Genomic DNA, 288,358 nt, shown 5'->3' on the forward strand with positions numbered 1-288,358 from the left:
CCGACAATGCATCACTGTGCTGCATCCCAGGAAACCTTGACTGTTAACTTCCCAGGAGTGCACAGGCCAAGCTTGCATTGGAGTCTATCCTAAAGAGAACTGGCTAAGGTCTGTGGAGAACTCATTCCCATACATGTCCATCAGTACAGCCATGGCCAAGACATCACCTTGCTTCTGGAAAAAAAGTTGGGAGAGCAGAAATACATCAGCAGAACCTACGGATGCTAGACACACTTCTCATTCCTCCCACTTCTTTCAAGGGCTCCTGTCCCAGCCTCGCTTATAAACACAAGAACCCAGGAGCTGAGGAAGGACAAAAAATGAAATCTAAGCGCTATCTTTTGTTGTTTACTTTTGTAATGATGGTTAAGCATGGACTTCCACTTCCCTTCCTTGGGAAGAGATTGTAGAATTCTTTATTCCTTTCTGCCTCCCGCTCCCCTTTGTGCTGTCCCGAGGACCCTGCCTACTTTGGGATCGTATGGCTTGTATCACATGCTGTTATTCTATGTGTACTTTTTGTAACTTATTAATTGATTCTTTGTAGAGTTCATATCATGCATCTCATCCCATTAATCTCCCCAGCCCTTCCCATCCACACTCTTTCCTTGAAGCCTCCTCCCAAAAGATAAAACAATAAAATTTAAAAGGGAAAAAGAGAAAAAAAAGGAAAAATCTCTTGAAAGCTGCAGTGTAACACAGTGTGTCGCGCAGTGTACCCTTTGTCCATACATCTTTACTTGCTAATGTTCATTGCAATGAATCCTTGGTCTGGTTTGAGGCCTCTGGTTTCTGTTACACGATTTTCACTGGATTCTCACCGAGTCTCCTCTTGAATGTCCTGTTGTTGTCCCATGTCATGGAGATCCTGCAACTTTGGGACTGGAGGACTGGCCCCTTCAAGTGCTCCAGCAGATCCTCAGTGAGGTAGACGTTAGGATGGACCAACTCACAGCCCTGCTTCTGGGACTGGCTGATTGCTGGGCTGGTCAGCCCTCCGGCTCTCCCGCATCCTCAGCACCAGAGTGGGCTCTCAGGCATTGCTCAAGCTACAGTAAGCAGCAAGGAGCGCAGCTCTCCTGCTCTCGTGAAGTTATACTGTCTGAAGTGAAGATGTAAGTGAATAAGTCAAACAAATGTCTCATCAGCTGGAAAGAATCATTACTGCCGAGCTGGCTATTGACTCTAAATACCCACTAGTTCAGTGCACCCCACTTCAAATACTGGTATTATTTGTGGGAAATGGACAGGGACCTCCATAGAAAGGATAATAAAGAGAAAATAGTTCTATTAAGTATAAGATGTGCTATTAAAGTCCAATAGCTGGGTTTTATTGGTGCTGAGGGTTTTCATGGAGTAGACAGGGCTCTAAAACACATAACAAATAATCACAGTTTGTCTATGTGACAGATAGTATTTCAAATCAGAAGGTCAAAGAAGGATTATTGTTTAGAGACATTTACCTTTTCAGAGAAGTGCTGAACCCCACCCTGCTGACTCAGAACCTGGAAGATTCTAAGTGCATCTGAGACAGGGACAAGCAAAAGGGAAACCCAGCATTCTGAGGCCGAAAGGAGAGCTCACTGATCATTGTGCGTGGGAAATGGCTTTCTATTAGGATATGTATTTAGAAGCTTGAAGCAAAAAGGTGAGATTCTGTATTTGTCCAAAAATAAAAAAAAAATCAACCAGGGAAAAATATTGCCCAAAAGAGCAAACTATTAGCTGAAGAAAACGTTTGAAGCCTAAGAGACAAGGAGCTTATGTGCCTCACTGAGCTGCAGATTTTAAGAACAGCTCTTGTTGTTAAAAAGGACAATGTTTGCGAACCCGTATGAAAAGGGAAATGCCCAAGGAACTATAACGAAATGGGCCAATTTGTTCACTAAAAGGAAGCTTGCCCAGTGTCTCTTGGAATTAAAAATGTACAATTTAAAACAAGAAGATGAAAATCCTCTCAGTAGCAAAAGCACCCATCAGGCTGTGCCAACTGCCTAAATTGGCCTCAGTTGGAGGGGGAGGAGGAGGAGGGGAAGGGAAATGGAGAGAGAGAGAGGGAGAGAGATATTTGTTAGTAGTGAACACCCTCCAAATAGGCCCGAGTCTCCCTGCCTACCAATTTGCCCCATACAAGGCTTGCCCATTGGTGGTCCCATCCCCAGTAGTCTGTTGAATGTCTCAAAAAAGGGGCATGATTTTATGGCTCCCACTAAGGCTGACATGTGGCTGTCAGCCAATATGAGCAGACTCCTGGACAGGGGCAGAGCAGGTTCTGAAGCCTGTGTAAAAGACAGCTTCGTCTCTCTGTTTCTGGTAGAAGGATTTGCTTCTGCCCTGTAGGGATCACTCCCCACCCCTCATATTCCTCATCCTCCACCTCTACTGGGAGCTTCCTCCTACTTTGGCCAGATAACGTGTGGGCTGCAGAATAACAAGGCTCTATTTGCCAAGAATTTGACAGTGGCTGGGAGGCAACAAGGCCGACAGGACTGGACGTGATAGGGTGTCAGGGGGGCAGTCTCAAGAGGTGCAGGGACTGGGAGCGAGAAGCTCAGTAACAAACACACTCAATCTACTAGTTCATGAAATAGGCTCTTAGCTGAGAACTAAGAGATTGAACCATTTACCCTCCAATTCTGATCATCAGTCAGCAAGGGTGTTCTGGCTCTACGACAGGAGGATGGACATAGGAAGGGTCACCACTCCACAGGAAGTAGGCTGAGGACTGTCCGAGGCTGTGATCTTTGTAGGGTATGGACAGTACCCACAGGGTCAGTTTTGGGAGGGACCCATTGTCATTGGATGATTTGTTGGCTGATCTCTTGGAATTATAAAACAGAGTCTATTTAAATAAATAATTTAAAAAAGGTGCTTTTCCCCCCTATCTTCTAGCTAGCTGGACTGCTCTGGGACTGTCGAATTGGAATGAAGCCACTGCAATCTGGGTCTCTGTTTAATAAAACAACCACAAGCACAGCATTATCTAGCCATTGATATTTGTCTTCCAAGTCAGTTGGCAGCACTGGTATCTCTAATTGCTGAATACATGTGGTTAGCAGCAAAATCTAAAATAATACAACACATACTCTCTGTCTATTGCAGTCAAAGAATGTACGCTATTTCGAGACCGTGGGAAATTAGGCATCTTCGAGAACGGTGGTAAGCCAAGCCTGAGTTGTACTTTCTAATGCAGAGACGGCATGGAGTTCTGTGTTCACTGCAGGGATCGTCCCACATGCAGCGCTGGCTGGTTTCTGCAGACAACCTTAAAGGCACTGTGTGGCATCGCTTCCCAGAGAAAGCATGTCATAGTCCCTCCACTAGGAGGCAGTGCTGGGTGGAGAGTTTGGGTCCAGCATGTCCCTGAAGCCCCATTTGCAGGGCTGGTGAGATGACTAGGTGGGTGGAAGGACTTACCTGCTGTGGAGGAATCCTTTTGTACGTTGTGAAAATGTGTTGCTTCCATTGTTAATAAATAGCTGCTTGGCCAATAGCTAGGCAGGATTTGAGGGGCAGAGAGAATGCTGGGAAGAAGAAGGGCGGAGTCTGGGGAGTCTTGAGCCAGGCGCAGAAGAAGCAATTTGGGAAGTTCACAGATGAGGTAAATTAGCCTTGAGGCAGCACACCATTAATAGAAATGGGTTAATTTAAGTTGTAAGAGCTGCCTGGAGACAAGACTAAGCATTTGGCCGAGCATTTATAATTAATATTAAGTCTCTGATTGGTTATTTGAGAAGCTGCGGGCAGAACAAAACTGGTCTCAGCCTTGACAAAAACCTCTGCCTACACTTGCCGCAGATCCTGACAGCCTGAGTCTGGTGTCAAACCCACATGGCAGAAAGAAAGAACCAACCCCTGCAAGTTGTCCTCTGATCTCCATCCATATGCCATGGCATGCACCCCTGTCCCTACAAACAGACAACAAACAAAATAAAAGCTTGCTGCCAGTCTGGGGAGCTATTAGAAGGTAGAACCAAGTATAAGCAAGTTAGTCCACTGGGGTAAGTTCTTGAAAGGCATATTGAGTCCCTGGTACCTGTTCTCTATTTCCAGGCCACTATGAGGTGAGCAGCTTTAGCATGAGATTCCCTACCATGAGCGTCTGCTTCTGAACAGACCCAAGGTAGTGTGTTCACTGACCATGAACCGAAACCTCTAAAACTGGGAGCCAGAATAAACTTTTCTTCCTTAGAAGTTGATTATCTCAAGTATTTTGTCACAGTACATGAAAGATGGCTTTCAGGACACCTCGCCTGGTATAAGATGCTGGTGTAGTTGGAGAAGCAGAAAATAAAACACGGAAACAGAACTGCCACCATTGCCCTGCTCTGCTCATTTGCAACCCGTAGGCAGCACCTACATTCCATTCTTCCTGCACCCCAATTTCCTTATAGGGATTAGGTGTTCTCCTCTGGGTTGCCTTGGTGAGACCAGGCCCTCCCTACCTCAGGGGCATGAATGAGTCACCCCAGACCACTTAGGCCACTCTTTTTCAAGTATATCAAATTATCAATTCATTCAGCAACTGCATCTCCAGAAGCTGTGACGTCCTTAGCACTTTAATGCGGTGGTGGGAGGAGGAGTTGGTGAGAGAAACAAAAGTACTCATTTATGAAGACTCTCATCCCAGTGAAGGGGAAGACGTGCAGACAAGAATAAGAGGGGGAAAGTGTAAGGCGCTAGATGTTGGTTGGCAGATTCTGTTGTAGGATCTCGTATGTGAGAGATGGATTTCAAATAGGGGTGTCTCAGGCAGCTCATTGAGAAGGGGTCTTTGAACAAAAAGCCCAAGAAGGTGGTGACAGGAAAGACAGCAGAAAGAGGTGTTGAGTTGGGAGGGATGGAGTGGGGAAGGACTGAGGAGGAAGGGCTAGAGGGATAAAAGGACAGAGGAAAGAGACATGGGAGGGGGAGGAAGGGAAGAGGCCGATGGAACAGAGAGGGAGATGGGGAGGAAGAGATGGAGAAGCAAGGGACTGAGATAGAGGGGTGGAGAAAGGAAAGATGGAGGAGGGGAGGATGAAAATATAAATAACCCGTGCCTGTCCCCTGGTGCTGGTTAATTTGGAGGCAGGTGCTCTGTTCAGGCTTCTCACAGGTTCTCCATACCTGTGGTGCCATCCAACCTGCTCGCACAGCCTGTGGAACCTGCCTCTGTACCCCATCTCATCTCTGTTCCCCCAGTGGCCTATGCTGGTACCCTCCCAAATCAGCCTATTGCCCTCAGATCATGGCCTCAACATCTGTTTCCTAAACGTCCCTATAATCCCAGTCTAGTGCAATTATATTCTGAACATGTTAAAGGACAATCCTTCAAAGCCAAAAACCCATGATGCCCTTGCTCTGTCTGAACACATCAGTGACTGCATCTTGAGGGACATAAGTGGGTGCTGGCAATTGTCCTCAGGGTGTAGACTTACTCATTCAGCTTCATAGTATGATGCTAAAGAAGGCAGGGCAGGCACGCATCGTGGGCCCATCCTGGAGATCAGGGCCTATCCCACCACACCATGTCTGTCAAGGGGGCAGAGAATGCATTTAGTTACCATGAAGAGAGTAATATGCTGTTGTACTTCCGTCACATAAGTACAGTGATGTAGAAATGAGCCTTCTCCCACCTCCATCTCCCTCTAGGTGTGGCTGACTCCGCCTGCCATCTGAACTTCTCTTCTACTGCCTTTCCTGGGTATGTGTGGTGCTGGTGCTGGTTGAGCTTTGTCTAGCCAATACTATGTGGTGTCACTGTACATCATGAACTCTAGGGAAATTTCTTGGGCAATTTGGCTCTAGGATATGGAGCTGACGTAGTGGGAGACAGCTATTAGAAGTAGAACTTTAGTCAAGAGCTCCGGGCCTTGTCATATGTAGCCTTGTTCATGACATTCTGCTTCATTAAATCAACATCATTTTCCTTATTATGCCTATTTCCTCCTGTTTCCTCAGGAAATAGGATGAGTTATTTAGACTGGGGAGTGTTGGGAGAAGGAACTGAACATGCAGGGTTTTCCCTTTTATGCCTCTAGGAAACCTCTGGTGAGCAGAGAAGACCCTACCTTAGGGTGAGGACTATGGTCCAATTTCTTGTCCCTAGTGGAGAAGTCACCTCATCTTGGATGCATCAGGAAACCTGTGCCTCATGCACTGATCATATCCGTAGCAAAGCAAACCTCTGACCCTAGGACTGGTTCAGTGAGTTTGAAATTGGTTGTGTCATTGTCATAACATTACAGAATGGATGGATTATAAAGAACACAGGTGTATTTGGCTTGTGATTCTGAAGCCTGGGAAGTCCAAGAGCATTGCATTGTCTCTTGCTTAGCTTCTGGTGGGTTATAGCATGGTCAAAGGCATCAAATGATAAGCAGAGATAGGATATCAGAACCAGAGTACCCCCATAGCAAAGTCTTCTGTAAGCAGATTAACCCAGCCATCTTCCTCCCAAACACCATTAAAAACAATCTCAAACACACGAATACTGTGGGATAATTTGATCACACTGTGAAACTCTGAGACTGTTAATAAAATTAACCTTGGATTAGGGGGCAGAGCAAGTGACTAGTTGACAGGAATTAGCTATAGAGAGGACAGAGGAGCCAGGAATACTGATAGACACACAGGAAAGAGTAGGGAAGGACTTAGAGATTCACGAACTTTTATTGGTTTGGAGGGCTGGAAAGATGCTTCTCTGCTTGGTCTCTGGCAAAGAAGGAAGGTCAGCTAGTTGCTTCTCTGGTTCCCTGATCTAGCAAATTTTCACCCCAACATCCAACTCCCGAGTCTTTATTGGTAAATAGAACAATAGAGACTCAGTTAAAACCTACATTTGCCAGCTGTGGAACTGGTGCTGGCAGGACTGGAAATCCCACTAGGCCATGGTCTGAGCTGTGAGGTGCTGACTGCAAGATCCTAGGCGCAGATGGCAGTTAAAATCTGAATAGATTCAGGTGTGGCCACTAAGATGACAGAACAACACGTGAACTTAGGGAGACTGGTTCAAACTGTAGCAATGAGTATATCTTGGTTCTGAAGTTAAACTTGGAATAGGGGCATGAGCTCTAGACCCTTCATACACACATGAGATCTCTGATTTGTTCTCTAGCTTTTATGGTGGATACCTATGGTGACTTCAGTTTGTGATTGAGTATGATGTAGGACTGGCAGGTATCAGGCACCAAGGTAAAGCTATGTCAGCCACTCTATCTGCCTTGCCCAGAGATGCTGGAGATATCTCCTGTTGCTAGGACTCCAGGACCGCCGTGGGCTCCACCAGTGACATGGGGGTATCTATCCTCTGCTCATGGCATGCTACAAGAACTCCTGATTAATGGTGCATTCTATTCTACCCCTGAGATGTCAGCATCAAGAGTTCTTTGACAGTTGTTCCAGAGGCTTGTTCAGGGAAAGAATTCTTCCTATTCAAGGTGGGTGGAGTCGCTCTGGGAAAGTTGGTGGATGGCACCTAGTGTGAACCTGACTCTGGAGCAAGCTGTCAAGGCTGAGACTGCATCAGCCAATGCTGAGATTAGGCTGTGATAGTGGAGAGAGTCTCATCAAAGGCAATCACGATTCTGATGTAAATGCCATTTTGGAAGACTGATTAATATGCCAAAATATTCAGCTCCCAAGGTATGATAAAAATAAGCAGAGTCCTCTGTAATTTCATGGCTTAGCATTCAAGTAACTGATTTAAATTCCATTTCATAAAATCCTATTTAGTATGCCCTCTTTTCCTGGGGATCTGGGAAGCCTGCTTCACTGGGACCTGAATTTGCATGGGCCGGAAATAACATCAGAAACCACAGGCTATTGTGAGACTGTCTCCAGACTAGGGTGACAATAATTCTCTGATCCTCAGTGGCTTTCATACCAGTGGCCAGGCACATGCATCACAGTCAAGAAAATAGGATGCTGGGGACAGGTTGATGGACATTCATTGCCCATGTGGCAAACTTTAGGGCACACACCTAAGCCACACCCAACCTGGGGAGACCTAAGCCACACCCAACCTGGAGAGACTATTTCTGTTGATTTTTTTTTTTTTAAGATTCAAGGTCTCCCTGAATGACCCAAACTGCTGGGCTTATCTCTCTGCTGATCTCCTGTCTCAGCTTCCTGGGTGCTGAAATATAGGCTGTGCCACCAGGTCTAGGGGGAGAAACTTATTTAAGCACGCTCCCCAGAGGCACATGGCTATATTGATGTTCTAGCTAAGACAAGGCCTTGTTGTCTCTGCCAGCCCACTTTCTTTCGCTATTGTAAGTGCTCTCGTGATTTGGTCAAGGTATAAGTGTGCACAAACCTTCCATGTGCTTAACATGCTCGCTCAGATGAATTTGTGATACCATCAACATGGCTAAGGTAATAAACACATCCTTCAAACCTAGGAGTCCTGATTCTCTTTCTCCCTTCCCCTTTCCCTCTCTCCCCTTTTCTCTTTCTCTTTCAGCAGGATCTAAATAGAGAAGTTCCCCAGGCCAAGCTCAGACTGGCTGTATTTCCTAGGGTGTCCTTGAACTCGTGGTCCCTCTGCTTCAGCCTCCCATGTGCTTGGAACCATCCCTGGTTCAGTTTTCATTGTTTTAAATTTCACATTGTTAGTGGTAAGAACAGTCCATATGGCAACTGTACTTCCAAGAATTTTTCAAGTTTTGTTGTGGTGCAAATGACAAATGGAAATTAGATGTAAAGTAGTATTAGATGAACGTATAGAAAATGATGATGAGCTAAAATATGAATGATTGTGGGATGGGAGAAAGGATATTTGGGTGATAATTGCCTCAATCTGCACCTTTTCTGGAGCTTTAAATGATGTAAAAAATGGGTTGTAATGCACACACATTATATATTATATAATGTATATCATATATAAACACACACACATATATGTGTGTGTTATATTAAATCATTCTAGTGGTGTTGATCACAAAATGTGCAGTCTATCTTCTAGCTTTATATATCTTCTAGTTTATGTACAGTATATATTCTAGATGCTTAATTTGATCTATTTACCTATACGACTTTTTACTCTATCCACCAGTTGCTTACATTTTAGCTCCTTATGATTTTATCTATGAATTATTCATGTTATTTTATTTTTTCTACCAGTTCTGAGAAAGTGGGACTTGTTATACCTTTAGCCCAAAGGCCTTTAATTACATTTATTTTACTTATTTTGTGTGTGTTTCTGGAAGTGGACAGGTGGGAAGTACAGCATTACTCTTGTGTCACTGAGTGTGTGTGTGTGTGGGGGGGGGACAGAGAACAAATTTTGTGAGTTGTCTCCCCTCACTCCATATAGGTCATGTACCTAAATGCTGGTTTTTAAACTTAAGCAAATATTTTTAATCACCGGGCTATCTTGTTGGCTCTGTCCCTGAGTTTTTCAGTGCATATCTTAAGACATTATCACACATTTTTATATAGCCATAAACAACTGTCAGATAGGGAACCTGAATATAGTGGTGTTCTTCAGCCATGCTTGTTGATTTTTTTGGCAATGCCCGTAGTCAGTTGTCTCTTCCATGTGGAATCCAAGCATGGATCGTGAGTTCTCTTTCCTCTCATCACTTCGTTCTTTAACTTTGAAATGATTTCTTAGCCTTCCTTTGTCTTTCACTGCTTTGATATTTTTGGGAACAGATGTATTTATTTTGACAGTGTTCACATAATTAGACTTGAGTAAAGGCATGCAGGGCAGAGAAAATCCAAAGCCAGCATATGGAATAGACAGCCTGAAGGGACCATGCAGTTGACTGAACTAACAAACTGACCTAGTTACATTTTTTGTTGTTGTTAACTTGACACAAGCGAGAGTCATTAGAGAAGAATCCTCAGTTGAGAAAATAAGTCCATCAGATTAGGCTGTAGAGCATTTTCTTGATTAATGATTGATGTGGAGGGGTCCAGCTCACTGTAGCTGGAGCTTCCTGGGATGTATAAGAACATAAGCTGAGCAATCCAAGAGGAGCAAGCCAATAAATAGCACCCCTCCATGATTTCTGCTACAGTTCGTACCTCCAGGGTTTTGCCTTAACATCCTGTCCTGGCTTCCCTCAGTGATTGACTTATAAGATTTAAGATAAAATAAACTCTTTCATCTCCAAGTTGCTTTTGGCCATGACTGTTTACCCCAGAAAAGGGAACTTAGCTAGTATATCAGCTATGTGTGTGAGTATTGGATTGTACCAGCATCAAGATCTCTTGGTGTTAGAACCAAACTCAAGTTCTGGAAAGAAAATTCTCAGCAGGCAGTAGCGTAGGGGTCAGCATAGCTGTGACCCTGGGTCTTGAACCTTATATCCCCATGCCTGCCTTCCACCCTCCTTGAGAGGTTTTTACCTCAACTAGACTTCTTCCAAATGATACAGGAACTGCATTTACTTCTCTTTAGTTCCCAAAAGCATAGGGGGATGTTGCCTTGGTCTAACCACACTGCTTATCCATCACCATTAATGACACTGTGAAGCTTATCTTGTTCAACTCCCTTCAGATAGCACCAGATTTTCCACTTGTATTTGCTACAGCCGAAAGCTCAAGACTACCTCCATGAGTTACTTTCCTGTGTTGTATTTTCTCTCTCCATGCTTAAGTTTCCCTTTGGACAGAGCATGATGTCTCTCTGCCTGGACCACATGTCATGGTCTCACTGTCTGTGTACCTGGTGTCCTTCAATGGGTGTTTGTTTTTCTCTCATACTATATTCCCTCTCTTTCAATAATAATGAAACCAGTTTTGGGTGGGAACAAAGAAAAATCCTATCTATTTGAGGCTAAGTAAGAGTGCAATCTGGGAGACACAAAATTCTAAGGGCTGTGAGTTGTGGTCTGAGGATCTATGGAAAAGTTCTTGTACTTACAGCTTTAAAGTACAAGGTGGGCTGTCAATGCATCACTTCTCAGGAATTATGTTTGGTGCCAGCAAGAGACCGGCTGTCTTTTAAGATAGGGATTGTGCTTAGTCTCAGTCTGGGTAGGAGCAGGGGTCCAGTGTAAAGAGCATTCTAGAGAGCTGTAGTTCCATCCAGTTCAGGCTTCCATGTATTGACATAATGACATGTTGCTTCAGGAAGCAAACTTCAACAGGGCAGCTCGTATAATAACGTGTCCAAACCTCATGCAACAACGGCTCATGGTTCTGGAGTCCCTGAACAAACACCACTGTCTTGTTTTTGTCTTCAACCCTATGCAGGGGTAGACAGTGAGCCTGAGAACTGTCTGCTGCCGCCCAGTGGGCTTTGCTCCTAGTTTCCTCTAGCTTCTGTATCTGTCTTCCCAGCCTCCTAACTTTCTGGCTTCTATCAGCCTTGCCGTCTATCATGTGGCTATGGCATTAGGCTTAAGGGCTTTACTCCTTTAGTAAGCATAGTGTGAAAACATTTTCACTCTGACTCCTTTTCTCCATTCCTCGGGAGACAGAAATCCTTCTTTTCATTTCTTGCAGGAGGAAACTATGGCTAAAGAAGCCAAAGAGCAGCTAGTTTCATACAATAAGGTTAAGAGACCCAGACCTCTAAATAAACATCTAGAAATGTCCTTCTCAAGTGAGAGGCTCCCATGAATAAAGTTAAAATTCTATGGATGTAAACAACAAATAGTCTCTGAAGCTCCAAGGACTGACGGAATTTGCCTAGGACTGAAGGAATCTTAGTTCCTTCCTGCCTCTCTTGTAGACTGTTGACACCACAGGATTCTTGTTTGGTGCATTTTTCCCCCAGGGGCATGGGGTTTCTTTACTAGCCCCCCAGTTCCCAGGTCCCCAGAATTACTCCTGGCATATAGTAAACCAGGCTCTGAAATGGTGTTGTATAAAAATCCACAATCTACTCTGTGGCCTGTCCTTGACTCTTAACTCCAGGCCAAAGAGTCTCCACGAGGCAAACTCTTCTAAATGAGAACTTTCTGAAATCCCATGCAGGAGTTTTAGAGGAGTGCCAAGTTTTCCCACATCATTGCTACTGTCTGTATGCTGTCCTAATGGCCAAGATACCCCTTGCTCCTGTAGAAGTCTCAGGACACCAGTCACCAAAGCAGCATTAAGGATCCCACTTGCTGGTGCCTCCTTGTGGTCAGGGCAATTTTGGAGCCTCACCTCAACATTAACAGGGTCTTGGAACTGGATTGAACTGGAACACCAGGAATCTGGCTGACAGCTATGACTTCTGGAGTCTGATGTATTGTGGGATTCTGAGTCTGTTTTTCAGGCTTAGAGTGCTACGATTGGTTAGTGTTGTATGGAGAGATGAGGGTCAAAGTTGTCAGCTCTAACCCGATTACCAACCCTATGGGGTGAGGGTCAGGGAATTCAACCTGAAACTCTTAACAGACACCTGCCATGTTTTTTGGAATGGTAAAGCAAAGACCATATGATCCTGAATCTTCGATTCTAGTGGGATTTCAGTGGACCTCAGTCCTCAGATCTATCCAGAGTTTGTTCAAATGCAGGCTTTGGGGGTCACATTGTTCAGATATTGTGATCCAGCTTGTCTTGAATGTGTCCCAGTGTATTAACTTTTGCAGTGACTCTGAATAACCCTCTAGTGATCTAGGAGGATCAGAATCAACCAGTGGGGGCAACACTTGGAAAGAATACAATAGTGGAAGGAAAACACATTGGTAGGAGGCTTTCAACTCCAGGCTAAGGCATAATGGGGTTCTGTTTTCAACCTAGGTGGCCAAACACCCCCATTCAGGGATCTCACCCGGTTCACAGCCAGAGGCACACATTGCTGGTTTATCTCCTTGTGTTTGCAGTGCTGCAGACAGATTCCCATTGAGTTGGAGTCATTGAGCTGGAGAAAGTGTCATCCACATGCCTGCCTCCTGTGGCTCAGTTATGTCCTTGTTGGCTTCTCAGCTACGGGGAATAAACAGACTTAGCATCTATGATCCAGAAATAGAAACTGAGACTATGAAGTAAATATCCAATTCTGTCCTGCAACGGTGGCCAGATATCCTGATTGCCCTCTTCTGTGCCTCTCAGAGATGCTGCTACCTTTGGTAGTGACTGCACACGGTTGGTCTCTGGAGGACAGAGTAGTTTGTTCTTCCCGTGTGAGCCTGTAATCTTTAGTGTGTAAGAAGGAAGAAAGCCTGCTTCTGTGCCCAGCGAGAGGCATTTTAATAGAGGCAGGAAAGTCTACGTACACAGCACAGTGATAGATCCTTCTATCCTACATGCAGGTGCACAGCCAGCACAGCACAGCTGGCTGGAATTCCCTGGCTCCTCCTTAACAGGCTCTGATAGCTGCCAAGCTTCCCTAGACAGGTTAATATGCTGCCATCTTGAAGGAAGGAGATTGTCTCTCTGGAAGAAGAGCTGTAGAGAAAAAGGCAACCTTGTTGTCTCTGCATTTGAGAGATAAGAGGGGTGGTGGGTTGGTGTGGGCAGGTCTAGGGGGGCAACAGAACAGCTGGCAGCAATGTGTGGGACTCAGCTACTGTACGCTGTGTCTCTGCTGTGTCACTTGGCTGGAGAATGTAAATGTTCGGCACCTCGTTACATTCACTGGCTGGCTCGGAAGCTTCAAAGACTTCGGATTCCAAGCTGCCACTTTCAAACATTTGTGCTGGGAGCCTTTCATCACCTCTTTGATTCCGGGGAGGCCTCTCTCAGCTCATTATAGCCCAACTCCTGCCAGCATCAGCTGCCACAACAGTCACATCTACCAGAGATGGCTACCCCAAGGAATGGCTCTTCGCCACCTTTCTGGCACTGACATTGCTGCATGTGTTTCACAAAGGATCTCTATGTTGCTTCCAAGTGCAAGGACCTACCTTAATGATGCTGTCTGGATTTCAAAATACTAGGTTAAAATTTCTATGACAGGGCTGGGGAGATGGTTCAGTAGCTAAATTACTTGTTTGCTTAAATGGTAGGACCAGAGTTCAGATTGCCTCTGCTCATAATCAAAGCTAGGGAGGTATGGTGGCAAGCACATGCTTGCAATCCTAGGATTCCAAAGACTGGTAAGTCATAACCAGGGAAATCTGGCGGGGTAGGTCAGCTAGTGTATGAGCTCTGGGTTCAGTGAGAAATGCTTCCACAGTCAAGAGCAGAGCAATTGAAAAAGACATCTAACTAACATCAACTTCTGGCCTCCATATGCATACGCACTTACATGCATGCACACTCATGAACAAATGCACCTACACATGTACAAGCAGGCATGCACACGTACAAGTGCACACCACATATATTATACATAAAAAGATTTGGTGGGGGCAGCAGGACAGAGTTGTTTTAAACGTTTAGTGTGATTTTGAAAAGTTTGAGCTCATTACTGCTATAGATATTCAACCAAGTCCGTTATACCATAGGTAAGCATGAAAACCAGTGTCCAATGTTTATTCAGCAGATAGGAGCTCACTTGGGTTAGGTACTTGGGTGACTTCACTGTCATTGGTCTCATTAAAAAGCTTTTAGAGAACCCTGCTACATTCAGTGTAAGACGAGGATAAAACTGAGGAGGGCCAGGTTTTCACTTCAGCCAGTCTAAGCTGGGGACTTGGTGTTTTAATTCAAGTCTGGCTCTGGGGCTCACAGTCTTTGTCAACATGTAGCATGATTCCCTTTCCCTCCTGAGAGTTGGATGCTTGTCACATCTTGATTTCTGCTCTTCCTTTGGATCCTTCAACTCTCAGGTGTACAGTTGTGTAATTATTTTAATAATTTAGTTTGGGGTCTGCGGAGATGGTTCACTGGGTAAGAGACTGCTGAGCAAGCATGGATCCCTGCGTGTGGCTTCCTGGCATTCCCATAAGAGCCAAGGATAGATGTGCATGTCTGTAACTCCAGCCCTGCAAGGCAGAGGCAAGCGAATCTCAAGATCTCTCTGAGGACACAAGTTCATTTCCCATTTGCACATCTGGTGGCTCACAACAATCAATTCCAAAAAACATAATGCATGTATACCACTCCCATGTACACATTATTATTATTATTATTATTACTACTACTACTACTACTACTACTACTACTATTGTGTTTTGAGGCAGGGTTTCTTTGTTTAACAGTCCTAGCTATTCTGGAACTAGCTCTTGTTGATCAGACTGGCCTTGGACTCACAGAGATCCACCTGCCTCTGCCTCCCAAGTGCTGAGATTAAAGGCATGCACCACCACCACCGGGCTACAAGTAATTAATTTTTATAACATTAAAAATGATCGTATCATGTCACCTTGTTGGACTGGAGACAGTATTCAAAACACAGAAATTAAGGTGAGAGATTGCCTTTTCATCTGTAGTCCAGTACCCATCTAAAGCATGCTAAAAATGGCCATATGACAGAAACAAACAAGATTACTCAAATGCACAGCCCTCCAGTCCCACAGCCAACCACCTGCTGGCAAGGTTACTAGTGGCATTGTCGAGCAGAAGAGAACAGTGGAATAAAATTAGATGTCAGGAAATTGAGATAGGTGCTCTGTGGAAGGGAGACCACTTGGCATCCTGCCTTGTCCTGAGCGCTCTGATGAAGTTAGTGTGTGTATACAGTACATGGCCACCTTGGAATCCTAGTGGTTACATGTCAGCCTCTCCTCTCTACATGAAACCTGCCATCTGGCTCTACCTTTTCTTCAATGTAAAACAACCAACACAATTTCATGGTATTTCAAATAACTCAGTGGTTTTCCTGACTCCATAGCCATGAACCATATATAACCTTTCCTTCTGCTCTTGAGCTCATTCCTGCAGATTTATTAAGGAAGGGTTTGCAGTGCAAATGGAGTATTGCATCCCAGAGGGACCATTTCCTAAGGTCTCCAAGAGTGCAGTTGCATCTGCCCTGGGTATGCCTTTGCCTGCTCCATCCTGTTCCATTCAGAACCAGAGAAAGAGCTTCACACCATCCCTCATACTTACTGACTACCACTCTTGGGTGTACTTGAAGGAATCTAAGTCATAACACAGAGATATATGCATTTCTGTGTTTACTGTAGGACAAGTCACAATAGTCAAGATATGGCACTAGCCTAGGTGTCCATCAACAGATAAATGGTTACAGAAGATGTGTGGCTGCAAGGAGATTAGGGAGGTGAAGCCATGTTCGGTACATATTGTATAAAAATATTTTTTAAAATATAAATATTTTAAATATTTAAATTTTTTAAATATTTAAAAAATATTTTATATAAATATAAATAAAAATATAAAATATTTTTATAAAAGAAAATCTGGCTATATATATACAATAGAGTTTTATTTAGTCATGAAGAAGAATGAAATTATATCATTTGCGTTTTCCTGGAGATCACTATATTAAGTGAAATAATATAGACTCAGAAAGACAAATATGCTTCCTCATATGCAGAATCAATCAGCCAATCAATCAATCAATCATCTATTAGTATAGATGATATGCTCATATATACCTGTCAATAAAGTATAATGGGATCAGCGGTAGCAGGGAGCCCTGTTTCCCCTCTCTCCCCAGTCATTTCCAACCACAGCACCATCTTGCTACTAGTCTTCTCTGCAGCCATGTCTCCATCACCCTGCTCAGCATGGGGCTGTAACTTTGCTGTCCTCCTGCTCCTTAGACAGAGTTAGCATCTCTTGCCTTTTCCAGGGAGGGCATGCAGCTGGTCTGAATGGGCAAGGTGCAGGGAGACGGTGAAGAACTCTGTACTTTCCCTCAGTCCTTAGTTGGCTAATGACCACCATTTATTTGTAGTTTAGGACGAATATCAAATGTGAATGGACAAGTCACTTTACAGTTTGCTGTGTCACCAACTTGACAAAGGTAACTTAAGAAGTAAGGGTTTCTTTTGTCTATCAGTTCTAGGGTGCAGTCCTGCAAGTCCGGCATGCAGAAAAGTCACAGTGGCAAGAGCTAGAGGCAAATGGTCACAGCTTCTACAGGAAGGAAGGAAAGGGTGATGAATGCTCGTGTCCGGTTCCCTTTCTCCTTTGTATTCAGTGTGGGAACCTTGGCCATGGGATGTGGTGCCCACAGTTAAACTGGATCATTCCACTTCAGTTGATATGATCTAGATAATCTCACACAGATATGACTATAGGTTTATCTTCTACATAATTCTGGGTCTTATCAATATTGGCACTACTAATTGTTTATTAATTATCCACCACAATGAGTAGCTGCCCACCTTGTTCAGAGAACCCAGAAACCTGTAAAAGTGTTCCCATTGACTTCCTCAATCTTGGAAGAAAAAAGTAATATATCAAAATGTAGGTGGTAATGTGGGGACGCTGTCCACTGTTAGTGTGTGGATTGCTCGCGTAGCAGACTAAAGGCTGCCGAGACCCAACTCAGACCCTCACAGGTGACTACTGAGGGCTTTGCTGGATATTGGGCATTGCTGTGTGAGCTATATTCCCAGATGGTGCACTCTGCTCTGAGGACCCACACTCAACCACCTCCGAACCTTGGAGGAGGCCCCTCTGTGTCCCTAGGTGTGGAAAGCATAATATCTATTTATTCTTTGGGGAGCTGGACAAACCCCTGGGGGTTCGATACAACTTTGTGGAAATCATGCAATCATCTTGAACAAAGGCCAAGGTTATCCCTTCTCTCATGGCTATGAGAAGAACATTTATCGGTTTACCTCTAAGTGAGTCTTTGCTTCCCATGTGACCTTATGGTGTCTCACTCAGGACAGTAACCACCTGTGAATGTGCAGCAATTCATAGCCTTCCCAGAATCCTCCCTGGCATTCTACTCAGCTCTTCTTAAACAATCAGGTGAAGCTGCTACACATTCTACTGATGGGCCAGACAACAGGGTCTCGGGACCCTGGCAGGAGATGGCACACTGGCCTAAGCTCTCCTCCGATACACAACAGATTTGCTCACTGGAAAGAGAGGAGGGAGAATGAGAAAATGAATGTGAATGAACGCTGGTGGGCAGCCTGTGGCTCGGAGACACTCTGGAAACAGAAGTGCAATTCTGCGGCTGCTGGTCCCTCACTTCCAATCAGGAATCCCAGCCCCATTGTTGAAAGCCAGCTTCCCTCCTCAGTTCATCCCCACTGCCTTAGCCTGCCATTTATCCCCTCCAACATCATCTCGGGCTGAAATCGTCATCCATTTTTGACAGAATTTCTCCTCATGACCTAAAAAACCATGATAGGAAAAGCCTTGGCAAGGTGCAAATGAAAAAGATCACATTTAGTGGTATATTAAAGGTCCATCTTTGTCAAAAAGTCCACAGTTTCCGATTTCAGATCATGATGGTGGTCATTGCCACTCATCTCTTCCTCTGGGAACAACTGCGCATGCCCCAGGTTACCCCCTGTCCACAGGTGTAAAGAGGAGTCATACCTGAGATACTTTTATGTCCCTGAGTGACCAGCGTGGCCTTGATGTGAGATAGATCTTCAGGGAATGTTGCTGTTCATACACCAGCACAGCGTTCTCAAATTGCTCTGAAATCACCAAATCCCCAGAAACAAGTGGGTTTCTTATCTGCTTTTCCAGGCCTTAGAAACACAGCTTCTGATACAGTCCATGGCTCTCCCAGATGGCGGAAGAACAAGATAGTTAACTTAGGCATCTGAAGCAGAGCCCTAAACATTAACCTCTAATTAAATTATATCCTCCTGACACCTATAATGTTGAGATTATGGTAATGCATGAGGTTATTAATTATATCTAATTATTCAATTAACGGAAAGAAAATACCAGCGGAGATGAAAGTTGGTGAGTGATTTATGAGAAAAGCCAAGTTTGACAGGCTTGGAGCCTGCTGCTTCTTGATAGAGAGAATTTCCTAGGGATTGGGACAGAAAAAGATACCATTCTACCTGTTATGGTTTCACTTGCCTCGTTGCCCAAAAGTCATGGTGGAATTTGATACATGCTATGAGGTGTTAGGAGAAGGGACCATGGGGGTGTTTAGGAGATGGGACTGTGGGGGTGTTTAGGAGATGGGACCGTGGGGATGTTTAGGAGATGGGACTGTGGGGGTGTTTAGGAGATGGGACTGTGGGGGTGTTTAGTAGATAGGACCATAGGGGTGTTTAGGAGATGGGACCTTGGGGGTATTTAGGAAATGGGACCATGGGGGTGTTTAGGAGATAGGACCATGGGGGTATTTAGAGGCTCTGAGGGCTCTGCCTCTATGAATGGATGAAACTACTTATTCAATTAATGGATCAATGAGTTATTGAAATGTTTCCAGATCGGGTCTGCTATGAAAGCTGAGTTGGCTAGTTGTCTCACATACTTCCTGCCCCTTACCATGTGATGTTTCTTGTAGTGTTGGGATTTCACCAGCAGCAAGACCATTATTAGATGTATACCCTTGATCTTGAACCAGAACATGAGCCCAAGTAGACGTCTTTTCTTCATAAATTACCCAATCTCTGATACTGTGTCAAACTGTGCTGGGGAAAAACCAGGGTAAGTAAGAAGGGACGTGTTAGGCAAGAGTTTTTCACCCTTTTCTCCAGAATTAAGGTAACTTTATGATGCAAATTCATACTGTTATCTGTGTCTGGATAAGGCATACCTGGCCCTTTAGCAAGTGTTGACTTGTTTCTTGGATATTGGATGATGTCTGGGTAAGGTAGTAAGAGAGTTGAACCTGGAGGGAAACAGGGACTCCATGTTGACTGGAGGAACAGGAAGGATGCAGCATTTCCCCTGGGTACCCTCGACTCCTTAGGTTTCTTAGCAACAGGCAAGGTTTATATCTTCAGCTTTCACATAGTGGCCTTCCTAAATCTGATCTTCTTGGTGAAGATCACACTTAACTCCCTTGCTATTTCTTGCCAATGGTACCAGCCCACCCCCTCAGCAGTTTGTGTCGATGGCAGGGGTACTTGAAGGCTGAAGGCTGACACAGAGGCTCTGGTCCAGCCTGGTTTCCTTTTCTGTTACAGATAAAACAGTACAATGTTCCCAGTTTTTAGCCATCCCAGAGCAGAGTGGTTTTGATGGGCTGCCTCCCCCTCCATGCTGAGATGATTGCTAACGACTGCAGAGGCCCCAGGGCTGAAGTAGAGGGAACCTGGTGAGAAACAGTGGCAAATTCTCTCTCCCATTGTTTTAAAAGTAGCTCCCTTCCAGTTCTTGTTCATTCCTGCCATTTGGGTGCTTCATTGGCCAGAAAGAGAGACTTTGGAATGACCAAAGCACTATGATTTATAACTTGTTGTGTATTATGATTTGATTAGATTAAACATAGTTAGAATCCTAAGGAAGGAGATCACTAATGTTTCTCAAGATACACGTGCTGAAATTTTCTGATAAAATCTTTGTGGTATTCCAAGGAGCATTGAACTTAATTTTATCAAATCAGTGTGATATGCTTAACCTGATTGTTAGCTGGTTTCACATTTGTCACACACCACTTTCATTTCATCCTTCTTCTTAATAATAAATAAATATGTATAGGCATCATACCTGCCTGTATTTTAGCAGTTTTACCTTTATTTTTTATAAATAATCAGAAAATTTTGGATTATTATGTTCAAGAGTATTTGTGATCTTAGTAGATGATTTTGATTATTTTCAACATTATACCAGACAACCTAAGTGTCTAGAAAAGCTTCAAGGGCTTTCTGATGAGGCTACCATGCAGGTATTTCATAATGGTATTTTAGGATGATAAATAGCAAAACAGAGTACACATATTTCATCTTGTAAAATAAATATGACAGATTGAATTAGGTTTTTATTAGTTTAATCATTGTACTCATATTTTAATTAAAAATTTTAGCATAAAATGATGGGTTTCATTGTGACATTTTATCTCCCACCTTCTTTCTATGACTCCTCATTCCCTTCTCTTGTCTCCTTTCCTACTGGTCCCTTCCTCCCCTTAGATGTTCCCACTCTTACTTCCATGTTGTGTACATGCACACACACTCCACATATGAAAGACATATGTGACTTATCTTTTTCTCCCACAGCACCCTCTCTTTTTTTCTCCTCTTGTTTCATTTAGATTACACTTTCTATTACTTCCACAGTGTGATGCTTTTCTTCTGGGTTTCAAATAGTAAAATGAACATAAAGGTTTGTAGTTTTCAGTCAGGTTTATTTCTCTTAACTTGACAGCTCCCAGTTCTTTTCCCAGAAAATGTATAGTTCCATCCTTCTGACTGGAAGTCACTATAGTGTTTACTTTTACCTTAGTATGCTCATCTATTCATTTGACAGCAGACACTTAGGTTGGCTTTGTATCTTGTGTATTGTGAATACTGCTACAACAGCATGTGTGTGTATGTGTCTCTGTGAAATTCCATTGGGCATGCACCCAGGGGCAGTAATAGCTATAACAGTTGGTGATGTTTAGGTTTTTAAGATCATAGTGGCCAGGCCAGTTTACATCCTCACTAGCTGTGTGTATAAGTTTCTCTTTCTCTACAACCTTACCACTGTTTTTTTTTCTTGCTTTTTTTTAATTTTTTATTTAAGGTGATAGCTATTCTGATAGGGGCGAGATGTAATTCCAATGCAGTTTTACTTTCTGTTTCCTGGGTCCCTAAGGATTTAAAAATATTTCCCTATATTTACTGGTTATTTGCTTTTATTCCCTTGAGAACTTTAACTGATCTCAATTATCTTTATAATAAGTTCACAATTTATTTCTCAACATTTTTATGCCATTTCTTGAAACACAATTTGCACATTTAATTGAGTTGAAAAACAATGTACTAGTTTGGTGATAAGAGATGACCATTTGAGTCTCCTTATCCCCCAGTATTAAACCTTACTGGGATTGCCTTCATATATTTTAGGCAGTTTCTGCAGGTGTGGCTGGGAGCTGGAGGAGCAGTTAGGGAGTAGGAGTGGAAAATAGGGTTGAGGCAGAAAATATGAAGAGAGAGAGCTGGATTTGAGCAGCATTTGGGGGTGATATGAAGACCTGGTGCATCAGCTTCTCGGTGTTTGTAAGTCTAAAACAAGCCCACTACAGACAAAATACCATCTCTTTTAGATGACTCCAGATATAAACCCTATTCACCCATGCAAGACCCTAGGAAAAGGTCAATTTTACAGCAAAACAAAGGTGGATTCATATCAATATGAGCCACAAAAGTGGGGATGGGAGGGTCTAAGCTCTCTCTAGACCCCTGAGCCCATTTTGGGTCCCATCACCTTAGAGGAATAGACACATAGTTCACTTTGGCTTGGTTTTACTCTTTACCCAAAACAATTCAGCAGAAGTTTAAATTATAGTATCTATCTTGAGTTACTCCATTATGTAGCAACACAATTTTTAAAATATTAGCTCAATATATAAAATATTTAATCACTTTGAGCTTTTTGGTCACAGGAAATAAAATAACTTCAATTTGTATACATGTGTTGTATACATAAATTTTGTGAGTTGATAGTAATAAGGTACTTTCAATTTATTAAGTTCAATGACATTAAGATAAAATTCCACAAGGGAAGTAGAAACTGAGTTCAAACAGAACAACTGAAGAGGTAGTGAAATTTCTTCCTGCTAGATTGGAGGTTGTTTACATGACTTAAAAAATAGATAATAGTGAATTTTATATAACTGGGATGCTTTCTTTTTTTTACATAAATTCTAAGAAGATATATAACAGTTTTATTTTTAAATGGCAGTATATATAATATCTGAAAATTAAATACTTATGTATAAAAGTTAAGTACTGCTTTATAATAAGGATGAGGAGTTCCCTACTTTTGTTCAAAATCTTCAAAGGTATGTATGTACTCAGTCATTGGATGGTGGCCCAAGGAGTAAGCTTCAGTTAGGAAGAGCCTCATGGGGACGTGGAGGCAGATGGAACTAGCTGGAGCCAGGTGGAGCCAGACAGAGTTGTTTCCAGAACACTTAACATGACTTGAGTCCTTTTAGATGCTCTGGAAGACTATGGTTTGGGAGAAGACCAAATCTAAAAGCAAGTAGAAAGATGGCTAACCACAAAGGCCAAAACCAAGATGCTGTGGTGTATTCTCCAGAATTGAAAGAGAGACTAATTGTGTCACAGGGTACTTTAGAAGGTATGTGTGGTGCCACAATATTGAACCAATTGGCATGTGGAAAGGGCAGAGGGACAGGAAGTAGGATGGGAGAAATTAGGAGTTGAAAAATGAGAAGACAGAAGAGGCAAGAGAGGCCGAATGGAGGAAGGGAGGTGGTGTGGAAAAAATTTGGAAGGTAGAACTAACAGGAGTCTGTGATACACTGTGATAAGGCATGAGTGGAGTGCGGGGGGGGGGGGGGGGGAGGGGTCTGGCCTCAAGTGTCTGACTCATTGTCTGGGCACATATATTGAGGAGATATTAGAGACAAGCTGAATTCTTTAGATGATACCTCTACATCTTAGCAAACAAAACAAAACAAACAAACAAAACAGAAACAAATAAAAAACTCGATCTCCTGTTGTTATTGCTTATATTTTTACAACTGAAAACGCATATGACTTTGTCTCTTAATTTCAGCCATGGAACACAAGGAAGAAATCTAGAACATGGCCATTCCTTGATGGGTGTCAAAAGAGTATTAGAAGTTTGCATTGATTTCTTATTTGAGAGATGAAGGAGTTGATATCCAGAGAGAGACTCAATTGTCAGGGCCATGTAATTAATGGGTTTGATGTCTTGGTTGGGACTAGATCGAGTAATAGTTTATATTACGTGCAGAGAAAATAAAGTAAGTGTTCTACTCTTGTTACTTCCAAGGGAGAAGGCTGATTTAGAAAAATCTTAAAGTCCTCTATTTCCTAACTGGAAAAGGGAGCTGCTAAGATGGATTGGTCAGCAAAGTGTTTACCTTGCAAATACTAAGACCTGACATTGAACACAGCACCCACAAAAATGCCCATGCATAGTGGTGTACATTTGACATCCTGCCACTTGGGAGGCTGAGACAGGAGGACTCCTGGGGCCCATTGGCCAGCCAGAGAGTGTAATTGACAAATTCCAGGTCAATGAGAGATAATGCCTCAAAAGGAGAAGTATAGCATTACTAAGGACGGTGCCCAAGGCTGTGGGAATTGCAGCCCGAGGTACATTTCCCTGCCCCCATTTGAGGTGCTTATCTGCAAAGAAAACATAATAACTTCCCTCTGCTCAGGGAGTTGGATAAGGAAGTTTGAGTGCACGTGATGCACGTGATCATTCCTTGGTCCCTATTGGGGTCAGGTGAAGGTTGAGTGCACATGATCAGTCCTTGACCCCCTACTGGGGTCAGGTGACAGTCCCTGCTTGGGTCAGGTGACAGTCCCTCCTGGGGTCAGGTGATAGTCCCTTCGCTGCCCACTCCTCTTTTGGTGCTATGGTGTAAAAGCTAGCCCCAGCAGAACAATAAATGAGCTGAAGCTGTTCTACCTCAACCTTGTGCTCTGTGGATTCATTCAACCTGGACACCCTCCACCAAGACTCGTGGCTCCAGACCGTGCTGGTGCGGTACAAGGCTATTCTCTGACTTCTGTTTTTGTGCACAAACGTTCATGTGAACATACATCCGCGAAATGCAAAGAATGGGATAATGGGTAACATTTGATTCCAAAATGTAATAACAAAAGGAATGACTTTAATTTCAAAAACCAAAGTAGATAGAAATAAACGTATGTAAAAAGGGGTTGCATACAAAACAATCCAAAGAGAGCTAGGCTATATATGCTAATCCAGACTAAACAGACAGATTTTAAGACCAAAACTGTTAGTGTAGACAAAGAAAGACATTTTATAACAGTAAAATGGAAAACACTTTAAAAAAACCTGTCAGAATTAGAGAAATCGTGATTCAGTCATAATAGTTCAACACCCTTTCTTTAAAGAGTGAGCAGAGCAACTAAACAATCAGAAAAATATGGGTGACTTAAAAACACCCATCATGGACTTTTAATCCCCTGGAGTCAAGAGCCCAAATAAACCCTTTCTTCTATGTTTGCTTTGGTGGTGGTGTTTTATCTCAGCAACAGAACAGTACCTAATCCATCAGGAGAGGAGATGGGCAGGTGATGAAGGTTGAAATGAGATCCCTACCTTGCAGTAGGTCTCAGTTGAAGAAGGTGAGTGATTAGGGAGCTGAGATGCTGCATGGCAGGGCTGAGGTGAAAACACACCATGGTGGCTAGAGAAACTAAGCACCGCTGGATTTGAGAATGTCTAGTTTATGGGACATTTGAGGCACTGTGAAGAAGGTGAGTGTTCCTGAGCTCAATACTCAGCCAGTCTTCCAAATTTAAAGGCTTTGTTTACATGGAGATGGAGCTTCATGTTCAGCTGGGGAAACGAGAAGGGACAAGGGTGGTGCCCGTTTCTAAACCAGGAAAAGGACTGGGAATGTGGAAAGATGCACATCTCTGTGTACCATCCTTTGAGGAAGAAACCATCACTATCTTCACTCTACAGGGGATGGCTAGGACACTCGTGGTGACTAACAAACATTTATAAATGCACTTAGCTATGGGTTGGTGACTGCCTGCACAGCAAATGTCACTGGATGTCATGGAGCCAAGCTCAACAGTGACAAGACCAAAGCTTTCAAGATCATTTTCCCTTCACCTGGCCGTCCTTACCAGGAATGACTGACACCATCAGTGAGTACCCTGACATCAGTGAAAGGTGGATCTCTTGTAGAAGAGGCGATGTTCAGTTATCCAAAGACAGGACATTCACAATATCACTGTCCTGGCTGTGACAGTGTACTCTTGTAATCCCACAGAGGATCCCAATCTTTTCCAACTCACGGCAGAAAGCGGTAGGAAAAGAATAAGCAAGCACACGTGTGCCAGAGAATTAAAGCGTGAGTATGGTTACGATCTGAAGCAACCGTTCTGGGAGACCCGGGCTCTCCAGACTAAGAGCTCTTTCCGTGAAGAAAGGTGTTAATCCCCTTCAGGTCAAGCCCTTCCAAATGATAATGCCTGACAATGTAACCCAGAGGAAAGGAACACACAGCATGGAGGTGAAGACTCCACACACAGTCAAACTAGAAAACTCTCTATTACCTCAAGAAGAAGCTGGAAAATAAAGTGCAGTTTTGGGCCAAACGGAAATAAGAGTGCAGAGGCAAAAGAACACCCTGCACTCAGGACAGAATCCTCACCAAGAAGTGAGGCAGCCAGACAACCACGGAGTACTCACTGCTGCTGCAGTCACAGGACCAAAGAAGAACACGATCTACTTGCCAGAAAGCCTTCTGTCTTTGAAGGAATGGAGAGTAAGCAAAATAAGAAAGAGCAGATAACAAACTGCAAATAGAAGAAATCACATACTGGTGAAACAGTAGGCAGAGTGCGCTTTAAGGGACAGAGCATGTTTCAGAGGCCCATTTAATAATAATCAAAAGGCCCTAATTCTTAATGATGTATAATAATCCTAAATCTACATCTACCTGTTAATATAATTTCATTATTTAGTGCCCAAACTGGTAGAAGTAAATGGTGAAGCATCCAAGGCCACAGACTGTGGGCAACTTCAGCATGTTTCAGTCAACTATTGATTAAACAAGATGAAGATCCTTGAGACATCTGATACCAGAGGCCTTGAGCTGACTTCTGTAGGAAGAACTTAACCCAAGGTGCATGAAGGCACAAGTATGCCGTTCCAAGGGTCAAAGAACCGAGAGTATCCTGGATGCACTATGTGACTTCATTTGAGGCAGAGAAAAACAAGCTACTAGGAAGTCCCCGCACACCTGCAGATAAATCAGCATACTTCAACAACAACTCATAGAAGTGTGGGGGAACAACAAGAGCAATCAGCAAACATCTGGAAATTAAAAATTTATAACATATTAAATCTTAGTTTGTAGCCAAAACTGTGTCTAGAGGGAAATTTTATTTTTCATTGCATATATTAAGGAAAGCAGAAATACTAATATCCATAATATAACTATTCATTTCAAGAAGTTATAACAGTAACAGCAAACTGAACCCAAAATACATGACAAGGTCAAAATAGTTAAGGGAATAATAACTAAATGAAAATAAAATATGGACTTAATTGTATTATGGGTTTTTTAACACACACACATATACATATATAATTTAGGTGAAAATTTCTCATCTGAACTGACAATGCTCTCCCCAAGAGGCAAAGACCATCTAAAACAAAACAGAATAAAACAAAAAAACAAAAGCAACATCAGCCATGAGAGGCCTCCTCTGATTCGAAAAAGCACTTCAAAACCAAACATTTCCGTATTTCCTTTCTTTTCTTTTTTAAAATCAAATATCACATTATATTGCTATGAGGTAGTAAAACTAACTCCGAAGGTTACAGAAAACAGTGAAAGTGATGTCATGTAACTGAAACTGTTCATTCAGTGTGAGAGCCCACATGTGACTCAGTTTCCATCTGGAATCATTTCTGACTTAAAGAAGTCAAACACAAGTTCTAAAGAATATATACTTAGTTTTAACTACATCTGAAAATACATATGGATTAAAGGATTTTCTGGAAAGGCATAAACCAATGAAATGAATTCTAGAAGGTTTCAGAAGTCTAAAATCTCCAAGGCCATATTATAAATTGAGAATTTGCTCAGGTTATACTAAAGAAGCATTGGAAGTGGTGCCAGTAGCCATTTGCAGATATGACATGGCACCTGGAAGGCACTGCTGCTGCGTGGGAAGACTGGGGTAGAGTGGTGCATATTCCCTTCCTGCTGTAGTATAGTGCATAGACTGTGGATGTATGTGCACATATACCACCTTGTGTATGGACGTCCATGCTCTTGGCACAGGAGAAATGACCCACCCTGGGGTGCTAGGGTGCTACTCAGGCATGTGGGCTTGGGAGAAGCTAGATGATTATATTTTGTTTATCTTTTATGATCTCTCTGAATAATTTTAAACCATGCTCTTATCATTTTAAAATGGAAAATAGACAAAACGTTTACACACAACATTAAATAGTCTTCCATGAGTTATTTCTCATCAGTTAGCCAGATGCAAACATCAGGGCTGAACTGTGTGGAGTCTCCAGCTAAGACAGGCATGGGGCAGGGTGTGACAAGTCCCAGCTCCTCTGTTCCCATTGTTAGCAGTAAAAAGCTGAGCTCGGTGTCCCTCGTTAGTTCTCTTTCTGCCAATGGCCTCTCACTCGTGCTTTTCTCATGAAATAATAATAAAATTGAGCCTGGAGAGTGATTTTCGAAATGAGAATGGTGATTAAAATCCACAACTGTCGAGATTTAGCAGAAAATGTCATAGTTTTCAAAGAATGAAATTCCTCCTCCATTAAAAAAATGACTAACAGAATTAATTGCCAATTCAACGGCTTGCATGACAATGAGAGTTCCTGAACTTTTAATGAACTGTTTCCTTTAAAATGTTCTAATGAAGCTGACTTCAGAAAGCAATTCTCAGATAATTACCAAGATCCAAGACTCTCCCAAATGAGCTCTCGAGTGTCATAATTTCCAATTGACCTTGGGCTATCGGTGAGAGGCATTGTTGGATAGTCAATTCTGTGGCTCCAGGGCACTGTCTTATATCCTCACCCTTGGGTCATCCTCTTCCTTGCTAAGTCTGGATGATGTTGGGTGACCTGTTTGGGATGAAGTTTGTGCTGATTTATTTCTGTCAAGTGGACACAAGCTAGACATGCCCGAAAGGAAGGAACCTCAGCTAAGGAGTTGCCTCCATCAGATTGGCCCATGGACACATCTGTGAAAATATTTTCTTGATTGATTCAAGAGGACCCCGTGTGCTCTGGGAAGTGGCACCGCTAGACAGCGTAAGAAAATAAACTGAGCAAGCCAGCCAGCAGTTCCCTCCATGGTTTCTGCTGCAGTTCTTTCCTCCAGGCTCTGGCCTTGAATTCCTGCCCTGATTACCCTCGCTGATGAACTGTAACATGGGAGTGTCAGCCAAATAAATTCTTCTTCCCCCAAGTTGCTTTTGCTCATGGTGTTTTTCATAGCAATAAAGAACCCAACTGGGACAGGACTTTAGCAAACACAGCTCTGAGAAGAGACTTGGGGACTTTTGTAGGTGAAATTGTTTCCTCAGGATTCTACTTCATGAATGCTTAATGCTCTACGAGAGTTTGAGACCATTAAACAATAAGGACACTAAAATCCGTGCGATCGCATGGCCAGACCACATGGAGAGAGGAGTTAAAGTCTGGCTGCTGTCTTGCTCAGCTGTAGAGAGGTACTGGGTCTGTAAGTCCTGGGTGCCACAGTCCTGGCCCAGAGGGGAGAACTGCAAGATAAACCCTGGTTCAATTTTATTATTATTATGCTTGTTTTAAGTGTCAAAGTGTTTGGTCATGCATGAAAAATAAAGCTAGGTTCCAGGGGCTCTAAGTGAGACAGACCTGAAGAGAACGTAGCAGGGATAATATAGGAGGAATGACAATCTTTCCATCTGCCAAGCTTCCTGTCTCACAGAATTCTGGAGGAAATAGCCAATATTGGCCCCTGAGGACTCAATTCCTCTAGAGTGTAGTGATTTTTTTTTTTTTTTTTTTTTTTTTTTTTAGAATCGCAGCTCCTGCCTTTTGACTGCTGATTCTGATCTGTCTTCTAACATGATTTCCCATGTCTTCTGTGCTTGGAATCACATGTGTAAACTCCCAGGGATTCCACTCTCCTGATCAATGCTCACACCTTGCACGTCCCCTTGTTTGGAGAGGTCTCTGCATCGTCCACAGGGGTCTCACTGCCGCTTTCATGCCAAATGCAGTAAAGCAGGATGTTTGAGGCCATGTGGCATTCCGAGTTTCAAGAAGGAAAACTTTCTTAAACAGTCAAAGTAGTGCTTTACTGACTGAGAAAGGGAACGAGCGGGAAGGGCAATGTTCTGTTTGAGGTGGAATTTGAAGTTCCAGGGGAAAATTTCTGAGCCCTATGACTTAATGCCTGGAAGGCTGGCAAGGCCCCTTCTTATTAATGTGCACACAGTTGTCACCTTTCCTAGTCAGGGCATAGGCCCAATGCAGAATCTACTTTAGGAGAACAGGCATAAGGCAAGTTCACCTGAGAGAGACTGCAGGATTACCTCTTTTAATTTTCTTTGGAAAAAACAGCAACAATTTATTGCAGGGAGATCTCAGTGAACCAGCAATCCAGAAGAAAAGGAAAACAAACGAACAGCAGCAACAACAAAATCACAAACTCACAAATAGACAAACAAAACCCCATCCAGCTGGTTTTTCCTTACTCAGCGCCCTTTGATTCTGCGTTGTAAACATTCCCACATTGCAGACATCAGTCTCCTAACAGTTTGGCAACCACTGAAGGTTTAACAGTGGCTCTCTTGTATGTGTCTGCTCTAAATGCACCGTACCTGGGAAGCGGTTTTTCCTGCAATGATGCTAATGCTAGCCATACTATAAAACTCCTGACAAGAAAAACACAAAGTGCTCAGCCTGTGTTAGGTGATGCGTGTAGTACCTCACCTCATCAACAACCTGCAGGGGATGCAGAAAGAAGCTGAAGTTTCACTGGTACTTACTGGCCTCGTGCTGAGAGATGGAGACAATATCTTAGTCTTCAGTTTCGCGGTATTGATGATCTTCAGAGAACTTGCTTGGCTTGGTTCCCTTTTTCACCTTCCTTCCTTCCTTCCTTCCTTCCTTCCTTCCTTCCTTCCTTCCTTCCTTCCTTCTTTCTTTCTTAATCACACACACACACACCAGAGAGAGAGAGAGAGAGAGAGAGAGAGAGAGAGAGAGAGAGAGAGAGAGAGAGAGAGATATTACACAGTATGTGACATGACTGCCCAGAATTCCTGGCTGCGTGCAGTTTTTCAGAGGCATCCATGTACATGAACCCCCAGCTGTACGAATGGAGTGCTCATGTATGAATAAAGTCACTACAATGTATTTATAACCTTTTTCATTGATCCATTTGGTCTCCCCAATGTATAAGATTCACACCCTGAATGAAAGACTTCTTGGACATGCTTTCCAAATCCAGAGGTCCTGGGTACAAGAACAGGAGTTTTAGGGTCCTCAGTACATGTTAATTCCTTTATACTTTCCATGGCAGGCTCCTAAGACAGGCTGACAGCTCTGTTGCCTGGGCAAACCCTCTTGCAGAACAGTGTAGAGAGGGAACACATGTGTGCAAAATTGCTTCTGTTATTTTCTACAAGTAGGAATGAAAGGTCATGCATTTCCTGCTCAGTGCTTGCATGTGGACTGCTTTGCTGTTTCTTGCCACGAGAGACACCAAGGTGAGGCAGGGGTAATAGATGTGAAATAGCAAAGCTAAACAGAACTCCAAAAAGGAGTGAGCTGCCACTTCCTCTTGTGTTATAATTGACAATAATCCTGCTAGACTCATGGTCCATAGGCTACATAACAAGCAAAAACATGTCCTTGGGGAAGCTCGATTGTTTTAGTCACTATGACTGCATGCCAGCCTACCCCAAACATTTACAGATTTAGTAAATGATATTTACTACATTCACGACTCAGTAGGTCAGAAATTGGTTCCCAAAGCAGATCTCTGGATCCTCTGCCTCAGACTAGGTCTGGGGTTCCATCTGGACAGCTGAACACCTTAGCTCTGTGACATGATCCCACGATCCCAAACAGGGAAAACTTCAGGGTATTGTCATGTGGCATCCTCTGGCCCCAAGAAGCATAGAAGCCAGGAAAGAGGTAGCTCGTCTTATAAGCCACACAGGGTCACTTCTGCTGATATATTGGACAGAGGGGTTACACAGTCCACTTGGGTTCAGGAAACACAGCCAGTCCCTTCCAGAGACTGAGAATCACACTGTGAGAATATAGGGATAAACACACCTTGGTGCAGTAGACTGGGACCATTGTTGGTTAAAGGTGACATCAGGGGTAATCCCAGTTGGACACATAGGGACACTTATCCTGGGACAAGAGAACACTGAGATTGGGAACAATCCCAAGGAAGAGGGTTTGCCAAGAATCTAGGTACCCCCCTCCATTGTGAGTTTCATGGACGGCCTATGGCTCATTGACCCTGTCCATGTCTGGGACTTGAGTGGGAATTGGAGTTCCTGTGCCAAAGACCAATTTCTGTGAGTCTGTAGCTCTGACCCCTGTGGGGCTTTTCTGCCCCTACACCTTGGGAGACTCCCTCAGTCTTCCTTCTGGAAGCCTGTAGTGTCTGCCAACAAATACCATGACAAACCAGGGAAAAGGCTGTCAGTGGGACTACGTTGCTCGCCTTTGCAGTCCTAGTAGGACACACTGGCCGTTCCTGGCTATGCCATGGTTAAGTCCTGACCACTAAGCATACCCACCTGGGAGGACGTCATGAGGGTCTGGAGCTCCACTCAAGATGTAAGGCTGTTCAGGGGTTGCTCTCCAGCATAGATCAGGAGTTTGAGGAGACATAAAATAACAGCAGCTGTCACTCAGTCCCCAAGGCCTTGAGTTAGCTTCCCATGTGTAGCCAGAGGTTTTCTGCATTCTGTCTGATCCTGCAGCCATTTATTTGTGTATTTATTTATTTTCTTCTTTTAAAATTGTTTTCATTGATATATATATATCTATATCTATATATATTTTCTAAGCTCCCCTCCCTTCCTCTTTCTTTCCCCTCTACCCTCTCCCATGATCCTCATACTCCCAATTAACTCAGGAAATACTGCCTTTTTCTATTTCCCATGTAAATTAGAACCATTAGGATCCTCTTTGTTGTCTAGGTTCTTTGGGGTTATGAATTGTAAGCTGTTTTTTCTTAGCTTTATGTCTAAAAGTCACTTATGAGTGAGTACATATTATATCTGTCTTTCTGAGTCTGGGTTACCTCACTCAATATGATGTTTTCTAGATCCATCTATTTGCCTGCAAATTTCAAGATGTCATTATTTTTTTCACTGTGTGGTACTCCATTGTGTAAATGTACCACCTCTTCTTTATCTATTCTTTGGTCGAGGGGCATTTAGGTTGTTTCCAGGTTCTGGCTATGACAAATAATGCCTGCAATCCTTTTAAAATAATCATTCAGAGACTTAATATTATTTAGAATTGTTTGGTTGATGGCTCAGGCTTATTACTAGCTAGCTCTTACATATAAATTAACCCATTTCTAATAATCTGCGTATCGCCATGTGACCCGTGGCTTACCAGCAACACTCTGGCATCTTACTCCTTACAGCAGCTGCAGGTGTCTCCCTTGACCCCACCTTCTTTCTCCCTGTATTCAGTTTGGCTTTCCTACCTAGCTATATTCTGCCCTGTCATAGGTCAAAGCAGCTTTATTCATCAATTAATGGAAGAAACACATATTCACAATGTACAGAAGGATATTCCACATCATCTGTGTCCTCTAAATTCATAAGTAGCACTGGAAGGCTGAGTATTGTCTTCAGGAAGCAGCAAGTGAGTATATCAGGTCATGGCAGGGAAGGATGCTAGGTGTATCTGGGTGGTTGGAGAGAATTTTATGTGGCATGGATGCATAGCAAGATGATGTTCTGTGAGAAGCTGTAGTCTGGGATCCTAGAGGAGAGCTGCACTTTGCCTAGGGCCTGGTCCAACAAGTATTTTCCATGGTAGGGTGGTCCTCCCTACACCTCAATGTCCACACCTTGAACACACTGCCTCCACTAGGACTTGCCCTGTTGGAGCCCAAGGTAACTTACAGGCAAAAACTGTATTTGAGTGCGAGGTTCTCCTGGGAAAGCCGAGCTCAACTGGCAGGCTCCGACTTTGTCTTTGGTGACACTTTCTTTCCTTGGAACCTTAGCTCCATCTCCACAAATACCAAGCTCACTATTGTTGTCCGGGGGATGACTCTGAGACCTGGCTTTTGTTCCTAGTTGTAGGATGTCTTATGTCCCCACATGCTGCAAAGGGCCTCTGACTTTGCACATTAGATGATAGAGTTCAAATAGAAGAGAGACAGTGGTCAGCAGTGTTGGAGGTTAGACAGTGCATGATGAGTCCCTCGTGAGCTGAAGGTGAAAGAGAGGACGGTATGCCACAAGATTTGTGTGCAAGGGCCTGACTGCTCATAAAAGGGGCTGGGAGAGAGAAGGTGGAAGATCTTCAAGGAACACATTTGGGGAGACCAAGGGCAGAGTAAGAAATCTGCCTGATGGACCAGCTTCCTCCTGTCCAGCAGCCTTGCCTAAAGCCCAGCAGAGGGCAACAAAGACTAGAGAGAGGCTGTGTAGGCCATAGCCCTGCCTGGACAATGCAGAAATGTGGATGCTTAATTAATGCAAATGTGTCTTAATCATCCTCAAATGTGGTTCCTGGTGAGGGTTGCCATGGTCACAGGTCTCTGTCTTCCACATTAGCTCCACATGTCCACGTATAATTCAGGCAGTGCGTGACTGTGCGCTGAGACCTTGGGTACCTATAGCAGTTACCACAAGCAATCCTGGAGCCTGTTCCTTCCTCCTGCCACATTTCAAGAGCCACCAGAGGTCTCCATGACTTAAGCCATGATAGATATGAGTGGTTTGGTAAGCTTTGTTCCCGGCTTCTGTGCCACCTCCGTGCCTTGAAGCAACAACACTGCCAGACAAGGGCAAGGCAGAGGCGACTAAATCACCAGGCAGAAGAAAAAACAGGCTCAGAGAGAGTGACTCATACACAAACCTCTCCAGGCTTCGGGTCTGGTAAAGAGGTTCATGGTACGGGGTAGTTCTGTGGTTATGTGTTGGTTGAGATGTGCTTTGTTTCGTCTAGCGTTCCAGAAACTCATCAAGAAGGCATGACATCACCCTGTTTCCAGGTGATGAGAGACACTTGGGAATGGTGTGTCCTTCCCCTCGGGTCACAGAGCAGTGGGGAGGATGAGCCACGAACCTATGCTTGGGAGCAGAAGTGGACTCTAATCTATATCATACATTTCTAATCTCAAGCCCAGTATTTAAAGGTTGTAATAAGCAGGGACATGGTTCTCTTTACTTACCCCGAAATGCTGCTGGAGGGCATGGCACTTGTGCAGGGGGGAGAAAGATGGGGATCCTGCCTTAGTGGGGCAGGTGTCAATCAAGGGATCCAAGCAAAAGTAAAAGGATGACATAGGGTCAGCACAGATGTGCAGTGAGTCTGCACCAGATGCAGTCGTAGGGAAGGCACTCTTGGCTCCAGTGCAAATCAGATGCCCTCAGCAGAGGCCATGCAAACTAGGCTGGAGCCTTCATGACTGGTGTCATTTTTCCTGATGTTCTTGTCACCTCATTAAAGTCAGATGTAATCTCCTGAAAATCACTGCCTTCCTCCTCCTCCTCCTCCTCCTCCTCCTCCTCCTCCTCCTCTTCTTCTTCTTCTTCTTCTTCTTCTTCTTCTTCTTCTTCTCTCCTCCTTCTCCTTCTCCTTCTCCTTCCTCCTCCAACTCCTCCTCCCTCCTCCTCCTCCTCCTCCTTCTTCGGATTTTCCTCCAAGAAGCCACATAGGGCCGTTAGATATTCATGAAGAGACTAGATCTCAGAAGTGTGAAGTTACACCTCTACACGCCTGGCTTGGGGCTGGAGGGAAAGCTTTGAACCTGACGCTGACAACTGGAGGCTCAGGGTTTCTTTTCTTGGCAAGGTATGTGCTTTGAGGATGGGGCTATGTAACTGGGTCCTGGGAATGGAATTCTTTCTGAGAGCCTCTTAAGAATCTCTGTGGCTGACTTGGGTGCATCTCCACTGAGACAATACTGGTGGCTAGAGCCAAAGGATCCTAAAGGCCGAGAATACCAAATACAAACAGTTATGTATGCTCATTAAGGAGTCCAAAGTGTCTGTCACATCCTTGTCGTCAGGTAGCTTTCCTTCATCCCAAGAGTCCTGGCAAGAACCCTTCTTCACATTCCCTCGGGAATGTCTGCCCTTCCCTCCGACCCTGACCCCATCTTCCACTTCCCCACTGAATTTTATCCTGGCTTTCTCTTTTGATTTTCCTTATCTATTTCTCCAAGTCCTTCTTCTAAATCTTCCCCATTACCTCTGGAAGGGTTTCTGAGTCCCTATTCCAGTACTCTAGCCTTTTATCCAACTTTTTTTTTTAACCCCGTGTCTTTCCTAACTAATAGGAATTCTGAGCCATCTTCCTCCAAGGATGAAATTTGGCTGTGGCATTCTCCTAGGGATATTCTACCCAAGAAGAAAAGAAGAGGAATGGAGTCATAGGAATATCCTAGCACATGCCCTTCTTGTTGAGCAAATTCTAAAAGTCCAAAAATGTCATGTGCAGAATCAAGCTAAGAAAGTTACCATCATATCATATCCCAGGGCCTGGTTCCAGCACAGGGCCCTCAGGATGAAGGGACCACTGGGAATTCTGAGCTTGAAGGACCGATAGCACTTGTGGATTCATGCCATCTTTAGCATCTGCCACTGCCTGCCCTTCTCTTACTGCCTTACTTTGCGCATTTGATAGAGAATCCTATGACCAGTAGACCTGCCACCCATGGGGGCTTCTGGGGGACTTTCCAAAATGCTCTTCCGAGAAAAAGGACAACCCACTACCTCTCTTAGGCCAGTGCATCTTCATTTTTAGATGTCTTTATTACTAAATAATGTATAACACACACACACACACACACACAGACATACACACCTCCTCCATCCTTCTTTTCCTCTTTGGTGTAATTTTCTTAGCATAGTGCCTGGGTCATGCCAGTTTCTCAGTTCGTTTGTTGAAAGTGTCACTACATGTGATGTGACACGAAGTCTAAGGTGGAAGGAGGTGGCTGGATCTGGGAGGAGTTGGGGGGAGGAGTGAGGGTAAACATGATCAAAATCCGTCATACTAAAGAATTAATAAATGTTATATTAAAAAGGAACTTGTGAGTAAATGAATGGATGAATGAAGAATACACTTGCTAAGAATCCATGTATTTCAACTCTATCTTGTTATCCAAGCATATTGAGCCCATTACTTGCCACGTCTGTTGTAAATTTCCTGTTTGGTTCTCATAGACTCCAGGGGAGGGAGAGGATGAGATACTGGCCATTGAGTTGACATGTGCTCTGTGTCATGCCGTGACCATCAGACCATCCTCTGACTGCCTTCACCCACTGCCAGTGCTTGAGTGGGAAGCCTTTCTGGTGTCAACTGTGAAGCTTGATCAGGTCAGTTGTGGAAGGGATTTTTTATGAAGTTCAAGAAAGAGTGAAAATGGGTCCAGAGAAGCAAAGCAGGCAGCGAGGAGGTTCAAGGAGCTCTTCAGCATGTACTTGAACAAATAAAGTCACGGGGTCACAGGGGTGCCTGGGACTCAGGTGGAGGCCCCAAGCAGTCTGTCTGGATAGCCAGCTCAGTCACAGTTAGAGGGAGGTGTCAGGGACAGAGGACAGCAGACACTTCTCAGGGACATTGGATTTATAGCAGCTTTTCAAAGGAAGCCTGGCTTGAGATCAAAAAGAAAATTATCTTCTTCAATGTTTCATTTCCTTAAATTTACAGCACCAATAACTCCTTCGGCTCTCATTGCCCAGCCTGGCAGACTTAACAGGTGGAGACGGAGCATGAAGAAGACTTCCAGGGTACGTCTGTGACAGATTCACGTCAGCCTCCCTCAGGCCAGCCAGGGCCGTGGTGTCTTCTCATCCTGAAGGTTCTAACCAGGACCTCCTAAGAGTCTATGGACCTTAGCCCCAACCCAGACTCATACTCCAAGGCAGAGAACACACTGCGGCATGGTCTGTAGGTCTCCCAGGCCCAAAGCTCGGATCACCCAGGTGATGGAAACACATAAGCCATCCTCAAGTGGTACAGAAAAAAAAAAATCAGGACCAGTCTCTGCGCCGTGGGGCACATGTGGCCCACTTTTCCGATTGCACTGAGATTGTTTATGAACTGTTCCCAAGACATTTTAAGTGCTTCATGGAAGCTACCTTGTGGATTTTTCCTCCAGTCAAGCGTCTGCTCCCCAAGGCCATCACCTTCAGGACTGTCCTTCTGTCACCTGCCTAGCCCCTCCACACCTGCCAGCTCAGTGGGGCCCCATCTCCTCAGAAGTTTTTCTCATTCCCATGACTGCTGATTCCTCTCACATTGACCTCTGCATCTCTAGCTGACTTTGCTTTCCCCTGGAAATGTGTTACCTTTCTGTTTTGAGAAGCGTTGTGGCAGAGGAAATGGTGTTAGAGACAGCCATGGGACTTTGGCTTATCAAGGATGGCAAGGGACTTTCATGGTGTTGACTTATTCTGTTTTGTTGTTTGTATGCAGGGGCTATGTCTTCTACACATTCCTACATGTTTACTTCACAGTCAAACCTTGGACTGGTTTCAAGTTTCTAATGTGTTTTCTTAGGCATAAAACCTACAGACTCCAAAGACTGGCACTCTGGGCATCCTCCATTCCACATAAATGAAACTAGGCAAAGGGGATGTTCCTGTCCAGCTTCATGTCCTTGACAGTATCTGAACTTCTTTCTTGGTATTTTTGGGTCCTCCTAGCCTTGATCTCCGAGCCCATTCCCCTTTTTCTTGTCCCTCAGCCTTCATTGGGCCTCTGTGGTTTGACTTTCATTGTATCTCTGCTCCCTTACACAGAAATCTGATTCCATGAATGTGGGAACCAGGAGGGCTACAGCCAGGAGCCTCAGTCCCCTTCAAACCCTGGGGAGCTCCATCTAGCTACATAACAAAACCCTGAGTTACCCAAGGGAGTCTCAACTCAGAGACTGTCTTGATCAGATTGGCCTGCCAATTTGTCTGTGGGGTGTTTTCTTGATTGCTTACTGATGTGGGGGTACCCAGCCTACTGGAGGTGATGCTACCCCTGAACTGCTGCTCTTAGGTTGTATAAGAAAGCTAGATGAACAAGTCATGGGAATCAAACCAGTAAGTAGCTTTCCACCATGGTGCTTGCCTCTCTCACTGCTTGAGTTCCTGCTATGATTTCACTCAGCAACGGGCTGGTGTATCATGATTAATAAAAGCCCAGATACAGTTATTGGTGTATAACCCGAAGGTCAGACAAGAAAACAGCCAGCCATTGATGTGTTTCATTGGGACTGAACTGGTACAGGACTGGGCGGGACAGAAACTTCCGTCTCTCGATTTGGATGAGGAAATACAAGCCAAATAAATTCTCTCCTCCCCAAGCTATTTTTGCTAGGGTTATTTTTAGCACAGCAACAAAAGTAAACCACAACAATACCCTTTCCCCTTTTAGTAGAATAAGGCAATATCAGAAAGTGTGAAAGGACCAGCTACAGACATCAAAAATGGCAGCATCCCTTCACCCAGAAAGGGAAGGTCGTTGCTGAGTCGATGAGAGGAACGCGTCTATGATCTACTTGCTAGTGTAAAAAACACTAATTCCCTTTATGCACAGGACATATCTAAAGTGACTGAACACAGCTGTTAATGGAAGTTATTTTTGAAATAAGAATTGTGAAGAATTTTCACATTTTCCAAATTATAGGGTTTGTAAAATAGCAAATAAAATGAAAAAAAAAAGTCATTGCAATATAGAAAGACTGGGGGCCACTCCTTCTCCACCAGACGTCTAACTTTTGGTGTAAATTTTCCATGCAAAATGGTCAGGGCTGTGCTGACAGCCAACGTTGCTTAGAACCTAGGAGCTTCCTTTTCTAGGAAATGGATTTTGTGCACGATCCACCCTTAGCTAGCAGAACTAGCACTGCTCCAGGGTGGCCCATCTCACCCAACTTCCACTTTCTTTTTTTATTAATTTTTTTGAGCTATACATTTTTCTCTGCTTTTCCTCCCTTCCTCTCCCCTCCCCTTCAACCTTCTCCCATGGTACCTGTGTTCCCAATTTACTCAGGAGATCTTGTCTTTTTCTACTTCCCTTGTAGATTAGATCCATGTATGTCTATCTTAGGGTCCTCATTGTTGTCTAGGTTCTCTGGGATTATGATGAGGAAAATGTGGTACATTTACACAATGGAGTACTACACAGCAGAAAAAAATGGCATCTTGAAATTTGCAGGTAAATGGATGGAACTAGAAAACATCATATTGAGTGAGGTAACCCAGACCCAGAAAGACAAATACCATATGTACTCACTCATAAGTGGTTTTTAGACATAAAGCAAAGAAAAGCAGCCTATAAATCACAATTCCAACTTCTGCTTTCTGTAATGGCCATATGCTGCTTTAGGCTGGGTCTTCCATATCACAGCTAAGACAAAGTCTTTAGGGACCATGGTAGAAGAAAATGCAAATAAGGAAATGCAGACATGTTACAGACAGAATTCACAAGACAGATGTTAGTAATTCACTACTGGTATTTGCCTAATTCTGCACACACTTGCCCCAAATTGGAAAAAAGAAAACCAAATGACCCTCAGCTGGCAAGTGGATAACCATTCTATAGCTACAACACAGAGAATGGCTCAGTTACGAAAATGAGTAAACTTGCATGCCAGTAATGACCTGAAGGTGTCTTAAAGGTGGGCTGAGTGAAGGCAGACTCAAGACCATGCATAGTCTATGATACCAGGCCATGTAATTCTCATGAAGAAGGCAAGAATAACAGGACCAATAACCAAGTGGTAGCTCCCATGGACTGTGGGTGGAACAGGCAGTGTCTCCAAGGAACACACACTGCTATGCTCTGTATTACTGTGGTCCTGGAACCTTGACTAGGGGTGGTGAAAGAATAAAGGAAGGACAGACGCACATAGAGAAAAGTGGAGATCAGGTAGGGTGTGCGTGCTCTGATGCAGAGGTGCCTACCACCATACCCTGCTCCCTTGGCATGTTTATAATGTACAGCACAGGGCAGGGGATGGCTGATCTCTGTAGGTGACCAGTTTCAGATGGTTATCATCTAGGAGGAGGAGGGAGATTCAGTTGCTAGTTTTCATGCGCACTAATAAACTGTCTGTAAACTCTTAGACCAGAGGCAATGATGTTTCGACAATGACAACTCTGAGCACAGCCCATGGAGGGATAGCTTTGTCAATGTTCCATGGGTCTAAGGCCTTGGTCTGTTATGACTGTGCCCATGTCAATGATATGCATTCATTCCAGACTTCGTTAACCCAAGGCTTCCTCTGCTTCCTACAGTAAATGGGTTTGGGTGATGGACTATCTTTGTGATGGCTCTTATCGGTGTATATTGTTTAAACTCCTGTAATTGTACCCTTAAAAGGGTCAATTTCAGGCTCACAGTAAGGGCAGAGACAGATAGGATTGCTGTTACATTCATGAGGCCCCTGGGTTAGGAAGTTTGTTGGAGCAGAAGCCACAAGCATGGAGGTGCATGGTATTTCCCTGAGGAGCCACGTGCAGTGTAGGGTCCATGCCTACAATGGCTGTGGTAGGCAGTAGTAGTCCCACTACCTACTGCATGAAGTAACAAAATATTGACGGCACGAGAAAATGAATCAGGGTTGTGAAGGGCAATTCTTGTGTTAGAGCCTTTGTGTTAAGAAGGGGAGGAGAGGACAGGGAGGTGAAATCTCGGGCAGTCGCCCCTGCAGATTGCTTTACCTATTGATACCAGGGATTTGCTTGGAAGACAATCCCAGGAAGCACTGGGGAGACTATGTGAAACCCGAAAGGATCTGGAGCTAGAAGTGGCTACTTGCAAAATCAGGCAGTGCCCATGGCTAGCTGAGGCTTAACCTCACCAGGGGCCCTGAGGGCCTATAGTCCACACCTCTAAGAGCTAGACACCTGGAGCATGAATTCCCATCGCTATTGGCTGGAGCTGCTGCCTGGGTGGCACTGGCTTGATCATGTATCTGACTTTCACCATTTGCAGAGACGGTGTAGGAGGAGGTAGAAGTGAGGGCTCAGCAGCCTTTAAAGAAGTCAGAGCCTGCGGGGGACAGCGGGATTGACTTCTCTTTCTTGGATAAGCCTTGTCAGGAAACAAACATTGTTCAACATGTTGTTTCCTTTTCTAGTTTTGATCTCACCAACACCCACATGAGAGAGTGAGCAAAAGATGGTATCTCTTTTCCCTGCCTCCACCCACTTGGGATCACCCACTTGAGAACACCCACTTGGGGATCAGGGAGACATCTCAGGCAGACAGAGGTCAGGCAGATGAAACCTGAAGGTGCCACAGAAGCTGATCAAGGGCCAGACTTCACTTCCTTGGTGGTGAAGTGAAAACCCACAGCTTCCGGTCTCTGGGAAGGGAGGCTGCCAAGCTCACCCCTTCCTGTGGAACTTTGCATGAACACACTTCTCTGCTCTCTGGAGATGAAAGAAAGCTTGCCACAGCTGTGTTGTGAGCCAAAATTTTTCCAAAGAGAGTTTTCAGCTTTCAAACACATGTTTTTTTTTTTTCAGTGTAGCAGTTTCTCCAGCTTCCTGGTAGCTGCTGCTGGTGTTGCTGATAGACTGACAGGAACTTTGGGGACGGATGGGCGGTAGCGGCTGGATGTCCTTGGCTGAGCGTTTGAACGGGGTCTTTTCATTTTGTGGCTGGGGTGAGATTTTCACATGTGGAAAGCAGCCTTTGAGGTTTTGTACTACTCCTTTGGAAGACCAGGAACTGTTTGTGGAGTCGAAGCCAGTCATCAACTTTGAGCACTTCAGTTTTCTTCTCAACTTTGGAAATAGCTTTCCCATTTACACACTTCATCAAGGCATTATTAATGGGGCCAGTTTTAGTTAGGTCTAAGTACATTTGCCTAACACAGTGTTTCCCCTCCCCCCAAAATAGAATTGAGAGAAATAAGCAAATACATAGTAAAATACCTGCTTTAAAATAAATATTCAAATACAGAAGGACTTAGAGACATGTGGGCAGCATGATACAGGGCTGGAATGGGAATCATACAGGTGACAATGAGATGACTGTCACCGCAGCTCCTGGGTTGTGTCTGTCCCCTGTGCTGTCTCATAGTGCTTCTGCACCAGGTGTCTGCTTCTCCCACTTTGAAAAGGAAGAACATGAGTCTCAGAGATGTTTGATGATGTTGGTGGTTTGGGTTTCAGAATTCCCCATTCATGTCTTCTGACCCTAAATCAATCAATCAATCTCTCTCTCTCTCTCTCTCTCTATCTCTCTCTCTCACACACACACACAGACACACACACAAATTGTGTATGAAGCTAGATACGTGGCTCACTGGATAAAGTGCTTCATACACAAATATGAAGACCAGAGTTTGGATCCCCAGCAAACAAATAAAAGCCAATGGGCACAGCGTCCCCTGTAGAATCCCAGCTTTCAAAAGGTGAAGGTAGGGGATCCCTGAAGCAAGCTTGGTAGGTTAACTATGATGAAGGACCCTGTTGCAGTAAGGAGGCAGAGAGCCACTGAGGAAATTGGGGAAGAAACTGATGTAAACCACACACACACACACACACACACACACACACACACACACACTGCACACACGCACACACACACACACAATGCACACACACACATACACACACATGCACAAATGTTTGCAAATATATTATATACAGTGGTATATTATTTGTGTTTTAATAAATAAAACTTGCCAGGAGGTCTGAGGGCAAAGAGTCATACAAATCAGCCATACAGCCAGGGAGTGGTGGCACACACCTTTAATCCCAGGACTCGGAAGACAGAGGGAGAGATCTCTGTGAGTTCAAGGCCATCCTGGGCTACATAAGATTGAATCTGCCTAGAAGAGAAACAGAGCTCACACAAAGGTGATTCCAGAATTTGGGACCGTATGCCTTTAATCCCAGCATTAGGGAGGTGGAGACAGGGTGGAGGGAGGAATATAAAGGGGAAGAGACAGAAACTCAGTGGAGTGAGGAGTTTGAGGATTTGTGGAGACAGGATCTCACCCCCTTGGTCTGAAGATTTGGTAGAGGTAAAAGGTCTCTGTAGTGGTCGGCTGCTTTGCTTTTCTGATCTTCAGGTTGAACCCTGATATCTGTCTCTGGGATTATATGAGTGTATGGGCACCACCCACATACACACATGCAAAACCACTGTGTACAGTGTGCACACACAGTTTAAGATGATTAGAAGTAGTGTTATCCCTCTCATCCCGAGGGCTGGATGTTGTCACTAATGCAGCCCTGCCTCTGCCTCCCTCATGCCTCCCTTCCGAAAACACAACTACCACCTTGAAGTGTGTATGACCCCAGAGACGAGGGACACAAAATCTTTCTGTTGTCAGAGGAGCAGTGGAGAGGGTCTCAGTGACAACAATCCCCAGGATTAATAATTGAATGCCATTGCTTTCGGCCTGCCATTACCAGGCAGCCTTCATTCTTGCCTCTCTGGCCCTCTTTACATTATGACAGGCCTCTCATCCAAGTTTGGACGGACAACGGATTGCTCACTGCCCACCAAGAGAGAAAGCACGGACTGTGTATAAAATCACAAGTTCAAGTTAATCAGATTCAGCACACATCTAGTGAAGGTCTTTCCTGCTCATCATTCTAGACACTTGGGCTGACCTCATTGTAAAAGCATTTCATTGACCAGCACTCCGTGATGCAGAAAATCAGAGAGCTCCAGAGGTGGGACTGGCAGGCGAGAGACTCTGTGGAAATGGAAGCTTCAACCAAGGAGCATTACCCACAGGCGGCAAACCCAGCCAACCCTGGGGAAATCAATGCATTTCAAGTAAACTGGCAGAAAGGACGCTTGAGTGGAGTGGTTTTACAGTTTTCCTGCCATTGATGAGAGACAGGGAGGAACGGATGCTGCAGCCCCTGTGTGATGATGAATTCTCTGCTGTGCTTCAGGTGGAATCAAAGAGGCCACTGGCAAGGGACAGCTGGAAGACCTGATATACTGTTGTTGGGAGGTGACAATGTAATGACCAGTCGGGTAAGCCAGCAAAGCTGGACTGCCGTGCACCGGCTGCAGTGTGGCCAGCAGTGGAACAGATTCTTAGGTGTAAAGAGCCTTTGTGTGTAATACATAGGCTGCTGTTATGCTGTGCTCAGCCTGTGAGTGTAGGAGAGAGGCTGGGGACAGTGCTGGGTTCTCCGTGTCCTGGGTTACTGGCTAGAGGTATCACACGTGTCTCTGGTGCCTGATTAGCCATATTCAAGCCTGCGTTGCCATTTTTGCAGGCTCCTGGGCCAATCTCTAGGAGCTGTGGCTTTGCATGATTAATTTCCCAACAAATCATACTTTCTGTTTTAGCTTTCAAACTGAAAAATTGTTATGTATGTCTTCGGTACATAACTCAGAAGTGAGGCTGCTTTCCTCCCACACCGTCATAATTCAGGAGTGTTGCCAGACGACAGAACTCAGTCCAGAGGAGGTCTGTTTCAGATGTCATCTGCAAGTGAACCCCTGTGGGGGTGGAGAGTGAACAGGGAACCTCAGGAATGCAAGCTTCTGCAGTGCTGCTCAGATCTTAGCTGCAAACATCCACGCGACACATTACACCCTTCTTTGCATTCCAGTAGTAGGGGCCTCGGCAAGCAAACCTACACCCAGTCTCTTTTCCGGGGAGGCGGGGTAAGTGCTCTCTATGTTGTGAGTTCTGGGTAAATTTGGCAAGCCTGTCAAACTTGGCTTCATCTAATGAGTTTGTAGGGGCTAAATCTGTGATTGTAGCCTCCAGGTAGTGGTGCCTTTCAGCGAGTTTTATATAGGTGCCTCTTGTTCTGATAGTGTATGATAAGATCAGGTGGATAGCATTGGGGAATGGGTATAGGTCTCAGGTGAAGTAACACAGAGGAAGAGTCCCACAGCAGCTGTGGTGGAGGCTAGGTTCCCATCCCTGAGAAGGAGGCTGAGGGAACTATAATGGGATGTGTTGAGGGATGTTATAACTGGTATGTGGACAGTTTGCTTTTCTATGGGGAAGTCACATAGGGTTGAGTTCTAGCCACTCGTGAATTCTTGAGCTCTAATTTGCTAAAGACTGAGCTCTCATTTCCCTATCCCTTGTTCATGGGTTTGGGGTAGGCTGGTTTCTCTAGGAAACAACACACACACACACACACACACACACACACACACACACACACCTGTACATAAACTATACATAAAAATACAACACACACACACACACACACACACACACACACACACACACACATATATATATATGTTTAGTGGGGTGTAAGGTCTGTAAACTGGAAGCAATGGAGCTTGGTTGAGAAGAGTAAGATCAGGAGTCTCTAGTACTGTAAAGGGCCAGTGAAGCTCACTGTGGTTCTCTGCAGCAAAAGCTGCCGATAGAGAACCTGTATTTTGAAGGCAGGCTAATTCCCCCTCATTCTCTCCACCAGTAAGTGAGGCCCAGCCAGAGTGCAAATGCTAAAGGGTGCCTGTTGACCACACTCCTCACAACTGGACAGTCAGTCTAAACTGATCTTCAGCGTGAGTATCTAGAGCCATGTAGGTATTAGTGGAACACATTGGCTAGCTCAAGTAACACTGGCAGGGACTCATCAGTGTGAAACTTCTGCTTGTCAAAAATTTGCGGGAAATCCTTAGGAGCACATCGGTTGGCTGACACCACCCTTTCTCATTCTCCTCTCTGCTCCCATCTGGGAAGTCCCTTAAGTGCAGACAAGCACCTTCCCTGTGGTCTGAGGTCTGCATTGTGGTATATGCCACTAACTCCATCTCCCAAAACTCTTGTATGTCAGCTCTTAGGTGAGATTTCCTTGTGCACACGAACAGGTCAGGGTTTAGCCATGATGCTTTTCTGGGCTTCAATCAGAATCTGTTTGTCTTTCAGGACTCTGTACACCAGCTAGACGCTGGGCTGAAGACAAGTTGAGTGGGAAATAATTGTAGCCTCCAGGATAGAGAATTTTATGGCCGTACCACATATCCAGCCTGGCCTATTTTCTCAAATATAGTATGTTCCGTGCACCCTAATTCAGCTGACATACCACGCCTGAATCTTGAACAAATACAGGCTGGATTCCCTGCCATGACAGGAAAACAGTCATCTGGGTACTTACTGCTCGTGTTCAGGCAGTGGAAACCCTTTGTAAACAACACAGTTTTAATTTAGGACTACAGACACAGGTGGGCAGACAGATTGACATAGAGACAGGACTGAGTGTCATTGCTGAGAGTGGTGGGTAAGAGGCTATGGTGACTGCCAATTGAGAATCTGGCTGGAAAACGTGTGTCCCATGGGATGAAAGATGCAGAGGCAGTGTTCCGGACTGGGTTTTGTACCCCTGAAACTCTTATGTTGGAACCTCAAATGTTAGGCCTCAGATAGACAACTAAGATAACACAAGAGTGTAAGAACAGGCACAGTCTAATAGTCCTTACTAGGACAGGGGGCTAGGACAAACACTTGTGTGATGGTGTCTGGGAGAGCATTCTTCAAAGGACCAGAAGACAGCGATGCATGAGTCTCGTGGGTTGTGACAGTATCCTTTATCCGCCTTAGCAGAGCGGCAGGGAAGGAAGCTCAGCCTGTCATGATGGGGAGGCCTGAGGCCCTTTCTACCACCTTGGCTGACTTAGGATAGCTGCCTCACAGAGAACCCTGGTTCTGCCATCTGTAAATGGGGCTGTGGCCCTTCTAGGAGGAGGTGGAATCTTTCTATCTAAAGTCATGGTTTCACCAGTGTGAGGGCCATCATTATCTTATTGCTCATCTTGTACTGGGATTACGATACATGCAGGTAAAAGCAGGTAGAGCTGTGCCTTGGGCTACAGTGGCATTTGGCTTCTTCCTCCCCTCCTCCGGTTTCACCCTCCCACTTCTGTCGCTCTCCTGCTAAGCTGTGAAGCCTCTCTTTGGTCTGTGAGTGGATCTCAGGCTCATCTAACTAGGTGACCTTCCACCTGTGTGGCCGATCCTTCTCTATGGTACTTAAATTGTAGTCACTATTCAAACACGACCTTTTGTTTGCAGCCCCCTTGGCGTCTGTCTAGAATACAGACAGTCATGACAATGTCTCCAGACACTGACTGACAAATACCCACAGTGGTATAAAGTTGCCCCTGGTTTGTTTATTTCCTTCTCTGTCACACCTTAATATTGCCTTGTATGTCTTTTGACTCTACGCCCTTCTGGTCTTATGTCTTTTCTCTCAAACCCCCCAGTCTCTCCCTCCCTGGGAATTTGACTTAGATGAATCCACTGCTATATGAAGTCTGGGGAGAGATCCAGAGAGTGATCCTTCCCCTGTTTGGAGTCCACACCTGCTCTAGGGGAAGTTACAGGACAGGACATTTGAAGGCCTGTTATCTCCAGCTTTTCTCCTACTGCAAGTCTCCCAAAGTTGTGCTTTGTGCTGGGGTGGGCACAGCTGGGGTCCTTGCTGCTCAAATTTTAGTTACACCTGAGTTGGGGACACTCAAGGCTATCTCTGACTATTGCTAGGGTGGCACTGGCTTTGTACTCCTACATTGAGCCTAGGGCTAGGTTCTGTCCTTTCCCCAGTAGGTGTCAAGGAGGAATCTTTACTGAGCAGTTTCTTCCTCTAACCCGAGGATAGGGACAAGGGCGGCAAAATACTGCTACAAATATGAAATGCAATGGTTTGCAATGTGTTATTCAAAGGCAGGACACATGTTATTTTAAAAGCCCCGTTGCTAGGGAATCCATCAGACACCTCGTGAAGAGCTGATTTGGGATATCGGAAGAAGCTGAAGATTTCTTGAAATAAAAATTAGAAGAGCTTCATTTGTGAGGGTTCCACATCACCACCCCCGACTTCATCATCAGCTGAGTGATAAAGCTCAGCGCCTGATCTCTTTTCGGAATTAAAACTGCCGGTGGTCAGCCTTTGCTTCTAATTGCCCAACGGTCTCTTGAGAAAGCAAACAGGAATGTCGTGACCTCACGCTAGCAGGAGATTGCGTTTGCACAGCTCCCAATGAATGGCCGACTGACTCTGCCCTCTGTAAGTGCAGAGCCAGTCTTCATAGGTGCTGCCTACTCCTCAGCTACACCTCACCAGCCAGTGCAACCAGAAGACAGAAATCGCTGAAAACGTGTGGGAATCATGTCCAGGTGGCAAGGATGCTAGTTAGCGCGTGTGACTTAAGAGTAGCGCTAAGTATCTTGGCTAAACAGCTTGATTTTCCGAATAAAATCATTTGAGTCTAAAGATGGAGTCATCATGTGGTAGAGACAGATACAGATCACTGCCTCTTATTAGTTGCAGCCGTGAGTGAGACCCAGGTTTCATGAATGTTGCAAGCACAGCACTGTGGGAATGGAGATCATTAAGTCAGAGCTGCATACTGATCCTGACTGTGTGGCACCTCTGCTCCCCACACGTAGACCTGTAGGGATCATACTGCCCTCCTCTCTGCCCATCTAGATTCAGAAGGCTCCCAAGTGACGTGACTTCAGTGCAAAACAAAGGATGTCACTTCGGAGGGCACAGGGGTGCTCACTGACATTCACACCACGGCTGGCAGAACACCTTGTGTTTACTCTTTGCTTCCTGATGCATGCTTGTGTGCTGGGCAGACACACAGACTTTTCTCTCAAGGCTTGGTGGAAGCAGACCCGAGCTCACACTCTGCTGGAGCAAAGGGCTTGGTTGTGAGAGAAGAGACTGTTTATAGTGCTAAACGGACTGTCATTGCATAAGTGGGATAGGCGCAGTGGCCAAGGAAAGCAGTGACCTGATGACTCAGTCAGCCGATGCTCCTCCTGCCAAGCAGGGAGACAGAGAGCCCAAAGTGTTGGTTCAGAAGGAAGTATGGAAGCCTTGTGGCCTATATCTCTTAGTGATTGTGGCTAGCTAGTGGGGCAGATGTATGTCAGGCAATGACAGTGCTTACAATCAATGTCAATGAGTGTGAGAGTCAGAATAATACTGTCCCTGTGACTCTTCATAAGTGACTTTAGTCATGCCTGGCAGTAGACAAGCAAACTCTGTCAGGGTCTCTCATGGACTCTTCAAATGTGGTCATGGAGAATCTCAATGGATCCGGAGGCCGCTGATAGCCAGCAATATGACCTTAATAGGGCACCATCCTGCTAGGAGACCAGCCACCACACAATGTTGGCAGCAAACTCATAGAAGACAGTGGGGGAGAGAAGAGGAGGTGGCACGTGATACCAATGTCAGGGACTCAGCCCTGACTTCACCTCACTGCCACCTGGCCTTCCAGGGTTTCTGCAAGAAATCTGTCCCTGCACACTGTTATTTAAAAAACATAGAAAACCAAACAATAACAGTAACACTAGCGGTGACAAAACCCTGAGGAATTAGCTCTTGACCTTCCTCTTAGAAACAAGGCTTGTTGCCAATTTTTGCCTCAAGAAGATACAGATGCCGCTATCTGGCTCTCTTTTGCCATTGTTAAGCTTTAGAAAGCCCAGGCAGGCATCACCCCTAGAAACGCCTCCAATCTAAAGCCTCTCCCAGGAGGTACCGTGTTAATGCTCCATCATCTCCCATTACCCTGAAGGTTTCCCTTGCCGTGAATCACTCGTTCACATAGGGCTGTGGAGCTCCTTGCCCAGTGTGTTGTCCCTGGTGTGTGGCAACAGTACTCAGCCTCCAGTATTCAGGTCAAGGCTGTGACTGCCATGCCCCACCTTCATTCCTGCTGGGACAGACAAAGTTCTAGGATCCCCAGCCCTGCCTAAAGAAGCTCTCATCCCTGCTGCCTTTCTCCACAGGGAACGTTGACCTTTTCCTGGGGTGCTCAGCAGGCTGATGTAGTCATTACTCCTTCTACAAGCTTGTTTGGCGGGGTGCCAGGCATCCTCAGGTCCCAGGTGCCTGTGGGTTTAACATCCACAGTTAGCTTCCAGGACAACTGTGAATAAGTCCAGGAGTGCAAGGGCCTCTGGTCCTCTGTCCCTTGGTCAGCTGAGCTTATCCCGATGACCAGGGAGGTAACTAGCTAGGAACATGACAGCCACAGTCACCTCTCCCGGTGCATCTGATATTCCCAGTGTTTGAGAGCAGAGCAGAGGCACAGCCTGGCCTCTCTAAGGGACAGAGCTACTCCACTTTCCCAGAGCTTGCTTGGACCCAGGTTCAGAGCTGCTATGCCGTGGTTTATTAATACAAGTCAAGAGATGTCAATATGCGCGGCAATAAATGTGCAAGTAGAAACACAAATGTGTTTCAAAAGAGATTAGGATTTTAACCAGACCACTAGAGCCTCACAGACTCTGAAAATCCTCGAGGGTAAAGCTAGTTCTGAAAATCAGATCAAGCTTTGCCACGGCCAGGACTGTGGTGACCATCACACACTTATGTTCAAGGAGATGAAACAGTTACTGGTAAAGGAGGGGTGTCCACGGATGCTCTTTATGTCCAGAGCTCGTTCTGCACTCCAGGTGGCCTCTAGTGCTTTTAGAGGCCAGGTATCTAGCCAGGCTTGAGGGACGGCCTAATCGGCATAGAAGAGTCTGTTCATATCATCCTACTTAGACGTGTGGCCTGTTTGTAGAAATTGGGCAGCAACCAGGTCTCAGTAACTTACAGATAGGGCTTCATCATCATGTTCTTAGGACCCATTGTAGTTTCACGAGGATAGATAGCTAGGACATCTGGTCAAATGAATGCAACTGGCTACACAATGTCGGCTGAGATTGAGGAAGGGCACTTGGAGGGTGGAGATGCCTGGTAAGTTGGAGATGTGCATTAAATGGGGGCATATTTTGTATTCCAGAGAATTAATATGGGAGGAATTTGAAGTTTGGTTAACTATCTCCAGTGAGGTGGGACCATTGATGTCATGGGAGGACCTAGGGAGGTGTGATGTGTGTGTGTGTGTCTGAGACACCTGGTAAGATGAAGCACTTAGTATATGCAGGACACCTGGTGGTAGAAGGATACTTCATAAAGTGGGAGAGCTATTGAGCTGAGGATACCTGGGAAAGTGGGAACTTCTGGTAAAATCTGTCTTCCCAAGCAAATTATAAAGATCAACGAGAGAGGTGGAAAAGCCATTTTCAGGAATGGAATAATGGCATCTGGAGAAGCGAGTTGAAGATGTACCACAGCCATTTTAAAGAAAGGAACATGGAAACCAGCCATTGAAAGAAAGATTTCCTAAGCATTGATGTCATTTCAGGTCTCTCCATCCTGCTCCCTACATTTCTGGGAAAGCCAGCTGGATATATAGACACACAAACATCTTCCATGTCCCTAAGCATTTTGTCTGTGTCTTACCAGTTGTGTGATCTGGGCCATTTCTCTTGCCACGTGTTGCAGCTGAGGTGAAAGATGTGGACCAAACTGAGTAAATCAGGGTTGCTATTTGTCTCACAGGACTTTGGGGAAAGTACTGTGTGCCTCTTGGTCTCTGCTTTTCAACAATATGGTTGTGAGAATGACTTTTCGTAATACTTGAATAAGATAGCATGGAAAAGACACCTTTTTCTTGGCAGGGGCAAGGGTGTAAATGTCAGGAGTAGCACTCTGCCACTGGTGGTAAGCCCTGCTGGGGCTTCGCAGGTATGGCTCTGCCCTCTCGTCATACCTGTGGTGTGCAGTGTGTTCATTTCTCAGTACTTCAGTTTTTATCCTTCCTTACTATGCTTCTCCTAGGATGCTGGTATGAGACTCTGATCATGTGCTCAAGGATAGGTTTGCCCATATGGTATTTGTCAGTGACAGGAACAGCAATCATGCTGATAAGATCCAAGGAAGTACAGGCTGCAGGAAGGTTGCTCTGCTTTGCAGTTGATACTAACAGGGCCACTGACAATGCCATTCATCCACTTCTCCTGTGGTCACCACAGCCATGTTGTTGATGGCACTGTACTACCCACTCAACATGCTGATGAGCCACACAGCCCCAATCCATGGGTTCCAACTCTGCATCCAATCACTTTTGATTATGACCAGTATGATGCTTGAAATGGCCTTCGTCTCCCCGCCCTGGAGAAATGAGTAGGGGTTCTTGAGAATCTATAGCAAGGGCAGCAGCCTTGTAAATGAAGCCTCTTCCATCTGGAAAGACAAGGCTGGGCTATGGTGGGTAGCTGAGCTAGCACGAGAGGACTAACTTGCCTAGTTAGTTAGGACTGAAACTCTGCCTTCACCAAACCTTTAAGAGATGGCAGTTTTGGCATCCCTTGAGTTTAAAACGCATCACTTTAGGGCCAATACCCTCCCTGTTTTATACAACACTTCATGAAGCTGAAATCCTGAGAGGCTGGGCTAAAAGAAAAATGTGAAAAACAAGCTGTGAAACGGCCTATGAATAATTCTGACAGTAACCAGAACCATGCCATCTACTGCACCAACTGACGCCCGCCACTGTCTCTTGGCCCCAGGAAGTCTCCAGCAATCCTATGAAGCAAACCTTTCAATTATCCTGTCCCAGGGACACAGTTCAAAGAGTTGCAGACATCTGTCCCAGAAAACAACCATAAAATAGCATGACTGAATTTGAATCCAGGTTAGATTGACCCCCCCCCCCCCCAATCTTCTACTTTCTACCTGGCCAGCTCACTCAGCTCTCATTGGTTCCTCTTCTCTACAGTCCTACCCCATTTAACTGAGGAAAACAATGCTAGGAATTTTTGAAACATTAAGAGTTCAAGGTCAAAAGCGGGGGCAGTGTCAAGTGGGAGAGACTGAACTTGTTATCACTATTCCCAGGCAGGGGCTCTCACCTGTACTATACCCTTAAATCACCAGGCTGAATTTCTGACGAGCTAAGTCAGTATTTCTGGGGCTTTGATGCCAGGATTCCAGAGACTGGGACTATTGTAAAACTGCAGAGAGAGCCCAAACAGAGCGCCTCTGCATAATTTGACGGTGCTCACGATGGACTTGTAAGCAGCCAGGGCTGTGTGATTCATGATTCTTTCCCCGCAAGGCCGCCCAACCATAGTTGCTGAGTGCTGGCTGGCTCTTTCACTAGTAAAACATGAAGTAAATCATCAAAACAGAGCCCAGCCATCACCATTCATCAGAAAGGAAAAACTCATAGGCAAACAAGCTAAAAGATAATTTTTGTTAAATAATGAACACTCGTAAAACAGCAATGACATGGTATTAAAACATCTGTGATTACTTATTTCTCAGCATTCATCTGGCAACTGAAGCAGCATGAAGCAAGAGTTGCACTTAAAAAATGACAAGAAAATAGCCATTCATTTAGTCGACAGAGTAAGGCCCATTTCATTTCCGGGATCCCAGTATTGCTGCTCACGGCCAGGATGAACGTCCAAGAGTTAAACATCCTGTGTGTCTTCACAGTTCCTTTCCCTCAGGCTGAGCTTGTTCTTGAGAGAGGTGGGGTTATGGCTGCCTCCGCTTTAAGACTGATGAGGCCCCAGAACTGTGTATTGCTGGGTATCTGCAGGAAGCCTGCAGGAAGCCTGATGCTCCAAGCTGGGACAGCGTGCTGGGATGGAGCAGGGCCAGGGTAGGCGCTATGCTCCTCTAGGTTCGCATTCTCAGGCAGGACCCATCTGTGGACAGAGATAGCCAATCTCCCATCATGTGCTTTCGGCTCCTCCTGAGCCCCACTTGTTTCTGACAAGAAAGCCACAAAGATGGGGGACACAGAGGAGTTAAGCGGGCCACAGCTGTGGTGACATGTCTCCTGCATTCTGCCTATTGCACCATATTCCATAAAAAATAAACGTATTTTTTTTAACTGTTTGTATATTGCTAATGGGGTGGCGGTCCAGGCACTGGCAGGCTGCAGAGCTGGGTTGTCATTGATCCCGTAGAATCCACCCAGGGGCTGCCGCTGGGCTGGAATCTTTAGAGCTTCCATGTGGAAGCGTCAGCATTGCTCGCCGCCTGATGCTCTGCACAGTGCTGAAGGTGAAGTGGAAGGATACGAAACAAAAAGAGGAAGAAGTCTGGGAGTAGAAGATTGCAGGGCATCATGGAGTCAGTTGACAATCATTGTACTATACAGCATCACGCAGGTGTCTCTTCTCTGCCCTCACACGGGTGGCCCGGCTCCCCCTCCTTCCGCCAGCCTTTGGGAAGCTTACAGGTGGTTGTTCTTGGAGAGGTAGGCGATGAGGGCGACGGCCACACCCACGTAGATGCCGGTTCCGATTGTGATGGACAGCACAGCCAGGAACAGGGCCCTCCGGGAGCTGGTGCTGGCCTGATGGAAGTCTCCTTTGGCCACAGCTTTGTTCGTCTGCAGAGACGGCAGAGAGAAACAAAGGGAGAGTGAACGAGTTGGAAATAATGGGGAGGAGAGAATTCTGCTTGGCTTCTTTCCAACATTCAACTTCACCGGATTACAGAAAGGGTATACCAATGCAGGTAAGGACATGGGAACGACATGTATTCCCATAATGACTGGGCACTAGGTAAGTCTCTAACTGTTAAAGAAATGGATGGCTGGTGTTTGTCACCGTTCCACACATGTCAAGGGAGTCAAAGCTCCCATTGTGTCTGGTCTCAAGGAAGTGACATCTTGAAGTATCCTGATGAGACCACACATGTGAAGGCAGGGTCTCAGAAAGGATGCCCCAGAGATGGGCATACCTGCCCTCATCTCTACTGCCACCCTTCCTGCTCAACAATGGTATAGTTTTCGCTAGGATAACAATTTCTAAAGAACATTTTCAACCCTTATAGCCCAGTAGAAGAATGGGGAAGGAAACCGTATTTCTCATTTCCCAGAGAGAAAAGTAGGGCATAATGTTATTAAATGCATCCTAGAAGACCTGCGATTCCACTCCTCAGAAGTTAGCCACCGTGTGCTATGACACCCTTGATTCCTGACTGTTTACCACCCCTGCAAAAGCTGGGGTCGGCACCATTCATCTATTGGTAAAAGTATTCTGTACACGGCTCTCATCTCTGTACTTGAGCACTTGGTTATAGAACAGGGCACTGGTTAAGACATAAACTTTTTGGAGGCATGAGATAAGCAGTGATGTTGAGATTAGGTATTGGCTCAGAATCAGCATTTTGGGGCAGAACCTGCAAACCCTTCTCTAATTCCTCCCTTCCTTGTCCCTTTGCACAGTTGAGACTAAAACCAGGGAGGGGAGTTGGGTGTTGTAGGAAGGTCTCATTCATCTCTGGAAGAACACTGTGAAGTATTTTGTTCTCTGCTAAGATACGAAACTGCGTAAGATGTAAAAGATACAGTCCGCCTTCCTGCCTTGGGACATGGCTATGGAGCCATCTATATAATGGGTGTCTTGAGACTGGGAGAAATCCCAGAGGTGATTACAGAAGTCCATGTCAACACTGAGAGACCTCTGAATCCGTTCCAGAAGCCTCCTGTTCCATATCTGCTGGCTGAGGAACATGAGTCCCTGTGTTCAGATTCTATGGGCTGGCTGGGATTCTGTTGTATCACACAGGCTCCTTGATTCAGGAAGTGGAGTGCTGTGGAGGGACTTCCTGAGTCACATGGCTCATGAACTAGTGGAGTGGATGCTGTGAAGACATCTGATGCCCTGTAGTGATGCTGAGGAAGGCTAATCCTGAGAGATAAGGGACTCTCTGGTCAGCAGAAAGGTATAGCCCACTCTTCTGTGGCATCCCCTAACTGGCTCCATTTTTCATGGTGCATTTGTGATATTTCTGCCTTATATGTGGGTACAGGAGGACATATTGTTCCTTTAACTTAAAAGCAATAACATGCTATGAGTCACAGAAGGTCAGACTTGGCGATAACTGTTAAGTGTATTTTCATTTTCTCAATCTCCGGACTCTGATTTAGGGAGACTGGACATCTGTGATAAGGACTCACTGGACCCCTTCTTTGGACACTAACTTATGAACCTTGAATTCTAGGTTTTATTTTTTTCCTCCCTCATTTCTTGCCTTGGCATTGAACTTGGAAGCTAACAGTGGACAAGGTTCTGATGAAGTGGAACTGAGGGAATTTAAAATGAGAAGACTCAAAGGACAGCAGTAATTAATTAATTAAGCTATAATTAGCTGGGCTGCATTTTATATATCAATGCTTCCAAAGGCTGCAATGTCCTATAACATAATTCAGTGTAATTGCCCATCTTGGCATTAACCCCAAACAGCCCTGGGGCATCAGCAAGCAGCATGGCTTGTCACCAGCTGCCGTTATCTTAGTCTTTACATGGTGTGCCTGGGCTAGGGTGGAGGAGGAGAGGCAAAGGAAGCCTGGGGGCGGGATAGAGCCCACTTTAGCTGATCAAGAACCTTCTAGAAGATTCCCCCGAGTTCTACTTCCCTGTCTCATCAGAGTTGAACCTGTAGATACTTACTATGGACCAGGGCCTGCACTTCCCTTGCCCTCCATAGTCACCTGGGAGCCAAGAGTATGCACACAGGTACTGGTGGTATGTTTGTGGGCAGTCAATAACTATTAACGGATGAGTAAGTGCAGAAGTGCTAAAATATTGCCTTCAAAAGTCACGCGGAGTTTACCCTTTAGTAACTGATCTTTATTTTTCTGGGAGTAAAAGCAGGGAGTAGTAGCCTGCCTATCCCTAAGGGTGAACTCTGCCCCCTCCCCCGTATTGAAGGTTCTGAGCACAGGGAGCCAAAGCACTCATACCCAAAGTCACCATGTCTGAGCACCAAGCTTACTCTTTCTTCTCCTGGTCTGCCTAAGAAGAACTTGCTTTCTCTTTGTTGTTGTTGAGTTATTGAATATTTCTTCCAACAAATACCAGGGAGTGTGACTTGAGGCCAGTGTGGCAGAGTTGGTCAAAGCATCATGTAGGTAAGGTCAGGCTGTGCTTCAACAAGGCACTCACGTTTGCTTTTCCCAGGATCAGAGAGTTCCTGGGGTCCCAAAGCTATGAGAACAGTTGTCATTTACCTACCCCATGACCTCCGTCAGGATGGCGATTCCACACCAACCCTTCATCTCAGAGAGTGGGTGACTGTGACTACCAGCCTTCTTCTTGACCCTTTGTGAGGGGACAAACCTGAAGTCCCTACCTCCTGGCTAACAGCATAAGGTCTAGGACAGGTTAATTGCTATGCATGAAGGTTAGGAGTACTTGGCCTGTCTGTCAATGATGGCGACAAGACTGTGTACAAGAGTTTCTTCCTAAGACAAGTTGGCTTAGCTCAGTGAATTCTTCAAGCAGCCCTGCTGCTCCTGACCACTCTGTTGGGGAAAGGGAAGGAGGAGAGGAAGGTCAAGGGACAGATGTGACCAGTGCCTCAAGGCAACTGGGAGGTTGAGGAGATTGGCTGGAAGGAACAGTGCCTGGAATAACTAGACTTGTCTACACTCGGATCTACACAGGAAAGTCCTGTGGCCAAAGTTAGTATTTAGAAAGCACCCCAAGAAGTTGGTCTCAGTGTATTCTATGGGTATGAAATATTTCTTGCTTGTATGTGAGCTAGACACCTACCTGTTGCAGCTTCCGTGAGACCCAGCCTGACCTGTTACGCTCTGTCCCAGAATAGGCCTCACTCCCCACAGTCTAGAAGTTTGTGCTGTGTCCATCATCTGTTGCTAGGAAACATGGCATCTCCAACCTCTGTGGCCATAGGCAAGGCTGCTTACTTATGCCCTACAGTCATAAGAGGTCAGAGGTCTGAAAGAACTGGCTTGTCAGTCTGACTTGGATTCAGTTGTGGCCATCTCCCTGTTCTATGGAAGATGGTTGCTCCTTGGGCTGGAAAGATTCAGAATCTGTTCCCACCTCTGTGGGTCCCTCCTTGTGCTGATTCCTCAATCTTACTTAGATCCCACCTGCCCTCAGTTACTCTTGGCAACCTCCTCCTAACTCTTCCTTAGGGTTCATATCACCACCAGGGATGTCCATCATCTTCCAGATAGACAACTTGCTCATCCTCACTGTGGCTCAGGATCTTTGCCTCTAGGAGGTTCAGACCATAAGCTTATCCCTACCCCTAAAGCCACTGGGAAACCATCATGTGGTCCCTAAAGAAGGCAAGTAATGCCACTACAGAACGTCTGCCTGGGGGTTTCTCTAGCCAGAAAGGAATCTAATCTCAACCAGCCTTTGGAGTGTCACCAAATTCAGGCTTCTGGGAGGCTGCACCTCTGGAGGGTCACCACAGGGGGCTTTCTTTCAGTTCTTCCTCTGCCACTTTAGAACCCAGAACTTCGAAAGCCACTAGGCTGAACAAGAGGGTGATAACAATGTGTATCAAGCACTAAATAAATATCCTCCGCCCATCTGAATACACCTTCCTAGCCACAAAGATGTTATGCTTCACAAAAAGTCACGCTAATCCTCATTAGCCTACGCCTTAGCATGGTGGCAAAGCTGCCATCTTCTTCCCTGGGTGCACTGAGAACAAGCTTCCTTGTGCCTGGGTCTTTCTTTCCCTGCCCTTTAGCCAACATGCTGTGAGTAATGTTTCTCATAACACAGAAAGCGCAGGAGGTTCACAAGCCGGGAGTAGCAATGACTTGGTGTGCACCTTTGCCTGCCAGAGGAGTAGGGCACAGGGAAGGGCCTTAGTGTGGCCGGCAGCCATGGCTTCTGTACTCTTGAACACTGCACAGGTGGTTTTCAGCCTAACGATAAAGTCATAGGAGAGGGAAAGAGAACCTTAGAAACTGGGCTGGGAAGATGGCTTAGTTGATAAAGGATAGGGCTTACTGAGTCAGAGTGAGAACCTGAGCTCAACCCCTAGCTGGCTGTGGCAGTCTGTGCCTGGAAACTTCGTGCTGGGAAGACAGAGACAAGAGGAGCCCTGGGGTTTGTTGGCTAGCCCACAAATTGGCAAGCTCTAGTTTCAGTGAGAGACTGTCTCAAAAACTAAAGGAAAGAGATTGTCAAAGACTTCTGATGCTGATCTCTGTTACCACAAGCTTCTACACACACGTGCCTGCACACACATCAACATGTGCACACACACACACACACACACACACACACACAAGAGGGGGGGCAAGTACAATATAGGCACATATGCAAGCACAGGGTTTAGACATAGCTGGAAAGGGAGAAACCACCTAAACCATGAGGAACTGGGCATGCAGAGGCCACTGTACACACTCTGGTTCCTGAGCTAAAAAGCTCTCTTTTTTTTGCCCTGTAAGATCAAAGGAAAATCTGATCTTAAATTCCAAGAGCAAAAGTAGCCATTAAAACTCAAGACAGCAGGTTCACCTTCATGAATGAAGAGCAGTTCCAGCTGAGACAAAAAAGACTAAGACAGAGCTCAGTGCAGTGTGCTTGCCTGGCTCCCTGGATCCCACCCCCCACACCACAACAAACAGGTGAAACCAAGAAGTAAATAAAGAAAGGAACGAATAAATAAAACCCAAAGCTGAGAATTATAAAGCCTCTGAAAAATGGAGACCACTTGGTGAAAACAACTGTGCACTGGCTAACATTGCACGCCTTGTTCATATCTCCTTAGGCTAGAGTGGCGGCCGTCCGACACCTGGGTCAAAGGATCACACAGTGAAAGAACTCAAGGCTTTCTGACATGTGATGGCCATTGTGCTCTGACTTTCGAGGTAAGACACGCCAAGTTTGCAGAGAAGTGGTTGTTTCTTCTTCTTGGGTGGTCGTTTTAATGGCTCTGTCTGACTGATGGGAGAGCTCATTCGTGGGCAAGGGCTAGATGATGGTTCAATCTAAAATAAGCATTGCTTTCTGTGGGGAAGCAGGGTGGTTCTGCCAGGACTTCTGCAGAGTCTGCTGGTGGGGCCACACATTTCTAGACCTAGAGATCTATAAGGCTGGCCTCACCTAGCTTTCTGAATGTCTCCCCTTTTGCTGAACACCTAGGTTGCCCAACTGGCTTTTTTTTTTTAAGAGAAGGAACAGAGCCTCAAGCACTATTTAATAACTCATATACAAATCCTGCTCCATCCACCTTGTTGGGGGATGGATGGAGACATACACATACGCACTAAAGTATAGCATATGAACTCAGTGGCTATTCAGTGTTTCAAGGTTGCAATGAATGTGACCATGTGACCTCCATCCAGGAGGAACACTGTCCCCACCACTGTGCCTATTATGATTAGTGACAGTGAAGACACAGACCAATTTTGACACATGGTGGGAAGAACGCCACAGAGGCATGAATACCAGGGCTAGGAAACACTAAAGCCCATCTTAGAGACTGGCTACCACAGTCACGCCCTGGTTATTTTGAGAATACTGGCCTACTTTACACCTCTTAAAAGTGTTAATGAATGTAATCAAATTATAAATAAAAATCACATCTGAAATCACCATTTATCTGCAAATCTAGCCATACTGGGAAGCTGTCAAGATCATTACACAAGGAGTACAATTTTATCATTGGTACAGACGGTGTCAGCTGTTTTTCTTGAAACAAGAGTTTCTTTTCTAAGAAAAATTGTGTGTGTGTGTGTTTGCATGCCATAGCACGGATAATGGAGGCCATATGACAACTCTCTACTCAGTGGGTTCTAGGAATGGGACTCACGTCATCAGGTTCAGCAACAAGCATCCTTACCTGCTGAGCTATCTCACAAGTCCCCTGTTCTGCTCATTTCAAGAAAAGACCAAATACCCAAGTATGAATAATCAGTTTCTCAGAGGTTGAAAAAAAAGTTGTGTTCCACAAAAAAGTGGAACTTCAATTTATAATAATATTGAAGAATTGATTTTATTCTTATTGGTGCATGTGTGTGTGTGTGTGTGTGTGTGTGTGTGTGTGTGTGTCTGTGTGTGTCTGTGTCTGTGTATGCATGTGCAGGCACCTACAAAGGCCAGAACACGGTGTTGGGATTCCCTAGGACTGCAGTTACTTAGAGTCTGTGAATCACCAGGATGTTGGTGTTGGGAACCGAAGTTGGGTCCTCTGTAAGAGCAGGAGCCAGTGTGCTTAACAGCTGAATTATTTTGTCCAGCCCTTATAAGGTACCTTTAAAAGACTTCTGAGAGGCATCATACCTCCCAACTGACTTATCTTAACATAGCTTCACAGGCTGAAATATTCCACTTTTCCCTCTGCCACCTCTGTTCATTTGGTGGCTTGCTGCTGTGGGAGTTCCTTCAGCTCCTTCAGCCAATCGCCGCTGAGTTACCAGCCCATTGGGGCGTGGTCTCTCTCCCTTTAAAAAAAGCAACGGCTGTCCTCCACTCTGTCTTTGTCTTCCGGCTCCGTTTCCGGCCCCTGGACTCCTTTCCTGTTCGCGTGGAGGGGCTGTTGTCTGGGACGGTAATCTGTAAGTTTTTTCCCCTTTGAATAAATAACCATTCTATTAATCATAATTCCAAACTGGTGTGGGATTGTCTGTGACTTACGCCTTCATCTGGCGCCCAACGTTTGGTTGTAGAACCCCCCCTTCCCCCCCACTCAACTGCTTGCTACCAGCTCGGCTAGTCACGAGACCTCCCTCAGCTGCGGCCTGTGCCCTGTATGTGGAGCCAGCAGTTCAATTAAACCCCACGCCTCCGAAGCTCCACAGGCTCGGGACAATCTCTGCAAGCCTGGTTTGCTCTTTTCTGAGTTGTTTTTAAATTTCCCTTGTAAGTGCGGTGCTTTAGTGGCGTGAATCAGAACGACTCGGTCACGTGGAGGCATACGCGGCTTCCGGGTTGCTCTTTTCTACCCCTGGATTCTGGGTTTCTGGTTCCGTGTATGGAATTGATTTAATTAAACTTTCTTTCTTGAGCAACTTATATTTCCTAGTTTTTAACAAATACTAAGGCAGACACTGAAACAGGACCTGTTTAAGTCACCTTTGCAGTGTTTCTAGTCGCAACTTGGCAACAGCGCCGCCAACTAGACAAGAGGTAATATGGCAGTTTTTGTTTCCAACGCCAATTTTACTGTTTTCTTTATTAATACAATGGATTATGTCATGCAAGGTTTATATGACTATGGGAATATATTAATTTACTTGTTACTAGGTTTCAGTTTTCTTTTCAATATTTTATCATTAAGAAAGATACGATTTTTACGGACTAATATTGAACAACTAGTTGAAAGGATTAAAATTATTGAAAATCAGGGGTTATCTGAACAAGTGGATACTATGATAGACAAAATTGACTCCATGTCCAAGGGTACTAGGAAGTTACCTGAAAGGGTACAGGCTGTTGAATTTGACGTTCAGACGTTACCACAAAGTTTTGATAAGGTAACAGATAGAATGAACCTCCAGAATGGGAACCAAAAAACTGATACCTTAGTGAAATTACTAGAAACACGGGTAGGTCAGGAGATTCAGGATTTAAGGGATACAATGATAAAAAGATTAGAAATGATTGAAGAAACTATTGGAGCTGGTGAACAGAGTAAGAAGGCACAAGGACAGGATACAATGCCACCACCAGCTGTTAGAACTGGCTTACCCAGGGTCCTAACAACATACCCTGTAATTTATTCTGACAAAGGGTTAACTTCCAAAGGCTCAAAGGGAGTTAAAGAAGCTAGATGGACACCAATAGCAATGAATGATTTAAAAGAAATTAAACAAGCTGTCGTTAACTTTGGCTTGCACTCTGCATTTGTTAAGGAAATGATAAGGACTTGGGCTTCTAATGTCAGAGCTACCCCCCATGATTTCTCTCAGCTAGTGTCTGCAGTTTTAGATGATGGGCCTTCCTTGATGTTTGGAATTTATTTCAGAGAAGAATCCAAACATATGGAACAGCAAGGAAGAGCAAAAGGTGTGGAGGTTTCCCAAGATCAAATTCTTGGTGTAGGAGCATATGCTGATCCACAGGTCCAAGCTCTTTATGATGAAGAAGTGCTGTCCTTATGTCACAAAGCAGCCTTGAATGCTTTGAATAGAATACAAGATCCAGCAAAAAGGGTCGAATCATATACCAGGGTTAGGCAGGGACAGAGAGAACCCTTTACTGACTTTGTGCAAAGATTAATTAAGGCTCTGGACATAGGGGTAACAGACCCAGAAGCTAGACGAATACTTCTTGAATCTCTAGCTTTTGAAAATGCAAATACTGAATGTAAAAAGATAATTGGGCCTTTAAGATCTAGATCAGCACCAATGGAAGAATGGATACAGCATACAATGAATGTTGAGATGTTTAGCTATAATGATGAATCCTGGGTAGGAGAAGTGATTTCCAAAGCTATGAGGAGACATCAAACTACCAGGTGTTTTAATTGTGGTAAATTAGGACATCTGAAAAGGGATTGCAGGCAAAGAAATCCTAGGAATAATATCTCCTCTGGGAATGACAAAAGTAGGAGATCTCAGCCTTCAGGTATATGCAGGAGATGCGGTAAAGGCCGACATTGGTCCAACGAATGCAGGTCAACAACAGACAGACAAGGCAACCCGATACCATCGGGAAACTCCTTGAGGGGCCTCTCGCAGGCCCCCAAGCCAAAAGTGGCCCAGTCATTCCCAGTTACAGTCGAAAATGTGTCTCACCAAGAAAATTAAAAACTCCAATGTCTGCCGTAAAAAGTAATACTGGTCTAAATGATGAATTACATGTGGAGAATGAGTCAAAAAATTCAGGAGGACAGAGTAAACGTATATTTTGGCAAACGTATATTAACGATCAAAGACCAAAGCTAAGAGTCTGTATAAATGGCATTTTTATTGAAGGCTTATTAGACACAGGTGCGGATGTAAGTATAATTACTCCAGAATCCTGGCATCCGAATTGGCCTCTTCATGAGGTAGATGTTCAGTTCCTGGGAATTGGAACCCTATCTCGTGTAAAACAAAGCACAAGATGGGTGGAATGCATAGGGCCTGAAGGGCAAATAGGAAGATTAAGGCCATATATAGCAAATATTGCAATAAATTTATGGGGCCGTGACCTGCTACAGCAATGGAATACCCAGATTAACATTCCTGTAGTTCCAGGAACTCACAATTCTGGGAAGGATATAATGAGGTATTATGGAAAAAGGTCACCAGCCATTCAGGCTGTACAAGAACACACAGCCAATAGCAAACCTTTAGAGGTACCAACAGCCCTACCTTTAAAATGGCTAACTGAGAAGCCAATATGGATCAAGCAGTGGCCTCTAGCTGAAGATAAGTTACAGGCTTTGGAACAGCTGGTACAAGAGCAACTAGATGCTAACCATATTGAAGAATCAACCAGCCCTTGGAATTCTCCTGTGTTTGTTGTAAAAAAGAAATCTGGTAAATGGAGAATGGTGACAGATCTAAGAGCTGTCAACAAGGTAATTCAGCCTATGGGTCCGCTACAATCTGGAATTCCTTTGCCTTCTCTATTACCAAGAGGATGGCCTCTTATAGTTATTGATTTGAAAGATTGTTTTTTCACTATACCTTTGCAAAAAATGGATAGAGAAAAATTTGCCTTCACAGTGCCTACTTATAATAATTAGCCTACTAGGAGATATCAATGGACTGTCCTCCCACAGGGGATGCTCAATAGTCCCACATTGTGTCAATATTTTGTTAATAAGCCACTGGAAATAATTCGTAAGCAATTTCCCAAGTCCATAATTTATCATTACATGGATGACATTTATTATCTGATTCAAATAAAGATATTTTGGAAAGTATGTTTGAAGAAGTAAAGAAAGTCTTGCCTAGGTGGGGATTACAAATTGCCCCTGAAAAGATTCAAAGAGGAGATTCTATAAATTACCTAGGCTACAGAATAGGGTTAGAGAAAATTCGAACACAAAAGGCACAAATTAGGAGAGACCGGTTACGGACTCTTAATGACTTCCAAAGATTGTTAGGAGATATTTCCAGTCTACGACCAGCTGTTGGGATAACACCTGATCTAATAGTTCATTTAAACAAAACCTTAGATGGTGATAAGGATTTGAATAGTCCCAGAAAATTGACAGTTGAAGCAGAAAAGGAACTGACAATGATTGAGGAAAAATTACAGGAGGCACATGTGGATAGGGTCAACCCGAATCTTAGTTCCATCCTAGTCATACTGCCTTCCAGAATTTCTCCTACAGGGATTTTAATGCAGAGGGAAGATATTATTTTAGAGTGGATATTTATACCTCATAAACCAAGTAAAAAATTAAAAACTTATGTAGAAAAGGTTTCAGAATTAATTATAAAAGGTAAACTGAGACTTCGTCAACTAGCAGGTATAGACCCAGCAGAAATTATAGTGCCTTTTACTACTGAGGAAATAAGAAAGTTATGGGAAGATAATGAACCATGGCAAAGAGCTTGTGCTAATTTTTTGGGAGAAATTAGCAGCAACTATCCCAAAAGTGATAGACTTAACCTCATAAAGAGAACTTCTTGGATTCTTCCTAGAATTGTACGTGATGCTCCAATAACTGGAGCTCGGACATTTTATACCGATGCAAATAAATCAGGGAAAGCAGGTTATAAATCGGAAGAATTGAGTAAGGTGGAACAAAGCCCTTATAATTCTGTCCAGAAGGCAGAATTATATGCCATTCTTATGGTGCTAAGGGATTTTAAAGAACCTCTTAATATAGTTACAGATTCACAATATGCAGAAAGAGTTATCTTGCATATTGAAACCGCTGAATTCATACCAGATGACACAGAGTTGACTTCATTGTTTATCGAGGTACAGGACATAATTAGGAATAGGCTTTGTCCAATGTACATAACACACATCCGGTCCCATACCGGTCTGCCTGGGCCTCTAGCACAAGGTAACGCTGAAATTGACCAATTATTGATTGGAAGCGTTCTGCAGGCCTCAGAATTTCATAAAAAACATCATGTCAATAGTAAAGGCTTAAAGAAAGAGTTTTCCATTACATGGCAACAAGCTAAGGACATTATAAAGAGATGTCCTACTTGTTCTTTCTATAATCAAACACCGTTGCCTGCAGGGAGTAACCCAAAGGGTACTCAAAGGAATGAAATCTGGCAGATGGATGTGTTCCACTTTATGGAATTTGGTAAATTAAAATATGTACACCACACCATAGACACGTATTCAGGTTTTCAATGGGCAACTGCCCTGAGCTCAGAAAAGGCTGATTCGGTAATCACACATTTATTGGAAGTTATGGCCATCATGGGTATACCTGCACAAATAAAGACAGACAATGGTCCAGCATATGTATCTAAGAAAATGAAACGCTTCTTTGCTTATTATAATATAAAACACGTTACAGGTATACCAAATAATCCTACAGGTCAGGCAGTTATAGAAAGATCAAATCGTACTATAAAGGATATGCTAAACAAACAGAAAGGGACGAAAGATACCCCCAGAAATAGATTGCATAATGCTTTATTAACCTTGAATTTTCTTAATGCTAATGAGAAAGGAACAACAGCAGCAGAGAGGCATTGGATAATGGAAAAAACTTCTGAACTAAACCAACCTGTTTATTTCAAAGACGTGCTGACCTCTCAATGGAAGCCAGGAGATGTGCTACGTTGGGGAAGGGGTTTTGCTCTTGTTTCCACAGGAGAAGAAAAATTGTGGATACCATCAAAATTAATAAAGGTTCGATTTGAAGAGGAGAAACCTCTTGGAAAGGAGAAATGACAGCATCTACAATGATGATAACCGTACAGGTGGTAAGAAAAGCATATAGAATGGGGGCAGGGTTCTGTTCTTATCTCCACAGGAAAACACTGATCTTTGAAAAGTTCAAGGGACCCTGGATATTTGAATACTGACAGATGGAAAATAACGGCCCAATAGGGACTATCAAGAAAACTGAATAGGTTCTGTAAGTACCATATACTAAATCATATTTCTAAATTTATAGAGCTGGTTTTAGAGTTGGACTCTGGCTCAGTCCCTCTCTAATTCCAAGCCTGTTGTTTAAAGAAAAACCCAGAGTTTCTGGAGTTTCTGTCTCATGTCAAGAGCCATGATATGGGACAGAAAGAAATATGAGTTTAGAAAACATCTTTACTTTTCTTCATATCTATCATACCTTCATTAAATATATCTATCATGTCTCTCATTGAATATAGGTATTCATGTATATGTCTATATAATTAATGTTTAAGTTTTCCACAATGAACAATGAGTTTTTCCTACAGTGACATTTTAAGTTTCCAGGAAGAAGATGAGGCCCCATAACAACAACTCCACCTGGTTGATATGACGTCATGATACTGATAGCGCTACTACAAGACCTGTTTTGGGTACCAGCTGCACAAGACGGTTCCAACGTGCTGAAATGGTGCACATCTTGTACAACATTCTGGCCAGACCTCCACAAAATACTCAGAGACTATTTGCAATTTTAAAAGACATTGATCTTGAAATTTAACCATCATTTTACTTTCACAGGATCCCCCAGAAAGAACGTCGCCCCCATGACAGCTGGAAGTAATTCTAGAGAACGACGTCCCCTCTCCCAGTAAAGTTTGTCCTTGGGTTTAGGGACATCATTTAGGGATTGGTTATAATTAGTATATGGTTGAGGGTTGGGGGAGGAATTTTATAAGCACAGGAATCTTAAAAAAAAAAAAAAAGAGGGATAATTGGATTATGGGATAAATAGATTTGTACTTGTGAGTTATTGCTTTTAGACAAACATATTGGTATCGATTCTTATATATTGATACAAAGTTAAATTATGTTGACTATTTTATGCATGCATGCTTCATGCTTCTACCTCTGTTTAAAACATTTTTATGTATTTGTATATATATATTGTATTGATATATGTATATTTACCATATTGCATTGTACACTTCTACCTCTGATTAAGATACTTATATATTGTTTATGTATTGATATATATATTTACCATATTGCAATGTATACTTGCACATTGTTTATATTTGGAAGTCACATTGTCCTCATTTATTGCACAGTTGTTTATTATTTCAGTTTTTAAGTTAGATAGATATTGAGAATTATATAGATCAACAGTCATCTAAGTTTGTCATTTATAATTAGACTAATCAGGTTCTTTAGATATATAGAGATTATATTCAGTATAGATAGATAATCTTCAACCTCTTCAAAGAGCTGTAGAAAATGGCCTTTAATCTAATTCAGAATTCTATGGTAGGGAGACACAATCACTCCTAGCAACACTGATCTATGCCCGAGAGAATGTTGAGCACCAAAGACACTCCACCTGGAGCCTTTCTTCTTGGCAGAACTGGCCTTTGGGTAAAGAAATGCTCATACCTCAACTACTGACAGAGTTACAGAATATCCGTAAATGGATAAAACAAGACTGTCATATCCTGCCAAGACAGGGTAAGATAGTTTTGAAGTTTCTTGCCTTTGAAAATGGTATGTCAGTTACATCAGGCCTTAGCCAAAGTTGGTTGCTTCAACGCTGCAAATGTGACTTTGGGTGTTTGTCCAGGTAGCCAGTTGTCTCTGCGATTTGGTACATGTTCTGGAAGTTGTTTGATTGCACTTCCTAATTACTCAGATAACATTATTTCCCTTCTCAGATCTTCGATGGGATTGAAGATTATATAAATGTAGTTACTTTCCTTTCATGACTTGGCCAAGTTATTTGTTATACAAGACTTAAGCTAGTTAGAATAGGATATTTGTATTTATTGTATATAATTTCGTAGGTTTGTACTTATTGTATATAATTGCGTAGTAGGCTTAGAACTCTCTTACTTAAACAAAAGGGGGAGATGCTGTGGGAGTTCCTTCAGCTCCTTCAGCCAATCGCCGCTGAGTTACCAGCCCATTGGGGCGTGGTCTCTCTCCCTTTAAAAAAAGCAACGGCTGTCCTCCACTCTGTCTTTGTCTTCCGGCTCCGTTTCCGGCCCCTGGACTCCTTTCCTGTTCGCGTGGAGGGGCTGTTGTCTGGGACGGTAATCTGTAAGTTTTTTCCCCTTTGAATAAATAACCATTCTATTAATCATAATTCCAAACTGGTGTGGGATTGTCTGTGACTTACGCCTTCAGCTTGCCCTTTAACAGACACTTCAGCTGGAAGATTCATATGAGATTTAAGGTCAGGTCACATGACTTTGTGTTGGCTCCATATTTGTACACAGTGAAACAGCTTCAGGATGAAGGAAATTGAGGAAATTTATGGAGTCAGGGAAGGAATCTTGACATCTTCAGAAACTCATGGCCCCAGCACCTCCACATCCCAAGTGCCCACAGACCTGTGCTCACATTTGAAGTCTCAGAGGAGGTTCACGGACATCCAGGGACCCTGGTTCTCAGCAACACCACGGCAAGTTCTCCTGGAGGCCACCCCGTCTTCTCCTGGAATGAGACTATGTCCTCCACAGTTCCTGGACTCTGCTCTTTCAGTGGGCCAGTGACCAACCCTGGGCTGATGTTTCTCTAGCTCTGGACTGAAATCTTGACAAGCATTTCTCAAAGTGTTCATTTTCTTTTGCTGGAAACGACTTAGTTTGAGGTTTGGGGGAAAAAAACCGCAATTTTCTCTGAAAGACTGCCCCGCTGCTCTGCTTTTCTTAAAGTCACTATCCTGAAGAGAAGAAGGCAGTCAGGACGGATGGATGCTTCTATGTCCGGCATCATCTAACTCACTGGCCTGCTGGCTGTTCACGCAGAGTGCTGGGTCATGCACAGCATGAGGGCCCTGGCAGCAAATGCTGGATTTCCCCCCACCCGCCACCGACCTTGAACTGTGACAGGCTCCTGTAATCTTTGTAATGGCTTCTCTGAGAATTACTAGCTCCGTGGGTCCCTTTACTGCCTGCGTCCTCTCGGATGAGTGGCTGGCCGCCTTTGCATTCTCAGCGTCGTTTCTGTGATTTAGTGCCATCTAACATCCATTGTGCCAGGACAAGATCCCGAGGGCTGTACTGCCAGAGAGAGCAGCGCAGTGACCCCAGTATGAGCCCCCAGAAGGGAATTTCATTCCAGTATTAGCTGCCGTATACACAATGTTTGAGAAAGAACGAGGGACAGATTACAGTCTGAATACACACGTCTAGCTACTTGCCACCGCTTAGATCTGAAAATTAGGTACTTATTTCTATGCTCACGTGATCTCCAATTCTGGTCTCATGGTGAAACATCTGCATTCTTGAGAACTGTTACACCTTAACAGGCCACATTAAGGTAGCCTGGTACGACCTGAGTAGAGCAGGCTCACTAACAGGCTCTGAGACATTTGGGGGTATAACTGGCTTGGGCGTCTGACTCTTGCCTGGAGGACAGAGGCTACAGTGAGGGAGAAGTGAGCAAGACGAAGGCCTCATTCGACACCTTCTGAGATAGGACAATGCTTTGGATACAGGACAGCAGATCCCACATTCCCTGAACAGACTCTTGAGGGCAGCTTGCCTCATAGCAACCCCCCAACCAGGCAAGCTGACCCTGATTTGTAGGCTCATCCGCACGTGACCAAGGCCAGCATACAGAAGAATAAAGAACATTTATTCCTCCTATTTATTAAGAACAGCCTTCATGTGGGTTATATGGAGGAAGGCCGCCCCCGAAAGAAAGTCTTGCTGAGTGCATCCGAGGATTTGGTGATTTCTGCATTTTATCTACCTTGTGATAGTCCATGGTACCCACTGCCATTAGGGGCTCCCAGTCATGTTCTGTGTACATTGAGATCCTGAAGGTTGGACCTAGGTGCCAAGATGTGTAGATATCTCCCTAGGGTATCTCCATCCCTGGCTATGGTACCCAGACTGTATACTGTGGAGTGTCTGTTGCATCCCTTTGTGATGTGTGCTGACAGCTCTGTGGTCAAGCACTACTCGTGAGAGTTGAACCACAGACCACTGGCCTGGGCAAAAACCCAAATTCAAAATTTGTAGTATTTCCTCCCTGTTCTTTTGTTCTTTGGCACAGACTTGTACGTCACAGAAACCCCACAGCCCACCTCCTCAACAAGGCATCCTTAGCGCTAAGGAGATTAGGGTAGCCTCAAAACTCAGATATCCACCTGCCTCTGACTCCTGAGCGCTGGGATTAAGGGTGAGTACCACTCCATTTGGGTTTCGCGCTGTTCTCTTCAGTTCTGCAGTTCTAATTTTCTGGACCTCTGGCCTCCACGCAGGAAGACATAGCCTTACAATACATGCTGCTGAAGTTGCCCAGAAATCCATGCTGTGACTGTTCACACCTGTAAATCACCAAATTCTAGCCATTTGATTATTTAGCATTTTGGATGGATACATAAGACCATGTGGGAACTTCCTTTTCCTTCTTCTTCTTCTTCTTCTTCTTCTTCTTCTTTTTTTTTTAACAACCTTTTCTCATTTCCAGTACTTACAGGGTCAGCCTCAGCAGCACCCAGCATACTATGACCCTTCTCTTCTCTAGAATGTTTGAGGGCACACTTCTTCCTGGTATTCTAAAAGGCTTCCTTGAAAGCCCTTTCTTCCTGTTCGATTACTGAGCTAGTCTCCCACCTATCCCTTTTGTGTGCCTGTGTGTACTATTGTCTGCTGGTTGTCCTTGGGGACATTTGAGGAGAATTTTCCAGAGCTGTCCTCCAAGCCTTTTATGGGATGTCATCCCGAATGCCGCAGGCTGTACTCCCAAGGACTCTTCTCGCTCTCCCGCTGCTATATTTTTACTTCCTTGTTTTGCTTCAGAAAAAAACTTTTGCCTTTTAGCTCTCTGAAAATAATAATTGTACAGTTTAAAAAAATGTCCTTTTTCCTAAATTTGCTTATAGCCCAGTCCCTTTCTAAAGGCTCCTCCATTTGTTCAGGTCCCATTTGGGACTGAGTGTGGTGGGGGAAAGGCTGTCTCAGATGTCCGACAATGACTGGATGTTATTTAACGTTTAAGAACGTCACAAGGCTGACTGGGATAAGGGGCTGATGTTCATGAGATTGTCATGGGAGCTTTTCAGACTCCACTGCCTGAATTGGACCCTTTCTGGTCTGCTCACATCTTTTGTATGCTATGCCACCATTTTTGTTTCCGATGTCTCCATCTCTCTTTTCCTTCTCCTTTATGGTTTCTTCTCCTTTCCCTCTTATTATAATTTAAGAAACCGTTTTTAGGACAGACCTGAGATAGTGGGAATACTTTAGCTGTATATGTCGCTGTAAATATATCCTTTTATACTAAATGTCACTCCAGTCAGGCTGGGTGCTTGGTGCTGAGACAAGGATTAAGTGCAGGCAACAGCGTGAAGGTGGTCACAGAGGCTACTGAGAATGTGGAGTCAGGAAAGGGAAGTGAAGAGTGGTGTATGGCCAGGTTGTGAGCAGGGACAGTTATGTAGGGCTTTCTAAAAACATCTGGAAAGTATTTTGATGTATTCCTGAAGGCAAACCCTTCACCAGTGCTGAGGACATGCCTCTTCCTGAGCTGACTCCCCCATACTTCTGCCCTACCCACCCAATGACTGATCACTCTGCTATGAGCTCTCAAGTAGTCATGGGACCTAGGCAATGAGAACTTTTGAGTGTCAAGGTATGTGAAGGTCACACTGACACCATCTGCTATATCCAAAAAAATTGCTTCATGTTGCTTCCATGCTCTCCCTTATCCCTATCTATTGACATAAGGACTGTATTGGGTCCCTTTGGATTTCTAATGAAAGCCAGGCCTGATATGACTTGCAAAAGCCCTCTTGATTGATGTGGTGGTACATTCTTATAATCCCAGAACATGAAACTGGGGCAGAGGGATTAGATCAGGAGTTTGACACTAGCCAGGGTGATACAATAAGTCTCTGTAGAAAACAAAAATGACTAAGTTTCCTGTAGTTAGAGCCAACAATGATCTAGGTGAGGACTGGGCAGATCCAAGGGCATGATGCTGTCAAGAAGTTCTGCTGTACCTTGGTTTGGAGACATCTATGCTGATGAGAAGGGTCAGAGTGAAGCGGTAGAGCAGTGCAAAGTGTAATAGGGCAGCCTAGGATAAGGGTGACCCTGGAGCCCAAAACTAAAAATGTAAGAAGGCTCAAGGAAGAAGCCAATTGATAGATGCTACTTTGATCTTACCATTCATCTTACTTGGAGAAATCGCCACTCATTAATCCTCCTCATTCATGGTCTCTACCTGGTTTCCTAGTCAATCACCTGCTTCTGGAAAGCAACCCAAGGCCTGGGTTACCTGCTCACATTTCATTCCTCATTGATGACTTTCCAGTGGGTAGAGGGGACTGACTGTCCTAATTATCTGTGGCTGGGTAACAAGCCACTCCAGAATTAGTGATGTGCAACACGGCCATTTGGAGACAAACTATTATTTTAGGTCAGGAATTCAGGTCAGACCATCTGACTTCTATTCCATCGACATTAAATGTGGTTGCTTGTTCTCTAGCTTGTGGTTGTGCTCCTCTGAAAGATCCAAGATGGCTTCATTCATACCTAGCGTCTTTCCCCAGGGCTCCAAATGAGAGACAAGAAAGAGGAAACTCAATGTCAAAGTAAATGGAGAGAAACTCAAAGCGATCCCACTGAAATTAGGAACAAGGCAATGTTGCCCACTCTCAATATCTATTCAATGTAGTCCTTGAAATCCTAGCTAGGCCAGTAGGACAACAAAAGATCAAGGGAATACAAGTTGGAAAAGAAGAAGTCAAACACTCACTATTTGCTGATGATATGATAGTATTAGTGACCCTAAAGGTCTATCAGGGAACTCCTACAATCCATAAACAGCTCCAGTAATTTAGCAGGATACAAGATTAACTAAAAAAACAAAACAAACAAACAACAAACAAAAGACAAAGCAGTAACCCTCCTTTATACAGATAATAAACAGGATGATAAATAAATCAGAGAAACATCACCATTCACAATAGCCACAAATAATATAAGATACCTTGGGGTAACTCTAACTAAACAAGTGAAAGACCTGTGTGACAAGAACTTTAAATCTTTGCAGAAAGAAATTGAAGACACCAGAAAATGGAAAGGTCTCCTAAGCTCTTAGATAGGTAGAATAAGATAGTAAAAATGGCAATCTTACTAAAATGAAATGCCCATCAAAATCTGAGCAAAATTTTTTGCAGACCTCAAAAGAACAATACTTAACTTCATATGGAAAAACAAAAAACCCAGGTTAGCCAAAACAATCCTGTATATTAAAGGAACTTCTGGAGACATCACAATCCCTGACTCCAAACTGTACTATAGAGCTACAGTAATATAAAATGGGAAAAGAAAACATATTAAACAAATGGTGCTGGCATAACTGGATATCAACAGATAGAAAAATGCAAATGGATCCATTTCTATCGCCATGCACAAAATTAAAGTCCAAATGGACCAAAGACCTCAACATAAAACCAACAACACTGAACCTCATAGAAGAGAAAGTGGGAAGCACACTTGAGCACATTGGCACAGGAGACCACTTCCTAAATATAATTCCAGTAGCACAGACACTGAGAGAAACAATTAATAAATAAGACCTCCTGAAAATGAGAAGCTTCTGTAAATCAAAGGATATGGTCAACAAGACAAAACAACAGCCTACAGAATGGGAAAAGATCTACACCAACCCCACATTGGACTGAGGGCTGATTCTCAAAATATACAAAGAACTCAAGAAACTGGTCATCAATAGAACAAATAATCCAATAAAAAAATGGGGTATAGACCTAAACAGAGAACTCTCAACAGAGGAATCTAAAATGGCTGAAAGACACTTAAGGAAATGTTCAACATCCTTAGTCATCAGAGAAATGCAAATCAAAACAGCTCTGAAATTCCATCTTACACCTGTCAAAATAGCCAATATCAAAAACACTGATGACAGCTTATGCTCAAGAGGATGTGGGATGAGGGGAACACTCCTCCATTGTTTGTGGGAGTGCAAACTTGTACAGCTGCTTTGGAGATCAGTATGGCGATTTCTCAGAAAATTTAAAAATAATCTACTCAAGATACAGTAATACCACTCTTGGGTTTATACCCAAAAGATGCTTAATCATATCACAAGGACATGTGCTCAACTATGTTCATAGCAGCATTTTTATAATAGTCAGAACCTGGAAACAACCTAGATGCCCCCCAACCGAAGAAAATGTGGTACATTTACACAATGGAGCACTACTTAGTGGTAAAAACTAATGACCTCTTGAAATTTGCAGGCAAATGGATGGATCAAGAAAACATCATATTGAGTGAGGTAACCCAGACTCAGAAAAACAAATATAATATGTACTCATTGCTAAGTGGCTTTTAGACATAAAGCAAAGAAAAACCAGCCTATACTCCATGACCCCAGAGAACCTAGACAACAAAGAAGACCCTAAGAGAGACATACATGGATCTAATCTACATGGGAAGGATAAAAAGACAAGATCTTGTGGGTAAATTGAGAGTGTGGGGGTCATGAGAGAGTGTAGAAGGGGAGAGGAAAGGAATGGAGGGGAGTGGAAAAATGCATAACTCAATAAAAGCAATAAAAAAAGAACAAAAGAAGGAGGAAACTTCACAGAAGACTCAGAGAAGCCCCCATGTTATGCCCTTTTGGTACAAGTTCTAGGGAAGAGGACACAGCTGGCTTGCCAAGAATCCACAGCGATGGCCTCCTTCCTCAACATCTCTTTCCTGCATACATAGCCATGTGCTGGAGTCTTCATCTATGAAGTCCCCAGCTCATTGCTGGTCTTTTAATTTGGGTAGCTGAGTAAATTTCCCTTGTTTTAAACACATGTCAAAAACACTCCAAGCACAGAAAAAGAAAAATCTGCCACCAAAAAAACACCTTAGTATGTCCAATAACTGTGCATTAGTAAATACTATTTACAAAACATTATATTTTCCCTTATGCTATCATTACTGTGATTCATATAGGCTTGGGTCCTTTATTCTTTGTCATTCAAGAGCAGTGTGGCTTGCTAGTACATAAGGCAGTTAGATAAGTTCTGGGTGGAGCAAGAATCTATCAATCAAGACACAATTTATTGCCACTTAAAATGATTTTTTAAAAAATGAGGCAGGCATTTGTGACATTTAGTGTGGCTGTGGTCGTGGTCTCAAGATGATGCTTGAGACACTGAAGCTTTTAGCAGAGTTTCTCTGTAGGGAAACAAAACTGACAAATTCTAATGTGTTTATTTTTAAATAAGGTCATGATCAAATATAAAGAACCCAGGATGGTGAGAAGAGACATTAAAATCAAATGTGAATAGAATACAAGAAGTAGAATCAGGCTATGGCAGATGGACAGCCTCACACAGCTGACTGGCCTTGGGGCCACTGCGATCTCTAAGAGGGACAAGGTGTACTGCAGTTTCAAGGAAGTCGTGTTTGTTTTCAACATTGTGAAATAGCCACTTTAAATATAATTTGCAAACCGACTTCTGACTGTGGTTGACACCAGCATGCTGTGGCTGTCACTGATTCCCAGCTGGGCAGCTAAGCCAGAGTTCAGTCCCAAGATTCAGTGCTTATGACAGAGAGCAAGCTTTTCTCTAACTTGGAGAATTCATATAACATTTAGGACTGAATCTGTTATAATTCAAGTGAAACAAGGATGGAAAGGACACCTGCTCCACCAGGCTCACTCTCTTTCTCCCCACCCCTCTCTATACATACATACATGTATACATGTGTGTGTGTGTGTGTGTGTGTGTGTGTGTGTGTGTATAATCAAAGCCAGTATTGATACCACCTAAGTCTGAAGGAGCCCTAATTCATGAGCCATAATGGAGACCCACAATTAGAAACAATACTTTATGGGCCTTTGACTGTTAAAGTCAGCAGACCCAGTTTTGACTGCGCAAAACATTTATTTGTATTGCAGTTGGCAAACTTGCATCTTTCTAATTTTAAATGTAGTATCTTCTAGAAGGGAGAAATGTTATAGAGATGCCTCGCTTTTGTGGAATTGATTTTACCAAACAGCAAATAGAGGCTGAGGAATACGCAGAATTGCAGAACCAAGAACTTCTGAGAGTGAGATTTGTGTTGGTGACTCTTACTTAGAGTCGGCCCTTACTCCTGTGCGCACTGACTCCATGCTAATTTAGTAGAAACTTATTATGAGGCCCAGCTGATTGGTGGGGAGCTCTGGCTTGACCATCCATGCCCAGGGTAGCCCAATCCTGCATGCTGCATAGAATATGCCAAAGATGAATGCGAGCCACAGAGAGGAACGATTACTTACTTAAAAAAGCAACAACTGTTTTCATTAATGATTTGAGAATTTAATGTATTTCAATCAGATTCGTCCCCTCGCCCAAGTCCTCCCATGACTTGAACGACATTTCTGTTTGTAATTTTGCTTTCTAACATTTTCTTGAGTCTTTGTCACTGAGGCTGGTGTGTTCACCTGTTCGGGAACCCCGTTTGTGTTCTAGTAAGATGGTAACCTGGCCTAATCCTTCCAAAAGGAATCCCGCAGCTGTCGGGCGGTGAGCATCTAGCAGACAGGCCTGCAGGCTGGGGCTGAGTTTCTAATGCCTTGACAGGGAGAGAAGGGAAAGCATCTGGCAAGGAGAGGGCCCTTCCATAAAACCAGAAATTCAAAGAGAGTGTCCTCTCCCTGCAGGGGGCCAGAAACCCCTCCTTTAGGCTGGAGAAATCAGCAATCTCTGCCTTTGACCTGGCCCTTGAGTAAGCAATCAAACCAAGTCCAGGCTAATCAGAGGTGTGGGCTCTGTGCTTATTATATTCAAGGCACAAGTGCCCTGCTGAGAAATTAAAATACAAATGGATTCAGCACTCAAGCTGGGGAAAAGAAATCAAACCACGACAAAGATAGTCTCTAAGGACAATGACAATTCACAGCAAGAGCTCATGAGTTTCCAGCAGAGAAAAAAAATATAAACCTGGTTCTAGTTAGACCCACAATAGGAAATTATAAACTGCAGGAGACACAAGAGGTTGGTGAGAATCCCGTCTCAAACAGGACCGTTACTTCCCCAATCATGTCCTTTCATAGCAACTCTATTTTAATGTAGTTGTTGTAGAGATCTAAGAGACCGGAGTTGTAGAGTGTGCAGGAACTGGAGTAGATGGTCTATTGCAATCTCAATGTTCAAAATAATTGAAATGATTTCAGTAATTAAGAGGGACAGAAAGCTATAATTAATCTAGAGTGGGTAATAGGTCACATTAAAACATGAAACAAGTCTAAAACTGGAAGCAGCAAGAATTATCAAAAGTGAAAGAACAGCAAGAGTTATGGTTGCAAAACAGATGATTCACTCACTACCCACGGCTGAAGAAAGAATTTGTGTTCTGGAAGAGAGATTTAAAAATGTCAACAAGGCAGGCCTAGAAAGAGAGAGAGATGAGAACCCCTAAGGAGACAGAGCACACCGGAGAGAGTAGGGTAGAAAGAGTGTTCAAAGCAATGGCTGGGGACAGGCCAAACTCTATCGGGAGATGAGCCTTCAGACTGAAGGGGTTCACTGAGCCCTGAACAGAATAGATGAGACTTGGAGACAGTACAGTGGACCTGCAGAGCGCAAGCTGGAAGCATCACAAAAGGTTCCGTTTAAAGACCTCCTGTGCTTATTTCACCCTAGATCACCCATCAACACCCACAGGTTCAACCACTGTCTCCATGTACTGAACCTTGGCTTCCTAACTCCAGCCCACATACATACACACGGTTGAGTTCTACTACTTGATCTCCTCACCAAAACCACAGCTGAACTTGCCATCTTCCTCGCTGGATATTGGCAGTATAACCAGTGGGCTGGCCCCCCTTTTCCTTGATGATCTGTCACAACCAAAACTTTTGCCCAACAGCTTTAAGTTCAGGCGCCCGTCTGTTTGTCTGATGCCACCTAGGCCGATCTCTGTCCTGCTCTCCTTGTGGCTGCATCGGAGGACGTGGCAGAAATGTACACATCCTCTAACTATTTCCCCGTCCACATTCTCTTGCCTCTTCTCGGAATATCCCTGAAAAGTCTTTCAGTTTTAGAGGGTCTCAAGGACTGCAAGGCTTGGCTCACTTGTCTCTGTCCTGGTTCTTTTTCTTCTAGTCCTACTGGCCATTTCTCTGGGCTTTTCATTGAGCCTCAGGGCTTTTGGCAGATCTCCTCAGGAGGCTGTCTCCCAGTCTCACCACTAGTACTCACAGAGAAGTCGTCTGCATCCACTCTCTCTGCTCACGCCTGTCTACATCCTGCTTCCGCAGAACTGACGCCTGTGTGTTCACACCAGTTGCTGCAATGCTTTCTCCACTGGACCGTAATGCCCCAAGGAGTAGAGGCTGCTTCTTTGCTCGTGTTTTAATTGTCAGTAGTTAACACATCACCTTGCTCATGGGTGACATTGAACTTGACTCCTTTAAGGAATAGTTTTCGCTAGTTTTTATTTTGCAGCTGGATGAAATCGTTTCCGGGAACCGCTTTTTCCAACATGAATGAAGGCAGTCCAGTGATAATATATATGTAAATCTAGCAGGTGCAGAACCCCATCAGCCAGGAGTATCCTAGTGCTGACTGTGAAAATTGAATTTGGCACCACTGGCTTGTTTTCTACATTGCTGCACTCGACTTCAATGCTAATTTCAGATATTTGGCTCATCGTGTTCTGGCTTGCTTAGCAAAGGTGTTAGATATGAACTTCCGTTTGTTACTTTGTACCTGCAGCCAGGATATAGGTATGCTGGGCTGGTGCTCGGCTCACACCTGGCTTTTGGTCTCCTTGGAATCTCATTGCTTTCTATCTGGTGGCAGAGTCTACCAGCCAGGCCTGTGCCCCTCTGAATTCACTCTTTGCGGGGGTGGGATGGGGGGTGGGCATCATATTTGCTTTATTTCTTGCAACAAGAAACAGCTCCTGTCCCAAACTAACACCAAATATTTGATGATACAGTGGGAGCCAGGGAGCCGGATGTGAGACTTTATTTGACATGTGAAGTAAAACTGAGTAGACCTTGTGGTGAGCACAATGTTCTTTGTGTCCTCAGATCTCGGGCGAATCCAGGACACATCCACAAGAGGAAAGGCTGGAAATCGCAAACCCACATAAATGTCCTCTCTGAGGAGAAAATACTCATTTCAAAAGTCGGTTTTGCCTATTTATTTCATGGAGGTGTTTCTGTGGGGCAAAATGCTATAGATTGAAAGTTTGTGTTTCTATTGGCTCCTTATGTTGAAGCCTAATTCCCAATGAGGAGGTGAGGTGAGGCCTTTGGAGTCAAAAGGTGAAGCTCTTATGCTGCTATTAATTCTTTTGCAGGAGAATGAGAAAACAGCCAAATCAAAGTCTTCCATGTAGGACACAGGGACCAAGATGGTTGCTTGTAACCTAGAAAAGAGTACTGACCAGAACCTGTTGGCACTTGGCCTCAAATTCCCACCCTCCAGAGCCCCATAGAAGGATGTCTGTTGCCTACTCCACACAGTTTCCATTCTGATGCTGAAGTTGTCCCATCTGGCCATGCAAACTGCTCACTCTGTCCTCCATCTCCCACAAACCTTCCTTGCATGCACCTAATTACTAGTACAAAACTTACGACTTGGGGTTTGCATTCCAAGTGAAAACGTCACTTCCTCATTTGAGCCAGATTCCAGCCTGATTGTCTGTCTCCACTGGGATCGTTTCAGAAATGCATTTGAGCCTTTTCTTCTCCTTCCAGTTCCTTGAGAGAGTTCCACCCTGTGGAAAACGCCTCATCTTCCTAACCAATGGGCACTGTTAAAAATGCTGCAAGATCCCGGCGGCAGTAGGCAGCGGGCCTGGAGAGCAGCTAGTCCCAGGCAGAGACAGCTGCTGGTCCCCGGAGTGGTGGCTGGTCCCAGGCATGGAGACACATGGTGGGCGGGCTGGTCCCAGCAAGCCACGGGGTGTGAGCAGGCGGCGGGTAGAAGGAACATGGACAGACACATCGTACAGAATAGAATTAGATATTTATTACTTAGAGGGGGGGTGAAGAAAGAGAAGAAGAGGAGAGACACAGAGAAGGGGGAGGGAGCGCGCGTGCCTAGAGGGGACAGTGAGAATCAAGATGGCTAGAGAAGGGGGGGGTGTGTGTCACCGGGAGTGGGCGTGGCTTGTCTCTTAAAGTGACAATTAACCATAACAGGCACTTGTTACTCTTTTCATTGCTGTGACCAAATACCAGACAAGAAGCAACCTGACAGAGGAAGACTGTATTCTGGCTCACAGTTGAGGGGGACACAGTTCACCATGGTAGTGAAAGCAAGGTGGTGTTTACAGCAATGGGACTTACATCTTGGAAGACAAAGAAACGAAGAGGGTAGAGCAAAAGTGTGGCTGAACTACAACCCCTAAGACCTCCTTCCTTCAGCTCACTTCCTCCAAAGGTTTCACACTCTCCCCAAACAGCGCCACCAGCCAGGGATCAAGTGCTAAGACGCATGAGCTTGTCGAAGCTATTTTACACCCAAAACCACAGCAAGGCTCTGGTTCTGACCGGTTTTATGCTGACTAGAAACAAGCTGGTCATTTGGGAAGAGGACTCTCAAATACAAAAATCCCCCATACCATATTGGCCCAGGGGGTCTTTTATTCATTGATCACTGGTGTAGAAGGCCCAGCCCATTGTGGGTGGTACCACTCCTGGGCTGGTGGTCCTGGGTACTATAAGCTACCAAGCTGAGCAAGCCATCAAGCAGCAGGTCCTTCCAAGGCTTCTGCATCAGTTTTTCTCTCCAGGCCCTTGCCTGGCTTGAGTTCCTTCCCTGACGTCCTCCACTGGTGGACTGGGCTGTGTAACGGTAAACTGAGATAAATCCTTTCCTCCCCAGATTGCTTTTGGTCACGGTGTTTTATCACAGGAATAGAAACACCGAGTAAGACGGTGCATCTGGAGATACCTGTGCTGTTTGGAAATATTTACCATCATCCTTCCCAGAGAAAGAGTTTGGCTCACAAACAATGTCCCCGTGGCATCGCCTTGCCTATCCTAATCAAAAGGAACCTTACTTCTGAGGCAAGAGCTGACGGGACATGTCCAGAAAACAGATGCGAGGCTGCAGTGTGCTCTGTGGTTCTGCTCAGGTGAATGGACGCCGAGCCCTGCAAAGAGGACCGCCGTTTGCTCGGCCTGTGTGCAGAGCACTCCTCCTCTGTGCAGCCAGTCCCCTGGGATCCCTGATTGGAAGCAGAATGCCAAACTACAAGTCTGCCTCCATGGGCTTCTTTGTTAGAGCTTCTAATGAAGTGCCAGTTGTCAGACACGAGCTAGCAAGAAGCTCCTTGTTTGCAATAAATTCAAGGGCAAAGATAGGACATTTACTTTTACCAGACTCGACAGAATAAGATATGAAGGAAGCTAAGGTCCCTTGTCCTTTGCATGGTGCTGTACATGGCTCAATGTGAACACACCGTCATCTGCTTGTAGACCTGTTGGTGTCGGATAGACATGCATAGCTTGTCAGAACTGTTTGGGGGTTGCAAGTGAGATGCTGGATTGGAAATGGAAGGTCTCTCTCCAGATATCACCTTTGGGAGAGGAGTATCTCCAATGTAGATATGAGAATTTCCTGAGGCAGGGCAGGCATCTGTCCTCTCCTCTCGACCCCAGGAGAAGGAGCTACTGGGGGATGAGCTTATGTGTTGACTTCCCAGGTAAAGTGTGAGCTTAAGTTCTATCCTTGCGAGAGAGTATCTCAATTTTATGCCAGAAGTTTCTGGAGCTAGGCAGCATGGGGAACTCTCACTGCAGACCTCTGAAGCAGAAGGGAAGAGCCCACACCTGAAGGTTTAGGTTTGGAGGTCTGTTGGGAGGCTGTTCCCCGAGAATCTGATGAGCACTTTGCGCCTTGTGAATACTGGACAGATGAAATGGTGGTCATACGGAGCAGTTGTGTGAGGTTCTTCCTGGTCTAGCCTCTGCCACTTGGCAGTGACACCAGTGTTTCTGTGTGGGCCAGAAGGATAGAAGAGTCAGAGGGCCGAGTCTCCTAGAGAGCTCACAGCTGAGAGTCGCTAATCCTGTCTCACAGGGAAGAAGGCTCTCTCTATCACCAATTCCATCTATGTTTGTTCCGCCTACCCTCCTCCTTATCTATAGCACAGACTGGTTATCCTTGCTAAGCTGCTTAAGTGGGAGCTGTAACTATGGGAACAGACACTGGTGAATCAGCTCTGAGTGCCCTAACTGGAAGCATGGGCTCCTCAGCAATGACTGGGAAGCCAGTTAGTTTGGTCTGCTCATCATGTGTTTTGGCTAAGCGGTCCACCATTCCTATTCGGAAGATCTATATTTAAGAGGTCCCAATGCTTTCAATGGGAAAATCATATGATAAATGTAATTAGCAAGGGCTCTTTTTTGCCCGGAAATGAGGCAAAATCCTTAAAGACACTTTGGTGTCCTCATGCTAACAGGAGGCTCAGTTCACAGGCCAGGATAGCAGTGATGAGGATCATCTTCCATGTGGCCACAGTCTGATCCTGCAGGCAAAGCAGGCAGTTTTAATCTTCCAATAGTTCCTTCCCCGAGTGTCTGCAAACATTTTGGGAACCCAAGAGCGTGTCTCCCTAATTGTCCGGATCTCAAGTTCACTGCTTACCACTCAAGTGATTTTTGACAAGATTTTTTTCTTTCTCTGAGCTTTGGTCTTCTCCTCTGTCAGCTGAAAATAATGAACCACTATGTCATGGGGGTCTCTGGGAATAAACAATTTTTGAATAGTAGCTAAGGCATAGCTGTGTGAGGGATCTGACGATCAGTCACTCCGCGGCTAAGTATGCCAGGGGCTTAGTCAGGAGATGTTCATGGATACTGTAGGCCAGAGTCTAGGAAGGGCTCAGCAAGGACTTCTCAAGAATGTTCACATGAAAAGTAGACTGGAGGTCCAATTTGGAATTCCTTTTAGACGTCTGTAGCCTGGGCTGAGATGACTCAAGGGTCTAGTGCCAGTGACCTCTCCATGGAGCCAGGCTTGCTTTCACCATGGTGGCCTTACAGGGGCTGATTATTTGCACAGCATCTTGGGTCTGTAATTTTTTATTACATAAAATAATGCATAATATTTGCATGTCCGCAGATGAGGAAGAGGCCAGGCCTCCGTGACCCTGGCCTTGGAATTCACACAGTTCTACCTTTCTGAATTCTCTCTCTGACATCCTGGGTGCTAAGCAAATCCCAGAGTGAAGAAGATGATTGGGCTCCTCCGGAGGCAGAGCAGGGAGGGGCAAGGTTACCCAGAAGAAGAGTGGGTGAAATGGAATGTCATTGTAGCCGTGTTTGGAAAACACAGATTGCCACAGTGAGTGAAAAGCTTTAAAAGTCATTTTACATTACATCCGTCTTAGAATCTGTATGAGTTGCAGAGGGCTGGGGATGAATAATAGCCTCGCTTAAGGGATGAACACATGGAGGTTTGGTAAAGAAGATTAATTTGCTAAAAATCACACACTTAAATGAAAATGTGTTCAGAATCTGAAGTGTCCTGCATTCCTACAGCTACAGATTTCCCTATATTCCTGTGGGTAATGAGAGGTAGTTAGTCTTCAGAATTCTGCATTCTTCTTTGGAGTATAAAAATCTAACTTTAACATTGTGAAATATATAAAGCAACCCAAATTAATTACCACTCAATATTCTTTTGTTTTTGTCAGTGCTCAGGATGAAACCAAGGACCTTGTTTTTGATGACTTGTCCACTTCTCTGTTGAGAAATCCAGACAGGAGTTACAGAGCAAACGGGAAAAGCCAGTACCATACCATTGTTTTGAAGACTACATTTTAAAGACTCTACATTGAAGCTCTATCGCTTCTTGTTTGAAGTTGAGGCATCTGAGAAACTGTCTTGTTCATATACACCGTCATGGCAGATATGCATGTGCATTGCACATAACTGCCAAGCTCAGGGAACTTAATCTCAGAGTATGTCTCAATGCTTACAAATAAAATGAGTAGAAGGGCAGGGGACACCAGGATGAAATGCAAATTATGATAAAATGTCTAATTGCTTTAGAAATTTATGGAGCAGCATGACTGAAGGGCTTGATGGGAAGATGTTGACCTAAGTGACTTTGGAAATGAAGTGAGATTGTGGATAAGGGAAAAGGGACCACACCTGTGTTTTGCATTCAAGTTCTTTCCTTGCGAAGTTCTTTTCCTGCGAAGAAATTAGTCAAAAATAATGAAGCTCCAGGTTAATATTGGAGCAGAACAACTGAGTAAATAAACAGTGACTATCCAGAGATGGGGTTCTCATTGCCGAAGCAGGAATCTGCAGGGACACAAGAGGAGACTGCTATCATGATACGTAATCGTGGGTTAGAGCTGGAGGCATCATCATGGATGGACTCAAATATAGACACAGATAGAATGAATATGCAAATGTATTCAAAGTAAGTGTAAGTGTAGAAATACTATGTATTTAAATGTACAAATTCTATTAGAAGTAGTCAAATGACTAAACATACACATTTACTTGGTGTGGGAGAATTGTCTGTATTCTGTCAATCATATTTTAATAAAACGCTGATTGGCCAGGCAGGCAGTATAGGCGGGAAAGCCAGACAGGAAGTAGGGGTGGAGCAATGAGAACAGGAGTATTTCTTCTGGGAAGAAGGAAGCTCCCCTGCCACTCCTGCACAGACCACTGAAGAAGCAACATGTAAGCTGTCAGCTGAAAAAGGTACCAAGCCATGTGCTAACGTAGATAAGGATAATGGGGTAACATAAGTTATAAGAGCTAATAAATAGCCGGACCTAATGGGCCAATCAGTTTATAATCTTATGGAGTCCTGTGTGTGATTTTCTTTGGGGCTTGCCGGTTGTGGGGTACTGGGCAGGACAGATACCCCAACAAGCCAGCCCCTGTCATGCTACATTTACTCCTTAGTTTTGTCACAGTGACAGCTAAGAATCAATAGTTATTGTCTAGATCTTAGTTTCTTACACTATTATCCAATCAAAGAAGCCAGGATCTATGCGGAAATAGCTGGTTCTAGAGCTCAAACAGGGAAGATGCATGATAGCAATTCTAAAGCTATACATTACTGCACATTAATACTGTGTGAATGGGAAGAGCATCTTGTAGTGAAAAAAGTGAGCTCTTGAGATGAAAGGCTATCAGCTGGACACGGGCTGGTGTCAAGTGCTCCCAATGGTCAAAGCAATAAGGCCACATAATTTTAGACTGCAAGGCAAGAATAAATGAATATGCAAGGGTTCATGTAATAGCTCCTTAAATCAGTTCTGTTTTTCCACCATGGATTACACTGTCTAAAACTTCAACAGTAGGAAGAAAGTAAAAAGACTAGCAAGGCTGAAACGTGAGAGCTATTAGGTACTCATTAATGTTAAGCTGATATTTCAATTTGTTCCTACAAGTACAGGGAGGCCCTGGATGTGGTGCTCCTGTCATGCAGGTCAGGAAGCTGATCCGGAGGGTAACCACATCATCTGAGCCGGGAGGCTCTAGACTGCTCGTTAAAATGCATGCCAAGGTTCTGCCTTAGGTGCAAATGTGTGAGGACTACTGCCTTGCTCTCTCGGTTCTCATGGACTTTCGTCCATAACACAGGGGACAACTGGGTCCCCAAGCCAACAACCCATATTGTAAGTGCCCCTTGGGAAGCACTTAATAGCACTGGATCTACAAGGCACAAGTCTCTGTTGGGGGGGGGGGGTGCAATCTGTCCTAGACACCTTAGAACCCTGCCACAAACCCAGTCACATTCCTCATGGCTGTCTTTCACCAGACCAGAGTGTCTTCTCTTCTGTTCAGGTTTCAGATCTTGCACATTTCTGGCTGTGACCCTGTGTACAGCCTCCACAGTCCCTCCATGAGATGGCATCTCCTTACCTCCTACTCACACTGATTATTCTCCAAAGACAGTGTTGTTTTACTTGCTGCCCTGGGAGAAATGGCCACAGAGCTGGTCTCCTGGCCGGACTAGAGTATCTTGATATAGTTGTTAACAGACAAGAACTCTGACACTCCTGGGCGGTCCCTTTTTGCTTATATTTCACCACTGACACTGAACTCACTCTGAATTTGGAAGTGGAAGCCATCATGGGCCCATGATGAGAGTCACCGAGAGCCTTTCACATTGGAGTCCCAGCCTCTGCTTGTTCACTTAATGTTACTCATCTTGACAATTGCTGGTCTCTTTTTCCTGATTGTTTTCGGTAGCAACCACGTCCACAGAAGCTCATCTGAGTGCACATCTGAAAACACACAGATTCTGTCTTGCCCTTCCACCATACTGCTGTTCTCATGTCTGCATGCCTGTCAGCTAGTATCCCCCCTTTGAAGAATTTAATTTTATACCTATAGTAGACAGATGTGGTGACGACATAGCTCCTGAATTTAAGGGGGAGATGTTACTCTACAGGAAGTCACCTGACCATCTTCTTGTGGTGGGACACAACTGCTGCACAGCCTCCTGATTGCCCTTGCATTGTAGCCCCAAGGGGGATTTCCTTCCATTTTCATATGGTTGCCATATTTCCCATCCACTATCCCCTGGGGAAAATGGTGTGTGATTCTCTAATAGGGCATTCTCATGGATGGCTTGCCTCCTCTTCTGTGTTAACAGAGGATAAACCAGTTTGAGGTTTACCTTTCAAACATAGGAGCTGCCCTCCCCTTGACCACTCCCGCCGCTCTTAGCACGTAGCTGTACTCTGGCCGTCTGGCTTGGTCTTCTGTAGCCCAGTGTCAACACTTTGGGACTCTCAGAATATTTTCTCCCGACTTTTCCTTTACCCATCTTTTCCCTTCCCTTCATTGCTGTTGCCTTGCATTCCCCTGAGATGGTTCTTCTGCCATGCATAGTCATGGAGTCTCTGGCTTTGGGACACAGTGGCAGGGATCCTCTGTACTCACCCTTTTCCTATTTTAAATAGGGGGTGAACAACAGTTATTTATTTTACTCAGGTGACCCATTCATCTTCATCTTTCACAGCTGCATGTGGCAATACAATATGCTGGCTGGAAGGAGCACTCTTTGGACATTTTAGCCTTGACTCTGAACCATCTGTTGCCTTGACAGAAGCATCTAAGCAAGTTACAACACTTTTCAAGGTGCTCCTTATGATTGTCTGAGATTGCATCCACAGAGTTCTGACACCAGGAAGTGGAGTGGTAGTTTGGACGTAAGAAGGTCCAGAGGGAGCCACATGGTTTCAACCAGCTGACTACTTTCATTCCTATTCCAGGGCCAGCTGTGCCCACTCCCACCTGCTCCCCCTCAACATGAGTGTTGGGCCTTTGCACAGTGCTTGCTGGCTGAGTACCTGCTCTGCTCTTTGTCTTGTTTCTGGGATGTCTGCCCTCTCCATTTAAGTAGAGAGTATTAATGGCTTGAAATGGGTTCCATCCAGGGATATCAGCTCCTGGGATAACTCTTCTGAGGACCCTCTCCTGTGCAGGAATTTCCTAGGTTAGTAAGAGGCTCTGGGATCCCATGCTAGGTGGGACCTCTGAGGACAGATGTCTCTGGAGGGGAGGATCTATTGCAGCCTAATTTCCTATCTGTCTAGGTTAATTGCTTTTGACCTAGAAGGGTTGTTAGCCTGAAGGGAGGGGCAGATGAATATGTATCTCTTCTTGCTATTTTCTTTCTTGGTTTTGCGAGACAGGGTTTCTCTGTAGCTTTGGAGCCTGTCCTGGAACTAGCTCTTGTAGACAAACTGACCTCGAACTCACAGAGATCCACCTGCCTCTACCTCTAGAGTTCTGGGATTAAAGGCATGCACCACCATTGCCCAGCTAAATATCTCTTCTTGCTCAACAGTTCTCCAAAAAAACATCCAATGACTGCTGTTAGGAGCAAATGCCCAGGTGACACCGGATAATCCTCAGAGGCCTCCATCACAACTCTAAATTTATACCTGTGTCCCAGGGACATCTAAGTATACTTACACAGTTTCCCTGGGTTTCTTCCTACAATGAGAAGTCACTTTCCAGATATGCTGAAAGAAGTTGTCTCTACTGATACGGAAGAGCTCCCTTTCCAAAAGGAGAAAAGTAGACATTTTCCCTTTGTAAGTTGATTATCTCAGTCATTTGTCTACACAGTGGGAGGCTGACTAACACATGAGTTAACTGTGAAATGTCAGAACACACAGCAGCTTGGTTATCTGTGTAAGACCTGCGCACAAGACAGACAGACACACACACACACACACACACACACACACACACACACACACACGGCAAGAGGGGGAGGGAGGATACTTGGGAAAGCTGTTTTCAAGACTAGGATGGAGATAAGGACAGTAATGGGGGTGAGTACAAGCACAACACATTATACACATGTATGAAACTGTCAAAAATAAAAAATAAAAAGAATATGGCAAAATATTTTGAGTGGAAACATTGAGATGGAGACAGTATGTACAATCTTATGAAAATGAATTGTTGACACAATTCTAGAGAAGAGACATGCATGACATATTATGTGATGTGTATATGCCTCTCTGTGTATTTGTGTGTGTGCGTGTGTGTGTGTGCATATGCAAGCATGTATGTTCCTGGAAATAGCAAGAATGGTGGTCAAGGTAAGCAGTACAGTTCATCTGTGGATCAGATACCACACATACATGGAACCAGTGGGGCCCAATCTCACCCAGAGTGTGAAAAAGGGCAATAAAATAGGAACCCTGTATAGATAACTGGATTAGTTTGCCTATGGAAAAGAATGTGTTATATGAATGCAAGAAAAACCCAAGTTTACAATAAGCTACTCTTTGGTTGACCTCATCTCTGAGTTGTATTTCCAATTTAGAGACTTACATAATTACCAGTAAAAAACAAATAAAGAAAGAAAAGTGGGAGAAAGGCACAGGATCTGCTTACTCTATACACTAGTTGCCAAGAGTGGCAATGTCTTTTGTTCTCAGGCCTGTCTTTAGCACGCCAACAACCTCCATGCCTTACCACACTGAGTTACATGGAGGCCATTGAACAAAGCAGCAAGCCACAGAGATCTTCAAACGGCAAAATGAAGCTGCCTTAGTTGGAGACTCTGTGTAGTAGGTGAAGGCTAGCTTTTACCTGAGGTCCAAGAGCTTGGTTCCACTTTATTTCTGCTTGGCTCCTTTCTCTCAACTGAAAGCAAGCACACTTCCTCCTCATATGTTCATGGAACACACTGTGAAGCCACCCTAGGCCCCACACCTCAGTGATAGAAAGAGAGGTCTCTATTGCCATTGGCTCCCTTGCCTCTAAACTTTCCGTGACAACAGAATGAGAGATGGCTGGGAAGCTGTGCCCTCTTCCCATTTGGAGCTGGCAGAAGCAGCGAGGGCCTGAATGCTGCTGAGTCAGGTATCCAGACTGCCTGCTGAGACTGGATTGTGCAGTGTTGCCCAGGAGACCATCAGTACAATCAGTACAAGTTTCTGTCAAGTGGCATCAAGATTCTGCACAGTCAGCTTACATTCCTCTCCAAGCCACAGAAGAGATTATTTCAGGGCTTCTCTGTGTGGCAAATGGCACTTCTGACTGACAAGTCCATCGTCAGCAAGTATGGGAGCTGCTGTTCCTAGGCAAAGCGAACAGCTGATATGAAAACAGCATCTACAAATCAATAAAGTATAAAAGCCCCATGGAAGTAGGGGAAGGTGTGAGCTAGTAAGTTACAGAAGCAATAAAAATAATGAAAAGAATATATATGTAAATATTTAACATTGTCGTGACCAAGGAAATGAGAGCTGAAAAGCAATAAGGTCTCTGGTTTTATCTATCAGGTGGTGGAAGTTGAACACTGAGCCCTGCACGCAGAAGGAATGGTATTCCATATTTTGTTTCTCAGGAATAAAAATTGACACACGTGACAGAGGGATGGTTTATAGTACCTGACTAAAATTGGGTATGAATAATCTTTGATCCAGTGGAATTTCACTTGCTGAGGTGGATACAAAATGAGAATTTGAAAGCAATTTATATGTTCATTTGGGGGAAATGATTAGATTATTACACATTCATAGATCATAATGCTACAAAATCATTAAAAATATCAATACTGAACATGGTACTAAGAACAAAAGTATTTCTATTACGTGAAATTGCAAGTTGCATTAGATCTTGATGTTCTTTTATTTGTAACACAAAACTTTATCTATGAACAGGTTCGTAAATTCTTGGTCTCCTGGGGAGGCTGTCTTTAGGAAAAGACATGGAGAGAGAAGTTCACTTAAATTCTTTCCTTATTCTTCTCTTCATATTAACTGCAGGGGTTCCTTATGTGAATTAAAAAGTACTGAATGAATGAATAGAGGCATACAACATTAACATGTCCCCCTGTGTGTACGGGACACAGAGTGCAGCCATGCTGGTGAACTGAACGGGGTTGGATCTGGGGAAGGCTGTTAGTTGCTGATGAGGGCCCCATAGAGGAGATGGTACAGAACTGTGGTACAGGGATGCCATGCACTGTATCTCCCTGTGCACTGGGATTCCTAACAAAAGTGGCTCTGGCTATTTAGGAAAAGACCAAACCTGGCTTTTTTTTTCCCCCTAGCAGCTTAGATTCAAACATGAGCTGCGCCAGTCTCTCACAGATTTATCCATTCAGAGTCTTGTGCCCCACTCTGGAGGGTCTCATTCAGAGCCAAGAGTATGCACGCATCCCTAAGACATTTTAAATCAATCTGATGCTGCTGGCACAGGGTCCACACTTGAAGAACTACCCTTGGAGCCAGTAAAACAGAGACATCTGATTAAATTGTGCAACTTCTTCCTCCAGGGTGATAAATTTGAATTAAGAGGGGCACTGAAAATCTGCCTTCACCAAGATAACTGGTGATGGGTCCATACTGATGCAGGCTCATGATTTAGTTTCCCTCTGAACTCCTTCACTGGGTCCTTTTAGCTCTATCCCAAAGGGAGGAAGCAGGTGAATTTCACATGGTGATCATAAGCCACAATGTCAAGTTGTGTCAATATCACAACTGTTGTGATACTGGAGAGGCAAGCAGGTACCAGAGAGGTGACAGAGTTTGGAAGTGGGCTCTGATCCCATGACTGCACTCAAGACTGTGGTACCTATTCAGATAGTGGGATAGGAACCTTCCACTCTGCAGATGAACTTTGGCTGTTGACTACTTCCAGACACACCTTCTCACCACTGTTGAGTATGGCATTAAGCTTGCTGAAGGTCAGCAAACCCCCATTGTGTTCACATTACACAATTACTTCACTTCTAGTTTTCCTGAGGGCATCGAGGACCAGAACAGAATGTGAAGAATGGCTGGAAATGATGGGAAAGATTGTGTTGTGTAGCTGGAGCCAACAGCAACTCTACTGACCAAAGAGAAATAAGAAAACCTCATAGCATCAGAGACAGGGCCTCCAGCATCTGTGCAAAATGCCATCATTTCTTTCAAGTTCTATTTTGACTTCTTCCAAATGTATTCCAGAAGGGAGAACAGTGTGCCTTGGATCATATCCCACACCAGGTTCCCTCCCTGCATGAGACTTGCTTAAATCCCCAGCTATTAACTGTCCCCTTTTCTTCAAACATGCACTAGGCATGACCAGAGGGGCCTTTTCCCTATTCAGTCCCTACAGCCAAATTATCACCCCGCTCCCTGGATGCTCTACAAAGAACTAGAAGGGATGACTTTGGTGTCATTTTGATAAGATCTCATGGAAACATTCAAATTCTTCTCTGGTAGTTATTTTTGAAGAACCACAGAAATATGTCTTGGAAAAAAATTGAAAAAAAACTGTCAGAAGTGTGTTTCCTATTTTCCTAGGTCTGCACATTTTCACTAGCATTATAATGAAATCGGTTGCTCAACTCAGACACACCAAGGGATCTTGCACACACAGGTGTTCAAGAACTGCATCCAGAATACTCACTGGCATCCCCGTGTTCCTCATTCACGGCACCTGCTCAGACAGACTCATGCTGGGGCATGAAGAACGATTTTAGCTTAGCCTGACAGCTGTGGAGAACAAGACCAGAAGGCGATGTGTAGCTGGACACTAGTGACCCCTTTCTACAAGCTTTCGGAGTTCTTGTTGAACTACACTATATTGCTATTTTTTTGAGAACATCCTTACCCCATCATACAGCCATGCTCAGGCTTGGCCCCCAGCTTCTGACTTGTGGTGCTTGTGTGTGGTTTCAAAGTACACAGTGTCCCAAGTGGGACATGGCCACTCATTTGCATCTCTAAGCAGGTCTGTGTCCACCATGGTTGCGGACATCACCTTAGCTCCTGCAAGCTTCCTGCACTCCTCACTCTCATCTGTCATCCATACCACTATGTTTGAAAGGATTTTTGCCGAAGCTGTATCGTCTTTGCTTCTCTTTGCTGGCAGCCTTCCAAGGTTAGAATTGTAAATCACTTGCAGCTCAGAAGCCTCGGTGCTTTATAAATATGTGGAAAGGCTCAGATTCTATGTGTTCCAATAGCACACATGGCACAGACAGTGCCTTGCTTCCTTTCTTTGGCATGTTTATTCGGTGTTGACACAGCAAAGCTGTTGGGTTCTGGAAGGACTGAGTGCATACCCATGATTTCACTCTACTTTTTACTTTCCTTCATGCCTTTTCCTTTTTCTTTCTTCCTGCCATTCCCCCTTTTCTCTCTATTCTTGCTTCTTCCTTCGACCCCATATATTGTCAGCTTCAAACCTGCTATCATTCTCTAAAAGGCCCTGAGGCAAGTCGCAGGCATCATTTTCTATTCCAGGATCATCCATATAGGACTTTCTCCTTCCCACCAGGTTCCCACCAAAGGAGGCATCAGGATCTCCATTCCTGGGGTTGGTACAGGGGCACCTGAGTCACTCTTGGGGAGCCCTTCTAGTGTTAGTAGGAAATATTCATTAAGTTTGTAGAAGCTGAGAGACATGCTTTGGTGTGATCCAGAAGGACACTTCCATCTTTCTTCAGAACGTATTCTGTGATGAGCATTTAAGTGTGTGCTAACACCTTTAAGTATTGCTTTCATCCCACCAGTCTTGGAGTAACACACATGACATTGACACAGACAGGTGCAACAAGACACTATCCTGGAGTAGCTCTGTCTGTACCCTGTTGTTGTGGAATATTAGAGTAAGATGTGTTACATTTGTTATTGCTGTGGAATATTTGTTTAACGATGTAAAGACATGTTGCATTCTTTTACATTGCATCTCTTTAACTCTGTGAAGCTGTGTTACTTTGCCTGCCTAAAACACCTGATTGATCTAATAAAGAACTAAACGGCCAGTAGTTAGGCAGAGAGGGATAGGCTGGGCTGTAAAGCAGAGATAATAAATAGGATAAAAAGAAAAAAAAAGGGAGGAGAGATAAAAGGAGGAGAGGAGGACACAAAGGTCAGCTAACCTGCCGCTCATGGAGTATAAAAAGAAAGAAAGGAATATAGAATAGAGAAAGGTAAAAGTTCAGAGGCAAAAGATAGACAAGATAATCTAAGAAATATTGGCTAGAAATAAGCCAAGCTAAGGCTGGTCATTCATAAGTAAGAATAAGTCTCTGGGTGTTTGTTTGGGAGCTGTGGGGAAGGTCCCTAAAGAGTTAACAAAAAAAGCAACTACATTTTGGTACCCAATGAGTGATTCAAATATCCTCCTAGAGCCTGAGAAAGCTGAAAAAAATACATAAACAAATTGACATGGCTGCTTTTAGAGTTTCTTTTTACAGTAAGCTCTTGAGAAGCCAGTACATTAAGAAAAAACAGCTAAGTAAAAAACTCCTGCCACAATGCAAACATTGGCATTCTAGAGCTCTGAGCTCTGGAGGGTTGAATGCAGTTCCTGGTCAAAGGCATCTCCAACCAGGCTCCTAGCTTTAGGTTTGGTTTTCATGGGCCCAAGATGGGGGTGGAGTCAGCTGATAAAGTCATGTGGAGGACCCAGCTGTAGCTTACCAGTTTAAAGTTGCTCACATGGTCAGAAAAGGTCCAGATAGGAAAACAAAACAAAACAAAACAAAACACCTCTAAACAGGTTACAGTGTGCTTAACAATGTGTATAGGCTTAAGAAAAGAAAGAGTATAGACAGTCATAGGAAGAAATAAATAGTTTAAAAATATTAAGTAAGGTCTTTAAAGAGGCAGTAAGAATAATGTAAAACAATAAGCCAAATAAAGATGAAAACACACAGGGAGTCCGGATTCTATTTAGTATTGTGTTGATATTTGAGTTTTTTGATTGCTGATAATTTGACAGCAGCTAAGAGACATGGGATTGAAAGAGGGACTACTGAAATAATCCACTCTAGATATTTTAAGAATGTCTTAACTTTAAAATGAAACTCAAAAAATGCCTTGCTTTGGAGAAGATGTTTTGCCTTTATTTCCACAGGAAATGAGAGGTTGTGAATTCCTTCAGGGTTGATATGGATCAAGTTTGATGGGGGAATATATCAACAAAGGTTATTGCTGGTCTTCCCAGGACTTGGTCATTACGTCAGTTTTCTCAGGGATCCCTAAAGATGCCTTAGTTCACAGACAACAGGAAGTAGTCTAGAGAAGATGAGGTCTGCATTCCCAAGAGGTGGGGTGGGTGCTTGTTGATTAGTTTATGGGTTATGGATGTTTGTTATCATTTACAGGAGTATAGAAATATAGAGTAAAAAGACAAGTATTAATCTTAGACATTTTGCATTGACATGAATTTTGGTACATTGATACAAATTTAAAATTGTTTTTTATTTATTTGCATGTTTATAAAGTTTATTTTATTTCTTTATATTTTTATTTCTTTATTTATATGCATATATTTCTATTTTTTGTGGTACTGTGCTAATGAAACTTTAGTTAATCTATAATAATCAAACTTGTAGTCACATTAGGTATGTTTTCAAGGTTAAACAGGTATATTTTAGACAGGTGATTTTCAAATACTTCAAAGAGCTACAGAGTATGACATTTAAGAAGTTTAATAACCTAAAGTTTTTTCATGACAATGAGAAACATTGGCAGGACCAATTTACTTTGTAAAAGGATGATGGACATTAAAGAAACTCCATATAGAATTTGTTTTAAATGTAGCAAAGGTAGCACACAGGAAAAAGATTGTTTAACTTTACCAAGACAAGGTAGGACAGTCCTATAAATTTCCTTCTTCACTGAAAAGTGGGTCAGATATCCTAGGCCTATAGGCTGAAGATTGATGCCCCAACATTGCAGAGAAACTTTGGGTGTCTGTCCAGGAAGCCAGATGTCTTTGTTGTTAGATAATATTACATCCTTCTGGGATCTTTGATGGAGTTAAAGACTAAATGGAGTTTGCTGTAGTTATGATAGAAAGTAAATTAGTTATAAAAATTTGGAATCACTAAGATAAGAAATTATACCCTGATCATGCTTTTGGCTTTGTATTTTTCATCTCAATTTTTGATTTTTTTAACTAGAACTTTCTAAGGAAGACTGCAGGGGTTTGTGCATCTCTCTTCAGGAGTTGTATTCCTTTTTCCTGTGGCTACACTGCTCCTACTTCAGGTAGGAAGTTAGCCTACAGGGAGCACATAGGCCACAGTCATATGGCCTGTGGCTGACATCAGGAGAGAGGTGCTTCCAGTGAGGACAAAACCAAATAGACACCATTCAGAGACTTGCTGTATACATGATTTGGGCCTGTACTTCATCACCAGGGTTGGTTTCTTCATTCATGTGAAGGGCATGAGATTCTCTCTCACGGGCTCTTTCTATCTAGATGTGCCCATGTGAACTCTAGAAGCTCTCCTATAGCACAGGCAGGGTAGCTTTTCTCACAAGGTAGCAGGCCCTCTGGATCTTTAGCTTCCTGTTCTTCAGAATCCTGAGAGTTTTGTTGAGTGAATGGACTGGGCTCAACTTCAACTGTAGGCTTTGTTAGGCCTGGAGTGGTTTTTACTTCTGTCTTCTGAAGGTCAAGGGTAAGAGAAGCTGTTCAAAAAGCTCAAAAAGCTGTTGTGGGATAATGCTCTTGTACACTGTAAAGATTTGTCACTCATATTAGTCTAATAAAATACTGATTGGTCCATAGCCAGGCAGGAAGTATAGGCAGGGTGATCAGACTAGGAGAATTCTTGGAAGAGGAGAGGCAGACATGTACTCACCAGTCAGATGCAGAGGAAAAAAAGATGAGAATGCCTTACTGAGAAAAAGTACCAAGTCACATGTCTAAACATAAATAAGAATTATGGGTTAATTTAAGTTGTAAGAGCTAGTTAGTAATAAGCCTGAGCAATAGGTCAAACAGTTTATAATTATTAAAAGCCTCTGTGTATTTATTGGGGACCAAACAGCTATGGAACTGGGTGGGTCAGAAACCTCTGTCCTCAAATAGCAGAGAGCTTTCAGATGTGATAAACAGATGAAAATGATGGGAATGAATGCCAACTTCACAAGGATAGTCACCTCACAGAGGGGACATTCTCCTGGAACTGTTATTCTGACACCCATACCTATGCCTATGATCATCAACATATATATTCTCATTCAGTGAGGAATAGAAAGAGGTCTTCAGCTCTAGACTGTCAGACTCTGGAAGAATTGTATTCATGCACCTCCTTATGTACTAATATAGGCTACCCTTACATGGAAACAGTCCTAGAGTCAGCATCACTGTCCCCCAGTAAACAGTCAGGGCACTATTCACTTGGGGTCTCTGCCTTTCTCTGATATTATGGGGTTATTGTCACACCTGGACTGCAGAAAGCCCATCACTTCAGTTCATGAACGTCATGGACACCCGTTTCTTCTGAGAATAGGGTAAACAACATGGCCTCCAGGCTCTGGCAGTGCCAGAGTTTTCTACTTGTCTTCTATCAGTCACAGTTAATTCTGGCCTTGTTTCTTCTAAGAGAATCGTGTGTGTGTGTGTGCGTGTGTGTGTGTGTGTGCATGTGTGCATGCATGCACATGTGTGCACATATAAGTTATATGAAAAAACATGCATATATGTGCCCAGAGGTTAAAGATACCGTAAGTATCATTCTTTAAGAGACACTTGTTTTGTTTTTCTCGAATAGGGTACTTCATTGGTATCTGGGGCTCACTGAGGTGACCAGATGGCTAGCCAGTGAGCTTCAGGGATCTATTCACCTGTCTCTCCTTCTTTCATGCTGGGATTATAATCACGTGTCTTTAAGATCTTTATGAGATTTTAGTCATGCAAACACTTCATTGGTTAAGCTATCTCTCCAGCCCACCCAGAGAAATCTTTGCATAAGGACAGGCTGAGCAGGCTGCTTACAACTTTCTAGTGCTTGCCTCTCTGACTGGGTTTTCTTCTTGTTAGCTGGGGACCATTCCGCTCTCATTTGAATGCTGTTAAGTACAAATGATCCAACTGGTTTCACATCTGCTGTGAACCAAGAAAAAAAAAACATGAATAAAAGATGTACAGACTGGCCATCACTGAGCGGGACTGCTCTTCAGTTCTTCACAGCCACCCCGCTGTCCAGGGTCAATGTGTGTGCCACACAGTGGGGAGTAGCTGGTGGAATGAAACCACATTTATAATGTCACAGGAGAGAAGGGGATCTGCTCCAAGGAGGATGTAAGGGAGGGTTGAACAATCCATTCCTCTCTTGGGGCCTTCTTTGCCCTATTCTCAAACTCAGCTCATAAATATGTTCCTTGTGAAGTTTGGTGAGAGGGAACTGTGGGTCTTGTTGTTTGTTTTTATAAGAACTGGTTGATTGATTGTCAAAACTGGGCTCATTCCCAGGACTATGGAAAAGTGTTGGCTATTGAAAGATACACTAAGATGGAATATGTTTTTGCTCAAATGATATTAGAATAGAAACAATGCATGATCGATTTCTGCAGGGTAAACAGGAGCGGTGTTCTCAAAACTTGAACTTCAGATCAATTCCAAAAAAATTGCTAGATGACACTATGCAGGCCAGAGGGAAGGTCAATGTTTCTTAGGTTAAAAAATTCAGGTTCTTTGTGGCTAAGATTGGAGAGTTTGTGTTCACAAGGCATTGAAAAATTTTATCTGGGATATTTTACTCACAGGCATAGGGTTACCAATGGTGGAGGTGTATACCAGGAAGACAGAATGGGGGCAGGCTGAATATCATGTCCTTTGGAACTGGAGTATCAGTCATTTCCAACTGACATCTATGGGTATTGGGATCTGACCTTAGGTCCTTTGATAGAGCAATAAGCACTTGTAATGACAGCCACCACCTAATGACTATTTCATATATTAACTATCTGTGTAAATATTTTTCTCATTATATTTCTTAATTTGTGTACTTGAGTTTCTCCCTTTTCTTCCCCCAAATTATTTGTTGAATATTATATTAATTAAAACATAATAAAATGGGTTGTTTACTTACCCATTAATTGACTGCCTTTCCATTATTAGTTGTTAATTTCCCTTTATACTTGTATTAATTCTTGCATTTTATTTTGAGGTCATTTTCCAGTCTTTCAATTAGTCCTTATATTTATAGTTCAATTGCTAGCACTTTCAAAAAGTTCTGGAATTTCATTGTCTGTTAATCTCCTTTTACTCAAGAGTTGTTGAATGGTACATATGTATTGTTATTAATTTCCAATAATATGATACCACAAGCTGACAATATTCACCAATGCTGTGTGTACCTGTATGAACCACATTTGTGCAATTCATATTTTTTGAATAAAGCATTAACATTTCAGAATCTACCACATCCTTTACAATTTTTCTTCTTTTCAATCTTTGATTGTTTTGACACAGAATGTTGCTACCTTAGGCACTCTGACTATGCATTTGAAAAGAGAGTGTATTCTGCTGTTAAGGGAGATGTTCCTTTACTGTCAATGAGGTCAAGTTGATTGACAGTGGTGGTTATCTATAACTTTCCTAATTTTCTCTCTAATCTGTGAGCTATTGATAGGAGCTGAATCTCCAACTATAAATGCATCTACGCCTCCTCAGTTCTATCAGTTTCTGCCTTATCTGTGACTCTTTGTAGTCAGCTGTGTATATGGTTAGTGTACTGGTGTACACTTTGGAAAACTGGTACCTTTATCATCATGGACACTTTTATCTTGAAAAGTTTTTATTGCATGAAATTTACATGTGATGATTAAATTTAATTGCCAACTTGATGCAATCTAGAATGACCTGGGAGGAGATTACCAATGAGAGACTTTCCACATTGTATTGTCTTGTTGGCAAGTCCATGGCGATGGTCTTAAGCTCGTTGATGTGGGAGGACTCAGTGCAAAGCTGGAAGCACAGTTCCCTTAGCAAGAGGTCTTAAGAACTCTATGAGTGGAAAGATTGAGCTGAGAACAACCAAGCAAGAAAGTGTGCATGTCTTCATTCTCTCTGATCTTGACCAAGGCTATGATGCGACCAATTGTTAAAGTTCCCGTTACCATGACATCCCAAGCTATAGTATGGGATTATGAGCTGAAGTAAATCATGGCTAGGTAGTTTGCCATAGCAACAGAAATAAGACTGGAATACTGAGCTATCTTTATTTTCACTTGCCTTATAATAGTTCATTTTTCTATGCTTCTTTACATTTGTTTATATTTTTATCTTTGAAATATCTTGTAATCAACATATAGTTGGATTTCATTGTTTTAAAAATCTACTCTGATAATCTTTATCCTTTGAGGATATCCTTATGAGACTGACAGATATCACCTTAATGTTTGGTACATTTGTTCTGGTTTTTCTTCACTTTTTTCCAGCTTTTTTGGATTTAGTTGAACATTTTGTATCATTCCTTTTCTGTCTCATCCACTGACTTGTTTATTCTACTTTATATGTACATATATTTCAGTGACTGCCCAGGATATACAACGCATGCAAACGAACTTTAAGACCTTGCCTTTTCATGTGTCACTAAAGCTCCTTCCAGCAGTGCACTCTGCTCTTTCCCTTGGGGTGTGCTGCCATGTCTCACAGTCTATATACTAGATTCTTGTTTTAGGTAAATCAAGAAGAGGAAGAATAGGATTATCTTTTGCTAGTATTTATTCTTTATCTTCAGATCCATTTTTTAACCTATATAATTTCCTTCTGCATAAAAAATTATTTAGTATTTCTTATAAGCTCAGATCTGCTTGCAATCAACTCACTTGTTTGAGAATTTGTCTTGACTTTGATGGATGTTTTCTTTCTTCCCTTCTTTTTTTTACAGGTGATGTAATTTTTAAAACATTTGTTATTTTTAAAAATTTAGTTCTTGAGATTTTAATTTATAATTGCATCATTTATTCCTTCCCTTTCCTCCTTCCAAATCCTCCCATATATTCCTCCTTGCCCTCTACCAAATTTATGACCTCTTTTTTAAAATTAATTCCTATTTCATGCTCATATGTTTATGTATACAACAGTAACCTGCTCAGTCTGTTATGTTATTTATATGTGTGTGCAAATGAGTGTATATTTGTGTTTCTTGTGCTTTTTCTCTGATTATTCTTTGTTTGATTGTTTGTTTTCTCTTATTAAGGTTACTGGTTTTATTTTACCTTATCTTTTTTTCTCTTTCGCTCATTTTTAGATGCTTGATTATTTCCTAAGGAAAGAATGAGAATGTGTGTAGATTTGGATAGATGGGGAAGTAGGAACAATTCGGTAGGAGCTGGGGAAGGGGAAGGCATAACCAGAATATATAGTATGAAAAAAATCTATTTTCAACTAGAAAAAAGAATGAAAAAAGAAAGAAAATCATTTTGTCCTTGGTCATTTTATACCTTACAGTACACATATCTTGGCACCATATTCTTTCATCCTTAGAAATATAGCTTCTGGCAGATTATACAGATCCCAAAGGGCTGCTGTGAGGAGTCTCATCTCTCCATCTCTTCTAGTATCCCCAGTGTCTTAGTTGCATCCCATGAATACCTCAACTAGCTGGAGTCTAGCATATGTAATGCTGCATGGCTTTGGAGGTCAGATAATAACAAGGTCTTGTGCTCCTAGGTGCCCGAGACATTTGTTCCTGTGACACATTCCCATGTTATAAGAATGCTCACATTAGCCCAGTACGAAGATCACTTGGCAAGGGAAGGGAATGGCTACTCTCATAAACAGCCTGGTAAAAGCACCACCCATATCCAACCCTGACCACTGATCATGAGACATGGCACTTCCCAATGGTTCTGCCTGATGTGGGATTCCCCTCTGTATGCTTTGAATATGTTTTATTACCATTGGTTAATAAAGAAGCTATTTTGGCCTATGGCAGGGCAGAATAAAGCCAGGAGGGAAATCTGAACAGAGATAGAGATAGAGAGTAGGCAGACTCAGAGAGACACCATGAAGTTGCCAAAGGAGAAGGATGCCAGAACCTTACTGGTAAGTCACAGCCTTGTAGAGATAAACAGATTAATAGAAATGGGTTAATTTGAGATGTAAGAGCTAACCAGGAATATCTCTAAGTTATTGACCAGTGTTGCAATTAATATAGTTTCTGTGTGATTATTTGGGTCTGGATGACTGGGAAACATAAAACTGTTTCTGTTTACATAATGGCACCCACCATTTGGGGTGTGGGTTCACATAAGATCTAAAAAAGCTTAAGAAAAAAAATTAGGGCTTCTAGACACACAAAAACAGGAGCCAAGTGCATCTTCTTGGGAGCCACATACATACCTTTCTCCAAAAATCAACAAGCTATGCAGAACTTGACCAAAGTTTGATACAAGTTTACCCTGCCATAAACCCCACTTTCTCCTGTAGTCTCAAGGAAGCTCCTGCCTGGATCAGGATTTCTAACCACTCGGCAGTTAGTGTACTTCTGGGTCTATATGAAGGTCCTGGGGCCTGTTTTCCGTGTAAAGCCTGATGGAGAATCTTTCCTTATTCAGAAGGCTTAGTTTCATCCTATATGTAAGTTACTTTTCTTGTTGCTTTGACCAAATACCTGACAAGAGCAAAGGAGAGAAGAGTTACTTGGATTGATTAAAGCCACAGTGTCTTGGAAGAGATGGTAGAGCAGAAAACACATCATAGGGGCAAGAAAGCACAGACAATGAGAACACACAAAGACCCCAGAACAGAAAAAGTACTCAAAACTAAGCCCAAGTTAGCTATTTCCTCTAACTAAGTCCTAAGTCTTACCCACACCTTACCTATTAATAATGCCATCATACTATGAATCTATCAAGGAGCTAATCCATTCATTAGATCAAAGTCTTCAAGATCTAATAAACTCTGGAAAGACCTGACAAGCACACCCAGGAGCATTCTTTATTAATTCTTCTGGGCATATTTTATCCAATCAATTTGACAGTCAAGATTAACTACCATAAGCTTCTTTAATGCTCTCAACTGGAAAATACCGAGCTATGATTTTACACATGCATGTTCAGCGGGGCCATACCATCTGGGGCCTGGATACTGCATGTTCTTGTCACTATTGGGGAAAAAAAAACTTCTCTTCTTTATTTATTCTTTATTCCCACAGAATAAAGTACTATAGTTAGTAAGGGTTATACTATTTGCTTATTCTGTGTTCTGTTGTGTATCTCAGAATAGCAGAGAGCAATTTATAAGGAGAAGTGAATGTGACTCTCAGTTTGGGAGGTTGGGAACTTGGAGAACGAGGAATGGCATATGCTCAGCATCTGGCTAGGACCTTCTGCTGCATTCTAACATGTCCAAAGGCATCACATGGTGAGAGAACAAATATGTATTTCAGGGTTCTCTTCTTAGAAAACTGCCAACACCACCATGGGACCACTTCTACTGACCTTATCTAATTAACAACACTAATTCCTTCTCAAAGGACCAACCTCCAAATACTATTAACACATGACTGGAGATGAAGTTCCCAATACAAGAACATTGGAGAGATACATTCAAATTACAGCAGCTGTTCATGAGATCATGGATTGTATTTAACAATGTAAAAAATAAGCACAATGTTTGGATAAGTTATCTGTGTGCTCATGTGTGGGGTACACCAAATGCCAGATCTGGTTGGTGCCACACTAGCTTGTTCCATGGGACTCACCTAAGAACAAATGTGTGTGTGTGTGTGTGTGTGTGTGTGTGTGTGTGTGTGTGTGTGTGTGTGTGTGGTGATGGGGGAAGATGGGGAGAAACGGGGAAAGCTGGGGGAAGGGAAGGCTTTTCTTCTATTTCCTGGCTTCATAGCCCTACTCTACTTTGCTTTGCAGTGTATGGCTGCCACTTGGGAAGTCCCCAATATGCCCACTACCCTTTTCTCATTGCTGATGGGGAAACTGTCAACTGATAGTTTCAACCAATCACATCTAGTTAGGGTGTGGCCACCTAGAGCCCAGGTAGAAAAACCCGGGGATGCAGGTGCGCGCTCTCTCTTCGTGGTGCCTGCCGGACCTATAGGGTTTCTGAACTCCCATTCTTATAGTGTAAGTTTCCCCTCTTTAACCATTAAAGTAGTCCTGTTACTCTTGAGCTAGCCTGGTTACTTATCATACCGACCGAATTCGCGACACATTGCAATAAGAAGAATCCTTGGAAGAAATGAAATTTTGTGGCTGACAACTCTTGCTGACCAGTGCCCTGTCCCTCTCTTCCACATCCTTCAGACGGGCCCCCTAGGCCAGTTCTACTTGAGATCTAGTACGAGCATCCTCTTCTGTCCTGTTTCTCTTATGACTTGCTTAGTGCCTTCCATGTGACTTCCTTCTCCATGTCTGAGAGCAGTTTAGAAAGAAGAGACTAAGCTATGGCAGGAGTGACAAGCTGGCTGGCTGTGCACTAAGGGTTGTTTGGATCGTAAGGACATGTGGCTCCAGCACTGGCCAGATCTTTCTTTCACGCTCTGATGGGAGAATCCATGAGACCTTCATGGTCAAGAGTGGCTGCAGGTTCTACTAGTCACATGGCCAGAGTGGATCCAGACTCATTTTCCTATTACCGAAGCAGATGAGTCCAACACCACAGTCTCCCCTAAGCATTTCAGCAAGCTTCAAACTAAAGAACCTCACCCCTGCCCTCTGGGCCTGGGAATACTTTCACCTCCCTATGTTCCCCAGACCTCCATCTCCTCATCAAAGAATCAGAGGGTCCACAGCTGGGGGAAAACAAGTGGTTTTCCATTCCTTCACGTACCAGATGACATTTCTTGTTTGTTTTCTTGTTGCTGCTGCAATTGAGAAAACTCATCATAGAAGATGGCCTGGAAACATGGTTACAGGAGGTAAAAACCAAAGAGCATAAGAGGACTAGGAGGAGGGGGAAGAGGAGAGGGAGGAGGGGCAATGGAGCAAGGGAAGGGGAGGAAAGGAGAAGGAAATCAAGGAAGAGAAGAGGCAGCTGCCAGCATCAAGGTGAGATGAGTGAGACAGAAAATGAAAGACTCTACCAGAATGAAGAGGAGGTCACAGTGGCTACTTCTGGTGTGTAAAGCACTCCATTAGTGTGATTATGCGGAGGGCATTAGCGCTGTGACCCGTGGGAAGAAGCGATTTAATACCGAACATCCTTCCTTTAGCTTCAGAAGAGGAGGATAACGTGGGAAGGCAGTGAAGGAACTGCTGAGGGGGTGCTTTCTTCTCTTTCGGAGCTTTGTGAACAGGCTGAAGAACAAGCCAAGGAGCAATGTGGGAGTCCACCACCAACGGCAGGAGAGCAGTATGAGGCCACAGCATCGCAACTCTACTATGCTATACAGCCTTGGTACTAGGCCTGTTGTTTTGACTCCCACGATACTGCAGGCACCCCTCCAGCGATCCAGTTTGGCGTGGGGAGATCACTTTATACTCTCCATCATTAGTCTGCCCTTAAGTCCTCCTTTCTGAGCTCCCTCAGGCTCTCTATCCTAGAGAATGCTTTTAAACCTTCTGTTCTGCAGCATTCCCCATCCCTCAAGCCCCTCATCCTGGCAGTTTCTTAGGACCTCCACCCTCAGGCACTTATTAGGCCACCCCCATGAAGTACACCTTATGTCTTTCATCACAGGGAGCCTCTTAGACCTGCCATCCTGGGTCACCCCTCACACCTGTCATCTTCCCAGATCCTTCATCTGGACAGCGTCCTCAATCCTCTGTCATGGGGGCACCTCCTAGGTATTTCTTTCTAGGACATTTCTCAGACCCACCATCCTGAGGTACTTCCCAGACCTTCCATCTTTGGACATCCTTTAGGCCCCCATCATTGGGCACTTTCCAGGCCCTCTATTCTGGAGTATCCTTTCATTCCTCTATTATCGGAGTTGAAGCATGATTAATAAAAACTCAGAGAGAGAAATTGGAGTTTGAAATCTGAAGATCTGAAAAGCAAAGCAGTCAGCCACTGGCTCTTACTTCCTCAGTCTGAAATGGTGATCTTGCCTCTAGGAATCTCAGAAGGAGATTGAGACTTAGAGCTGTCTCCTCCCGTTTTATAATCATCTCTAGTTCTGTGATTAAAGGCGTGCACCACTACCGCCTGGTTTCTATGGAAAGCTAGTGTGGTTACTGAGATTAAAGGTGTGTGTTATTGCTGCCTGGTCTGTAAGGCTGGACAGTGTGGCTCTTTTACTTTTCTGATCCTCAGGTGAGTTTTATTTATTAAAATACAAGCGAAATGACACTACAGGGAGTCACGTATGTTTTTTCCTAGGTTTGGAGTATCTTTCAGAAGGAGGCATCCAGGTCAAAGCTGAAGGTAGGGATTGCTATGACCCCAGTAAATATCCCATCACTAAGACACCAGCGCTACTGTCCTGCCAAAGAAGGGGCAATGGCTATTCTCGGTTGTCAACTTGATTACATCTGGAATGAACTAAGTCTCAAAATTGGAGGAGCACAGCTGTGAGGTACTTTTGTTTACTGTGAAGTGGGAAGATCCACTTCTAATCTGGACCTTTGAAGTGGGGAAGACACCTTTAAACCAGATCTTTAGGGGTGAGAAGACCCACCTCTAATCCGGGCCACACCTTCTGATGGAAGTCTAAATAAGCACATTGAGAAAGGAAGTTTTTGCTCTTTGACTGATTGCTCTTGCCTTACTAGCAAGCACATTCCTTAATTGGCATTAGAGTCTACTTCTTCAGGATTCTGCATAGAGTGAAGACCAGCTGAGACATCCAGCCTCATGAACTGAGCAACTACTGGGTCCTTGGACCTGCCATTCATAGGCAGCCATTGTTGGATTAGCTGGACTATAGCCTGTATATCTTCTAATAAATCCTCTCTGTATGTATGTATGTATGCATGTATGTATGTATGTATGTATCTATCTATCTATCTATCTATCTATCTATCTATCATTTATCTATCATCTATCTATATTTATATCTATATGGACAGGACCAGAGGTAGACCTGGAACCTGGAAGCTATAAACTCCCAGGCCCATGAGGCAGATGCAGTAAGTATAGCACGAAGCTCTCAAACTCCCATATCCCTTCAAAGTCCCACTGACCACATGGAGGTGTTCAGCAATTACAGAAAAGTGAGTGCTCTTATGGCAGGGAGTACTGGTATTGTAAGGGACTGGAGGATAGGGCAGAACCTAAGGGACAAAGCCCTTGAGTATTAGTTACTTTTGACATTGCTGACACAAAGCACCTGACAATGATCTCTTAAGGAAAGAAGGCTCTGTGGTAGCCCACTGTTTAAAAAGGGAGCCGTCTACTATGGCTGGGAAAGCATAGAGTTAGGGTGTCAGGTGACTGGTCCTGGTTCATGTGCTTGTAGTCCTGGAAACACAGAGTAAATAAAGAGTAGGGCTTGGCCTTAAAGCCTCTAGCTCCCTTCACCAGCACATATACCACGACGTATCTTCCCTAGAGAAATCCTCTCTCCTAAAGGCTCTATAGCCTTCCCAAAACAGAATCTACACTTGGAAGTCAAGTGTTCAAACACATGAACTTACACACAGGCATTTCACATTCAAACACAGCATGTGGGCTGGCTCCAGGTCATACCTCCCTGCTATGTGGCTTCAGACACCACAAACTCTCAGTTTAATCTGTGATATTAGAATAATACTTCTGGGTTCATCAAACAGATTTTAGGACAGGAGAAATATAAAAGTACAACACATTGGCAAGGAAGGCCATGGCGATGTTGAAAAGTCACGTGGACCAACTACAGGGAGGGAGGTTCAAATCCCAGCAAGGAAAGTACCTAAGCGTCTTCAGGTATGAAAAGCTTTAAAGATTTTGATAAATGTGTGTAAATCAGCTATTCCTTTCAACTTGAGGTTTACAGTTATTAAAGCAAGCCTCTCAAAGAACCCCTTGACATATAAGCTAATTGCAAAGGAGTAGAAGTACTTGAAAGCAATAATGTTATACCAAAATATTTGACAATTCAGGTCTTTTCCCCACTCTTGATCCCAACTAGGAGGTATTATTAAACTCAGTTCATCTAATTCCCTAACCCACCAATTGCATTAATTTACACATGATAAATATTCTAAATATACTTTGAGCATCTACACAGGTAAATCAGGATTTCTATTTTGACACCAAGGTGTTAATGATTAAGGCTTTAGTCAGATTTATCTTATGAGCACTTTTCAAGAGGATGGAAGCTAGAATCCATTTCTCCTATATAACTGACCATTCATTTAAATCTGACCGAATTATTCTAGTCTTAGCTTCTGGTGTTAGAGTATATTTCCTCACATTCTTCTAATTGGCTTCCTGAAATCATCTTTCCAACTAATATGAGCAGAAAATTTCAAAAAAAAAGAGGCTTTTAACAAGTTAGTCCCTTCTGATCTCAAGATTTTCTTAGTTTTATTTAACATATATGAGTGTCTGTCTGTCTGTCTGTCTGTATGTATGTATATGTGTACACTCTGTATGTGCAAGACCCACAGAGGCCATATGGGATCCCCTGGAGCTGGAGACTCACTTCCTTTGTAGGGAATTCCTCCCTTTCTCTTCTCAGCTGTGAGGAAGGACTTCTGAACTATAGATTAATGTGGCACTTGGTACCTGTAAGTGTGGCTAAAGTACCCACTCAGTACCCACATGACACATTAATGTTCCTGAGTGTCCACTCTGCTGTGTCGATCAGGGCTTTCCTCAGATCTCAGGTTGCTGAGAGCTGAACCCCCACTTGCTTCTTAGGCTAAAGAACAATTACCATTCTTTACTGGATTTGAGAAAGGATATGTCTAAGGTAAGCTATATTTAGAAACGTGTCTGAGGTGGTTCTGTTGAAGCCTGTCCCCCAGCTTTCCAATTCTGTTTAGTTACTGAGGAATAAAATTAATCCTTCCTCAGGTTAATGAAAGGTTGTGCCAAGTCTGCTTTAAGCCTTGTTGCCAGAGTCGGCTGTTAGTCTTTGGGCTTGGGGTGCAACATGCCATGGAAAATGAGGGTGGGATTATTTCCTCCCCTGCTTCAAAACAGGTGGCTTGGATGTCTGTGTGGGCGGGGACCACCACAATATTCGCAACTGAACATTACTGCATTGAGAATTCCTTTCTGAAAGTTGAAGACACAATCCCCCTTCCAACTCGCATCAGTACACTCCCTTCTACTGAAAAAGGGGACTGTTTGTTGTGAAATACGTGGACTGCTGTGTGGCCTGCATGTCCCCAAGTTTGGGATATCAAAGAGTTTTAATATTTTTTTAAAAATCTTATTCACTTATCTATTCACTTACCTCAGTATGTGTGAGTGAGCATAACGTAGCATTTATGTAGATGTCAGAGAACAACTAGATTTTGGATCTAGACGGAGCTTAAAAAAATTACAATATGTATTTGTTTTGGGAGTGTGTGTAGGAGGGAGGCGTTAGAACAGACTGGCCAGTCTCATGAAAGCCTCTGATGTGAGTGTGGAGAGAAGCCAAACTGTCTGCATTTAACAGAGCATGGGCCTAGAGGATTTGTGATAGTTAAGTCTTGTTCATCAGGAGGCCGTTTTCCTGCTTGCCATGAAGTAGTTATGTCGCTGTTGGAAGTTGTGTAGTGAACAGGACGCAGGAAGAAAACTCTTGCTACCACATGCCGTTTCAAGCCAGAAGCAACAGCGTGTGAGATCTGTATTTTATTCCAGAACACCTGCATGACAGGTTGTTTAACCTTTGGGATCATGTCAGATGCTGGCAGGAAGATGGGTCTTGTGGGAATCTCTGATTCCCGGCCCGTAGCTGCTCCACACAATGAAGCTGGCACCGTGAGGGGAATAAGACAGATCCCAGGAGCTGGGAATCTGGAGCACACAGCACAGTCTGCTGCCAGCTCAACAGGTTGGAGAGTGTTCCTTCTCAGTGCCTCAGCTGGTCTGCACCTCTTTAACGAAGCTTGGTTGGTTGGTGGTTCCCGTAAGCAGTTGGGCTGATCTCTGCTCCTTCTATGCTGCTTGATGTGAGCCTCTTCTGAGGAACTCGGCTTGTCTGAGAATAACTCTCAGCAGCCTGTATTCAAGAAGGAGGGGCCTAGTGAACCTGGTCAGTTTCGGGGATTTCTTGAAGCTATTTTGAGTTGTTCGCTTCCCGTCTTAATGGGCGTCCCTGTAGGATGGAGTGTTCCACGTTCCCTTAGGACACCATGTTATTTCACTGCCCTTTTCACATTCTATTTTTAAGAAGTTTCAATCTAAACTGGAAAGTTTTAATGTAGGAGGAAGCAGAAACATAGGAGTTACACAAAATCTGCCACAAGCCCCCCAAAACAACAAGCCAATGGGCCACTGGCTGAAACCTCTGAAACCATGAACCACAGTGACTCTTTCTTTTCTTAGGTTATTGCCTAAGGTGTTTTTGCTGCAATAACAGCAAGCTAACACAGCCTGGCTGTGAGGGAGAGGTCAGAGCAGCACCCCGCACAGCAGTAATGAATGATGTGGAAGCTGAAGGCGGGAGGGCAGGCAGCAGGGCAGGGAGGGGCTCCGGGAGAGGTGGGGTGAGTTCCATGCAAGGCTGGAGGCTGGTGTAGGGGCACAGGTACACCAGAGGAACTGAGCTCCGTGGAATGAGGTGTGAGAATGGCTAGGCCTGGACTGAAACATCAGGTTCTAAGGAAGGAACCCTTCCTCTGGGGACCAGAGGAAGCTGAGGGTATCTCTGTGTTTTTGGATGATGGCAGCCTCTCTACCCCAGGCATTTGTTGACTTTGGAAGACACACTAGAAACGGAGAGTGCTGAAAACAGGGTTGTGAGCTGGAACGCTAATTTAATGGCTCTGAAAAGAGATTTGGGCGTGAGAACCTAGTCCCTCAAAGGGCCTGGATTGAGGAATAGGACGACAGGCACAGGGTTGTGGAGTTTTATCTGTAGATAAACGTCAGTTCCATCAGCAGATGACGGGAACTCACCTAGTGAAAGCTTGAGCGTCATCAGCTTTGAGGAAGTGAACAGATTCCATATGGCTCACCAGGAACCATGCCTAGGCCACACAGGCATGAACAACCCTGACTTGAAAAAGATGACAGCTCTACCCCTGCCTGGAAATGTAGAGCCAGGAGGCATCTGAGGAAGACGGGGACCTTTTCTTTTCTCAAGATGTCTGAAGCAGCCTCCTTTCCTGTAGCTTTCCTCTCTACCAGGGAAGAAACACAGGCTTGGGGTACAGTCACAAGTACCCGAGGAAACACAGTGCAAGACTGTCTTCCCCCCTCTCCCCTCATCAGCTCATCGGCGGACTATGGGCTGTTCTCTCTCGTGTCTCAGCATTCATTCATAATAGATCACACCTTACTGTAGGCAATTAATTAATCACAAGACAACTTTCCAATTGCCTTAGGAAAACAACCGAAGGTCCAGGGCAGTTAGGCAGTGCATGAATCTGAGCTAACTATGTGGAGGTGTATGCGACTCAAAGACACAACTACAGACTCAGAACTAGAGATATGACACAGGCCTAGCTGGTTGCTGCTCGGCTCCATTGTGTATGATGCCCCATGAGTAAAGCGGGTCATGGATGAATGCGCCCCCATTGTCCGTGGACGTGCCTTCCTAAATTGTTGCATAGAAAAGGGATTCATCCTTTAGAAGATTCTTTTCGTTCTTCACACTCTGTGCAACACTTCTGAAAGAGTACAGAACACTGTGCACGCTCACTGGGATCAGGCCCAAGGTACTCAACATGATCTTGGGAATGCAGAGTTTTGGACCGTGTGTAATGCTGCATGTATAAAATTCTAGCACTTGGGTGGCTGGGGCAGGATGACTGCTTTAAGTTAGAGGCACCTTGGGCTACATAGCGACTTCCAGATTAGCCTGGGATACAGAGGAAGACCCTGTCTTAGAAGAAATGTAGGTTGCTGAGTGTGACGGTGTTACTTTTAATCTCAGAGGCAGAGGCAGGTGAGTCTGAGGTCAGCAGGTCGACATACAGAGTTCCAGGCCAGTCATGCTTACACAGTTGGACCCTATCTCAACACATGACAGCAACTATAAAACAAAATAAAAGGTACAAAAGGGCTCAGTATTCACTGGGCTTAGACACAGACTTAGGTGATATGCACAGAGGCCAACCTTGACGAATGCTTAAGTTGGGCTTCGGGAAACCACTGCTCCTTGATACAGTGTCTGGACAGGCTACATATTGAGTGTCCTGTCGTAAGGATGACAGATAAACTGAAGTAGAGGGTATGAGGGTGTGGCAGCATGTTTAGATCACGGCACATGCCTGAGATGGTTTGTCAGCTTAAAGTTCAAAATTTGCTAAGGCTCCGTATCTGGGATCCTCATAATTCTCAAATGCTGGAAGATGCTGAAGCTAAGCCAGGAGGCAAGAAGGCAATGCTCAGAGTGGGTACCTTTGGTGGTAAGGAGTGCTGAGCCTGAGTACAAACTCTTGCTGGGCATGTTTCAGCGTAGATTGGCAGGTGACCATGTGACCAACACACATACAATGCTGTGTGAGCTAACATGGAGTCCTTGAAATATGGTTGTCTTCCATCGTATGAATTCAAAATGTTCTCAAATCAAATCAAGGCAGACAAGCATAGGGAATAGTTCAGTAATTTGGCATTGTACTTGGTTCAGATTATCTACTGCCTCCCCGTTACAATCAGTAAGATTGGTAGCCTATTACCAGAAGTACTATGCTCACTTTCTCCTTCTGTGAAAAATGTGCCCAGCAACCTTGGACCCTCGCCTGCATCATACCATTGGTACACCCCTCTCTGAGCACGTGGATAAACTTCTCCTCCCCTTAATAGCTAACAAGTTTGGCCTGCTTCTATTCAAATGTATTCCCAATACATCCCGATACAGGGTAAGAAAGGTAGGATCCCACCTGAACTGGTTTTGGGCACATGGGGCAGTAAGGCAAAACTGTGTCCTGAAGTAAACTTATAGGGATAATTATTTATTTATCATTTTATATCTACATATAATTTGGCAAGCTTATCATTGAAGTCAGATGCATTATCAGGAGAAATATGCTCAGTAAAAAAAGATTATATGACTAATTTATTATTAGTCAGAACAGAGAACAACCCTCATTACACCCTACTAGTAAATAAACTCCTTCTCTTGAACCCCATAAAATGCCCTAAACAATAACTGGAGTGCTTAAATATTTTTGCTTGCATGGTTTTTGTTCCCTTGCAGTGTGTTTGGAGTTTTCCCATTGCCTTGCCTTAGGTAAAGCTTCCTGACACTTTTGCAAATCTGTGTGGACATAATTAATTAATTTCCTTGAATAAGACATCAAGAACCCGGAAACTCTAACCCCAAACACCAGCGACAAAATCGTGTAAAAACCTAATTGTCAAGAAGGATGTGATTGTAGCCTTTGTGTGCAAGCACAGGCATGCACATACATGTGCATGTGGGTGTGCATGCATGTGTGTGTGTGTACCCAAGTGAATGGATATGGTATATTCCTGTGTGTCAGCATGCATGTGTGTTACCCAGACAACCATTCTTTGCCTGGCTTTTTATGTGGGTGTTGAGGATTCAAACTCAGGTCCTCAGGTTTACAAGCACTTACCTGATTTGTCTCCCCAGCACTGACCTTAGCTTCAATTCACAGATTTGGGAGTAGTTAAGTGAACAGGATTTGTATCATCACCACTGCTGGCAATCTTTGTATACTAACTGTGTTGCTGTTATCCTAGACTCTCTGAATAGTCACCTGCTCACTGAGAGACATCTGTGCCTCGTGAAAGCCTGGAAGCTTCCCTTACCACAAGGAAATGTGGTTTCCGTGGCCTCTTAATCAGTGGCTCACTCATAAAAGGTTCGCTTAGTTCCTGTAAGTTCCTGCCAAATGTGATGTGTTTGGGCCTCTTTCCTGAGTTTGTTAACTCCTGGGGGGGTTGCATGTTGAATGTGAGCACCTTCAAATGTTCCCATATAAAGCTGGTCCTAGGGTGGGAGACAGATCTTCTCTCTAGGGTTGGATTTAGAAGATAACATTGCTAGTGTTTTATATTGCTCATGCATTATTCATGTGGGTTTACCTATTGGAGAGAATATTAATTGGCTAGCATAGCATAAGATTGAAATTTCATGACAAAATGGCTTCTGTAAAACCATGTTTGTGAGTCATTGCCTGCAGCAAGATCGGCCAGTCCTGGTGATCACACCAGCTTAGAAGGCAAGAATATCTATTCACAGGTCACAGAATCACAGTCATGTCTCTGGATACAGACAGAGCCTTGAGACCAGACCTAGGCCACATGGGAATCTAACACTTATGAAGACACCGTGGCGAGGCTGTGACCAACCAGAGCATTCTTGAAAGAAAGTGTGCCCCCAGGCTCTGGCTAAACAGGACTTAGCTCTCTCCAAAATGGCTAACAATGCTATCTCCGAAACAGCAGCTTCTGGCATTGCGCCATTGTGGTGCCAAAAGCCCCATCTAGAGGGCTCAGTGTTCAAAGAGATGCAGAAGAGGTGTGTGAGGCACTCTGCTGCTGGAGGCCCGCTCCACCCTAATTAATAGCTTCAGTGACACCACTTACCAGAAAGCATCACACATTGGAAACACACTCCCAGCAAGCCCTAAGCCTAGACAGAAGAACACACAATGGAACACACTGAGATTTCACCTCTGGGTGCCACAGTGTCCGCAGAGCACCAACGGTGCTTTCAACAGTCAACTCGCGTCATTCTCTCCTATACACCACTAATCACAAAATCAACACTAATTATCCAGACAAAGCTTTCCCACAACTGAAAAAAAAATCCATTCAACACGCCACAGGGGCAAACAGACAGGATTTGTTCACTTATTTATCCAAACAAGTTTGTTTTTTTAAAATCAATGACTCATCTACAGCATAGATTCCATGGAAAGAGGTGGAAATCAGAAATCTGATCTGTCTTGACTGTATCAGGTCATTAATATTTATGTGGAATTGTTTAAATTCAGAGGTTGCAAAAATGACTTAGATGCGACAATCAGCATATTAAATATTCATATGGGAACACAGATAGAGATAGGGGAGGGGAGAGAGAAGCAGGAAGAAAAGCAGAGAGGGAGAGAGAGAGGGGAGTCGGGAGAGGGCTCACAGCTGATGCCTGTTAAGTTGAATGCAGTCTCTTAATGCAGGTGTGACATGTCCACCTGACACACTGTCCCCTCTGTCGGGCTTTTCAATGAAGCAGCAGTGCTGTGAGTCTGTGAGTCGGCTGCAGGCCACCGCAGCTCCTCACTGTCCCCTTTGCTTTTGTGTCATTTGCCTGGGTACGCTGAGGTAACCCAGTCTTTCCATCTACTCTGTCCTTGTCAGCAAGGGTGTGGCCCTGTCTCCTGTTCCCCAACTCTCTCAGCACTGGGGTACTTTCTCTTCCCATTACAGCAATCTTTTAGCTCTCAGAAGACACCCCCCCAACTCCCTGCCTGGAGAGCTGTGGCTCTCAGGTGCAAAATTAAAGCTTGAGCTGGTGAAATCAGCTACCGCTTATGGGGTGCATTCAGCCATAGGATCCAATTTACTCTAAGCCTAGTGACATTGAAGAGTAATAAACTCGAGGTCAGAAGAGGCAGACAGCCAAGTGCAAAGGGCATTGCCCCCGAAGACCTGTGATTGTTACGAATACCATCCAGTGCGGGAAGCCCATGGCCTCTCACAAGTTCTAAGCCACACTATTGAACAATAAGAAATAATAAATATTTCTAAGTCTGTCTTTGTGCCTGGGCTTAGAGAGAGGTCAATGTATACATACGTCCTTTTTTTTCCCCCAAGAGAAAGACAAATAGGTGATAGTTTCTGAACATAGTCTGCCAGTTTTGGTTTAGATGACGGAGAGAGTCCAAGACAAATAATCCTAGTAGTCAAAGGAGTACCATGGAGTGAGGCGAGGTGCTAACAACCCGGGTGGCTATCTCTCAGCATCCATCTCCAGAAAGTCCAGGTTGGTTTAGGTCTACACAGTGCCTGGCAGTGCCTGACCAGGGTCTCTGCTCTTTTCCTCATAAAAAAGACACCCTGGGTGAGTCAGTGTCAGCAAACTCTGTTTCTCTCCACTGCTGCTTGATGCTGTGCTTGCAGGAGAATTCCCCCCTGGCTTTAAGTGCTGCGCCCATTAGGGACAATTCTGATTTGTCTAGAGGGCTCTCAGGTCCCACCCTGTCTTCTTAGCTTGTAGCCAGTCGGCTTTCTACTACATAAAGTGTGCCTTCTCAGGCCAGCCTCCTACTTTGGTCGCTTCCGTCTTATTTCCAGGAAGGAACGGGAGGGCCAAGGGCTTAGTTCATTTAGGAACCATTTCACCTGACGGCAATAGCCTACTCCTTCCTGGAGAACAGTTTAGAGAACACACTGGCTCTGCCTCTAAAGCTCATGGCGCCCCCCCTCCCAGTGGTGTGAGTGCTGGCTGCCCATTGTGTTCCATAAAGGCATTCACTCAGAGCACCCCGGTGGCTGGATTGGCTCTTTGCTGTAGGCAGCCCTGCTCAACTATGTCTGACACCCTTAGGTGACTCTGTGCTTAGATTTCTACATCTGTTACAAACAGCTGCATTGAGTGAGCAGGCACGAGGGGCCAGACCTGGCTTGGTTTTTCTCTGTATTATTGAACTTATTCTTCCTTGGCTTTTGCATGAGAAGTACCAGGGATTGCCAAATTTCTTACATGATTCAGCCCCAGTAGATCACACTTGATTATCCATGCAAATTTAAGCAACACAGTTTAAATTTCAATTAGCACCAAAGGGGATGGGAGTTTGAGCCATAGGTAATTGAAATCCACCATATGAGAGTTCACCAGTCTAAATTCAAATCCTGATACTGGAAAAGGAGGATATTATTCATTTGAATGATTTAAAGAGACAGAAGTGCAGACTGCTGCTTTGGGTAATGGTAGATCAGTAGTCTTTCAATAGATGGTGTCTAAAAATATCATAGAGAAAATAAAAGGCTATTTTTAGCAAGCATCAAAGAAATAAGATGAATGGTTATAAGACCAAGATTAGGGGGAGCCAGGAAAGTAGAGGGATGAACAAGACGTGTGGGGACACTGTTGCGTCATCCATAGAGGTGCCCAGGAAGGTGCTTTTGCTACTGGGTGGGACAGGAGAGGTACAAGTTTAAGTGTAGAAGCCACCAAAAATGGTGACCTTGGGAAATCAGTCACTGCCCTGAGATGGAGCACCGGAGAGCCAAGCAGTGGGAGGGCAGGGAATTGAAACTTGCTAGGAAAAGTCCATAAAATACCCGCTCATTATGATCAAGAAATTGTTCAAGAAGAGAAGGCTCAGAAATGTGGGAAGGTGAGTAGAACTAGAACAAGCCTAGCTGATCTGAGGAAGCAGAATCAAAACTCTTAAAACTTGTCAATAGACAAAGCCAAGGTTATCACTCTGGGATGGTTCGGCAGAAATTAAGACATGGAAGAGGGAGTTATTGACTAGAATTTCACACCAGGGGCTCACACCTGCAGCAATCAAAGTGACAACAGGATATTTCCAAAGACACAGAACTGAAAGGATTTACCACCAGCAGATTCACTAGAATGAAAACTCTAAGGTCTCACGTTAAGCAGGCAGGGCCCTAGCACTATTTAAGTGGAGGGTCAAAGATGCTATCAGGATGAGGATCAGATCAACCGGAAGATGAGGCCCATGCCAACAAGTGCCTGCAGGATCAAACAGTAACATTACTGCCTTCAGGAAGCATTTGTGTCTTTCTGTTTACCCATCCATTCATACATCTGTCTATTTCGAGCCAAAAAAGAGGACAGGAACAGCCTAAACTCAGATCTTAAAAGAGATTAGTGAAACTGATGATCTGTATGGAACTGACAAAAGTCAGTTTCAAAGGCCTTATCAACCTATCATTCTTCCCAGGAACAAACCAGCTTTTCTTCTCATGTTAAAAGACTGACAGATGAGGCACTTCCTCCAAAACTCCCACTCCCAGTCCCGGTATTCTAATAACCACACATGCCCAGTCACAGGCAAAAGCACAGGCACAAGTGGCATTATCCGATTGATGCTCTATGAGGAGCTTAGAAACACAATTACCAAAACTAATGTGAGAAAAAAAATCCAACTAGCCTTGTCAGCATTAAAAAATTAAACCATTAATTTAAAGTCCTCCTGGCAACAAAGCCCCTTCCTAGGCACAGAGGCTCCTACTCCTGAACTTCACCTACCGTTAAAATAGTCGATGATTGGTTTCAAACCAAGCCGCAGAGAACAAATGGAGAAGGAACTCTGCAAGCAGCATACCAATGGCACCAGAACTCAATGAAGAAATTACAAGAGGTAATGAGGCAAAGAGAAGCTCAACAATTCTGCAGGGAGTGTTCTACAAACGCAAGGGAGCTCAGTTCTTTCTAACAGACCGTACACTTGCCACATTGGCACAGGAAAGAAGAGCACTCACAGATTATTTGTCATTGGTACCAAAATGTTTAGATGAGCCCGAAACCCATCCATGACTTAAAGACAAAGTGCTTAAAGATCTTTCTTAACAGTGAAATGGCGGCAATTTCCCCTTAGAGATGAAAGAACCAAAGAATGTCGTGGAGACCCCACAGGTTTTTTTGTGAGTACAGTAATGGGTAGGCAGAATTAACATAGTAAAAATAGCAATCCTACCAAAAGCAAACTATAGATTCAATGCAATCCCCATCAAAATCCCAACACAATTCTTCAGAGACCTTAAGAGAACAATAATCAACTTTATATGGAAAAACAAAAAACCCAGGATAGCCAAAACAATCCTATACAATAAAAGAACTTCTGGAGGCATTACCACCCCTGATTTCACACTCTATTACAGAGCTACAGTAATGAAAACAGTTTGGTATTATCATAAAAACAGAGACGTTGATCAATGGACTCGAATTGAAGACCTGGATATTAACCCACATACCTATGAACACTTGATTTTTGACAAAGAAGCTAAAATTATACAATGGACAAAAGAAAGCATCTTCAACAAATGGTGCTGGCATAACTGGATGTCAACCCCTTTTCCTTTTTTAAATAACCCCTTGGTTCTGAAGGAACCAGATGATGCAGCCTGGAAGCATAGCACACAGGCCCTTATGGGACAGACTTTAGATAGGTCCTTGGGGAGCTGGACTTGATAATTTCTCTCCCCATCCCTCAGCTGTCAAGTTTGCCATGAGACCCTGGGAGGCCAGTAGCAGGTTGTGCTGGGAACTCAGCGCCATCTCTGTAAGCACCAGGCTGTCTTCCTCTCTCTCCTCCCAAGTCTCCCTTCCATTGTCCTTTATTGTGTTGGCCTCAATTTGCACCTCCAAAAAAGTCAATAGAGCTCCAACAGTGTTACAATTTTGAGGAGTCTGTAGGAGTTTTGGGGCTCAGACACCTTGCCCTTGGGGCTCACTGTCTATAGGTCATTTGCTACTTACCATAAGGGACATCTCAGTATCCCCAGGAGACACAATGGCCTGAGCACCAGCTCTGCCTACTAAGGACCTACTTAGCTCAATTGGGAAAGAGTTTCAGTACAGGTCAGGGAATATTTCAAAACTGGAAGAAATACTTAAAGAAATGCAATGCTTTACTATGCCATTTGGTGCTGCTTGATCTTTAGTAGAGAAGCAGAGATGGGAGGACAGAGATTTGGGAAGGAAGTCAAGCCCTGTGACATCAGCACTGGGGTAAGGAAGCACGTGTAACCCTTTCCAGAGCATAAAGTCAACCCTCTTGCCCAAACTTCAGAGTGGACATCTATTACCTGTCTCCTGGGGGGGCACTGCCAGGCCAGCCCCCAAAGGTGTGGTAGAAGAGGACTAGGAAGAGGGTACAGGGGCATGGGGTGGGAAAAAAGGAAGGAAGGAAGGAAGGAGGGAGGGAAGGAAGGAGGGAGGGAAAGAAGAAAGGAAGGAAGGAAAGAAGGAAGGAAGGAAGGAAAGAAGGAAGGAAGGGAGGAAAGAAGGATAAAAAGAAGGAGAGAATGTAGACAAATCTTTACCAACCAAGCAAGCATGGCCTAGACGTGGGCAAAAGCACAGCCATGGATGACATCATCTGGGGCTCTGTGAGGAGCCACATCTTCTCCCTAAGCAATGTCCTGGTGGCAGTCCAAAAGAAACCTTTGTTTTCCCAGAAAATGGGAAGAAATAACTGACAATACTCCCACAACCTAGCCATATGGAGCTAGTATTTGTGTCTAGGTAAAGACAGAGGGGGAAAACACTCCTGCCCCTTGGGGGTGGGGATGTCTCTCCTAATGTGCACTAGCAGAGGCTATCTGGTGGGAGGTTTCACATTCAAACCATGTGAGACTTCTCCTCACTTTTGGAGAGGGAGGAAAGCTGGGACGTGCTTGTGCTACCTTGGGGAGACTGTCAAACTCCAGAGGAAACATAAGTACCTTTAGTCCTTGGCAGCACTCGGTTTAACTTGGTTGTCTTCTGTAATTTACTAGGATCCAGAACAGAGAAGGTTGTGAGGTAAGGACATGCAAGGCTGTGAAGGCTCCTGGGAGGGCTGTTATTTCACAGAGGATGAGAGGATGGGGTAGATAAACCTGTAGCATTCTCTCTACATGACACCACTATGTCTAAAGTGAGACCTATGCTCTACCACGGCAGTTGTGGGTCAAGTCAGTCTCAAAGTCAGAACTTACTGAGCCTAATCCCAAGGTGGCTAAAGAAACTGTGGACAGGATTCTGGGACCAGCCACTATAATTTTCAAGTGGCCTCTCTACCTCCCCTTCCTCCCTTCCTATGTGACTCAGTCTCCCTAACTGGGACAGAGTCCCTGCCCTGATCTCTGTGTTCTCTTTGGCAAATGCATAGAATGGTCCCCCTCTGCTCACAAGACTGTGGCCCTCTGCCCATCAGCAGAGCTGGAGGAAGCCTGGCACCTGCGCACCTCCCTGCCAGCACCTTGGTTTTTCAATGCATCCCCCAGCCCTTTCTTCCTATCCTGTGCTCCCCTTGCCCAGGTCCTACATTTCCAACTCCCTTCTTCCTCTGAGGAACACTTCTTCATTTTAGCTCAGGTCTGCCCAGAAACCAGGACCTCTTAGTGAAAGTTCCCATTCTCCAAGCTTTCTCACACATCTACCATGCTCTTGATCTGTCTATGACTAGAGAGAAATCCTGGGACTCTGAGGACGACGGCCCTTCTGCTTCTCAGGCTTGCCCACTCCCATCACACAGGGTCTCTCCAGCAAGCCTCTCCCATCACTTCCTACATGAAATACCCATGCCTTACTCTGTTTGATCTCTATGAGCACACACTGTACATACATGGGCAACAAACAGCAGCCGGAGTGGAGCTCAGTGGTAGTCTAGCTAGTACGCTGGATGTCCAGTGTTGGATGCCTAGCATCACAAAATTAAACAAACAAACAAGCAAAAAGACTGCCATTTACATCTCTTCATTAACATTAAATATTACCCTATTTTTATTCATAACAAACTTTAAAAGCCATTGCTTTGTCCATATTCAACCACATTCAGCTGCTGTTTCTCATGCATGTGTGCATCCTTTTAACCGAAGTGTGATAGACCTACAGAAAAGTGCACAGATCATAGGCGTGGCTAGAGCTCCAGGAGTTTTCAGTGTGTTGCCAACAAGAGATTAAGAACTGAATGCACTAGCACCCAAGGCGCCTTCCTGGGTGCCTGCACAGGGTCTACTGTTCTGTTTTTTGTGGCATGGTTCCCTGGGTATGGAAGGGTTCTGTCCCACACCCTTTAGAGTCTACTCCTCAGACTGCCCCTCCCTCCAGCCCCTGAGGACTTTTCAGTGCCCACCCACCTCCTGACTGCTCCCCCTGATGCTTAAGGTTTAATTCTTGGCTTTAGTCTTGGCTCACGTTTGTACCCAATCTTTCCCCTGAACCCCAAACTGCACATTCAATCTACCTGCCCTGTGTGTGCCTGTCTTCTGTGCAAACACACTTGCTGAAGCCAAGACAGGCCCCTACCCTGCTCCTTTTACGTGTTTGCCTTCCTGTGGCATAATGTTCCATCTCCAGGGACTCCATCCCTGTCTCTTCAAGTCACAATGCAAACTCAGAGGTCATTCTTCCAAAGACATGCCTGCCTCTCTACTTTAAAACCCCCGGTAGCAGGAGTGGTACAGCCCCACTGGCTTTCTTCTGGATTATGGTGGCACCTTTAACTTTGGGACTCTGCTGCCAGCTGCTTTCTGCTATGAAACCACATGGCTCTTCAGACGCAAATCAGAGTCTAGCTCATTTTAACAGATAAAGGTCTTTGGGTTTACCTACACACCCATACCTGTTTCTCTGTCCTGGTTTCCAGCTCTCAGCCACAGTAGTCTCCTGGCTTCAGTCATACCAGGTCATTCTTCATGTGTGCCAGACTGGTTCCCATCACAGAGCCAACACTGGTTGTCTCTGCCAGGAAGGATATTTCTCAAGAGCACCTCTTGGCTTAGGCCTATGGCTTTGTCATGAAATGTCACCTCCTTAGCAGCCCTTTCTGTGACCACGCCTTTAAATTTTATCTCCCATATCCGTTTGCAATGTTATCTTTCTCCTGCGTAATCCTCTGGCTTTATTCTTGTTTTTCCCTGCCCGAATTCACCGGAATGCCAACTCTATGAAGGGGGAGTTTGACCCGTCTTGTTTACCACAGCACCCTGGATCAGGACTGACACAGTCTGTGTGTTCAATAAATGTAGGCTCCTGGGTACATTCCGAGGAGATGCTGACCAACTCTGCAGGACCCCTGTTCCTCCAGAAGAAGGTCCTCTTTCCCCTTCATTTTCCTGGTGCCCTTAGCTGTCATTATTCATAAAATTCCTAAATTCGTAAAATTCCATCTCCCATTTAATTATTGCTGTAATACTGCCATTAGTAAAGGAAAGAAGCATTTCAGGAAATGAAATGAAATCAAGGGCATAATGAATGTCTCAAAGAGAACGCTCCGCTAGTCACCTTGCACACGCGACCTCAGGGCCTGTGGTGCAGATCCAGACCCAAGGTCCCCTGGGGAGTGTGCCCAGCTGCAGCTTCAGGTCACCATCTGTTCCAAGGCACAGTGCTGGGCCACAAAGTCAAACACGATCATGTTTCCCCGGGGATCCCTGTGCCACACATTCTTCAAGTGGGATGCGGGGGCAGAGGACTGAGGAGGGAGCCCGTGATTGTGGATGTGTTTGCATGTGGATAAAGGGATATCTGGGGCAGCAGATTCTGTTTTAAAAGATAGAAGTGCCAGCGTTTTGTCTCCTGCGCCCCCATACTTGCCACCTTTATGAGATATGGAAGTTGTTTTAATCCTTGAAATCTTTTCCATTTCGATGGAGATATTAATTTTTCACTTTTAGACTTATTGGAGGGATTGAAGAAGCTAAGTGTGGGCATTAACTAGCTTACAACAGTTACTCAGCAAACTGAGATTTATTTCTACCCTTAGTATCGTTTGGAAACACCAGCTTCTCACTTAATCTGCAGTCCCTGCCTTTCTCTATGAGCTGGTTTACAGATCTGGCTCTCATGGGGGGGGGTGCAGATGACACCATGTAAATGAAGTGAACTGCAACCTTCACTTGCTGGCCCCCACTGTGCATCTATACCAAGTCCTTTGTTACAGCCCAGGGCACAATGTTGCCTGGCAGGTTTCTTGCCAGATTCTCTATCCTCGACCCCTCTCCCCCAGTTTGCAGGCCACCTCTCTGAGTTCAGGCTCAGCCACAGTAAGATATATGTGATCCCAGTCCTCATGAGGCCCCTTGGGTGGACAGCAGTCTACCTGAGCTCACTGAGTGGACGGCTCACACTGAGAGCTTAAGAAATCAATCAGCAAGCTTGTCAAAATGAAGGTTCCCAGGCCTCACAATAGAGAAGCGGGCCTGTGCTGGGGAGGGAAAGTGTGGTCCCAAAGCATTCTCTTCCCAGAGGGACCAGGGCTTTAGCAGAGGTGCATGGTGGCACGCAGTCTCTGGCCCATAGTGAGTGCCCTGTGGCAGTTACTCCTGATGTCTGTCATTACAGTTAGTCTGATCTCACCGCTTTAGGGATCCTGGCTGCTGTCTGGAGCCACTTGCCTGCAGATCCACAGTGCTTGGACAATTGTGGGGCCCAGCAGGGCACCATTGTGCTTTCTGTCCTATCTCCCTCTGGAAAATCTCAGGTGTGGCAATTATTTTGATGACATGCTGTGGACCAGGAAACAGGAATGGAGGGATTGCCCATATGCAAGGATCTCAGATCTGTCTTAGAAAAAAAAAACAGAACCCAAAAAAGCCCAAGTTTATAAACCCAGAACAGCGATTCAATCTTCTCACCACTGACTGATTTAATCAGCCCCCCGGCTTTGCTTTCCCAGAATGGCCCTGTGTATTTCCGTCACCTGAGAGTTGCTTTGACAATAGGTAGGCACAGGTGACTTGCCAGTGGATACACTAAGATAGGTTTAGTGAGAAAGGAAAAGAAACAACAACAAAAACCAACCAATCAAACAAACAAATGAAAACAACTGAAGTCACATGTGGAATTCAAAGACTTCTTGGGAGCAGTTCCACAGCCTTGGGGAGCCTGTCTTTAGAATAGCACTGTGCTTGGCTGTAGCTCCCCGGAGGCTCCACAGCTGAGCACTCTGGGCCTTGAAAACATCTGCAAAAAAAAACCTCCAGAGAGAGCAGTCACCGGGCTTCTCCCTCCAGGCCCCAGGATTAGAAGTCCCAGCTGGCTGTGTGCAGGCCAGCGTGTCCAGGCCAGCTCTGATTCAATTTAGAGGTTGATTCTGAGGGTGTCTGTTCTAGTCCGTGCCATGCACTCTCCTCTCCTCAAACGGCCTGGAGATTTCTTTCCTGTCTGCAGTTTGGGTTGCAGAGGCATAAACAGAGTGTACAGCAGCCTTTGGGCTGGACGAAGGCTCCGGGAAGTGTTTGAGTATGGAAGCCCCCATCTAGATAGGACTTGGACACAGGCCCTACAAAGGGGTCTCCATCCAGACAGCTCTAATGGAAACAGCAGTAGCACAGCCCTGGGTTCCACAGCAGGGAACTCATTCTCTGAGTGTAGTACAAAGTGAAGCTGTGGAGGAGGGAGAGGAGCCGGGAGCACCTCTTCCTCCTCCAGCAGCACAGACCCACCCCTACCCACTGCAAGTGTTTTAGTCTTCCTACCATAAAAAAAAGTCACTAGAAGTTGGTACAGAAGGTACACTTTGTATTTCCTGCTGAACAGTAATGACCATCTTGATCACCAAAGGTATTAAACTCCTTGAGTCCTGAGACTCAAGTCTAAGAGGTTTTCACCATGTAGAAAAGCAACTTGATTTCTGAGAGGAGACTCTGAATACTATAATACTTTTGGGATAAAGGTGCTGGCCACAACTCACCCTGCCTAGCAGAGGCAGGGGCTTCACTGTAGAATATGTGAAGAAGCAGCTTCTGGTGTGGACACACAGGGCACCATTCCTCGATCCACACCATTTATCTAAGGTTCCAGTATTTGATACTGTGGGAAGAGGTGACACCTCCCCCAGTGAAACCCGAGGTAAAACACCACCCCCATTTCAAAACTTGATGTCAAATCTCAGCTCTGGTTTTTCACGTGATGTTGCCTATGCCCCTGCATCCAGGAGGGCAGATGAACCACATTCTTCTTATTCTAGGATGTTGTGGATATGAAGTACAGGATCCTGGGTCTAGATGCAATTGGTAGCATATTCAGTTCATGAGTTAGATCCACAATGCACTTGCTGGGTGAGTGGCTGGCTCTTTTCACGTCATTGTCTTGGCCCCGCCCCTCTTTATTAGTAAGACTTATCGTCTAACCCAGATTAAGGGTGCTTCTTATATAGGCAGGGGCAGACTGGACTCACCAAGAACATCTCACAAAGTCTTTCTCAAACCCTCACATGCCCATATCGGCAGGATGGGCAGTGCCTGTGGAAGCCTTGGACGCCAGGCTCATCTGAGCCTGCCTCAATTCACAGCCGCCTGGGCCCAGGCATCTGGCCTTCCGCACAAATTTATACTGTTGATTACAGTCATGGGGTGTAACATTCATAGAGCACATTCACAAGAGACACCTAGACAGACCTTTCAGGCCAGGGCTGGCCCTTGAACAAGCTCTCAGCATAATCTCAGAGGTCCGGGATCACCCACCTAGTGCTTATCATCCAGAACCGAGACCAAAGAACAGCACAAAACAGGGGCTGTACCCTGCTACACCCTCCTTGTCTGACTCCATTTGCCTCCCCTCCACATCCTGTCCAGTGTACTCTCGCTTCTGTCTTGAGGGAATTCTCTGTGTCTTCATTTTTGCAAACAGCAATGGTCCTCGAGAGGCCCTCAACCCTTCCTCTTAGGATATTAGAAAATGGAGGCAGTTGGCCATTGCTGGAGCCATGCTGGTGCCAAAAAGAGAGCTAGGCAAGGCTTCCCTCACCACACCAGGTCAAACTTCAACTCAGAAGCCATCAAGACGTAACTGCTGGTTCAGGCAGGAAAGCCATGTTCAAACAAGGAAAAGGCTATTTCAAGTATATCAGTGAGTAGTTTGCAGCCTCAGCCTGGGAATCCTAGAAGCCAGTAGGAGTATCCTGGTCTCCTGCAGGGGTCATCTGCCACCTGGAGAACTTCCAGGAGCACTAGGGTTTTAGCACTCTGTGCTACCCTGGGCTGCCTTTCTCCCTGCTCTGGTTGGGACAATGATAGTAGGTGGTGGTGATGGTAACTTCATGCTTTAATTAGTGCATGTAAATACCTTTCCTTTATAAATAAGAATATAAAAGCGGTCTCTTTGCTAGGAAAAACCACCTTCAAAATAAAATGCATTCCAGTGGGATGCTCTATAGTAAGATAAGCTGGGAATTGGTACCTTAGGGTGTCCCACACACCATGGAGCCACGGGCTATTGGAGACCAGGCTCTGTTATATGAATATTTTATAACAATGAGCCTTGGCCAATGAAAACAAACTCTGTTTCCTCCTTTCTGGCTAGGCTCACTGTTTATAAAGATATCTCTAACCTGGACCAGATGTTTCCCTACAAAGGACACACCAAGTCTCATTGTAAGGTCAAGCCTTTCAAGGCCATCTGTCCTCTGATAGGTGGATGCCTGCTTCGGTCATCAGTTTTGTTTCTGAGGCCAGTATCACCTCTACAAGGTCAAAGCTGAGTGACCAAGAGGTAAGGCCACCTAACAGCCCTGCTTGACTCTCTGGGGGTATCCCAGTTTACTGCACGCAGATACCCTTCATGGCAGACGACGGCCAGGCTTCCTTGGCTATCCTTGGTCATGGTGAGCTTGTGCAAACATCACCCTGTAGCGTGCATACCCAGCCACCAGAGGCCTTACCTCATGGGACAAGTAGAAGGCCGCAATGCCCAAAGGCCAGAAGCAGCAGAGCATGGAGAAGACGCTGAGCCCCAGGTGGTCCCGAGGGGGCATCATGAGGAAGTTGTCCTCACTCTCTGTGTCGCTGGAGTAGTCGCTCTGCAGAGACAAGGGAAGGACGGGAGGGAGTTCAGTGAAGGAGTAACGGAACGCCACCTGGCTAGAGCAGGTCCTGCCTGGCTGCTGCTCTGGCTGCTCTTGTTGATGTTCTTCTTACCATGATCACCAGCAAGTGTGAACCTCGAACAAGGGGGGGGGGCACTGGGAAAACTGGCCAAGATCAGGAAAGCTAAAGGCCTTCCCAGTCCAAACCATGTCCACAGCTACATAGCAGGCAAAATGCTTCAGAAAAGAATTGCGATACAAGAGGTCCTCAGCTCACCGTGGTTCAACTTAGAGCGTTGCTTTTGTTGTTTTGTTTTAGTTTATCATTGATTTCTTCAGGTATCACATGCATTCTGACATAGAGGCTATCTTAGACTTATAGTGGGTTTATTGGGAGGCCAGGGAGGAAAATCATCTTTCAGAGATCTTTGGGATTCTGGTGTGGGGTGATAGGGATAAAGAGGTGGCCTTGGGAGCTTCCAGAAGACATGACCTACCTGTTTCTTGCTTTTTGTGCTCAGCACATGGTGGGGCTAGTGTGGACAGAGGGAGGATGCTGTCGCTGGATATGCTCAAGTTTCCTTTGATGCTGATCTGAGTCAGGATGTAAGGGACCCAAGTGCTACCCAGATGTGCAGTCTCCCTCGTGGGGATGTGACAGCTGTTCTGGGAGCAGCTGCCTGTAAATGCAGCTTTCTCTTCCCTGTGATACAGCAGCACACGGGACTCTCACAGACCTGGTGAGAATTTCCTGGGAATCTGATGTAGGCGGTTTGGTGGGTGGGCTGGGAATATCAGCGAGAAGGATTCTAAGACTCTGGGATAACCACCGCCTAACTACCTTATAGAGGTTGTACATACTTGCTTCCCAGATCTTGGATGGACACCCTTGACTGGTTCCACTCCCGGTAGATTTTATCTCATCAAAGCAGATGCCCTTGTGCTGACTCATCAAAAAACAAGGCTGCCTCTTCCAACTGTTTATCTCACACAAAGATGAAGCCCTAGCTTACTCCAGGCACTGTTTCTAAAAACAAAAAAAGAAACGGAGCATCTCCTCTTCAAAGGGCTCATTATCATTCAGATCCTGCCACAGTGGCAGAAGCTTGACAATGTACTATGGGGCGTGGCTGGGGGGGGGATGATTCTACTGGACACCTGCCACACCTGACTAGCCACCGCCCACCCCACCCCGCAGCATCATGGAGTCACTCATACACAGATGCAAAAATCCCCCAAATGAAAATACATAGTTTTACACATAAAACTGCAGGAAGCCCCAGCCTCCAGGCAGACCACACAGCACTGCATTGAGAGGTCAGGGACTCAGTCAAAACTTGGTTTCTGTGTAGTTAATAGAGAAAACAAGCACAGGGTGTTGGGATCACTCACATAACAAACAAGGGTTTCTTTGGGTGACTCTGCCATGCATGGAAGCTGAGGACCCACTGCCCACATAGGGCTGGTTCTCCCCACCACACACAGGCAGACCTAAGGGGCAGGGGTCCCATGCTTCACTCCCCAGAGCAAAAGTCACCTCTGGAGGCTATAAGGCCAGCTCCCTATCATGGCCTTGTCCTGCTGGTCACTGTTGCTCTCTGCCCAGGTATGAGTCTTCTGCCTGGTACAACGTCCCTTCCATGTGTCTGGGATTGTACAGTGTCCCTTTTACAGAACTACATCTGTGGAATTTCACTCCATTTTATTCCGTACACATCTCCCATATGGTCTTCAGAACAGTAAAGGAAAATGAAAATTACTATCATTATGGCTATCTGAGATGGAAATCAACACAGCCAGCAGGGATGCATAATTCATGCAAGATTCAGGGACTGCACTGCCCAGGCCTTGCATAGCATGGAATCACCTAACAGGATGAAGGACACACTGTGCTCAGCCTGAATGTTGTCACATGGTGCCTCTTCACATACAGACCTGTCACCTTTAGCTCTCTATTTCCTGCTTAAGACTAGTGATGTAGAGAGGAGGTTTATGGCCATAGATGCACGTTGACTGTCCTGCTGGAGGGCCATCTCTGCAGGAAGTGCCTGAGAGTTTGGCCGGTGACAAGTCCACCAGGGTCTAAAGAGCACTCTAGGAAGTCAAAGGTCATCCATCTTCTTTCTCCAGACCTTCACCTTCTTAAGCTACAGACCAAAGTTGCCCTGACGAGAGCAGAGGTTTTGGCTCATGGGCAACAAATCTGTGCCTGTTCGTTTGGATTCTTAGCTTTTAGATTTGGGGTGTTTTGATTTTTAGTTTTCCGAAGAGTTCTGTGCTCCTGAGGTCATTGTGTCTCATAAGGACTCTAGAAAGAATTGAACTTTTATTGCCCTTTCTGTTTTATAATGGGCAGAGCAGTGGCCGGGAAAGGTTGACATTCCTGCCAATCCCCCCCGCCCCCCCCCCCCGCCCCGCTCAGCGCTCAGCCAGCTCCGCACCGTTTATTCCAGGCTTCGTGCTATGCTTGAACTCATAGACAGCTGCACAGAAAGCTGTCTTGTTCCCTCTGTGTCTATATGTTCCTTCACATTGGCCACCAGGGACTCTGATGATCTTGCTTCTTAATTGGTGTGTGCCAAGACGGTTGTGTAGACGTGGCAGTAGCCACAGTGATTCTGAAATTTTCCCTTACAGGCAAGGCTGGAATCTGCTCCTCCATAGCACCCCAAGCATGCTAGCACTGTAGGGGCTGGCTCTCCCGGTTCTGAGGAATCACATCACTGTCCCTATGCTGTGGAGAAATGGGTTTAAGAACAATACATACTTGGCTGGTTCTTAATTGAACCACACACAGAAGTTACGGAGTTGTTCTTGCCTGACACCAAAATCATTAATCAGCTTGATTAAAATGGATTTTCAAAATTCAAGAAAAATTACAGAGACGATAAGAACACCCTGGCTTGTAATCCTTCCTTTGCTCCTCCGTCTGCAGGATCCTGATGGGTTTAAGTGGTCATGGGCATAGAGCCACTAAATGGGGAGAGGAGATACAACTGGCCCAAGAGACGTGCAGATTCCTTCGCCAAGTAGATGAAATATGCACCGCCCATGCAGAGGAGACTCGGCTTGTAGGGCAGCTGTGTTTTAAATCCCTTTCCTAGGTCACTGCCTGGAACATCTGCAGCAGATGGGAAACACTCACAGAAGTTCAGGATTCATGAGATGTCTCCTTGTGAGCTGTAGGAAGCAAGGCAGAGGCAAGTGGACCGCTGGCCCTGCAGCCTGTGCCTGCTGATTGGTTGCTCCCCTGAGTGACATACCTCCTCACTGGCCTTATGGGTCTCAAGTCTCATTTTATTTATTTGTTTTATTGCTAAATAGTCTCAAGGTCAGGCTTTGTTGCTGATCTTCCCTGAGTTCCACACCTACTACAGCAATGCGAGCAAGTTCTGCTGGTTGTTTCCAGGGAGAAAACTTGGATTTAGCTCTGTTACTTGAATCCCCTCCAGGTGTTATCACCAGCGTGGGGTCCTAGAGTCATCCTTCTTCCTCTACCCGGTCATCTGGGCAGGAAGGTCACCATTTGGTCCTAGGAGGCAGTCTGGCTGGGTTCATTATGCTTAGCCATCAGCTGCTAGCCACACAGACCTATGCAAACCTAAATCACTTAGAATTAGATACAATCAAGAGCTGGCTCCTGGGACTCGCTACACATTCCATTGCTCAGAAGCCACAGCGTTCAGTATCTATCTATCTATCTATCTATCTGTCTGTCTGTCTGTCTGTCTGTCTGTCTGTCTGTCTATCCGTCTATCCGTCTATCCGTCTATCCGTCTATCCGTCTATCCATCTATCCATCTATCCATCTATCCATCTATCCATCTATCCATCTATCCATCTATCCATCTATCTATCTATCTATCTATCTATCTATCTATCTATCTATCATCTATCTATCTATCTATCTATCTATCTATCTGCACACTTTTCTCATGTACTTGCATCACCAGGGACTCCCCCACACTGGACAGACTGTCTCAACTTTCCTTGGCAGAATCTTGACCTACCCAGAAATTTTCAGCCATGCCGCTGTCTACCATCTGACTTAGTCTGAGCTCCTGGCAGGCAGAGATCACAAGTACCCCTGTGACACACATTCCTGGCACAGGAAGAACTCAGTGCACCTTTGCTGGATAGAGAACTCCCCTGAGGCCTTAGTCAACAGAAACACCAGCTTCAGCCGAGAAATGACTCCACCAGGGTGGCCTGCAGGCAAACCTGCGGAGTATTTTCTTGATTAATGACGATGTGGGAGGTTCCCGTCACTGTGGGTGATGCCAGCTCTGGAAAGGTGGACTTGGGCTGTCTACAAAACCAAGTTGACTGAGTCATAGGGAAGAAGCTAGTTAGCAGCAGCTTTCTTCCAAGGCCTCTGTTCAGTTCCTACCATGAGTTCCTGCCTGGTGGTCTGGAGTTGATGAAATAAACCCTTTCTTCTGGCTTTTAGTCACGGAGTTTTTTGCATCAATAGAAACAAAGCTCAGACAAGGTTCATGTTCCCTATTTCATTTGAGGAGTGTCTAAGCCATCTAAGGATGGCTAGGGCCTTTGGAATCTGTGATGTTCTGAAATCAGGAGTCAAAGGATGCACAACTCATTAGGAATTCACCCCATGTGTGGCTTTTGGTAAGTCCTTGGTCATGGGGGTGGGCAAGATGATAAGGCATTTAATTACATTAGAGGGATATTGCTCCCTATGCAACCAATGGCGTGGTGAGGATAAGAAGCCCCATTTTCCCGTAAGATAATGTTTCTGCCATTGTTCCTGAGATCTGTGCGTGCTCAGTGCCCTGGGAAGGCTGCTTTGGGAAGTGCCGTCTTTAGATCTATCTTAAAGCGGGATCTCAAGGGTTCTGGTTCAGTCATTTTCTTGCAAGGTTGCACAGTTTGGATCTTGTATTGGTTACTTTTCTTAATTCTGTGATAAAATAACGGGTAAGAAGCAAGTTAAGGAAGAAGAGGTATAGTTTGCTTCCTGATTTCGGGAGGTTGAGTCTGTGGGGGTGGGGAGGCGGGGAAGCTGGAGTGGCCCAGTTTATGGCGGCAGGAGTTTGTGGCCATCGCGCCCTAAGCCTTAGCCAGCCAGGAAACAGAGAGCTCGGTCTGGAAGAGGCCAGGCTACAATCTTCCAAAGCTCTCCCTCTAGTGACCACTTCCTCCAGCTAGTCTGCCTCCTACAGGTTCTGAAGACTCATTTAACAAGGCCCCCAACTGAGGACCAAATGTCTAAACATCTGAATCTATGGAGATAGCTCACATTCAAGCACTAACATGTATGTCTCTCAGAACTCATGTGCTATGAGCTCCATTTCCAAAGTCATCTGTCAATGGGCATAAGAGTGGAAACCAAGTCTGGCTGCAATGTCTGAAAGTAGATAAGGCCATTTGGGTGGTATCCCCACTGGATCCTGGTGATTTTGTAAGGTGAGGAAGAGACCAGAAGTGATCCATCAGCCCCCTGCCTTTTGCTGTGGGATATCCTGTTCTGACTAGGCATTCTGCCATCAAGGTGTTCACTGTCAGACAAGGGCCCTCTGTTTGCTGCTGCAGAACCATAAGACAGAATAAGCCTGTTTTTGACAATGCCTTGTTTTCATGGCATGGTTATTAGCCATAGAAGATGAGCTAATGCGGAGACACCCCCAGGAAATGAGGTGGGGCAAGACGTGGCGGACCATCAGAGACAGTGCAGGAGCCGTACAGCCTTCATGGGCTTCTGGAACCTCTTGTAGGAGTTGCAGTTGTTAGCTTCTTGGGGGATAGGTTCCCTGTCAATTTACAGAGCAGATAAAGAAAGAGAAGGTCTTCAGGTGAGTGAGGTATGGCAGAGGGCCTCACGGGCAAGAGTGCTACTTCAGAGAGAGTGAGGAGTTAAGCGCACCTCCTCAAACCCTGTGGAGAATCTGGGGTTACTGGGTACTCCCAAACTTCAATTAGGGTACCACCAAACTCAGGATAACCTTGAGATGAGACAAACACCCAGACCATGGACAGGTGGGACGAAGAACCATCACCATTGCCAAGAAAATGGGTACAGAGGAGAAACCCAAATGTGGTTGTAAAAGCAAAATCAGCCCCACCAAGACTTGGTGTAAGGACACTGCATGATTCACAAAAGTGACCAGGATGTAGCAGGAGAGCAATGTGTGTGGTGTCAGGTACCCAAAAACCCCAGGACAAATGGCTGACTGCGGTGCCTATTACCACACCAAAATGCACACTCACTGCAGGCTCACCCAGGGCTCGTGGAATCTCAGCTCTTCTCACCACACCCTCGGCTCTGAACATCAACAGGCCAGGGGCTGCCCATCCCTTCCCTCTTCCTCTTTCCTATACAAACCTGCCATTTCTGCCACCTGCTCTCTTGGCTCTCTTGGTCCACTTACTCCTCTCTTGTCCCTGTCCTTTCTCTTCCTATCTCACTCCACTCCCCACCACACCTCTCTCCTTTTCTGGCCCGGTACCCTCTCTTATAGCTACAATAAAATCTTTCTTCTCAGTCATACCTTGTGGTCATGTCCTCATTACATTCATGTGGCAACGGCAATGTTTTGCATGTCTTGTTATGGACATAAACTCATGGCATGATGTGTCAGCCAGATTTCCGTCACTCTAACAAAATACACAAGATAACTTATGAACAGGAAAAATTTGTCATGGTTCAGTTTTGAAGGTTTCAGTGGGGCCTGTAGTGAGGAAGCATATCATGGCTGACCATACTCACTTCCATGATGAGCCAGAAAACAAAACAGAAGGAAGAGGGGCAAGAGGAGAAGAGAGAAAGGAAGACAGGAGAGAGGGAGGGAGACAGAGAGAAGAGAGATCAAGATCTCATTGTCTTCTTTAAGGACACACCCACCAATGACCTACCGGCTTCCTGCTAGGTTCCACCATCACACAATACTGCCAGAATGGGAATCAATCATTTAACACGCGGCCTTTGGGAAATGGTAAACATACACAACAAACATCAGGCTTTAGGAAGAAAATGAGACTTCAGTTTGATGATCCCCGACTTAGCGAAGGATCTACATGCAGAGGAATCAGCACACACAAAGGCCAAGGGTCAACGTGGGGTTAGGACTGTGCACAGTAAGAGGGTACATAGCATGAGGTGGATGGAGGAATGCCTACATCTAGCCCATGCCACCAGCCAGCCACACCCTACTGCTTGAGAAAACTAGGCATACCTTACATCAACGTAAGTGATAGGGAAATACTCAGAGGGTTGGTCTCACAGCTACAGGCCAAGCTGACAACTGTGGACACAGTTAGCAGATAGATCTGCATCAATCATACAGGTGACTATTCATAGCATGCATACTTTCTAAGACAAGGACCTATTTCAGATTTCAAACTCTAGTTTGTTATGTTTGGGGAACTTAGAGCTTAATCTGCCCTTTACTATTTTTAACTGGTTTTACAAGGAAAGTTGAAAATGTACCATCACATAGGCAGGGACCCTGTTCCCTCACCCCTCCTGGAAATGTTCCCATTCTGAAAGCAAAGTCCTGAACAGAGAAAAGCTATAGGCAAGGCAAATGACCACTGTCACATCACATATTAACCAGCCCCATTGTTCTTCCAGATGGCGCTTGTCCAATAAGGTTCTCTGGCCTTAGGCCTGAATTACAAAACGGTACAATGTCTCTTAGTCTAGTTTGGTGATATCAGTCAACCTTGAATACACTTCCCTGTGATATTTCACTTCCTCTTCCTTGGCTAGGCCCTTAAAAGAGCAGGCTCTGTTCTTGCACAGACTGAAGCTTTCACTTCAGACTCCACCACATCAGCAAACTTGAACAAACCCTGCCTGAAGGCTGGATGAACAGTTGTACAGTTGGTGAGACTGCACAGGAATGGGCTGAGGGGATGCCAGTCAGTGCGACCTTTAGAAAGCAAAGCTGTCGGGGTATAACAAAAACATGGATTTTCGTCTTTGGTCTCACAATCCCAGTCCTAGGAATTGATCTGGAAGATTACACAACAGAAACGTAAGATGCAGGAACACAAGAAGCTTCATTGCAATGTTATGAGTAGCTGCAAGATATTGGCAACAGCTAAACTTGAATATTCGTTCCATGAAGGGTGTTGTTGCAAGACTCATCCTAGATAGACGTAAGCAAATGTTTACATGTCAGAAAGGCAAATGGTTGTACCCAACTCTAGCTTGGTGAGCCAATGGGCTCATTGGAGTAGTTACTCACAACAGGAGCATGGGGAGCACACAGGCAGCTGAATAAACCAAAAGCCCACTATGACTCACAAGGTTGCACCTCTGGGGCTCCCTGTACAGTCTACTGTTGGCCGGAGTGTCTCTCTCACCAGCAGTTGGTGTTGCTTATATGACCTTGGCCGTATAAGCAAGGACTTGGTGCTGTGACTGTCTTAGCTTCCTGAGTCTTGTAAGTTCTGTGAGTAGCTCCTGAGTCATATGTTCCTCCATCCTCACTCCAGGAAGGAGTGTTCCAGTTTTGAAAGGATAGCCCCAGGACAGGTGGTTAAATGAACTGTACTGTGGCCCTACAGGAGAACATAATGAAGCTTGGAAGAAAATGATAGATGAGACCAGAAGTGAATATTAATAAATACCATATCCGTAGAGAGATAGAAAAGCACACAGGCTTGTAACTCATGACACTTCCCTCGGTGACGGACTCCATATACAATGATGGTCACACAGAATATCATTCCAAGTGACACCGAAGCCATCTTAGTTTGTGTCACTCCAACTTATGATGCTTACACAATGAAATTTCCTAATAGTGTCTTTTATAAAATACATCTAGTTAGCAAGTGTGTGAAGCAACATGTATGTTGTTGTGTAATACACACATCACAGGGATCACAAGTGCTGGGCATTTGTCAAAAAGTGCTAACATGAGCACCTCCCTGCAAATCACTCAGAGATTACCAAGCAATGCAGTCTTGTGCTTAATAAAAAAATTGGCAGGCATCAAAGGAAGAAATCAGAGTTACCCAGACTGGTAAAAAGGCAAGTAGATGCTCTTGCCATCCTGACAGGTCGGACTATGGTGCCATTTTTGTAGATTAAGATCAATTATACAGAGTCAATCAGACAAGCCCGAACCTGCAATGTGACTGTTAATTTCCTAAAAATTATATTCTTAGAATATGTGTATTTGCGCAACACACGCGTGTATTTGCATGTGTGTAAATATATATATTTTTCTACTTATATTTAAGAATAAAGAAGCATCATAACAGCAACTTACTTCCAAAGAGCACAGAAAACAGAACTTGTGCATTAGTATTGCAACTTTTTGTCTGCTATCACCTTAAACATAAACTGTCAAAAGTCCCCTCATAAATGTTCTATTTCAGTAGGAAAATTCCACTTTAAATTGAATTCTTTTCCTTTGGGGATTACGCATTGCATACAATTTTTCCTTCTTCTGATTGCGCTTTAATGGAAATGCTGATGTGGACGCTACTGGAAAAAAAATGAAAAAAAGAAGAAACTGAATTCCTTTTTATGACACATGAAAATTTATTTAGCATTGCAATCTGGCTCTCATCCTGTTTGTCCTTTTCGTATTTCCACAGGGAAACTACTTCGTGGTATTTGGTACACACATCTGCCCTTAGGAACATAAGACATCAAACACTTCCACTAGATGAGCTTGAGCCAAGCAAACCAAAGAGGGGGAGGGCCTTGGGTCAGGATGGCTTCTCAGAGGACACAGCAAATGTGCACCCAGTGCAGGGCCACCAAGCAAACAGCTGCTGGCGCATCTGGCAGAGAACTCGTTGTTTAAGTCACAGGACGCTGGTTGAATTCTCAAGCTCTGTAGCCTAGCAGCTCCATTAGTGTGAACTAGAAGGAATTTGCCAGAAAACCAAGAATGTAATTGCAGAGTGCAGGGTAAGAAGTATGGGCTGGGAGGTGCACCAGCCAAACAGCAAGCCAGCCCTCCCAGAAACTCAGGGCAAGCTTGGGAAAGCTGAAACTCATTTACCCACAGCTAGCATCTTCTCAGTAGTATTCTCTGTGTCCCTGCAATGGATAAAGATTATCCCAAATGCTCTAGGAAAGGAACAGCACAGTGTCCCTCCTGCTGCAAGACCATTTTCTACCCCTGTACCTTGCCCAGCCCTGTCTTCTGCCCAGGTTGCCAGCCCCTTTATCTGGGATGAGGATCTCATTGCACTTGGTCCAAGGCAGGTGAGCAGCAGATCCCCACCTGTTCAGTGTGATGCCAGTTCACTATCTCCAAATTCCAGGTACCGGCCAGCAGCACCAGTTCTGGAGAGTTTTAGAACTTGGTATCTACATCTTTGCAACTAGGAGGGAAGCCAAAACTCCAAACATGGGAGCTGGAGGATCTTGTCCTCCAGTAGACCCAGATGTGATCCAGCCACCTTCTCTCTGAATCCCATATCCCCAGCTGACAAAAGGTCCACACATGCCGCATGCAAGGAGCACCAACAGCACAGGTGGGCACTTTCATTTAAAGCCAATAGCTGCTTCTGTGAAAGCACCAATTACTGCAAATCTTTGTGTTCACCAAAACGGCTGTGTATTCTGTGTAATTGGGGATCAACCATTTTAAACAACTCTCTGACTCACATTTTTCTTAGGTGTTCTAAAACATTCTGAGATTTAAAGGAAAGTATTTAATTAAGGTGTCTAGTTAGAATTTGAAGACTATAGAATGAATATCAGAATTCATTAGCAGTTGCCATATTTACACACAATTGTGTGTGCATAAATTATTTAAAGTATATAGATTGTATGTACTTCGAAATAATACACAGAAATATATATGCTTTCAAATAGTATATATTCACTTTGAAATACAACATGTATATATATACACTTTGAAATAATTTTAGACACTCATACAAATTTTAAAAATAGAACAGAGTTCCTGTAGAAATGGCAAAGATAGAACAGAGTCCCCACATGCCCTGACTTATGCCTTACATAACCACAGTCCAATGATCAAAGCCAACACAGTGACATCGACTCAGTACCTGTGACTCAGTGCTAGCCTGACGGCAGCCACCTGCTCTCTACTGTCCTTGGTGTCAGTGGTGACGCTTCTGTGGATTCAGGTTCTCACGTGGGTTTAGGTAACTACCAGTAATCAAGAGATAGAAACTGTCCATCTTTTCCAGGAGTCTGCCTCCTCTTCCTCTTCAGATCACATCCCTGCTCAGTCTCAGCTCTGGACCATCCTTGAATTATTGTCTGCTCTTATGGTGATGACTTTTGGCAATGTCACACAAAGGGGATCACACAGCACATAATCTTGTGAGACAGGTCTTCTACAGTTAGTGTAACACTCTTAGGAGACATTCAGGTATCTTGGTGTATCACTCCTTCCCTCTTGCTGCATAATAATCCGTGAGAAAGAAGTATCACAATGCGCCTATCCATTCCTCCACTGGAGACATTTGGCTACTTCCGTTTGTACATCATTCAAAGTCAATATTATGGATAGATTTGTTCAGAAATTCACGTGGATGTATGATTGTATTTCCTCAAACATGCACATACAGAAACCACTTAGACAGGGCTAGTTTAACTTTATAAGAGACAAACTGTTATTCGGAGTGGCTGCAGCAGGTTGCATTTCTAGCTGCAGCTGTGAGTCTTCCAGAATTGAAGGCTCTCCCTCTCCATCCAAGACCCTACCAAGCTGTCCTCAGTGCAATGCTCTAACTCTTCCAAGGCACCCCCAGCCTATCATGGGCTTCACCGTGGCTGGTTACGGCTATGAGATTGTAAGCCTCCTAATAAAATTCTCATCAACGGGGATTTCATGACACTTCCTGTCTTTGAGCTGCGGTAATTTTCAGAGCTGTTTACTCTGCGTCCTCACCAACACCCGGTGGTGTCAGGTTGTGGGATTTTTGATGTTGTGGTCTGTCTTCCTTTCCTTCTGATTCTGGTCACTCTAATAGGTAAGTTGTAATATCTACTTATGATTTTCTCTGTGCTTCCCAGATGACTGATGCTGTCGGACAGGTTTGTGTGTACCTATTTGTCATCTATTTATGCTACTTGATTGTGCCTTTAAACATTTTTCCCATTTTAGACTGAATTGTCTGGTTACTTACATTTGAGTTCAGAGAAATTTATACATACTGTGCTAAGATAGCTTAATTGTTAACTTGACACAATTGAGAATCATGTTGGAACAGTCTTGGTGAGGGGTTGTCTAGATAAAGTTGGCGTATCTGCAGGAGTCTGTCTTGATTCTATTTTCTTTTAACTGAGGTGTGAAGACCCAGCCTGCTGTGGGCGGCACCATTCCCTAGGCAGGGGATCTGATCTGTGAAAGAATGAAGAAATCAAGCTGAGCCCAAGCAGGCATGTATGCACGGCTTTCTGTTCTCAGTTATGGATGTGACAGGATCATCTCCCTTAAGCTCAGGCCACTATAAATTTCCTGCTGTGAGGAACTGTACCAGGAACTGTGAGCTATAATAAACCCTTTATTCCCTAAACTACTTCTGTAAGGGTTATTTTTATCACAACTAGAAAAGAAACCAAGAAAGCGTCATACAAAGTCTTTGTTGGGTACGTGATGCTTTCTTTCTTCTAGTATTCTCACCCACTCTGCAACTTGGTTTTTACATCAACTTGATAGTGGCTTTTGTGAAATTAAAATATATTAATCTGCATCGTACTTTTGGTACCATATCTAAAACTCTTTCATCTAATACTTAGGTAGCAGATAGTTTCTATGCTTTTCCTCCCAAAGTTTTATGATTACATACTTTACATGTACGTGAGATGACTTACATATTTTTAGAATAGAATTCCTACATATTTGTTTACTAAATTACCTTATCTTAAAGAACAAATATGCCTACCTATCTAATCCCTAATGTGAAAATTTTAAAAGAGGTTAGAATAGGTTAGTTGACAAATGTCAAGAGAAAACTACCTGTGCTATGTTTCACACCAACATCTATTCTGAGGTGATAAGACCCACCAACAGTTAAAATAATCCTAAAGCAAATCCTCCTGTGGCTGCTACTCAGATGCCACAATTGGCTTCATCGTGTGTCTGCCCATCTGCTCACTTTTCTACCCAGCCTTCTCTTCTTCCCATCTTTCTAGATGCACAGTACTGAGTCACGGCCATTTCCCCGACTCTGCAGCACACACATCATTTTCTGAGGCTCAGGATTTACTTGCCGGTTTTTAAAGTAGTCTAAAAATGATTTCAATAGAAAGCTGGGTCTTCTAGTTCCGATCCAGCTAATTTGGATCAGCATGACCTTAAGATACAAAGCAAGGGGAGGAGTGACTTTAAAGGTTGATTTGCTCTTTCCTCTTTCCTAGATGTGAGACCCTTGGGTCAGTCATCAACTTCCTTGGTCTGAGATGTTCTTGTGGTCAAGACACCATGATGCCTCAGGGCCGCAGAAATCTAATACCCGATTCTATATGTAAATCTAACATGCAGATAGATAGGGTAGAAAAGTGGTGGCTGGAATGTCTACTTTGTCATCTGTCATTCTATGGGACATGATTGTCTTCCTGTCACATACAGGAACACTCACAGTCAAGACTGAAGGGTGGCAGTGGTCAGTTTACAGAATTCCTGCACCCCCGCACAGTGACCACTCTGGCTTTATTTTGTGCCTATATTGCTGTCAATAGTTTGGTTGTAATAGGCAGGGAGGTGAGCACATCTCCCTGACAAAAGATGAGGCATTCCACAAATGGGTTAGGGTGATGCTGGCAGACAGAAGCTCTTCTGTGTCCCTCAAAGCTTCCTGGACTCCCACAGCTAGTTCTGGTGACCCCAGAAGTGTCAAGTGTTGCTGGTTACTGCTGACTACCCCCACCCCCAGCAGGGAGAAATGTGAACAATGGGGACACAGCTACCTTCTATTCACATATTTATGCTGAAGTACAGCATCACCTCGAAGAGAATGGCAAGAAGTTCTACTACTGTTTTTCTTCAGCCTTCACTAGCACACCAAACACTGTGATTACCCTTAGCCCGTGACCTCTGGAAGCACATCCTGAGTACTTACAGCAATATAGGAATTTCTTCTTACATTTTTCATTGCTGTGAGAAAATACATGAGGTCTTATACAGACAGGAGGTTTTGGAGAATGCAAGTTCAAACAGTAGTTCTGGTGAGGGCTCCTGTCTACATAACACCATGGAGGATGGGCTCATGGTGAGAAGGACTTCCATGGTGAAGTGGGAGGGGGAAGAAGGTCTTGTCCTTTTATGATAACCCTGTCTTGAGAATCAAACCAGTAACCAAAAGAGCCATTTAACACCTCTCACGTTAGCACTTGAAGAATCAAGATCCTGAAGTCTAAACTGTGGGGGCCACATCCAATCCACGTCAGTCCTGTGATGAGACTTTGATCTATAGCTGTAGCATCCAAGGGGATCATTGGGGCAACACGAGTCTCTTATTTCTTTGGTAGGTGTGGTGTGTGTGTGTTTTGTGTGTGTGTGTGTGTGTGTGTGTGCGCGCGTGCACACATGCGAAAACTCTCCTGGAAGTCCCTAACATTTTTATCTCAGGTTCTTATGACTCTAACTTTGGTCTTTCACAGTGTGGCAGATCCTAAGTATGAAAAAGAAATTATACTGTGAAGGACAATAGTCCCTAAAACAACAGCACCCTGTGATCTCCAAGTCTTAGGAGTCTAAGGGTCTTACAGTTCTCCCAGTCCATGCTGGGATGGACTGGATGTTACCAGCACATAACTGCACCCGACAGACAGCTCAATATACTAAGAAAGAGCCATGTTGAGTTCCTTTTAGGAGTCCATTTATGGCTTCCTGGTCATTTCCTGAAGCAAAATTAGAGCACCTGCCTCTAGCAGATGCCATAAACATCAACTATCTAAAATGGACTGGTCACCACAATTCTCCAAGCTCAGAGAAACACCATGTAAAAGATTTGAACACCTGTAACAGCCATATCTCAGTCAAGGCTTGGACTAAATCTTTCACACACTGAACTTGGAGGTGCTTACTATGCTCATAGCAGATTCCGACCTTCTAAGGCGCACCATGAATTTTTAAGACCTTGGGGCCAGACGCTTGCCTAGGGTTCTGGTAGATCCCCTCCCTCCTTCCTAACCTCCTTCCCTCTTTCCTTCACTTTCTCTTCACTTCACCCCTTTCTCTCTTCCTTTGGTATATAACAGTCAATAACAGTCACCCGCCTCATCCCGGACTCAGTGCCTTTCCGAAACAGCAATCTCTGTGCGATCCTCCGTGTTATGCTCCACAGAGTAAAGCTTGACAGGAAAAGCCACACTTGAGGCGTTAAGGTCCCCAATAGCGCAACAATTCTGAATGAACTCCATCGACTGCTCCCTTGCTGCCTGTAATCCATTGGTTTCATGGTAGTGCTGCCTCCCCACACAGGCCCCTGCGGCTCTCACCTATGCAACAGTGGGGTTCCTAAGTACTTGTGGTCCAACACATGGCCCCGCTGTACCCTGAGTCTCTGCTTACAAGTGTACTTCAGGTGCAGTGTAAAAACCCGCTGCAGACCCCGGGGATGTTTTCCAATTAACACCAGCGACCCACAACGTGAACTTCGTGTCTTGAGCATGTGGTTTTTAAATTAGATGGTGGCCGCTTTTCCTCCCTCGGTCTCACATTTCCCTGGTGACTGGTTCATGAGAAACAATGTTATTTTTCATTTTCTGTGAGAAAAGAGAGACAGGAAGAAACCACCTATAGGAAACTCCAGCTTCTAAACTAGCCAGGCTCCCTGCCATTCCTTAGGCCTCCACTTGGGAGTGAAAACAGGTCTCATTAAAGAGATCCCAGAAAAGATCTACTCAGCATGCATTTCACAGTGCGGGGTGGTGGTCTTTCTCCCATCCTTCTGTTCCCAAATGGTGTGTTTGTTGCTGAGAAAAGCACTAGCCATGCAGCCTGCAGCACAAGACCCCTGAGCATGGAGGGTTTGGTCTTTATCTATAAGGACAGTTTCTGCCTCCAGCACCTAATGATTCTAATAGGCAAAGCTACTAAAACAACACAACACAACACAAAACAAACTCTTCTTACTATTTCAAAAGCCTAACTTTTAAAACTGCAGAGTACCAACCCTAGGTCTGTGTCATCCATCTCTGCCCAACATTCCCTTCGACACGTCCTTCTGTGCTGCAGCCCAAGTGAGGCAAGCTAAGTGGCATCCGATGCATGCGTCTTTTATGTTGCCAGAAGACACTGATCTAAGCCACAAAAGGAGAAATGAAGACTATCCACTAGAGTTACACGTGTGCTCAGCTTTGATTTAATGACAGATTTTGTGGCATGTTGTCAATAGGATGATTGGTATGGCCAGTCATATCAGAACCATAATATAAAATGTGTTTGTGTGAAGCTTTCTTAGTTTCTTCTCTAGTTGTGATCCAACACCACAACACGAGTACTACGGGAAAGGAAAAGTGTATTTTGGCTCACAGTTCCCGGTCACAGTTCATCAAAGCAGCAAATTCACAGGAGCTGGAGCTGGAGGGAGCTGCTCTTGGCATCTTTTTTAGCAGACATATACATATGTAGCATGTGTGCCTGTACACATATTCAAAGGTGTGTGGGTCCAGGTAATTGGAGGCTGGAAGTTGACCCTGGGTGTCTTCTCTCATAGGTGAGGCAGGTTTTTTCTTACTTATCCTGGAGTGTGCCATTTTGGCTAGTCTGGCTAGCTATTTCAGAAAAGGAATCGCCTTCCTGCCTCCCGGGTGCTGGGATCATGGGTGGGCTGCCACAGCCACTTGGCTTTTAAGTGAATTCTGGTCCTTACGTTTGCAGTGTTTTTACCCATTGAACATAAACCCCCATACACACATCTTTAGCCAACACGCTTCCAGCTTCAATGACTTCTTTGAATACAAAGAATGATCTTTTATCTTAGTCTCATACTTACTGTCAGTAGTTTCCTTTTCTGATCATTGAGGTGGGAAGACCCACCTATAATCTAGGCCACACATTCTGCTGGCAGCCTTTATAAGACATGGAAGAAAGAAGCTTGTACTCTTTGCCTGGTTGCTTTCATCTCACTAGTCAGTCTCTTCCTTCACTGCCATTAGAGGCTCCTTTTTGGGGATTCTGATGTACACTGAAGACCAAATGAGAAATTTAGCCTCATGGCCGGAAAACCTACTAGATTCTTAGACCTTCCATTCATAGGCAGTCATTGTTGGATTAGCTGGAGCACAACCTGTAATAAAGCCCCCCCATATGTGTGTGTGTGTGTGTGTGTGTGTGTGTGTATTTCTCTCTCAATATATGTATATGTATACACACACACACACTAACATACACAATTTGTTACTCTAGAAAACCCTGATAATGCACTAGGGATGGCGTCAGCCACAGGGGGTTGGGCCCTCCTATGTCAAATAGTAGTCAACACATTGCACCACACACATGCCCACGGGCCAACGAGGTCAATCTGACCTAAGCAGCTCTTCAATTGAAGTTCTCTTCCAAGTGACTCTAGTCTGTGTCAAGCTGACAGCGGGAACTAAGCAGCACAATCTGTCCTAGATCTTCTTGAGTGTTGAGACAAGAAGACTTTAGTCACATTGGGGAAACAATATAAGCGCATTTTCATTTAGAACGAGAATTCTTTTGGTATTTGTTCGAAGCTGAGTACGAAAGAGGATCTGTCAGTTACGGGCTTTCCTTTTTCATTGTTATTCGAACTCCATTTGTTTCAATTTCCATGCTAAAAAGCACGCCGCTCAGAAAGGGCAGATTTCGTGACAGTAATGATCATCTTGCAGGGACAGGAGGCTCTGTTCTCTGGTGATGATTCTGTTTATTGGCTCCATAGCTCGAACAGACCTTCAGCTACTCAGGAGACTGATAATGACCCAGTAGTCACCATGAAGGCTGCTGACCAGCACACTGCGTATTCCAATTACAGCCTTCTCTGCTTCCAGCAAATTTGGTCGTTGCCTGTGCCTTTGCTTAGTGCCGGGTCGGGGGTACATTTAAGGGGTATATGAGTAATGACCTTGAATTTCTACAACAAGAGAATATACTATAGGGCAAGTCTGCCCTTCCCATTACACGACTTTGTTACAACCTCGGCGCTTCTACTGACATATAGAAGATAAAAATACAGAAGATGGAGACACAGCAAGCAAGGGGGCGAGGGGGTGCAGTAAAGCAATTGCCGACATGACCACTCCATTATTTGGAGAGGTTTTTTATTGCGAATGAGAGAGAGAAAAATATCCAGAGGCATCTATAAAAGACCAGAGCAGAGAGAAAAGACAGCAGACTGGACTTGGCCTGGGCTAGGGAAGTGGGAGAGCAGAAGACAATAGTAGAGATAGAGAGAGAGAGAGAGAGAGAGAGAGAGAGAGAGAGAGAGAGAATAGCAAAGGAGGGTTAGTAGCCTAGCCCCTAAATAGCAAAGGAGGGTTAGTAGCCTAGCCCCTAGCCTGGTTGGTTATAAAGAGGGTGAGTAGCTGGGGGAAGGGAAGCCAGGAAGCTGGAAGAGGTTTAAGGCAGAGGAGATAAGAAGGGCTAGGATGTTCTCATGGGCTCTGAAATGTTTAAAAGGGAGCATGGAGACCAGCATGGGCTTTAATGTCCTGATAGGAGAACCATATGTCCCTTCTGATAGATGTAAGGAAAATCACTCCTTTGGTGTGAGTGTGGGGGATGTACACAAAACTTATTTCACAAGTTACTGAGAAATGCTGTCTTTTTTTTTAAATCTAACTACTAGAAATCCTTCTACAGTCCAGATTGAGCTCATTTCTGGATATATAGATTTCTTGAGACATAACAGACACAAGATTGTTGGTTATTATTATTTGAAAAACATGCTTGTTATACATTTCAATAAATTTTTATACCCCAAATTAAAATAATCAGTGTCATACTATATATGGCTACAAAGGATTTATATATTATTTAAAGCATATAATATAAATAATATATATAACTATATATAATTTATTATATATATATATAATTTCTCTGTAGAGAAGGATGGGGAACATGGCTTAATAGGTAAAGAACTTGCCATGCAAGTATGAGATCCTCAGTTTGAATCACTAGAACATACACACAGATAGACATGATAGGACATGCCTTTATAATCATCCTTTCCTATGGGGGGAAGAATTCCCAGAAGTTTGCAGGTTAGCTAGCATGTCATATGTAGCAGAAAAAACAAACAAAGCAAACAAAACAAGGAAACAACAAAAACAGTATGAGACTTATATTGAACAATGTGGAAGTGGAAGAACACCACACACACACACACACACACACACACACACACACACACACACAGAGAGAGAGAGAGAGAGAGAGAGAGAGAGATAAAAAATAATTTATATGAAAATTGCATTTGGTATTATGTCTAGACCAGCAAATACATTTTTTGAAGTAAACTTCATTTCTTGGTAGTGTTTTTTCATAGAACACGGTGGAAGGGCAGCTAGAGTCCTAGAAAATCCCATGGGACCACAGTGACATAAAATAGTTACCTTGTTTGTGACCTAACACAGATCCCAAAGAAACAGAAGTGTCTAAATACAATTTTCATGGGAAGATTGTCCCAAGGGAAAAACATGAATAGCTTAATTTTCTAATACCATATGTAGTGATTTGTCATAGTATTTAAAGATAATTAATTTAATTAAAAATTCTTAGCCTAACCATAAGCCATCTGTTCTAGTTTGATTTCTCTTGCTACAATAAATCACTGACCAAGGGGCTGGAGAGATGATTTAGCAGCTAAGGTCATACTGGTTGTTCTTGCAGAGACCCAAGTTCGATTCCCAGCACCCACACAGTGACTGACAAAAGAAGGTCTGTAACTCCAGTTCAAGGAGATGCAGTGCCTTCTTTCTGTCTTCTAGAGGCATTGTGTGTAAGTGGTACACGGACACACATGCAGATAAAACACCCATGCACCTAAAATAAATCTAAAACAAAACAAGACAACACTAACCAAAACAAACTTGGGGAAGAAAGAAAGATGCATTTATTATACCTTGCATGTTAGAGTCCACCATCAAGGGAAGAAACCCAGAGGCAGGAACTGAAGCAGAAATCACAGAAGAATGTTGCTTACTGGCTGACTCCCTCTGACTTACTTGGCTACTGACCTTTCTTATACAACCCAGAAATACCGCCTAGGGATGGCACCACCTACAGTGGACAGGTCCCTTCAACATCAACCAGAAGTCAAGAAAATGTCCCCCAGACATGCTCATGGGTGGAGAAAATTCTTCAACTGAAGTTCCTTCTTTCTAGGTATCTCCAGTTAGCAGGAAAAAAACAAACAAACAAACAAAAAACAGCCAGTATACCGTTGTTCACATCTAAACACTCTCTGTCCTCATCTGTCACATCTGAGGTATGCTGAGGTACCCATGTCCTCATGGTACCTCACATAATGTTCACATAACATTCCAGCAAGTCTTCACAAGAGTTCTTGGAAGCAAGGAAGAAGAAGTCAAATCCTGTCTCTAGAAACTCAAAAAAATAGTAACAGCCAGATCAGGGCTCTCAAGCTCAACAAAGGCCATCAACACACTAAAGATGTTTATCTGTGGAAAACAATTGAATTAAATAAGAACAGTTGGGGTCCTGCCATTCTTGTGGGCTAGGGCTACTCCTTGCCTTCTCTCAGCATGGCCCCTGAAGCATTTCTTTGAGAATAGGGCTGTCTAGAGAAACTAGGAGCTTAGCTAGTAGGAAGCACAAACTGTTAGAAGCAGAAGTTGAGACCCAGGCCTGGTTATGAGAGTGGGGATTCTAGGGCTATAGTCTTGGGCCAAGTGTCAAATTGAATCTAGTCAGAAATTTAATAGAGCATTCCTGGAAATAAGAGACCCACAGAGAGACTGTGTAAGCTCACCTCTCTTCCCGGATGACCTTAGGACAAAGCGTGGGATGAAGCAGAGGAAGCAAGGTGGACGGTGGAATCTGGGGAAAATGGAAAGATGCTTGGGTACATCCCCAGCAACATGGGATCTGTGGGCACATTGAAAACATCACCTGCTGGAATTATCTGGACACGGTTTCTAACCAGTAATGATCTAAATCCCAGCGGGAGAGGGGAGAAGTAGGGAGAAAAAACAAACAAACAAACAAACAAAACCACGACAAGAGTAGTAGAATTGGCCACATAGCACAGCAGAAAAAAAGATTGTACACATTAGTCCAGAGAAGTCACTAACAAATCCAGTAATAAAAATAAATAAAAACAGAGAGGATTAAGTAACCCACATTTCAAGTAAAAATCTAGAAAGCATGATCCATATCCAGGGCAAAGCAAAGCAGTCCGGAGAACAAGTCTGAGTGGGCACAGCTGTGCACTGGGTAGGAAAAGAAAGACTCAGTGCAGCTGTTGAAAACATAAGCCTAGAATAAAGGCAGCCATAGTTAAGAAGAAAAGAGACCATGATGACAATGATTCAACATCTTGTTAGTAAAGGGGGAGAAACTACTATTGACTCGCCAGAAAGCAAATTGAAAATGCTATCTGAAATAAATTAAAATAATAAAAATCTTTTTCAAGAAAGACTCTGTGTGACAGAGGACTCTACATACTCGAGAGACAGATCTAGTACCCCACTTGGACAGAGAAATAGCAGGGTCAAAGGAAAGTGGATAGCATGCCAGCATATTTACATCGGCTAACAGCAGCCTTAACTGTGGAATCCTCCTTCTCTCTCACCCTAGGGCACAAAAGGACAAGTTGTTCATTACAACTACCCTTCTTTAAGGTTCACACTTTTCTTTTTAAAGGTTTCTGGCCAGTGCAATGACGTAAACAAAAACAACAAGAAACAAACAACAACAAACAAACAAACCCTCCAAAATCCTCCTACCCAAATCAGCCTAAGTTCCCCTGACCACATGATCACATAACTAATCCCTCATATCTGAAGCCAGGAAACTCAAATTTTGAAAATGCTACCGTTTCCTAAATTTGTTTTGCATCCTTTGAGTCAACTATTCTGTACGTTATTGGCCGGTCTTCTCCACATTATTTGGTTCTCCTCAATGGTCTGTTGAGGAATCTCGGATGTCCTGAGCATGAATGACTGCACAAATATTCATTGCAGTTGCAGTCACACAAGTCACAAGTTTCTGAATGGAAACACAAACCCAGAAGTCTCAGAGGGCCCAGGCTGGGTGGGGGTGGGGGGTTCTCAGAATCCAAGCAGTGGCCAGTGACAATCCCAGCTGTGTCTTTTTGTGATCAGTTCGCGGACACTGCACAGAGCTGACATAGAAGTTGGCCATAGTATACCTCTCTTCCAGTACAGAAATAAATAAATAAACAATAAAGCCATCACGGTCATGAGGCTAGAACCCAGAGTTAGCTGCTCCGTCTTAGCTCCAAAGGCTCTAACAAAGCCAGCTGCGTGATGCTGGAAGCGCTTCTAGCATGTGCCATCCCTCACCTAGGGTGAAACTTTAGTGTTCCCTGTCTCTAGTGCCATGAGCACTCTATGTCAGAATTGGTAAAGTCTCTGGAATGGAGCCAGTGCTCTGTGGGCTTCCACTTGTCTCCCCCTTTTTACCAGACCTCACGGGCAGGTGTGGACAGTGTTCTGTTAAGTCTGAACAGATGCGCATTGAAACAAGCAAGCCAGCAGTGACATGTCTTTTGCTGCAGGTCATCACTGCTGACAGCAGGAGGTCAGAGAAGTCCTCCTGCAGTGGGCTCTAAGCACTTCGGCTCACTCCCTGCCTTTAACTCCCATTGTCTGTTTGTAGAATTGCTTTTGTTATGTGCCCCTGTAATCTCCCTGCTTGAGCTTATTTGTGTGAAGTGAGAAGCGGCTTCCTGTTGTCTATGCTCCTGGAAGCTTCAGGTTTTAGGTGAGGGCTGGGAATCAGATAAAGCAACGATCACATACCAATACCAAATTCCTAGTATGTGACTATTGCTTCACTTGTTTTCCAGCCCTCACCTAAACCTGTAGCTTCCTTCCTGCCAGGAAGGATGTCCTAAGGGGCTGGACACTAGGCAATCATTTCTACCCAGTCTGCCCTCAAGAAACCAGTAAGATGCCTGTCTAATGAGAGAGCTATCCTGAAAAACCCTGGGAGGTCCTTCAGCTTTCTCTCACACCATACCAAACCACATCCTGCTTCACTTGGTAACTCGAAGCAGGAAAGATGGCAAACACCTGACGGAACAGTAAAATCTTTCATGAGTCTTCTTGAAACGGACTGCAGAAGCCATGCATAACACTTCCACAAACATAAAGGCCAATGAAGACTCCTAACGTAGTCTCAGAATTGTGGCTGGAGGGGAAAGGTTCTCTTAGGATGGATTGCCCTCTACAAAAGAGGAGCTGGTGAGCATCTTGCCACTTCCTTTTCCTGGTGGAACGCATTCTAATCTGTCACTCCAACACTGCAGCCCAATGGTAGCCGGCATTCACAAGCACAGCTGCTAAGCCAGTCAACTCGCAGCTAACTATGGGCAATGAGTGAGGCCAGGAGACCAGCAGCCAGCTAAGCTCAGCCAGTGTTGGCCTCATGAGAAATGCTTTTTTAAAGTCACCAAGCCTCGAAGTGATTTGTTACACAGCACGTACTGACTAACATATGTCTGTCAATTACTTCATAGAATGAAGAAACAAACAAAACCCACAGAACAGTTTATCAGGTAATATATTTTTCTTTTTTTTTTCTTACTTCTCCCCCCCACCAAAAAAAAAAAAAGCACCAACAACAGATTGCTGTTATACCCTAAGAATGTTTTTGAGAACATTTCTTTGTTCTTCTAAGCTTCTTGAAATACCCAGTAGTCACTCTGGGTATCTTCTTAAAATCCACCACTGGGGTTAGGTCTTAGATTTGAGGAATTGGGAGTGGCTATACTATGTCCTGATTTGCCCTCAGTGTCTGTGGGGGATGGGACTGTCTTAGGCTGGGTGAGCTCCCAGAGATTAACCAGAAAGTCTTTCTACATGCCCAAGTGGACATTTATTCTGAACACTGTGCTGTTCCATTAATGTTATTTAGAAGGCCTTTCATCTGACCAAAGTAGAAGTACCAATGTACTGTGTCACATAGTGAAAGGCCACTCTAAACTATGAGCACAGAGTAAAACCATCACCACAACTCAATATTCCAGTTACCCAATTCTTAAAGAATTTTTTCTCTTGGTTACCAGTGCCGTTGCGTGGTCAGAGCAAGGCATTTGGGTGGCACAGCTCATTTCCTCAGGCCTGTACTTATCAGGGTAGGCCACTCTGCCCCCCTTAACACCACCTCCTAATTTTTAAATCAAGAGGTCACTTCTGGATAGATGTCAGACCTCCACAGAGTTCCATAAACAAAACAAAACAAAACAAAACAAAAAAGCAATAAACTGAGGTCACTGTGTGAAAAAAAAATTTGCACTAAGTGGAGCCCAGCTGGTAATGGATTGCCAAAAATGTTGATCCAGACATAGCACTAATCAATACAAACCACATTTAAATATTGGTCGTTTAGTTGTAAGCTCAGTCAGATACCCACACAAGTGTTAAAAAGGAAGAAAATTCTTAGGCCTTTCTGAAGTCTCAGAAGAGATGTTGGCTGAGGCTTAAGAAGATACACAAGCACCTCTTCAGCTCCCAGTGATCTTGACATAGAGTCAATTATTCAGGGAATGTATTTGAGTGTGTCAAGAGGGAAAAGGAAATAATACACACATAAGAGGAAAAAGGATAATGGAGACATTCATAAATTTCTTTTACAGTTTCAATCTAGCCAGTATCCCACACCGCAATTACAAGGACATAGTGTACCTTGGAGCTGACTTTCCAAAACCCCTTCCAGAGCTGCACATGCTTTGTGGGCCCCTCTCTTTACCACCAATCAATGGCAGATTTCACTTTTGAAATTTATCTTTTCCATTGCTAATGCTGTCCTGATTTCCTCTCCATCACGTATGATAACAGGGCTCTGTGCCTCCGGTTTGCTGTGTTTCCCTACATCTCTCTCACATCCTCTGTCTACTCTGTAGCTAGAGGAGCTTCCCAAAATGCATACTGTCTGTCTGAGTTAGGACTAATACTGCTGTGCTGAAACACCATGGCCAAAAGGACTTGGGAGGAAAGGGTTTGTTTCACTCACAGATCCATGTAACTGTTCATTATCAAAAGCAGCGAAAGGAGCTGCAGCACTAGGGAGAACGACCCTGTCCCTCCTCAAGTGCAGCCCTTGGGAGAGCAGGTCGGGCATCTCACCTGGGCAGCACTGCCGAGTTATCCCTGATGGTGTGGGTGCAGGTGCGCTGGCCCTCGAGGCAGGAGAGTAGGAAAGCTAGACCCATTGTTTGTTGTGCGGTGGTGTGGGCAAGGGAGAGATACTCACCTTGCCCCCTGTCCCTCACCGCCGGTGGCAGGTGGGAAAAGCTGGTCCCGGGATCACAAGAATAGGAGAGCTGACCTTCACTGGCTGCAGAACTCCTAAGAGCAGGTTCTGCACCTTGCCCTGGCAGCATAGAAGAGCTGACCCTGTTGATGGGGGAGAGGGTGCAGGTGATGCACCCCTGCAAAAGTGCATGGGATACCTGACCTCAGTTCTCTTCTGCCATATGGTAGTGGGTGAGGGAATGAAGAGCTCCCCCCAAGCCTGTGGTGAGTGGGAGAGCTGGCCCTGGGGTCACGAGAGTAGGAGAACTGGCACCGCACCTCACCAGGGCAGCACAGCAGAGCTGACTCTCTGGGTGGGGGTGCAGATGAGCCTGCCCAGAGGGTATGAGAGTGGGAGAGCTGGTGCCAAACCCTTTGTCACTCATGTGGTGACATGAGTGAGGGAAATATACCCCCCCATGCCTTGCCACCTGTGGCAGAGAGAGTTGGCCAAAGGGTCACTAGAGCTGGAGATCTGGTCCTGCCCCTCACCCACTACAGCACATGAGAGAGCAGGCCCTACACCTCACCTGAGGAGCACACTAGAGCTGACCCTGCTGGTGGGGGGTACAAGGGAACTGGTGCTGTGGATGAGAAAACAGGAGAGTGGTACCTCCTTCCTCCCTTGTATGCCATGTTGTAGGTGGCATGGGTGGGAAAATATACCCTCCTCCCAGCCCTTGCCAACTGCAGCAGGCAGGAGAGCTGACTTCTGGGACACGAGAACCAAAGAGCTGCCTTTGTTCCTTACCAACTGCAGCAGTCCAGAGAGCAAGCCCTACACCTGGCCTGGGCAAGACAGTGGAGCTGGCTCTGGTGGTGTGCACGCAGGAGAGCCAGACGTGCAGGTGAGAGAGCAGGAGAACCGACCCTGCTCCTTGCTGCCTGCTACAGTGGGTGAGCTAGCTGGGTCAGTGCTGGAGAGCGCGCCCTGGGGGTGACTATGAGGGAGGTGACCATAAGGGAAAGCTGGTGGACTGACCAAGCCAGCTACCACCCAGGCTCAGAACCAGGACTATGAGTTATCCTGCTCCAACATCCACCTCATCTGTGATCGGCTGAGTATGTGAAGGGGTCTGATCTGCAGATCCAAAGTTTTAGGATCTACGTGACACAGGACAACAATCGGATATCCAGGAGGAGTCCCAGTGAGGGCCTACCATCAACAGAGTAGCAGAAGCCAGAGGCCTTAGGCCAAACCAATGTTCCACTGCAAAGAATGCTTACAAGTAACGATGTGTGGACTAAGAGGTGTGTGACTCACTAGGCTACACTACAGCTTCCACATTAAGATTTTTATTTTATTTTGTTTTATTTGTTTATTTATTTATTTTGTTTTGGGGGGTGGTCACAAGGGTAGATGGTAGAGGCAAGGAGATGGAGAGGAATGGGATCAGGATGTGTTATATGAAATCTACAGAGAATCAATAAAAATCTTTTTTTTTTTTAAAAGTAGTGAGAGCAGGCGCTCAGGCAGGTATAGACCGTGAAAGCAGGAGCTGATGCAGAGGCCACGAAGAAGTGTTGCTTACTGGCTTGTTCCTCATGGTTTGCTTAGCCCACTTTCTTATAGAATCCAGGAACACTAACCCAGGGCTAGCACTACTCACAACGGGCTGTGCCCTCCCCCATCAATCGCTAATTAAGGAATTGCCTTAAAGGCTTCCCTACAGCCTGATCTTACAGAGGCATTTTCTTAATTGAGGTTCCCTCCTTTCAGATGACTTCAGCTTGTGTCCAGTTGACAGAGAACCATCCAGCACATTTGCCGCGGCCTTCCTGCCTGAAATCCTCCTTGATCCTCTGCTATAGGCAAAGGAAGAAATCAAAGCCTGCAGCTTACAGGCCTCAGTTCCTCCATGCAGCGTTCCACTTGCTCTGTGCTGCTTTGCGGATTAGATATTAGAAGGTTTCATACTTTTTAAATTAGAACTAGCAGGCTGGCCCACAGGATGTTGCACAGCAGAGTAGCCAAGGGACATGAAAGGTGGGGATGGCCTTGGACTCCCCCGCCCTGCTCCCTGTCCCTGAAAGCATCAGCTTGTCAGCCTGCCCTTCTGTTCTATGGCTTAGTATGTAACTTTTCCTGAATCCAGTCTCCCTTAGATGGCTAAGGTTCTGAGTGGTAGGTTCCTGAGCTCCATATTCACCATGCCCCAAAGTCCTTAGTATTTCTATTCAGTTTGATTCAGGGTCAGCTGTTTCTGTGCTTACCATATCTTCTAGGGCTGAGATTCTCTCACAATAACCCCTCAAGCCTCTATATATCTGTTCCCCAGATACAGGATAGGGATTCCACTTCTGTAATGATCTCTGACAGCCTCACATTCAAACCACAATGTCAGTTTCACATCTTCTTTGGGGACTGTTTTCAGAGCCAACAAGACACTCCTTCATCAGAATTTCTGTATCAGATTCACACGTACTTGTGGTTCTTGCTTCTCTGATTCATACAGGACAGGCAGATTTATACACTTACCCTTGGCCAAGCCTCATGCCCTTCTCTTTCTATTAGTGTCATAAGATGGTATAATGGTCTCTGCTTATGGAGGTGGCTATTCAGAGACCTGTCGGCCCTCACGGGCTCCATTCCTGACCACTGTACTCAAGCCCCAGTAGAACACCCTCTGTTCACAACTCTACCTGCATGGTAGTGGCCTCTCAATGACTCACACATCACATGGCTGGCAATCGCTGTGTCCTATCTCACAGAGTCCTGCTTTGTGTGTGTGTATAATTCAAATGCCCTCACTTGCCTTAACTACTAAAGAGGTAAGGCATAGGTCAATGGACCAATGCTTTCCCAGGGGTTGAGAGGTCCCAGGTTTAATTACTTTTTCTCCCCTTTTAAATTTCTATTGTTTCTTCTGGAGAGTTCTGAGCTAGCAATGATCTACTAGTAGAAACTTCAGGTGTCGAACTAAGGGACCCACTATGACAGCAAACCACTTCTCCATTTGCTCCCACACCATGTGTCTCTAACCCATGTGTCCCTCTCTCTCTTGCAGGTTTTTCAGTGGCAGTCTCCTCCACTACCCTGCCATCCAGTGCTGGCGTCTGTTGCCCCACCTACAGGATTGTTACCAAGGGTCACCTTTGGCCAGAATCAGCGACAGTCCCCAGTCTTTTTCCATTCCTTCCATCCTTTGCAAATGCTCAGGAATAAAGTGATACCAAGAACACCTGTATTTTTTTGCATGACAAAACCCAAATGGCTTTTGCTGAGCGCTCACAAGTTTCCCCCAGACCCCATGGCCCCATCCCAGAAGGACTCCAACAAGCACATCCTCTGACCTCCAGCTCCTGTAACTCCTCTTCCTCCTCCACATCATAGGACAGGGTGTGGATTTTGATGTCATCAGCTGAGAGGTCAATGAATTTCCCATCGGGGTACTCCAGGCTGTCTTTGGTGGGTGACCGGTCCTCAATGAAGGTGGTCTCACAGCAGTCAGTGGCCACGCCATCCCCCCAGGAGCGGAGTACACCATCTGAGTAGAGGATGATGTTGGGACGATAGTGGGACTCCACGGATTGCTGCAGTGTGTTTGGGTCCAGCAGCTGCTGCACTGGCTCACTTCTGCCTCCTTCCAGGCTGCCTGGTGCTGCGCTGGCCACCAGCCTGTGGCTCTGGTACTGAGGTGCTGGGTAAACAGACACCAGGCCATCCCTGCTCTCAGCCATGAAGTTTCTGGTGTTAATTAAGCCATTCCTTTTGCCAGCATCACCGATCTTACTGTGTACCAGAACACTCTTCTGCTCAACGATGCCATCCATGGTAGACTCCCTCCCTGCTGGGCGTCAGGCTAGCAGGCTGCGCTCACTGGTCACACGAGCCCCATAGGACCCATTTCCCTAGAGGAGCAGGAAACAGAGAAAGTGAAAATTATGCAAAGCTCATCACACAGACCCACATTGCGTCAGAGTTTACTAGGCATCTGCCATGCATAGTAGTTACAGAGTCAGACAAACACAGTCCATCCTGTTCTGTGAATTTTAAAAAGGCTCCATTAATGTACCATCTAAATTAAGCCAGAAATCGATTACCTGCTTTGCTATGAAGTCTTGGCTTCCAAATGGGGGAAGCTGCAGGAACTGGATCTACTGCAGCCCTACAGAAGCCTCTGCCTGCCAACAGACATCCTGAAGCTCTAAGAAACTCAATCACATTAGCATCCCAATGGTCTACAGAGAAATAGAATTGTGCATCTGTAGTGGGAATTGACTATAATGAGTACACAACCATTCATTCAAGAAGGAAACATACCAAGGGAAGACAGTTTAAAACCATACCCTGCACAGACAAAGAAAATAATGACAGGAAGACTAGGCCACTAGACTGTATATGGACTCGGTTCCACACTAAGGCACACATCATGCATTCTTGTGTACCTAGGAGGATGAACACCGACTGCACTTACAAATAAATACCAACTCCAAATTGGTCCCCCTTACATAATTTTATCACCTAGGCTTGCACAAAGCACAAAGAAAGAGAAAGAGGAAGGAGGGAGAGGAATCAAGTACGAAGGAGACCAGAGCTTAAAGTTATAGGGAATGTAACCAGTGCATTTCCTCAGATTACATGCTAATAGCCATTTTATGTATAATAACATCTCATGTGGGCTGAGGAGGTGGCACAATTAGCAAAGTTCTTGCCGTGCAAGCATGAAAACCCTTGTTTCATCCCAAGAACCCACATAAAAGAAAAACACCCAGTGTGGTGGTCTCTGCTGCGGGGGCAGAGACAGGAGGTTCTCTAGAGCTCGCTGATCAGCCAGTCTCACTGAATCAACAAGCTTCAGGTTCAGAGAGAGTCCCTGTCTCAAAAAACTAAGGTAGGGAAATGACTGAGGGAGACATATGACGGCAAGCTCTGAACTCCACATACATCCAAACACATACGGAGACATTCACACGAACATGGATCCGCACACACAAGCTTCATCTCGGGCTCCTCTGGCACTAACATTTTCTATAACATTTAAGTATTTTCTAATTACAGACTTTGTATTATATGCGGTGGTAAATAGAGTCATCTAAGATTGCACTCTGATGAAAGGAGGCGCGGTGGAGAGGACCTTTGTGGCTAATTGAAAATTCCGAGATCAGATTCAAATAGCGAGGTCAAACTACAGCAAAAGCACTGAGAGATAATAAGAATTATTAATGTGAAGCCATGGACAGTTTAGAGAGGGGTCACAATGCACCATCACCTCTGCTTATGCAGTTTTGATATGTCTGTCTCTGGAGATGTTATTACTATTTGAGAACTAAAATCTTGAATTAAACTACTTGAAGGGAAATCTGTAGGGGTGACTGTAACACAGCAAGGGTAACATGTTTGAGGACCACCTCTATGCTTCATGTCTTCCAGGCAACCACAGTGTGCTTCTGGGATGTTTCTGGTCCAGCCTTCCTCCTTCTACAGAGTAGGCTCTGGCCTGCGCTCCTGAGTCCCTTGCACCACTGTGGTCTGGTGGGTGTACTAGCAAGCCCAGCTAAATCCTGAAGACCCAGCTTCTCAGCCTGAATTCCATCCCCACAGAACCTTGTAGATAGCTTTCTTGCAGACACTAATTACATTTGTTCAAATTCAGCCTTTCAGCCTCTTCCACTGAGCTGTATGCTCTTGGACAGCCAGAAGTAACATTTCCATTGGATGGTGAGCACCAAGCGTCTCTTCTTGACTTTTACCCTTATGATCCCTGTTGCATTCTTCTGTGCCAGTTTGACAGCTGTTGAGGTCAGCATCCTTCTTCTCCCCGGACAGGATCAATCAATCAGTGGCATGTTTTCCCTTTCTAGCACAAGATATGGAGCCAGCATCCAGGGACTGTGTGTTGAAGTAAACCATCCTCAGAATTATGCAATTAGAATAAGCCCTAGTGTTGTCTCCCTGAGTTAGCCGTGCACTGGAGGGGGGTTCAATAGGAAGGTGCGTTGTGGCAGAAATGGCTTCATTTCTTTTATTGTCCCTGTAGCTTGTTGTTCAAAGTGTTGCTGGTACACAGAAGATTCAGTGAAACCTGAGAGTTGGTTAGATCTTAGTAAAAGAGCTGAGGTAGAGCTCAGAGAGACAGAACACAGGGCACATGGGGTCCTGGGTCCATCCCCTGTTCCACACATGCATACAGGACACATGCAGAGCAGAAACTGCAGCAGATACATAACTTTTGAATCACAACCTACATTCTAAATATGATTTTTGCATCTCAGTCTGCACATGAAAGCTTAAGGTTGGATGAGGTAGGCGGAAAGTATAGGCGGGGGGGGCTTATACTAGTCTATAGCAGTGTTAAGTAACAAGTTTTTTGATTCTATAGTTGATTACTTACTCTTTTGCCGTTTTATTTTTAGATTATAAAATAATTACAATATTTTCTCCTTATATTTTCTCCCTCTAAACCCTCCCATATACCCTACTCCACTCTCCTTCAAATTCATGGCCTCTTTTTTATTAGTTATTATGGCATGCATAATATAAATATATTATATCTATATAAATATGTTCATAAAATAATTTTATATACATTTTATTACATAAATAATATTTATATAAAATTATATAATATACTATATATAATATAAATATAGCCTGCTCTGGCCATATAACGCATCATGTATGGACACTTTCAGGATGACTGTTTGGCATTAGACAACCAATTGGTGTGCTCTTCCCTAAGGAAAATCACTTCTCCTGCTCCCAGAACAAGATATGGAAGTAAGAGTGAGACTAGCTAGAAAGAAGAAGGGGTCCAATAAACCAGAGCCGGAGGGAGAGAGGGAGGGAGGGAAGCAAGAGTCATGGAGCTGAATCTGAACAAAACACATGGTATATAAGTATGACATTATCAAATATGCATTGAACACATGTATTGTTTTTTTAAAAAAGAAGAGAAATGTAATTTATGAATTCAGGTCCCACAAATTTTCTAAAGATTTATTATTTAATTGTGTATGTGTGTATAGGCATCTGAATGAGAATTCAGGTGTTCCCTGAAGGCCAGAAGAGGAAGCCAGATCTCCTTAGGCTGGAGTTGCAGGAAGATATAAGCTGGCTGACTCGGGTATTGAGAGCTGAACCTGGATCTTCTGTAAGAACAGTAAAACCTCTGAGGCATCTCTCTAGCCCCAAGCTGTAGTCTACTAATAGATATTATTAATAGCCAAATGGCTGTGACTGCTTTGAAAATGCTCTAGGTAGAAGTAGTGAGCACCGACAACGACATAACACTGGCGATGAATTGAGAATTCACGAAATTGGTGGATGAAATATGTGGTCTGCTATATAATTCTCTCTAGTTCCATGCATATCTGCAATTTTCTCTAATAAAGAAGATCATTTGCCACTCAGTGAAGCTGTGTGGGTAAGGGATACTGCAGACAGAGGGAGAAGCATCAAGCCAAGGCCAAGAGTAGGGGATGTGCTGGTGGTGGTAGGCGGGCAGACAGAGAGGACCAAGAGACATGGAGAAAGAAGAGTGGGGTTTTCTAGGGGGCTTTTCCTTGTTTGTTTTTCATGCTGGGTATCTAAGCCTGGATCCAGTACATCTTAGAGAATGTATCACTAAACTGCATCTCTATCCCTACCTGGAGGGTCTTGGGTCCCTGTGTAAGGAGACAACCAACGAATTGCAACGGCTGTTGAGTGGGATGCCCTCATCACACTGGTCAGATTGCTACGGGTCTGTGAGCAGCATGGGGAATGAGTGCCAGGAAAGTATCCAAACCCAGATCTGGTACTCCACAGTAATCCCGACTCTATTGCTCAGCTGACTGCAGGGCAGTGAGAAGAATATTCAGAAGCACAGAATATCCTATAACACCCTTTGAGTTTGCATGACCCAGGAGCCACAGCAATGTTGTGAAAAGAAGTCACGACGAGGCAAGCCGAAGAATCTCCTCCAGTGTGGTTAATGCCAAGAAGAGTGACTGCTCGTACCTGTTGGCAAGACTCAGTTTAGCTTCTCCAGTCCTCTGTCATGGACAGGCTTCTGGTGTGGGAGGCAGGCATGGGGCATGTTCAGAGTCACTCCGGTTTCTACTAAGGTTAATAAGGTTTACCTGAGACTACTTCTGAAGAACCACTGAAAACCTGTTATGAATTTCCTCCCCTCGAAAACCACCAAGCTAAAAGATAACAAAGGGCAACAGAACACACCTGAGTGAGCGGAGGCAGAGTGTCCCCCCATCCCATCCACTCCCCACTTTGTCTGTTTTCTTTGTGGCTGATTTGGTGATTGATTCTTGATGCTTCTATTGCTCTTTGCCTAGACTTAGCTCCCCACATAGAGCCTTTTCTGTCTCCAATTTCAAAAAGCCATTCCCCATGCTTCATCCCCTGGAAGCCATTGAGGGACCAGGTCCTATTCTTGGTACTGGTGATGCCACTAAGACTCGGCTCATTCTGCCCTGCTGGTCAAATGTTTAATTTACAAATCAGAAATATTATGGTACTGGGATAATCATGTTGCTGTACAGTATGGGGGCAGACCTCTCTATCTCTCTCTCTTCTTCCCTCCCTCCCTCCTTCCCTCCCTCCCTCCTTCCCTCCCTCCCTCCCTCCCTCCCTCCCTCCCTCCCTCCCTCCCTCCCTCCCTCCATCTCTCTGTCTCTTTCTCCTTCCATCTCGGTCTCTCTCTGTCTCTCTCTCCCCCTCTGTGCATGTTGGGAGAGTAACTTTTAATTCATCAAAACATAATTGACAGAAGAGATGGTTAATAAAATATTTCTAGGTTTATTCATGTTGGCACATTTGAAAGACACATGAACAAAGATATTTGGGATCATGGGCAATCAAGCTAACCATCTTTATCCTGAGGGCTATTGGTATAAGGTTCTGCTGGCATAGGGTCTTCAGCATTCTTCTTGAAATGCTGATCACATTTCAAGGCCCCAAATTAAGCTTTATCTCCCTCTAGCTCTGTCTCATGGACTAAGATTCAGAATGCCCACTTCTCGCTCTCTCTGGAGCAGGTATCTGTTTTAAACAGGTCTTTTGAATGTGAGAGATCCTCTTGGGGGATCTATCACCCTGTCTTTATTTGCCATCCAGTAATTCCCATGTGATCCATTTCAGACATCACTTGCTCTTAAGGGGGAGCCAAGCATCAAGGGTCTCACAGTGTGCCTTACAATGTCTTACAATGCTTACAAGCTTACAAGCTCTTACAATGTGCCTACCATGTTCCTAGACACAGCTCCCTAGTCGGACCCACATTGTCAGCCTTCTTTCCATTTCCACTCTCCAGTTCTACATCCTTCACCTTGCTCCATAAGTGCCTGCAGAGTAATACACAGTCTTCAGTTAATGACAGCCAACAATGGGTCTTACAGGAAGTGTGCCAAGAACTTTATTGATGAAAACAGAGCATTACTCTTATTCAGTGGAGGAAAAACCTCTTGTTCGATAAGTGGTCCACAGAGCTGTGCAATAGATCACCTATCTCAGACCAGACTGTGAAATCTGGTAGCCTCTCTTGACTCATAAATAAAACTTTCATCTACAAGGAAGCTATTTAACCAGAGGTTCTGCCTTTCTTAGCAGGAAGTGTATCACTACACGATCTCCTAGAACAAACAATTTCCTAGAACTTGCCTCTGGCAACAAAAGCTGCCATTTGATTTTCTTCAACAAGGTTGGCACAGATGACAACAGAGAACACTATGGACTTTATTAGGAAAGGAGATGATTCTATTCATCTTAGTGTGGTTTGTGTTGCTATAGTAAAACACTTGAAGTTGGATAGCTTGCAAAGAGAGGTTTGTGTGGCTCATGACTCTGGTGTCTGAAGGGTCCAAATATCAAGGTGAAAGCAAAAAGGCAAGGAAGGGGCAAGCACACAGGGTGACCTGACTTTACAGTGTGCTTTTGAGAGAACTCATCCAATCTTGATCCATTCCCAAGAGACAACACTGATCTGTTCATAAGGGCAGAATCTCTGTGACCTAATAACCTTCCTCTAGGCCTGGCCCAATAGCAGCACCTCAGTATCTCAATGAAAGGATCTTTGCATGGACTTCCATGAGTGACGCTTTGGGAACTAAACCACATTTGAGCGCAGTACCGTCAAATCTCTAGCTTATTTAAGGTTGGTGATATCTGAAGACATGCTGGTCTTTGACGCTTTCTAAAGCTGAACTGAGGCCACCAACCTGCAAAAAGGAAGACTCATCTCCTAGAGCAAGTGAAAGCCAGCCTTTGAGAACAATGGGCTTCAAAGGGACCCAGTCAGCTCCTCAGAGCACAGCTGGATTCAATCAGCAATGCAAATTCACCAGTGGAAGGGTCAAAAATGGGGAATACAGATTATCTCTCAGATTCAGGTTCTGCAAGGAAGTGAGCCAAACCATCAGTGCGTAGCAAGGACAGAATAGGAACAACTGTGCATTCACTTGACAAGCAACCAGGGGCACCAACTGAGGGAATGTGCTGGATGAGGGGTCATGGACACCCTGGCTGGGACGCTATTCACAGCATAGGAGAAAGACCAGTTTGCCCAAGTGCTGGGGTGTGAGGACAGCCAGGGACAAGGTGAACCGTGCCTGGTAGGAGGAAGCAGATGGGTAGTAACCTAGTTTGTGGATAAAGGTTTTGCATTTAAGGAAAGGCCTGAAGGGTGGGGTGGAATTAGTCTGGTCACAAAGAGCAGGGCATGATCCATGCCATATGCTTAGGGCCCTGAGGCAGGGAACAGACAGGAGAAAGGCTTGGACAGCTGGACTGCACACAGGCTAGGGAATGGAAAAGGGGAGGTGAGGGCAGGAGCACCATCCTATCATCTCTGGGACTTAGACCCAGACCTAGATCTTCCTCAGTGTGTAATGTGAGAGGGAAGGAGGGGAGGGTGATGCCTCTTTTTCTTTTACCGATGTGGGATGTGGCTTGTCTTTATTTCAATGTCCCAGAATCAGCTGTGAGAAAGCATTTCCCATCTCACGGTCTAGTGACTCCTGTCTTCTTAAGTTCAGCTGATCTGATGCCACAAAGTCTAGGACTGGGTGCTTCCGACTCTGAAGGGGACAGCCGAGTGATGAATGAACTGCGTCTTCAGATAATGGCATGGGTGCACCTAGGACTGTCATTTAATATCTGTTATTTTGCATCTTGCTTTGTTCTGGATTTTAAAAGTGATATATATTTATGTATTACAAAAAGGGCAATTTTCTAAATACAGAAATTACAAATAGCATGTCATAAATAACATTTGCCAAGACCTGCTACATATATTGTGATATGTATTTCTTCCACCTACATGCATGGACAATAGAAGACAATGAACAAAAATGACAGATAATTGTCTGTGAATTTGTAAAATGTTGCAAATTTCAAACTAGAAGACTGTTTTTATTTTGAAGTGCTATTTTTAAACAGTGTAAATTCTTATGTGTTTAGTTTTATTTTGGGCCTCATCCATAATATCAATGAATGTGTTTTCTAGTACCAGCCTTAATTATTTATCTTCAGAATATACTTTTATTTTCTTCTTTTAAAAATAAATGTAATTTTATTTATTTTAATCTCTTTATTTTTATTATTTAAATTTTTAATATTTTATTTATGACTGTTTCTATATGTATATGCACATATGTGCCAGAGACCGTCAGATCCCCTGGTGCCAGAATTACAGGTGGTTGTGAGCCCCCCCATGTGGGTGTTGGGACGTGAACTTGGGTCCTCTGTGAGGCCAGAAAGCACTCTTAATTGCTGAGCCATCTCTCCATGCCCTTTTACTATCATTTAAAAAGACTCCTTTTTTTATAATTATATTCTTGGAATAATTCCAAAATGAAAAATTGAGAATGTAATCAATGTGAAAAACATATGCTTTCCATATTTGAAAAATCTTGTGATCCAGAAATTTAAATACCAGATTCTTTAAAAATAGTTCATTTGCATTCTTGGTTATAATAATTGCTATAGTTGAAACTTTAAGTAAATTGTGGCAAATGAAAAAACATTTTTGACTGATTATTAAATCATGATATTCATTTAAAAATCTCATCTCTCATTTAAGCAAAACTAAAAATAGTTAAGATTTGACTATAAGTTTATGTCTTCTTTCATGTCAATCAGTTTTCCTTGCAAATAAATCAAACTGTGTTAAATAATTTTTAAAATTCCTTTCGAACACACTGAGAATGTTGCTTGTGTTCAGGATGCACAGCTTTGGAAATCTCACAGTTGGTTTTCTTTTCAGTTCTGCATCCACTCAGTAAACCAACGACAGACAAAAAGTACATGGAAAATATTTCATCTGTACTAATATTTTCCCTGCCATTTTCCCCAAATAATGCAGCTCTTTACCTACTATCCATGCTGTACTAGATATTCTGAGTCACCTAGTGATGATCTGAAGCATGAGAGGATGTGTGTAAGTCACATGTGTTTTTTTCATGACTTTTGCTATATTTTTATTTGCCTCCCTTCTCTTCCTCCTCCCTCCCATTCTGCCCTCCCCCCACGATCCCCATGCTCCCAATTTATTCAGGAGATCTTGTCTTTTTCTACTTCCCATGTAGATGAGAAAGACTCTGGTCTGATTAGACCCTTAGACAGGGAACAGTGAGGACCTAGTGAAAGTTCACACATACCAGCTGAGCTGACCTAATGGGAGCCTCTCCCTATCCAGGCCTCCACTGCTTAGGAGCTGATGGCACCAGCCAGGACAGGCCAGCAGGGTTTCAGGGTGCCCCCTGCAGTTTTTATCTAGCCAAAGGATAAATGGCTCAGCACCAGTGAGGAGAGGGGAGGGAATGGGAGGAAAGGTTTCTGTCAGGATGTAAAATAAATAAATTAAATAATAAAAAGAAAAAACCCTAGAAAACTAGAATTGCATACAGAGTTTGCTTCTTGGAGAACAAGTCCCAGCCACTATACTGCTATCCTATAAGTCTGGATGGCGTAATTATAAGTTCTGTATGGTCAATATGTGCATAGGTATCACCAAACAACTAGAACTCTATGGTCAGGGCTTGGAGAAATGGCCATCTTGACATATTCAAGCAGAAGCTTCCTCACAGAAGTTTAAACAGAAGCAAGAACACTGGCCTGCAGAGGGAAGGAGAATGTGTTGGCATCTTACCACAAAAATCAGAACCAGGTCTGCAAGATGGTTAATTTTCTCTGCAAATTCATAAACTGTTGATTACAGGGAAAGGGTGTGTGGGTCACACAGTCTTTGTGCCCTCGGTCCCCGAGAGAATAGTTCCTCATCACTAATTGATAAATTGGTATTCTGGTTCCACAAAGCAGTCTCAGAAGGTGGAATAATTAAGCCTGCTCTGAAAGATGCACTCTCTCACAAAGGCTTGGGCAACAGTTTCCTTCTGGCCTTCAGGCACAAGAGCAAACACAGCTCACTGAACACTAAAATAATAAATGTTCCTGGGCACCTGTGGGCGCAGCCTCACGGCGGCCCTGATGGGCCTAAACAGTATAGTTGCTGAGCTAAATGCTGAAAGAAAATATACCCTGGCTAGTAAGAGGGATAGTGGGACTGGAACCAACCCAGGTCCACATGATGCCAAAGGTGTGGTCTCACTGTCCTGAAGATCCAAGCGGCAGCTGAACAACCTAAAACTGTTTAGACCAGGTTAGCCCCTTCACTGTCTCTCAGGCTGAAACATTATGGGACTGAAGAGTGGTCCCCAACTCTGCTGGAATAATGAATGCTTCCAGACATCTGTGGGACACTTCAATTGGCTCCCTGATTTGATTGTAGTTTGTCCCCAGGGTTATGTACAGACAGTCTGATCCTTTGAGCACTGGGTGGTGGTGGTGGGGCATTTGAGGAGGAGGCCTATGCAGTCTTTAGGTCAAGTCAGAGTGCCCTGGGGAGATAGGAAGGGACTGCTAATGGAGGGAACCTGGGGAAGAGAGGATGAAGGAAAGAAAGGAGGAAGGAAGGAGACAAAGGAAGGCAGGGAGGACATAAAAGTTTGAGCCAGGCCAATCAACTTTCTGACTTCCTATTTTTAATGGCACCCCAATCCTCATCCCTTCAATTCCTCTCTCATTATTACACTCTGCTATGAGGTGACAGAGCTCAAAGTGGCTCTTGAGAGAATCTGTGACAAGCTGTTTGGCCTCCAAAGCTGAGATAAATGAAACCTCTCTTCATAGACTGCCTCAGGGCTTTTGTTACGGGCACAGAATAATAAACTTACATGATTAACCATTTCATTCGCTTCTTGTCTGAAGTGCTAGGGGTTCTGGGCCATTCTACACTCCTGAGTTACAGCCCTATCCTCAGTTTTCAAACCTTCAGCTCTGCTGAAACAGAATTCATGAGTCTTAAAACTTAGCTGACTTTTCAAGCGCTGCACTGAGTCTAGGCATGGACTATTAAGAGCTAGGCAACTTTCTCCACTAAATCTACAGAATTCCCAACACACCACACACAACAGGCTTTGCCACTCCCTTTCCCAGGCCCCTGGCCATTACTACTCTTTCTCTCTCTCTCTGGATTTGTTTGTAATGGACGTTTCACACCCACAGACTCACATAAACCTTTGGCGCTTGGTTTCTTCCCTTTAGCGTGTTGCTTTCAATGTGGACCATTCTACAGCCCTGGATTCCTTTTATACCTGAATAGTATTCCTTGTATGCACACGTTGTGTTCGGGTGCAGCTTTCATTTGGGCGGTGGATATGCTAATTATTGTCACTAAATCCTCCAAAAACACTGAGTTAGTTACAATCTCAGCCTTCTGGTGAGTGACTGATAAAATAATTCTTTCCTTTGGTGGGCATACAGTTAGAATAAAATTATCTTTAAGAGGAAACATTATAGCAATACTCTCAGTAATACTCTCAGCAATACTCTCAGTAGACACCTTTGTGATGAAGGAATGGTATGGAACACAGGTGATAGATCTCATACTCAGCTGGGGAGGGGCATGTCTCAGAAACTTCGGCAGGACTAAACCATCCCTATCAGGCATGGTCTCATTGGGAAACAGAAAACCCAGACACAACAAGTGCCAGGTGACTTCACTCTATGGAGCTAGATTCTTGCAGATAAGGCACCCATTATTGAGGGCTGTTCTCCACCTTCCACACCAAAAGAGCATCATCTCTTCACACACACCAAGCTTGTAGCTCTGCTGCAGGTCAGCCTGTCTGGGGAGCATTCTGCATCACGGATAACACAGAATTACATAGGATCCCTGTGTAGAAATCAGGATCGTATGTTACAAGTTTAGTTTTCATGCATGTGGGCCTAATGATCAATAGAAGGTTTTGCTCTGGAGAGATAACAAAAAGAAATAAACATTCCGGAAACCAGGGCCACAAGAATAATTGTTTTCAAACAAAGGCATGAATAGCAAAGTAAATACAAATAGTCACTTTTCCTTTGTTTCTGAAGATATCAATAATTCTAGGTTTAGAAATATCTCTATTTCCCCCTTTCTCTGCATTTTCTTGGTTGGTTTAGTTGGTCTCCTCCGTTTCTTGGTTGACAGGCCTGCCGTGGTCCTGATGGGTTATTCGTGTGAGGGATACAGCGAAAGTTAGAAAGCCTATGTTTGGATCTCTGCTGCTGACAGGAACTTTAGAACAAAGACTTCGGTGGACAATAGTCATATTTAGTACAAAACTCAACCTACAGAGCAGCTTCCCCAGCAGAAGCTGAAGGTTAAAACAACCCAGGAAACCGAGGGAGAAAACTTAAATAACTGCAGTTAGCAGAGCCAGGGCTCTGGGTGTGTAATGGGCGGGGATAACTCCCAACCCTTTTAATCCCTTCTCATCCTGCTCAATTAAGCAAAGCACTCAAAGGGCACCAGGTGTCAGTTGCTCCTGAGCCCCAGCACTGCTAGCAGTCTTCTACACAAATAGCCAGCTCCCCTACAGCTAAGCAGACAATACCCACGCTAAAAAAAAAAAAAAAAAAAAAAATGCAAATCTTTATTCAACAATCCTTGCCCAGCTTTAATATGAGGGGAGGTGCCTAGTTTTTGTTATGTCTTGAACTGCCATGTTTGGTTGATATCCATGGGAGGCCTGCAGTTTTCTGAATAGACAGAGGAGAAGTGGGTTGGGGGGACAGAGGGGAAGCAGGATAAGGGGTGGGGAGGAGAGAAGAGAGGGCAAACTTTGGTCAGGCTGTAAAATAATAATAATGATAATAATATCAATAATGATAATAACTCATTAATTATAAAGAAAATTAAAAACAGAAAATTCACCTTTAGTACAAACACATGGAAAAGCCTGGGATTTGGCAGTGGTGACTGTCGATGAAGTATTCAGAGTCATGCCAACTATTATTATTATTGGTGTTACGATTATTAAAAATTGCCTTTAGTACAAACTCATAGAAAAGCCTGTGAATCAGCAGGGGCAACACTTAATGAAGCATCAGGGCCAACATCTGAATAGCATCTTGCTCTGCAAGTGACGTACACAAGGTGGCCTGGTACTTCCTGCTCACAGGTCAACCGAAGCTTCTGCTGGAGAGTGAAGGCTCCATATAGGGCCGTCGGGGCTGTCTTCATGCATTCTTCACCTGATTTATTAACGGTCAGAGAAACCTAGCAGTTATGATGGAATTCAGAAATGAGGACACTTGGCATATTTGAGCTGTTGCTGCCTTTAAAAGTCAGGTTAACCCCCCATAGCTTTGTGATTCTCTACATTTCTCCCATCCCCTCAAGCAACTTAAAAATTGTATAATAGCACACAACTATGAGAATGTGTGGGGCACAGTGTGATATTTCAACACGTGGATTCAATATGAAGAGACAAATTCAGAATGGTTAGCAGTTCTATCAGCATGGCATTTTGTAAAGGAGATGTGGGATGAGGAGGTTTCTTTATCACCAGCAGTGCTGCCTGCCAATCAGTGCCGTCTCCAGCACCCTCACTACCACCGTGAACATAACTTATCTCCACCATTGGAAGTGCAACACCACTGTCACCATTACTACCACTGCCACAAGCAGTATCAACCTGGCTACCAGCCTCAGGACCACTCCCCAGACCACCTCTAGCTCCATCCCCAGGGGTGCTACCATCACCATCTCCATTACCATGCACCATCCCTAGCACCCCAGCATACCATAATCACCACCACTACCATCACAAACACCTTCACATCACCAGCATTTGCAAACTATTGCTTATGGGCTGAACACCTACGCATGTTTGTAAAACCCAGAAGATGGGGATGGATTTTACCTTTTCAAATAGTGGAAGGAAAGAATTTTCCATGGCATATGATAATACCATGAAACACGAACGTTAGTGCCCATGAACAAACCTTCATTCGACTTTATGCACACCTCACTTCCGTTTATCTACGGCAGCTTCCTCACAAGGACAGTTCTGATAGCAACCATATCATCTGCAAAGCTTAGTCCACATAATTTGACTTTTAATAGAACACCTTTATCCCCTTCCGACCACTATCCCTGTTACCTCATCAATACCTTGGGGTACCCCTCCACTATAGCTGATGCTAACAGCATGTCTGTCAGCAAGGCCGCCGCTACCCACCAAGGGAGAGAGGGGAGGTCTTCAAACCATTTGATCTCTAATCTTCTCATTGGTGAAGCTAGTTTTGGGGAGGAAGTCTTGGAGTTTAGCTTCTCTTTTGAGGATTTCTACTTAGAAGCTTCTCAGAGGTGTCCATATACTCAGTCTCTAGAAATGTTTTGGCCAAGAATTCCCTTCCCTGTTCATGGCAAAAGCAAAATCAAGAACCTAGAAAAAAAAATGTATGTTAAAGACAGGACTCAAAAGTTCTCCATAGATGAAATGAACCTGGGTTTAAAATTAAAGGGAAGGAAATACTTCTATGGTTTGAATGAATTGCTTCCCCCCTGACATAAATATGATAGCACTTAATCCCTAAAGTAGAGGCATAATGAACTTTCCATCCTCTAGAACTATGAGAAATAAATTTATATTAGTTATTACTTAACCTGTGGTGTTTTGTGATTGCATCAAGAGCAGACTAAGACAAGCGTAAATGCAAGGGGAAATAAGATGCAATTAGCAAGGCTAAGCAAAACACCACAAATCAGGAGCACAAAGGCTGCAGATGCTGACACCATCAGATAAAGACTACAGGCTAACAATGCTGAACGTGTCTAAAAATAGAAGACTCAGACTTTTAGAAATAAAGAAATACATTGGAGAAAATTAAACACTCAACAGGCAGACTATTACTTCTGGCATTAAAGTTGATTAGATGTTCTGAATGATCCTCTTGCTGCAAAATGAGAGATTGGATTCTGAGAGACACTGCTGGCTTGGAGGAAAATCTCCGAAGATTACTCCTGTACCACACAAACAATTAGTGGAAGGGGTATGATCACACCCAGAAGCCAAGACCAAAGAACTGTTCTCAGCTAAGATTCATTAAAGAATAGGTCTCAGATGTATGTGTGCATCAGGCTCACTGGAGAACTTGCTAGAATGCAGATCGCCAGGCCTGAGAATGTGAAAAAAAAAAGTGCACGGTGGAGCTGGAAAATCACATATTAAATAGAAAACCGAGTAGATGAAAAATAAAACTGTAGACTGTAGAAAATCTTCAAGTCTGCATCTGGTGCGGGACAATTCTTTATTCTGTCAATTTTGTTTTAAATAAATGCTGATTGGCCAGTAGCCAGGCAGGAAGTATAGGTGGGACAACCAGACAGAAAGTAGAGGCAGGTCATGGAGAACAGGAGAATTCTGGGAAGGAGGAAGCCCATTCCTCCCCAGTCCTGTCCAGACACTGAAGAAGCAGGATATGACCTGCCCCGCTGAAAAAGGTACTGAGCCATGTGGTTAACATAGATAAGAATAATGGGTTAATATAAGTTATTAGAGTTAATAAGAATTCTGAGCTAATGGGCCAATCCGTTTATCATTAATATAGACTCTCTGTGTGATTTTCTTTGGGCCCAAACGACTGTGGGATCTGGTGGGATGACAGAAACCCCAACAAGCAGGCCCCCATGTTACATGTATCAGTTTCTCAGTGGGTGTAACTACAACCTACAACATTCAAGCAGTGTTTTTGTGGTGCTGGTAAGGGGGGTGTGTGTGTCAGGGGGCAAGGATGTCCATGGCACATGAAGGTATGAAGGTTTTCCATTTCCAAGGGACACAGTTTCAAGAAAAATATAAATTATCCAAAGATCAAAGAGTCCATGTGGAGGCTGCTTTCTGTATCAACAGTGAGGATACTCAAGGCAGACGAAGGATACAATTGGCTGTGGCTAGGAGCCAGTTCATGGCAAACGGTAAAGGAAGCTTCAACAGTCACATGCTGCTTACTTGCCCAAGTTCACAGAAACAAACGCAGAGATGATAATGCAGACAGCCCATCATTCATATCACAAATAACATTACTAAAAAATGTTGGGTGGTTGGAGTATAGGCACTGGGTTTAATCCCCAGCACATGATGATGATGATGATGGTGATGATGATGATGACATATGATGACAATAATAATGATGATGATGATATTAATGATGATGATATCCTCAGTTTACAAAAACAAAATAATATATTTATTTGCTTTTTCCTATGTCATAGGTTTTTCCTCAACCTCAGATTTCCCAAATAAACCAAGAGCAAAAAACTAAAAATCATTTTTCTATGTTTTCCCTATAAAACCTGTGTGTTCAATACGAAACTACAACCTGTTTATCACAAAGATTCAGAAATAGATACACAATTTCATGGGCTAGGATTGAATCCACCCTCTAATTAGAATCACATTGCCATAATGAATACTTAGCCTGCTTCCTGGACCTTCACATGGAACACAGAAGACCAGTTCAGCCTGATAAACAAGAAAATATCTGTGGCTAAAATTAGTTTTTCATAGTTATGACCAATGAGAAAATGATACTCAGTGCAATGCAGAATTTCTCTGCTAATATCTTTAATTTATTCCTATAGCTATTTATTATTTGACTACTAGTCTATAATGGTACCATTATATGCCTATTAGCCTGCGATGGCCTTCAAAGATGGAGTGAGGTCAAGGAACACAAACTGGGCTTAAACATCAACTCCAGGGAATATGATGCCCAACCTGAGTCCACTCAAGGCGGGTCTGATCCCCTGGCCAAGAGGAAGGTCTTTAGGAAGACAGGAGGTCTGGCCCAAAGCTGGGCCAAAGGCCCCTTTGTTCATTTCACTACAAAACTTGCCAATAGATAGGAACTTGGGTTTCTACTGGGTGAACTCTGGGAACTATGTTTTGCTCTGTAGACTGTGTTTTAGTCTGAAAAGGCAGTGCTGAGAGGGATGCTTCACAGTGAATAGAGCGATGAGTCAACCCTCTGACAGCAGCAAGGGCCCTGTGAATCAGACCTTGGGCAGGAAGCCAGGGGCTGGGACACAGGCATGGCTGGCTAGGGAGCTCCTGTGATGACCTGATGCCTGGAGCAACAGAATTAAGCTTTCTTTCCAAATGAAGATACATATATATATTCTTTTATATATATATATATACATATATATATATACATATATATATGTATATATATATATATATAAACATTTCCTTTAAAATGCAGCCAATGATACAGTGTCCCAGTAGGACACTGCAGTTTCCATAGCTATCATTTCTGCTCAGGAAGCACTGCAGTGGCACTGTGGTCCCCTGTGGTGAGGCCTCTTCCTCACCAATGACATGCTAACACGTCATCCAGTGACATGCTAACTAGAATGACATGCTCATTAGAGCGGTGAAGAGAAAATGGAGACTGTTCTACTTGCCTGGCTGGAGAAATCTCTATGCTAGAAACGCTGTGGCACAGGGCTCTGCTGTTTGAAATCCTGACATTTTCACAGTTGGGAAACCCTACAATGAGGCTCTCTGAAAGGTTGTCTTGAATGGGCAATTCCTAGGGGTATCTGTCAGGCACACCCTGACATCAGGAAGTCGTCAGTGACAATTTTCAGTTATAGTTCCATGGAAGACAGTCTTAACTCAAGACTTGAAGACTTATCCAGAAACAGGCAGAAGATCTTTCCAGAACTTCAGGGTAGTGAATGAAATAAGTCTGCTCTAAGATATCCAAGACACACAAGAAGGAAATCAGTCCAAACAGGCAAAACTACAGCATCAAAAAGCAGTCTTTAAAGTCCTTGCTACCCAAAGTACGAGGACCTGAGTTTCATCCCTGGCACCCACATAAAAAACTATATCTGATGTCGTACGTCTGTGATCCAGCAAAACCACAAGGATTGCTGGGGCTTGTTAACCAGCCAGTCTAGCCAAATGAGTGAGCTCTATGCTCAATGAGGGAGACTCTCTAAAAATAGGGTGCAGAGTAAAAGTCAAGAAGGACACCTAACATCAGTCTATGGTTTCCAAGTGCATATGTGTGCACACATGTATAAACATAACTACATAAACCACACAGACACACAGACACACAGACACACAGACACACACACACACACACACACTTAGGCAAACCACATTGGAATTTTCTAAAATAAAAGTAAACACTGAATTTCACACATAGCAATTCATTAATTGGTGCGGAAGAATTGTCTGTGTTCTGTCAATCATGTATTTTAATAAAATGCTGATTGGCCAGGCAGGAAGTATAGGCGGGTCAACCAGACAGGAAGTAGAGGCGGGACAATGAGAAAGGAGAAGGCTAGGGAGGAGGAAGCTCCCTCCGCCATTCCTGACCAGACCACCAAAGAAGCAACATGTGAGCTGACAGCTGAAAAAGGTACCAAGCTAACATAGATCAGAATAATGGGTGAAGATAAGTCATAAGAACTAATAAGTAGCCTGACCTAATGGGTCAATCAGTTTATAATCTTATGGAGTCCTGTGTGTGATTTTCCTTGGGGTATGCCGGTTGTGGGGTACCGGGTGGGACAGAAACCCCAACAAGCCGGCCCTCATGTTACAGTTAATAAAAAACCTGAAATATTTGATGAGGGAATTAAGAAACTAGAAACATGAATTTAGCATAAAATATAAAAGATGCATTAAATGAGCTAAGACTATCCCTCAGTGAAGTAATAAAAATTCTGAAAGAATAGAGAAGGGATTCCAGAATAAACAAACACAGAAAAGGCAACATTTGAAGAGATCTGAGAGTTTCTCAGAACTGAGAGATGGTACTTTATAGATTCAGAAGACCTAACATCAGGCAAAGGAAAGACACTAAAACAAAACTAAGAGGTTATATTACCCAGAGGGAAAATTTTGAATTCCTATGTGGAAAAACACATCAAGAATATACTTGTCACAACAGAAACTATACACACATGTGCGGAAAAATGGAAGCAAGAGAGCTTATTGCCATATAAATACACACACACACACACACACACACACACACACACGCACACAGAAATCTGAAAATGATTTAAAAGTTCATTAGAAAAAGCTTTAAATCTAGAATTTTATATCTAGCCAAACTTCCATTCACAATGTCTTCACTCAGGGCCCATGAAAAGAAACACTTGTAGACTGTTGTTAGGATGATTAAAAACTATCATTAGGATGATTAAAGGATGTTCCTCGGACAAACTTAGCACCCATCAAGAAAGCGAAAGCAAACACAGATAGAAGAAGGAAGCAAGGAATGCTGGTTATCTTAAGCAAGCATTGAAAGCAGAAAACAGCACCAAAAGCCATCAGAGAGATGAACTCTGGGGTTATACAATCTAGATAGAGTAGGAACAGTGAATAATAATATTACAGGGGGTGGGGAAAGGGCCTAAGTTCTTTATGTTGTTAAGGAGAATGATGACAGTACTCTAGAATTTAGTCACCTAGAAACACATTTAGAAATGATACGGGTAACATTTAATATTATGAATAAGTAGTAAATAAGCAGTATACCTTCTAAATGTGTGTATGGGGTATTCATTAGAATGGCTTTCAAAGAAATAAACAACTTAAGAAAAGTTGGAGGGTCAAGATTATTTTACACTTAGGAATTATTGAAATCACACACACACACACACACACACACACCTTTGCATACATATGTGTGTTCTGCCTCTAAGGGCTAAATAAAGCATGCCTGCAGCCCATCAGGTCATCACCTCTGAGCATCCGTCATCTGCACCCGGACTCAGGACACTCTAGGGAGTTCTCCTGTATCTTATTTTTTGCCTTCTGCCTCCTCCTCCTTCTTTGGCTGCTTCTGAACGCACCCTGCAGCAAACTCTGCCCCACCACTCACTCCTGCTTCTTCTTCCTAACCCAACGGCAAGGCTCTGCTAATCTGCAAGCTCCTTGCTTCCCCCTCTCTTTGGTTTCCTTTTCCATAGCTGCTCAAGATTATTCCAGGATGTTCTGTGGGGGAGGTGGGAGTGGGAGCTGGTGAAGTCTTGTCTTAATTTTTTTTTTTTTTTTACCATTTTGAAGGGCTATATTTATTTCATTTCCAATTTCTGCTCTTGTTTTAACTTTTGCATGCTCATTTGGATTTTATTTTAGGTTTAAAATACAGCCTTTCACTTCTAGACTTCCCTTTTAATTTTGTTGGCTGTGGGCTTTTTGCTTGTTTGTTTTAGCATTTATTTTTAATCTCTTTTTATTATACTTACCTCATTATTCATCTGAGCATTTAAATTACAGGGCATTTCACTATTATTCTATTCAGCACCAATTTCCCACTTGTCCTACTGTTAACATTGCCAGTTAATCTTTCTTTCTCCCCTCTTCTCTTAATCTCTTAATCTTTTTACCCTCTTCTCTATGTTCTATTCCCTCTTTAATTAAGCGCTGTCCTTTCTAATGGTTCTAAAGATCATGTTGTGCACCCCAAAGAGGTCCACGCACTTGATCAGGTCAATCAGCCTGCAGTGGTCTCCTCGGGAGACCACCTATACCCACCGATGTTGTGTCCCATTGGAATGGATCACACTTGTATTCATTGGACACCGGACCTCCCATGTCTCACCACCCACTCTTGAAAGATGAGTTCCCTGCTTGCAGCATCCAACTGTGGCAAAACTGGACTCCTGGGGCTATTAAGGAGTCATCTGAAAACAGAGATTTAGACACAGGAGGCCCTACACTGAGCTATATGTGGCTTCCACCACATGACCCTAGCTCTCAACAGCCAGCGGCAAAATGGTGCTGAGTCTCATTTGTTCTACCTTCACTTTCAGAAACCACAGGAGGATAATGATGGATCAGGGAAGCTGTGCAGAACATCTCCAGGGATGTAGATAGATCCCTGAGACGCTGAAGTGTCTTACTGAGCCACACACTAGCACTATCCCAATGGAAGCTCTGGAGGCATGTTAGGCAAGGTCCTCTATGATGGGGCCCTACTAGTTTGAGGGAACCATGCCCTATAACCAGCCTCTGGGCAGAGCCAATCGGAAGAGCTTCCCCTTGTTTCCCTGGGCTCCAGCAGGATATGGTGGTGGCACTTGACAAAGAGTCGTGTGCTGGTTGCCTTCCTTCTCTCGTTGTCTTCCCCATCACACTTCTACGGCATCTCAGAGTCACCTCTCAGAAAGCTACATGCACCCAAATACTTGACTTATTGTGGGTCTTAGGAGGGTTCTGGGTGCCCTAGTCAAATCCTCCTTTGCTCTGGTTGCTATGTCCCAGAGTGTGAGACAGAGGGTGTCCACACCTACCTCTCCTGGCATAGCAGATTCTTTCTCTTACGATGAACCACAGAAAGCTGACTGGGAGCAAATTCTTCAGTTTCCAGGAAGAAACATAAGTGACAATATACTGGTCACCTTCAACTCTGGTGGTCTCAAGGGAGATGACTGTGGGGCCCTCCACCTCTCAGGGGCTTTCTTTGGATCTCAGATGGATTTCTTATAGCATGAGCATGCCATGGTACTTGTCTTTTCTCCTTCTGGAGGTGTGGACACTTGACATAGTTTAAGAATGTAACTTTATTCTATGCTCAGTGGATGTGGTGTGCGGAACTCTAACTGTGATGATACTTTCTTGTTGGGACTGCCAGCCTTCAAATAATGACATGGAGACTTAGTATTAATTATGAAAGCTTGTCCTTAGCTCTTATAACTTAAATTCGCCTGTCTCCACTAATCTGCATTTTGTCACATTGCTTGGTTACCTCTGCCCTGTACTGTATAGCCAACGACTACACTTTTGCTGGCATCTCCCTAGTGTCTTCCCAAAGTCCTCTCTGCCTGGAAGTCCTGCCTATTGTCTCCTGCCTAGCTAGTGGCCATTTAGCTCTTTATTACACCAATCAGAGCAGCACATATTCACACAGTGTACAAATATCCCAGAGCATCTAACCCTAGCTCCTGGGAGGCTGAGGGAGGAAGACTGAAAGCTCAAGGACAGATCTGGCTACACAATGAGTTTGAGGCCAGCCAGGGCTACGTAAATAAATCCTTTCTCAATACACCAAGGGCTGGAGATATAACTCAGTGACAGAGTTCTTGCCTAGAATATGTGAGGCCTGGGTTTGGTCCTTGGCATGGAGGAAGGGGTCTAGAAGCACAAAACAGTTTTATTTTACATGCCTTTTGTCTACAGCTTTTTTTTTTTGTCCTTTAAAAGCCTGAGTTAACAGACTCTCACATCAGAGCAAGAGTAAGCTCCCAGATACAGATGTGCTGACTTACATGAAAATTCCTCTCTGGAGCTGTTTATAGAACTTTGCAGCACTAATTCAGGCCCTTGATATAAACTGGGACCAAGAATGAATGACCATCCTGGGGGAGGGTCAACATTTGAGATGGTATGAACCCCCTCTATCAGATCTGTCATCCAGGGCCATGTAGTGAACAGAGGACCTCACATCAGCAATACTGTGATGCAGGCGGCCTACACATAGCACAGGACCAAAGGATTTCATAGCATGGGGAGAGGGAGACAGCTAAGAGTCCCAAGTCTTTAACAGGCATGTTACTGTTTTAACACTTTGGTTCAGGGGCTGCAATGGTGAAGAAAGTCCAGCCCCATCCCCTGCTGTCTGAGCCCAGCCCCTTAAGGATAGTTCTGGAAAGCATCCAGTTAACACAAACACCTGAGGCAGACTTGGAGCGTCAATTGTGAATCAACAAATATACAATAATATATAAATATTAATACACTTATATTAATATTGATTTTCAATTTGGTATGATCCAAAATCATCTAGGAGGCCAGCCTCTAGACAGGTAAGTAAGGGGACATTAGATGAGATTAACTCAAGTGGGAGAAACCTCCTTAAATGTGGTTGGGATCTTTTCGTGGACTGGGATCTTGCACTGGGCATAGAGAAGAAAGCGAGCGGAACACACACATTTATCTTCCTTTGCCTCCTAACTGCTCGTGCAGTATAACCAGCTGCCTCAAGCTCCTCCTGCCTGACTTTCCGCCATAAGGGACCTGACATCGTGAGTCAAAACAAATCCTTTCTCCCTTAAGTTGCTTTTGTCTGGGTATTTTATCGCAGCAGACAAGTAGTTAGCACAGACAGTTCCTTAAGATCATATTGCATTTAAATTTCCTTAAAATATTGTGGCTCTCCTAATACACAACTTAAACATCTCAGAACTCATGTAGAGTCCTGGAATCCACCCAAACTGAGCTTCTGGGGTGAGGGAGTGAGGAGCAAATCAGGGGTGAGGATGTGTGGACACAATCCTGATCCTCTTCTCTTGTCTCACTGAAGGGAGCCTGCATAACCAAGAGCCAAGAGAAGTCTCCCTATGCCTCATCATGTTTAATGTCTCAGAAATACATCAGCCATGGACCAAGGCTGTACCTGCTTCCGGTTCTCTTGCCCCACCAATGTCGCCCTACACACTTCTCTGCTTTTCCACAAGAGGCTTCAATTCCTTTCTGATTCTTCATCTTCTTGGAGCCAAGGGTCTGTGAACAGGAGACTATCACCACACATCAGACCCTTCGCCAGATCCTCACCACTGTGTGCTATGAACCGCCCCACCAACTGTTCGCCAATTGATGTGTCCACTCCATAGCTTATTTTTCGCCAACTCTTTCACTCCATCTATAATAGTTGTCTTGATTGTCAAGTAGATGAAATCTGGAAGCAGCTAGGAGCCAGACCTATGGACAGGTCGGTGAGAACATTAACTAGAGGATAGACCCTTTCCCAGAGTGCATGGTCCTTTTCTTCAATCCTAAGAGTTTGGAGGAAATTCGCTGCAGTTTGCATGTCTGCCTTCATGTCTTGCTGGTGTGTCTATCTCTGTTGCTGCTGCTGCCATCAAACCACAGTTTCTTGGGGCTCCAGTATAGACTGGAAAACCGGCAACTACTCCTGCCATCTTCCCGGGGTTCAGCACCATATTGGGACGACTGAGATATCCAGGTCTGTGTACTGACCACCTAACATATATATGCTCCTCTCTTTCCAGCGTGAATGCAGCCATTGGTGAACTACCCAGCCCCTATAAGTCACAAGCTGTTCTATCAATTCACTTTACACACACACACACACACACACACACACACACACACACACACACCCCTCAAGTCTATTCCTGTAGGGAGCTCTCCCTAATAAACCATCCAAAGTGAATCTTTGACAAGAACAATCAATTCTCCCTTGTTACCTTAGACAAAGTTAGCATCATTTTTCACCCAGTTTATATCAAGGACCTTCTAGTACCTTCCTACTCATACGACTGGTTTGTGCAACAGCATCAGGGGTCTTCTAGAAATAGAAGTGATCTTGTGGCACTTCTGAGTAAATTCCTACAATGACATTATGCCCGGAGAACATACCAAAGACTCTTCTAGCCTGGATTTGCTACCCTCTTTCACCACCCCTGTGTATTCCCTACTCTTACTCTTTATGGGGTATTTTTGTCATCCAGGTGGTTTTCAAATTCCCAGGTTCAAGAGGTACCCTGCAGCTCTGACTACAGGTATGAGTCACCATGCCTGACTTCTTTGACATTTTTTGAAGAATTGTTTTTTTATGACGTGAAGGTTTGAAAGTGTATATCCTGTTCCATTACCAAAAGGACTGAACACTAACAGCTTTCCTGTTTCACAAAAGGATAACAAGGCTCTAAGACTCAGAGCTTAAACAGCTTCATAGCCATAGATAGACATTCAAGGCTAGGGTAGACAGTACGGCTTGCACATCTGAACTGATTGCTTTTAACTTTCTTTCAAGGGCCTTTTATGTATGTATGTATGTATGTATGTATGTATGTATGTATGTATGTAAGTATGTATGTATTTGGTTTTAAATAGAGTCTCTCTATATAGCTTAGCTGTCCTGGAACTCATTATGTAGACCAAGCTGGTCTTGAACTCACAGAGTTCTGTCTGCCTTTGCCTCACAAGTGTTGGGATTAAAGGCAAGCACCACCACACTGAGCTACCAACATCATCTTTAAACAGTTTGTCATTGATGCAGTCCTTTTGTTAATGTTCCACCTGTCTTTGCTCCCTAGGTCACGATAGATATAAACAAGACATCCAGACTGCAATGGAAGATCATCTCCAAGCGTGAAGTCTCTCTCCACCCATTATGTAGCTCTATTTTGCGAGGAATGGCTTTTGAGAAATTCCACCAGCCTAGTAACTTCACAGCTATGTGCTGTTCTAGGGTCATCAGGGATCCAGCTGGAGCAGACCACGTCTGTGTAAAGCTTGCACTCCATCCAAAGTTTGGAGGCGGATGGCGAATTTAGTAAGGAGAGACCTGGGAAAGAGCCATAGAGAAGCCTTGCAGCAGGAGGGAGCCTGGAGTGCGTGGGTTGTAAGGCATCTCCAGTGGGTGTTTCTGGGGATGGTGCTCATTGCACCTTCTATCAAGAGCAGAAGGAGATGAGCTCTCCATGAGTCTCTGGTCTATTTTTACCTCTTGGACACCATGAGTCATGCTACTGATTGTCTCTCCGCACTGCTGCTGCTGAGCTCACAGTCAGCCATGGACATCACAGTATATATTTGGGATACTGACCTCTCTCTGGTTTAATCTCATTTTCCCGTAATGTCTTCCATCCACCTCATTAGCATCACCTGTGCATCTTGTCATACTGACACATCTGTCGTGTGTGCCCTGGGTGATAAGTACCAGGCAGAAGCAGCCCCTTCCCCAGCATCATTTCTATCCACTGGCAAGCTGCCCCTGGCAAAGCAAAATAAAGCCAGCCTGTCGCCATGGTCATCAGCGAAGGGCAGCCAAGAAGAAATGATGAGGCTCTGGTTCTCTCACCCGCCTCAGTTAAAGACAACGCTTACAAGCCCTGATGCTGAATGTGACCACTCTTGTGTGCTTGCCATGCTCAGTCATGACAGCCTTTTTACTGGGATATCTTCCATGATTATCACATATAATTTTGTAAAAGTTGGTTTCTACTGAGGGCCTGATCTTGTCTAAGTTTAGAATAGGGCGAATGTCAATATAAGCAGAAAATCCCTCAAATGTGTTTTTCAGACACCCCAGAGCTCTGCCTCCGATCAAGCCCTTGCAATTCAACACTCTTATCTTACTCAGTGGCCTTTGCATTCTTTCCTCCCTAATTGAGAGGACACCCCCAGCTCCGGCTCGCACTCCAGCTAGCCAGAAACCAGATGGCCAAGTACCATGGAGGACGTGCATTTGATCCAGAAAGTGGATCTGCATGTTCCTAAGAAAGATGTAGATGTTCATAGAATGGCGTTTATTCTTGAAAGCCACTAAAATAGGTTTTTTTTGTTTTTTTGTTTTTTTTTCAGTTTGAGAGAGTGTTTATTTCAGGCCGGTGCTCTTCCCCAGTAGGGAGTGTGTGCAGGGCAAGACGCACTGTGGAGTACCCTGAGAAATATTCCTTCTCCGCACACCGTGATTCATCCTGAATCGGAGGAGCCAGAGCCCCACATACGCAAAGCTGATTCCCAAGTGACATTGCCTCCCCTGTGACACATCCGCTCCAGGCCATGCTTCTCCTGAGACGAAATTCACTTGCCGATAAAAGGTGATGATGCGGAACAGGCCACCTTCTCAGCCGTGCCACCGTCCCCATGCTTGGATGCTGTCACAGCTTCCCAGAAACTGACCTAAGAGGAGGGCTGGGCATGGATAGCTTCTCTGGGGCTGGCTTCAGAAGCTGACTTGAGGAGAGCTTTCGAGTGGACACCGCCACTTCTCAGCTTCCCAGTGGGGTTGACTCAGAACCTCCACAGACAATGGATGATCAAGTCAATGTTTGCATATAACTAAGACATATCTTCCAATATATTGGGAATAATCTCTAGATTGCTTATGATATATGATATAATGTAAACATTGCATAATAGGTACTATAGTATTCTACAGTTTAGGGACCAATGACAAAGGGAACATCTGTACATGCTTACTACAGACATTTTCTGAATGTTTTTGAGTCATGATTGGATCAAAATGGTTGAATCTACAGATGTGGGTCCGACCTTCAGGACTGATTGTAATTTACTTAGAAAGCAATTCCAGAAAACTGGGCAGGTAGTTGTGCACAGGGTGGGGCACACAGGAGAAACCTGCTCAGTCGGGTTCTGAGGAAGCCAGACTTTGCCCTGCAGAGGAGTCTAGAAGATGATACTCAGAAACTCCACTGACATGTGAGAGCTGGGCCCCTGTGCACCACCCTCCTGCCTGTTGTTGATGGGAACCATTCCTGAGACATTCTCTCTCTGACACTGGTAGCTCATCAGGATGGGCTGAACAGTCTCCCACTGCTGAAAATAAGTCCCCAGGTAGAAAGCCCTGATCACCAGTGGTAAGAAGCTCTGGACTGACAGAGGTGAGTACCTGTATTTCACACTCGGGCCAATGGCCTTATTTGCTCTAGTGTATAAAACTCTTGGATGAGACACCAGTGAATCCTCCATTAACTTCGTAAGATACAACCTACTGATGGATGGATGGATAGATGGATAGATGGATGGATGGATGGATGAATGAATGGATGGATGGATGGATGGATGGTATCAGAAGCACACAGTCAACCACTTGCAACTGAGTATGCCACCATCATTTTGTAAAGTGGACATTGTTATCACTGTCACCATTTTCAAAGCAGGATCTGAGGTTCAAGGAGGTAAACCTAGTTGCTTACAGTTGAGCAACTAACACAAAGCTGAAGGGGAACCCAACCATTCTGCTTCATGGCCTCTTTCCCAATCTCTGCCCCCTAACATGCCTCCCCATTAGACATGTAGCCACTGCAAAGACTGTCTACAGCATAGCTTGTGACCTGAGATAAACCTGAAGGCTGGTGTAGGGACTCAGTGACGTGGACACAAAATCTGCAATGATTCTGCTGCTCTGCACCTTCAGACCCATCAGCTCTTCGCCTTGACCCAACCATGACCCCAGGACTCGTGATCCTCTATAGAGAATTCACAGGCAGAACATTCTAGATCCCAGTGGAACAGCAATTTTCAATAATTTTAATGTATAAGGAAGTACAGTGTTCCAAGCAATTCTGAAATATGAGGCATAAAATAAACTATGCTATACATAAATAGATAAAATATGCAAATGCACAGTTTTCCTAGTTAGAAACATGAAGTTATTTCTTTTCCTAAAAGCTTCCAATTATTTTAGTATGTGTGCCAGCTTGAGGAAATCTCACCTCTTTTCATTCTCTGTGTGTGTGTACCGTGTGTGCATGTGCGCGTGTGCGTGTGTGTGTGTGTGTGTGTGTGTGTGTGTGTGTGTGCATTTATATGGCAGTAAGCTCTCTTGCTTCCATTTTCAATTTTTCTTCACTAATTAGGAAACGTTCCCCCTGGGCTCCCCTGGAGTTGCAGGAACTGCAGCTGCCAGAGTCAGACCAGCAATGTAATCGGTTTTGCTCACCGGGAAGCAGATCTCCCTCTGCACAGGTATGAGGATAAACCACACAGGCCTCATCCCTCTTCCTCATCAGAGGGCCCCTGCCAATCCCGATAGACACTTAGGGATGTTCAGCATTTGCAAGTCAAGCTTTTACTGAGGTTTTCGTTTTGGGGGTTGTTTTTGAGCCAGGCATCAAAGTTAAACCTAAGGAAGGGTGTCACTGTGTCTAACAGAACAGTGCTTTGGTTTCATGTTCTGTGACAGGCGTAGCACACATGTATTAAGACATGAAAAAATAAATATTTGTGTTACAGTTTGGGCCTGAAAGGCCCTCCAACACTCATTTGTTGAAGACTTGGTCCCTGGCACATTAGCACAGTGCTACAGGCAGGTAGTGGACCTAGGAAGTAACCTTGGTGGGCTGGGGTTAGGTTACTATGGAGGTATCTTTGAAGAGGCTATTCAAATACAGACCCCATTCCTCCATTCCTGCCCTCTCTGTCTTCTTTCCTCCTTCCCTCCAGGTTGCCATGAGCTAAGGAGCTTCCTACATGCCCTTCCACCCAAACCAAGGAAGAGCAATGACCAAAATCTCAGCAACAATGGAGCAAAATAAACCTTTCATCTTGTGTGATAATGATCTTGAGAATTCTGTCATGGTGATATGGTAACCAAGCTGATTGACTCATTTGCCTCCATTTGCCAATTAGAAGCACCAAGCTCTCTTCACTGATATTGAACTAGGCCAACAACCCAATGTCCTGGGAAAACTTAGGACAATGGGATTGAATTTACACTCACTAGTAAGATTCTCTGTCCTTTACTTTTGGGGAGGAAAGGAGATTAAGCTTTATTTTTTAACAACCAGTATGTAAAACCTTAGATAAACTTCTGTAGGTCACACAGTCAGAAGTCTTGTGAAAGCCCACTGTGTAGCATCAACTTGTGAACACTGAACAAGTGAACACTATTCTCTACCGTGTTCATCTCCAGATCTAGAATGGAAGTCACGACTTGGTAATAAATTGCATCCTAAAGTCAAGTGCAATCGCTAGGAGACAGGATTTGTTCACCCTTATTTCAGAACAGACCTTCAACTAATCAGCAAGACATCCTCTATCCAGAAGTCAGGTCTTTCTTTTTCCGTCCTCAGTTAACCATTTGAGTAATGTTACATTATCTGTTCAATATCATTACATGCAGAAAAGAGGATTTGGAGGGCAGCAAGATGCCTCAGCAGAGAAAAAAAAAATACATGTTTTACAACTTTGGTGACCTGATTTTGGCCCCTGAAACTCACAAAAAGTAGAGGGAGAAAACTGACTCCATAAAGTTATTCTCTGTTTGCCACATAAATCTCATGTCACATGCATATTCTCTTTATGTACACCTACACACACACACACACACACACACACACACACACACACCACCACCACCACCAACAACAACAACAACAATAATTAATAATAATAATAATAAAATAAAGAAAATGGATTTTTAAAAAGGAAACATAAAGACATCTTGAATGTATAGCTGTTGATTAACATGTCAATTCTTGGGTTTAAGATAAGGGCTGGGAATACTTTGGCAATCATAAGATAGAAAAATAGAGACAGGAATAAAAAAAATAATAAACTAGGTAGGTAAATAAAGCCTTCACATCCAGGACTTCCTTGATTGAATCTCCTAGCCTTCATACAATAATCAAGGGACTTCAGAAAGTCTTCAACTTCTCACATAAGTCACAGCATGGAAATGAAGAATGAGATAGATAGTTCACGGCCCCGTGAGAGAAAGCTGGCCGTTACTAGGAGTTGCACCACCCATTTGCATCTCTCTTTGGCAGATCTCTCACAGCTCTGGCATCTCTATTATCTTGGGGTCTCCAGTGTAATATCAGCATCACTTTTCACACGCTCATGCAATTACCTCTCAAGACCTGAGCTGATAGATTCCTCTGCCTTCTTCTTGGTCTCAGAAACTCTCCTTAACTAAGGAAGAGAATTTCATGATCCCTTTCTCTGTTATCCTTCATGGCTCTCAGTGGACAACATTGACAACTTCAACTGCCTGCTTTGGGTGGAACAGAGCCCACTGAATCACATTTGCATAAGCTTTCTTTCCTGTGTTGTTTTTAGGAGCAGGAAATCCCTCTTAACTTCCTTTTCACAAGCTGGAAGCTTAGATGGCTGGGGCCTTGCCCTGAGGACCACACTCCTTTTATTCTATTTCATCTCTTTCAGCACAAACCTTGACTCCAACATTAAATTTCCTAACTTTTTCTTCTCAAACGATAAATTTTGTATTTCTTTTTGCACATGTTCTTTTTCATTGTAGATTTGCATATGTCACGTTTCACTGTAGATCGGCAAAGTCACTTTAGGTTGTCTGGAAAACTCTTCTGCCAAAACAAAACAAAACAAACAAACAAACAAACAAACAAAACCCAGAAACCCCCCAAATCAAGCAAACAAAAAAACCAAAAACCAAGAAAATATAACAAAACCATTCTTTGTCAAAATCCTGCAAAAGCAGTCGTTAGCCATGTTGCTAATATTGTTCCCCTCTGGAACTCCTTGAGCCCGGGGCCCTACAATTTACATAGCTCCCAGTGCTACTGTCTTCCGTACTCCTTCTAGGATGGCCCATTAAACTGCGCTTGCTGCATTCAACCACTTTTCTAGTCCAAAGTCTCAAAAGAATCCCACATTCCTTCAAAACCAGCATAGTTAGGAACGCCACAACAATAGCCCTCTTCCTGGTACCAACTTCTGTCTCCGTTACTATTTCTGTAACAAAACACCATAACCAAGGCAACTTATAAAACAAAGCACTTAGCTTGAGATTTATGGTTTCAAAAGGTTAGAGACAGTGATGACAGAGGATCTGGGAACTTACATGTGGATCCACAGGCAGGTGGCAGGGAAAACATACCGGGAACGCAGAGAATCTTTTAAAACCTCAAAACCCACCTCCAGTGGCACACTTCCTCCAACCAGGCCATGCCTCCTAATTCTGACCAAACAGTTCCAACAACTGGAGACTAAGAATTCAAATACGCAAGCCTGTTGGGGCCCCTCTCATTCAAACTACCACAGACAGTTTCATCTATTTATATACTAAATTGAGATTACTTTCACCCTCTATTTTCCTCCCACATCCCCCTTCTCTCCCTCTGGTACCCTTTCTACTTTTAGGTTTTACTTTCATCTGTGGCTCACTGAGTTTAATTAGAGCTTCTTGATGGAGTGGGGAGTTATTCAGTGAAGCAAGGGCAACTTACCTCTGGCTACCCCACTGAAGAAAGTGACAGCCCTCCCCAGCAGGTGTTAATTACCAATAATCCTAAATTCCTAAGTGCGATGGCTGTGTCATAGCAAAAGACTGTTTTTCCTGTATATCTCTCCATCCTGGATAGTTACCTTTCTCCCATCCCTTCTTTTGTGGTGTTTCCAGAGCCTTGGAGAGGGTGTTATAGCTGGTAATGACAAACACTCTATTATCACTATTCTAGGTGCTTTGACCAGCTGCAGGCTTCTGCATTTACTGCGTAGTGCAGTATAAATCTTCTTCAATGAATGTTTAACACAACACTGGCCTATGAGTATAAGCAGAAGTCGTAGAAAGCACTGTGGCAAAAGGACTGTTTAATATATTGGTAGTAAAAGATTTCCCCCTACAGCCTAAGACCTCTCTAGCAAAGGGTTCTTGACCAAATTTATAGAACCAGACATGAGCAATGACATGCTGGTGAACTTCTGGCAGATGAGACACAGTTAGGTGTCATTATGGACATGTAGACCCACATGTAGGTGTCCTTGGTGGAAAACATTCATTCTCAGATCTTTTAATTTTTATTTTTCTGCCTTTCTTGTTATTTTTATTTTATTAGTTTCTTGAGTCATTATCTCACACTGTAATCCTGGCTGATATAGAACTCATCATGTAACCCAGGTCTTAAACTTTTTGCCATCCTCCAGCCTCAGCAGCCTCAACTCTTGTACTGAGATACTTTTTCTCTGATGTGTGAGGGGTAATGCATCTTGAGGGAGCTCTAGCAGCTGGGTATTCTGTGGCAAATGAGATACGTATTGAGGCTTGTTGAGGTGGCAGGTTTGTTGACATTCTCCAGCAGATGCTGTAATTTTAGGGTCTCTGACTTTGGATTGAAGGTTCCACACATTTGAAAGCCCCAAACCCTCAGGAGATATGGGTTGGATCCACCTCAGGTAGTGAAGGCTTTTCCACAACACTTTCTGAAGAAGGCTTGGGCTACAAATCATTGGACAGGAAGTCATCCTTGAGGCACTTGGGGTTAATCTTCAAAGAGAGACTTTTTAGGGTAGTCTTAGAGAAGGGATTCCTGGGACAAGGTTTGCTGTCTAAACCGAGATTCTGTTCATATCTGTCCTGTAGGTGTGCTCAGCATTTTGCCATTGCAACATGATGTCATTTACAACATTCAGACCCAGGAATTGTTGAGAATTGGGTAATTAAGGTGCGCACGTGTGCGCGCGCACACACACACAATCTCATAATATTTTAGGTGAGTTTATGATTTTGTGTTGGGCTGCATTCACACTGATCCTTAGGTGCCTGGAGTGTGTGGGCCTCAGTTGGACTTGCCCAATTATGGGGACAAGAATGGAGGTGTCATTTTGTCCTGAAATTTGCAGACAGTATGTCCTTCCTTCCTTTTGTAGCAACTCAAATTTTTGTATTTTTTTCTGTCACTCTCTATCAATAACACCTTACAACAATAAGTAACCACTCACTTTTACAGATGCAAGCGTCCTATGTGGCATCATTTCATGTGCCATTTGTAAGACAAGCATCCCCTGGGGCAGCAGGGATGTGAGTCTGTCCAGATGCAGACACCAGTTCTGGAGTCTGGTAGCAAACCCATACTTGGTGAAAGACTGACTGCCCTCCACTTTTCGTTTCCCTTTCCTATTGCCTATCATTTGGTCATTTACTTTCCACTAAGCAAGGGAAGAGTGAGCATAGCTCCTCAAGATGCAGAGATTGTATTTGAAATATGCTTTGATTAGAGTAATAAAAACAACAGCAATGACGTAATTTACAACACAGTGATGCTCTTCAGTCCCTTGGTTGAAAATTAGGAGCTGGCTTTAAAATATATATAAATATATATATATACATATATATATATATGTAAACTGTTCATAGAGATCTCAACTATTACCTAATTTCTAAATGGCGTAAGAGTGGCTCTCTCTTAATTTATTACAAATACATCTAGTAGTTCCCTTCTCTTCCACCACCAAATCAAGATTTGCTCAGACAGACCAGTGAAAGAAGCTGTATACACTACAAGGATTCGCTGCAAAGCTCTGGAATGTGGATGGGAACTAATCTAAGACATATATGTCACATCATCAAAATTCTGCTCCTTAAGTGCTTATGCCATTCAGTCTGGCAGGCACTGGCAGCTCTCCACAGCTATGGGTAAACATCGCAACTGTGTTTATGGACAGCATGTGATGCAGCCTTGCTGGGCAGCAGAGGCAGCCCACAGAATATGAACCAATTATCTTCCATGTCTTCCTGAAATAACTGTGTGCCAGCAGGTGGGATAATGAGAGAACACAAAGCCCCATTTCCTGTTCCTTTCCAACCCAGTCAGAAAAACATCAGCTCAAGAAAATATTTTCACCTCTCCTTCAAATGGTGACATTCATGAAAATCAAGACCCGCTGGCCAGAACAGCCATTGTGGGAAACAGTGTGAACACTCCTCAAAAAATGAAATGTAAAAGCACTGTACGATGCAGAAACCCCATTACTGGCCATGTGTCTAAAGGAAATGGAATTGAGCTCTGGAAAGAGATATCTGAACTCTGTGTTCACTGCAGTGCCATTCACAAGAGCCAAGATTTGTAACCAACTTAAGTGTCCTTCAGGGGACAAAAAATTAAAGACCATCATGTACAAACATGATGGAATAGTGTTCAATCTTTTAAAAAAAAGAAACAACAGTTCCTGCTATTGGCAATATGAATGAGCTTAGAGGACATATATTAAATGAAGAAAGACACAGAACAGATGTCATATACATGATATAGAGAATACAAAGCAGTCAAATTTATAGAAGCCAAAAGCAGAACGGTGATTGACAGGGGCTGGAAACTGCAGAAGCACGAACAAGACGATACTGGTCGAAAGGCACCATGCTTTGCTCATGCAAAGTGAGCAGGTCTTAGATACTTACTGACTCAGAGTCTGTACATAATAATAGGGACAAAACTCCTAGACATTGGCTAGAAATGAATGTCTAATGTTAAAGTGTTCTTAGCACTCATAATGACTAGAACTTACTAGGGGAACTTTGCAAGTGATGGGTGAGTTGTAGATGAGTGTGTTGATGGCCTGCACGTTTCTCAGCCATCAGTGCTCTCAACTTTCTGCCTACCAGTGAGATAACTTGATAAACTTAAGTGCTTTGGATTTTTCTTCTGAGCCTACAGATAGATGCTTTCTTATGGTCCAGGATTTGATATCACCATGTGGTAAGCATCTTGGGCTGAGGTCTGGGAAACAACTGGGTGACCATTGATATAACTTGTCAATGTATTGCATGGACAGCAAAGCCTTCTCTGTATGCAAACCTGTATTAGGTTTACCCATTCATTAGTGGATACTGGCTGGAAGCAAAGGATATTGAGCCTATAGTTTATGATCCTAGAGAAGCTAAGTAACAAAGTGAACCCTAAGAAAACCATACATAAATCTACCTGGAAAAAGGAAACAGACAAGATTGCCTGACAAAATTGGGACCATGGGGCTGGAGGTAGTAGGGACGGTAGAAGGGGAAGATGTGGGGAGAAGAGGGGGAAGGAGAACTTGAGGGAACAGGATTGTGTAGATGGAGGAAAGACAGAGATGAGAGCAAGGAAAGAGATATCTTGATTGAGGGAGTCATTATGAGGCAATCAAGAAACATGGCACTAGAGAAATTCCCAGGAATCTACAAGGATGACCCCACCTAAAACCCTAAGCAATAAGGGAGAGGGTGCCCGAACTGGCCTTGTCCTGTAGTCAGACTGATGAATATCTTAAATATCACCATAGAACCTTCATCCCACAACTGATGGAAACAGAGTTTGCATCGGAGAACAGTATCGGAACACTGGACTGAGCTTCTAAAGTCCAGTTGAAGAGTGGGAGGAGTGAGAATATGAGCAAAGAAGAGGTCAAGATCATGATGGGTACACCCACTGAAACAGTTTATCTGAGCTAATGGGAACTCACCAATTCCAGCTGGACAGGGAAGGAACCAGCATAGGCCCAAACTCGTCCCTCTGAATGTGGTTGACGGTTGCATGGCTGGGGCGGACTGGGGGGGGGCACTGGCAGTGGCACCAGGATTGATCCCTACTGTTTGTACTGGTTTTTTCAGAACCTATTCTCTTTGGATGGATACCTTGCTTAGCCTAGATATAGTAATAAGGGCCTTGGACCTTCCCCTAAACATTGTGCCTTACCCTCTCTAAGGAATGGATGGGGGTGTGGTGGGAGAGCTAAGTGGAGGGGATTGGAGGAGGGAAGGGAGTGGGACTGGGATTGGAACGTAAAATGAAAAAAGAGAGCTTGTTTTCTTTTTTAAAAAATAAAAAAACCCACAGATAGATAATACAGGCTGAGAAGACCATGAATTGTGAGCATTTAGCCAACAGTTCCTGTCTAGTTGCAGTGGAAGTGAACCCAGAGATGAAACAGAAAATCAAACAGAGTATAATCCTCAACTATTTCTTGGAATCATTAGCTAAGTTCTGAAGTCCTCAATGGGAGGTTTCCCTACTGTGATTTCTCTTCAGAAACAATGGATCTAGGGTTATTTCAGAGCCTTGATATCGGGTCAGCTGGTGGCAAAGACTCAATGTTACTGAGAAAATTTTGATTTTACAAGACCATCCAACTGTCTGTTACTTCCTCATGGTATGTATGGTGTGGTACATAAGGAAGACAAGACCTGTTCTGTTTCACCCAGGTACTCAGCCTCTTTCTATCATTTTGAAATCTAAGGATCTTGTTTATGATTTTAAAAAACTGAATTAAAAGGCAGAAAAAATTGTTGGTTTCTAAGGTCTGGACATCAACTATCCCAAGCTTTACATATAAAACAGACAAAAACAAACAACAATATTCAGATAAAATTGTGCACTTCTAAGAAAATATGAACTAGTAATGAGATAGTAAGTGAACTGAATTTTGCCCGTGAAGATTCTATAAAACCCTTTAGTAGACTCAAACTCAGGCTGGAATCAGAGTAAAGTACCTCGGTTTGTTTTTTAAGGAAAGAAGTGGGTAGGAACTGAGAATTAGAAAGAGATACAGAGGCTGCCACCGAAGAATAAGTGAATGTAAGATGGCTTAAATATCACCAGTGTAGAAGCAAGCACATTTACCCACCACCAAGAACTTTTACAGGAGCATTTGATTTAGTGTCAAGCTTTATGGCCAATCTAGTAAAGGGAGGGATAGACTTTACTATCACTGAGCCATGGACACTCATCATCCTGGGTGGAGAGCCTGCCAACAACAGCAGGGATGAGTTATGGTGCCCATTTTATAGATGAGGACACAGATGGTCAGGGAAGCCAGTTATCCTGCCTAGGGTTAAAACCTGGTGAATAATTACATCTAGGTGTTCCAGCATCAATCAAAGCTCATACCCATTCCAGTGTATCCTTCTATACTTATGGGAACAGAGCAAAGAAATAGTCAGTTTAACAATAATAGGAAACAGCTGTATGCTGAAGACTGCAAGGTGTCATTGGAATAAATGACAGGGGTCTAAATAAAAGGAGGAAACATTGTGACAGTGAACTAGAAAGCCTCTATCTTTGATGGCAGTAATTCTAATTGAACCACAGGTTCAGCGCCATCCCTGTTGACATACCAACTGGCTTGCTGGCAGAGTCTGACAAGTGTATCCCCAAATTCACACAGAAGGGCAAGGGACAGGGTCACACACTGATTGCTTCTGAGCCATATAGTCAACAGAGCTTTTTTCCCCCTGTAAAAATAATAGCATGCTTCACTTAGCGGGCAGCCACTATTTGCCTAGCCTTCTGCCAGGCTTTAGCAGACTTTGCCTGTATGATCCCACTTGAATCCCCAATAGCTTTAGGATTGTGATACTTTTGCTTTGTGTACTTAGAAGGCCAAGTCCCAGGTCTAAGATTTGAGCCTTGTTCTGTCCAGTAAATCCCCCTGTATGTCGAGAAAAGTCTGTCTAAGACTTGAGACTAGTTCTGTTCAACAAATCCCCCGTACGTAGAGAAAAGGCTGTTCTTTAGTGGGCTTGCTGTGATCAGTTTGATGTTGGATGCCAATCTGGTGGATCTCAGGAACAACAGGGCAGTGAGTCAAAACTGTCCTTCTCATGTTCCTCCCCAGTGAGTGAGACAGCTTTGTGTCACCTTGGTAAAATACCTGAGACAAACGGCTTAAAGGATTTAAGTTGGCATGTGGCTTCATGGGTTCAATCCATGGCAGCTTGAACCTGTGGCTTTGGGCACAACACATCAACACATCCTGGAGGGATCATGTGGCAGAAGAGGCTGCTACCTCATGGCAGTCAGAAAGTAAAAGTGAAAGGGGGAAGTGGCCAGATCCTAATATCACCTTGAAGGGCAAGTCAACCACGACCTAACTTCCTTTCTCCAGACCACACCTAGTGTGTGTTCTCTTTCTTCCTAAGAGTTCTACATGATAGCCCTTTGAAAACATATGAGTTCAAAAGCATAGACCATATCTGTCTCTCAATAGCACTGGCTGGTCAATCAGAAATGGAGCTACCCTGAGATATGACCTAAGACAGGGATAACAATGATGGATGAGTGTCCTTCAAAAAAGCATCAAAAGGAAGGAACCTCTTGAAGTCATCTAGAGCTGACTTTCAGCAAGCTGGGAACAGATGAACCATTCCATGCCATTGTTCTCTTACCTAATAGGAACACAATTCATCTTGTGATGATTATGAGAAGCTGTGGACGTTCAGACCACAAAATATAACGGAAAAGAATCCCATTCTAGGACTGGAGCAAGTCTGCCCTTTGGACCATGGCATCCCATCTTTGTCTTGGATGATACTATATAGTGTTGTACCATAAAACAACTGTTTGCATCCATAATGCAGCAAGCGCAGGTATGATTGTCTTTGTGACTACAAGCCATTATTTAACATCTATGTACCAATCAAGTCCAGAACATATCAGAGTTTCTCAGACCATGAATGAAACAGTACACATTTCTTCCAACAAAGAAGGGGACTAGACACAAAGCCGTACAGAGCTGGGCAAGACCTCTATAAGGGCCTGGGGGCAGGATCCAGAACCACATTGTACCTGCCATTTCAGGTCCCTCCTGCCTGCACACTGGGATTTCTATAGGTAGCCAACCACAGCTACTGCATGAACTGAGGCAGGAGTGAGCAGGCCTGCTCCTTGAGGCACCGTTTCCACTCCATGACCCTCTTCTGTCAGCTGTGCCCTGACCCGGTTAGTCTGCTTCCCCCTTCCTGTTCCTGGTCATCTTTAGGGCTCCACATCCAAGACACTTTCAACACAAGTGTCAAGAAGAATGCCATTACTTGGTCCTCTCTCTCTCTCTTCACCACGGGTTATGTCATTTTATGACACCGATGTTTGCTAACTCACTCCTGAAGGTTTTGGTTTCTCAACCTCCAAGCTTCTCTTTCCTCTTTCCTCCTCAGCTGCCATCACGCTTCGAACCTCGGATTCCTCCAGCTGCATGTTATTAAAATCAGTTGTCAGAATATTTGATTTCTAATTGACTCACCTGAGCATCAAGGCTAGGCAGTTCCTGACTCTGAACCCTCTGTTAAATCTTTCACCTATTCGACTTCTCAACCTCAAGCCTCATGAATCTTCCATGTCTTACTCAGCCTGCGCTTTTTATATTCAGACTACCATGTGAACCTTGTCCCCTTCCCTTGCTGTATCCCTTGCTTTGTTTCTGGTTGGTGAGGCTTCTGCTCTGTTTAAGCACAATCTCTGGTCCTATAGCAAGACACGGGCAGACTAGCTTCCACTTAGGGAAAGAGTCTATGGTGTCTACTGTTCTTCATCCCAGTCCACAGCCAGTCTTCTGCTTAGACATCATACATTCAGATGATGCTGGAATCCAACCTGTTCCTCCTTTACGTGGCTGAGGTTGGCTAGTCCTACATCTTGGAAATGTTATGACGCGAATAGTGTCTCCATGACTCATTTAGTCCCCAATCATGCCAACCCTCTGAGCATGACTGGCTGACATGAGCATGGGGACAAAGTTCTCACACAGGTTTTGATGCAGAATTCTGCCTTCCTCCATCACACTGTCTATTCGCTCAACTATACAGAAGCACCAGACATTTTCTAAGCACTGAATAGAAAAGCAAAACAGGTAGCAATCCCTGTCTTCATGGAGAGTACCATGCAGTCACTCCACTTGAAACCTCAGAGTCATCCTGAGTCACAATGGCCCAATCCATCTCCATCCATAGAAAATACTGTTTCAATCCACATCATCTGGACAAGAACATCTATTACCTGTAACCTGATCTCTTCTTCCCCCTGCCTTCAACACTTCCACACTCATTCTTTCCTTACATGCCTACTTTAGAAAGGCCAACCATCCCATCTTTCTACTGCATATAGCCTGACATACCCTCTCCATATTCATACAAACCTATCTGAAACCCAGGAGACAATCTAACCTCTTGTGGATGCTCTAAGATCATCTCTTAGGACTGTTCCTGCTTGGTGATTCTCTAAGTGTGTGTGTGTGTGTGTCCAGCCAGTGCAAACCACACTTCTGTCCAATTTTCACCTGCACCACATACTAACTGGATTTCCATTTGGATCTCAAGGCCTGTGCATCTATATGCTGATGCTCTGTATATGCCTTTGCAAGGTGAGCTCACTCTTGTCTTCAGGATCTTTGCTGCAGGATTATTTTCTTGAACACACTGTTGTTCACAGCTTGTGCATATGCTGCTCCACAAACCTCCAACAGCCAGCCCTGTGACCTTCCTTCTGAGTAGTCACACAACCTCAAACTCTCTCCTCACACAAATAACACCATCACATTGAGACTCTGGTTGAGTCACAACTTTTGAATACCATGCACCGGAGTAAAAATGTGGCATATCAAATCGCTCATCTATTGGTTGGATGAGAAAGCTAAGCCTCTGGGAAAAGCTCCCACCTATGCTTTTTAGAATACACATGTACCTGGCTGGGAGGAGACTCTCCTCTGCGTAGTGGTTGCCTGCTGACACCTGCTCCTCAACTCTGCTTGTGGTGTTATGAGCGTTAACGTGAAACTCGGGCTTTCACTGTTATATGCCCTTGTTTGGCACGGGCCACTGCCAAAACAGAACCCTAGTTAGTCATGCCCTGTCAGTGAAAGGCAGTGCTCCTAAAGGATCATAGACCAGTCAATGCAGCCCTGTTTGTGACATCCCTGTGGAAGAATGCTCTGAAAACCTCTTGTGAATGAAATGAGGATATGACCACTCCAAGGTATGGTTGAGGAGAAAGTTTTTAGTTTAGATATGAGGTTGAGTACAGCCAGAGGCATCTGGAAGAATCCAGAGCAGGAAGAGAAAGAACTAGACTAAACATGGCCATTGGACTGAACTGGGCTGGCTGTGAGGCTGGGGGGGGGGGGGGCGGGTGAAAAAGGAAAAGAGAGGGAGCAAAGGAGACAGAGAGAGGGGGAACCGAGAGAGGAGAGGGCCAAGAGGACCAAGTGACTACATGGCAGAAATGGCAGGAATCAGAAGCTGGAGAAGAGAAGCAAAGCCCATGGGCTAGAGAGGTTTAAGGTAAGGGGAAGGGGTAAGAGGAGTCAAGAGCACTTGGGGTGTGTGGGGAGAGGCAGCACTAGCACTTTGGTATGCTAATAGGCACCACAGTTAGACTTTCGTCCTGAGATTCCTTGGGACCTGATATCTAGCAATGAATTTTTATTTATTTATTTTTATTTATTCTTTGTGTCTTTTATATTATGCCTCCTGATCCCACCCATCTCTTTTTCCACTGCTCTCTAGTACTTCCTGCTTGCAGTGATGAGCAAGGGGTGGGGTCAGTTCTCAGGGTTTTAAGTCCTCAGGGTTACTTCTCTCATACCTACACCTTCCGGGCCAGCTCTACTGCGTTGTTCAGGTGAGGTGTAGGGGCCACTCTCCCAAGTAGCAATGTATTTTCATGAACTATTTTCAAAGGATATGTAATATCAGAGGGAAATCCACTTAAATAACTCAGCTTAAAACAAGAAAAAAAAACTTTACAACTTTATAGTGTGTGTGTAGGTGAGGGGGAGGTAGATAGATTGTGTGATAATTGAGATTCATGTCCTTATGACCATGTAAACAAGTTTGTTTAATCTCTAGCAAGATTCAGAGTCAATTTACAAGTGTGTGCTAATTGCCAGGACAAAAACTGATCCAGATTCATTGAGGTTCGTGGGCATAATTCTGCCAAAGCAATTGGTTTTGACAGTGGCAAAGAAAGCTTTCCACAGCAATGTCCAAAGGCTTCCTTGCATTTTCTGAGCATGTCACAGTACTTTGATAGACTCAGATTTGCAAAGTGCCTCTCCAGCCCCAGGCCTGGTAGGCTTTCTCTGCATCATTTATTAATGGGTTAGCAGAGCAGAGTTATGGTAATTAATGTCTTAATCCCACATAGACACACCCCCTACATTGCAGCCACCTCCTGGATTCCTGCCATTCTGCAAATATGTGGATTCTCATGGCTTTGTTGTTTTATTTTTCCTTTGGAATTTGAGGATTTACCCAAGACAGGTTGAAAATGCACCAGACCACCAGTGTCTTGTCTGGAGCTGAAGCTTAGTGGAACCCACACTCTGGGACCCGCCCATCCTGCTCCTCTCCAGCCTAGGGTACAGTCACCCCTCAGTAACTCCCCCTGACCTCGGGTCTGGCACACACTTTCTTTGTTCAGTGATGTCCCTTGGTGAAGTCTCTGAGAAAACCATAAGGCCTTCCTGGGACTTGCAAAAATGGTCACCCTTTCTGAGGCAGTGCATGTGGCAGAGGTTCCCCCTGGGTCCCTGTGGGTGTTGAAGCAGAACATGCCTGACCCGTGATTAGAAACTTAGGGTTATTCGAGGAGTAGCGCAGTCACTAAAGCCAGAAACCCGAAGCCACTTTCTAGGCAGGAAACAGTCAAAACACAGGAGGACCCAGCTAGTACTCCCAACCACAGTTCCAGTACGGAAGAGACCCCAGCGTCCCCTGCTTATCACAGGGGACCATCCCACTGCTATGTTGGCTCAACAGGCGGAAGTCTATTCTCAACTTCCTGTCAGGTAGTGAAAGCCATGATCAGTGACAGACAGACATCAGTGTTGGTGGGAAGGTAAGGCTGCCTGGGAAGTGCCTATGTCCATATGGCATGGTAAATGTTTGTCTCTTCCAAGTCTGTGTGGGTGTGAATACAGCATCTACACAGGATCTGAAGGTCCCTGACTGAATGATTTCTGTACTGCTTGTGTGGAAATTCAATAGTGAGGGTCTTGCTCACAGCCAACATTTGCCCAAGGACTGAATTACTGAATTGACTTATGAACACAGATGTTTCTTTCTAGCCATATGCCATCACTCCCTAGGTAATGCACCAGAACACTGAGTAGGTGGGTTAAAACAGCAGCTGCCGAGTTTTCTGATCCAGCTACTGGAGCGACGCTGGGCTCCTGGGTTCTTGGCATCTCTCCAGGGGTCACTCCTCTAGTTACCCAGGGTTCTCTGGTGCCTGGCTGGCACACAGTGGTGTCGTTAATGTGCCCGGCAGTGAGAAGGGTCAGCTAGACCATATTCAGTAAGATGTGTCGACCAAAGACAGGCATGGAACCCACACTAGGTCACGTGGAGAGCAGACTAGTACTCTTGACGGGAAGCATTGGCAGTGCAGAGTAGGGAGCTTAGTCACTGAGCCTTCCTCAGAAACAGTCACCCACCATCACCAGAAGCAAGATCCTCTGGAGGAAAGAATAAAAAGTTATTACGTGCACACGTGTGGGTGTGTGTTGCAGTTTTACACTCATTTATTTACCTGATTCTACTGTATGTTAAAGAACATACTGTATATCTTTGCAAGTATTCCCGCCCTTTCTTTGAGAACATGGGACTCTTTACAGTTCAGGAATAGAGAAGCCAAAGCAAAGAGATTAATGAACTCAGGTGGGCTGTGAGGCTGGGAAGAGAGAGACCTGGCTTTGAAGCCTCCAGTCCCTCACAAGCCTCCTTACAACAAACTGCCTCCGAATCAGATGTGTGACAGTAGAGATGCCACACTCTACATCCCTTCCCCTTCTCCAGGTGTGTAAATGAAATGGATGCTAAGTGCTTATTTTTATTGTAGGCTTATATAAGATGACCTCAAATGCGTTGTACTCTTGACTCCTAATCCGGATCATGTGAGTTTCTTTACAGCAAGTAAAAACAGATGTGGACCACAACAAGCTGTTGAAACAGCTGAAACCATTTCTACCTTCCTTGGCAATACATCCCCAATACACCGATCTACTCTCCGGTCCCCTCTCCTCACCTCAGCCCTTCACGACCTGGCTGCGGAAGTGTGGCCTGTGAGCCAGCAGCACCTGGCACCTGTTAGAAACACAGGTTATCAGGCTCCAATCCTGACGGGTTAATCTGTAGCCTGCAGGTCGGCGGAGCCCAGGCGGCTGGCATAGGCACCAGTTTGAAGACGCCGCCTCCTGAATGCTGCAGCAGCCAACACTGGTGCTGATGGGTCGCTCAGGACTGCCCCAACTTTACCTACAGTAGTTTTGAGGATTCTCTGGTGTTATCATCTCTTTTCTGTTGCTGTTAATGGAATACTTGAGGTTGATACTTCACACATGCACACAGAAATGTCTAATCAGCTCACAGTTTGGAGAGCCAAGAGCTGGGCACTGGAATGGCTCAGCTCTGACGGGAGAGCTGACGTGACAGCAGAAGTGCCTGTAAGAGGAAGCTATCCCATAATGAGCAAGAGGCCCCGAGGGACTGGGGTTACTCTTTATAAGAACCCATTCTTTTAGGAACTAACTCATTTTTCTGAGATCCAAGTCACCCGCAGGGCCAGCATTAATCCGTTTCTGAAGAATAGCATCCCTGGGGGCTTACAAGCTCCCCATTAGATCCCCCAAAGTTCCATCACCTCAACCATCACACAGGATGAAGCTGCCAGCTCAGGAAGCTGTGAGTGAGACGCTTAAAGCGTTTCCAAACTGTAACAGAAGGTGAGCCAGTTTTTAAATAATTCCAAGTGAGTCTAACAGTCAGCAAAATATGAGAGCCACTCTGGATCTGGGTACTCTCAAGGTGTGGTCCAGGAGCTGGTCACAGTGAAATTCAGCCCACGTGCTCACCAGTTGCATTGTCCAAAGTACAGAGAGCTTCCATTCTAGATCTGTCTTCCTGATGCTCTGGCCAAGCCTGTCACTAATAGGTTCCTCTTTGAGTTTGCAAACACATTCATCTTTGCCTGAAACCTATGCCCCAGGCTGTGCCCCGGGGGCGTGGCATTGGCTGCATGCAGCACTCACTGATGGATGCCAATCCGTTATCTTTCCCACATTCCTCAGGAGGCTAGGAAAGTTAGATCCTCATGCTCATTTCATACTTTCTTATAACCAATGGTGGCCATGGATCTAGCTAAGGAGTCTCCTGGGAGATTCTGTCTACCTTCTCCATTTTCTTTGACCTCATGCATGTTATCTGGGGTAGAAGCAGCCGCATAGAAGCCATGATGAAAAGGCTGTGAAATCATAGAGATTCAGTCCTGATTTCACTGGCCACTGAGTCAGCACCTTCTGCCTTCAGGCTCACACCTAGCAGAAAAATAAATTTAAAAAAAAAAACCCTCGATTGTTCAGGGGATGACTACACACTGAACAGGAGGGTGACTGCACACGGTTTCTGTAACTTCTTGCTCTACTACTTCTGACCTATGCCATATCTGCATGTTTCAAATTTTCATTCTTTAAGGGAGACTTTACAGTGTAGGAAGGAAAGAGAAAAAGGAATAAAACAGCAATAACAACAAAGACCCAGAGAAGGTAGATCACAATTGGCACTGACACCGATTCTTGTGTAAGTCTGGAGAAGCCACCAGAACAATGATGACCCGGCATTTCCAATCTTTCCCCATCTTTCTAAGCTACCATTTCACTAAAAGAATTTGGAAGTGATGAAATTGAAGAATTCCAAGCCCTAAGACTCCCTTTCATAAGAGTAATGTGTCCGCACAGCACGTAAAATTGGTGCCGTTCATCTCTGTCTCAGTCCGACTTATGACCTGAAGTGAAGCATCACACTCTAGGTGAAGCTTTTAAGAACAGTGGGACACACTAGAAATTTTTTTTACCGACATTGGAGAACAATTAAGACTAAGAAAAAGTAGTATAATTTTTCCCCCTTCCCCAGTAGTATAATTTTTAAAATTAATCTTGATAAATCTTCTGATGAGAAAGGCTCCTCTTCTCATTTTCTTGTAACATAAAGGCTTATGGTGGATACAAGCATTTTCCCGCTTAGGATTTGTGTCCACTCATATTTCTGAGGGTGAACAGTATTTCTTCTCTCACATTTATGCTATCTGTGGCCCTGGCACTTTTTGCCGGGAGAGGTCTGGGTCTCTGCTCCCTCCCCTTCAAGTCTACTAAGGTGGGATTCAGGTTAGCAGAAGGAGGGTGCCAGCAGTGATATTTGGGACTCCTGAGACTTATTAAGAGAAGTTTGTGTAACCTGTATCTTTGATAGATAACTTGAGCTGAGCCCTGAACTGTCATTAAGAAGCACACAGCCTGAAGGCTGCCACACTGTGCTGTGGGGTAGAATGGTGTAGCCTAATGGCAAGTCCGCATGGGAACCCTCCGGTAACAGTTTGGGGAAGGGTCCCAGCTTTCCAAGTCCCAACTCTTCCAGGTCCGGATGCCTTTAGACAGTGCTCACATCTGGTGCTAGAAGACACAGCTGACCCTCCAAGGTGTTCGTGCACTAAGTTTGGGGCAATCCGAATGCAGCAGTAGACAACCTCTGGGAGCGGGGGTGAGTCTGTCTGACTTTACCTGCTGTTCCTCATGTTGTCCCCTAAACTCGAGCCATATCATCAGTGAAATTAGATTCTAAAGTCACCTCAAAATCTGACACTTCACAAGACCTGGCCTCTCTAACCTTTTACTCGGCCCCATTCCCTTCGCCTAGAAATCGGAACTCTCTCCTCTCTTCAGTCCATTTATGTTTAGGTTGTGGCTGATTCTTGCCACAGCATTCTACTTCCAGATCTGGCCAGAGGCTTGGGTCCACCCTTCTATCATACTCGTGAATACTCGTGACAGCACAGGGTAGCCTACCCCCTGGGCATGGCTACATGGTCATGGGGTGTTCTACAGTCTTCTCAGCTATGTTTCTGAGCCTAACACCACACTTAGCTTACACCAGCCCAGGAACCCAGGCTCTAGAGGAGCTAACACTGCTGAGGGAATTGAGCCAAACCTGCTACCACAAGAAAGAGAAAGCACACATCCACTCAGAAGAGAGGGACACCCTCAGACTGCAGTCTCGGGGAACCCAGGACAGCTCTCTCAGGAGGTAAGACGGTGGAAGTATGTGGCTGAATGAAGTACATGATGTATGTAGACTCCTGGCACAGAGCAGGGGCAAGCAGCATGACTAAAACAGGACTCTTATGCACTGATGCAAGTGTTCATTTCCACTAATTGTATGTTTTCAACTCTTGCTTTCAGTTCTTTATGTAGAATATAGAATACGAATTTAGTTTCTCAATGGTTTTCATACTTAGCAATGCTAAGGTATTCTGCTATGGCCAGGCTTCTTTTTACATACCTTTATTAATGCTTCTTATATTCATTCAGAGGCTGTTGTAATAAGAGTTATACTCCCCAGAAACCGTGAATTACATGATTACACAGTCTGCCCACTTACACCTTATTCAAATTCCTGATCCACAGATCCCAAAGCATAAGTTTGGAGGTCAGTTTGTTAAGCACCAACAGCAAAACAAAACAAACAAACAAATAAACAAACAAAAAACAACTACAAAAGTCTATTAATGGTTTCCTAGTACCTAGGATTATATAATTTCTAATGTAGTTTTTATTTTTATTTTGGCAAAACCTAAATCATATAAATTTTACCATCTGAATACTTCATATGAACTGCCATGGTGTTCTGTTCACTCAGAATGTGTTGCAAAGTCGTGAGGGGAGATGCAAACACTTTACACACAAGTGGCCTATTTCCTCCACGTTCCATGCTTTCCCCAGGCCCCCATTTTGCCGTCCCTAGCACTGGGCTCCCAGGAATATATATTAGCATGCTTTATCTGCCCTGGGTTTTTTCCATGATAGATCGAATGTAACTGCAAAGCCTTTAATGGGTCCAGTTTGCCTCTTCTTGGGTCTAGACTGGTTTAGAGCGGAGGAGCAGGATGGAATGACACAGTATGAACTGGAGACTGTTATGTCAGGCTGGCCTCCTCCTGTTCACACATCATCATCTTTAACACAAGGAAATCAACGACTTCAAAGCAACTGTGTTGGGTGCAAGCTCAGAGATGAGACGTGTTAAGGACCCAGTTCTAGGGGGACACAAACCAGCACACTCTAATCCCAGATATCTGGGAAGCCACAAAGTGTGACGAACTGTCTCTGTGGAAGCGTGTTCAAATCCTAACCCAATGAATCATGAGCATAGAGTTGGGGCAAGTTAGTTACATAGCAGGAGATAATATCCACATCCTATACACTATTTGCCAATAACTAAGATTCTAAGAGTTTCAAATGTAGTTATCATTGTTTGTTGCTATGGTAGAAAGTGTTCTGCTATCAAATTTCCCTTCTTAGTCACTTTGTACTTTACAGGGCAATAGCATTAAATGAACTCTGTTAGCTTCTAACAGATCTCTGAAACCTTCTCATTTTGTTTCTGAAACTCCATAACCAATAAACCATAACCCACTATCTCCTCTCTTCCTAGCAATCACCACCCTACTTTCAGCTTCCATAAGATTGACTACTGGTATGTAGCTTTTGTGATTGGTTCATTTTACTTAAGTACCCAAGTAGTTCATCCAGGTTATAACATATGTCAGAATTTCCTTCTTCTGAGTAATATTCCATTGTATACACACTACACACGTATTCACTCATCTGTTCATGGCTTCCATGTTTTAGTTGCTGCCAATAATATGTCTATGAACATAGGCCTGAAATATCAAGACTTTGCTTTCGATTATCTTGGATGTATTTTCTTTTTCCACCATGACTGCCCGATTTTCCAGTCTGACAACAGGTGTGGATCCACTTTCTCCACCTCTTTCTTAAAACTTGCCTGGATGCAAGGTCAGTGAATGTGATTTTGCCACTTGATTTTATTATCTGGTAGAACAATTCTTCACGCAAAGACATGCTTGGCACTGCAGCCTCATTATTTTTTCATGAATTTGTGACTCACACCATCAAGCTTAAAAGGCAGTGAACACTGACATTCTGATTAAACGGCCTCTGCCCTATCACTCACCATGAAGGGTTCCTGTTCTCTTACTCCATAAGGAAATCTACATAGTCTGCACTTTACGGATCTCAAACACATCTTGCCGAAGTCAATTCTCAATATCTCATCTTTGGTGGTTCTGCTAGTGCCATAGCAGGGTTCAGGAAGGCCAGATACCAGAGACACCCAGAAGTGAAAATGCTGAACTTGAGAGGAGGACATCACCAGGATAAGGGGATAACTAAGTTGAGCTCTAAATGAAGTTAGCGAGAAGAAGCTAAACGAAGGTGGAGATGGAGGAGGGCATATGGCATGTATGCACACATACACTGATGCACGCATGTGCAAATGCATGACAGGGTAGGAGGAACCCCATGTTCTGGAATTAGGGAGAAGTAGTGATGAGATTGGGGGGCCTGGAGCTACTGTTTCAACCGCTTCATATTCTCTCTAAATGGTCTGTCCTGTGTGTCTAGAATGGGGATGCCTGGTATGAGGAAGGGAAGGCTGGTAAGGGGCCAGAGGCAGATGTGCATTCTGGTCAGCTTACTCCTGGACAATCCTCACAGCCAGGTGGCAGGTAGAAGGAGCTGCAGAAAGGCTGTGGTAGGGTGGTCAGAAATGGGTCCAGATGTGTCCAATGAGAAGGAGTGGCTAGACAGGTAGAAGGGGCAGCTAAGCCTAGAAAAGAGGAGAAATGAAACCTCTGGGAAAGGGTACCCCATTTCTGAGTACGCCTCCCAGAGAAGGTTGGAAGTGGGAAGAGGGCTGGAGGATGGTAGGGAACCTGCAGAGAATGTGGCCACTGAGGAACATCGCATGTAGTGAGCTGAAGGCTGGGCCTTCAGTACTGTCTTAGAACAGAGAAATCGGCTGGGACCCAGCTGTACCTGCGAGTGATCTCTGACTTACAATGGCTCTGTTTAGGATTTCCCAACTCTATGGTAATGCAAACTGGTAAGTATTCAGCAACAAATACATTCTGGATTTTGAATTCATTTCTTATCCAGTCTGGTGCTCTTGTGTCTGGGTCTTTTTCACCTTGCTGTCCAGGGCAGAGAGACGCAGCCACAGACAGCCCTGCACTGCCAAGGGAAAACAACTGAGAATACAGCCTGTGTGCTGCTAAGCCATTTAGATGCTCAGCCTGTGTGCTGCTAAGCCATTTAGATGCTCGGCAGGTTGGGTGCAGTGGTGGTGTGAATCAGAATATAACTTGCAGGCTCAGGTATCTGAACACTGGATCCCCATTTGGTGGTGCTGTTTGGGGCGGTTTCGGTAGGGTGGCCTTGCTGGAGGAAGTACATCACTGGGGGTAGGCTTTGAGATTATATAGCCTCCTATTTCCAGTTCCCTTTCTCAGCTCCATGCTTGCAACTGAAGGTGTGAGTTCTCAGCCTCCTACGTCTGCCATCATGGCCACCACTTTCCATTGTGCCTTCCCACCACAATGGACTCATCCCTCTGGAGCCATAAACCCAAGTATCCTCTGGTAAGCTGCTTCTGGTCCTAGTGTTTGATCATGGCAACAGGAAAGTAACTCGCAGGTGTGTTCAGGGCAGTTTAAACTTACGGTATTTCATCATGGGATTGGTCTCTCGGGGCAAAATCCCACTGTCAGCTGAGGAAGATCTAAAATCCACAACCAACAGTGATGCCACTGGACAGCTTGGTTAGGAGTGCCAGTTATGGTCTGGGTGTGAAATAGCACCACAGGATTATCTGTTTAACCTTGGCCCTCAACTGGGAACCGACTTTAGAATGTTATGGAAAGAGTGGGTCACAGCAACGTGACACCCATCCTTATCATGGGCTGAGAAGGAATGGAACCAAAGCCTAAGGACTAAAAACTCTGAGATGGTAAGCCAAAATAAAGCCTCACGTGTATTGTTTTTGCCAGTCATTTGATCACAGTGATACAAAATAGCTCGAACAGCCCTCTTACCCTGACAGCTTTGTAACACGCAGGAAGGGCAGGAATGGGGGAGACCCAGAGGGAGGGATGCGTGCATCACCAGTGGGGTCCTAAGATCCTCTTCTGGACTAAGCCAGACCCTATAGAGACAGCAGTACTTTGATATGGTCCTTCTGAGACAGTTGGGGTCATGCCTGATTTCCTCCCCTCACACCCACAGATATACTGGCCTAAAGACTATTGGACAAAGTCCAACTCACTAAAATGTATTTCTGAAATGCATAAGGCTCTGAAACCAGTTCCAGGAAAACCACTGTTTTCTGGGCAGTATCGGCAGAGGAAAAAAGATTCCACCGTCAGGGAAAAGATTAATGTTGAGAGCAAGAGAAGAACAAGGGTAGACCCGCTGTTCTATTTAGCTTAGGTTGTTGTTCTTTTGGGACCTGTGGCATTGGAGGCAATAAGCACCTCCCCTCTGGCTGCCTGGATGTGCTGCAGGTGATTTTGGCTCTCTGGGACTCCTAAAACCTGAGTCAGGCTTAACCAATGTCCTGTGTCTCACTTGCTGATTTGCTGTAGGCATTGCATCCCATGGAAGCCATCTAAACTGCACAGAAAAACAACCTAAGTATGACCTGGTCCACTCGGGATCTACAGTGTGATAGAATAGTCTCCATCCCTTGGCCTTTCTCACAGGATGCACAACAATTCTAGCAGGTACTGTAGATTCCAGCAATATCAGGAGGCCTGAGTAGCCAGGCATAGCAGGGTGAGATCACATGACCTTTAGCGGCAGGCACAAAGCAGGCATGCTCTGAAGATGCGCCTCTGCAGCAGTACCCCACTCTGGCAGCATAAGGCTGGACAGCAGGTTGGCACCCTCTGGCTCTTTCGGTCATGCCAAGTGGCCAAGTGTAAAACAGGGGCATCTCCAGACTGTGCCGAGAGAACCAAATGGAGTCACAGGCACACTCCACATCTCCCCTTCCCCTTTTTCACTCTACCATTTCCTTCCTTGGTGCTGCCATCTGGCTCTGGAGAAACATCACTAGCAGTAAGGACCTAAGAGTAGAAGCTGCTGTCAGTTTCCCGTGCCAACACTCCTAACACGAGGCAAATAAGCCACACAAGCTTTGGTCTGGCCCCTCCATTAGAACCCCTGTATTTCCTAAATCCATTAGCTCACCCAGAAATCAGAGGTCACCTATATGTCTTCAGAGACAGCCATCCATTCCTGAAGTGAGGAGTTGAACAGAAAGACCAGTATTTCCACTCCAGCCTGAATATAAACCCCAGGGTCAGAAGGTTTAGAGAATGAGATCAGAAACCCTTGGAATCTGGAAGGTGCTCAGCCAGGCAGAAATGACAGTGGCTGAGCCCCATCATCAGCCAGCACTCAGCTCTCCGTTAGTTCCATCAGGATTCCGCTCTTCTCACAGGCTCGGTTTCCATGGAGGTGCTAACGTTCCCAGGGCCGAAGGTTCTCCCTAACCTATGTCTGTAGCTCTATGTCACCTGGACAGATAATTGCCAGGACACAGTGGGACTGAGAAAGGAGACACTTGCTATGCATCCTATCAAGGCTCACCATGTCCCTGCCACGGCACCATTCACCTGCCCATCTTCTCCACACTACACTTATTTCCATTCTACTCCCTTGACATTGCCAATCCCCAAGCCCCTTCATACACATTCATGAACAGACAGCTGCCTCAACTCTCACTTAGCAGACAGACATATCTCAGATGGAGGACGGTGTCTAAAGAGGTGGAACTGATTTCACTCTGGGGCAACAGAGAATCCTGGGAAGATCAGTCCTTTGTTTAAAGTGTCTGTCAGTGCTAAAGCTACCCTTTCAATCTCCAAAGACAACAAAGAATCCCAAGACTATGAGGCCCAGGGCTGGAGGCGGAACTTCCTAGCAGGGCGGTGCTACGGGAAGGCCCTTGGGGTAGATGGAAGGACCTACATAGTGCATTTGGGTATCCAAGGCAACAGAGGGGTCCTGATGGCTAAGAAGAAGTATATAGCACCAGTTAGGGTATAGGATGATGACTTTTAACCTGTTCTTCACTCCTGGGTCCTGATGCTGGTAGAGTGGACATGCCAGATACTGGAACACTATGAGACCACCTGTCAGGCAGTCTTTATATTCAACCCTGGGAGAGATGAGCCTTAAATTGGTTGCTGTTTGTTATTTCTAGTCAGGCAAGCCTCTGCAGGTCACTACAATAGCTAGAGGATAAGACACAGAGGGGCAGGGGTATCCTGGACCAGCTTATAGCGTACACCAAATATTCCAGCTATCTATGTGCTTTATTCCCTTGGGTCTCAGTGTACCTGGGAAAGGCTGTAGGATCTGAACTGGTGGCTAGAAAGACAGTGCAGAGTTCTGTTGGGGATAGAGCCAGGGAAAGAGGTCAGTGGATTGCAAAGGAGCCTCCCAGTGCAGGGAGCAAAAATGGTCAACTAATAAGATGGGAAGCAAACATCAAAATGTCAACTCTCCCAAATGCAGTCTTGAGGCCACAGAAAACCTGGACCCTTAAAAACACCCCTACTCTAATAAAGAAGAGAGTGCTGGAGACTAGGTCATGGTCAAGCACAGATGGAGAGCGGTCACAGTGCTCCAGGCAAGTCTGCACCAACATTCCCTGTGTCCCTGGCCATGTAGACAGGTGATACTCATCAAATAGGGCAGTTGTTGAAATGTGAGATGGAGACACACTCAGTGACCCAGGCTCCTGAAGTGTGCAGCTCTCAGAAAGGTGCCTGGAAAATCAGCAACAAGAAGGGGAACTGCAGAGGTCTACGTGTTCTGAGTCAACAAATAGGTTTTCTCCCCACGGATCTCTAACTGCAGTCCTGTAAAACACATCTGGGGCTCTTTTCCACAGCCAAGACAGCAGTCAGTAGGATCATTTCAGATTAGCAATGGTGCCAATGAGCGCTACACACCAGGACCTGAACAAGGGACTTCAAGACAGTGACTAGGGACTCAGGATATGGCAGTTCTGAGCCCCTTGGTTAGCTGTACTGCAGACCACACGACCCTTGCTGTCAGAGAAGCCACAGCTGCACACACACACATTCCCACCTTCCTACATACACAAACCTGTACACACACCGGCGGGGTCAGGGTGCAAATGAAAGCAAGAGAGTAAGGAAATAGTAAAACCGATTATTTCCCTGTATTTACATTTTAAATAAAATTCTATTTCTGTCAGGGAATTTAGAGATTTTTTTTTATGTCAAAGCACTGAAATAACTGGACTAAAGCTCCGGGAGCTGAGTAGGGGGTAGTTGGCACATCCGTCAGCCAGTTCCTGGATCTGTAGAGGCGATGGAATGGATGGGGGTGGGGTGGGAGACAGCAGAAAAGTGAAAAGGTTGGATCCATTACAGGCATATCAAGGCTGGGGTCCAGCCTACAGATCCTCTTTGCTTGCAGTGACTTTGAATTCAGGGAGCTGTTCTGGGCTATGCAGAGCAGATGAACAGTTCTGAAGTCTATCTAGGGATGTCTGCACGGCAAGCTCTGGCCAGACTCTGCTCTCTCTCTCTCTCTCTCTCTCTCTCTCTCTCTCTCTCTCTCTCTCTCTCTCTCTCTCAGACACTACTTATAGCTATTGTTCTCCTGTGAAGCCTCACCTTTTCTCACCACCCTAAGGCCCTGCACCAGTATCCCATGATGTGTTCAGCTGGTAGAAACAGGGTCTCTTAAGAAGAAAACATATAGAAGACAGGCTGAAAGTGAGATTTTTGGAGGTGAAGGTGGGTGTAGAAGTGCCTGCATTTTACTAGATGCATTTTTAGACTCCATTTTAAGTGTGGGGCTGGTGCCAGTCTCTCATAGGATGAGTTGGGGATCCTAGAAATCTACTAAAACTCAGTCTTGAGCTTGCCTCACCATGGATATGCACTGGTCCCAATTCTACCCCAGAGTGGCTCTTGGGACATAAACCCACTTATTTCAAACCTGCTCCAGCTCAGAGCCATTATCACCAGGTGAGGACCACGCCCATAGGAATTCATTTAAATGCATATTATACTCACCATGGAAGAATAGGCTTATATAACATCCACTGTTTTAATTTCCTAAGGGAGAAGGCTGAATCCCAAATGTGTTGGAGGTGAGAACACAGAGTTCTGCTTTCTGAAGTGTGTTTAAAGTTGAGGCAGTGGAATGCGACCGTAGTGGTTCTTAGTGTCTGAAACATGTTTGCAATTTTAGATTTAAGTACTTTTGGACCAAGAAAAAAGGAAGGAAGGAACAGATAGACACACATCTGAATGGTAGCCCAGTCTATTAAATGATAGATTCAAATGAGATATCACAACTGTTCAAAATGTGAATTTCCACATAAGCCCTTTTGAAAGATGAATCTTAGGCTAAATCTAAGTTTCCTCTCTCTGAGTTACAACTTCAAAGTGTTCTATAATATAATTTAAACCCAGCTAGGAATTAAGAGCCAACAAAAATATTCACATTAAACACATTTGAAGGGGCTGGAGAGATGGCTCAGCAGTTAGGACTTAGGTTTAATTCCCAGCACCTACATGGCAGTTCACAACTATCTGTAACTCCAGTTCCAGGGGATCTGACATATTCACACCAATGCACCTAAAATAAAGACTAAAAAAAAAAAAAGAGCCAATAAAGGCATTTAAACACTCACAGGCACACACAGAAATACACACACACACACACACACACACATACACACACACACGAAATTCAGTAGCAAAATGTTTATCTCTGTAGTAATACTAACTAGATTCTAAATGTTGGTTTATGTACATGAAGTTCCAAAGTTGTCTCTGTGCTTTCTGAAGAAATGTTTGCTTGTTTTGTGGTACTGAAAAGTGAACCTAGGGCCTTTTGCACTCTAGACAAGCAGTCTACCATTGAGCTATATCCCTAGTTCATCTTCAGTTTTTCTTTTCATTTGCGATGGGTTCTTGATAAGTTAAGTTGTCCAGGCTGGCCATAAACATTTTATGTAGCCTAGGTAGGCCTTGAACTTACAATCCCCCATCTCAGCCTCTTGGGTAGGTGGGATTATAAGAGTATACAGATCCAACTTAGATCCAGCTTTTATTTTATCTTGTGTGTGTGTGTGTGTGTGTGTGTGTGTGTGAGAGAGAGAGAGAGAGAGAGAGACAGAGAGACAGAGAGACAGAGAGACAGAGAGACAGAGGGAGGGAGGTGAGATTCTCCATTTATGGTTATTTGGTTCTAACTGATCTTTCAATCCCATTGCTCACTCATTGTTTTTCTCTATTGCTTTATTTTACTTTATTTGGGGTAACAGATTTAATAAATTCTTTGTCACATGAAGACTTACAACGATTTAGACTATGTGATGCACACCACCTAAATCATCGTGATAGTCTAAATCATCATGTGTCCCACATGGTGGCTGGCTTTTGTTGGTAATCTGACATGATGGTTTAGGCAATGAATCGTAAGCAATGAATCGGGAAAGTTCTATAATGTGACAGGAATCCACTTTTCGCTAAGTTAGCTGTATTCAACACTACTGCTCACGTGGCTGTCTCCATGGTCCCTGAACATCTTCAGCACACAGGACTGTTGACCGTTTCACACACATTCCTGTGGGACAGCTGGGCTGCCCTCAGGAAGCGGACACACTGTCCTCCTGGAAGTCCTGATGACCAGTAGTTATAGGATGCAGATACAGGCAGGGCTGGACTACTCTGTTTTCTCATCTAGCCAGTTACTGAAAACAGGCCCAAAAGAAACCGTCAGTTAAGACTTGTGGTGTGGTTTGAATAAGAATGGCCCCCACAGACTCATTTATTTGCATACTTAGGGAATGGCAGTGGGGTTGTTTGCGAGCCTTAGTGTGTGTGGCCTTATTAGAGGAAGTGTGTCACTGCGGGTGTCTTTGAGGTTTCAGAAGCCAGAACCATACCCAGTTTCTCCTTGCTCCTTCCTGCTGCCTGTGGATCTGGCTGTAGAACTCTCAGCTCCTCCAGCACCATGTCTGTCTGAATGCAACCATGCTTCCTGCCTTGCTGACAATGGACTAAACCTCTGAAACTGTGAGAAAGCTCAATAACATGTTTTCCTTATTAAGAATTACCGCAGTCGTGGTGTCTCGTCACAGCAACAGAACACCAGCTAAAATAAAATCGGAGGGCATCCTTTACCTAGAGCTTCCTCTCTTTAGCAAACAGTGGTGACGATCATTTTGTTTTTAAGATCCTGAGAAGCATGTGATGGAAAAGCAACACAGTCTCCGGAAAGTTAAGAGATTTCTCTAACCCGTTCAAAGCTCAGTGGGAAAGCCCAGACTTCGGAACACTGACCTTTCCACTGCTTCCGAAAGTTCTGCAGGGACAGAGTGACAGCCAGGGGACAGAAGACTCACTCTTCCCTTTGCCTCCAGTACAGCAGTGTTCGTAAGCAACGATGGCCAGGGAACTGGGTCACAGAGCGCGGCTCGATTGCTCACAGCCTCTAATTAAAACAGGTTTGCAAACTCTCAGCAATAATTTGAAACACGCAAGAGTCTTGCACCGAGAATGTTAAAAATTCACATCTAAAACCACCTGCTGCTCTTCACTATAAAGTTCTGGTGGAGTGGGTAAGAGACTGAATAGCCTGCCTTCAACGTTTTGAGTATTTTCACCTTTTTGACACTGTGCCTCAGTGTCCCCAGTGTAGTGAAATGAGGTCACAAACTATGGCTCTCAGAACATCTCACATGAGCATATTTCTGTAAAACAGCCCTATGCATCATTCCAATGTCTCTGGCTCCTACCAGCCGATGCTGACAAATGGACCCCTCGGCCTCCTGTCTCAGAGTGTGTCTAACATCTGGCATTGTTCAAACCACAGGTTGCAATACTGTACCAGTGCCTGCCATCCCTGGGGATCTGCGTTCCCCAATGGGCAGGGGAAACTTGAAAGGGACGATGTGAGAAAGGGGCCTGCAGTGGCATAACACAAACATATCGAGGTTTTATCTGGGAGGACGTGGTGAAAGCGCTCACCTACGTGACAGTTGTCCACTTAACAAAAGGTTAATCAAGGGGTCCCTTTATACAGCACTCTTCATGAAGGCATTCCAAAGTCTACCCAGCTCCAAGAACTCCACTGACATTTTCAGAGATGACTTTCATCCCAAAGAAAATACAGAGGTGTACAGAGGGGGTCTGAAGACATTCCTCCTGCAAACCCTCCTGGCCTTCTCTGGTATATGTGGCACCTCTCTACAGTAGGAAAATCACACTGGGTACCAAATCCAAGGCAGAACACCTCTTCGGAGGGCCTAGTAAGTGTGACAGGAAGGCCCACCCAAGGCTTCCCAATGCACCCCTGGAGCATGCTGCCTTCCCAGTGAGCCCCGCAACAGCTATAGCAGAGATGGTGTCTCAGAGAAAACTTACATAAGCAAACGTCTCCTAGCAAACAAGACTCACTGGAGGAGGCTAATATGAAGGACACGTTGCAGCCCTTACACGTATGTCAGTGCTAAATGTGGAAAAAATCGCGTATGACTTAGGAACTGAGTGAAGTTTTTACCCATTTTTTCCCCCCAATTATTTTGGTGTTCTTGCAGCAACTGGTCAACTAAAATCTCACTCATGCCCCCAGATAGATAGGTATAGAAAAATTTAAAAGTCCCTTTTCCTTAGTAACTGGATTTGTCTTTCCTCTTGAAATGTCCTTCCCCCGTTCCGTCCACGAAGAATAGCAGGCTGTCTTTCCACCCCCCACCCCTAATAAGAACGGGGAGAGGAATGCCTTCCCTCGTACTTGAACATCCTCTGTGCTCTAACTGGGATCACTAGTAACAGTCATACTTTGGAGCTAAAATGTAACTCAGCCATGCTTAGCATTTGTGGTGAGGCCCTGGGATTCAGTCCAGCACAGAAGCCAAACACAGAACAGTTATTTCTGATGGTCAGGCCAACCTGCAATGAACCGACATCAGCCACAGAGATAGGACTATGTGCAGACAGATGAAGTCAGCTAAGAATACCTTTTTTTTTCTCTCTTAAGGTTAAAGCCAAAATGAAACACGTATGAAAATTCCATACGTAAACCTGTCACTTTGCTAGATCATTCAAAAAGTAAGTTGAAAAGGCAACGTAATTTATTATTTTCGACCCATAAATTTGCTTTGTTGGTTCCTGTATATACATTCATAATTGTATAAACTTGCCGGACACAAAGTGAGGCTATGATCTAGCTGTGTGATGTGGAATAACTGCATCAAGCTAATTAGCATATCCCCCCCAAACAGCCATCTTTTGGGGCATGGCTTTTGAAGCCTTTATTCAAACAAGGTCTCCAGTACTCTGAGAAACAAGCAATGGGCAGGGGCATCTTTCTACGTTTCTATACCACTGAAAATTTCTGAAATAGAAAAGTTTGAGATGCTTCCTCACTTCCTCTGCCCCCATGGCGCAGTCCTCTCTCCCTTACTGAAAAGGGCCAACTAATTTATGGGTCCTCTTTGCACAGGCAGGCAGTGGGGGCAGGGTGAGAAAGAAAGGCACCCGATTACTGACAGAGCCCAGCTCACCCTAGCAAGGGGCCAAAGTGTTTGAAGGCGCGAGGAAAGGAAGCAAAAAAGAGAGGTGCTTCCTCACACATCCACAGGCCCCGCACCTGTGGTCTACAACTTCAAAAGGCCGGCCAAAGGGATATGCAGCTCCTCTGAAAATTCCTCTCAGTTTCTTACTCCCATCCTACAAACTGACACCAGACTGTGGACGCTGCTTTGGCGACCCTATTTTTCCTCTTTGAAACCATTTCTCTGCACGCACCCCCGAGGCTCCAGCAATGACACCTTGGCAAAGAAAAGTTGGCTGGCCCTGAGGTTTGGTTGGAGGCTGTCACCGGGCTCAAGCTGCAGGTCTGCGCAGCTTTCTGCCTCTGGCTTAGGGTTCTAACCAAACTCGCTGGGCTGTAGAAGAGGGCCTCACAGATGCATGTTCACTGCTTGATTCTAAACAGAAGAAAGAACCCCTCGGTATTGCCCCAACCGACGTCTGTCCCCCAAACAAATAAGCCGGGACCACCGTTTGCTGCACCAAAAACCTGGTGAGGCTCTGAAAGGCGCAGGCAGCCCCAGTTCTTACCCGCAGCGCAGAGGCGCCACCACCACAGCTAACACCGCAGGAACCAGGAGCGTGGTGCGCACCTTAAGTCGGAGGTGCCCTGCCTGAGCTGTTGCCAGAAGACCCCACAGAAAATGAGGACTGCCAGAAGACCCCCTTCCTGTTTTCCTTTAATAAAGACAAGCGATCCCTCCGCTGCCTCCACAAAACTCAGTTGAAAGGCTACCACACCGAGGGAAGGGTGCTCAGAACAGGCAAATGCCCAAAGCCCTTTCTTAGGGAAAGTGTCCAACTCCATGGGTGGCCCACTCTTTCTCTATTATACAGAGAGAAGAGCGCAAATGAAGTGTAGGAATCACGCCTGCGGACAACCAAATTAGTATCTGAACCCCGTTAGCGCATCTGCTTGCCCCCACCTAGGCGCCAGGACTGGCGACTCCAAGGCTGCAGACTGTCGCGCTTGCCAGGGCCCGGACAGCTCATAAAACCCGGTCTCTTCCAGGTCGGACGTGAGGGGCTCTAGAATTCCTGTCCTCCGTCCAGATAGCTTCTTGTGCCCCCTACTTCATCTAGGTCCTTCTAAATTCTACCTTCCTTTTCCTTTGGCCCTTTCCTTCTCTGTCCCATGTGGACTTCAGTGCCAGCTCCACGGGTGCCTCGCTCACCAGCCCCTGTTGGACTCAGCTAGGTCGCTCCAGGGAATGATCGGAATCATCTAGGCTGGTGTTCCCGTATCCCGGCCTGGCCCGGAGCAGCGTGGCTCCGTCGCACTCAGTTCACAGACTCACTAGCTCTAACCGACGTCGCACAGCAGCCCCTTCACGCCGCCTGGATACCCAAGGCGGCAAGGAGCCAAGGTGCAGCCGGGCTGATAGTACTGGTTCCTGTCCTCTGAATCTTCCCGGTCAGGCGCCATCTCCCCTCTCACGGGGCGACACTGTCTCCCCGGTCCGGCTACCGCGATCCAACGGGACTTACCGCGGCCGGCACACTGCCGCCTGGTTTGCGAGCTGCGAGGCGTCCGCCCGCCTGAGCCAGGGCATCCTCCAGCGCCCGCCGCCCGCTCGCCGTCGCCGCCGCCCACTCCCGCAGCCCCCGGTCTTCCCGCGCCGCTCCGGCGCTCAGGACTTACCTCCGGGACAAGGTGACCCGGCTGGTGCGCCCAGGCGGCCGCCCGCGCGTCTCGGGAGCCGGCGAGCGTGCGGGGCGCGGTGCGGTGCGGAGCCCGCCTCTGCTCCTGGGCTCGTGGCTCTCCGCCTCTGCCCTCCCCTGCGCGCTGCTTCCCCCGCCGCTCCCCTCCCTGGATCGCAGCCAGCGCCTCGGGCTGCCCCGCGCACAAGGTTCCCGAGCTCCAGGCGCGGGGCAGCGGCGCCGCCCTAGCCGAGCTGGATCCTCTTGGCCCCTGGGAGCAGAAAGGGCTTGGGCTGAGCAGGGGGAGACCCGGAGTGCGCCGCTCCGGTCTATTGGGTTCACCGAACCTGGCGACTTGCGTGAGGGAGGAGGCGACCGGGGGGGGGGGGGGCGGGGAGGAAGAGGGGGAGGAGAGGGAGCAATGGTGCGCGAAGGTGGCCGCCAACTTTGCCCCAGGCCAGTCGTGCCCTCTTCAGTGATAGCGGCTGGCCGGTGGCCCGGGGCGGGTGTCTGGAAACGTTGCGGCGACAGAGCCTGGGAGGGGGTAAAAGGGACTGCCGCTGGGGACTAGGAGGACAGGAATTAGCCCCGGACTGTGGAAACGATGGCTTTCCTTGGTCCTAAAAGGCTTCCCCAGGCTTCAGGTCGCCTTGAGGTTCAGAAGAACCCACTCTGTAGGTCCAGAGAAAACCCAAGTCCTGACCAGCAGGACCAGGAATAAAGATAGAGGCGGGCGGTCACGACGTCGGTACTCTGAGACTCAGCCTGCAGCTCAGACTTAGACTGCTGTAGGTGCACTGCGGGTGGCCTCATAGTAGTTGCGACTAGAAAAAAACTGGGGTGGCGGAGCCTCAGGGCTGGGGGTGGGGCAGAGTGGTGGTTTGGAGTAGGTCGAAGGGAACCATAGCAGAGCTGCCTACGAAGACAATCTCCATTTCAAACGTTGAGGAATCAAGCGCGAGTGGGTGTGTTTTCGTTGTAGATTTAACAGGGAAGGAACTAGAAAATGTGCCAATAACAGGATCAAAAGTTGTTTTGTCTGTGCGACCCCCTTTCAACAACTGTGGAAGACTCTCTGTACTTCAGCTCAACCAAACCCAGGCTTTTGTCCCGGGGGAGTCGACACTGCTTATCCCCTAGTTCTGTAACTAGTTGGGTTAGCTTTCTCAGACAGAGAGTCCGCCCCCTGTCTGAAAAAGTGGACTTTCCATCTCCGGATTTGGAAGTGGCTCTGGTCCTTCCGGAGAGCCCTCTGCAGCCCTTGGCTCCCATGGACCCTCGGCAGTTCCTAGAGGATAATCTCATTAAAGTGACATAGGAAGGAGGCTGAGCTGATTAATGAACCCAGGTGTGTTCACAGCGGCTCCTCGCTTCGGTTCATCGGAAGGTCTTTACATCTAAATATCACACCCATTCCCAACTCTGCAGCAGCTAGGTGCCTGGCTTTCTTCCTCTGGTTGCTCTTAGCTGTGGGCAGAACTGTTACCTGGGATGGCCTGAAAAGGACACTGTGAGGGTCCCCCATTGAGCAGCTCTTAGACTGAAGGGGAATGTCAACCCTAAGTAGAAACACCATTCAGTCTCTGCTTCCTGAAACGCACACTCTCTACTGTCCTCTGAACTGCTAGGCTGAGCATATGTTGTTAAACCCACGTGAGGCAGCGAATCAGCACGGCTGTTTGTCAGTTGAAGAAACTGAGGCTTAAAAGATTGGGAGCCCCATGGCTCCCAGACTCGTGAGTCACCCACAACTATACTTCATTTTCTCTATATAAGGCAGCGCTTTCTTATCTAACTCACAGAGATCTGTCTGCTTCTGCCTCCTGAGTCCTGGGATAAAAGACTTGAGCCACCATCGCCAGGCTAAGGCAGTGCTTTCTTGATAGCCTGTCTTGAGATAGACTTTAGAGGTGGGTTTGGTCAGAGCACCTGCCAGGTTTACAACTGCTTGAATTTTAAGTAGAATTTCCCTACTATAGTAGGCAAGTCATTTGCAGGATGTAGTGGTAAGCCTGACCACAGGTCCCCACTGGCTCTCTTTTTCTTCTGAACTGAGAGCAGAAGGAAGAAGGTGCTTTGGCAGTGGCCTCTAGGGTTGAGTCTCTGTAACCTGTTTCCATGAATTAGGGACTGTTAACGGTTTCCAGTGGGCGCTTTACTAGGCCGGTCCAGACCATGTGAACACAGAAATTTATCCATAGATTGACAGTTTTATCTGGCCTTTGGGTTGCCTGAATGGCTAGGTAGATAGATAGATAGATAGATAGATAGATAGATAGATAGATAGATAGATAGATAGATAGAAATGAATAGATAAATGAAGTGTGTGTGTGTGTGTATGTGTGTGTGTGTGTTTGGATTTCTGAGAAAAAGGATTTCTAACGCTCTATTTCCCTTAATCTGCCTTATCTACTTTGCCATTTAATATTTTACCTTCTAATTGTGGAGTGGATGTCCACCTCTCAATTGGAGGGTGGCCTCCTAAAGTGACTGTATTTTATACTTAGTACAGCTCTTTTTTGGTCACACCCCAAGTCTTGAGCAAATATTTAATGATAAGTAATTATTGAAGGATAAACCTACACTGGATTGTGCTGTCTGTTATTCCTTTGCGGTGCCTTTAAGGACTAACCACGCCCACTCCCACCCACTTCTGACCTCCTGGTCGCCATCTTAGCCTCTCTTCTGTCTGTCTCTTGGCGTGTATACACGTGTCTTTGTCTCTCTCTATGTTTGTCTTTATGTCTCTCTTTTTTTCTCTTCTTTAAGTAATAAGTATCTCCCTCTTCTCTAAGTAATAAATGTTTAGCTTTATATATAGCCTTATGTCCATTTACTCTGTCGTTCACCGCATCCAGCCGCCTGACTCTGCCACTTGCCCAGGGACCCTACACTGCTCTGGCGGCAGCCTCTGCCTGCGTCGCAGGCTGCTGGGGCATCCCAACCTATCTTCTTTTTAAAGAACAAAACTGTCAAAGGTAGAAGTCAGAGTAGGGGACAGCTCAGTGGTAGAACACTTGCCTATTGTGTATGAGGCTCTGGGTTCCACTCCCTGAACCACAAAAAGAAAAAAACTGCTATCTATTAAAGAAAAAGAACACTTTGGAAAAACAATTTATACGCTGTGTTAGCTGTTTTGACTTGCTATAACTCTAATTATTATTTGCCCCGTGCTGATCATTTAGCTTCCGGATCCCAGCTAGCTGCTGTCTCCTATTGAGAGCACTCCCCTCACCTCGCGCTGTGAATATCCGGAAGCACACTGAGACTCACACACAGTTATGCCATCCAAATGAGCCTTTCATTTTGTTTCAAAAGAAATCTACATTTCTCAGTCAGGAATCATGTGTTAACAGGGACACCACCTGTTCCTGGCAGATGACAGAACACCTCAGTTGATCTGGCATACTGGCACACATGTGGGACAATTTTTCCTACATGCAAAGCCCTAGCTGCTGTTGGGAACGTGATGGTAGCTCCTTTGCTATACTGTAGCAGTGGAATAAAGGCTTTCCAGAAAGTCAGGGAAGAGCTGTCAGGATCAGGTTGGAACCGGACACCACAGAAATTGCTAACCTCCTGGAAATTGGCTACCCTTCTCAACAATGCTTATCTCTTAGAGGAGATTACAGAATGCTCAGAGCTTTGGGAGGTGAGTGGGGCCAGTTCCTGTGTTGTGAGCGACTGTCACTCAGGTGCTGAACAAGCTGTCAAGCCTCTGGGTAGCAGAGATAGGGACATGATAAAGAGAACACAGATTTAAGAGGGTTTTTTTTTTTTTTTGCTTTTTAAATTTTAGATAGAAGACATTTCTAAGTGTGTACTCACTAAAAAACTTTAGAGTTTAGGGTTATGCAGAGTGTCAGGATATTTGTGCCTCAGGTTTAGGTGTCAACAACATTCATTCAGAAAACATCTTTAGATTATAGGTAGAAAGTTTCAGCCTCCTCATGCTGATCAAAACGGCAAAGGAGATGAAATCAGATTGTACCCAGTTCCAAAGCTGTGCCACTAACTAGGGTTTTGTTTGTTTTCCTCTTCTCCCTTCAAGATCTGTTATTAAGTTGTCTGTATTGAGCTTCGGAGATTCAAGAATCAAAAAACTGGCTGTCTTGTTAAAATTAAATCTTATTAACTTGGAGGGTAGAAAGATAGCCATTGCAGTGATTGATATGTTAATAAACGTGGTGGCCAACCTCTACAGGGGGCATGGATTGCTATCAAACACAAAGTGAAAAATTCTAACTCTTAAATAAAAGTCTGAGGGCTGGAGAGATGGCTCAGAAGACTCTCTTACATCAAGAAGTTAAGAGCACTGGCTGCTCTTCCAGAGGTCCTGAGTTCAATTCCCAGCAACTACATGATGGCTCACAACCATCTGTAATGATATCTGGTGCCCTCTTCTAGCATGTAGGCATACATGCAGACAGATACTGTATATATAATAAATAAAATCTAAAAAAATAAAATAAAATAAAAGTCTGAGACAATATTGGCATGGATTTAGGACAGGAAACAAAACGAAACAATGTCAGAATGTTAGTTGGACGGGGCATCATCCAGCCAAATACTTGGTATGCCAGCTGAAGCTGTTGCAGAAGAGCTAGGACTTGAGTGTGGTCAACTCCAGGTTCAGCTCCACAGTGGTCCAGAGTTTTCAGAGCTCACTTACAATAGGACTGTTGCAGGCAAAAACAAAGCGAGCTTCTTTGCAAGTGCTTTTTTTTCTCCTATTTTTATTTTATTAAAAAAAAAAGCAGAAAAAAAGCTATCCTTTTTTTTTCATTTTACATATTATCCTAGTTCCCACTCCCTCTGCCTTCCCCACTACCCCACTGCTCAGAGAGGGTAAGGCACATTGCTTTGGGGAAGGACCAAGGCCGTCCCTAATGTTTCTAGACTGAGCAGGGTATTCCCCCCGACACACACACACAAAGAGCCAGTACAAGCGATAGGGATAAGTCCTGGTGCTACTGCCAGTGGCCCACAGTCTGCCCAGCCATACAACTGTCACCGACATTCTGAGGACCTAGTTTGTTCCTATGCTGGCTCCTTCCCTGCCCAGCTAAAGTTAGTGAGCTCCCATTAGCTCAGGTCAGCTGTTTCAGTGTGTATCCCCATCGTAATCTTGACCTCTTTGCTCATATTCTCACTCCTCCCACTCTTCGGCTGGACATTGAGAACTCAGCCCAGTGCTCTGCTGTGACTCTCTGCCTCTGCTTCCATCAGTTCCTGGATGAAGGTTCTATGGTGATATTTAAGATAGTCATTAATCTGATTACAGGGCAAGGCCAGTTATGGCAACCTCTCCACTATTGTTTAGGTTCTTAGCTCTTGGATCAACCTTATGGATTCCTGGGAATTTCTCTAGTGCCAGGTTCCTTGCTAGTCTCTTTATGGCTCCCTCAATCAAGATATCTCTTTCTTTTCTCTTTGTCTCTGTCCTTCCCTCATCTTGACTATACCGTTCCTTCAAGTTCTCCTTCCTGTTCCCCTTCACCTTTCGTCTTCCTCTTTCATCCAATGAAACTGAATTGAGACCCGGATATTAATCCACACACCTATGAAGAATTGATTTTTGACAAATAAGCTAAAGTTATACATTGGAATAAAGAAAGCGTCTTCAACAAATGCTGTTGGCATAACTGAATGTCAACATGTAGAAGAATGAAAATAGATTCATATCTATCCCCATGCACAGAATTCAAGTCCAAATAGATTAGATTAAAAACCTCAAAATAAATCTGACTACACTGAACCTGGTAGAAGAGAAAGTGGGAAGTAGCCTTCAATTCATGGGCACAGGAGACTACTTTCCTAAATATAACACCAGTATCACAGACACTGAGAGCAACAATACATATATGGGCCTCCTGAAACTGAGAAGCTTCTGTAAAGTAAAGGATACAGTCAATAAAATGAAAAGGCAACTTACTGAATGGGAAAAGATCTTCATCAACCCCACATCAGACAGAAGACTGATCTCCAAAATATATAAAGAACTCAAGAAATTAAACATCAAAACACCAAATAATCCAATTTAAAAGTGGGTTACAGTACTAAACAGAGAACTCTCAACAGAAGAATCTTAAATGGCCAAAAGACACTTAAGGAAATGTTCAATATCCTTGGTTAATATAAGGGAAATACAAATCAAAATGACTCTGAGATACCATCTTACATCTGTCAGAATGGCTAAAATCAAAAACACCAATAAAAGCTTAGGCTGGAGAAAATGTGGAGTAAGGGGTGTTCCTTCATTGCTGGTGGGAATGCAAACTTGTATAACCACTCTGGAAATCACATGGCAGTTTCTCAGAAAAATGGGAATCAACCTACCTCAGGACCCAGCAATACCACTCTTGAGTATATACCCAAAGGATGCTCAATCATACTACAAGGACATTTGTTCAATTATGTTCATAACAGCATTATTTGTAATAGCCAGAACCTGGAAACAATCTAGATGCCCCTCAAACAAAGAATGAATAAAGAAAATGTGGTACATTTTCATAATGGATTGCTACGCAGTGGTTAAAAAAAATGGTATCTTGAAATTTGCATGCAAATGTATGGAGCTAGAAAAAGTCAGCCTGAGTGAGTTAACCCAGACACAGAAAGACAAGCATGATATGTACTCACTCATAAGTGGATACTAGCTGTAAAAAAAAAAGGATAATGATCCTATAGTCCATCACCCCAGAGAAGCTAAGTCACATGGAGGACTCTAAAAGTAATATATATATATCCACCTGGGAAAGGAAATAGACAATATCTCCTGAGAAATTTGGGAGCATGGGGATGGGGGGAGGCAAGTACTTTATCAGGCATTCATCACAGGGCTTCATTTACTGAAGCAGAGCTAGTTGCTCAGCCCAGACCAGAAGAGGGAGAAGTGACCTTCTGGTGAAGCCACAGCAGTCACATTGACATTAGAAATGGCATGTTTTGCAGTGGGCCATACCCAGGAATGAGATATGTTTATATACCTACATCCATGCACACATATATACACAGACAACACACATACATGCATACACACACACACACACACACACACACACACACACACACACACACGGCTATTTTATCCTTCAGTACTGGGAACTGAATCTCAGGCCTCAAGCACTGTAGTCACATACTCTACCACTGAGTTATAACCCCAGCCCTCTTTTCGCTTTTGAGAAAGGGTCTCAACATGCAGCTCAGGTTGACTTGGAACTCTCTATAGCACAGGCTGTCTTTAACTTGTATTCTTCCTGCCTCAAACTCCTAAATATCTGATTTTACAGACCAGTGTCAATGTATTCCAGCTCCATGTTAAATGATATATTATATATCTATTAAAGAATTCCACTCTATGGCCCAGGCTGGCCTTAAACTCGTTAAGAGTCTCCTTCCTGTCTCAGCTTCCCAAATTCTGAGATTAGAGTTTTTAATCCCACACTCAATTCTTTATTGAATTTTTTTTGTTTATTTGTTTGTTTGTTTTTCAAGATACTGTTTCTCTGTAGCTTTGGAGCCTGTTCTGAAACTTGCTCTTGTAGATCAGGCTGGCCTTGAACTCACAGAGATCCACCTGCCTCTGCCTCCCAAGCTGGGATTAAAAGCCTGCAGCACCACTGCCTGGCTCTTCATTGATTCTTAACGAGAACTCTGTGGGGTCCTAAGAGTGAGTTCTGAGAATTAAGAAACTAGGGTGCCCTCTTCAACGACATAATGGTGGGTATTGATGGAGGGCATCAGCAAAGGGTTGAATAAATGCATACCAGCCAGGTTAAAAACTCAAACTTAGGAAGCAAGCAAACCTGTGCCTGAAGTAAGTGTCTGCTGTTCTTTGTCACTCAGTCCTGACTGGCAGAGTCAGGCTTCCTCGTATCTAAATATGAATGATTGTTATGATCTTGCCTGCCTGGCACTGCACTGACGTGCTCAGAGGACTCATTGTGTTTTCCTGATCAGAGCTGACTGGCTATTGTTCTTAAAGACAGCATGGCAGGCTACTGAGTGCTTTATTCAAGGAAGCAAAGGGGAATGGTACCTTACGGATCCTTGGCACAAAGCCTGGTTGATTCTGGATGTCCTCAGAGTATAAGAAGCCTAAAGTCTATCTGGCTGGCACTCTTTCATCTTTGATCTTCCTTTTTAAGCAGGCATATGAGATGCTCGAAGTTACTATTTATGGCTAGTCCTGGATAGTCAGTTTGCTCCAGAGATCTTCCGTTTCTGCCCGAGTACAAGAATTACACGTGTGTCCCCCCCCTCCCCACATACCTGGAGTTTCTGTGGGTTCTAAGGAGCCAAATTCTGGTCCTCATGCTTGCATGGCAAGTGCTTTAACCACTGAGTTTCTCCATAGCCCAGCAGCTATTTTCAGGAGCAAGGCCCTGAATATGTCAAGCAGCTGCTCTCTGTCACAAGAAGTATGTCACTAGGAGCCAGGATGGTTTTGCCTTACGTTCCTTTGTGGAAGGCCTATATTCCCAATCATATACTAATCACACATACACTTGACCTGGAGTGTTCCTCAGTGTGGAGAGCCCTTACCTAGCACGGAGGGAGACTTTGCCTTTCTATCCCTAGAACTTACCACCACAATTTACATTTCTGCCCCAGGCCTTTGGAGTCCACCCGATCTTACCTTGTAGAGGTTTTCTGTAATCCAACTTGGCCTCAAAACTGCTGCAAACACCGCAGGCTATGTCAGATAAACACGAAGGGAAGAAGTTTGATTTTATCTGTCCAGTGAGGTAGATTCTGAAATTTTGCCTGCTAAAAGTCCTTCATATGTCAAACAGTTGGGAACACTGTAAGAAAGAGTCAGTCAGGTTCAAGGCTGCACCGAGATGAATTCCAGCTGGTGGATCTGTCCATGGTCATCCAGTTTGCATGGTTGCATGGAAACTCCCAACCTTGCTCATTCACTTCACCCTCCAGGATAGTCCCTTGACCTGCAGGTCGACCAGGCTTCACATTCTCTTGAATGTTTCTGGTTACCACAGGTAACAAACAGCCAGCCCATAATGGAGATTGTGGCCTCCATGTCTGCTGTGTGGGTGGTCTCCACATGCCCCAGACACCTACCTGGTTCACCTCGTTCTGCTTTGGTGAATGACTTGCACTTCTAGTTACTAATATCCCTGGTCCAGCTGATTACTCCATGACTCATACATATTATGATGGATGACAGAGGCAGCATCCTCCTCATCAATACCTTTGAAAAAATTTTTTAGTTTACCTGAAAGTTGGAAGTTGTGACTGTTCCCAGGACTTTCAGAGGGGAGGGAGAGTACAGAGAAAAGTAGAGAAGAAACGAGAATAGAAAAGGGAAAGAAGTGAGGGAAACAAAGAAAAAAAAATCACTTAACTTTAGAAATCTTTCCCATTAGGATGAGCTGTGTCCCAGTTTGATTTCTGTGACTGTGATAAACATCATCACCAAAATCAACTCAGGGAAGACATGGCTTCTTGGCTTATGCTTCTAGGTCACAGCCCATCACTGAGGGAAGTTGGGGCAGCAATTTGAGCAGGAATCTGGAGGCAGGAACTGGAATGGAGACCATGGAAGAACACTATTCAGAGACTTGCTCGCTCTCGTTAAAACTGAGGCCTGCTCAGTCTTCTAGCATAGCCCGGGACCACTTACTCACAGTGGGCTAGGTCCTCTCACATCAGCCAGCAACCGAAGCAATTCCACACAGGGACACAGGACAGCCTGATCTGGACAGTCCCTCAGTTGAGGCCCATTCCCTTCCCAGTTAACTCTTAATTGAGAAAATGCAATCCATCAGATTGGATTATGGGTAGGTATGTGGAGCATTTGCTTTGTGTTGAGTTGGCAATAAGAACTAACCAGGACAAGCTGGCAGGCTAAAATTTAAAGTGTGAATCAAACGCATTAACTCAAAAATGTTGGGACAGACACCTACCCCAACTGATGCCCCGGAGTGAACAGAGCCTCTGCTTCCTCACTAAAATGAGATGAAGCCATGTTTTCCTTGTTGTCAGACAGGAGCCCACGCACTGCCACTGCGGCAGGTCTGATGTGAACGGCGGAGAGGTGAGGACTCTGGGAAACACTGCTGGTGCAGAACTACCCATTCAAACGTGTCATTATTTATTAGTGTGATTTTCTAACAATTTCTAAAAGGTCCAAGAACTCATTTTAGGCTCAAGAAAAATATATTTCTTGCTGCATTTGCTTTTTTTTTCCCCTGCAAAAATGAGAAAGTTCTATTGCAAAAATAACCTTCCCTACTCATGGAGGATGCAGAGCTGGAGGAAAAACAAGGGTAAGCGGTTTCCTTTCTGTGATTCTGTTTGTCTCTTGCTTTCTAAGGGAAGAATGACTCCTAGACAAAGGAGCTCAGACAGGTGCCCGCAATGAGCTGCACCCTCTCACTGCCTCCCCTGTTGCTGCTCCCCACTTGTGCAGAGCCTCCTAGGCTTGTGACACCCTTGCTGTGCACCATCATGTCTTGCCTCCAGGGCCTTTGTGTGACTTGGAAGGTAGTCTGATGAGGGTCGTCTCCCACAGTAGGTACCTTGCCTAGCAAAGTGGAATCTCTCCAGTTTGGAGTACGGTGTAAATATGCTATGGCTAGTAGGGTCCTTTTGGTTCAATGAAGACCAACCAAAAAGTGTCTGACCAGCTAAGGACCCCCTTGTCAGAGGAGCTGAATCTTCTCCCACCGCAACCCTGAAAGGAAGAGCAAAGCAAAATGATCCAGTAAGAATGGAGAGAGTAGGGCTAGGAATATGGCTCAGTGGTAAATGGTGCTTGTAGTGGAAGCATGAGGATCTGAGTTCAAATCCTCAGAACTCATATAAAAAGCCAGCATTTCTGCATGTGCTGTGATCCCAGCATTGAAGAGGGTGGCAGATCCTGGGAGTTCAATGGCTAGCTCTCCTATCCCCACATAGTAAGCTTTAAAACTTCAGTGAGAGACCTGGTCTAAAAAAAAAATGGCAGGAAGTAGTAGTGGCAACAGCAGAGGTCCTCTGTTAGTTAGCCTCTGGCCACTAATCTGCACAGCTATGTACGGATACACAATATGAATGCGTGCATTGGGCAAGCTTGGGCAGCCCTGTGCTAAGGCAACACTCTGAGGCTGAGTCAGCCTGAACCCTTTCTCCTGGAACAACAGCAAGATCTGTTGGGGTCTCCTGCTGGGCAGGTGGGGAGTACGGAGAGGTGAATCCTGAGGGCATAGCCCTGTTCATAAGCAGAAACAGCAGTGACTGTACCTGCCAACTGCCCTAAGGAAAAGACAGCAGAGTCCGAATTGAGCAGGAAGGAAGGCGTAACCAAGACAAGTGAATGGAGACTGACGAAGGAATCTCTGGCCTAAGTACGGACACACAGGGGAGTGGAAGAAGGTGATACTCTTATTGGTTCTTCTGGTCATGTCCCCCCCTCCCCCAACTTGTTTTATTACCATTGGTTATTAAAGAAACTGTTTCCTCCAATGGCTTAGTAGAGTAAATCCAGGCAGGAAATCCTAACAGAGATATAGAGAGAAAGTAGGCAAACTCAAGAAGATGCCTTGTAGCTGCCGAAGCAGAGAGCTGCCAGCTGCCAGCCGTCAGCCAGAATCTTACTGATAGCCCATAGCCTCATGCCTATACACAGCTTATTAGAAGTGGGTTAATTCAAGATGTAAGAGCTAGCTAGTAATATGCTGGGTTGTGTGGAAAAGCAAGCTGAGCAGGTCATGGAGAGCAACATTCTTCTTTGTTCTCTGCTTAGGTTTGGCTTCCAGCCGCCTCCTTGAATCCCTGTCTTGACTTCCTTCAGTGATGGATTGGCATAGACATGTAAGCCAAATAAACCCATTCCTCCCCAAGTTGTTTTTAGTCAATAGTTTATCATGGGAATGGAAAGCAGACCAGAACATGGCTCAATTTTTTTTTATTTTAATCTCACTTTTTGAATATTTTTTATTGTTTATATTTAGCTATATATTTTTCTCTGTTCCTCTCCCTTCCTTCTCCTCCCTTCCCTTCCTCCTACCCTCTCTCATGATCCCCACAGTCCTAATTTACTCAGGAGATCTTGTCTTTTCCTACCTTCAAGGTAAATTAGATCCATGTATGTCTCTCTTAAGGTCCTCTTTGTTGTTTAGGGTCTCTGGGGTTGTGAACTGTAGGCGGGTTTTTCTTCACTTTGTATTTAAAAGCCACTTATGAATGAGCACATATTATATTTGTCTTTCAAGATTTGGGTTATCTCACTCAATATGATGTTGTCTAGATCTATCCATTTGCCTGAAAATTTCAGGATGTCATTATTTTTTTTTCACAGTGTAAAACTCCATTGTGTAAATGTACCACATTTTCTTTATCCATTCTTCGGTCGAGGGGAATTTAGGTTGTTTCCAGGTTCTGGCTATGACAATGCTGCTATGACATAGTTGAACACATGTCCTTATGATATGATTGAGCATCCTTTAGGTATATGCCCAAAAGCTGGTGTTGCTGGGTCCTGAGATAAGTTGTTTCCTAATTTTCTGAAAAGTTGCCAACTGATTTCCAAAGTGGCTGTACAAGTTTGCACTCCCACCAGCAGTGGAGGTGTGTTTCCTTTACCCCACACCCTTTCCAGTATAATCTGTCATCAGTGTTTCTGATGTTAGCCATTCTGACAGATATTAGATGAAATCTCAGTGTTGTTTTGATTTGCATTTCTTTGGTGGCTAGGGATGTAGAGTATTTCCTTAAGTGTTTTTCAGCCACTTTAGATTCATCTGTTGAGACTTCTCTGTTTAGGTCTGTACCCCATTTTCATTGGATTATTTGTTCTTTTGGTAAATAATTTCTTGATTTCTTTGTATATTTTGGAGATCAGTCCTCTGTTTGATGTGGGGTTGGTGAAGATCTTTTCCCATTCTGTAGGTTGTTGTTTTGTCCCTTGCTTTATAGAAGCTTCTCAATTTTAGGAGTTCTCATTTAATTGTTGCTGTCAGTGTCTGTGCTACTGGGGTTATATTTAGGAAATGGTCTCCTGCATCAATGTGTTCAAATGTACTTTCCACTTTCTCTTCTATGAGGTTCACTGTGGTTGGTCTTATGTTGAGGTCTTTGATCCATCTGGGCTTGAGTTTTGTGCATGGGGAAAGATATGAATCTATTTTCATTCTTCTAAATTTTAGTCTCCAGTTATGTTAGCACTATTTGTTGAATATGCTTTCTTTTTTCCATTTTATATTTTTTTGTGTCTTTGTCAAAAATCAGGTGTTTGTAGGTGTGTGGATTGATATTCGGGTCTTCAGTTCAATGTCATTGGTCCTCTTGTCTGTTTTTATGCCAACATCAGTCTGTTTTTAGTATTATAGCTCTGTAGTAGAGTTTGGAGTCAGGGATTATGATGTCTCCAGAAGTTCCTTTATTTTACAGGATTATTTTGGCTATCTTGGGCCTTTTGCTTTTCCATATGAAGCTGAGTATTTTTCTTTTATGTTCTGTGAAGAATTTTGCTGGGCATTGCATTGAATTTGTGGATTACTTTTGGTAAGACTGCCATTTTTACAATGTTAATTCTACTTATCCAAGAGCTTGGGAGATCTTTCCATTTTCTGGTATCTTCTTCATTTTCTTTCTTCAAAGATGTAAAGTTCTTGTCATACCGGTCTTCCAGTTGTTTGGTTAGAGTTACTCCAAGATATTTTATGTTATCTGTGGCTATTGTGAAGGGCGATGTTTCTCTGATTTCTTTCTCAGTCCATTTATAGTCTGTATAAACGAGGGCTACTAATTTTTTGAGTTAATCTTGTATCCTGCTACATTATTGAAGGTGTTTATGACTTGTAGGACTTCCCTGGTGAAATTTTAGGGTCACTTATGTACACCATCACATTATCAGCACTAAACAGTGAGAGTTTGACTTGTTCTTTTCTGATTTGTATCCCGTTGATCTCCTTTCATTGTCTTATTGTGGGTCAAGTTGTTTTTATTGGTTCTTAAGTCTGAACAAGCACAAGGCACCAGAATATAGATTGTATAAAAGGAGATTGGATAGGCTGTGGTCATCTGATCACAAGAGGCCTCGTGTCAGTATGTGGGAAAGCCCGAGTAAATTTTCACAACAACTCAGAAAAGTAGTCCACAGAAAGAATTCTCATGACAGCTTCAAAATAGGTACACACCATTGTTACAGATGTTCTGCAGTGTGTTTTGCATACAAAACACCTGAAACCAGTCATGTGTTTGTGGTTCCAGTTCTCTCTGAACTTTCAATCTGGGCATCTCTCCAGGGAGATGTGTCATGGCCACAGGCGCATCTCCAACATGGCCTTGTTTTCATCTTGACTCTTTAGTTACGTGTGGTCCTCCTCAGGAAGTACTCCCATCCTGATCTCTCTATGGGTGGAGCCACCTTCTGCCTGGAGCCTCTGACACAGCTCACAACAGATCAAGCAAGCCCTGTAATGGCAGGGTCACAGGTAGTGGGAAAGTTCTCTCTCTGGAGTGTTTGTGTTCTGAGCCAAGCATCAGGACAAAAGAGTCAAAAGTTTTTTTTTTTTTAAATAGAAATTTATGCACTTACATCAAACTGAAGTTAATTATCATTGAAGAGCAAAAGATATTTTAATAAGCTTAGTGCAGCCTAGACACAGCATTGATATATCTGCAATGATGTAATTCAAGTCTACTGATGTCCCAGAGGCCCCAGAGGCCCCGCATAGTTCATTCCTGGCACATGCCTTACACATTCATTCGACTTCTAAATCTTTATAATGTATCTTTTCTATGTTTTTGTTTGTATATTGTGTGCTCGTGTGTGTAGAAGCACATGTGTGTATTTTTATGAAGGACAGAGACATCAGGTGCCAATCTTCAGGTGCTACCCTTCCCAACCCCCTCAACACACGTCTTTCTTGTCTTTCTCTTTTTAGACAGGGATTCTCACTGACAAGTCACTTACCAAGTAGCCTAGGTTGGCTGGCCAGTGAGTCCCAAAGATCTGCATGCATTTCTTCCACATCCCCAGCCCATTGCTGAGCCTAAAAACATGTTTCAGGACCTGACTTTTTCAGGTGGTTTCTGAGGCTTAAACTCAGGTCCTTCCTTGCACTTGTGAGGTAAGCACTCCAATAGCTGAGCCATGTCCTTAGCTGGCCAAAGTAAAAGCCTCTCTCTCTCTCTCTCTCTCTCTCTCTCTCTCTCTGTCTGTGTGTGTGTATATGTGTGTGTGTATGCACACATGTACCTTTGGTGACCTTTCCTTTCTGTCTTTTGATTTAGTACCCAAATTTTTACCCATGTGTTACAGTTGCCTATAACATTCACTATAGTAACTTGAATCAGCTGTGCTATGCAGCCTGGGGCATCTCATACTATATCCTCTAGCTGTGTATAAATGAGCTTTTTTGACAGCATCTACAAAGACAATTGCACCTAGTTCTCTCTCTCTCTCTTTCTAAATGTGTGTGTGTGTGTGTGTGTGTGTGTGTGTATAACGTTAGTGTTTCCTGACATATGCTTGTGCACTTCCTGATTGTATCACTGTCTGGAAGCTCTTTTATCGTAAGAAACAAACATATATGAATGTGTTTGTGTGCTAGTGTGAAGAATTGCTCGTGCAAAATAAGGATAAGCATAGGAAATCACACGCAGTGACTCAAGAATGCATTTTCCCTGAAGTTTCACAATGGACCTGAGTTGGTGTGCCTACAGCCTGACATTATACCACGGTACACACTCCCAGCCACTTCCCATGAGCACTGAAGGAAGTGGAGCACTGAAGCCTGTGCACACTGTCCCCATCCTGCCAGCAGTCAAAGTATCTGTGTGGTGTCAGCAGCCTGTGAGTTGGCATATGTAGTATCTACCCTAAGTGAAAAGGTTTGGGACCTGGACATGGCACTCCACTATTATCTAGAGACATTTTCCGGTGAAATTCTCGTTTCCTAGAATGTGTGTGTGTGTGTGTGTGTGTTGGATTTTATCTTTCCTTTATAAATATATTAAAAACTTACAGTATCTATAATGGTAGCTTAATTTGTCACATCATTAAGCTGAATAAATAAATAAATCAAATTTTGTTTTTTAAAAAATTGACAGAATAGACATAAAGTATGTAAAAACAGTTTCTTTCTCATAGTTCAGGAAGCTGAAGTCTAAGATCTGTATGAGGCACGTCTTGATGCTGGCACATTGGTTCCTGGTCATACTTCCTGGCTTATAGGCCGCTTCCTCACTCTGCTCTTGCTGAATGGAAGGGACCTCTGAACTGTCTTTCATTCTATGTATGGACACTCACCCAATCCTGGGGAGCCCGATCCTCAGAACCTCATCTAGTCCTAGGTATCTCCCCAAGATCCTTCCTCCCCTAAATAGCGCCACAGTGGGGGGAAGGAGTAGAACCTCAAGTGCCCTAGTGGGAGGCACAGACATTCGGTGCATATACTGTAATAGCAGTTGCTGCATTAGTGGCAGTATCAACCCCCTTCTCGCAATGATTAAGACAGGCACATTCTTGCAACACCAACAGGAACCGCCCCCCTGTTCTCCTGCCCTCCGCTACTGTTCTCAGGGTGTGTGTAGGTGACGGAGCCTTGGGAAGGGGCTATAAGCTGAGGCCAGTGACAGATAATCTCATGGTCCCAAATCCACAGCATGACATGGGGTGTCTAGTGGCTAATGTGAGTCCCACATTCAATCAGCTACACCCCTTCCCAGCCTCCCTGCCAGCTCTGCTTCCGCAGTAAGCAGGGATTGGAGCTGTGTTTTCCTAGTGTATTCTGATGGGCTTTTCCAGACTGCATATACCTGCCTTCTCAGTTGAATATCTAAGAGGGCACAAGCAGAAAAAGGTCAGGACAAGTCAAGGAGTGAAGTTCCAAGCTGACCATGTGGGCTATTTGCCTCCTGAGTGGATTAGCAACTGAAAGGAGAAATATTACAATGCTGTCCTGCTGGAGAGGAAAAGACCATAGGCTTTTGCCTTTATCCAAGCCTGCCACTGTCTTCAGGCCCCTGAGTTCTCACTGTCCTATAAATAGCTCATAAGCTAAAACCGAAATAGCAAAATAAGAGCAATTTGACTGTTCTCATTTTAACAGCAGGCTCTGGTGGCACTCCCTTTGTGGCCTTGATGGGACAGGGCAGAGCAGGACGCACTTGCTATCCAGGAGTGCAGAGGCTGACCTGACTTCCCGCTCCAGACTGCTGTACCCTCCGCTACAAAGACAGCTGACATCCCACACTGTTAGGAAGAACAAACGCCTGAGTGTCTATAGCACTGTGGCCAGCATCGTGCCCAGTGCAGGCCTCTTCTCATTGTACATTGTTGTTGGCTTTACAGATACCTCTGATGGGAAGAGGGTGCTTCTGAGAACTCAGACTCACCAGCATCCTGGAGTTGACCACCATCTGGGGTCCTGCAAGTAAGCGGTTTCTTCGCTGACATTTGCTGTCCAAAGAGATGGACACAGAGCTGCACAGACATTGTCTTTTTGGTAGTTGAGTACAAGACTCCTTCCTGGAGCTGGTTCAGGTGTTAGGGGATGTAGAGCCCACACTTAGAAAAAGCAGGTGTGCTCCGAATCATACCGCAGTGTTCCCCCATCCTCCTGACCTCTACCCTCCAGCTGCTGATTTGCTTAGTCCCAGCTTTCTTTGGCCTTGGACTGATTTTCCTGTCTCCGATCTGTTTTGGTGCCAACAAAAATTCTGGAGTTGATCAACTGTTTGCCCTAGAACTCCACCTCTGCAGGAGCAGAGTGGGGTAAGGGGATGGCACATGGAGCCCATTTGGTCTTTAGGACCAAGTGCTGGTGACCCACATGTGGAAAGTGTCACTGAGGTCTTGGATTATGGGTTTTTCTTCTGTCCACAGCCTATGTAGGGAGAAGCCTAAGCCACCCTACCTGACCTACAGGGGCTCCATCTATTGCCTTTGACAAGAGTGGATATATGCCAGCTCACAGGCTGTGGACATCACACAGGTACTTTGACTGCTGGCAGGATGGGGACAGGGTGCACAGGGTGCTGTGCCGCTCCTTCAGTGCTCACGGGAAGTGGCTGGGGGTGTGCACCATGTCAGGCTGCAGACGCACCAACCCAGGTCCAGGGGGAAACTTCCCTACTTCTGTTTATTCATTGGTTACTCTGTTCAGAGGAAGAGCCATTCAGAAAGAGAAGGAGAGGAGGGGGGGGGGGGGAGGGAGAAAGTGAGATCAGAGAGCAGGGGAGGGGAGAAGGGGAGAAGTGACTTAAAGGTTTGGGGGGAGGCCGGACGCTAAAACTATTAAGGAAGAAAACCCACGGTAAAAGCTGCTTTTGCTCCAGGTCTGTGAAGTGCAAGTTAATCCATTTGTCAGCTTTTATATCTGCCAAATGGAGACACTCACTACTAAATTTTTCCTAACACCCGAGGGCTTTGGGAGAATCAATGAGCTTGCACTTCGGCATGGTGCTTGTGTGATGGAAGGTGCTAAGTCAATAGCTGGAAGACAGAAATAGTAAGAACTGCATATTCAGGATGCCTGGGGTGTCCCTTGATGGTGATGTGTCGACTCAAAATAAATTCGGCTCCAGCAGAAGAGTGTTTTGAATCATGCCGAGCAGCAGCGAAACTACCTTTCCACCAGGCCCGAGTGAGGATTGCAGGTTCGGGGAACCGTTGAAAGGGTGGGGCATAGGAGCACACGTTTGCAATTCCAGTGTTGGAGGGAGGGGGCACTGATAGGGACAAGAGCGTGGTGAGTTGCAGGCCAGACTGGCCTACATAGTGATATCCTGACTTAAAAAGTGAAAACCACACAAAAACAAAGGAAAATTCATGTTGGATGGGTTGACCTTGCCCTATTCATAACTTAGAGCTTCTGGGGCAAAAAAGGCTGTTGTGGGCACTGAGATGTCTCAGTGGCTAAAAATGCATACTGCTCTTGCAGAGGACCTGAATTTGCCTATATCAAGTGGCTTGCCACTGCCTGTAACTTGGTGATCAAACTCCCTTTTCTAGCCTCCTGTAGTAAATGCACACACGTGTATATACCCTTACACACACACACACACACACACACACACACACACACACACTTACTTTTTTTAAAAGGCTGTTCAACAGTCTAGTAACCCTATCCATGTGCATGGATGTGCTTTTGTGTGTATGAGAGAGAGAATGAGTGAGAGAAAGTGAGAAAAAGTGAGAGAGCAAGAGCTTGAGCAAGAAATCGATAACCTGAGGTTGTGAGCGTGAGAGCAAATGAATGAGAGTGAGCAAGAGGTTGTGGAGGGGACCATCTGGGAAAGATCCTTAATCTTAACATACAAAGTGGGACACAGTAGCATTCCTTCATGATAGACAGTAAGTAGGGTGAATAGCATCCCACCTGCCTGAGCTTGCTAAGGAGCCCTATGTTAAAATACAAACTATATGAGGTTTTGCTATGGACTCCTCTCTGCCCTTTTCACTTTTCTCGCCAAAGCTATAGCCCTAAAGGCACCTGAGGCTGTACCTAGTGGGGTTCCACTCCCATCCAGAACATCAGCAGAGCCTCTCTTGCTGTCTGGGACAGGGAACAGGTAGAAAGCCTCACCCCGCAGGAGATGCTGTCCTTGATATCCTGCAAAGGGACACTGAAGAGGTGCAGAACATTCTTGAGGCAAAAGGAGGCAGGCATCTCTTGCGGTGTGCAGGATAGCGAGAGCAAGCGTCAGCACCTGTTTTGTCCAGGGTCAACAGAGGAAGGCTTTAGCATGTGGGGAATGGGTAGGTGCCCATTTCTGAACTCCGAGGTGGAAAGAAAAGTGAAATAATTTTCTCTTCCCTCTGGTTCATACAGACAAGCAGTGCTTTATAATTAGAGGATTTTTTTTTTTCCCAGGGAGAGAATGTCAGAAATTTATGGCACTAGAGCCTGCTTATTGGATGCCCGCACACAAGCAAAGAAAGGACAAAACACTTAGGGAAATTAGAAGCCATTTAGAAAATAAACCCCCAGGGAATCTTTAGAATTTCAATGGGCTGAAGACAACCGCTACTTTCTACAATATTTTCCTGTCTCCTTTTTTTTTCACTCCCAAGGCAGGCTATACTTTCTCTGAGAGTGCTGAGTTGCCAGCCATTTTCTGAGCAGAAAAATGAGCAATCCCCAAAGTGAAGCATGCCTTTAAAAGGTGAGATCACAGGCCACAGCAAGTATCCTGCCTTCAGAGGAGTAGGCAGATAAGAGGCTTAACTCACTACTCAACCAGGAGGCTCAGGATGCTGCTGAGGTCAAATGATGATCAACACACAGCTACCCTGGCAATGAATTACAGCCAGAAGTGGGGGAGAGATGAATAAGTAGGTGGTGCAGAGACATAGATGTGATTCTCTTCATCCAAGACAGGACGCTGATGACAGACCCAAGAAATGATTCCACCCAACTCTAGCTTAGTGAACTAGTCACTTTACTGGGGTTACTTATAGGAATATAGGCGAGGGGTTACTTATAGAAGCATGGGTGACTTAAAGCAACTGCATCCCAGAAAAGCCCACTGTAGCATGGACAATGACTCTTGAGACCTACATCCCTTGAGCTACTTATACAACTTGCAGGCCCCTAGATTGTATAGAGAGACTTGTCTCCTTGGCGACTCTTACCTTTACATGGCCTCGGAGAGGCGTCGATGAATCCTGAAAGTTTTAAGAACTTCCTGAGATTTGTGAGCTTTGCTGACTTTCGTAACCTCGAGGATTCTCCCTCCAGAGTGACTACTTAACTTTCAAAGACAAGGGGGAGAGCGGAGGGGGTCTGAGTGGCATCCGAGGCAAACTGTGTCATGCATAGCCCCAACCCATAGAGCCAGGGATCTGACTCAGTCACTAGGTTTTCCGGGGAGTTGCTAATCTTGTCAAAAGTAGGAGTGGATGCTCATTTTCACAACCCCTTTCCCCAGAAGTCATATCCTTTGCCACCATGTAACAACTCTGTTATTAAGCATTTGGTCTAAATAAAAAAGGAAACATTTAAAACCACACCTACTTGTCTGGAGGTGCATGTCAGCGGTAGAGCACTTGCCCACTACATACAAAGTTCTGGGGTTGATGCAGAAACACAGTAGACCATGTATATATGCAGATAATGTTTTATGATGCTTAATTTTATGAGCATTTGAAGATTTTTTTGGTATAAAATATTTTCCCAGAACAATGCTCACTTATTTGATCATAAATATAATAATATAATGAAAAAGTTTTCAGATTCAGGGAAGTGGTTGGCTATTTGTTGAGGTTTAGGTTGGCATTTGCCAACATTTTCCCCCCCACACTTCTGAGGTAGGGTGTGGCAGGGGCTTTCTGTGAACATGGTACAGGATGCTGCTCATACATGCTTCTTCAATCTCCCCTCCACTGTTATGATCTCCCAGCAAAGCGCTAACGAAAATAAATGACTACATCCTACCCCAGCCCTGTCTCCTTCAACACAGTTAACAAAATCAGCGTTTTTAATGAATGTCAGCAATCAGTCTCCTAATCTTAATTTCTAATTGGATGCAGCATCATTGTGGTGCATTATTTATAATAAATCACGGGATTTACTAATTCGTATTTGTAATGTGTCTCACTCTTCACAAAAAATATTAGGTTGATTCATTAAACTGTGCATAATAGACTAAGTTATAGTATTAAACATACAATGATCTTATATTAAAATAAAAATGAGTAGTGCATTCCAAGGACCAATAAACTTCCAAATTCTCCTTTTGGGTGGAGCTGGTAGAGTGGCACCTGCATAGTGCCTGTTCTTCTTTCCTCATGACCAGCTGGATGTCATCAACCTTTTCTGAATGTAGATTTTGTTTGCTTTTCTTTGGAGATAGTTTCTTGGTATACAGTTGTGACTAGCCTTAAACTTGCCATACTCCTGCCCGAGTCTCCAGACTGCAGTAATTATCACACATTTGACTTTGAATACTCCTCTTTTTTTTGTATATCAAGTTGCTTCCAAGTCTGCCTTTTCGCCAAAGTCAGGAGATGAGACCAACGTGCTTTCTTGTCTCTGTGTTAAATGACACCAGGATCAAGAAAAATAACCTACCTCCCCATCCTCTGGATGAGTGTTCCAAGAAAATCGCTCTTGTCCGAAGTTAAGATTTAGCCAAAGAATCTGCCTATCATGCTTCTCTATGAAACCTCCCCTTTGCATCCACTCTTCCACGGTCAATCAATTGCTAACTTGGTAGGAGCTACTTCGTTATTGTGATCGCCTAGCTAATTCCATAGGCAGCCTGTCTGTCTGCCTGCCCTTTTCTGGGTAAGTGTGAGGAGCTAGGAGCCATCAGCATCCAGACCACTGTTTTCTCAAGGCAGGAACCTGCATTAAAGATGCCTCTATCTTCTCTTTCTCTTCCTCCCTGGTCCCTCTGTTTTTCTGTACTAGATATAGAGCCCAGAAGCACAGGTATATGAGGCAAATGCTTTACCATTGACTTACAAACCCTGGTTGTTTTTTTTTTTTTTTAACTTTCATTTTGAGAAAGTTTGCTAGGCTGGTCTTGAACTTGTGTGGTCCAGGCAGGCATTGAACCCCAAATTCTCCTGTCTTAGTCTTCTTAGTAGCTAGGATTATAAATTCGTATTGCCAAGACCCTGCTTAAACTTGCCTTTTAACTTTGAGGGCCCATTTAATTCAATTTAGAGCTTTTAATAAACACTAATACCTTGATCTTTCCCAGAATAGTTAAAGCAGGAATTCTGGATATGGGACCTTGGTATTCATACTTTTTGACAGTCATATGTGATGTTGATGTGCTTCCAAGGTCAAGAGCCTTTTGCAGAAAATGTTGGCATTTGCCACTCAGTTTTTCAATCACTCATTTTTATCAAATATTTATTGACTGCCTTGTATGTGCCAGACAGTTCTGAATTCTAGAAATAAAATACAAATAAGAGTGACTGGAATCCCATAGTCAAGGACTTCCAGGGGTAAGAAAGGGGTAGCTGTAAGATTAAGAGAAGGATAAAGATGAGATCATGAACAGAAGTCTGGGGAAGTGTCTCATGTTACAGTGATGGTCAGAGGAGATCTAAGGGAAGTAAGCTAAGAGCTGATCCTGGAGCTCCAAGAAGTAACTGTATACCTTCCAGGTGAAGGCAAGTTGTCCCAAAGCTGCTTCCTGTCACCTGAAGCACCCAAATGAAGGGAGGCTTTATAAGACTTAGCAAATGATTAGAATGTACAGCTCAGGAGACTCCTTAAGCTGACAAGATCAACAAAGCCCCTCCCATTGTTCTATAACAGTAATAATTGCTGGCCAGAAGTGGGCTTTCTGGAGTAGCAAGTCACATAGGGAGTTCCAGGGAAACAGCTTTGTAGTTCAGGTGGGCATTTTGGTGATTCAGATGCCTTTGACTCATTTCTACTCCTGTGAGTGACCCAAATACACTGGTTCACTAAGGTTGTCTAGGGTGAAATCATTTCTTTTGTCTGTTACCAGTGCCTTATTTAGGATGAATAGATGTTTGTTTCCCTAGGAAAACCATATAACAGAAGGGAAGGGTTCATAGCTATTAAAAGTTGGGATTTCTTGGCACACAGAAAACAGACAAGTCAGTGCAGCCAGCTACACTGCATGGCTCACATGCCTCTGGGGAGTTCAAGGCATCTGGGTAGAGCTTCACGGGGTACAAGAAAGACTTGGGTGATGCTAAGACACTAAGAAGCCTTGACTAAGGACTGGACTAGAGTGGGCTCTCAACAGAACGGGCTCCAGACCTGACCTATCTACAAGGTCCCCGCAGGGAATGGACTGCAGCTCCAGAGTACACCTTAGGGAGCTGGGAAAACAGCCATGTGGCTACCGAGAAGACCAGGGGTGAGAGGACGGTGACCCATTGAGGGACAGAAGAACTTGACGTCTTCAGCCGGCCACGAAGAAGTCAGAGAGTATTCTGGTGGAAGGTTAAGATGCGGAAAGGGTCTCCTTAAGGTGATATGAGGTGACTGTTTAACAGTTTGTTTTTTTCTCCCCCCACAGTGTCAGAGCAATTCAAACAGGGCTCGCTGTAGGCCTGGACAGAAGGAATTATGCTGGACAGAAGGAATTAGTGCCAGGTAGGGCCAGAGGGTGAATGCATCCTCTATCCTGAAGGAAATGAGGGCACTTCCCAAGAGCCACCAGAGGCTGTCCTAAATAAAGGCAATTACTTGACCTGCTCTTCTCCAGAGAAGTGGGTTAGGGATCGGTCTCTTTTCAAGATGAGTCAGGAGGGAGGGGGATTGCAGGCAGAGCAGAAGTAGGTGAGGAAACCCAAGATCCAGACCTGGTGAGGAACCTCTGACACAGAACACAACGTGTTTATGGAAGTGTGTGTGTGTGTGTGTGTGTGTGTGAACATATGAGTGTATAACTGTACATGTTAGGGAGTGGAATTGGGGTGTGTGTGTGTGCATGTGTGTATGTCTGTATGTGGAAGTATACAAGTCCCTAGACAGAATGAGTGACTGTGTGTAAGTAGAGTGAGAGTGTATTTGTGTGTCATTGTGTGTGAGAGGGTGAGAAGTATGTGACTCTCTGCATGTGTGTGTGATACTGTGTATGAGAGGGTGAGAGTGTGTGTGCATTTCTGTATGTGTGTGGATGCATGTCTGTGTAAATTCTAGTGTGCACATGTGAGCATGTGCTTGCGAGTGTGCATGGAAAGGTGACCGCAGTAACTAGCAAATTGGGAGGAGGAGCTCACTGCTGTCATGTATAGCTCATTTTTTTCTAGTATCACTCTATCCAGGACATATTTTATTAACCAAACACTACCATGAGATATAGGTATCGTATTTGTTAGATGCCATCATGAATTTGGGGCAGGGAAGAATTTGAGTGTGTTACTGACTTCCTTTACAAACTTGGCAGGTTCAGAATGTCCCAGAAAAGCAAGAAATTGGCCCCATGTTGAGAAAAAAATTAATAAGGGCCCGACCTGACAGCGCTATGTTGAAAGGAACACTATGACATCAGAGACAGGGGAGAGAGGTAGGTACATTGTCTGGGAAATACACACGTGTGTTGTAGCAGGAGGTAGGTACACACATAGAACCAGGTCTGTTAACCCCCAAAACGTGGATGAAGGCTAGAGCCAGGCAGGAGAGCTCACATGCTTTTGGATCCTGCCAACAGAATCAGACCTACTGTGAGTATATAGAGATCCAAACCACAGAACAACTTGGAGAGCTCTGGAAGTGTCCTGCACTGTAACACGGCCAGCTGTAAGATGGCCTGCATAAAAACTGACTGCACTCGGACCCTTACCCTCTGGAGCTCACGTCACGGACCGTGATTCTTCTCTTTGCGCATGTATGTTGCCTGCAGTGCTTTGTACTTAGATGCAACTCTTTTGTTTATTTAAGTATTTATTTATTTTATCTGTGTTCACACCCACATGTGGCACAGTGTGCAGGAAGAGGTTAGAAGACAACTTGCAGGCGTTGGTTCTCTCCTTCTACCGTATGAATGTGCAGGGATCGGTTGCAAATTGTTGGTACTGGCAGCAAGTGCCTTTACCTGCTGAGCCGTCTTGCCGACTCCACAAATAACCTTTGTTAAAAGAAAGTTAAGGAACATTCTAGAAAAGTGATCCATACTTACTTTTGCTGTAAGAGGCCTTGCTGTAGCATAAGGTGCTCAGAGATTTCGATTCCCAACACTGATTATCTGGACTTCCCCTGGGAAAAACATAGCCTCATGCCACTTCTGCTCACATCCCTGCCTACGTCATTCTGACTTAAAGGATCACAAGCCACAGTGTTTGCTAGTCCTATCCAATCTTGATCTGGAAGAATTTTTTCAAAACCTGGTTTTGAACTGTCTAAGATGGGAGTAGCTGACCTCTAAGAAAGCCATTCATATTATGGCATTGGAGATTTACTTCAAGTTTTAATGTGTGTTCTTGTGAATACTTATAAATAGAGTGAAATAAAATGTAAATACAATCAATATATGTGGCATACATGCCTTTAGAGACTTGCAATGTGTGATAATCCTTAGGAAAAAACAGCAGTAGTCATTCTTTGGGTTTAGTCATCTTAGGAAACCTTAGATGAATTCTCTATGGGCATTTCTTTCTCACTGCAATTGAAAACATAAACTTGGCAATCTGGCCTGACTCCAAAGGCTGTTAATATTTGCTTTCAAGCTTTCTTGCTCCCTTCTCCTTTTTCAATCCACAGTTTTCATTATGCATTGCTTTCCCTGCACAGCAGTGTGTAGAGGTGATTAATAGCAGTGATTGTCCATGGCAAGGTAGGGCTCTCTGAGCCCCATGCTTGCTTGTGGCCTGAGAGAAAACCCAGGAAATGATGGGAGGTGAGAAATGGCCAGATGATGGTTGCTGAGCTGAGACCAGGACTCTGTGCAGTGAAGGGTTTCTCTCTTTCATGCTGTGACTGGAGCTGGTGGCCTAAGGCTCTTATTTCTGGAAGGTCATAAGGACTCAGAATGATACCAGGTGTATTGAAAGGCACCTGTTACAATTTGTTTTCTGCTGCTGTGAAAAATATCACGACCAAAAGCAAACTGAGAAGGAAAAGATTTATTTTACTTATTCTTGCACACCACAGTCCATCACTGAAGGAAACTAGCATAGGCATTCAGGGTAGGAACCTGGAGGCAAAAAATAAAGTGGAATCATGGAGGAGTGCTGCTTACTGGCTTGCTCCACATGGTTTCCTCAGTCTGGTTTCTTATTTTTTTTAAATATTTATTTATTTATTTATTTATTATGTATACAATATTCTGTCTGTGTGTATGCCTGAAGGCCAGAAGAGGGCACAAGACCTCATTACAGATGGTTGTGAGCCACCATGTGGTTGCTGGGAATTGAACTCAGGACCTTTGGAAGAGCAGGCAATGCTCTTAACCTCTGAGCCATCTCTCCAGCCCCAGCCTGGTTTCTTATCCAGCCCAGGACTATCTGCCTAGAGGCTACATCACTCACAGTTAAGCTGTGCCTTCCCACATTAATCATTCATCAAGTAGTTCTTCCCACAATTGAGGTTCTATCCTCTTAGATGACTTCAGCTTGTGTCAAGTCGACAAAATGACCAGCGTAGTATCATCATACCAGGAAGCAAGTTTGAGGTATCAAGAACATTGTCAACCCCAGCCACAGAGTTAGGGGAGTGAAGTCCTGTTCAAATCTCTGAAAGTGATTTGTCCTTATGAAGAAAGAATGCCTCTTAGGGGTCAGGGATGTAGCTTAATTGGTAGTATGATTGCCTAACATGTACAAAGCCTTGGTACTATTTATAGTATTGCATAAAACTTGTCATGATGGTATACACTTATAATACCAGCATTAGGAAAGCTGAACACAGGTGATTCAATGTTATCTTTTGGTACTTAGAAAGTTCAAGGCTAGCCTGAGATACATGAAATCTCATCTCAAGAAAATAAGTTGGGGGAGAAAAAGGAATGTCTTCTTGTGATGCCTCTGGCATCTGCTTTTCAGGTCATTGCTTCTCATCTATTCTCCAGATAGGCAGCTCAGCTCAATGGCAGTCACATCCAGTGTAGGAACACAGAAGGTTGGGTCAGTGACATCCCATTCATTACAGGGATGGCCTTGTGCCACTCTTAGCATGCCACTGTGTATTGGGCATTGTGTTGGGAAGCTATGCTACCGCTTTGCTTCTTTATCCAGAGTTGTAGGTGTTGGGAGGAACAAGATGATACATATTCATAGCCACCAGTTTCTCTGTGATTTGAAAGTTTCCCAGTGGAAAGATCAATGGTGCATGATGTGGAGGGCATTGCTGAGTCTGGGGGAGCCACGTTTGCCTTGGTTCACTCCCATAACAAATATGAACATCACAGAAAAGTCAGGGACGGTGGCCATGTGGCTCTGCCATTCAAGTGAGTTTGGCCTCTGTGTGCATGTGCTGCACATATGTATGTATGTGTGTATGATGTATGTAACTATAGATACACAAGTTTGTTCATGCATGTGGAAGGCAGAGGCCAACATCAGGTATTTTCCCCAGTTGCCCTCCATCTCACTTTTAAGATGAGGTTTCTCACTAACCCTGGAGCTCATTTCTTTAGCTGTTCTGACTACCCACCAAGCACCAAGGATTTATCTGAGGTGCAGATTTTTGATACTTTACACTGGTTTATTCTTGGGTGCTGGAAATCCAAAGTCATGTCTTCATGTAGTGACTGACAAACATTTTGTCAATGAAGCCATCTTGCCTGAGTCCTGTCTTTTTAAAGGTGGTGACAGTAGCTGTAGACGCCACTGCAGTCATCATATGCCATCAGGATCCTGCTCAGGGAGACAGATTTAGAGTTGGAGATGGGTGATTTCCTGTTCTCAGTTTGGAGGAGCTCTTAAATAATATGGGTATCTGTAGGTCATGTACCAAGTCAGTGAAGGGGCCATTAATTTCTGGACTGTCATGTTTTCACTGTCGGAAGCATCCCTGTTCACTCAGTGCCTGTCTGGAACACATTATCATGATAATTTTCCAAGCTTGGACGAAGATCCAAATTTCATTCCTGTCTGGTTCGGACCCACTGGATCTCTAGAACACAGAAAGAATTGGTCTCTTTTGGATACCTTGCAACCGCATCCCACCAGAAGTCCTCTCTACTTTCCATCCACGGGAAGGAGTTCTAAGTGTAGCTGTCTTCTTGGGAGGGGTTGGAAGAGGACAGTCCTCGCCAGCAACCAGAACAAAACATGAATGAATATTTCAATAACGTCCCACTTACTAACTGTTCGGGAAGACTTATGAGTGACTAGTTATTAATAATGACCTTCGTCACCTGGCCCAGGAATGCCAAACTCTGGTCCTGCTATACAGCCGAGTGAGAATCGGCAGCAGAAAGCATCCTAAATATGATTGACAGCGGCTAACATGCTAGCTTCTCAACAAAGGACTTTTGCTGAAGTGCAGGGAAACCATGTACGTCTTAGTGCTTTCTGCATGTGCTCCCTGTCATTGTTACAGCCTCATCTATCTGTGCTCTGCAGGCTCCATTGGGCTTAGCCAAAGTCTGCTGACTGAGAATTTTAAGATCTACTGATGACTCTCTGATCCCTCTTCAATTAACTTAATTATAAATTGTCTCTATAGCAATGAAACCCTCTGCCATCTCTACGAATAACTGCTAATTATTAACGAGATATAAAAATCATCGGCTGCCACTTCTTCTGGGTAAAGCAGCGACTTTCATCTTTCTCTTGCTGGACCCCTCATTTCATCAGGCAGTGTCCTTAAACCAAGGAAAGGCACGGGCTGGACGTGCCCTTGTGTGAGGATCAGGGATCTTTCAGGTGAACGCCTGTGGTGGTGCTGTCATTTATGCCCACTCCAGATGTGCAGATTCGTTCTAAGATGTCCAGGGGAAACCACCCAGTGGTGCTACTAGCATCATTCAAATAGAAACTTTTTGGGAGGTATATGCACCTCCCTTTGCCCCTAAGTATGCAAGCCACGATCCCCAGGATTAGGAATTACTACTTGCATATGGAGATCCGCTCATTTTGCAGAAGCCAACCTGAGGCTGGGAAGATTTGTAAATCCTGTCTCCTGGGAAGAGGTACCTAGCAATTATTTTTTTTCTGATATGACTTGACTCTTTTCAATACCTTTATGAAAGTATGCTGAGTGGATTTTGCAAGCGGTGGGAGCAGAACTCTGAGATGACCCCAATCACCTCCCTATGTGTTCTTCCTTCTTAAGCCACTGAAGGTTAAGGATGGAGGTCATGCTCGCGAGAATTCCGAAGAGATGGTAGAAGTCTTGCAGCATTGACTCTGGGATGGGGGGGTTGTCCAATCATTACACACCCAGATAGGCCTTCCAATCTTACTTCAGGTCACAGCCAGAGAAGGAAGTCAGGGAAGTATACACAACAGAAGGCAAGCCTTCCATTAGTGAAAGACCATGTATTGAGAGTGCTGATGTGGTTTTTCAAAAGTCTACAGAGGACCCTGCGACCAGCTCAGACCCCATCCTAGAGCAGTAGGAATGAAGATATCTGGAGACTGAACAGTTCTGGATGCACGCACTTTCCCTACCGGCAGTCTTCACCTTTCTGGGGCCCGAAGGAGAGGACCCGGCCTCCTGATGACCAACTGTCATTGGAAGGCATGAGGAGAAGTACATGAGTGGCTTTCTCACACCCATCTGGACATCTGTTCATGTCATGAGAAACTGGTGAAGCGAGAGGACATGGCTTTGTCCTGCAAGCAGTAAACATCTGTTCTACCTGATAGGGCAGGAATCCTGGGGGAGGGAGTCCTTAGTTCTAAGTTTGTGGAAATTGCTATTACAGACAAGAGAGCAATACCCACAGAGAGAAAACACAGAGCTTATAAAACAGAGTCAAGAGATTACCAATGAAATTTTCCATAGCCAATGGCAAAGTTTGGAAGAGATTATTACAGCACTTAGCTGGCCACGTCTACTCTGATGTTGTTTAGGGAGTTGTTCATCTTACACCTGTAGCCTTCAGTTAGCAGAGAAAGAAACAGATGGAACTTTCTAGCAAGTTCTGCCACATCCAAGTCTGACTCTAGGAAAGTGTTCTAGATGAGGTTCTGTAGGTAAAAAAGGAAACTTTGCCTGCCCTGTGGCAGTCTCATTGGTTCATTCATGTTGGGCAGTACTCACCCAGCCATGGCTGACATTTGTTTACTTCACCCTGTGAAAAGCTTGTCTCCAGAAGCATCTTTCATGTACAGGGCTCCATTCATTCACGTTTCCCTAGAGGAAGTTCCCATGGAGAACCTCATTCATAGTCAAGGGTCAGAAACTCAAAGAGGTCAAGCCACTCACTCAAGGTGTCATAGCTGCTAGGGTGGAAAAATGGGCTCATGTCTTTGAGTTCTGGGATCACTTCCTTAAACTCTCTTTCCTTTACCAGTATGCCTCTCCTATACAGAGTTTTTCCTCCCCAGGCTGAGACAGCCATAGTTAGGAGCTTTATTTCTGTTCTGTGCTTCTTACTGCCCCACTAGCCAAGACAGGGCAGGCAATTTCTTCATTAGCATGTATGAAACACACAGCATATGGACAAAGAGAAAGCCCATATTGTGACAGAACACCCAATCAGTTGGGTTCCTTAGATCCTAACAGATGGGAGCGGCCCTGCCTTCCCACTCAGAGCCAGACAACGCCCAGACATGCCCTGGGCATGCTGATTATGTAGACTATCTACTAGGGCTCTCCGCAGTCCACCTCTGATTATAGCCTCTAATCAGAGCTGCTTGCCTGATGAATAAAGTCGTCTCTGGGGCTTGTTCAGGATTGGCAGAGAAAGAGGAAACATTAGGAAGACACTGATCTGCCTGACAGATGCGACTCTTTGACAAGGGATGCGCGAGTAGGTGGTGGGCAGCAGTTTGTTCACCAATGATGTGGTGCGTCAGATGCCAAGATAACAGGAAAAAAGACATTTTAGCATTTACTTATTCTTTTCCATATCCTCTTCTCATATGGATGGGAATACTCATGATTGGGTGCTTAAAGGCAGGGCTTTTGCCGCCTACATGGGGATGTAGAACTCAGTCTTCAATTTCATGATGCTGTTTATCATGTCTCTGCATTTTTGCAGAAAGCAAGGTTAAATGACCCTAATTTACTACCTGTGTAGTTTTGGGTATGGCCATGTGAAGTAAGTCCTTGTGCTCACTCTGCTAAGTGTGAGGAAAGGGATGCTTCTTCTTTCAGGCAAGAAGCTGGAGTGCTCCAGTTAGGACTTCTGTACAGACCTAGAGAGGAACTTCCAAGAGCTGATGTACTGGGAAAGCGTTCAGCAGACACTGCCCATGGATCACAAAAGCAACCATCTCTGGTACCCTCCACAGCATAGGTGACATCAAAGCCCACACCGAGTCCTGTCTGAAGTGGCAGTAGCATGAAGAGAGAAACCTTTAAATAGTTCCTCAGGGATGAGCGCCATGCTGGCCGATTGGCTTAGCCATATTTACAACCTGGAGTCTTTTCTAATGGGGGGTTCTGTATCTTCCTTCTTGGGCTATTCTTTCCATTCTTCAGCCAACTCATTGATCATATGGCATGCTTAGCATCCTGCTAAACAGGGTTTGCATCCTGGAAACTTTGAATATGATCTTGGGCAAGAGCTAGGCTCCACTGCACCACCCCTAAATTTAAACAGCCTGCATGTTATGATGAGAAAACTCAGAGAGGCCAGTGACTGGAATCACATGACAATGCATGGCACATAGTTTCAATGATACAGCAGATGAGAAAATAACCATTGATCTGTTTCCAAATTTATGGCCATACTATCATCTTCCTTTTGGTTGCACGAATAGAGAAACAAAAAATCACTCTAATTGAGCTTAATTGCAAGCAACATTGCCTTCAAAGGCTCAGGGGAGAGTCAGATACTGTGACCTGCAGCTGAGCCAGTCAGGGCTTACACCTACCACAAGAAGGTGGCCCGCATCTAGGCTAGGTGAAGACTACAGGGGATGGGGGTGACTTCCCAACTACTCAACACATGTGCACACCCTGAGCAAAAGAATGGAGCTGCCTAAGCTGTTAGATACTAGCACCCCTTCCTTCCCATCCTGATTCATGAGCCTGCCTGCCCTCCCAGTTGTGTCTTCAGTAGCATAGCTAATGAGCAATGCTTGCTCGTTGCAGAGGGGCTGGAGGAAGCACCTCTGAGCAGCAGCAACGATGTCAGTTGGTGCTTTGCAGATCCAATTACATCACTCTCTCCCCAAACCCCAGGTTGCACACCATACAATGCTCCTCCCTTTGAACCTGCAATAAAGCTGTGGAACTCCTGAGATAGAATGATTAAGAATGATTACAAAGCCTCTTTGGAAAACTGACATAATGGGTCTTAGAATAAACCATGCCATGGGGAAGCTAAGTAGTTTTATAGTGAGGTTGCAGTCAGGTGGATTCCTCTCTCCAAATCCAGCCATCCCATCTGATGCAGTGTGAGAATGAGTTGACCCACCAGACCCCAACACATTGTAGGTGAGAGAAGCACTGTCTAGGGACCACTGTCACCTCTATCATGGCCTTCACCAAGTTGCTGCCTGGGATAGGGGTAGTGTGGGAAGTATGTCAAGACACCAAGTCTTTCTAAGAAGTATGTTCTTTGGGATTGTAGACGGATACCTGCCCTTGAAGAGTGAACTACAGAGACATCAAGTTCCCCAAAGCTTTGGAGGTTAGTGTTAGGGACTGGATGAAGAATCAATGATGTGTAAGTTCTCTTACTATGGCTCCTCATCTCAGTAAAGCTGAACCAAAGTCGTAGTGTGTCTCCAGCTTCACTTCCTATAGATAAATATGTGGCTCCAGTAGGACAGAGGAATCATCTGTTCTAAGTATGTTTGTCTACAGGGAAAAGAAAACAATCACCAATAATTACTAAATTTGTTGCATTCCAACTTGGTTTAGTTTTAGGAGGTCTCCAAGAAGTCAATGTACCCCCAAAAGGTTCCCAATCTACAGTGCTACTTGGAGGTGCTAGAAATTCTAAGAAGTGGTAGTTTCATGAAAGGTCTTAAATCATTGAGTGCATTTTCTTCGGGGTGGGAGAGATTGTGGGATACCAGTCTCTTCTTCTTTCTCTTTTTCCCTTCTAGCCCCAAGGTTAACAGGCATTTACTGCTACTTGCTTTTACTGTGGTGTGCTGTGCCAACACAGTACCACCCTAGTGGGTCGGTTATGTGATCGTGAAGTAAAACCAACAAAACTATGAACACAAACAAACCTTTTCCCTTTATAAGCTAACCATCTCGTACATTTGCTATGCTAATGGAGATATGACTAATACATTAACCAAAAAACTGTAACAAGTTAGAAGACAATATGGAACTATTTTTATGTGTGCATTATTGGGGAAAGAATTTAGGCCCTTATATTCGCTACTAGGAAAGGGCTGTAGCACTGAGTTACAGTGTGTGTGTGTGTGTGTGTGTGTGTGTGTATAAGAGTCTTACTACACATCCTATGTTGGCCTAGCTGGGATTACAGCTGTGCATGACTGCCACATCTGGATTATGGCCCCACTTTTTAAAGAGTCTTTTCACAAGTTATGGAAAGACTGAGGACTTTAGAAGTAATCAGAGAAGTGGTAGACTGTAACCTGAAGCCCAAACAAGATGGCAAATCCACTATACCCATTTCCTTCTCAGCAGGAATCAAAGGCGCGTGGGTGAAGGGTGAAGCACGCCTTTGATATGGCTGAGGTATGCTCTCAACAAATGATAGCCATTATTTTTTGAACTATATGTGGTTTCAATAAAAGCTGACTGTGGCTCAGATTGCTTGATGACAGCAGAGAAAAAAGGGTCTTTTTCTCTAATAACTCTCTTGTGATGCCATTTCTGGGGAAAAAAAAAGGCAAAGATTTTTTGCTGTCTGGCAGAAGGTATTTCTTTCAGGCTGTGAGGTAGATCAACCCTTTTCAGTTTTTATCATGACTTTATGTCAAAGGTGTCATGGTTCTAGAATTTTCTGTACTAATTAGTTCTCTAGCAGTATTCTGTCTCTCTCTCTCTCTCTCTCTCTCTCTCTCTTAAATACTTTTAATCAGGAAATATGGTTAGTAGTTCCATCCTACTGAATCTCATCTGCCCTGAAACATATCTGTGGCTACATTCTGCTGGTGACACTTTATCAGAATATTATTAACTGTTCAAAATAAAAATTGTTTTTAATTTGAAAAATGAACAGGGGAAAAGAGACCCTCAGAATCTTGCATGATTCCTTTGCAATGAAAGACTGGCTCACTTCATCTCAGACCACCAAGAGCCTCAGTTGATGGAACAGAGGAGCTATGTTTATATTGAGGACTGACTGGCCCAAACCAGTGGCCTCAAGTACAGAGATGAAACACAGTATTTGACAACTCATGATCATCAAGCCAAATTTCCTTCTATGAATTAACCTCATCTCTCCTATGAAAATCACTTCTCCTCCTCCTCCTCCTTCTTCTTTCTTTAGGTAATTTCACAGATATCTTTATTTTTTTAAAAAAGAAAACAAACTATCTTTTTGCATCTTACATACCAATCTCAGTTCCCACATTCTCCCCTCCTCCCATTCCCTCCACCTAATTCCCCATCCCACCCTCCATCCACTTCTTAGAGTGGGTAAGGCACATTGCTTTGGGGAAGGTCCAAGGTCCTCCCTACTATATCTAGGCTGAGCAAGGTAGCCCTCCAAAGAGAGTGGGTTCCCAAAAAGCTGGTACAAGCAGTATTGATAAATTCTGGTGCCACTGCCGGTGTCCCTGCAGTCTGCCCCAGTCATAGAACTGTCACCTACATTCAGAGGGTCTAGTTTGGTCCTATGCTGGTTCTTTCTCTGTCTGGCTGGAATTGGTGAGCTTCTATTAGCTCAGGTAGACTGTTTCAGTGGGTGCCCACATCATGATCTTGACCTCTTTGTTCGTATTCTCACTCCTCCCACTCTTCAACTGGACTTTGGGAGCTCAGCCCAGTGTTCAGCTGTGGGTCTATGTTTTCATCATTAGTTGGATAAAAGTTCTATGGTGACATTTAAGGTAATCATCAATCTGACTGCAGAGCAAGGCTGGTTCAGGCACCCTCTTCTTTAGTGCTTAGGGTACCATCTTACATCAGTCAGAATGGCTAAGATCAAAAACACCAATGATAGTTTATGCTGGAGAGGATGTGGAGTAAGGGAAACACTCTTCCATTGCTGGTGGGAATGCAAATTTGTACAATCACTCTGGAAATCAGTAAGCGATTTCTCAAAAAATTGAAAGTCAGCCTACGTCAAGACACAGCAATATCACTCTTGGACTTATACCAAAAGAGAGTCACTTCCACATACTAGAAGTCTCTTTAACATTGTTACATATCAGATAGATGGTGAACTTGATTCTTATCCATGAGTTTTTCCATCTACAAGTTTAACCAAGTAAAGATTGAACATATCGAAAAGGAAACCTCTCTACTGAGCATCCCATCATTGCTCCCTAAATAACCCAGCATAACAAGTATTTACACGATATTTATAACATTTTATTTATTATAAGTGATTAGTCTTAAAAACTGTCTGTGTTAAAATTAGTGGTCTCAAGTACAAATAGAGATGAGCCATAATTTAGATTAGATTAGACATGTTGTAAAGATTGGGAAGATGTGTGTGGGTTCTGTATACTACACTATTTCAGATAAGGACTTGATTCTTCATGAATTTGGTGTTTGAAAAGTCCTGTAATAAGTAGCCCAGTGTTACTGGAGGAAGGGCTACAGTTTCTTTACAAATCTTGAAGAAGATTTCTGGCCAAAATTAATAAAAGTCTGTTTAAACAGAAATCATATATCAAAGGGAAGGGGAGACTTGTGCTCTGTGACAATTATTAGAATGTCATATTTTAAAGGAACAAGAGGATGTTGGACCAGGAGGGGTAAGGCACTCTTTCTTCCCTTTTGGGGAGCTGAGAATAGGAACTCTTGGTTTTGACCTCAGTGTTTGGGGAGGAGCCCTCTCATTTTAGGAAATGAATGGAAAAAGGACAAAATAACACAAAGAAACTGTCTGAGTTCCATACACTAGGATCAAATTAGTTACATGCTTGTGGTTGTGCTTAGCTACAGGAGATCACCTTTGACATGCTCCATGAACAGAGTTTTAAGGTGTGATTTGCTCATCTCATTTCAGAATATCAAATACTCCAGTTAACAAAATAGAGGGCTTGAAGGTTCACCACCAAGGAGATCCTCCTAATGACCATTGCAAACCAGTGACCTCAATTTCAGGTAGATAAGTCAGGGAAGACAGCAAGGGCCCATTCAGGAGGAAGACCCTGAGATGCCGACTTACTTGGATGGTTACGTCTTTACTTGGGCTGGCAACTGACAATCAGCACTGATCAGTCTCCCTAGAGGCCAAACACAAAAGGAGAAGCAATACACATCCATTTCCCAGCATTCTTGGCAGGAAAGAGGGTTCCTGTGATCGAGATTTGGCAATTGAATGATAACTTGAAATTTTGCAGAATATCTGGGTGTTGGAAAAACTTTTCTTATTTGATGGGTGGGAGGAAGGATAAATAAGGTTGTCTTGCTGTCATTCTCCCCACCCCACCCAATTAATACCTCTGGTAGTGGTTGTTTTGAGGGTACCATGAAGCTATAATGTATTTGGATGAAAATCTCAGACCAATAGGATAGCATAGAATAAAAATGTAAAGAATCAGGGTCCTTGGAGACACAGTGTAACCTATCTCTTACTAGAGCTGTGCCAATTGATCTGAACCACAGTTAGCCGTGAATTCTACCACTTGCAGCCAACACATCCCACAGGCTAAGGTCCTCTTAACGTAAGCTTCCCTTTTAGGAACATGATGAAAGAATCTGGGTCTTTCTTATAAAAGATGTGTAAAATATAAAACACATGTAAATTCAGCTTCTTAACATCTCTGCAGCAGCTCTCTTCCACAGAAAAAGACTTAGATGACGTTGCAAATATAATTAGCAATGGGGGTGAAAAGAAGGCCCTTATTCATTAATGCATATGAACAATTAGTACTGGTATTTCTTTCATTATGTCTAATGTCTTTCTCACACAGGAGAGCAGGTGGGAGAGGAGAGATCATAGCACAGTCCAGAGACTTTCCCTTCCAGGGTCAGAGAGTAAACATTTGAGGCTTTGCTGCAAATAGGCAGCTCTGCTGTCACTCAGTACGAAAGTGCCGCAGCCACTCCATGGACAAACGAGCTGGGCTGTGAATCATGACCGTTAGTTACTAAAGCAGGTGGAGGGCTAGTGTACTGACTCCAGAGAGAAGTTCAGGGAATGAGAAGGCACAGATGCTCATCAAGAGATAGGTATCAGAAGCGTTACATATATTCACCTTATGCTCTTTGTAAGCCCATAAAACAGATAGCCAAGTTTCAGAGAAAAATAGATCATCCAGCATTCGGCACTGGCAAAACACAGAGCTTTGCTTCCGAAGCACCATGGCATGTTTTCTGCTCATTTTTGAGGATTCATGCTCCTTCACTACCAGAAGTGAAATAATCTGACCAATAAAGCATCTAGAATTGACACCTAAAAGCACTACTATGCTCTACAATTTATTTTGAGATGAACGTTGATATTTGCCCTCACCCCACATATCTGTTAAACAAATGTCCCTTGAGTTCTTGGTACTCCTAAACAATGGAGGCCTGTTGGCAGCTGGAGGGAACGAGAGGCCTGGGAGCTTCTCAAATCACCTGCAGCCGTGCACTTGAGCGTGGTTTCTGCGGTAGAAGTTATCTCTGTCAGTCTCCAATATCTTCTTCCTGTGGGCTAGATGGATAGAAGACAGGACTTTGTATTTACCTTTCCGAAGCCATCAACTTTGCATTTCCTCTTCCCAGAGAATCCCTTCAACCTTTAAAGGAAGGAAAAAAGGTGAAAGCTCACTATTCCTACCAGTGTATGGGAGAATTCACAGTGGCAGAGTCTGGGGCAGGGAGAAATTGGTGGAAATGAAAAGATCCCTCTAGGGTGTCCTTCCACATCCAAACATACGAGTGGACTTGCATGGCTCTCCAGAAACAGCCGATTCTGGCGGGCTGCACTGATTTCTTATTCACGGGGTTTGGTGGCTCCAGCCTAGCTCAGTTCTGATGCATGTGTGTACAGGCCTATGTGGGTGTTCAGGTTTATCTTGTCTAATAAAAAGTAATGAAATAAATTAGTCAACCGTGACATCAAGTATATACGAAAGGGATTTGCTGCACTCTCTTTCACTTTTAAATTTATTTCATATATTTTTATGCCATGCATTGGAAACAAATGTCATGTTCAATCAACGACCTTTAAGTGAACTAGGTGTGGTGCGAGCACACTGCTGTGATTCAGGAAACGGGGCGGGAGAATTTCCAGTTCAAGATCAGTCTGGGCTTCACAGTAAGACTCTGTTTTTAAAATCTCAAAGTTGGGGAGAGGCTGGTGAGTTTGTGGCTCAGTGGTAGAGCACTTGCTTAGTACTATCAGGGTCAGGGTTCAATCCCCATTGCTGGGTAAACAGAAGAAGCAGCCGCTTTCATCTCTGAAGGGTTTGCAGATCAATGGGTGAAGTACTGGTCTGTCTAGCTCCTTTCCTCAGACTCCATTTTGTTCCTAATTTCAAAATGATTTGGTTTTATGTTATGTAAAGCTTTCTTATCAGGGTACTATTACATTTCCTGCTTACTCCTGTCCTGAATTTATATGGTAAAGCTTTCCCAATTGCATATGTAAAAAACAGACTCCTTCAATCTGTTTTGGTTCCTTCTCTTTTTTTGTATTCAGAGGAATTTTATTTTTTGAAGTAGAATTTCTCCCTCTGTTTCTTTTTTGCTTCTGGATTTTATGTGCTCTTGCAGGATTTTCCTTGCTTAAAATATACACATCGTACTAAAGCATTTTTTTTTAAATCTCTCGCCATCGTACAAATGGTGTGTGTATGCACACGTGTGCTGTTGTAAGTCAAGAGAAATACAGGAGTTAACTCAAGACTGAATTAGATTATGGGGAAACAGCATTGAATAGGGACAGCAGTATATCATGACGCAAACAGTACATGTCCATAAAGTATGAATGTATTCAGTGAGGTTCAGGGAAGAGAAGGTAAGGTTTTAAAGTTTGAAAGACAAAATTGAGGCTGATTACACAAGATATTTTGGAGCAATCCTCTTTGATACATGATTAGTAACAAAAATGACATCAGTCTCTGGTTGAACAGACAGTTGGTGGGAAGGTATCCCTGTCAAGGTACTTTTGGTCTGAGGCTGTGGTGGCTTCAGAGGACCTGTGTGATTCTAGCACAGTCTTGTGGTATTGCTCTCAGGCAATCCTACCTGTGCATGATCCCTTCGTTCCGAAGCTCCCAGCTTCCTGTTTTTGCTAGGGCTGACATAAGTGGCTCCATCTGCATCCTGTCTAACCAAATGTTTGGTTCATTTGTTATTCTAGAATTTACATTTGTCATGTAACCTGAAGTGGGATTCTTACTTCTTCAAAGTTTATTAATTAGATCTGTAGCTGTTAATAAATTACCAAAACATTTTGCGACTTAAATCAAGACAAAGTTACTACAAAAGTTCTACAGGGCCCAAACAATCCAACATTGCTCTTGTGGACTGACGCAGAGGTGTTGAAAAGGCTGCCTTCCTTCCCACATGCTCATTGCTCAGGCTGTGTCATCTTGTCCTCTAGTTTGTGATGCTACTCACAGTCCTTGGTTCATTCCTCAGTCCTTGATGTCAACAGCATCTTACCCCATCTACCTTTCTCTAGCAGTGACCCCAGACAGGAACCCTCTGCTTTTAAGGTCTCCTATAATTACACTGCACACATCTGTGTAACCCACCTCACTATTTTGATACTCGGGACTTTATCCACATCTGCAAAGACTCTTTGTCATGTAAATATGGACAACTGTGGGCTTTTATATGCTACCTACTACAGCATGGAGTGGAATGTTTTAGATGAAATCTCTGTCGTTTTTTTCCCCCAGTGCTTGAAAAGTCCCTTGCTATGGCTGAAGAGATGAGTGAGTGATTAAGTGCTCTGTTTTTTTTTTTTCCTTGCAGAAGGCCCAAGTTCAGCTTCCAGTATTGACATGGAGGCTCACAAATCTGTAATTACAGTTCCAAAGAATCTGTTGCCCTCTTCTGGCTTCTGTGTGTACTACATGCTCATGGTACACATACATGTAAATACATACTCATATACATAAAATTAAAAAAAACATATAAATCCTTTAACAGAGTTCTATGCTTACATGTTATTTGATCTGTTTCTGAGCAATCTGTTCTCTCAATTTGTTTATACTTTTATTAGTACCACACATGTTTGATTACTGTAGCTTTATAGGCTATTTTTCTATTTGGTAGGACAAGCATTTAATTAATATTTGTATTTCCCAATTTATTACTATTCTTTTGTATTTCCTCTTTAATATTAACTTTATAGATCTCTTGCCAAGATTCATTAGGCATGAACACAGGATTGAGGCAGGGAATATGTATTTATTAGTTAATTTTAAAATATTTACATTTTTATAGTCCTGATGCTTCCCTCTGTAATGTAGATTATTCTAGTAAGTTTTCCTGAGTTGTTTGAGCTCATATGGATTGATCTGTCATGTCAGACCCAAGTAAGTTTGTCCCAAAGCACCTCTCGAGGTCCCTTGTTTGGGGGCGGGCTATCTTCCACCAACTCTGTGACTGGGAGGGAAGAAAACAGCAAAACAGCCCAAGAGTAAAATCATCATGTCCTTGAATGCAAATAGAAGGAAAATCATTTCTAACAGACATTGCTACTGTTCTTCCAGTGATGTAAAAGTAGCTACAGTGGGAGAGAAATGTCAGAAATTGAGACATGGGAAGCTCATCCATGGAGAGAAAACTCCCCTCGGGGAAACTCGGCTTAGTGCTTCAACTTCCACAGCCAGTCTCTGTTAGATGTTGTATATGCCAGGTTTGATGATGCTGTCTCTGTTTTTTTTTTTTTTTTCGTCTTTTTTTTTTTCCCCCAGTGGCCTGAGGATACCCTGTATTCTACCTGGAGCTCTCTGAAGCAGGAATTCCAATTGTCTTCCTCAGTCAAATTTTGCCGGATCTTTATAAGCCCCTGATTTGATGATGTTGCTTTCCTGCTGGCATTTGTTCTCACCTGAGAGGGCGCTACGCTCTGATTACGACTCTGGGAATGCCAGCTGACAGCCTCAACGGTGCTTGCCAGTCAATTTCTGCTGGATGTTTTGCACTCACAATTTGATGCTATTCAATCATGTATCTATTATTTCTATCCATCTGTCACTTGCTAGTTTTTTCTTTTATTTTGGGTTGCTACATATTTAATAAATCCACTCATTCAAAACTGAAAGTATGGCTATCATAGATTACTCCCCCAGATTCTATATTCTCTTAGGAAGAAATCAAATCCTGTAAAGACACATGGAGATGTGTTTTTGTGTGTGTGTGCGTACACGTGTGCCTTAAAGTCTCTACATTTATGCATTTCCTAATTTATGTATTTTGTTTTTTTCCCCTGTGATATCTCTTTTTAATCCCAATCAATGCAGGTGAAACAGTTGATTTTTCTAGTCCATGTCACCTTTATCAAATCAATGTTTTCAGTTTCAGCTCTTGATCCTGTTGGAGGGTTGAAGTAGACAAATATTTGGAGTTAGTATTTCAGAAGTACAAATTAAGGCTGTTAATCATTTCTTTTCCATTAAAGAGCTTTACCTTACGACTCCTTCACAGTCAGGAGAAAAGACAGCTGTAAGCAACTGCTTTAAAAGAATCATGTGCTCACCTCATTCTCAATCTCGTCAGTAAGAATGATAATAAGGCTGGGAAGAGGGCATCACGGTGGGAAGGCCAGGGGTTGCCCTTGATGAGGTTGGTACTAGTGTCCCCAGCATGGAACACTGGGATCTTATCCAAGAAGGATTCTTTTGGGGCAGTTTGATCTAGGTTTCCTAGTTCCCTTGTTAGGAGCCCCTGGCATTCGCTCAGGCCTGGGGTAGGTCCTGAACTCCTCCAGGATCAGGACTTCTCTTTCATCTTCTCTCCATGTCCTGCATGCTCTGTATACTTCCTGGATACAATTATGGAAAAGAGACAGCACTGCTTTCTTGGGTATTATGGGGGCTTTTCCAGGGTTGCATCCTGGCCACCCGTCTGCCTGACTGTGTTAGCCTTGATGATAGACTGTCACCCTGTCAAATACTCGGGGGCTGTGAAAGCTAGAGTGTTGCTTTCAGCAAATCTCAATGGAGTAAAAATCAGCAAAGCTTCCTCGGAAATCAGGTGAATGCAGGAGACCAAACTTTTTACTTAGGTCTTGTTATGAAATTGCTGTGGGTCCTGGCAGTTTGCAGCGAGTCCACAAACCAAGGTGGCTGGTTCCCAGCCATGTCGTGGTGGGCTGGTGGTGGGGGGCAGCGGGCCCAGTGAGCAGTGAGCGGTGTGAGCAGGTGGCAGGTGGGAGGCACAGGCACATGGTACAGAATAGAATTAAATATTTATTAGGTGGGTTATGGAGGGGAAAGAAAAAAGGGGAAATGGGAGAAGGGAGAAGGGAGAGAGAGAGAGAGAGAGAGAGAGAGAGAGAGAGAGAGAGAGAGAGAGAGAGAGAGGAAGGGAGTGGAAAAAAGGGAGTGGAAAAAGGAACAGAGAGAGCCAAGATGGCAAGGGAGGGAGGGGCTGCAGGGAGTGGGCGTGGCTTGTCTCTTAAAGTGTCGAACAATCATAACAGGTCTCTGCTGTTTGTGACAGACACAGTATCTCCTCCTTTTAGAACTTTTCTAGAAGAGTCTCCCGATCATATTTACGTGACTGCACCTAGCACTGTATGTTGTGCTCTTCTGTAATACCTGTACATACACATATGTGTGTACATGTATAATGGTAGTGACTATTTTACAAATGAAAAGTATTGTACTAACCCTTTTGACTTCCTTACTTCTTTCTTCTCTGAAAGCTTTTTGACTTTTCTGCCTGGTTGCACACATCGTCATTGCTCTTACTGCTGGTCACCACTGGGAAGTTATTATTTTCTTTCATTTAACATAATTTTAGGGAGGCTGTCGGATGCTGCTTGATTCCTCTCTCAGCAGCTAGAGCTTACGTTTCATCAATTATCCGATGTACATGAATAAATGACTATGGCATGTGATACATTTAGACAAATAACCCCATATGTATAGCTATAAAGAGGTAGCTATGTATTTTTGTGATAGTGCTGGTATTCTTTTGTCTGTCAGTTCATGTTTCTCTCAGATTTTAAAGACATTTTCAATTATTGTTTCTTCATATAGTTCTCTATCCAGTTTTTGCTATCCTTTCCTTCTGAAATACTGTTACACCGATGACATCATGCCGTGGGCCGTCTATGCCTGGCTTAAAGTTTCCAAACTTTTTTTCCTTTAATCTTCAGATTGCATACTTCTTATATGTAATTTTTGTGTGCATGTTTTTATATATGTGAGCACACACGAGTGTGGTGGCCAGAGGCCAATGCTGACTATCTTCTTCAGTCATTCCCTATTTTATTTTCTGAGACATGGCCTTTCGCTGACCCTGAATCTCATTGATCAGTTAGACTGGGCAGGTCAGCAAGTCCCAGAGATCCCCTCCACCTTCCCATCTCTGGGATTCCATCCCTGCATCTCCGTGGCCAGCTTTTATATGGTGCTGAGGACTGAACTCAGCTCCTCATATTTTGTGGCAAGTGTTTTACTGACTGAGGCATCTAGATTGCATACTTTCTACTGGCCTGTGGTTGAGCTCATTGATTCTTCTGCTATCTCTAATTTGCTTATAAAATCTCAATTGATTAAAAGTGTATGCATGGTAATTTTCAGCTCTAGAATTTCCTTTGGATTCTATTTATAATTTTCATGCTTCCCTTAAGTCACTGAAGACACTTACAATTACCGTTTACATGTTTTTGCTGCTAATTTTAAAGTTGGGATTACTTATGGTTTATTTTAGAAACATCTTTACTATTTTAGAGCAGTTTTAGGTTCACAGCAAAACCGTGGAGCAGATTCAGAGTTATCCAGCATAACCCCCCATGCGCAGGGTCGTAGCTTCTCTCTCAATATCCTCACACATCTATTGGTTAAGTCAGTGAACCCGCCACTCGTGACTCTCCCAACATCCATTGTTTACATCAGTTCTCTCTCTATATACAATGGTTGAACAACCTGTGAATTTTGACCATCACATAGCTACATGTGTCTGCCATTATATAGTTTAACACAGTGTCTTTACTCCCTTAGCACTCATTTGAGTCCTATCCCTTCACCCCTCCCTTGCCCCGACTCACGAACTTGTAGCTTTGCCTTTTAGAGAGTAGCACATATCTAGAATCACACAGCATGGAACTTTCTCACATTTCTCTTCCTTTTCACTTACTAATATAGTCTTCCGTTTCTTCTATGGTTAGATCGACAATGACCCCTGTTGCTAACAGCTTGGTCACCAGGGAGAAGCTCACAAGCAGTGGTGAAATATTCAGGAAGGGGTCCTGGTAGGAGATCTTTAAGTTATTGAGTGCATACAGTTAGATAAGATTATGGGTCCCTGGTCCTCTGCTAATTCTCCTTTGCATCCTGGCTATCAAGATGGGTAAATTTCTCCACCATGGGCTCCTCACATCATGTGTCCTCACAACAGGCCCAATTCAACAGGGCAATCATCTATGGGATGAAATCTCCTAAAGTGTGAGCTAGAATAAATCTTTCCTTAGGAGAAAGATAAGTTGATTATCTCAAGTATTCCACTAAAATGAAAGAAAGAGAAGTCACAGTTTCCTTCATGTCTTTTCACGACTGGATAATGCATTTCTTTTTAACACTGTCTGATGTACCGCAGAGGGTTTATATCTTCACCTACTGAAAGGCATCCTGATTGCTTACAAGTTTTAGCAATTATGAATAAAGTAGCTGTAATCATGTATGTGATAGATTTTGTATATACAAAAGTTTCCGACTTCTTTGTTTAGAAGCTGAAGCATGTGGCTGCTGAGTCACGGTGTAAGAAAGTAAGCTTGGTTTTGGAGAAAACCATTAAAGTGCTTTCTAAAGTGACTGTGTTGATTTGTGTTCCCACCGGCAACAAACAAGAATCCTTGTGGCTTCACCATCACCAGTGTGTGGCTTGTCAGGATTTTGCATTCCATTCTAAAGATATGTGGTGGTGGGGAGATCATTTTATCTCCCATTCGTCCGATGGTATATAACTTGGAGGACATTCCACACGCTCGTTTGCCATCTGTAAACCTTATCTGCAGGAAGCTATGGCTAACGTCATTGAGAAACTGTTTAATTAGGGCACATATGCTTGTTGGATTTCAAGTTTCTTATACCTTTTAATTGACAGTCTTCTGTTAGAACTGTCTTCGTAAATGTTTTCCCCGGTCTGTAGTTTAGCTTTCATTTGTAGCACAATCCTAATTAGTCTTACTACATAACCCCCCCCCCCCAGTCAGATATCAGGGGGTGAAAACTGAAAGATCAGAGAAACAGAGCAGCCAGCCTCTAGAGTTCTCACCTCTCCGAATGCTCAGACCAAATAGGCAAGGTCCTGTCTCTAGGAATCCTCAGACTGAATGTCCTGAGCTCCTGTCTCCTCCTACCTTATATTCCCCTCTCTGGCCAGCCATATCACTCCTGTCTCTACCCTCCTAGTGCTGAGATTAAAGGCCTATGACTCCAAGTGTTAGGATCAAAGGTGTGAGCTCTGTTTCTCTTTTAGACTGATTGAATCTTGTATAGCTCAGGGTGGCCTTGAACTCACAGAGATCCATTTGCCTCTGCCTGCTGGTGCTGGGATTAAAGATGTGTGTCTCCACTGCCTGGCTTCTATGACTAACTAGTGTGGCTAGCTCTGCACTCTGATCTTCAGGCAAGCTGTATTTATAACAGCACAAAGAAAATACAGCCACATTCATTCTCTCCACATTGTCTCTCACAGAAGAAAAAAATTAATTTAATCAATTAAATTAAAGCTGGCTTACCTTGGATCATGTTTTGGTGTCATTGTGAAACCAAAGGTAATGCAGAATGACTCCTGTGTTACCATTTAAGAGTTTTGTAGTTCTTTGCTGTAGAGTTAGGACCGTCATGTGTTTTGAGTCAATTGTATGAAAGGTATAGGAGACTTGTTTATTTTTGTGTGTCAGTGTCTAGATGCTTTAGCACCATTGTTGAAAGCATCATTCCGCTGTCTTGGTTCCATTACAAAAATTAATTGGCTGCATATATATGGATCTGTTTACCTCTTCTTTTAGTATTTCATTGAATATATTGTATTTTTATAGTTATTCAATAGTTTTTGGATATCTGCTCTGTTAAATTTGTCTTGTCTGTGCTTTTCAGTTTTGGAAGCTTCTGCTGAGCCATTCTCATGTTCAAAGATCCTGTCCTCAATTATGTTGGGTATGCTAGCACACCCATAGAAGGTCATCTCCATGTCTGCTATGGTGCTTTGCCTTCTGTTGGGGGAAGGGTTACTTGTTCATCCCGGCCATCCAGAATGAAAATAACCACACAGAAACTATATTATTTAAATCACTGCTTTGACTATTAGCTCTAACTTCTTGTCAGCTAGCTCTTACATTTTAATTTAACCCATTTCTATTAATCTGTGTATTGCCACATGGCAGTGACTTACTGGTAAAATTTGGGCATGTCTGACTGGTGGTGACTCCATGGCATCTCCTGACTCCACCCTTCTTTCTCCCAGCATACAGTTGAGCTTTCCCCGCCTAGTTCTCTTCTTCCCTGCCACCGTAGGCTCAAAGCAGTTCTTTATTCATTAACCAATAAAAGCAACACACAGATAGAAGGACCTCTCACACCAGCCCTCGAGCACTTCCTATTGGTTCTTCCTTAGGATTTCATCTCTGCTGCATTTCCCATCTGTTCTTGCAAACTGTTTGCCCAGGAGGGACTTTACCTTCTTAGTCGGAATCTCTTTCAGTTCTTTGATGATTCTTAGCACCTGGGCTGTGTCTCACGCTAATGTTTACTGCTTCCTAGCAGGACCTGTGATTTTGTTGTTGAAAGACGAACACAGTCAAGTTCTGGTGTAGACCATGAACACTGTGGAGGCAAGTTGTGGGGACAGGGGAAGTTCTGCACACCCTGCATACCCCAACAAGACATCAGACTCCAGTGAGCCAATGTCTGCTTGCCAGCAACTTTTGAGGGTTTTCTCTGGTCATCTTCTCACTCTACTGTTTTCTCTCTAGAAAGAGAGTTTCATTGGCCTTTTAAAAAAATTTCATTTTTTTGCATGTATAGTACTTTTCAATTGTATGCCAGCTATTGTGACTTGCATGTTGTAGGAACCTAGATTAAGTGCTCCTACTTTGAAAGATGTTGGACTTTGTTGTGACAAGCAGGTAGAGCCTGAATTCTAAGTGCTGTTGACCTTAGCTACCAACGGTGCCCCTCCCTTGCAGTGCTGTCCTGTTTGCCGTCACAGTATCACCTCCATGGTCATTAAGCACATGCACAGTGCAGTGAAAGGTCTCTTAAGGGAAAAGGAGTCTGTGGTCAAGGATATATGATATGTTTACATTGTAGCTGAAGTAGGAAGATTACTAGTTCGAGGCCTGCCTGGCTTACAGAGTGAGTTCTAAGTCACTGTCTTTATCCGATCATATTAATACCTATGCCCTGGCTGATTTTGATGGCTGTTTTGTTTATTTAAACTGTCTTTTGTCTTTTAGCCTGGCTTGTAGTTTTGCTGGTGTAGGAAGGTAAGGTTAGGACTGGAGCCCAGTGGCAGTGCTTGCTTAGTGAGGATGAAGTCCTGTGTTCAACCCCACTGGTACAACACACACACACACACACACACACACACACACACACACACACCAGCAAAGGAAGCAACAAAATAAAATTTGTCAATTTTTTTCTTTTTTTACTAATTTTCTTGATTGAAAATTCTTGTTTCAGTTTTCATCACACACAATTTGCAAACAAGCTCAAGGGACACAGCTGTTTTATCTGCTTATTAATTGAGCCCAAGGATATAAAAGGAAGCAATAGTGAAGGGGGTGGCATCAATATGAACCTTTCACTAAAACAGAAGAAGTGTACCACCTTGAAAATTAAAATGACTTATTTCAATGACACATATTCTTTGAAGCTCACTTGACACAATATACATTAGAGAAATTTACCAGCACATTCTCCAACTGAGGTACAAAGGCAGGGGTGACTTAGAGATTTGTCCACCTGACCAAGAAACCTACAAGGGAAAGGTCAGTCTGGTCAGATATGGCCAGAGTTTATCCCTTAGCACCACATGGCTCAGTACAGTAGAAGAAGAAACAACTTAGACCACAGACAGTAACTCCATTATAGGGGAAAGAGCCATGTGGATCCATAGAACACTGCTGCTCAGGGCCAGAGAGATGGGAGGAAAATAAATCATCCCCTAAGAAAGAACTTCACAGAATGCTGTCCCTCATGAGGTAGGCTTTATTCTATATGATGTATTTTCCCTATGGCTGGAAAGAGTACACTGGTACCTACTCTGTGGTCTCATTTCTAAAAAAGGCCAACACAGTGTTAAAGGACCTTTTGCTATTTCCATGAATATTTTTCACCATAGAATTGCAAACCACTTGCAGCAATCTCTTTACATATGCCAGTATACTAAGTCAAAGCCAAATGAGGACAGCTAACTGGCTAACTGGAGAAAAAAATTATAGTTTGGGATCCAAGCTTCCAAGTAATCAATAATCCAGTTTTGGGAAAGCTCTGTCTGTCTCTCTTGAAAATGGAGTCTTCTCTCATACAATACATCCCAACCACTTTCTCCTCCCTCTGCCCCTCCGAGTTGCCCCCCCCCCCCCCTTGAATCCACTTCCACTCTGGCTTCCTTCAGAAGAGTGCAGGCTTCTAAGAGACAACAACTAAACACAAGGCAAAAGTCCACACTAAAGCCGGACAAAACAATATAACTGGAGGATTTGTTTATGTTTTCCTGCTTTTCTTTAAGGGATTTGTTTATTTCCTCATTAAGGACCACTGTTATCGTCATATAGGTGGTTTTAAGGTTCTTTTCTTGTGATTTAGCTATGTTGGAATATCCAAGTCCTTTTGTAGTAGGATAGCTGAGTTCTAGTGGAAACATATCCTGAATGTTATTGATTGTATTCTGACAATGGGGCCTAAGCATCTGGGTTTGGGGTGATTATAAGCCTAGGTGCTGATTTCTGGGCTTGTCTCATTTGGATGGGTGTTTTGTTCCTTGGTTTCTGTTTCTTTTCTGGATTTTCAGAGTTTGCTGGCTGTGTGTTGCCTGCTCTGCTGGAGTGTTCACAGGGAATGCCTGCTGGTATCAGATGCAGGGATTCAGGGATGAATGGGGTGGTGGGAGGACAGGAGGGGGATGGTCTGTGGGATCCATATGGGATGTGGACAGGGGGGAAGGGAGAGAGCAGCTGGTGGTCTGTTACAATGCCAGAGATCCTGAGGGATTGAGTCTGCTAGGGGAAAAGAGTGGAGAAGGTCTGTGGGCAGGCTAACTTGTCTTCTGGCACACGTGCCCTGTTGAACCTCTCTCTTTTAAATGCTATAGGAATTCCAAGGATGCCCTCAAGACCCAGTGCGCTGCCTGGAACAGAGCAGGTTATCACATTCATTGGTTTATTGAACATCAATTGAGGCTCAGTGCGGACATCTCTGCTTTCTGTTTTGGGTTCAATTCATTCATTTCTGGCATAACTTACGAGCAGATGTGGGGTGAGCCCTTCTAGCACTAGCCTGTAGCAGCATCTCCATGGAGACTCTACCTTTTTCTCCTGAGTTACCCTGGGGTCCACACGCACAGGACTGTGAAGCTTCCAGTAACAATTGACTCCCCATTCCACATCTGATAATGGCACTGACTGCATATTGATTCTGTGCATAGTTCTGAGAATTAAAAGAGACAGTGCATTTGAAAGCCAATTGGAAAGTGTCTGGCACTATTAAAAGATAAAGTCACAACGTCAATGTATTTAAATTGAGTTGTATTCCCTCAGAGGGCATTCACTCTGATCTGGGAACTTTAAAATAACACAGCACTCATAAGAGATGCCCCACAGGCCTTGGCATTGAAAACACAGTTTGGTCATTCCTACCTAGAGGCTCAGTTTCATGAAGATCTTTTGTCTATTTCTCTTTTTCTTTTTCAGCAATGACATTGAACATGGGGCCTTACACTTGCTAGGCAGGTCCTCTACCACTTAGCTATACCACACACAAAGTCTAAAACCGTCAGAGTACAACAGGAATTTCCTATAAGGTGTTATGATTTTTCTCTCTGACATCATTATTAGTCCCTGTAGTTATAGTAGTGTAGTTGCCAGAGGCTTTGTGTGATTTGGCCAGAGGCAGGGAGAAAAGTGTGTCATTTGCATGTTAGAGTCAAAAGTGTGACAAAAGTCCAATTGGGAAGAGAAATAAGTTCAACTCTTAAATCATGTGGCACGGAGTCTAGAGTTAATTACAATGCATTGTATTCCTTATAAGTGAAACATGATTATTGACAAGTTGTATGATCATGGGGGGAGGGTTATTTACCAGAGTATGGGCAATTACTATTGACTATACTACCAAAGGAAATGACTTCCCCTCCCTTAGCAACCATTAACAGTCAATAGTTCCTCATAACAGGCTGGTATCCTTTATGTTAATTTCATTCTATTATGGGGGTGTTTTGTCTGCACATATACCTCTCCACCACCGTCTGCCTAGGGCTTGAGAAGGCCACAACAGATTGTTGTATCCCCTGGAGCTGGAGTTCAGACCATTGCAAGATACTATGTGGTGCCGGGAATTGAACCTAGGTCGTCTGGAAGAGCAGCCAGTGCCCTTAAACACTGAGCTATCTCCCCAGCCCCAAGGGTATCCTTCACAATCACTGAGACTAGGTTTTATTTTCTTTCTGACTGAAGAAAAGATAAGCAAGTACATTCTAATTAGCCATTTTTAGTCAATTTACAGTGTCTCTGTGATTCAAAATACTGTGTTATACTTATAAATACTTGCTTCTATCAACTGAAAAATACATGATAAAAATAATTTTGCAATATAATTGTTAAAGGAACAGGAAAGGACCTTCTGAACTCATTACATAGGGAAAACAGGCTGAAGGAGACATGCTTGCTTGCCTAGCACATAGGAGACACTAGGTTTAATTGTCAGCACACACACACACACACACACACACACACACACACACTCACATTAAACAAACAATTAAAAAGATAAAGGGAAAGAAAATGGGGAAATTTAAATAAAGACACCATTTCTTTTTTTTTTTTCCTTTTTTTTTTTTTTTTTTTGGTTTTTTGAGACAAGGTTTCTCTGTGGCTATCCTGGAACTAGCTCTTGTAGACCAGGCTGGCCTTGAACTTACAGAGATGCGCCTGTCTCTTCCTCTTGAATGCTGGGATTAAAGGCATGTGCCACCACCACCCGGTACCATTTCATTTTTAAGATATCTTTTCCTCCAAATAAACCAATACTGTTGCACAAACATTTCTTTAAGATGATTTTAGACAATAGTAGTACTGCCTTCATTCTTGACCTGGGCTCACTCCGTGGGAAGGAATATGTCTTTTTGCTTCCTGCATGCTGTTAATTTCTTTTTTCAATTTTTTTTAATTTTTAAAATTTATTTATTGATTTATTTTACTTCCTGACCACAGTTTCCCCTCCTTCCTCTGCTCCCAGTTCTCCCCACCCCATCCACTCCTCCATTTCTGTTCAGAAAAGGGCAATATTCCCATGGATATCAACAAAACATGGCATGTCAAGTTGCAGTAGGATTAAGCACCTCACACTGCTTTAAGGCTGAGCAAGGCTACCCAATTTGAGTGATAGGACCCTAAAAGTCAGCAAAATAGAGACAGTCTCTGCTTCCACCGTTAGGAGTCCCACAAGAAGATAAAGCTAAACAATTGTCACATATATGCAGAGGGCCTAGACCAGTCCCATGAGGCTCGCTGGTTGTGGTCTGGTTTAGTCTCTGTGAGCTTCTATAAGGCCTCGTTACTTGATTGTGTGGGCTTTCTTGTGGTGTCCTTGGTCCCTTTGGCTCCTACAATTCTTCCTCCCTCTCTTCAGCAGGATTCCCAAAGCTAAGCCTAATGTTTGTTGTGGGTTCCATCAGTTACTGAATGAAGCCTCTCTGATGACAACTAGACTAGGTATCAATCTATGAGTATAGCAGAATAACCTTAGTCATCATTACATGGACATTTCTCTCCTCCAGTCATGTTTGGTTCTATCCTAGGTCTCTTGGCCATCCAGTCCCTGGGTCTTAGCACTCCGGGAAGTGTTGCCAGTGGGTTCAATCTCACGGCATGAGTCTCAGGCTGAACCAGTCATTGGTTAGCTACTCCCACAATCTCTTTGTCAACCTTACCCAAGCACATCCCATAGGCCAAAAGTTATGTGGCTGGGTTGGTGTCCCAATCCCTCCACTGGAAGTCTTGTCTGGCCACAGGAGATGGTCAGATTAGGCAGCATATATCCTGTTGCTTGGCGTCTTTCTTGGCTGGGATCACCCTCATAGATTCCTGAGAGTTTCCCTTCCACCAGGTTTCTACCTCACCCCAAAATGCCCCCCACTTTGCAGTCATTTCTTTCAGTACTCTCCCTTTCATTCCTTCCCAACCTGACCCTTCATGTTCCCATCCTCACCTGCTCCCAGACCCATGAAATCTTTTCTATTTTTCCTTTCCAGGGAGATCTGAGCATTCTCCCTTGAGCCCTTGTTATCTAGATTTTCTGAGTCTGTGGATTGTAGCATGGCCATCCTTTACAGCTAATATCCACTTACAAGTGAATGTATACCATGGTTGTCTTTCTGGGTCTGGGTTACCTTACTCAGGATCGTTTTTTTTTTCTCTAGTTCTATCAAATTGCCTGTGAATTTCATGATGTCATTGTTTTTGATAGCTGAGGAATACTCCATTGTGTAAATGTACCACATTTTCTTTATCCATTCTTTAGTTGAAGTACATTTAAGTTGTTTCTAGTTTCTGGCTATTATGAATAAAGATGCTTTGAACACAGTTGAGCACGTGCCCCTGTGGTATGTTTGAACTTCCATTGGGTATATGCCCAGGAGTGGTATAGCTGGATCTTGAGGTAGGTCAAGTCTCAATTTTCTGAGAAATCATCATATTGATTTACAAAGTGACTGTACAAGTTTACACTCCCACCAGCAATGAAGGAGTGTTCTTGCTCCACATCCTCTCTAGCAAGAGATCTCACTTGCGTTATTGATTTGACAAGTATAAGATAGAATCTCATTGTCATTTTGATTTGCATTTCCCTGATGGCTAAGGATGTTGAACATTTCTTTAAGTGATTCTCAGTCATTTAAGATTCTTCTGTTGTTAATTCTCTGTTTACATTTGTACATCATGTTTTAAATTGGATTATTCATTTTTTGATGTGTAGTTTCTCCAGTTTTTTTAAAATGTATTTTAGAGATAAGCCCTCTATCAGATGTGGGGTTGATGAAGATCTTTTCCCATTCTTTAGGCTGTCATTATATCCTATTGACAGTGTCCTTTGCCTTACAGAAGCTTTTCATTTTTATGATGCCCAATCTATTAATTGTCAACCCTAGTGCTGCGCTATCGGTGTTCTATTCAGGATGTTGTCTCCTGTGTCAATGCATTCAAAGCTATGTACCACTTTCTCTTTTATCAGGTTCAGAGTGTCTGGATTTATGTTGAGATCATTGATCAACTTGGACTTGAATTTTGTTCAGGATGATGGATATGGATCTATGTCAGTACCATTTGCTGAAGAAGCCTGCTTTTCTCCACTGTATCATTTTGGCTTCTTTGACAAAGATCAGGTTTCATAGGTGTGTGAAATTATGTCTGGGTCTTTGATTCAATTTTATTGATCCACCTGTCTGTTTTTATGTTAATATCGTGCGTTTTTTTTATTACCACAAGGAGTATTGATATTAACTCTTCTTTGATACTCTGTTAGAATCTACCTTCAAATCGTCCGACCCTGTGCTTTTTTGCTCCCCCAATGGGGGTGGGGGAAGACTTTTAATGACTGATTTTGTTACAGATCTATTTAAATTGTTTATCTGTTCTTGGTTTAATTTTGGTAAGTGATATTTATCAAGAAATTTGTCCATTTCTTTTAGAATTTTCAATTTTGTGAAGTACAGGTTTTTGTAGTATGATGTCATAATTCACTAGATTTCTCCAGTATCTATTGTTATGTCTCCCCATTTGTTTCTGGTTTTGTTAATTTGGATACTCTCTCTCTTTCTTTTAGTTAGTTTGGATAAGGGTTTGTCTTTATTGTTGAGTTTCTAAAAGAACCAACTCTTTGTTGATTCTTTGTATTCTCTTTGTTTCTATTTTATTGTTTTCAGTCCTCAGTTTGGTTATTTTCTGCCTTCTACTCATCTTGGGTGTGTTTTCTTCTTTTTTCTTCTAGGACTTTCAGGTGTGCTGTTGTGTTGCTAAAGTGAGATCACTCAAAATTCTTTATGAAGGTAATAAGTGCTATGAACCTTCCTCTTAGTACTGCTCTCATTGTGTCGCATAGGTTTGTATATGTTGTGCATTCATTTTCATTGTATTCTAGGAAGTCTTTATTTTTTTTCTTCATTGACACAGCGATAATTTAGTAGAGAGTTGTTCAGTTTCCATGGGTTTGTAGGCTTTTTGTAGCTGCTGTAGATGTTGAAACCCATGGTGGTATGATGGAATTCACAGGGTTAGTTCAGTTTTCTTCTATACGTTGAGACTTGCTTTGAAACCATGTATGTGGTCATTTTGGAGAAAGTTCCATAAGGTGTTGAAAAGAAATGTATTCTTTTGTGTTTAGGTGAAATGTTCTGTAGATATTTGTTGGGTACGTTGGGTCATAAGGTCTGTTAGCTCCAGTGTTTTTCTGTTTAGTTTTTGTCTGGATGATCTGCCCATTGGTAAGAGTAGGGTATTGAAGTTGTCTCCTACTGCTAATGTGTGAGAGTCAATATGTGATTTAAGCTTTAATTGTGTTTGTTTCCTTTACAAACATGAGTGCCCTTGTGTTTGGAGCATGAACATTGAGAATTGAGACAACATCTTGGTGGATATTTCCTTTGATGAGTGTTTTTCCCTATCTCTTTTGATTAATTTTGGTTTGAAGTCTGTTTTGTTATGTATTAGAATAGTTTCACCAGCTTGTTTATTGGAGCCATTTCTTTGGAAAATCCTCTTCTCTGAAGTAATGTCTATCTTTGATGTTGAGGTTTGTTTCTTTTATACAACAGAAAGATGGCTATTGTTTTTGCATACATTCTGTTAGTTTATTTTTTATTGACAAATTTCATTGATATTGAAAGATATCAGTGACCAATGAATGCTAATTTCTGTTATTTCATTGTAGTTGTTGATGGTGATAGAGTGTGCGTATGTATGTGCGTGTATGTGTGTGTGTAAGTATGTGTGTAAGTCTGTGTATTTTCTTCTTTGCTTTATGCTAGTGTGAGATTATTTGATTGTTTATTGCCTGCAGTTTTTTTTTTTTTGTGGGTGTAGTTAACCTCCTTATGCTGGAGTTTTTCTTCTAGTACCTTCTGTAGGCCTGGATTTGTGGATAGTCACTGTTTATTCTCTTAGAGTCTGCAGCATATCTACCTAGGCCCTCTGGTTTTTAGAGTCTCCTTTGAGAATTTGGTGTAATTCTAATGGGTCTGCCTTTATATGTTACTTGGCCTTTTTTTTTTTCTTGAGGATGTTAATATTCTTTGTTTAGTGTTTTGATTGTTATGTGGTGAGGTACCTTTTTTTTCTGTTTCAATCTATTTGGTATTCTGTAAGCTTCTTATACCTTTGTAGGCAAGTTTGTCTTTAGTTTAGAAAATTTTCTTCTATGATTTTGTTAAAATATTTTCTTGGCCTTTGAGCTGGAACTAGTCTCCTTCTTTCATTTCTATTATTCTTAGATTTGTTCTTTTCATAGTCTTGTATTTCTTAGATATTTTGTTTCAGGATTTTTTTAGATTTAACATTTTCATTGACTGATGTATTTATTTCTTCTATCATGTTCAAAGACGGGGATTCTCTCTTCCATCTCTTAAAGTCTGTTGGTGATGCTTGCATCTCTAGTTCCTGTTGACTTACCTAGATTTTTCCATTTCCAGAATTCCCTCAGTTTGTGTATTCTTTATTGCTTCTTTTTCCATTTTTCAGGCCTTGGGCAATTTTATTCCTTTCTATCAACTGTTTGCTTGTTTTTCTTGACATTCCTTAAGAGATTTATTGATTTTCTCTAATTTTTGATTGTCTTTTCCTTGGTTTCCTTAAGGGAGTTTTTCATCTCCTCTTTAAGAATCTCTGTCATTATCATAAAGTTGATTTTAAGATCATTTTCTTGTGCTTCCTCTGTGTTGGAATATTTAGGGCTTGCTGCAGTGGGATGGCTGGACTCTGGTGGTAACATATTGCCCTGATTGTTGTCTGTGTTCTTACATGAATGTTAAGGCATCTGCTATTGAAGTGATTTAGGTCTAGGTGCCAATTTCTGGATTTGTATTTGTTGGACAGATAATTTTTTTTCCTTTGCTCCTGCTTCTTCTCTGGTCTTCTGGCTGCTGTGGCCTGTGGTTGAGTAGAGCATCTCCACCCGTATTGGGAGATGGATTTTTGATGGCTTGGATAGCTTCTAGTATGACAGGGAGTTGCTGCCCAAGGCTGGGGCTGGAGTTCTGGCTATATGGGTGGTTTCTGTTCTGGGGTTGAGGATCCTGGCCTGTCTTCTGGTGGGGCAGGAGGCTTCTGCCTGGCTTTTAGGGAATTAGCCTGGTTTCTGAGGTTCAGGATAGTGGTCTGGCCTCTGCAGTTCAGGATGCTGGCTTGGCCTCTGTTCGGGTAAAAGGCTTCCACCAGAAGTGTGGGCCAAAATATGCTGATGAGAGGAGGGGCAGTTGGAGTTATGCTGGCCAAACCTGGGTGGGGTAGGGGGCAGTCTTACCTGGAGTTTAGGATGCTAGTCTGACCTCTGGTGAAAGAGAAGCATGCTCATTTCTAGTCTTCCTTTTTTCCTGTCTAAGTTTCCTGATCCTTTCTTCTCTTTCAAATAAACACCCAATGACTGCAATCAAGAGTTCGGCTTTTCAAGTCTCTGAGATTGTTGACTCCATTTTCTGAATATTTCCTATATTTTTAGTAGAAATGAATTAAGATTATTATGAGTCTTCAGAACATGATTGTTGACTTTTTCTTTTCTTGCTTTGTCTTTTTTATGTGTGTGTGTGTGCCAGTTTTGAAGGATGAAGGCAAGCTTCATGGCTAGTAATAAAGAACTCTTCTCTGGCCAGTCAACATCAAATTTCTATAAGAAATTAAAAAGTCAAAGAAAGGATAAACCAAAGATAACAATAATCTATAGAGAGTTTGTTCTAGGTACCCCATCAGTTGAATGTGCACAGTGTGTGTGTGTGTGTGTGTGTGTGTGTGTGTGAGAGAGAGAGAGAGAGAGAGAGAGAGAGAGGGGGGGGGTCTTTTTCACTAAACAGGGCACTTTCCACTGGGCCTAAGCTGGCTGACCAGAGAGCCCTCTGGTTCTGTCAGTCTCTCTCCTTCAACACTGTATTTATTGGCATACTCAGCTCCGCCCTTGAGGATTCCAATTCAGGTTCTCATACTCCAGACCAAGTGAGCTCATCCATAGGGCCATCGCCTCAGTCCCTGGGTTTGCATTTTTAATTGTAGTAGCAAGGAAATCAGCCAAAAGAATTCTTTTTGGCTAGGTATCACTGAGTGTGTAACTTAGGCTGATTCCCAATCCATGATCCACTTGCCTCAGCCTCTTGAAAGTGAAGATTTCAGATATGTGGCTCCACACTCAGTGAGAGGGCCTTTTGTACCTCCTTTTCCTTACCTTATGGGAAGAGGAAGACTAAGAGGACATGGGCTGTATGTGCCTTATGGGAGTACTTCCCACCAGAGATCATGCCATTTCTTTCCTATCTGGAATGAAGATAACACATTTTTCCTGTGACACACAGGGGGCTTTCTAGTGAGTCTCATGTGTGTACCCAGCCTGCAACTGACATGGCCCATTGCCCTTGATATCCAGTGTTTCTGAGTAAAATTTTAATTTCTATTATTCACATTGTTTTGAACTTTGCACAGAATTGATTTTCATAGTTTTCAGGGCTGCTGGATTTAAATTTGTGTAACTGTGCTGAGAATGAGAGAAAACAAGGTCCTCTTGTAAGGGCCTCACTATCAGAGAAGCCCTCCTCCCTCTGGAGTGAACAAGCAATCCTTGCCGAACCTCAGGAAAGATGAATATATCTTTATAGGGCGCTGGTGCGAGTCCTGGGTTGCCTGCTTTGACCTCTAGCAGCACCTGGGAATCCTCCTGTCAGAACCCACTTCTTAGTCATGACACAGTTATTTCTCAGCGATAGACCTGTTCCTAGAGGGGTCAGGGGTGTCTGTGCAATTGTTTTAACATCTTCATGTTGGAGGACAACATACCCCAATGAGCCTTTAACAGTCTCTCCGGCTACTCAGAGACCTTTGTTCCTTACTGGCATGCCGGTCCAGCTGGGGGATGATGTTTGTCCAGGGTGGATTTTGATATTTGGCAGTTCCAGGCTGTGAGGAAGAGCTCTTGGTCCTTGAGTTAAATCGATTCAGTTCTGACTGCTGTGATTTTACTCTGATTGGGTCTCTCAAACAGGAGCTGTGCACCTATCTCCTGACAGACACTCAGGGGATGCCCACGGCATGACTTTCATGGTGTGTTTTCTCATCTATGTATACAGCTCATGCCCCTCCCACGACAGGCCAGTTGTTCACACTGACAGATGCTCTTGCTGCTTGCTCTTGAGAAATGAGGCTCTGAGTCAAATTTCCTTGTGGAAATGAAGAGCTCTATTTCCCATCTAACTGTACCACATCACAACAAGCAGCAAGAGCTGAGTGTGGCAAAGGGCGCGGTAGGAAGGAGGCTTTGAGTTCGGATGAAGACAGCATGCTTGTCAAGTGGGTGACACCTCAGCTCCTCTCCATCTTTAGATCTGACTAGAGCAGAGTCAACCCGTGCCAAAGATATGCTGGCCATCTTGCCAGTCTTCTCAAGGTGAAAGGTATAGTAGGGGCTGTCTACTTCCTTTTAGGAATTCAAGTAAGCAATCTCTAGTATTCAAGGAAGCTTTCCTCAATTGGAAAAGCAAATCCATAGGAAAACCAGTGATGACTTTTGGTGCACAGAAAGTGGTTTGGTTAATGCCTTCTTCCACCCTCTGTTTCCCTCCTCTTGATGGCCAAAACTTCTACCTTTCCACAGTTGTTCCTTGTTTGACCTTGTTCTGATTAACCTCAGGGGCTCAGATGATTTGCTATCATGCAAACATGCTGTAACATCCCAGTTTTGAACTTGTCCACCCAGCCCCCTGCCACCTCTTGACCCCAGAAAGTTTATAGGTTCTTCAAAGATCTATGCTTTTACTGCAGCAGTTTCCAGAAATAAGTGTTCGCCCTTTGTTTTGTTTATAACTGATTTCTAATTGAAATAAAATTTGCAATGATATTTCACTCTTATAAGAATGACTCTTAGCAAAAAGATTAAAAAAGTAAAAATTGCTGTTATGAATGTGGAAATTCTTTACACATTGCTAGTGGGGTTGTAATTAGTATAACAATTACGGAGAACAGGTGGCAGATTCCCTTCGAGCTAAAAATACATCTGCCATATGAGCTGGATATTCTACTCCTGCATATATAACCAATGAAAAAGAAATAAACATGACAAATAGATGCTAGCACAATCATGTCACAAGAGCTAAGATGTAGGACCAGCCCTAGGTGCCTAGCAAAGGGTAAATGAGTAAAGAATGTGGTGTCTATACATTGTGAAGTATTAATCAACTGTAAAATGAATTATATTCTGCCATTTGAAACAAAACCAACAGACCTTCTTAGCCTCTTTAGGCTAAGAGAAATAATTCACTTGCAAAAACATAGACACTACATGTTCTATGTCATTATGTGGAATGCCAAACCCAAAATTAATGTGAAATTGTGATTATCGGAAGTTGGGAAAGTAGTGTAATAGTGAAGGGGAGAGGAGAGGAGTTAAGGGAAGCTGGATAATGACTGCCCAAGTATAATTAGAGAGAGCTAATGTGTTCTCATATTCTATAACACCAGGAAGACTAGAGTGGACAGGAACTCATTATGTACTTTATAGGTAACCATCAGACAGATGTTCAAAGTCTCCAAACACAAAAACTCTTAAAAGATATAAATATTAGTTACTGTAACTTGGTCATGATATGTTATATGCTTATATTAAATCTATACTGAAATGGGGCATGGCAGTACACGCCTTTAATCTTGACACTATGGAGACAGATGCAGGCAGATCCGTGAGTTTGAGGCCAGTCTGGTCTGCAGAGTGAGTTCCAGGACAGCCAGAGCTACACAAAGATACTCTGTCTTGAAAAACAACAACAAAAATACTATAATATACCTTTTTATGTGTATGAATTTTAAATTGTTTAATGAAAGAAATAATGTAACAAATTTTAGAATGCTTAATGAAAGAAATAACGCTGCATAATTCTAAATATTTATGAAATACAAAATTATGTTACATTTAAATGTGTGTACATTTTGTTATTATCAAATTATGAAATCTAGCATATCCATTACTACAGACAGTTACCATTTCTTTGACGTGACAACATTCAGAATCACCTTTTCTGGTTATTTTGAAATAAGTTGTTTCATTGTCTTATAATGCCATTTCACATCTCACTGTGTTTGGAACACTGGAACTTAGTCCTCCTGCTTGATTTTGTACCCGTTGGCTGATCTCTGCCCATTCCCCTTTTTTCCTTCTCTCCCTGGCCTTTGGTAACCACTATTCTATTCTACACACCCACAAGATCAGCATTTTCAGATTCTACAAGTGAGTGCAATCGTGTGTTACTTGCATCTATGTGCTTGGCTTATTTCCTTAATATATGTTCTCCAGTTTCATCCATGTGCTAACAAATGACAGGATTCATCCATCCTTATGGCTTGAGCAGTATTCCATTGTGTGTATTATATCATACCTCCATGCGTCTGTTAACATGTACTCTGATTGATTCTATGTTTTTACTATTATGAATGATGACATGGTGAACATGGGAGGGTGAGCATCTCTTCGAGACACCGATTTTATTTCCTTTGGATAAATACCCAGTAGTGGGATTGTATCCAGCTACGGTTTGCAGATTCATTGGAACTACATCATTCATAAGCTTCCCCATCTCCTAGCATTGGAATTAGGCTGGCTGAGCCTCTGTTGGCAGAGTTGTTAGAGCCACATGAGTTCTGATTTATATGGGTCCTGCTACCTTGCCTTGCTTACACTTGCTCAGTGGGTTCCAGAGGCCTATGAGTTCTAGACCTGACTCTGCCAATCTCCTGTCATTGCAGGACAGTGTCTAACATGTTCTCTGAGTGATTCTCTCTCATTTCTGCTGAAGGGTATCTGTCCTTACCCTCCATGTTCATCTACATCACTATGAGGACTTCTATTCAGCTTTTATGTGTTAGCAAGGGCCCTGAAACTAGATTGCATTCTGTCCATGCCAACCTTCAATCAGGCGAGAATGACTTTGGCAGAAGTAATTTTCCATTTTCTCCTTTGTATTTTCTGCACAGTGATGGTCATGATTTAAATGTGTTCTGGGTGGGTTCTAAGTTAAGTCTGGGTTCCTACACTGCATTAAGGATTCTGTGAGATCTGATGATCGTCTTTACCCTTCTAGTATGGTACATAGGTCAGGTATAGTCCATGGAAGAGCTTGAATAATAAGGAAAAGTAAATGCATCTGCATGATTCTAAGGATGAAATATAAAATATAAAATGGTGGCACTTCATTTCCACAAGTCCTAATACTTGTGGCTACCCTTGGTGGAACTGTCAAGCATGAACATGATCTAGGTTTTAAGCCTGGATGGCAGCTTTAGATTCTCACAGGGGAATTCGTGGTAAAGATTAAGCACATGGGGCCGCTGCTCTTCCGGGCAGGGGACTCTTAGGGGACTCACCTAGGGTTGTACTGAGAAATAGCTCTCACTGTCATTTCATTCTGAATGGTATGCCAGCTTTCTCCAGCTGTGGGGACCACTTCCAGAGTATCTGAGGATAATTCTTAGGGGTGAGGACAGGAAGACTGAGAGCTAAGCTCGAAGATGTAGCTGGAATCCAGGAGGAAGAGACACTTGTCAATTGAGTCCTAGGAAGGGCACTCACTTAGCAGACAAAAGAAAGCACCGTGCTAAGAATTTCTCATATTGTAAGCTCAGAATATCACCTTCCTGGCAGGTTCACTTTCCCACCTGAAAATCTTGAAGTGAAGGGACACAGGATTTGGAAAGAATATATTTTATTTGGTTTGACGCTTCCTCAGCTGGACAGCTTGATTAGAGCCAAAGCAGCCAAGAAGACTAAGGAACGCTCTAAAACAATATCAAAAAGGAGTTAGTATGAGCCCAAGCCCTGCGTCTTTGTGCATTGTTCATTATCTGGATGGCTTTCAGCCCGTACTCTACACTGCACATTGGAGAAGAGACAGCACATCTGTTAAGTCTAAATCTCATGATTCCTATCTTTGTGACAGGCATCTTTCCAATCCTATTTTAAACACTGATAAACTCCCTGTATATATAAAAGGAACGCTTTAATTTTAGATGGACAAGTGGCACTGGGAAGGAAGGCCAGAAACTCAGCTTGATAGCCTCTGTCGCCTGCCTCTTCAGGTCGCTGACCACAAGAGAACCATACCAGGAAGGACATTTATGATGAATGTATGTTTCTACTAGGGACTGCAGAAATGGTGTTCCATTGCCATCCCTCTGCTCATAAATCATCAGAGAGACACCCACAGCAACTGTTCCTGGCTCTGAAGATAAACATGCTTGGGGCTCCGATGTCTGAGACAAAAATAACAAAGCTGAAGCTCTCAGAAGCTTTGTTTCTAACAGTTCCGAGCACGCTGCAGACATTAGCAGTTTTGTGTGGAAAAATCTCACAGTTCATGCTTAGGTCGTCTAAGCTCACACCTGCAGTCTTCTTCTTTCTTGATGATAACCTCTGTCTATATGACCTATAAGCGGGTCGCAGCAGGGGTCAGCTCACTTCTGCACCATTGATATTTAGGACCATTTTTTTTGAGGGCCCAAAGGCTGTGATAGCTCATATACGACATACAGCTTTATATTGCTGTTAATGTGAAAAGGGAATTAAGAATAATTGATATTATGATAGACTATGATCTATTCTGATCAATTTTGGTGTTTATATGACTTCTTCCTAGAGACACAGTGTTTAAAACTTGGGGACAAGGGTCTGTGAGTTAGATCATCAGATAAGAGCACTTGCTACCAAGTTCGTTAAAAGGTAGAAATAGTGAGTGCCTGAGTATCTGGGTTCGAATCCCAGGACCCTCATGGTGGAAGGAGAGAACTGATTCCTATAGGTAGTCCTTTGGTCTCTGCATGTGTTCTCTCTCTCTCTCTCTCTCTCTCTCTCTCTCTCTCTCTCTCTCTCTCTCTCTCACACACACACACACACACACACACACACACACACAGAGAGAGAGAGAGAGAGAGAGAGAGAGAGAGAGAGAGAGAGAGAGAGACCTTGGAGACAAGACATATCCTGTGGTGAATTGAATTCAAGTTTTAGGTCTGATTCAGTCTTAGCTGAAATAAATGGGCAAATTCCTTAGTAATAATAAATGAAATAAGTTGTATACAGCTGTACATGTGAGCATCTCACTGCAACGAAGAAATGATAGTTTGCCGTAAGATATGACAATCATTTCAGATCAGGCTCTGCTTCCAGAGCACAGGACTAATGTACAGAGAAAGAGACTTTGTTGTTTTTGGAGATGCTAAGGAGGAGTTATCCTTCCCAAAAGAACCTACAGTCAGCCACTGATTTGAGTTCACAGATCACCTGCTTGCTTCTAGATAAGCAACTGCTGTGGGCTATGTAACTCAGAGTCCATGAAATCACGCTGCTGTGATTTAGATAAGGTTTGGTGGTTTGATTGCCTTGTAAGAGTTTCAAGTGCTAGGAGTTTGGGATCCATTATGGTGAGATGGAGATGTGGAGTCTTTAAGAGGTAGCAGACAGACTTGGAAAAGAGTAAAGCAAGCTGGCCAGAGAAGGAAGGAGACTAGATGAAGATAAGACTAGGAAGAGTCAACTTTCAGCATGAGGTTTAATCTCATTTCTGTTGCGAGAACAAAATACTCAAGCTGAGTACTTTTTTTTTTTTGAAACAAGTTAATTTGAGTCATAGTTCTAGAGATTTAAGAGGATTTAAGAGAATTGATGGAGGGATTATATGAGGTTCAGGGGGTGGTCAAGATCATGATGGGAAAATCCACAGAGACAGCTGACCCCAGCTTGTAGGAGCTCACAGAGTCCGACAACTGGGCAACCTGCATGGGACCAAGTAGGCCTGCATGTGGGTGACAGTTGTGTGGCTTGTTCCATCTGAGAAGCCCCTAGCAGTGGGGCCAGGATCTATGCCTGGTGCATGAGGGGCTTTTTGGAGCCAATTCCCTATGTTGTAATGCCTTGCTCAGCCTTGATGCAGTGGGGAGGGGCTTGGTCCTGTCTCAACTTAGTGTGCCAGGTTTTGTTGACTCTCATGGGAGATCTTAGTCTTTCTGAATAGTGGATGGGGAAAAGTTGAGAGGTAGACAGGGGAGGAAGTTGGAAGAGAGGAGGGAGGTGAAGAAATTGTGTTTGGTACATAAAAATTAAATCAAAAGAGAGAGTGGTATTGGTTATGGCGAGGGCTTCCCTGGCTGCACCACACAGTAGCAGAAGGCATTGTGACAATTTTGTGTGTGTGTGTGTGTGTGTGTGTAAGAGGAGGAGAGGGGCGTGGTTACATGGTGAGAAAGGAAGCCATAAATGGACGAATTCAGCAGCCCGCTTTTTTATTTTATCACAACTCAGTCTTGTGAGAACTAACTCACTCTACAATACCAGCATTGAACTTGACAGAGGCAGAGTCCATAGAAATCTAAACGCCCTCCACTAGGCCCCTCCTCTACAAAGCATCATACCTCCCAACACTATAACGAATCCCAATTTCCCATAACTTGAACAAAACCATAGCCAAACCTTAGTAGCCTGGCCCACAGGGTGCTTTGGGCTGTGTGTTTTGCATGCCACCACAGTTGTTAATCTAGAAACAAGAGGCTGAGCTGTGGACCCCCAAATAATTCACTGGCCTAAGGTCACCCTTGGAAGGGTAACTTCCTAGAATTTCTAGTCAAAAGGGTCCCACTTTAGGCCAGGTAACCTTTTGGTGAAGGTCTCCTCATCACCTGGACTCTGGGTGCCGAAACCTGAAGAAGCACCTCTAGCCGCGTTTGTTAGCTTAGGAACGAGCAACAGAAACAAAAGAATTATTTGCCCTAGGATGCTAGGGGATAATCACAGGTCCCAAGTTAAGCAGATGTATTATCAGGAAATACATTAGCAACATTTTCCAAATGTACTTCCATTTGAGTTAACAGCTGATGAAAACAAATTTTCTAGAGTTACCTGGAGGTAAATAAAAGTGCTTTGCTATGCATCTGGATCATGCTCTAGAATTTATTTAATACTTTCATAACTTATTTATGGTGAAAGCAAAAACATATCACCATACGTCTTTATTCTGGGCAACAGGAGTGCAAGAAAACTGGAGGGAGATTGCTCAGAGTTTAAAAACAAATGGGTTATCATACACAGTTTCTCCCTGTTGGCTTCTTCACCTGGATATATTCCTCCCTAACCTCGAAATATGATGCCTCTCAACTCACTTACATAAAGTCGTCCCCAGCTGCCTGGCTGGGCTTGGCCATAATCTTGCTGAATAAGCTGATGATGCAGTTTTCAAGGTGAGAAATTTCAGTTTTGCTACTGAGCAGACAAACACCATTGAGAGAGACCCAGAGTATCTCTCTAGCTGGAAGTTCTTCATGGCCTGGGCCAGGAGTCCTTGTTAAAGTCCTCAGAGCCAAGAACCCTGTGTGACACTAAATGAGAGTTGGCAGAAGCCTGCAGCATATCCTAGGAGCCCACATCACTCCAGGGCCAGCTGTAGTTCCTGTTTTTTTCCTTCTGATCAATCTTCACTTTCTGTTAAGGTTTCTAATTTCCTGCTCTTTAAGTGTTCACTGTCACCCAACACTTCTTCCAGAGAGTTCTCAAATATGTCCTCACCCGAAATGGAAACTCACCAGTTATGTTTGTTTATTTATTTATTTTTTGTTGCAGTGACAGAAAATCCAAGACAAGCAACATAATGAAGAGAGGATTTATTTTAGTTCCTAATTTCAGAGGGTTCAAGCCATGCTTGCTTGACTGTATGATCAAAGCATCACGGCAGCAGGATTATGCCAAACAAGAGGCAGAGAGAGAGAGAGAGGGGAGGGGACCCAGGACTCAAACCCACTCTGAGAGTCCTACTTCCTCTAGCTAGGTCCTACCACCTCACGTTTCCACAGCATTCCAGAACAGCAACACCAGCTGGGGTCCAAACATCCAAAAGACAAAGCAATTGTGCTATTTCATGTTCAATTATATATTGGATCCTAGGGCCTCTGAACCTCACTACTCACAGTGTGGTCCTCCGACCAGTGGTACTGGCAACACTAAGGACAAGTAGAATCTTTTACACCCAAGGCTGGCATGAATCTCTGCATTTGAAGCAGAACCCCACGTGGATCATATGTACCTCAAGTCTTACAAGCACAGCTGTTGTGGTTCAAATTAGAGCTGTGCCCACAAGCTCAGGTATTTGAATACTTGGTCCCCTTTTGATGGTGCCATTTGGGGGAGGTTATGGAATTTTTAGGTGTTGTATCCTTGCTGAGCAAAGGAGGTCATTGGGGACAGGCCTTCAAACTTCATAGTCTCACCATACTTCCGGTTCACTCTCACTGCTTCTTAGAGGTTAAGGTGGGGTCTCTCAACTTCATACTCTGTACTTTCTACTATGACTCCTCTGCCATTTGGAACCATAAGGTAATTTAAACCCTTTCTTTCATAAGTCACTTTTGATCATGGTGGGTTTTCCTTGACTTTGTTAATCTTTTTTAAAAAATTAAATTCATTTGTTTATTATTTATTCTGTGTATCTGTCACATCTTTCCTCCGAATTCCACCCATCTTCCTCCCCACCCCAAATAAAACAATACAATTTAAGAGGAAAAAAGGAAAAAGGGGAAAATCTTGTCATTGAAGCCTCAGTGTGACACAGTGAGTCATGCAGTAAACCCCTTTATCCATATGTTTTGACATGAAGGCATTTATTACAAAGAATCATTGATCTGGTTTGAGGCCCCTGGCCGTCTACTTTATCATTGATGCTGGACTCTCACTGGGACTCTTGCTGGACATCGCCTTGCTGCCCTGTGTCATGGAGATCCTGCATCCCTGGGTACACAGTACTGACCCTCTATTCCCACCATGTGCTTCAACAGATCACAGATGGGGTGTGTTGCTAGATCCTAACATCTTCCTTGGGGGAGGGGGATAAAAAGGTACCAGTCAACTGGGAGTCAGGTAAAAGATAAACAGCCCACTTTTTTCTTCAGCAATGGGGAGAGCCTTATATACCCCCCTCCCAGCCCTCAGGTTGTATCCTGATTGATCCATTGATGTTGCATGGTTGCCCCTCATTGACTAGGCATGATCGGGACCTCTGATAGATCCTGTTGGTAGGCCAACAGAATCTCAAGAGACAGATTCAAGGTTGGTTCATCTCTCAGCCTCCTGGGCCCTATCTTCCTACAGGGGTGGATGTTGAGGTGGGTCAATACCTATCCCTAGTTCTGGGCCTGGGTAGTTGCAGGGTCAGCCTGCCAGTTCTCCCCTGTCTTTGCCACTAGGATAAGCTCTCCAACATTGCCTGGCTAATTCACCCCTTGTAGTGAAGAGCAAGGAGCAGGGCCGGTTTTCCAGCTTTCAACTCCCCATGATAGGTTCTCCCACACCTACACCTTCAGGGTCAGCTCTACTGTTGCCAAGGGGAGGTGTAGGGGTCATTCTTCTGAGTGCTGCAGCTTATGAGGGGCAGGGGCAGCTCTCCGGTTCTGATGACCTCAAGTCCAGTTCTCTTACCAATTTCAGGCATTGATGGGTGTGTGTGGCATTTCTTCCTAGCCCATGCTGCCATAGAACAGATGAGTTGTGGGCACAGCTCTCCCACATTCAAAACCTTGAGATTGGCTCACCCACACCTCTGCCAAAAGGGTTGTCACTATTGGGCTGCCCAGGTAAGATGCAGAGATCATTGAGTTTTATCATAACAAAAGGTAACTAATACAACTACCCTATGCACAGATTTTCCATTTTATTTGTTAATTCACACATCTGACCATGAGGCACTTTCTCCAAGTAGATTCTAAGGATGGAAAGTACATTTGTAAAGTGTGTAAAAGCAGATGTTTCCTGGCAGAAGCTTATCCCTTTTGTTTCATGAGGAGGTCCCTGTGGACTCTCACTAGCAACCTTCATGTTCTGGAAGAACTTAGATGCATTTCCTTGAGGTTCTTAAAGAACCCAAGAGGGGCCATTCAATCAGAGTCTTAATGGCAGATGGACAATGATACCTGAGAATCCTCTGCTTCAGTATTGATTGTTGGAACCATAAAAAAAAAAGAAATTATGCTTGAATTTCTCCCTCTGAGGCCAGCCTTGCCTAGGATGAGGCACAACTGGGTATAGTGATTCACACTTATAGTTCCAGTGCCTCCAGAGGCTAGGCCAGAAGGAACTCCTGGAAGTTCAAGGTCTTAGTGTGTTATGGCTCTTTCCTACTTAGTTGTCCTTGCCAACTTGACACAAACTAGAGTCGCCTCTGAAGAAAGAAGTTCTTTTGAGCAATTGCTCGAATAAGCTTGGTCTGTGGCCACATCTGTGAAGAATTACATTGACTGATAATCGATGTGGGAGAGCCCAGACCACTGTGGGTGGCACTATCCCTAGGCAGGTGGGCCGGGGATATGTAAGAAAGCTAGCTGAGTATGAGACAAGGGTCAAGTCAGAGAGTGAGCCAGGGAGTAATATTCCTCTATAGTTCCTGTTGGAGTTCCTGCTCTGACTTGCTTCCCTGATGGACTGCTATCCGGAAGTGAAGGTGCAATAAACGTTTTCCCCTCCAAGATACTTTTGGTCCAGGTATTTATTGCAGAAACAGAGAATAAAACTAGACCAGACACCAAATACAGTTTTAGTATGGTGGTCTCCTGGGAGTAGAAGACCACTAGGGTGAACTAGCTTCTGGTCATTCGTGGGATCCCATTTATGGAATAGCTGCTCTCGTCCAGCCCTGATGTGTCTGAAATATACTGAAACAAATGCCAAATTAAACAAATACAGGATATAACAGAGACAGATAAGCCCCTCCACCCATCACGAAGCTCTGTCTCTGAGCTGATGAGACACTGGACCTGAGTGTGACATCCTTTCTGTGAGGAATAGAATTACCCTTCAGATGTGTCTGACACTTTGTCATAAGCATTGCAGGTTTCCTTTCACTCAATCCTCACTGCCATGAATGAAACAAATTCCATTGTTCTCTCCATTTACCAAAAAGCACAGAGAAGCTTGGAGAAACCAGGTCACCTGTTCAGTGTGTGCCACAGGTCTTCAAACGTCAGCCCCACTCCTCAGCACACACTCCTACTGTCCCCTTCTCAGCCCCTTCCTATTAGTTCCCTCTGTTCCCCTAGGCAATGTGCACTCTGTTCTCAGTGTTGCACATGCACCCGTGTTTCCATAGGTCTATACAAATCCAGGACAAAGAAATGAAGACAACATGGCATTTGTCTTCCTGAGACTGACTTAATTGGCTTAATATGATTATCTTATTATAGGCACATGCATATTTCTGAAAATGGCATAAGTCTGTGCCTTAAGGCTGAAGAAAATTGGATTGTATATTTATACACCACCTTTCCCAAAAGCTATTCTTCTGACTTAGAGCACCTAGATCCTATCTGTAGCTGAGCTGCTGTGAAGAGTGCTGTGATGAACATTCTGTGCAAGTGTCTCTGTGCTGTGTTGATCTGGAATTCTTTTGTAAATGTCTAGGAGGGGTCCAGCTGGGACACGTGCTAGGCCTAGGAGCTTTTGGAGAAATTTCTGTAGCAGTTGGATTAGTTCACCTTCCCACTAGTGGTGTGTAAGTGGAAGTTTTCTCTTTTG

The 288,358-nt window shown here is 44.1% G+C and overlaps 1 protein-coding gene across 3 annotated transcripts; it reads right to left on the bottom strand.

The window, feature by feature from the left end:
• Positions 1-53,584: 53,584 nt before the first annotated feature.
• On the bottom strand, positions 53,585-217,761 carry Syndig1 (synapse differentiation inducing 1). Of its 3 annotated transcripts, none has more exons than XM_085696831.2 (4): positions 217,628-217,761; positions 156,485-157,042; positions 127,666-127,803; positions 53,585-54,750 (listed from the first exon to the last, which is right to left on the bottom strand). In XM_085696831.2, the coding sequence occupies exons 2-4, from the start codon at positions 156,962-156,964 to the stop codon at positions 54,592-54,594; spliced, it is 777 nt and encodes a 258-aa protein (XP_085552957.1). In that variant the 5' UTR covers positions 156,965-157,042; positions 217,628-217,761; the 3' UTR covers positions 53,585-54,591. The 3 variants fall into 3 exon arrangements, with proteins under 3 accessions (XP_085552957.1, XP_048292323.1, XP_085552958.1); XM_048436366.3 differs by lacking the exon at positions 217,628-217,761 and adding an exon at positions 217,474-217,570; XM_085696832.2 differs by lacking the exon at positions 217,628-217,761 and adding an exon at positions 213,733-213,753.
• Positions 217,762-288,358: the final 70,597 nt, after the last annotated feature.

This window comes from Myodes glareolus, chromosome 10 (assembly GCF_982192425.1).
Source record: "Myodes glareolus chromosome 10, mMyoGla1.1, whole genome shotgun sequence".
Taxonomy (NCBI): Eukaryota; Metazoa; Chordata; class Mammalia; order Rodentia; family Cricetidae; genus Myodes; species Myodes glareolus.

Coding starts and splice junctions, on each gene's coding strand:
- Syndig1 (XM_085696831.2), bottom strand. CDS start 156,964: ATGGATGGCATCGTTGAGCAGAAGAGTGTTCTGGTACACAGTAAGATC. Junction 127,804..156,484: donor AGGAGTTACAGGAGCTGGAG/GTCAGAGGATGT, acceptor TTGTCTCTGCAG/AGCGACTACTCCAGCGACAC. Junction 54,751..127,665: donor CCTTCTACTTGTCCCATGAG/GTAAGGCCTCTG, acceptor CCGTCTCTGCAG/ACGAACAAAGCTGTGGCCAA.